The sequence below is a fragment of the Anolis sagrei genome, chromosome 6 (assembly GCF_037176765.1).
Source record: "Anolis sagrei isolate rAnoSag1 chromosome 6, rAnoSag1.mat, whole genome shotgun sequence".
NCBI lineage: Eukaryota > Metazoa > Chordata > Lepidosauria > Squamata > Dactyloidae > Anolis > Anolis sagrei.
In genome coordinates this window covers 62805154-63093511 of record NC_090026.1, presented here as the reverse complement: position 1 = coordinate 63093511, position 288358 = coordinate 62805154, and the positions used below count along the sequence as shown (strand labels likewise).

General features: G+C 41.4%; 1 protein-coding gene across 2 annotated transcripts; it reads left to right on the top strand.

The window, feature by feature from the left end:
* The first annotated feature begins 98176 nt into the window (after positions 1-98176).
* ADCY1 (adenylate cyclase 1) lies at positions 98177-246664 on the top strand. Of its 2 annotated transcripts, XM_060781540.2 has the most exons (21): positions 98177-99525; positions 164847-164996; positions 181645-181763; positions 188480-188591; positions 194753-194880; positions 196647-196721; positions 199188-199346; positions 200453-200594; positions 207060-207215; positions 207755-207949; positions 210377-210474; positions 215447-215531; positions 218911-219000; positions 222078-222334; positions 225302-225428; positions 228841-228957; positions 231653-231799; positions 232754-232852; positions 234194-234308; positions 238035-238159; positions 241341-246664. In XM_060781540.2, exons 1-21 carry the CDS (start codon positions 98794-98796, stop codon positions 241674-241676), a joined length of 3564 nt encoding a protein of 1187 aa, XP_060637523.2. In that variant the 5' UTR covers positions 98177-98793; the 3' UTR covers positions 241677-246664. The 2 variants fall into 2 exon arrangements, with proteins under 2 accessions (XP_060637523.2, XP_060637524.2); XM_060781541.2 differs by lacking the exon at positions 196647-196721.
* The last annotated feature ends 41694 nt before the right edge of the window (positions 246665-288358 follow it).

Below are 288358 nucleotides of genomic sequence, written 5' to 3'. Positions count from 1 at the left end.
ACACAATGCTGGTCATTGGAATTTGTTGAGATTAACTTCACAATTCAGCAGCAGATCAGTTGCACAACTTCAGCGCTTTCCAGTAGCTTCTTCCTGCACAGTATTTTCAGTCAACTGCTTCCACAGCCTGCAGTCACTCTGGAACCTTCTACAGACACTTGAGCACATGCCCGGCCATTGTCAGTTTTACCATTGTCTTTCCCCCAGTCTAGATGACATTACAAACTTACGATAGCATACAGTTATATCTTGTCTTAGCAGACAGGTTCTTTTAATTACATATAGCCTTCGATGAACAACATCACAGCACAAGGAGAGATATACACTGTACATGACTTCCTTATATACAATTCTATACAATTACACATAGCAATCTCTGATTGGTTCCCAACTCATTAATTTAAATCAGATCCAGAATTACATCATTCACAATCACCTGGACTAGGCCAGAACACATTCCCCAAACGATTCCCTATATACAGTTAATGCATGACTCAGCATTTCCAATAGAATCCCATTAGCAGTGCATGACTCAGCTATACATTACAATACATTGTAAAACCTGACAGAATTACTTGGTGAAATAAAGTCAGGATTTGCCTGTCGCGGGTCTGCTCTGATCCCATCAATGAAGGCCAGGAAGTTTCCCAATGCAAGTAAGCAGGTTTGTGAATGGGGGAGAGATTTTACAATGGACGGGAGTTGTGGTCTACACACACACAATGGAAATCCCTTCAATGAGGCTTGCACACCTTGTCCATCTTATTCTGTTTCCTGTCCTCAAGCATGTGATTGAGCAAGACGGAATTATAAATTTACAGTTCCTGTTGCAATTTAAGGGTTTGATTTCATTTGATTAAATTTCATATAGTTCATATAATTTAATAAAAGTGGATTTTATACACAGGAGATATGGCTGACTGGACCCTCCTGCAGTGGAAACGGAGTGGTACTTAGGAATAGCGAAATTGGAAAAAGGAAAAATAAAATAAATTCATATTAAATTCATCTTTGTCTGTTTGTGTTTGATCAGGAGGGGGTGTGTGTGTCAATTTTTCAATAACAATATCATGGGGAACCTTTTCAAAAACACTGACATCTGTATGTGTGGGTATGTGTTTATTTCTATATATACTTGTGTGTGTGTTTATATTTATATATAGTATATCCAGAACATTTTTCTGATCTAAAACTTGTAATTCTATCAGGTAAAAATGGCATGTTATAATACTCTGGACCTTCTCCTCAAGCTTCCCCACTAGACACAGATGCAATGAGAGGTCTTTTTCCTGTTAGCTAAACTCCTATTTTCCTGTCACTTGATGATTGCAAATCACTTCTTTTTCAAAGGTTAATTAAATGCAGACATAAATAATAGTGAACGGTACCTGGGAGGAACTTCATATTTAAAAGCACAATGAACTACATTTGAAACAGTATGGACAACACAGTGTTGACCTTTCTACATATAATTACTACATGCACGAGAGTTGAATGAAAAGTAATGCCTCCACCTTCGTTACTTGGGTTTGGATGGGAATATTTTTATAAAAAATGCAGAAATAATAATCTGTACAGTCACCATAAACAGCTTGCATTCTCTGATGAATCTTCTTTGGGGTGACACCTTCTGCCGTCAAGAATTCAATGACTGCACGTTGCTTAAGTCGCATTGACTGACCTGTGCAGGGTTCCATACTTCGCACTTTGACAACACAACAATTCAATGCTAAGGCTTCCCACCAAAATGGAACTGTAGAGGAGAGTCTACTGAACAAGTCAGTACCTGCATCTGTTGAGGAGTTACAAAGGTGGAGGCATTACTTTTCAAATGAGTAAACCTGGATTTCCAGGTTTACCCTGGGTTTTAAAAAATCTGAAAAGGTCTGGACATTTCTTTTTAAAAAAAATAATTTTTATTGAGGTTTTTTTTAGTAACAATACATCAATAGGGTGTTAATCATTGACATATTGATTATACCTTAAAAGAGCCGGGGGGGGGGGGGAGGGCTGTTGGACTGGTGAGGTCAGAGGGGGTGGGTGAGATTCCTAGCTAATGGGAAGGGGAGGGGAGGGTGATGGGGGAGCTGGGAGAGGGAGAGGCAAACTTTCTAATGGAAAGTAAGGGTAGGCAGGAGGGTGGGGGGTGTGTGTGCCAGTGATTTGGAAAGTGGGACATGGAGTGTGTTAGTATTGTTTGATCATGTTAGTTATTCATTGTTTCCCCCATGGTTAGTTGGTGATTATGTTATCCTTTGTGCTTGTCGTCTGCCTTCATCTTGTTGTTTCCCGTGCATCATTTCTGTTCTTAATTTCCTTCTAGAAATTTCTTGATTGGAGACCAATCTGTTTTGGTTCCTCCTGCTTTCTGTTTAGTTCTTATGTATTGCGTCAATGTGTCCATGTTCATTATATCCATCAATTTTAGTCTCCAGTCGTCTAAGTTCGGGGTTTCCTCATTTTTCCATTTGCTTGCTATTACTAATCTTGCTGCAGTGGCCATGTGGAAGAGGAGCTTGTCTTTATTCTTGTCTATCTCGAAGTCGAATATTCCTAGTAGATAGTACTCCGCTTTCTTTTCTATTTGCAATTCCAGTAATTTAGTTGTTATTCTATGTATCTCTGTCCAAATTTTTTTAACTTTTTTCACAAGTCCACCAAAGATGTAGAAAGGTGCCTTTTTTATCTTTGCACTTCCAGCATCCTTCCGATACATTTTTGTAATACTTAGCCAGTTTGCTTGGTGTTATGTACCATTGGAACATCATTTTGAACCAGTTTTCTTTTAACCTATAGGAGTTGGTCCATTTTAGTTTTTCCTTCCATATTTTTTCCCATTCCGATGTGTTGATAGTATGGCCTAAATTGCTAGTCCACCTTGTGCTATATATGATGGCACACCAGGAAGATCTAATGAGAAACCTAAATGTGTCTGGCTATTTTCCCAGTGACCATCGATATGCCCTAATTACTATAATTCCCCCAAAATAAATATAAACAAGATTAAGTTTAACAATTGTTTACTAAATAATTAAGGTGAATAACAACAATGAACAAAGGTGAGAATTGATTATGATGGTATAACTCTGAGGTAAAAAACTACTATAATTTCTATGAGGTATTCTATAAACTATGGCAAGTATATTCTGATCTATAATCTATAAAGCAAATATAACTATTCTTTATTACATGTATTATCTATGAAACATGGCAAATACAACTATTAACTATAGGGGAATGTATAACTATAAACTATCTATAAGGCAAATACAAACTATCTATCTATAAACTCTAAGGCAAATACAAACTATCTATGAACTCTCTATCTATAGGGCAAATATGTATTATAAACTTTAAGGCAAATACGTGATTAGGATGGCCTGTTCAAATTGCTAGGCCAGACCAGACACTATCTGGCAACTGTCAACAAGCTAAGACCAACAAAGAATGGGAAATGAAGTTCTATAACCAGCCCATTCTGGCTCTGAGTCAGAATGGGCTGCACCAACCGAACTCGGCCTCTAGGGGGAACCTAAGCTCTCCCCTAAACTTGGTAAAATGGAACAGTCCAACAGGCAACAAAGAAATAATACTAGGCCGAGACATCACACTATAGCTGTCCATGCTTTTGCTCTCTGTTTTCCAGTTTAATAAAATTTTGTATAGTTTTGTGATTCCTTTTTTCCCCGTTGCCATAATTCTTTCCCATTGTTTCTCTCTGTTTTCAAATCCTTCTCTTTTGTCTTTGTTATATGCCTCACATAGTTGTCTGTGTTGAAACCATGTGATTTCCCCGTATGTTGTTTTGATCTCATCTAGTGTTTTGAGCTTGAATCCTTCTCTGTCTTTCTTTAAAATATCCTTATATCTGGGCCAATTTTCCCACCCGAGTTCTCTTCTTTGGGTAGCCTCTAGCGGAGAGATCCATAGAGGTGTCTTTTGATGAAATTTATTTTTATATTTTTCCCATTTGGACATTTCAATAAGGTCTGGATATTTGCAGGTGTTGGGCCTGTGGGAATTGATTTTCAAAATCACTTTTCTTGATCCCGAGGGTCAATCCGCATTGCCATCCCAGTGCACATCCTGGGAACACATGTAGCCACCCCACACACCAAAAATTGTGGGATTTGGACCTGCTGTGTGTCCTAAATCCCAAAAGGAACCAGGATTTTAAATCCTGATTCTTCTCGGAATTTAGGCATGTCTTTATCAGCCCTCGGGTCCCTTTACACAGGTTCTAAAATCCAGTTTAAAACTGGCTCAAGGTCAGGGTATCCGCAATATGTTCACCCACTCTGCCTCGAGGTGAATTCCAACTCACATCCACTCAAAATCTGTGTGATGAAAAAACCTCACCGGAAATCGCAGTTACAGCTATAAAATTCACAGGATCTCTCCTGAGCACAGATCCCTCCAGGCACAGGAAAAAAAGATCTGAATGCTAAATATGAAGGTCAAATATAAACATGACTGAAGCTGGAGCAGTCGGCTTTGAAAAGCAGCTCCTCCCCCAATAAAAACATAGCTTTCTCGTGGAAATGCTAGCTGTTTTGAAAGCATGTTACAGCCTCTGAAACTGAAATGAGGAAGCTATTTGTCCCTGGCATTAGATAAGAGAAAAATCAGGGTTGAAATGTGGATTAGGAGATCTGGTAGTTCTGTGTGAATTCCACGGGCACTTGCAGCCAGTTCTCTGTAGACATTCCAGAGTGTGCTGGATCTCTTAAATCTACATTTTGCTCTGGATGAAATGGCTGCGTGGAAACAGCCTACAGCTTCTTCCACACAGTTCAAAGCAGAAAACCCCACATTTTCTGCTTTGAACTGGAATATATGGCAGTGTGGGTTGTGTTGCTTCACCTTATGTTTGTGACACTGATGAAGTGCTTCCTCATTCTTTGCATACTTCCTGGAGATTTTTATGGCCTCATAAATCAGATAACCCAGTTCAAAGCAGATATTGTGGGATTTTCTGTCTTGAAATTCTGGACTGTATGGCTGTGTGGAAGGGCCCTTAGTTAACTGTCACTATTGGTATTGGCAGATGTCAGAAAAGTATATTTATTTATTTACTAGCCGTCCTCTGCCACGCGTTGCTTTGGCCCACATGGGGGTTCTATGTGGGAGGTTTGGCCCAATTCTATCGTTGGTGGGGTTCAGAATGCTCTGTGATTGTAGGTGAACTATAAATCCCAGCAACTACAACTCCCAAATGTCAAGATTCTATTTTCCCCAAACTCCACCAGTGTTCTCATTTGTTCATATTGAGTATTCGTGTAGAGTTTGGTCCGGATCCATCATTGTTTGAGTCCACAGTGATCTCTGGATATAGGTGAACTACAACTCCAAAACCAAAGGACACTGCCCACCAAACCCTTCCAGTATTGTTTGTTGGTCATGGGAGAACCCCATCGTTAGTGGGGTTCAGAATGCTCTTTGATTGTAGGTGAACTATAAATCCCAGCAACTACAACTCCCAAATGACAAAATCATTTTTTGAGTGAAGGACATACATTGGGTTGTTAGGTGTCTTGTGTCCAAATTTGGTGTCTATTCGTCCAGTGGTTTTTGAGTTCTGTTAATCCCACAAACGAACTTTACATTTTTATTTATATAGACTCAATGTACATATACATGGCAAACATTCAATGCCATAGACACACAACATAGACAGACACTCAGAGGCTATTTAACATTCCAGCTTCTGGCCACCAGGGGAGCTGTCGCTTCACCTTCCATTTGTGACACTGATGAAGTACTTCCTCATTCTTTGCATACTTCCTGGAGATTTTTATGGCCTCGTAAATCAGATAACCCAGTTCAAAGCAGATATTGTGGGATTTTCTGCCTTGAAATTCTGGATTGTATGGCTATGTGGAAGGGCCCTTAGTTAACTGGCACCATTGGTATTGGCAGATGTCAGAAAAGTATATTTATTTATTTATTTATTTATTTACAGTATTTATATTCCATCCTTCTCACCTCGCAGGGGACTCAGAGCGGATTACAATGTACATATACATGGCAAACATTCAATGCCATAGACACACAACATATATAGACAGACACTCAGAGGCTATTTAACATTCCAGCTTCTGGCCACCAGGGGAGCTGTCGCTTCACCTTCCATTTGTGACACTGATGAAGTACTTCCTCATTCTTTGCATACTTCCTGGAGATTTTTATGGCCTCGTAAATCAGTTAAATTAGCCTCCCCACATAAGTGGTAACTAAATTTCCTACTCGACAGATGCAACTGTCTTTTGGCCTTCAAAGGTTGGCAACAAGCTACACAATTTTGGTCGGGAGCTCACTCCGACCCAGGCTGTCTTTGAACTCATGACCTTTCGGTCAGTAGTGATCTTAATGCATCTGGCTCCCAGCCAGTTGCACCACAGTCCCAGTGTATAATTTCTGGTTGCCTGAGAGTTACTATTAAAAACAGGCCCAACTAATGCTATATCTCATAATATACCATACCATGAACTCTGTATGGACTTGACATTAATATTGGAACACAGTAATTAAAAGTAAATTAAGACAAATAAAGAGAAACTTAATTTAATGTAACACTTCTACTGTTTAACTGTATTATAATTTTTAAAGTGTTATTTCCTTGATTTTGGCTGGTCGCTTGGGAATGCCAGTTGCTTGAGTTCCAGTTAACTGAGAGTCTGCCTTATTTAGCTTTACAGGGGGAATGATGGCACATGCCGTTAACAAAGCAAATGTAGACCTTTTGTAACTTTTCTGGGAGAAAGCTTTGTGCTACATGACAAAAGACCTATGCATCCACCTAGCATTTATTTCAAATTAGTGAATGAATGAGTGAAAGACTTTTTTTTTCAGACTTTGAGAAAATACTCCCCAATTATTTTCGGTGAGAACATTAGCCCATAATAGAACTAAATGCCCACGCTAGCTCTGACTAAAATGGAACACTTTGACACTTATATAAGGCCTGTGCCTAAATTTGTCCATATTTGAAGGAAGATCCATCTCATCTCAAAGACAGAAACTATGGAGCTTAGATCAATCAAATACTATGTTAGTGGGTTGAAATATCACTACCCAGAGTCTCTGCCTGTTTGTGAGTCCATCATTTATGGGGACACATAAGAGGTAGTCAACTTGCTCTTGCAGTGCTGGCTACTATAAAGAAATGATGACATTGTGAAGGTGGAGAGGTGGCTGCCAAGGTAGCGGAAATGATCAACATGTTCTAATTAGGCTTGTTTGATCGTGTTCGTTAGTTTCTAAAGTCGTTATTAATTCGTATTTAAATTAGCTTATGATCCAATATCGAGCCATGCAGGAATAGTGTGAAGAGTAATTAAGAATCGAAACAATTTTTCCAAATTTTCGTAATTATTTCGTAATTATTTTGTAATTATTAAGACGGGAAAGAAGGAGAGAAAAGGTGCCAGAGTTGCCTTTCCTCTCCATCCTCCTCCTCCTCCTCCTCCTCCTCCTCCTGGAGATATTTTATTATCTTATTTTATTATTTTATTATTTTATTATTTTATTATTTTTTATTATTTTATTATTTATTTTATTATTTTATTATTTTATTATTTTATTATTTTATTAATTTTAAGTGATTTTAATTTGTATTTTTACTAGCTTAATGTATTTTAATTTCATCCTGAATTTCAGAAGTTCCCCCTGTCCCGTTTGGAGGTGTTTTTAGTGCATTGCACAATCACGTCCGCCATTAATGAATCGATTCGTAATTAACGAAATTTCGTAAATTTTGAAATTTTGAAATCTTAAATTTCGGAAGTCCTCAGAAATTCGAAACGCTGGTGCTCCCTGGAAACGAAGCGAGTTTAGAACCAATTTTTTTCTTGATCAAACAAACCTAGTTCTAATGTTACACCATTAAGCTGCATTTCTGGCATTGGAGAGGGATTGGCCGGTGACTGCTGAAAGTCAACATTGACACTGAAATACAACATCGCCTGAGCTCTGCAAGTGCAGCTTTTTTCCAAATGAAGTGTTTGAGGACCAGGACATCTGTAAGGATACTAAGGTGCTTGACCAGCAGTGCTGTAGAATTTTTTAAATTTTTTATTAAAGAATTTTCTTGCAGTTGGATAGTTAAAAGTAAAAAGTCAGGTGGGGTTATGGGAATGAAGGTAGGATAGAATAAGGGGGAGTAAGGGAAAGGATAACAGGCATCGGATCTAGGGGCTGTGTTGAAAGTGAAGAGGGTTGGTTGGGTCATGGAAAGAACAAGGGAATCTGGGAAGGCGGGGAAGGGGGAGTGTTTAGGTTGTGAAAGGCAGGGCCGTAGCCAGAAAAAAATTTCGGGAGGGGTTGAAATTTTCGGGGGGGGTGTGTGTGAAAATTTCACGGGAGGGGGGTTGAAACCTGCCTCCTAGCTCACGCTGAAGCAAAGAGCAGAGCAGGGGGCAGAGCAGCCTTCAATAGCCTGCAGCTCCACCCTTGTCAACCACCTCCACCAAGTCTGGCCTCCTTAATGAGAGCATTCACCATCCCCTGCCCCCAACTTGGTTGCATCACTACTGTTCTGTTGTGCGCTGGGCCTGTAAATAATTGTCTTTAGAACAGGATGTGCAACCTTTGCCCAGCGGGAAGCCAGGGGGCCTAAAGAGAAGTTCTCAGAGGTTTCCACCACAAACAGTCTTTAGATGGCTTGAGAAGTACAACAAAGTCTTTTATTAATGAACAATCAAACAGAAACTTCTCTTGTCTTCAGTAAAGTTAAGCAAATGATCCCAAGCTTTTAGGCAACTGGGGAATTCCTAATCTTGCCCACAAAGGACAGGCAACTGCCTTCAATAACTTCTTCTTTAAAGGAAAATCCGCTTTTTAACTTCTCCCAGGCTGACTGTAATCTAACCCTTACTGATGTGGGCTCTGCTACCGGGTTGAACTGCGTCTCGAACATCGAGTGGACCTACCAGCAAGGAAGTAGATGTTCTCCAGCTGGAGTTCTTTGGTCTTTAGGGCTGTTTTCCTGGAAAGTCTTTGGAGACTCTTAAGACCTTTCTCTCCCGGAAGGTCTTAAGGTTTGAAGCTTTTGTACAGGGGAAGCTTGCACACATCCTATACATAAGCTTACCTTGCTGAGACTAACTAAAAATGGCTCCCTTCCCAATTGCCCTGAACAAGGGGCGGAACCAAAACTTAACAATAATGGACAGGTGACTTGCCCTATGGCTGCAACCAAAGAAGCCACCTATCTGCAGAATCCCTGAAACCTAGGACTGCAAGCAAACATTTAATACAAAGCAAATAAAGTTGGAGCTCCTGGTACAGCTGTACCAGAACAACTACATCGGCTATTGCTGCAAGTAATGACAGTGTGAATAAATTGCCAATATTTGCTTGCAGTTCTGGAGGGACTCTTAATTTTTTGCATCTCATAGACTTAGCATGGGGATTTGGTCAACCAGTTAAAATTCATGAGTAAAGCAGGTTTCTTTAAAAAAAATCTGAAACATTTGGGGGGGGGGTTTGAACCCCTAACCCCCCCCCCCCCCCCCCGCTACAGGCCTGATGAAAGGGTTTTCTGACTTTCTCAATCTTCTTCTCTCTGGTTCCAGATTTTACATCTTCTTGTTTTCTAAGATTGCTTCTTCCTCTTCTTCTATGTCTTGTCCTGTTTTTAATAATAGATAGTCCTCAAATAGCTTCCAGTCTGTTTTCTTCATTGGTCTTCCATATGAGTCTCTTAACGCGAAAGTCAACTTGTCCATATCTTTGATCTCAATAACTTTGTTTATCCATTCTTCCTTTGTTGCTACCTCTCTCTGTTTCAATTTCTTTGCAAAAACTATTCTTGCAGCCATAGTATAATAGTTAAACAAAATATCTTTATTCTGATCTAATTCTGTTATCCCCAATAAGAAATATTCTGGTTTTGGTTGTATTTTTATTTTTAACATCTTCTCACATTCTTGTTGTATCATCTTCCAAAATACTTTTACCACTGGGCATATCCACCACGAATGGTAGAAAGTTCCTATTTGTAATTCACATTTCCAACATTTATTACGGGCATTGCCATACATTATTCCTAATTTTTGTGGCGTCATGTACCACCTATAAAATATTTTAAATGAGTTCTCTTGTAAATCCGTTGAGTAAGTATATTTAATCTTTTTTGTCCAAATTTGTTCCCATTCTTTATATTGTATCGGTCTACCAATATTTTTTGCCCATTTAATCATACATTCTTTTATTACTTCTGTTTCTGTTGCCCAGTCTAGTAACTTATTGTAGATTCTTGTTATATTTTTCTTCTTTTTTCTCCAAATTTGGTCCCATATGTCTGCTTTGCCCATAAAGCCTAATTTTTTGTCTAAGTTGTAATATTCTTTCAATTGCAAGTATTGAAACCAAGATACGTTTGTAAATTGGTTATTAATCTCTTTCCTTGTTTTCAACAGTAATTCATTATCTCTCTTCAATAAGGACGATTCTGGGGAGCGGCGTGAGCTTCCGCTGTCAGCCCTAGCTTCTGCCAACCTAGCAGTTCGAAAACATGCAAATGTGAGTAGATCAATAGGTACCGCTCCGGCGGGAAGGTAACGGCGCTCCATGCAGTCATGCCGGCCACATGACCTTGGAGGTGTCTACGGACAACGCTGGCTCTTCGGCTTAGAAATGGAGATGAGCACCACACCCCAGAGTCAGACATGACTGGACTTAATGTCAGGGGACTACCTTTACCTTTACCTTTACCTTCAATAATACATCCTTATATGTCGGCCATTCAGTCCAGCCTAATAATCTTCTTTGTCTTGCTTCTAAAGGAGAAGCCCAAAGTGGTGTCTTTTGATATATTTTTGTTCTATATTTATTCCAATTTTTTTATTAATGCTGCCCTGATAAAGTGATTATTAAATTATTTTTCTTTTAAAGTTTGGTTGTACCAAAGGTACGAGTGCCAGCCAAGTCTCAGATCAAAACCTTCTAATGTAAGTATTCTTTCCTTCTTGAGTACAATCCATTCTTTGACCCAGGAGAGTCCGCTTGCCTCATAATAGAGTTTTAAGTCAGGGAGTCCTAATCCTCCTCTATTTCTTTGATCTATTACATTTGTATATTTATTTCTTGGTTTTTTCCCGTTCCAAATCAATTTTGAGATTTCTTTCTTCCAGATATTGAATAATTTATTATTTCTAATTATAGGAACATTTTGAAATAGGTATAACAATTTCGGTAAAACGTTCATTTTGATCGTGGCGATTCTTCCTAAGATTGACAGATTTAAGTGTTTCCAATTGTTTAGATCTTTTTTTATCTCTGCCCATTTGGCTTCGTAATTATTCTTTAGTAATTGGGCATTTTTTGCTATCAGCCACACTCCTAAGTATTTTATCTTTGTACAAGTTTGTATTCCGGTCTGCTCTTCCAAAATATTTTGGTTTTTATTTATTTATTTATTTATTTATTACTTTACTTGTATACCGCAGTTTCTCAGCCTGGCCGGCGACTCAACGCGGTTTACAGCAAGAATAAAATCAACAACAATATACAATTTAGGATCACAAAAGCATAATACACAATATTAGCACAACAATAGTTAACCCGATACAACTCATAACTAAAATCATGATCCAATTCATCGTCCGATTTTCCAATTCCTGTAATCATTCACATTGATTGCACTGTTCAACCGAATGACCGTTCGAACATCCAAGTTTTTAGTCTTCTTCGAAACACCATCAGCGAGGGGGCTGATCTTACTTCCATAGGAAGGGCGTTCCACAGCCGGGGGGCCACCACAGAAAAGGCCCTGTCTCTCGTCCCCGCCAGCCGCACCTGTGAAGCAGGCGGGATAGAGAGCAGGGCCTCCCCAGAAGATCTTAGGGTCCTGGCAGGCTGATAGGCAGAGATACGTTCGGATTTCTTTAACATATTCTTTGTTAAGATTTTCGTGCTGTAGAATTTGAAGAGGCATGAATGGAAGGCGAAAGAGAGAAACGTGTCAAGAGGAAGGCATGTCAAGCCAATCCCAACCAGAACCGCCTTCCACCTGGAAACCAATGCCCTCACTGTGGGAGAACATGCAGATCAAGAGTAGGGCTCCACAGTCACCTACATACCCACCACCACTACACCGAACTTGGAGGACAATCTTACTTGGAGAACAAGTGATCGCCTAAACCAGGGGTCCTCAAAGTTTTTAAACAGAGGGCCAAATTACAGTCCCTCAAACTGTTGGAAGGGCGGATTATAATGTGAAGAAAACATGAATGAATTCCTATGGACACTGCACATATCTTATTTGTAGTGCAAAAAAACCCACTTTAAAACAATACAATAATTAAAATGAATAACAATTTTAACAAATATAAACTTATTAGTATTTCAGTGGGAAGTGTGGGCCTGCTTTTTGGCTGATGAAATAGGGTTGTTTTTGTTGTTGTTTTGTGCTTTGGTGTCATCTGCAAACTTGATGATCCTTCCTTCTAGCCCTTCATCTAAGTCATTAATAAAGATGTTGAACAGGACCAGGCCCAGGATGGAACCCTGCGGCACTCCGCTCGTCATTTCTTTCCAGGATGAAGAGGAAGCATTGGTGAGCACCCTCTGGGTTCGTCCATTTAACCAATTACAGATCCACCTCACCGTAGTTTTGCCTAGCCCACATTGGACTAGTTTCCTTGCCAGAAGGTCATGGGGGATCTTGTCGAAGGCCTTACTGAAATCCAGGTACGCTACATCCACGGCATTCTCTGCATCTATCCAGCTTGTAACTCTATCGAAAAAAGAGATCAGACCTCACCTCTGAGGAAGCTTGCCATAGATGCAGGCGAAACATCAGGAGAAATGCCTCTAGAACATGGCCATATAGCCCGAAAAACCCCACAAGCACTGAGTGAAAGCCTTCGACGAGATCAGATTAGTCTGGCATTTTCTTCACAAATGCATTTCTTCATCTTTTTTGCCTCTCCACTGTCAATCAAAAAGAAAAAAAACTGGGAAAAAAATCAGAAAGAAAGGCAAGAATTAGGTCAGGGACAAGCTGATTTTGAAGAAAAAACAATTATTTCTTTATTAAGAAGGCAGACAATGGAAAAAAATCCAGCAGAACAGACTCAGTTCGGTATAAGCTGTTTCTCAAAGGAAAAAGTCTGATGCGAAAAACCGTATTCCTGATCAATATAAGTTGACTGCAGGCTAAGCTTAAGGGGCTGAAGATTAAGCCACATATAGATTTCCCCACCCTTTAATGCAAAGAAAAGTTCAGGTAAACTGGATGGCTGAAGATGCAGTACTGTCAGGCTTTCCTTGACAGTAAGCCTTGATGAAGGGGATCATGCGAAGATCCTCTGGAGAATCTCTCTCTCTTCTTTCCGGTTCTGTTGCTGTAGAATCTGTTTCTCTCTTGCTTTGTACCTTTGCCAATTCTGTCTTGCTTTGTCCCTTTGTCTTTATTTAACCTGTTCCTAACTTGGGGACTTTCACCTGGAGTGAAGAAGATACCTACAAAGCCCTGAACGGTTTGGGACCCGCCTACCTGCGTGACCGCATCTCTGTATACGAACCCACACAATCACTTCGATCATCCGGAGAGGCCCTGCTCTCGATCCCACCAGCATCGCAGGCGCGATTGGTGGGGACGAGAGAGAGGGCCTTTTTGGTGGTGGCCCCTTGACTCTGGAACTCACTCCCTAAAGACATCAGACAGGCTCCAACTCTGGCAGTCTTCAGGAGGAGCTTGAAGACGTGGCTGTTCCAGTGTGCCTTCCCGGAATAATGACCCCATAGCACTTTGTCCTCCAAAGCACTTTACATTTCTTTAGGTCTGCTCGTATGCCCTTCCACAAACACCAGTATCATCTTTCGTCCATGTCCCAGCATTATTTCCAATTTTAACTCTACATATGGCCTTCCCACTGTTTTTAATTGTGTGTTGTCTTATTGATAAAGTTATGTATTTTATTGTTTATGTTTTTTAATTGCTTGTATTGTTGTTATTATTGCTTGTTTTATTGTTGTGTTTGTTGTGTTATTATTGCTTGTTTTGTTGTTGTGTTTGGGCTTGGCCTCATGTAAGCCGCACCGAGTCCCTTGAGGAGATGGTAGCGGGGTACAAATAAAGTGTTATTATTATTTATTATTACCTCTGGGTGGGCTAAAACATGACCTTAGTGTGATTCTATTGAGGGCTTAAACTGGCACATGAGGCAAAAGCCTCACATACAAAAAGGGTCTTAGTGCAGAGGACCGATGTGACCATGACCTATGCCTGTCATCCTCTGGTAATGATTCTTAGTATTGGTAATGACTCTTAGGTGTCTAGGGAGCCCATAGAGGTGAACGCATTAGATTTTATTTATTTGCAGTATTTATATTCCACCCTTCTCACCCTGCAGGGGACTCAGGGCGGATTACAATGTACATATACATGGCAAATGTTCAATGCCATAGACACACAACTTATATAGACAAACACAGAGGCTATTTAACATTCCAGCTTTTTTCATGAGGGTATTCTGGCCACCAGGGGAGCTGTCGCGTCACTGTCCATTTGTGACACTGATGAAGTACTTCCTCATTCTTTGCATGCTTGCTAGAGATTTTTATGGTATCGTAAATTAGCCTCCCTGCATAAGCGGTACCCAAATTTCTATCTTTTGGGTTGCAAAGCTAAACAGCAAGTTATGCAAATTGGTCGGAAGCTCACTCCGATCTGGTCTGGCTTCGAACTCATGACCTTTTTTGGTCACTAGTGATCTTAATGCAGCTGACTATCAGTCAGCTGTACTACAGTCCCGGTATTTATTTATTTGTCATGTCAGGGCAACCAGTCAATTATATTACATTTCTAACAGAACAAAGCAAACAAACAGACAGAATACAAAATTTGTGAGTTTGGTAGTTGATTAAATGTCCTTTGGCCAGTAGCTGGCCACTTAGAGTGCTTCTGGTGTTGCTGCAAGAAGGTCCTCCATTGTGCATGTGGTGGGGCTCAGGTTGCATTGCAGCAGATGGTCAGTGGTTTGCTCTTCTCCACACTCGCATGTTTTGGATTCCACTTTGTAGCCCCATTTCCTAAAGTTGGCTCTGCATCTCGTGGTGCCAGAGCGCAGTCTGTTCAGTGCCTTCCAAGTCGCCCCAATTTTCTGTATGCCCAGGGGGGAGTCTTTCATTTGGTATCAGCCATTGATTGAGGTTCTAGGTTTGAGCCTGCCACTTTTGGACTCTCGCTTGCTGAGGTGCTCCAGCGAGTGTCTCTGTAGATCTTAGAAAACTATTTCTTGATTTAAGTCATTGACGTGCTGGTTGATACCCAAACAGGGGATGAGCTGGAGATGTCACTGCCTTGGTCCTTTCACTATTGGCTGCTACTTCCTGGCGGATGTCAGGTGGTGCAATACCGGCTAAACAGTGTAATTTCTCCAGTAGTGTAGGGCGCAGACACCCCGTGATAATGTGGCATGTCTCATTAAGAGCCACATCCACTGTTTTAGTGTTGTGAGATGTATTCCACACTGAGCATGGATACTCAGCAGCAGAGTAGCATAGCGCAAGGGCAGATGTCTTCACTGTGTGTGTGCAACAAGTATGATGAGGTCCTAGGACATGGACCAATGGGTCCAAATCAGGGCTCCTCAAACTACGGCCCTCCAAGGTCATTTACCTGGCCCTCGGTCAGGGTCAACCTAAGTCTGAAATGACTTGAAAGCACACAACAACAACAACAACAACAACAATCTTATCTCATCAGCCAAAAGCAGGCCCACACTTTCCATTGAAATCCTAATAAGTTTATATTTGTTAAAATTGTGCTTCATTTTAATTATTGTATTGTTTTAAAGCGTTTTTTGCACTACAAATAAGATATGTGCAGTGTTCATAGGAATTCGTTCATTTTTTTCAAATTATAAACTGGCCCTCCAACAGTTTGAAGGACTGTGACCTGGCCCTCTGTTTAAAAAGTTTGAGGACCCCTGGTCCAAATGATAGGAAAGGAGATTCCACCTGATCATGAGAAACAATTTTCTGATCATGAGAACTGTTTAGCAGTGGAACTCTCTGCCTTGGAATGCGGTGGAAGCTCTTTCTTTGGAGACTTTTAAACAGAGGCTGGATGGCCATCTGTCAAGGGTGATTTAATTGCTTTTCCTGCATGGCATGGGGTTGGACTTGATAGTCCGTGTGATCTCTTCCAACTATATGAATTCTGTAATTCTTATTCAACATTCAGTAAGTGTTTACAGTTTTTCTTGAAATGCTGCTTCTATCTGTTGTGATTTATCCAGAAGTCTGGATAAACCCGACTGATTTAAATGCCATAGTAAAATGACCTTTCTCCCCCGCCTCCTAATAAACCCTTCTTTCCTCCAGCCTCAAAGACTTTTCTGATGTTTCTCTTTCCCACCCATCTCTTCTCAATGAAATTGGGTTGTGTCAGTCAGGCTTATTTTTAGTGGTTAGAATTAAAGCAGCATAGCAGGTTAAAGAGCTTAAAAAGGGCTAAAAATAGAAAGGACTTTGGTGTTTCAAAAATGCTCCTCTCAATTTGCTGCTTAAACTAGAGAGGATTTTAGCATGGAGAAGTGATTGCAGTTTGCTTCTCCAGGTAGCTTCATAGTAGTTTTTTTTCCCCAGAGGAAAAAATGTTATATTGATAACCCTGGGTAATATGATTATCATAATTTTTAATTTCTATAAAATAAGATACAAGTGGAGAGAAATATAATCGATGCAGCCTGCTATCAAGATATTATTTTGCTAACAAGTAGTTTCTCACACTACCCATAATTCCTATTATTCCTATTATTACATATATGAGCATTAAAGAATGGTCAATCTATCTATATAAAAATGCTCTGTGCATAATGAGTACCTTAAAAACAAAAGAACCAATGAACGAAATCACACCAAATTTGGCAACAAAACATCTCACTACACAAGGAGTGACCATCACTCAAAAAATTATGATTTTGTCATTTGAGAGTTGTAGTTGCTGGGATTTATAGTTCACCTATAATCAAAGAGCATTCTGAACTCCACCAATGATGGAATTGAACCAAACGTGGCACACAGGACTCCCATGACCAACAGAAAACACTGGAAGGGTTTGGTGGGAATTGACCTTGAGTTTGGGAGTTGTAGTTCACCTACAGAGAGCACTGTGGAGTCAAACTATGATGGATCTGGACCAAACTTGGCACGAATACTCAATATGGCCAAATGTGAACACTAGTGGAGCTTGGGGAAAATAGACCCTGACATTTGGGAGTTGTAGCTGCTGGGATTTATACTTCACCAACAATGAAAGAGCCCCTTGAACCCCACCAATGATAGAATTGGGCCAATCTTCCCACACTGAACCCCTATGACCAACACAAAAGACTGGGGGGATTTGGGAGGAACTGACAGTGATTTAAGAGAGATATAGTTCTGGAGAGCACTGTGAACCCAAACGACTATGGATCTGGACCAAATTTGCCCCAAATACATAATACGCCCAAATTTACTGGGATTTACAGATCACCTACAATCAAAGAGCATTCTGAACCCCACCAACGACAGAATTGGGGCAAACTTCCCACACAGAACCTCGATGACCAACAGAAAATACTTAAGGCCATCCAGTCCACCAAATTTGGCAACAAAACATCTCACTACACAAGGAGTGACCATCACTCAAAAAATTATGATTTTGTCATTTGAGAGTTGTAGTTGCTGGGATTTATAGTTCACCTATAATCAAAGAGCATTCTGAACTCCACCAATGATGGAATTGAACCAAACTTGGCACACAGGCCTCCCATGACCAATAGAAAATACTGGAAGGGTTTGGTGGGCATTGATCTTGAGTTTAGGAGTTGTAGTTCGCCTACATCCAGAGAGCACTGTGGATTCAAATTTATTTATTTATTTATTTACTTTATTTATATACCGCTTTTCTCAGCCCTCAGGTGACTCAAAGCGGTGAACAACATTGATACAAAACATCATGAGAAAAGTATAGGACAATTAAAAACAATTGTAACATAACTCATTAAACATCAGTATAACAATAGGAGCCTCCGGTGGCGCTGTGGGTTAAACCCCTGTGCTGGCAGGACTGAAGACCGACAGGTTGCAGGTTCGAATCCAGGGAGAGGCAGATGAGCTCCCTCTATCAGCTCCAGCTCCTCATGCAGGGACATGGGAGAAGCCTCCCACAAGGATGATAAAATACATCAAATCATCCGGGCGTCCCCTGGGCAACATCCTTGCAGACGGCCAATTCTCTCACACCAGAAGCGACTTGCAGTTTCTCAAGTCGCTCCTGACACGACCAAAAAAAAAAAAAGTATAACAATCATTAGCGCCTCAACAGTAAAATCAGAATCCAGTCTCATCATCCATTGTTCCGTATTCCTATGTTCAATTACACTGTTTAATCAAATGCTTGTTCGAACAGCCAGGTCTTCACTTTCCTCCGAAACGCCAGCAGGGAGGGGGCCAATCTGATATCTGTAGGAAGGGCGTTCCACCGCCGAGGGGCCACCACTGAGAAGACCCTGACTCTCGTCCCCGCCAAGTGCGCCAGTGATGCAGGCGGGACAGAGAGCAGGGCCTCCCCAGATGATCTTAGTGTCCTAGTCGGTTCATAGGAGGAGATGCGTTCGGAGAGGGCCAGAACCGTTTAGGGCTTGATAGGGTAATGCCAGCACTTTGAATTGTGCCCGGTAGCAAATTGGCAGCCAGTGGAGCTGGCGCAACAGAGGAGTAGTATGCTCCCTGAGTGCCGCTCCTGTTAGCAACCTGGCTGCCGAACGCTGGACCATTTGAAGCTTCTGAGCAGTCTTCAAAGGCAACCCCACGTAGAGAGCGTTGCAGTATACGGGATGTAACCAGAGCGTGGACTACCGTGGCCAAGTCAGACTTCCCAAGGTACGGGCGCAGCTGGCACACAAGTTTTAACTGTGTGAATGCTCCCCTGGTCACCGCTGAAAACTGGGGTTCCAGGTTCAGCGACAAGTCCAAGATCACACCCAAGCTGCGAACCTGCGTCTTCAGGGGGAGTGCGACCCCATCCAGCACAGGCTGTAACTCTATGCCCTGTTCGGCCTTACGACTGACCAGGAGTACCTCTGTCTTGTCTGGATTCAGTTTCAATTTGTTCGCCCTCATCCAGACCGTTACAGCGGTCAGGCACCGGTTCAGGACCTCGACAGCCCCCTTAGTAGCAGGTGGAAAGGAGTGACAGAGTTGGATATCATCTGCGTACAGATGGCACCGTACCCCGAAACTCCGGATGATCTCTCCCAGCGGCTTCATGTAGATATTAAACAACATGGAAGACAATATTGAGCCCTGAGGCACCCCACAAGACAAAGGTTGTGGGGCTGAACAGGCGTCTCCCAATAACACCTTCTGGGATCGGCCCTCTAGGAATGACCGGAGCCACTGTAAAACAGTACCTCCAAGTCCCATCCCCGCGAGGCATTCCAGAAGGATACTGTGGTCGACGGTATCGAAGGCCGCTGAGAGGTCCAGCAGCACCAACAGGGACACACTCCCCCTGTCGAACTCCCGGCGCAGATCATTCACTAAGGCGACCAGGGCTGTCTCAGTTCCATGTCCCGGTCTGAAACCATGTATGTATTGATGATGTTACTTGGAAACCGCTCTGAGTCCCCTCAGAAAGATGGAGCAGTATATAAATAAAGTATTATTATTATTATTATTATTACTCCATGATTTGCTCCATGTACTGCAGAACAGATCTGTGATGGAAGTGTACATGATGGGAAGCAACTTCCTCCAGTGGAAAATGAGAAGGATTTCCAGTTCCCATCTTGTAATGGCCAATTGGAGTACTAACTCACCATATTCCTAGTGAAGGTGGCATTTTAAAAAATCCAGATTTTTTGGAGAAAAAGCTGCATTAAAGTCCAAAAGACGTGCTTTCACTATGAAATGTAATATATTCCAACAGCAACAGAATTGAGGTAAGAACAAACTATTTTGTAAGTATAGTAGGTATTCAGCTCAGAACAGAACAGGTGAATTGATAAGTGCTTTGGCTGTATTTTCTGGCATGGCAGGGGATGGGACTGGGTGCCCCCTTTCATCTCTTTTAGCTATATGATTCTTTGATTCTATGATTTGAGGTGTTTTTTTTCCTAATCTGTGAGGACTCATTGTTGCTGATGTCATCAAGAAACAAATATGTATATATGGTCTAAGTTTGAGTTCCATTTCCAACATAAAAGTAGTAAAAAGCCCCTAGCCAAGCAAGGGCATTAATATTGACAAACGGTTCAATCCATGTTCTTTTTGGGGGAAACAGCAGAAAAGAAAGTTAAAGATACACAAGAAAACAATTGCCTTCATTCAGTCTGAATTTAGTTCTGAAAACTGCTACTTTCCAAAGCGGAAGCCATTGGCATTTAAGGCAATTATCTCCTCGGCATTCAATGCTCCCTGATTGTGACAGCAACACAATGATGGCATTCCATTTAGGAGTCTGGTCTTGGGATGACAGATGGCATCTCCATTTCAGTCTATCATCCCAAAAGGGACTTTCAAACCAAATGAGTAGCTTTCAAAGGAGATAATAACGCCACAGAACAGAATGTGTTTTTTGATGTAATTTAGATGATGCAAAGTCACAATCAATAAGCGAGCCTATAGTTATTTATTCCCTTGCATGCAATCTTGTTGTGTAATTTTGGCTCCGCTAAAATCGCAGGTTCGGGGCATGGAGTGTCAAGCTTCCAGATGAGACAGAGTCGGGGTGAAGGAAAATTCAGAGTCTTCATTCTCAATGGTCAGAGGATGTCAGTGTAGAAAGCACTCCAAAGAACTGACATCCCCGCAACTGTGAATGCATGGGTTTATTTATAGTCATTGAACATCGAGAAAACCAAAGTGCTCTTCCAGCAGTCACCAGCCAATCCCTTTCCAATGCTAGAGATACAGCTTAATGGTGTAACATTAGAAAATGTTGACCATTTCCGCTACCTTGGCAGCCACCTCTCCACCAAAGTCAACATCGGCACCAAAATACAACACCAACTGAGCTCTGCGAGTGCAGCGTTTTTTCGAATGAAGCAGAGAGTGTTTGAGGATTGGGACATCCGTAGGGATACCAAGGTGCTTGTTTATAAAGCTATTGTCCTCCCAACCCTGCTATATGCCTGCAAGACGTGAACTGTCTACAGACGTCACATGCAACTCCTGGAACGATTCCAGCAGCGCTGCCTCCGGAAAATCCTGCAAATCTCTTGGGAAGACAGGCGGACAAATGTCAGTGTGCTGGAAGAAGCAAAGACCACCAGCATTGAAGCGATGGTCCTCCGCCATCAATTCCGCTGGACCGGCCACATTGTCTGGATGCCTGGCCACCGTCTCTCAAAGCAGTTGTTCTACTCCGAACTCAAGAGCGGAAAACAAAATGTTGGTGGGCAGGAAAAGAGATTTAAAGAGGGGCTCAAAGCCAACCTTAAAAACTCTGGCATAGACACTGAGAACTGGGAAGCCCTAGCCCTTGAGCGCTCCAGCTGGAGGTCAGCTGTGACCAGCAGTGCTGCAGAATTTGAAGAGGTACGAATGGAGGGCGAAAGAGAAAAATGTGCCAAGAGGAAGGCACATCAAGCCAACCCCGACTGGGACCGCCTTCCACCTGGAAACCAATGCCCTCACAGCAGGAGAACATGCAGATCAAAAATAGGGCTCCACAGTCACCTACAGACCCACCAGAAAACTGATCCTGGAAGACTATCCTACTCGTCCAACGAGGGATCGCCCAAGTAAGTAAGTAAGTAAGTAAGTAATTTATAGTACACTGGACAGAAAAGCAGAGCAGTACAGAACAACTGGAAATTGCCACACTGGTCCCTTTTTGATCCTACAGGTTGCTGGCTAGGATCATCAGTCCCAATGGAGGAGGTGTAGTCTGCCTCTGAGCCAATGAGAGGCAAGGCAAGAAATTTAATACATGGTCATTCGTGGATTTGAAGTCTTGTGTCTGTTTGTGAGTCCTTCTCAGAAACTGGGCACTTCTGGGTGGAATGCAGTTTGATGGGTGATTGATGGTCCAATGCCAGCTAAACAAAGGAGGTGCTGAGGGTTGAATGAAAAGTAATGCCTCCACCTTTGTCACTTAAGTTTGGATGGGAATATTTTAATAAATCAAACGCAGAAATAATCCTTAGAATGGGCTCTTTAACTATTCACTTTTCCACATAATCACCAGACAATTGGATACATTTCTGCCAATGATGAAAAGGTTTTCTGAAGCCGTCATGGAAGAAGTCGACACTCTGTTTCCGCAACCCATTGTGCACAGATCTTTTGATAGCCAAGCAAAGCAATAATGTGACTCACACTTTCTTGTGAAATGCCAATTATGCTTGAATTTGTCTCTGAGTGATACAACGATCGTCCTGAATCAATCTGTCAACCTTTTGCTTGTGAAACTCAGTGGTTGCTGTCACAGGACGTCTTTATTTGTCATGCAAGTCAGACGTTCCCACTTCAACATCTTTAAACTTTCTTGCCCAATAACACACAGTATTCATATCAACACAGTCACCATAAACAGCTTGAATTCTCTGATGAATCTCCTTTGGGGTGACACCTTCTGCAGTCAAGAATTCAGTTACTGCACATTGCTTAAGTCGCATTGACCGATCGTCTGTGCAGGGTTCCATACTTTGCACTTTAACAACACAACCGTTCAATGCTAAGGCTTCCCACCAAAATGGAACTGTAGAGGAGTGTCTACTAAACAAGCCAGTACCTGACGCATACCAATATTGCCATCTGTTAAGGAGTTACAAAGGATTTATTGATTTTGTCATTTGGGAGTTGTAGTTGCAGGGATTCATAGTTCACGTACAATCAAAGAGCATTCTGAACTCCACCAAGAATGGGATTGAACCAGGCTTGGCACACAAAACTCAGATTCATCAAGAAAAAATAAAGTCCTAGTCACACCGTTTACAGAAAACACACACAGAGATAGATATCTACATAAAAACTCCAACCATCACCCAAGTCAAAAAAGAAGCACCATTAAAGCCTTGGCAGACCGTGCAAAAAGGATCTGCGAACCCAACCTCTTCCAAGATGAACTGAACCACCTCAACTGGGCTCTACAGGCCAATGGATACTCCACCTCAGACATCAGAAGAGCTGCAAGACCGAGAACAAGCCACGAGAGTCAAGAAAAAGATCCACCCAGAGGAAAAGTGTTCTTGCCATACATCAAGGGAACCACTGACCGCATAGGGAAGCTGATGAGGAAACACAACATACAAACTATCTACAGACCCACCAAGAAAATCCAACAAATGCTTCATTCAGCAAAGGACAAGAGGGATCCTCTCACCTCTGCAGGAGTCTACTGTATACCATGCACCTGTGGACAAGTCTACATAGGGACCACCAAACGCAGTGCACAAACACAAATCAAGGAACATGGAAGGCACTGCAGACTACTTCAACCAGAGAAGTCAGCCATAGCAGAGCACCTGATGAACCAACCTGGACACAACACAGAAATGCTGGATCACTCCAACAACCACCATGTCAGACTACACAGAGAAGCCATTGAAATCCACAAGCATGTGGACAATTTCAACAGAAAGGAGGAAACCATGAAAATGAACAAAATCTGGCTACCAGTATTAAAAAACTCAAAAATTACAACAGCACAACAACAGAGAGGAAACAAACAAGGACATCTAATCACCTCTCAACAAAAGATTACTCCGGGCACTGCCAGGCAATCAAATGCTAATCAAGGTGGTCAGTTGAAGCATTCACACTTAGCTCCAGCAGACAAAAGTCCTTTGTCCCACCCTGGTCATTCCACAGATATATAAACCCCCTTTCCTACTTCCAACAGACCTCACTACCTCTGAGGATGCTTGCCATAGATGCAGGCAAAACGTCAGGAGAAATGCCTCTAGAACATGGCCATACAGCCCGAAAAAACCTACAACAACCCAAACTCATAAGAGTTTGAGTTATCGTGACTGCTTTTCAGCAGCAGCCTAACGGTGGACCTACTTTGTTGAGGGCAAAATCTGATGCTTTGCTTCTGTTTATATTTTCTCTAACATCTGTTTAGTCACTAGCTAAAATCTCAACACTATATTATCTCATTCAATAAAAATAGAGATCTTGATAAGACGTCACCTGGGTCTGACGAAAATCTTTAATTGCTTGACATTCTGATTCTCTTGGCCTGTACACCAAATTAGTGGTCAAATCTGTACACACATCTATGTTGATAGCAATTCAGGTTCTCTGCAGGCTGTTATTAGGCCAGTACTATTGTGCTCATTATAAACCACTCATGTACTTTTATTTTCTCTCAAGATTTTAAACTTCTCTATTTATAATATGTTTTTTTTACAGACCTGAAGCTAGCATTCATCTATTTTAATACTATACAATGATCTAATTACAAGCATTACATAAGTGGTACAGCATCGAGAACTTAAATTAGACAAACAGAACTCAGAAAAATTAGCTCAGACTGTCATAACAGCTAGGGAAGCAGAATCAGTAGCCATGAGGGAGGAGTTCCAGAGGGTTTAAAAGAGGCTATGGTTTCACCGCTGCTGAAGAAACCAGACTTAGATCGTTCGGTTCCTTCTAGCTACCGCCCAGTCTCAAACCTTCCGTTTCTGGGCAAGTTGGTTGAGAGGGCAGCAGAAGAACAGTTGCAGCAGTTCCTAAATGACAAGGCCGGACTTGATCCCTTCCAGTCCGGCTTCCGTAGGGGGCACGGGACGGAGACTGTGCTAGTTGCCATCACAGATCAGCTTCGCTGCCAAATGGATGAAGGCGGATCAGCGCTGTTTGTGTTATTGGACCTCACAGCAGCATTTGATACGGTCAATCACAATCTATTGACCCACTGCCTAGCCATGACTGGGGTTAGGGGATACCCCTTAAATGGGTGTCCTTCTTCCTCTAGAATTGGGGACAGCATGTGGTGAGGGGAGGGATGGTTTCCGAGCGATCTCCGTTAACTTGCGAGGTCCTGCAAGGAGCTATTCTCTCTCCTCTATTATTTAACATCTATATGTGACCGCTTGCCCAACTGGTGCGGAGCTTTGGGCTTGAGTACCACCAGTATGCGGATGACACTCACCTCATTCTGAGGATGGAGGGCCGGCCGGACTCTGTACCTGAAAATTTTCCATCAGTGCCTTCAGGCTGTTACTGGATGGTTGCATGCCAGCAGGTTGAGGGTGAACCCAGAGAAGACGGAGATCCTTTGGCTGGGTCGTCCGAGTGGGAGAGAAATCCAGCTCTCTACCCTGGATGGTGAGACACTACATCTGTCATCTTCTGTAAAAAGTCTTGGTGTCTTATTGGACCCTCTTCTCACAATGGAGGCCCAGGTCTCTGCTGTGAGCAGATCTGCGTTTTTCAATCTACGTCACACTGGCTCCCTACCTATCTAGGAACGACCTGGCCACGGTGATCCAGGCGACGGTCATCTTGAGGCTTGACTACTGTAACACCCTCTACATTGGCCTTCCTTTGTCAGTGATCCGGAAACTGAAGCTGGTGCAAAATGTGGCGGCTTGTCTTCTTGCCGGGGTGCCGGTGAGGTGTCGTATCACCCCAATTCTACAACAGCTGCACTGGCTACCGATTGAGTACCGGATTACTTTCAAGGTGCTGGTATTAACCTTTAAGGCCTTATATGGTCTGGGGTCGGCGTACCTGAGGGCCCACTTATCCCCCTACCAACCCCAGAGATTACTTCGGTCCGAAGACCAAAATTTGCTTGAAGTCCCCAACATCCGGACTTATCATCTGTCCTCGACTAGGCAGAGAGCCTTCTCGGTTGTAGCCCCTTATTTATGGAATGCCTTGCCAGTTGAAACTCAATCTATCCAAGACCTACTTGCTTTTCGGAAAGCCTGTAAAACCTTTCTCTTCCGACAAGCTTTTGATGGGTGAATAACTCGGGACTATGTCTGTTCTTGTTTTTATTGTATTTTAAAGTTAATTGTATTGTTTTAATCTACTGCTGTAAACCGCTCCGAGCCAAATTGGGAGTAACGGTATACAAGTCAAATAAATAAATACATTTCCACGTGCAGGTTCGATATATGTACCTGCAAAAATTCAATCACAGATACTTCTGAAAGTAATAAGAAGCAATAATAAGCTTTATTTATACCCCGCCCCCTCTCCCCGAAGGGACTCGGGGTGGCTAAGTACGAAGACTAAACCAAAGGTTTGCTTTTTTACTAATGCCTTCAGCATAGCAACCTGAAAAAAAAATGCACCGCTAACAAGCCATCTGTTGGCACTGCTATACAAGACTTGAATGTCTAAAAATGTATGATGAGAGGATGTGATGACAGTTCTGTATAAAATGTTAATCTAAAGGTATACCTGTCAATCATATATTTAATTTTGAACCCTGAAATTTTGTGTTTAACTCTTTCATGTTCAATCACGTTTATAGGCTGAAAACTCTATAAAACCTTGGCTAGGATAGTCTGCTGTTTAAAAACTGGATAAGAACAGTTTAGGTCAGAGTTTTCCAAATTGTGTGTCATGGCGCGTTAGTGTTTTGCCCGCAGTGTGTCACACAAAGATGCCGATTAATAACCCCTCCCAGGTCATAGCAATATCCATGCTGCATGGGAGTGCCAATTGAATCTCTTCATGAAGGCTATCCTTAAACATTTGAGGCCATTCATGTGTTCTTTCCCTTTCCCTTTCATTCTGTTCTTTTTGTGGATTCCTTTGCAGATCTGAGAGTTACTAGTTTAATATTAGCTTTTGCTACAAATGTTTGATTCATACAATCATAGAATCATAGAATCCTAGAGTTGGAAGAGACCTCATGGGCCATCCAGTCCAACCCCATGCCAAGAAGCAGGAATATTGCATTCAAAGCACCCCCGATAGATGGCCATCCAGCCTCTGGTTAAAAGCTTCCAAAGAAGGAACCTCCACCACACTCCGTGGCAGAGAGTTCCACTGCTGAACGGCTCTCACAGTCAGGAAGTTCTTCCTCATGTTCAGATGGAATCGCCTATCTTGTAGTTTGAAGCCATTGTTCCGTGTCCTAGTCTCCAGGGAAGCAGAAAACAAGCTTGCTCCCTCCTCCCTGGGGGGCCTGTAAAGAATTGCCTCTAAAATAAGACTTGCAATTTGAGCCCAGCGGGAAGCCAGGCCCCCCCGAAGAGAAGTTCTCAAGGATATTCCACCACAAATGGTCTTTAGATGGCTTGTGAAGTATAACAAAGTCCTTTATTAATGAACAATCAAACAGAAACTTCTCTTGTCTTCAATAAAGTTAAACAAATGCTCCCAGGCCTTTATGCAACTGGTGGCTTTCTAATCATGCCCACGAGGGACAGGCAATTGTCTGTAATCTAAGCCTTACTGATGTGGGCTCTGCTACCAGGTTGAACTGCGTCTCGAGCACCAAGTGGACCTACCTGTAAGACCAATAGATTCTCCAGCTGGAGTTCTTCGGCCTTCCAAACTGTTTACCCTCCGAAATTCCTCAAAGCTTTAGGGCTGTTTCCCTGGAAATCTTTGGAAATCTTTGGATCCTCTTAAGACTGTTCTCCCCCGGAAAGTCTTAAGGGTTGAAGCTTTTGTACAGGAGAAGCTTGTACATGTCCTCTAAATTAGCTTTCCTTGCTGAGACTAACTAAAAAAATTGCTCCCTTCCCTTCCCAATTGCCTTGAACAAGGGGCGGAACCAAAACTTAACGATGATGGACAGGTGACTTGCCCTACGACTGCAACCAAAGGAAGCCACCTTTCTGCAGAATCCCTGAAACCTTGGACTGCAATCAAACATTTAATACAAAGCAAATAAAGTTGGAGCTCCTGGTACAGCCGTACCAGCACACTATCTGTCTGAATTTGGAAGTGCCAGAGGAGTTCGACATGCAGAGGCGGCCCTAGGTAATTTTCAACGGTAAGCAAACAGTATTTTGGCGCCCCCCCCCCCCAACCAATCATTGATCTATATTTTCTGTTTGTCGTGGAAGTTCTGTGTGCCATATTTGGTTCAATTCCATCATTGGTGGAGTTCAGAATGCTCTCTGATTGTAGGTGAACTATACATCCCAGTAGGGGGGGGGGAGGGTTCCGGATGAAGGGGGTGCCATTCAAGTCGTGTGGGGGAGGAGAATAGCGGGTCACCGATATCCCAGGGAGAAGCGTAACAGAGTCCTTGCGACCCTGGAGAAGGTAGGTAGTGGTAGGCTCCTTGGCAGTCCCCCTGGTCTTAAGGTCCTGCTGATTAATGCCAGATCCGTTAATGGTAAGACTGCGGCCATCCAGGACTTGATCCTGGATGAGAGGGTGGATCTGGCATGCATCACCGAGACCTGGCTGGACGAGCTGGGGGGAGTAAATCTCTCTCAGCTGTGCCCACCAGGTTTCGGAGTGCATCAGCAGGCCAGACAAGGGGGGCGGGGAGGAGGGGTCGCAGTAGTCTTTCGGCAATCCATCGCCGTGATCAGATGCGCTGTTCCGCAGACTTCTGGGTTCGAGTGTGTCCACTTGAAAGTGGGGAGCCGTGACAGTGTGGGGTTCCTGCTGGTGTACCGCCCATCCCGCGACCCAGCAGCCTCCCTGTCTGAGCTAGCAGAGGTGGTCTCCAATTCGGCCTTGGTTTCCCAGCGCCTTGTGGTGTTGGGAGATTTTAACATCCACTCTGAGACCACCCTATCTGGCGCAGCTCAGGACTTTATGGCCACCATGACGGCCATAGGACTGTCACAAATAATATCCGGTCCCACTCATCAAGCTGGACATACTCTTGACCTTGTTTTCGTGGCGGACAAGGAAATGATTAGAGTGGAAGATCAAAACATCCTTCCGGTGTCATGGTCTGATCATTATCTGATCACTTTTAGACTTGCTGCGACTCTTAACCTCCGCAGGGGTGGAGGACAGATTAAAATGGTCCACCCCAGGAGACTGATGGATCCGGACGGATTCCTGAGGAATCTTGGGGTTCTTCCTGCCTTGGAGCCTGGCGATTCTATCGACGCCTTGGTAACTCTCTATAATGGGGAGATGTCCAGGGCGCTAGATATGATCGCACCCGAACGCCCCATCTCGTTGCGTCGTGACAGGCCATCTCCCTGGTTCACCGGGGAGCTGACTGTGATGAAGCATACGAGAAGGGGGCTAGAGCGCAAATGGAGGAAATCTCGGGACGTCTCTGATCGAGCACGGGCTAAAGTCTCTCTTAAGACATACTCCGTGGCTATACGGGCGGCCAGGAAATCATTCACGACCACCCGTATAGCGTCTGCAGCAAACAGATCATCGGAGCTGTTTCGGGTCGTGGGGGAACTCCTCCACCCACCTGTGGTGGAGGAGCTCACTGATGACCCAGCAGCTCGGTGTCGCGATTTCGCACACCATTTTGCAGATAAAGTCGCTCAGATACGTCTCGAGCTCGACTCCACTTCAATCGCAGTGCCAGAGGAGGTGACGGAGGCACCTGCTTGTCCATCTTTGTGGGATTCTTTTAGGCTTGTTCTTCCTGAAACTGTAGAGGAGGTTCTTGGGGCTGTGAGGGCGACCACCTCACCTCTAGACCCATGCCCATCTTGGCTCATTAAATCAGCCAGGGAGGGGTTGGTTGATTGGTTTGTGTTGATTATCAATGCTTCGTTGGAGCAAGGGATTTTTCCATCTAACCTGAAACAGGCTGTGGTTCGTCCACTTCTCAAAAAAGCTTCCCTTGACTCCACGGTGCTGAGTAATTACAGGCCAATCTCCAACCTTCCTTTTCTGGGTAAGGTGCTGGAGCGGGTGGTCGCCTCCCAGCTCCAGAGCTTTTTAGACAATACCAACTACCTAGATCAGTCACAGTCTGGTTTCAGGCCTGGTCATGGCACCGAGACAGCCTTGGTCGCCTTGGTGGATGACCTCCGCAGAGAGCTGGACAGGGGGAGTGTGACTCTGCTGGTTCTCTTGGACATCTCAGCGGCTTTCTGGGTCGTCTCTCTGGGATGGGCCTCGGGGGCACGGTTTTGTCGTGGCTCCGGTCCTTCCTGGAGGGACGCACCCAGATGGTGAAGCTGGGAGACGCCTGCTCAGACCCCTGGCCTTTGACCTGTGGGGTCCCGCAAGGCTCTATCTTGTCGCCCATGCTCTTCAACATCTACATGAAACCGCTGGGAGAGGTCATCCGGAGTTTTGGAGTTGGGTGCCATCTTTATGCGGACGACACACAACTCTACTACTCCTTTCCACCTAATTCCAAGGAGGCTTCTCGGGTGCTGGACGAGTGCCTGGCCGCTGTGTCGATCTGGATGAGGAAAAACAAGCTGAAGATCAATCCCGACAAGACAGAGGTCCTCCTGGTCGATCGTAAACCGGATCGGGGTATAGGGTGGCAACCTGTGTTGGACGGGGTTACACTCCCCCTGAAGCCACAGGTCCGCAGTTTGGGTGTCCTCTTGGATTCTTGGCTTACACTTGAGGCTCAGGTGTCGGCGGTATCCGGGAGGGCCTTTGCACAACTGAGACTTGTGCGCCAGCTGCGACCGTACCTCGTGAAGGCAGATCTGGCCGGGGTGGTCCACGCCTTGGTCACCTCTAGAATGGATTACTGCAATGCGCTCTACGTGGGGCTGCCCTTGAAGACGGCTCGGAAACTTCAATTGGTCCAGCGGGCAGCAGCCAGGATGTTAACTGGGGCCCATTACAGAGAGAGGTCAACCCTCCTGTTTAAGGAGCTCCACTGGCTGCCATCTATTTTCCGAGCCCAATTCAAGGTGCAGGTGCTCACCTACAAAGCCCTGAACGGTTTGGGACCACCCTACCTGCGTGACCGCATCTCCATCTACGAACCCACACGCTCACTCTGATCATCTGGGGAGGCCCTGCTCGTGATCCCACCCTCGTCGCAAGCGCGTTTGGTGGGGACACGGGACAGGGCCTTCTCTGTGGCGGCCCCCCGACTTTGGAATGCCCTTCCAAAAGATCTCCGACAGGCCCCTACTTTAGCAGTTTTCAGAAGGAACCTAAAAACCTGGCTGCTCCGATGTGCCTTCCCAGATTAGGAATTTACCCCTTCCCAAGTCCTAGAAGCACTTTAGCACAACCGATGTTACTGCACACCGCACCTTTTAATTCATGTTCCTCCAGCCATCTCAGCATTTTAACCCTGTACCCCATTGCGCCGGCCGAACCAGTTTTAATTGTGGCCTGAGGTAGTTATTGTTGTTATTTTGCTTGATTGTTTTGATTTGCTTTGTTTATTATTGTGTTATGTTCTATTGTATTGTGTTTTGAGGCTCTGGCCTGTGTAAGCCGCATCGAGTCCTGCGGGAGATGCTAGTGGGGTACAAATAAAGTTAATAATAATAATAAATAATAAATACACTTGCCACACTTGCTCCCTTGCCTGGCCCACTTTGGGTCCGGAGGCGTACCTGAAGACCCCGGTGTGTGCACCAAAAGTCACCTCTTCTCCTGACTTTCTCCTCAGCCATTGGGACCGAGAGAGAGAGAGAGAGAGAGAGAGAGAGCGACAGAGGTGGAAATGCCCACCTTTCCTGAAGGTAGGCAGAAAAACAAAGGAGGGAGCGGAGGTGGGAGATACCTCCAGCCAGAGGGGCTCTCTCTCTCTCTTGGTCCCAATGGCTGAAGAGAAAGTCAGGAGAAGAGGTGACTTTTGGTGTGCACGCTGGGGACTTCAGACATGGCTCCGGACCCGAAGTGGGCCAGGCGCGGCGGCTCCGCCCCTTGGCCCACCCGCGGATTGGGGAGAGGAGAGGAGGCTGGTGGAGTGCCTGGGGATCAGGAAAGGGAGCCGGTCATGGGGAAGGGATCGAACGCGGAGAACGATTTAGCGCCAGCTCTGCTCTCACACCCGGTGGCCGGGTGGAGCAGGAACGAGAGGGGCTAGGCAAGGCTTAAGGGCCCGGCCCCTTTGGGAAGAGGATCGCCCGGCAGCGAGGCAAGAAAGCCAAGGCTCTCCGCGGATTGCTAGGGCTGTTGTGAGCTGAGGGGGCGCTCCTCAAGTGGCGGTCAAGGGGCATTTACAGAGGCGCCTCTGCGCCCCTGGCAAAAAAAAAAGTGTTCTGCGACCGCTTACTTCACATAATGGACGAGCCACCCCTGTCGACGTGTTCATTCTCTGTAACTTTTTCCGGCTTGTGATCCCACCAGTTCTTTGTTGCAGGCAGATGGTATTTGTGGCACAGGTTCCAATGAATCATCTGAGTAACTGTGTTATGCCTCTGCTTGTAGTCTGTCTGCGTGATCTTCTTGCAGCAGCTGAGGATGTGGTCTATTGTTTCATTTTCTTCCTTGTAGAGTCTACATTTGGGATCTGTCACTGACTTTTCAATTCTAATGGCTTGTTATCAGGGGCGGCTCGTCCATTACGCGAAGTAAGCGGTCGCAGAACACTTTTTTTTGCCAGGGGCGCAGAGGCACCTCTGTAAATGCCCCTCAACCGCCACTTGAGGAGCACCCCCTCACAACAGCCCTAGCAGTCCGGGGGGGGGGGGAGCCTCGGCTTTCTTGCCTCGTTGTCGGGCGATCCTCTTCCCAAAGGGGCCGGGCCCTTGAGCCTCACCTAGCCCCTCTCGTTCCTGCTCCACCCGGCCACCGGGTGTGCAAGCAGAGCCGGCGCTCAATCGTTCTCCGCGTTCAATCCCTTCCCCATGACCGGCTCCTTTTCCTGATTCCCCGGTGCTCCACCTGCCTCCTCTCCTTTCCCCAATCTGCGGGTGGGCCAAGGGGCGGAGCCGCCGTGCCTGGCCCGCTTTGGGTCAGGAGGCGTGTCTGAAGACCCCAGCATGCGCACCAAAAGTCGCATCTTCTCCTGACTTTCTCTTCAGCTATTGGGACCAAGAGAGAGAGAGAGAGAGAGAGAGAGAGAGACCCTCCGGCTGGAGGTATCTCCCACCTCCGCTCCCTCCTTTGTTTTTGCACCTACCTTCAGGAAAGGTGGGCATCTCCACCTCTCTCTCTCTCTCTCTCGGTCCCAATGGCTGAGAAGAAAGTCAGGAGAAGAGGTGACTTTTGGTGCACACGCCGAGGTCTTCAGGCACGCCTCCGGACCCAAAGCGGGCCAGGCAAGGGAGCAAGTGCGGCAAGTGTAGTTACTGGGATGTATAGTTCACCTACAATCAAAGAGCATTCTGAACTCCACCAATGATGGAATTGAACCAAATATGGCACACAGAACTCCCACGACGAACAGAAATTATATATCAATGATTGGTTTTTGGGGGAGGGGGCACCAAAATACTGTTTGCTTACCGTTGAAAATTACCTAGGGCCGCCTCTGCTTGTTATATTATTATTATTATTATCATTATTTTTTTTGCCTCAATAACAGTTTCTCAGTAAGATGTTCCTATGGTAGAGGTACAAAGTTGTTGGCCTCATTCATCAGCACAATGTTTACTTCCAACCTCTCTGTGTAGCTATGCACGCATAGAGACTCTAACACTTCATGCTTGGATGCATTTCAAAATGTAAACAAAAAAGGTTAAAAATAAAATAAACATATGGTTCCTTGTTGGGAATGTGCATGTCTGTCTGCAGTGTATTGCATGCAACTCCTGCTGAATTGGGTTTGTTGTCTGTCAGTGCAGGGTGAAATTGAAATAATCTATTATATTTTGATGGGAGCTGGTTACAGAAACATAGGCTGCAGCTCTGATTTTAAAACACAGTTAATAGGGTTTGATAAACATGCAAAGGAATCTTTCAAATGTCTGTATATACATTATTTTGAAAATTACATTATGGCACAGTGTTTAAAGGAGGTAGACTACAAGTGACCAAGCATGGTGAATTGTGCATTCATGGTGAACAAACGTGCTAAATTATTTATAAGGTATATAAATAATTAGTAGGATTTGTGTGCATTAATGTCTCTTTTAATCTTCATTCTTCTGCCCATCATTCTGAACGCTTATTTGATTGTCTTTTCCGTCATATATTTTTAGTTATCTGAAATGCCCTTCATTTGTTGGGAGCTATGAAGGGCACTTCAGTTAACTAAAAACGGTATGAGAGAAAAGGCAACAAAATATGTTTATTCCTCTTTGTTCGTGCTTTCTGGTTTGCAAAGCCCCAGACTTTGCTCTGCTGGGGCTGCGATAAACTAAAGTAGTAAATATTTAGAAATATTTAAGTAGTCAGGTAAGAGAATTTATTTATGTATTTATTTATGTATTTATTTATGACACTTATATGCCGCCCTTCTCACCCCGAAGGGGACTCAGAGCAGCTTACAAGATATGTATACATACAATATATTGTATTATTAGCATAGTACAATATCAGTATTATATATTACTATATTGTACTATACCATTATATTGTAATATTATTAGTAATATTAATTAATTAATTAATGGTATTTCTATTCCGTCTCTTCTCTACCCCCCGAAGGGGGACTCAGGATGGCTTACATTTAGTAGTGGTACAATACTGCTACATAAGAATTGCAATAGTAAAATCACAGTTAAATACAAATAGCAAACATTAAAACAGTAAATACAGCATTAGTTAAAATCGTAAAAACAAAATCACAATATGTATTGTCAAAGGCTTTCATGGCCAGAACCACTGGGTTGTTGTAGGTTTTTTCGGGCTATATGGCCATGTTCTAGAGGCATTTTCTCCTGATGTTTCACCTGCATCTATCATCATCATCATCATAATTACTTATTAATTGCCCAACATCAAAGAATGCTCTAGGCGATATACATATACATTGTAAAAGATAAAATACAAACATACAGAAATTTAAAATGAAGTCACTACCTCTGAGGATGCTTGCCATAGATGCAGGCGAAACGTCAAGAGAGAATGCCTCTAGAACATGGCCATATAGCCCGAAAAAACCTACAACAACCCAATATCACAATATCATCAGCTGTAACGTTAATCTAGTCCATATCCAGCTAGAGTGCTCCTTATGTCTGTTGTCCCAAAACCACGATTTTAATTTCTTCCTGAAGGCTAGGAGAGATCAGGTCAACCGTATCTCATTACATTAATTTTATATTACATGTAATATAAAATATATAATTATAATTTTGTATTATTAGTAGTATTATATTGTATTACATTATAATATTATAAATATTATATGTATATACAATAAAAGGTAAAGGTTTTCCCCTGACATTGAGTCCAGTCGTGTCCGACTCTGGGGTGTGGTGCTCATCTCCATTTCCAAGCTGAAGAGCCGGCGTTGTCCATAGACACCTCCAAGGTCATGTGGCATGGACTGCATAATAGTAATAATAATAATAATAATAATAATAATAATAATAATAATTTATTTGTACCCCGCTATCATCTCCCCAAGGGATTCGGTGCGGCTTACATGAGGCCAAGCCCATAATACATCAAAAAACAAAGCAATAACAAAACAATCAAAGCAATACAATTAATATAAGTCACATAACAAAAAAAATAAACAATAAATCACAGTAACACCCAAGCATTTAAAACCAATGGCCGGGCCAAATGTAATAGATTAAAATTAAAAATAATGCTGGACATGAACAAGGTAGGATATAACTGGGATAGAATTTTCAAGGAGAGATGAAGGAACACAGTCAGTCCTAAATCAATGGTAAAGTGCATTTTGAGGACATATTGCTGAGAGTTTTCCTTATTCTGGGAAGGCACAAAGGAACAACCACATTTTCAGGCTCCTCCTAAAGACTGCCAGCGCTGGGGCATGTCTGATGTCCTTAGGGAGTGAATTCCAGAGTAGGGGGGCCACCACCGAGAAGGCCCTGATTTGTCTTTTCTCAATAATACAATCTAATTGTTCAAATGATGGCATTCGTCAAAGACTAGGAATGAAAACGATCAGCAAGAAAATGCAGGATTCAAGACTACAGTTGGCATGGCCATGTCATGAGAAGAGAACCAACATCAGTAGCATAAACAGCACTACATTTGGAGACTGGAGGACGATGACCACGTGGACAGACAAAGAAAAGATGGATGGACACCATCAATGGAGACTTGCATGCTGCCAATCCAAGAGCTGAGGATACCTAAAACGCCCTGTGAAAATGACAGTCACAATGCTACATCCCTCCCCCCCCCAAACATTGGGAAAATAGTCTAGAAAAAAGACAGTCCACCTGTCCTATCACTTTAAGAAAAAAACAAAAGTCTGATAAATATAGCTTCCCAATTCAATTTTAAAAAAAAATTAAATTGGTTGTCCAATAATATTTATCTAAAGTTGGGTTTAAGCCCAACTTTAAATATCTTTTGCTGTTCACCAACATTTTGCTTTCCATTCTCAATCTGAGAGTGAAGTAACTGCTTTGGGAGATAGGGATTAGGCATTGGACAACGTGGCCAATTCAGCAAAGTCGATGACGGAGAATCGTCGTTTTGATGCTAGTCATATTTGCTTCTTCTATAGCACTGGCATTTGTTCGCCTGCCTTCCCAAGAGATTTTCAAGATATTTTTTAAAGGCAATGCTGATTGAATCTTTCCAGAAGTCGAGTTTGTTGATGGTACATGTTTCACAGGTGTACAATAGACAATAGCCTTATAAGCAAGCATCCCTACAAATGTCCTGATCCTTGAACACTTTCTGCTTTATTAGAAATGCTGCACTTGCAGAGCTCAGACAGTGTTGTATTTTGGCACTGAAGTCAACTGTTGTAGAGAGGCTGCTGCCTAAGTAGCAGAAATGGTCAACATTTTTAAGCATTACACCATTGATTTTAATTAACCAGCTTAACCAATTGAATTCTGGGATCTGAAGTCCAAAACACCTGGAGGGCCACAGGTTGTGCACCACTGCTTTACAGTTTTAAAACTTGAATGGCTCAGTTCCTCCACCAGGTGTCTCCATCTGATTGATTTAGATCTGTCCTTACAGCTTCTGCTTTCATCTTATCCACTGTTTGTCCTTCAGTGGGCAAAGTAGTCAAAACTTTGTCCTTGGAGCACCAGGTGAACATGTTAATAATTAGATCTTCTCTCCCCACCCCCTGATTATTTAGGCTGGATCTACATTGCCATATAATCCAGATAATAATAATAATAATAATAATAATAATAACAACACTCAGTTCTTGTGGGTTTTTTTTTTCGGGCTATATGGCCATGTTCTAGAGGCATTTCTCCTGACGTTTCGCCTGCATCTATGGCAAGCATCCTCAGAGGTGAGGTCTGCTGGAGCTGGGGAAAAAGGGTTTATATATCTGTGGAATGACCAGGGTGAGACAAAGGACTTTTGTAAGTTGGGCTAGGTGTGAATCTTTCAACTGACCACCTTGATTAGCATACAATGGGCTGACTGTGCCTGGAGCAAACTCTTCTTGAAGGGTGATTAGATGTCCCTGCCTGTTTCTCTCTCTGCTGTTTTTGCTGTTGCAATTTTAGAATTTTTTAATACTGGTAGCCAGATTTTGTTCATTTTCATGGTTTCTTCCTTTCTGCTGAAATTGTCCACATGTTTATGGATTTCAATGGCTTCTCTGTGTAGCCTGACATGGTGGTTGTGAGAGTGGTCCAGCATTTTTGTGTTCTCAAATAAAATGCTGTGTCCAGGTTGGTTCATCAGGTGCTCTGCTCTGGCTGATTTCTCTGGTTGAGAGGTTCCTTGATGCGTGTCTGGGCGCTGCGTTTGGTGGTCCCTATGTAGACTTGTCCACAGCTGCAAGGAACATGAAAGGTCTTCCAACCTGCTCAGCAGAGGAGTGTGCATTCAGTGCCAGCAGAGGTGGCCCTAGGTAATTTTCAGCGGTAAGCAAACAGTATTTTGGCGCCCCTCCCCCCAACCAATCATTGATATATATTTTCTGTTCGTCGTGGGAGTTCTGTGTGCCATATTTGGTCCAATTCCATCATTGGTGGAGTTCAGAATGCTCTTTGATTGTAGGTGAACTATACATCCCAGTAACTACACTTGCTGCACTTGCCCCCTTGCCTGGCCCACTTTGGGTCCGGAGACGTGCCTGAAGACCCCGGCGTGTGCACCAAAAGTCACCTCTTCTCCTTTCTCCTCAGCCATTGGGACCAAGAGAGAGAGAGAGAGAGAGGTGGAGATGCCCACCTTTCTTGAAGGTAGGTGCAAAAACAAAGGAGGGAGCGGAGGTGGGTGATACCTCCAGCCGGAGGGGCTCTCTCTCTCTTTCTCTCTCTCTCTCTCTCTTTCTGTCTCTCTCTCTCTCTCAGTCCCAATGGTTGAAGAGAAAGTCAGGAGAAGAGGTGACTTTTGGTGCGCACGCTGGGGTCTTCAGACACGCCTCCGGACCCGAAGCGCACCAGGCGTGGCGGCTCCGCCCCTTGGCCCACCTGCAAATTGGAGAGAGGAGAGGAGGTGGGTGGACCGCTGGGGGATCGGGAAAGGGAGCCGGTCATGGGAAAGGGATCGAACGTGGAGAACGATTGACCGCCGGCTCTGCTCGTGCACCTGGTGGCCGGGTGGAGCAGGAACGAGAGGGGCTAGGCGAGGCTCAAGGGCCCGGCCCCTTTGGGAAGAGGATCGTCCGGCAGCGAGGCAAGAAAGCCGAGGCTCCCCCCGGACTGCTAGGGCTGTTGTGAGCTGAAGGGGCGCTCCTCAAGTGGCGGTTGAGGGGCATTTACAGAGGCGCCTCTGCGCCCCTGGCACAAAAAAAGTGTTCTGCGACCGCTTACTTCGCATAATGGATGAGCCGCCCCTGGGTGCGGCTTACATGAGGCCGAGCCCAAACACAACAATACAAGCAATAATAACAACAATACAAGCAATTAAAAACATAGACAATAAAATACACAGCATTATCTTTTTTAAATTTTATTGCTTTGCATACAGAAAACAAAACCGACACCAAAGAAAAACCGAAATAAGTAAAAAACAACAAAGAAAGAGAAGAAAACAGAAAAAAAAGGAAAAAAAAGATATACAAAAGAATATGCAAATTTGCAGAATGGTATACAGTTAGCGTTCATTAAACATATAAAAAATCAAATTTGACTGTACAGTTATAATACATGAACATTTAATGTCCCTCTAACCCCACACCCGTGAACCCAACCCCTGTGACCTCCGACACCACTCCGTATGGATCACATAACTAACCCACAACTACCCACGTGTCTTCTTTCACTGAATCCCCTTTATGGCAATCTTCAAATCTACTTTTGTCTTCTTTTCCAGATATCCAATTGCCAACCGCCATTTTTAAACAAATTCTTCATTATTTCCACCTCTGCTGCTATTTGTCATTTGGCCATTTGGATATAGTCTACTAATTTATCTCTCTAATCCTTAATAATTAACTCTTTTTCCCCCTTCCACGATTTAGCTATTATTAGTCTCGCAGCAACAAAACAATACTGACAAATTTCTTCATCTCCTGTGCTAATACGCCTCCTAAATATTCCTAATAAGCACATTTCTGGGTTTTTCTTGATTTTTTTTTTGCTAATCATTTTATTTGTTTCTTTCATCACGTTTTTCCAGAATTCTTTAACTATGTTACAGGTCCACCATACGTGGAAAAAAGATCCCTTCACCTTCTTGCATCTCCAGCAAGCCCCTTGTCCCGTTTTCTCTATTTTAGCTAGTACCTCTGGGGTTATATAGGTTCAGTAAAACATTTTAAACATATTTTCTCTAATTGAGCTAGCCACTGAGAATCTAGAGCCCTTATTCCAGAGACGTTCCCACTCTTCCAGATCTATACTTCTGCCAACATCTTGGGCCCACGTGATCATAACGGATTTTATTTGGTTGTCTACTAAATTATATTCTAAAATATATTTGTAAAGTCTGGATATTAGGCCTTTGTTGCCCTTCTCGAAAATACTTTCTAACTCCGATTTATTAGAGGCAATTCCTACTTTTGCATCCTTCCTAAATCTGTCGTGATAAAATACACAACATTATCAATAAGACAACACACAATTAAAAACAGCGGGAAGGCCAAATGTAGAGTTAAAATTGGAAATAATGCTGGGACATGGACGAAAGGTGATACCGATGTTTGTGGAAGGGCTTACTTGCAGACCTAAAGAAATGTAAAGTGCTTTGGAGGGCATAAGTGCTATGGGATCATTATTCCGGGAAGGCACACTGGAACAGCCACGTCTTCAAGCTCCTCCTGAAGACTGCCAGAGTTGGGGCCTGTCTGATGTCTTTAGGGAGTGAGTTCCAGAGTCGAGGGGCCACCACCGAAAAGGCCCTCTCTCTCGTCCCCACCAATCGCGCCTGCGATGCTGGTGGGATCGAGAGCAGGGTCTCTCCGGATGATCGAAGGGATCGTGTGGGTTCATATACAGAGATGCGGTCAGGCAGGTAGGCTGTTTTAACATCTTTACTTCACAGTCATCGTAAGGAGCTAAGGAAGAGCTGGTGGGCAGGAAGGAGGTTACCTCAGTGAAATCAACTTTAATATCCTAAAATAATTTAGGTGGTGGCAGCGAATCTACCGAAGTACACACGTTACTTCATATGTACACATAAACGCTCTGTGCCAAGAATCAGATTCCATTATATTGGTGTACATCTGTGGGATATATTCTGAGTTATAATACCCAATATTGCTTTATACTGAGAGAAGGAAGATAGATGCTTTTGAACTGTGGTGTTGGAGGAAAGTTCTGAGAGTGCCTTGGACCGCCAGAAGATCCAACCAGTCCATACTTCAGGAAATAAAGCCCGACTACTCAATGGAGGGACGGATAGTAGACAGGAAAGCTTAGAGAAGACAATGATGCTGGGGAAAATGGAAGGAAAAAGGAAGAGGGGCTGACCAAGGGCAAGATGGATGGATGGTATCCTTGAAGTGACTGGCTTGACCTTGAAGGAGCTGGGGGTGGTGACGGCCGACAGGGAGCTCTGGCGTGGGCTGGTCCATGAGGTCACGAAGAGTCGGAAGCGACTGAACGAGGGAACAACAACAGAAAGAGTTCTGGAAGTGGAACACACTGAATTCTTTTGGTTCAGTATCCATCACATTATCAAAACCTTGCAGATAGTAATCAGACATTGTCGAAGGCTTTCATGGCTGGAATCACTAGGTTCTTGTGGGTTTTTTCGGGCTATAGGGCCATGTTCTAGAGGCATTTCTCCTGACATTTCGCCAGCATCTATGGCAAGCATCCTCAGAGGTAGTGAGGTCTGTTGGAATTAGGACAATGGGTTTATATATCTGTGGAATGGCTGGGGTGAGGCAAAGAGCTCTTCTCTGCTGGAGCTAGGTGTGAATGTTTCAACTGACCACCTTCATTAGCATTTGAAGGCCTGGCTGAGCCTGGGAAAATCTTTTGTTGAGAGGTGTTAAGATGTGCCTGGTTGTTTCCTCTCTGCTGTTCTGCTGTTGTAATTTTAGAGTTTTTTAATACTGGTAGCTAGATTTTGTTCATTTTCATGGTCTCTTCCTTTCTGTTGAAATTGTCCACATGCTTGTGGATTTCAATGGCTTCTCTGTGTAGTCTGACATGGTGGTTGTTGGTGTGGTCCAGCATTTCTGTGTTCTCAAATAATATGCTGTGACCAGGCTGGTTCATCAGGTGCTCCGCTATGGCTGACTTCTCTGGTTGAAGTAGTCTGCAGTGCCTTTCATGTCCCTTGATTCGTGTTTGGGCAATGCTGTGTTTGGTGGTCCCTATGTAGACTTGTCCACAGCTGCATGGTATACGGTAGACTCCTGCAGAGGTGAGAGGATCCCTCTTGTCCTTTGCTGAACGTAGCATTTGTTGGATTTTCTTGGTGGGTTTGTAGATTGTTTGTATGTTGTGTTTCCTCATCAGCTTCCCTATGCGGTCAGCGCCCAAACACGAATCAAGGAACATGAAAGGCACTGCAGACTACTTCAACCAGAGAAGTCAGCCATAGCAGAGCACCTGATGAACCAGCCTGGACACAGCATATTATTTGAGAACACAGAAATGCTGGACCACACCAACAACCACCATGTCAGACTACACAGAGAAGCCATTGAAATCCACAAGCATGTGGACAATTTCAACAGAAAGGAAGAAACCATAAAAATGAACAAAATCTGGCTACCAGTATTAAAAAACTCTAAAATTACAACAGCAGAGAGGAAACAAGCAGGCACATCTTAACACCTCTCAACAAAAGATTTTCCCAGGCTCAGGCAGGCCTTCAAATGCTAATGAAGGTGGTCAGTTGAAACATTCACACCTAGCTCCAGCAGAGATGAGCTCTTTGCCCCACCCCAGCCATTCCACAGATATATAAACCCATTGTCCTATTTCCAACAGACCTCACTACCTCTGAGGATGCTTGCCATAGATGCAGCCGAAACGTCAGGAGAAATGCCTCTAGAACATGGCCCTATAGCCTGAAAAAACCCACAAGAACCTAGTAATCAGACACCTGACATTTTTATTATGCATGTATGTAGACATCCTGGTACCAATGGCCAAAGTAGTCTTCCTATCACAACATTGGGATTGTGTTCTATTAATTCTGCAAAGTAAAAGCCTTCTTTTAAACAACTTTTTTCTTTCCATTATATTAGCGTTAAGCTACATATGTGATATGATCACATTATTAAATAAGAAGCAATTACAGAATTTTCAAAGTGGTTAGTAAGATTTTGTTTAATTTCTGCCACTTACTTTCTCTATTTCTTCTCTTTGAAATCTCTTTTGGTCTTAACAAAATGCTGAAAAATAATGATTTCCTTAAATATTAATGTCAAGGGCTGCCTGGTATTCAGGAGTGACAGCACTAGCAATTTTTAGATCTCTGAATATTTATAACTTCATTACAGATTCATTGTTGCTGCTGTGTTATGTAACAGCAGAGACAATTCGAGATTCCTACAAAGTAGGAAATGACAGAAAAGATAGCAGCTGAAAAAAAAATGCATGCAGCAGTTATGCTCATTTTGGGGGATGCACAAGATGGAAAGCGATACTCAATGGAGGATTTGTATCATACATTTGGGATAGTTGGAGGAGGTCATTTACTTCAAATATCCAAAATGCATCCAGCTTTGAGCTGATCTACACATTATACAAAACTCAAATGGTAGAATGTGATTTCCCCCTACCTTAATATACCAGTGGGAAAGGGCGGTGATTGATGTGTTGCCCTCAGCTGGGGATTCATCCTGGCACTATGTGCCAGGTCAGTGGGGACAGGGGGCAGGTTTTGGATGGCCCATTTAAGGCAGCTTCAAACCCTTTCTCTCTCTCTATGGACTTCCTTGATGAACTAGGCTGCAGCATCAGCTATGATTTCTGGTGGCAGGGCAACTATAGCCGCTTGATGTTTCAGTAAACAAACCTTTTAAGAATTTCCCGAAAAAGGAACATGAATCCTGGCTGTCAACTGACAACCTTCTGCTGATACTCTGCAGAAAAATAAAAAGAGCACCAGCATCAAAATTGGCAGAACGGGTATCAACAGCCTGCAAGCTAATTTCAGAAAAGGGTAGTGCTGCCCTCCTTTTTTAAATGTTGCATCACAAATGCTGTTGATAGCTCAGACGACGATGTACTAGGGGATCATGAAGATAAAGGCAGCTCAGAAGCATCAGGATCTGATTTTTTTTCTTTCTTGTAGTTTTGGAGATAAAATACATTTGAGATATTGGGATATTATTTTTAAAATTTATTATTTATTTTATTTTATTTGGGGTTCTTTTTAGGGCTGGGCCGTTTCGTTTCGTTAATTCGTAATTTGTTAATAATTCGTTAATTTTGTTGATTACGAAGCAATAACGAACCATTCTGGAGCAATTTTTTAAAAAAACGAATTTTTAAACACGTTTTGTAAATGCTTCGTATTTCGTTATTGTATTCGTTTCGTTATTGTTCTGAGGTCGTTTCGTTATTATTTCCGCATGTCTGGGGCAAGTTTTTTGTTTAATTAGTGAAAAAAAATTATAATATCACACCAACAGTCAACAACAGAGGGAGAGGGAAGCTTCAGAAGTTTTTGGAGGTTTTTTAGCGTATTTCGCGGTCGCGTCCGCCATTAATGAATCGATTCGTTATTGTTTCGGAAATCGATTCGTTAATGTTTTGTCATTTTTTTCACATTTACGAAATTTCGTAAATATCGAACTTTTTAAAAGGAAAATTTTGTAATTATTTTAAATAACGAAACGCAAACCCCCCCCCAAAAACGAATCGATTTTAGAAACAAATTTTTCCGTTGTTACCCAGGCTTAGTTCTTTTACCCCGCCCTTCTCACCCCGAAGGGGACTCAGGGCGGCTTACAAAAGCAAGGCACAATTTGATGCCTGCATCATAAAGACAATCAAACACAGAATTACATCAATACACAGTTAACAACAAATATACATTATAACCATAAAATCAATAAAATCAATAAAACCAAATACAAACCCAATTTCTCCTCTTACATGGTCAGCGTTCGCTACTCATAGATCTAGTTTTACGTTCCACTTCATCAATCCTGCTGGTCTTACTCGCCTGGTTGTCTGATTTAGTTGCCGGAGTGCCTAAAGGCCTGGTCCCATAACCAAGTCTTCACCCTTCTCCTAAAGGCGAGGAGGGATGATGATGCCCTGATTTCCCCCGGGAGTGAGTGCCACAGATGAGGGGCCACCACTGAGAAAGCCCTGCTCCTCGTCCCCACCAGCCTCACTTGTGACAGTGGTGGGGTCGATAGCAGGGCCTCCCCAGATGATCTCAGACAAATTATATATGTTTATTTTAATACATACACAACATTTATAGTTCCCACCACCATGAGGATTGTTTTCTTTTACATATTAATCCTTTTTGAGATTAACCTTATAAATTAACATACTATATAACATTTGTATGCTATTTCTTTCTTTCTTCCTTTCTTTCTTTTTCTTAAATATTTTAAATATTTTTAAAATTAATTATTTGACATAATCTCATATATAATCAGAAAATATACATTCAGAAATACTGGAACATGTCTAGATCTGTATGTAGTAGGGCTGGGCGGTTTTGTTCGTTAATTTCGTAATTCGTTATTGATTCGTATTTAAATTAGCTTACGATCCGATATTGAGCCATGCAGGAGTAATTAAAAATCGAAACGAATTTTTTCAATTTATTTCGTAATTGTTTCGTAATTGTTTCGTAATTGTTTCGAAATCGTTTCGTAATTATTTCCGTATGTCTGGTGCAAGTTTTAGGGTTGTTGTTTGTTTTATCAGTGATAAAAAATAAATTATTACACCAACAGTCAACAACAGAGGAAGAGGGAAGCTTCAGAAGTTCCCCCTGTCCCATTTGGAGGGTTTTTTAGCATATCGCGCAATCGCGTCTGCCATTAACGAATCGATTCGTAATTGTTTCGAAATCGTTTCGTAATCGTTTCGTAATTTTACGAAATTTCGTATATTTTGAACTTTTTTAAAGGAAAATTTCGGAATTCTTTTAAAAAACGAAACGCAAAACCCCCCTAAAAATGAATCGGATTTAGAAACAAATTTTTCCGTGGTTACCCAGCCCTAGTATGTAGACAGCAACTTGTACAAAGTAAGTATAACATATTATACCATTCACTCGAGTTTAAGACACTTTCAAAGGAAAATCCATGCAAACTATTCCTAACTAGAACTGTGTCTATATAGCTAGCAGCAATAGTGTCATCAGCTACTCCCACCCCCATATCATATGCAAATAATAATAATAATAATAATAATTAAATGATCCCTTTAAACAAAGAGGCTTTCCTGTCCTTGTATTTTTTTGGGGGGGGGGGGAGATTCCTTGCAAGGTAAGAAATGTATCTTCATGATCAAGATGGTTTCAGAGTATGTCCAAATACATCTTGATATCACATCAATAAAAAAGAAAACAAGAATGGGAGAAGGCAACAAAGTGCTCTCTTATGACTAGCGCTTTCTGACTATTTTACATACACAGGCATGGACAACTGCAAAAACCCAATTTGTGTAAATTGAAGGATGTCCAAAACCATAATCAAATGTTTCATTAGCATTATGCCAATATATATAACTTTTCCAGGAATCTCTTTTTTCTATTGTATAGCATTCCAGCTTGTTCACATAGTATTACATATTTCTTTTTATTTATTTATTTTAATTCTTTCCCTTCTCTTTTCTTTTTCCCCCCTTTTCTCCCTTCCTTTTCTTTTCTTGAAGACAATACCTAAACATCCACATAATATTCACATCTCAGGAGTTCCACCATAACACATATACCATGGAAAAGAAAGTCACACCAAAAGAGCAACACTTAGAAACAAATGCAGTCATCGCTAATAGTCAACGTGGATTTATCAAAAACAAGTCATGCCAGACCAATCTGATCTCTTTTTTCAATAGAGTTACAAGCTGGGTAGATGTGAGGAATGCCGTGGATGTAGCGTACCTGGATTTCAGTAAGGCCTTCGACAAGGTCCCCCATGACCTTCTGGCAAACAAACTAGTCCAATGTGGGCTAGGCAAAACTACAGTGAGGTGGATCAATAATTGGTTAAATGGACGAACCCAGAGGGTGCTCACCAATGCTTCCTCTTCATCCTGGAAAGAAGTGACAAGTGGAGTGCTGCAGGGTTTCATCCTGGGCACGGTCCTGTTCAACATCTTTATTAATGACTTAGATGAAGGGCTAGAAGGCATGATCATCAAGTTTGCAGATGACACCAAATTGGGAAGGATAGCCAATACTCCAGAGGACAGGAGCAGAATTCAAAACGATCTTGACAGATTAGAGAGATGGGCCAAAACTAACAAAATGAAGTTCAACAGTGACAAATGCAAGATACTCCACTTTGGCAGGAAAAACGAAATGCAAAGATACAGAATGGGGGACAATGCCTGGCTCGAGAGCAGTACGTGTGAAAAAGATCTTGGAGTCCTTGTGGACAACAAGTTAAACATGAGCCAACAATGTGATGTGGCGGCAAAAAAAGCCAATGGGATTTTGGCCTGCATCAATAGGAGCATAGTGTCTAGATCTAGGGAAGTAATACTACCCCTTTATTCTGCTTTGGTTAGACCACACCTGGAATATTGTGTCCAATTCTGGGCACCACAAGAGAGATATTGACAAGCTGGAATGTGTCCAGAGGAGGGTGACTAAAACGATCAAGGGTCTGGAGAACAAGCCCTATGAGGAGCAGCTTAAGGAGCTGGGCATGTTTAGCCTGAAGAAGAGAAGGCTGAGAGGAGATATGATAGCCATATATAAATATGTGAGAGGAAGCCACAGGGAGGAGGGAGCAAGCTTGTTTTCTGCTTCCCTGGAGACTAGAACACGAAACAATGGCTTCAAACTACAAGAAAGGAATTTCCATCTGAACATGAGGAAGAACTTCCTGACTGTGAGAGCCATTCAGCAGTGGAACTCTCTGTCCCGGAGTGTGGTGGAGGCTCCTTCTTTGGAAGCATTTAAACAGAGGCTGGATGGCCATCTGTCAGGGGTGATTTGAATGCAATATTCCTGCTTCTTGGCAGGGGGTTGGACTGTGATATCGAGCTGCTTTTAGCAGGGTCTCCTTGAGAGAGAGAAACCCGAGGACCGCGCCTAAAGGGCTCTGGGTCCCTTGGTGAGGCCAGCGGGAGCCAATCCAAAGAGTAAAAATATTATAAATAATAATGCCTCATCCAAGTGGAAGAAGTTTCTTTTCAGCAACCGAGGTTTATTGTGATTCAGCTGAGATCAGATGCATTACAGGAATCATTCCACTGCAAGCATACAGATACAAAGATTTCAGGCATTTTTATACAGTACAGGACAAAAAGAAAGCAGTTTGAAACTCCTGCCGCCCCTTGCCAGCCGACTTGACGCTGATTGGTTGAGGCTGGAACAGCTGGGAGGAGGCTTGGCGGCCCGCCTCAGCTTTCAGCCAATCAGAACGCTCCTGCGCCTCGGGAGGGCCAATGGGCGCCCTCCGCTCGCTTCTGGGTTTAGAACAATCAGGAGTGAGGAGGCGGAACGGCCGCAGACAAAGGGGAAAGATGATGGGATTTGGATTTCCTGCCCGCTGGAATGTGGGCTTTGTTTTAGGCGGGAAAAGGGTGATCCCTTTAAACAAAGAGGCTTTCCTGTCCTTGATGGGTCTGGGAAGCAGTATGAAAGGCTGGTTCGGTATCGGACCACCCGGAGGGTCAACGATATCTTTTTGATTAAATCAATCTTTTCTTTTCCTAGTCTCTGCTGACCCCCTTCCCTTCGCTGGCCTTGCTCCGAGGGCTAGGGTTGGGGATCAGTAGCATTGTCCATGCTGGTGAATCAATCAAGGGTGATTAAGGGAGAGGCTTGAGCTCTTCCCTTTGGGCAGTTCCTGGGCACGCCGCTTTTGTGGGGCAGAGGTCAAGGGGGTGATGGCATAGGGGAATTCATAAGGGTTACATACATATCATAGTCATAAAACACAGGCACCACTAATACACAGGCATCTCATAATATCCCATCCCCATCCCCAGCGAAAGTTTATTACAATATTGGATCTTTATTATAACGCAAACTGGAGATCTCATAGTCCTTTGGCAAAGGTGCGTGGAAACTGAGGCTGCTTGCATTTCAAGGCAAGCACCAGAAGGAAGTTCCTAAGCCAGGGATGTGGCAAACAGTTCAGTTCATGAAGCAGAGAGTCAATAAGAAAAAGGCAGGAGCCCAGTGATGGGCGCTGGGTTGGGTAGTAGCAGAGTCCATAGTCCAGTGCATAAGTCAGAGAGTTCACAAAGAGGAGACAGGAACCCAGTTATGTGCGCTGGGTCAGGAAGCAGCAGAATCCATTGTCCGGCCCTTGGCGAACTACAAATACTTGGGAGGGGAGGGGAAAGATGCTCGACATCAACTGGATGGCCCATGAGGTCTCTTCCAACTCTTTGATTCTATGATTCTATTTGTAAAATATCAGAATAAAGTTTACTGAATTGAATGATGTATCTGTGGGCCCATCCAGACAGGGCACAAAACGCGTGCCCTTCCGGATATTAATGGGGGATGTCCAGACAATGCCCCACAAAAACATGTGTGCTTTTGGCACAAAGCAGGAAAACTCCGCTTTGTACTGAGGTAATTTGTTAGCGGGAAAGACACAGGTTTTCTTGAAAGACCAGCTGTGGGTGGAGTATGGACATTCCCCTCAAGTCGTGAGAGGGCTGCCTGCACAGCCCTCTCATGAGGCCGGAATATCTGAGATGGCTCTAACGCTCTCCGCAAACCCCTCAACAACCCTTTAAAAATAAAAGAACATTAGCGTGGAGCCTGAGCTCTTGTGGTGTGTAGGAATGATGTGCCAGGAGAAGGTGGAGGGAGGAGGAAAACCGCTCCTGCACCCCTTCTCCTGGCACATCATTCCTACATGCAAGGAGAGCTCCGGCACCATGCTAATGGTGCCCATGTAAGTTTTTTTTTATTTTAAAGTTTTTTGGGGGGGCATTTGGGGAGGCGTCTGATTTTTTTCTGTCCTCCTGGAAAGTTTTGGGAGGGCATCTAGACACCCAACCCCAAAAGTGCGCATTTTCCAGGCTGGTGTGCAGACTATAGTCCGCCCTCGCCCAGGTTTTAAAAACCCGGATTGGCGCAGACTTTACCACTGTCTGGAACCGCCCTGAATTAGCATAAATGATTCAGAATATATTTTGATGAAGGAAATCAATGAAACAGTCAGGATTCCATGGAAATGTCTTCCGAAGTGTTCAATGGTCAAAAAAGTTTGAGAACTACTGAATTACTAAATTTGGGAACCACTGTATCATGCCACAACTGGGGTGCAGACCCAATCTCAGATCACTAGGCCTGATTGTTTGTTTCTGAATGGCAGGGGGGTGAACTGGATGGCTCCTATGATCTCTTCCAGCTCTGTGATTCTAAGATGGGGATACATCAAATTGAAAATGTAATAATTTTGACTACTTATATGAAAAGTGAGGTGATTTAAAGATTTAAATTCTGAACTTATTATCTGCCAAAGAGAAACTAACCAAACTAATTATTGGATTCTATGATAACATTCCAGAAATCTTAAACAACAACAACAACAACAACAACAACAACAACAATTTTATTGATTAGCCAGTTGGCCTTATCAAAAACAGACAGTGCAAACACAACATGCAACATACATCTGGTCCTCTTAAAATAGAATACAAATATATGTATTTATCACAGAAATCTTAAACATTACTGGAGGGACCTGCTATATCGGCACTTCCTATGGCATTACCAGAGACACCCAGTTCTAAACTTGCATCTAAATCAGGCATCTCTAAACTCTAGCACTCCAGCTGTTTTGGTCTCCAACTCCCAGAAGCCCTAATCAGCTTCAATGGCCAGGAATTCTGGGAGGTAGAGGCCAAAACAGCTGGAGGGCCAATGTTTGGAGATGCCTGATCTAAATCTTCCAGGGTCAATTATGGAAACTTAGGTCCCTTCCACATAGCCATATATCTCAGAATATCAAGGCAGAAAATCCCACATTATCTGAGTGTGGACTCAGATAACCTAATTCAAAGCAAATACTGTGGGTTTTTCTGACTTGATATTCTGGGATATAGGGCTGTGTGGAAGGACCCCTAATCACCCACTAATGTGCATGTCAGTGCCAGGTTAGGTTCATCAACAAATTCATGTAGTAAACTGCATACTTCATTGCTTTCTTTACTAGCTGGGCAGGAATTGCCTTCTCCTCCTCCTTTAATCAAAATATTCCCTTTCACTCTTTTAACTAATCCAGCTCCCTGTCTTGGTGGACTGGATCCGGCATTATTGTACATAACGCTAGTGGATTGTAAAAGGCTGCCCAAGCATTTTCTAGCTAAAGAGCCCAGAGCTTATTCTAACTCTACTCATTTATGAAAGACTTTAGAATACCCTTCAGCTGTCCCAACTTGGCAGAGACCGTTCAAATTAGTCCAACTTTTTCAACCGTTTTTGAATTGTTCTACTTTTGCTCTAGCATTCCCTTTGTGTTTTTTTGCCTAAAGCTACACAGCCATGTAGGTCGGAACATGGATTAAAGAGATCTGGTTTGCTTTGTAGTGCTTACGCAGACACCCCATGAACCAGCAGATCAATCCGATCCACAGATTCCTCCCCCCGCCCCACCACCTCCTCCAGTGTGATGCACTGGTAAAAAACAGCTTTTTGGTACTTAATGGTAGCAGGCAAAGCAAGAGACAGTGCTGGTTTTCTATGTGGGGTTGCCTCTGAAGACTGCCCGGAAGCTACAACTAGTCCAATGTGCGGCAGCCAGATTACTAACAGGAGCGGGGTACAGGGAGCATACTACTCCTCTGTTGCGCCAGCTCCACTGGTTGCCAATCGGCTTCCGAGCACAATTCAAAGTGCTGGTGTTGACCTATAAAGCCCTAAACGACTCTGGCCCAGTTTACCTGTCCGAATGGATTCTCCCCTACAAACCATCAAGATTGTTGAGATCTTCTGGAGGGGCCCTGCTCTCTGTCCCACCACCTTTGCAATCGCAGCTGGTGGGGACAAGAGACAAGGCCTTCTCGGTGGTGGCCCCTCGGCTGTGGAACTTTCTCCGGATAGAGATCAGATCTGCCCCCTCCCTCCTGACTTTCAGAAAGATGGTAAAATCTTGGCTCTGGAACTTAGCATTCTCGGATTGATGATCGAATCAATAACTGTTGACCACAAGGCGGATGGTGATGAATGTGTGATTTACCTTGACGAATTGGCTTTATATAATTCTTGATCTGTATTTTAATGTGTTTTAATGTATTAATGTACTATGACGTTATTATGCTTTTGTTTATTTGTGGTGTGTGGTGTGTATCTGGGTTCTTTCTCCAACTTCTGTAGCATTAGCCCTGTCTACATAAGCACTCTGCATTTGGCATTTGACTTCCTGCCGTGCAATGTTTATACACAGATGAGCTTCAGTGGATTTTATGGCTTGGTCTGGAATTTCGGATGAGCATTTTTTTTAACTCACTGCTTCTGGCTGCTTTCATGTTGGAGCTTACATTTTGAGGACACCCTGACCTTGAGCTGGATTTTAATGACTCTGTAGAAAGACCCTTACTTAACCTGGTGTAAAGTGAATTCAAAGTGCAAAAGTAGATTGTATTTAAGTCAGTAGGGAGTGAGAACAAGGAGGATATGAGTTTTTTGTTGGCTTAGGCAAAAGCAAGTTGCTGCAGCTTCTCCTAACTTGTGTGTTTTTAATAACCTTTGCCCTTTTGATCATGCTCTGATGCTGCTTGGCCGCACATGTCCTACTTTTCATCTGCGAAATGTTAGAAGATATGCTCCAGCATGCCATTACATTTATTCTTCTAAATAGTAGAATAGTTCTAAGTCTCATCTCATGAAGAGAGCTGGGGAACTACGCATGAATGAACTATCTACTCAAACGTCTCCAGCTTATTTTTCTGATGGGCATGGCGTGCTTACAGTTAGCTATGCAGGTACACTAAATATATATCCTTCTTTACCACTACCTCTACACTAGAGAACTTTTGTGAATTCTGCTTCCTTTCTTGATGCCTTTACAATCTTTGAACACAGACCACATTTTGTATGATGGTGGAGTTATCAAAATGTCAAACTGAATTCATGCAAACAAAAGCACATTGATTAAGTTTTTGAATTATGTTTTTGTTTATCTCTCAAAGTTTGACCTTTTTTTCATGCAGTGTTTTCTTGGCAGCTATAAAGTGTTTGACTATTTTTGGTTGAAAAATACACATAAAATATACATTTTGGTTCCAGTGTTGTGATTTGTCTTATGACCTGATCTTATGACCTCAGCCAAGTTGCTAACGGGAGAGGCCCTCAGGGAGCATACAACTCCTCTGTTGCGCCAGCTCTACTGGCTGCCAGTTTGCTACCGGGCACAATTCAAAGTGCTGGCTTTAGCCTACAAAGCCCTAAACGGTTCTTGCCTAACTTACATGTCCAAATGCATCTCTCCTTATGAACCACCTAGGACCTTAAGATCGTCTGGGGAGGCCCTGCTCTCGTTACCCCCTTTGTCACAAGTATGTTTGGCAGAGACGAGAGACGGGGCCTTCTCAGTGGTGGCCCCTTGGCTATGGAATTATAGATATTACATTGGCCACCTCCCTTTTAACATTCCTGAAAAACGTCAAGATGTGGCTTTTTGAACGAGCATTTGCAAATGCAGAGTAACTGACACTGGAAAATGGAACAACTAGACAACGAGTCCAGACAATGTTTTTAACAAAGAGACACTATGAATTTATATTTTATTGATTTGTTTTGTTGTGGTACAGCTGTACCAGGAGCTCCAACTTTATTTGCTTTGTAGTAAATGTTTGGTCGCAGTCATGGGTTTCAGGGACTCTGCAGATAGGTGGCTTCCTTTAGTTGCAGTCATAGGGCAAGTCACCTGTCCATCATCGTTAAGTTTCGGTCCTGCCCCTTGCTCAGGGCAATTGGGAAGGGAAGGGAGCCACTTTTTAGTTAGTCTCAGCAAGGAAAACTAATATATAGGACGTGTGCAAGCTTCCCCTGTACAAAAGCTTCAACCCTCAAGATTTTCCGGGGGAGAACAGTCTTAAGAGCAAACCAGAGAACTCCAGGGAAGCCTCCCCAAAGCTTTGAGGACTTTCCGGGGGGAAAACAGTCTTAAGAGTCTCCAAAGATTCCCAGGGAAACAACCCTAAAGTCCAAAGAACTCCAGCTGGAGAGTCTACTGCCTTACTGGTAGGTCCACTTGGCATTCGAGACACAGTTAGACCCATTAGCGGAGCCCACATCAGTAAGGGTTAGATTACAGTCAGCCTGGGAAAAGTTAAAAAGCGGATTTTCCTTTAAAGAAGAAGTTATTGAAGACAGTTGCCTGTCCTTCGTGGGCAAGATTAGGAATTCACCAGTTGCCTAAAAGCTTGGAATCATTTGCTTAACTTTACTGAAGACAAGAGAAGTTTCTGTCTGATTGTTCATTAATAAAAGACTTTGTTGCACTTCACAAGCCATCTAAAGACTATTTGTGGTGATAAACCTCTGAGAACTTCTCTTTAGGCCCCCTGGCTTCCCGCTGGGCAAAGGTTGCACGTCCTGTTCTAAAGGAAATTCTTTACAGGCCCAGCGTGCGACAGAACAGTTTAGTTTTTATTATATGTTATGTTTTTAATTATATTTATGACATTGTAAACACTGAATTTTGCCCTGTTAATCTCCTTGAGTCGCCTACGGGCTGAGAAAGGCAGTATACAAATACAGTAAATAAACCGTTATGGCCCAGCTTACCAGTCCGAATGTATATCTCCTTATGAACCATCTAGGACTTAGAGATCTTCTGCGGAGGCCCTGCTCTCGGTCCTGCCTCTTTCACAGATGTGTTTGGTGGAAACGAGAGACAGGGCCTTCTCAGTGGTTTCCCCTTGGCTGTGGAACACCCTACCCACGGATATAAGATTGGTCTCCTCCCTCCTGACATTCCGTAAGAAGGTTAAATGTGGATCGTTGAGCAAGCTTTCGCTAATGCAACATAATTAGATAAAGATGAAATTCGGAACTATTTGACAATGCACTTGAATCATGATTTTAGTAAGGAGACGTTGAAGATTATGTTTTTATGGCTTTGTTTGGTTTTTATATTATATGTTAATGTTTTAATTGTGTTTATAATGTATTTTTAACTTGCATTTTATAGTTGTGGAGGCATCAAATTGTTGCTGATTGTGAACCGCCCTGAGTTGCCTTTGTTGTGACTTAGCTGGAACCACAGACACAGACTGATAGTGTTGTGATTCAGATGGGGTCTCAGAATGACTCTGATGAGGATGATGGGATTCAGGTTCACAACCAGGTTCAAAATGTTCCTTGTGTAGACAATGAGGAACAGAGTGTGCAAGTTCAGTTTCCCACAGCAGGGAATGATGTTTTTGATACTGAAACTAGTCAGGTACAAATTGACTCAGAAAAGGAGGACAGTTCTCAGTCTGATAGTAGGCAGGAAGGCAACCAGGCTGACAGTAATGAGCAACCTGACCTTGATGAAACGGGGATCTTAGATCGGGCTGACCGTTTGGAATTCAGAGTTTGAAGGAGTGTGAGAATAGCCAACAAGAAGGAGGTCAGAGGCCAAAGAAATGCTTTCATGTATTGCAAAGGGTATTAAGCAGTGTGTTTGAAAACAAACCTTTGTCAGAGCAACTTCTCGCTCAACCAAGCAGCCTGTGGTCATTTTTCCTGTGTCCATGGTCTTGGGATTTTGTCATGTTCTCATGGGACTTTGTTTCGTTGGTGCCATTTGGAATTCTGCTTTACAGTGCTATGTTTTATTGATCTTTGGAACACTATTTGCTTTTTAAACTTTTCATCCTTTACTTTTTAATAAACTACAAAGACTTCCGTCTGTGTGCAGTTCTGGTGACTTTAGCAAGGTGAATCTATGGGCAAAAAATATAGGAAGACAGATAAAAATCCAGGAATGGCAGCTTATATGGAGGAAAAAAAATTAAAATATACTTATTCGGCCACGCTTAAGGAGAGTTAGCTTAAAACTTTCCATAGATGGTACATGAAACTCCACAAGCTAAGCCTGATGTACAAAAACTATCAAAATACATGTTGGAAATGTAGAAAACAGGTAGGAATCTACTTTCACATGTGGTGGTCTTGCCCAGTATCAACTAAATATTGGAGGAATATTCAAGAAGAGACTCAAAAATTTTTGAAAAAAAAGATCCCCTGCAAGCCCGAATACTTCCTATTAGGCCTCATGGACGAAGAATTAAACTTAGAAAGTAATGAGGATATCATTTTTACCTATATAATAACGGTGGCACGAATAACCTTCGCGAAACATTGGAAGGAGGAATAAACGCCAACCATCGAGCAATGGCTCGACAAACTTTTAGATATTGGAGACATGGACAAATGAACATTTCTTTTGAGAATTAGTTCCGGAAAGTCAATGAAACAAATGGATTGGAAAGCAATGGAAGAATATGAGATAAATAGAGCTGAAGAAAGAACTGCTTAAAGTCTGAAACCAAGAGGATTAAAAAGTATGTCAGGATAGCGGGGTCAAAACGAAATTAGGATCCCCTCCTCGAATAAAGAGGAGATACTGGGAGACCAAAAACTGCAAATGGAAGTACTATTTGGACACAGAATGGAAGTCATATTTTAATTCTGTAAACTTTTTCATTTTCCACTCATTTTCCACTCTTTTCTTCCTTTTTTCCCCTTGTTTTTTTTTGTTGGTTTGTTTTTCTCTCTTTTTTTCTTTCCTATCTCTTTTTTCCTGTTATGTCTATGTATATCCTCTTCTTTTTTTTTTTTTTGGAAAACTTAATAAAGATTTTTTTTTTAAAAAAAAAAAGCAAGGTGAATCTATTCTGAGGTGCAACAGGTATATAAATGTGGCAAATAAATAAATAAATAAATAAATAAATAAATGGGGCTAAAATTGGCGGCATGTGCCAATCTAGCCTGCCTCCCATCAGATGACGTGGTGCCGGCTCTGTGGGTGAAGGAGGGTGGAATGGGAGGCTTCCTGTGTTGCCATTTACTTTAACGGGAGGAAGCCGCGTGCTCGACGCTCACACCATGGTTCCCCCAATGGGATCAACAACTGCAGGAGCCAGGCTATGTGGGGCAAGGGACAGCAGCTTCCCCATGCTCTGAGGTGAAGAGAAGCAAGGTGGGGCTTTTCCGGAGACCATGTGACAAGGCTGTATAGACATATTATAATTTGTGGCGCAGCTGGCTGAGTGTCAGCTGCATTAAGATCACTCTGACCAAAAGGTCATGAGTTCAAAGCCAGCCCGGGTTGGAGTGGGTTTCCAACCAATTGTGTGTAGCCTGTTGTCGACCTTTGCAACCCAAAAGACAGTTGCATCTGTCAAGTAGGAAAATTAGGTACCACCTTAAAGTGTGGGGAGGCTAAATTAACTGATTTATGAGGCCATAAAGAAGACTCCAGCAAAGCATTCCAGCGGGGAAGCATGCGGGGAATGCGGAAGTGCTTCATCAGTGTCACAGATGGAAGATGAAAGAGACAGCTGGTGGCAAGAAAAAGTTAAATAGCCTCTGTGTATGTCTATATATGTTTGTATGTCAAAAATTGGTATTGAATGTTTGCCATATATGTGTACACCGCAATCTGCCCTGAGTCCCCTGCGGGGTGAGATGGGCGGAATATAAAAGCTGTAAATAAATAAATAAATAAATTATGAGAAAGGGGAAAGATTAGTTGCTTGAGATATATGAAATGCAGGTTTAATTACCCCAGTGATCCTGTTTGTCCTTCTCCTTCTTATGTAACCAGCTGATTCTTAGTATCTTACCACATTCTGTTTGAGCTGAGCAAAGAAAGAGCGGCCTCATTGAACTTTTGCACACAGAATATATAAAATTGCAACTAAAATCCTCTCATTCTCTCTACTGAATGATTAATAATAATGTCTCATGTGGTCATTTGATTAATTTGGATGGTTGCTATGACATTGTTACTCTCCTGAACACTTCAGGCCCTTCATAATGACCCCATTCTGCTTTCACTTTAACCGCCATGACATCATCTTAAGGAATTTGGGAATTTGCAGGTTAGGGAGGGATATTTATAATTCTGAAGCAGAGAGTTCCTCTAATGACTCACCAAGTAACAAATCTCAGGATTTCATAGGATGCAGCCATGGAAATTAAAGTGGAATACAGAACTATAATTATATAGCATTAAAAGGTTAACATAAAGGTTCTCCGGAAAAGAGTATTTCATTTCAGTTTGTATTCTTCTGACTAGACCCACAGATACAAGCAGTTCTCCACTGGCTGCCATCTTCCCTCCCACCCAATTGTTCCTTCTGCCTAGTGAGTAATTTTTTGATGATAGCAACAACATGTCATTTTCATGGCAGATGGTGTGATAGGCTCTGCAACACAATTGATGTAAGCTTATTACATTTGAGCAGATGAATGCAATTGTTTCGATTAGAACCAAATGGACTAATTGTAGTCAATGCATGGCAGTTCGGCAGTCGTTGGGAGTATAACCCCCATCACCCTAAAGCCAGCATGAACATTTCTGTGTGGTATCAGATTGAGAAGATTGTATTACAGGAAAGTTCTGTGTTTGTGAAACACAGGCCAAAACTAACAAAATGAAGTTCAACAGTGACAAATGCAAGATACTCCACTTAGGCAGAAAAAATGAAATACAGAATGGAAATGCCTGGCTCGAGAGCAGTACATGTGAAAAAGATCTTGAGGTCCTTGTGGACAACAAGTTAAACATGAGCCAACAATGTGATGCGGCAGCAAAAAAAAAAGCCAATGGGCTTTTGGTCTGTGTAAAGAGAGCTTAGGGCATTTAACTCGAATTTGTTAAAGGCAGAATAAACTTCATGCCGCTGCCCCCAGTAAAAGTAATATGCTGAGGTGATTCTCTAACTTGTTTAGAAAATCTTCAATAAAACTGCTTAAAATCTTTCTACACAGAGACTCACTTGAGGCAGATGTTGTTAACAATAAAACAATGATGTTTATTGAAAGAACTTGAATAAATCAGGTACAAAGCTTAGCTGTTTCAAAGTATTGGCACTAAAAGCTTGTGGTTACGTTAAACAGTAGAATTCTTAAACACTTCTTGGTTACACAAGAAACACTTCACTCTTCCTCCACAAGAATCTAGCAGTCTTCACACTGACTAGATTTCTTTGACTACGAACAGTCCTCTCTTTCGGATCTGTTCCACTTCAGTATTCCAGCTATTCTTTCTCTAATAGCCTTCTGAATACTACACTAACCTACTGTGGTGAAGTGTGAGTTTTAATCTACAGTTATGTGTAATAATAGATAGGTGTTTAAAAGAGTAAGTATTTAAACTAGCATAGCTGGGGGGATAGTAGCCAGCGCAACTCACTTTGAGCTGGGTTGCCATGGGAAAAGGGGCGGAGCCAACTGCCACTTGGCAGGGCAGCCATTTTAAAACAGTTAGTCTGTAGTCAGCGAACTACAGGGAAGGCTGGTTCTGTTGTGTGTTGAGAACCAGAAAGGTAGTCTGTAGTCTAAGAACTAGAGGGAAAGGCTGATTCTACTGTGTTGAGAATCAGGAAGGTTTTGGCTTTTAGCATTTATAGTTTAGATAGGTCGGGTTGACTTATTTATATTTTTAGTCAGTGTATGAGTAAAAGGGGGAGAGAACCCTAATAAGAATCTTTACTGCAACAGAAATAACATAAGAAAAGAATAAGCTTGCACCTGAAGTAATCTGTCAAAGAAAGAAACACATCTTGAAGGAAAATAAGTTCAAAACCTGTTTAGTGAAAGGAATAGTCTTTATGTTGGTCAATTCACTTTTTTCAAAGCAGCCTTCCTGAAATTAGGAGAACATGTTCAGAAAACATATTATACAATCAGCGGGTGGTTGCAAATAATTAATTACTAGCCATTAATTCTAACCAACATCACAGTGACTTCCTGGTGTGGTAAACTAGAGCCCCTTTCGGTCTTGACCAGAATGGCCAATGTGTTAAATATATCTGCAAGATATTAGATGAAGAAAGGCTCAACTAGAGAAATGTTATGTGATTTGGTTAAAAGAAAAAGGGGGTGTATCCATGCAGCTCTATCCTTGCCAGGCCCGTAGCCAGGATTTCGTTTCGGGGGGGGGGGGGGGGCTGAATTTTTTTCAGGGGGGGTTTCGGGGGGGCTTGAGTTTCGGGGGGGGGGGGCTGAGTCTGAGTGAAAGAGGGTCTAGCCTAGCAAACCTTTTGTATCATTACCCCAATACCCCCATGCATATGGAATATATTGAGTATGGTGATCAGATCATGATATGAATAAACATAACAGTTTAAATAATGCACCAATAAGGCCTTTTCGCGAACCACCATGAAAATTTTCGGGGGGGGGGGGGGGGGGCTGAAGCCCCCCCGAGCCCCCCCCCCCTGGCTACCATGCCTGATCCTTGCTATAGTTCTTCTTCTTATTATTATTAATATTAACTTTATTTGTACCCCGCTAGCATCTCCTGAAGGACTCGATGCGGCTTACAAAGGCCAAGGCCTCAATACACAACATAACAATACAACACCTAAAGCAAATTAAAACAATTAAAGCAATATTAAACAACAAAACAACAAGCAATAAACAATACACCAAAACATAATAAAACTGGCCGGGCCAGAGTAAAGGGTTACAGAATTAAAAGTGCTGATGTAACAGGTGATATGTAAGGATATAGGGCAAGTGCAGTGTGCAGTGTGCGGCAATCTTAGTTCTAATAAAGTGCTTCTGGGACTTGGTATTGGAGATTTCCTATTCTGGGAAGGCACATCGGAACAGCCAGGTCTTCAAGTTTTTTCTGAAGACTGCCAATGAAGGGGCCCTGTCTAAGATCTTTGGGAGGGTGTTCCAGAGTTGGGGGGCCACCACAGAAAAGGCCCTCTTAACTTCTGTCTTCCAAGATGATCATAGTTTAATGAGGTATGGCTTTGCTCCTTTCGCATATAACTGTGAACTTAGTGATTATTATAGTTACATGGTTTCACGAAATAATTCAGGTGCTGAGGAAATCACTTCTGTTCAATTATGGATGCTGGAAGGGCAATGATGGCAGAAGGATGTGTTTTGTTTTATATGGACCAGCAACTTGAAACATTTAGATACTCCTGTTTAGTATTTTTAAGAAATATGATATTTATATAGCTATAATTACAAGTACTTTCTGGGGCCTTGAAACATTGGTATAACAAATTACTTTTTTGAAACTACAAGAGAGGAGATTCCATCTGAACATGAGGAAGAACTTCCTGACTGTGAGAGCCGTTCAGCAGTGGAACTCTCTGCCCTGGAGTGTGGTGGAGGCTCCTTCTTTTGGAAGCTTTTAAACAGAGGCTGGATGGCCATCTTTCAGGGATGATTTGAATGCAATTTTCCTGCTTCATGGCAGGGGTTGGACTGGATGGCCCATGAGGTCTCTTCCAACTCTTTGATTCTATGATTCTATGAAAGCAACGTTTCCCAATTCTAAGCATACAGGACTATGTAAGGATGTGTGGTATCCCTTTATAAGAAACATTAGTAATCTTTAAAAAAACATTTTAATGTTTGGTGATGCTTTCACAATTCACCAAATATTTTCCGAGAGGAGTCCTCATGTCATGCCATTTGATGACATTTGAGTAGCAAGTATGTACATCACATGCCACACAACACAGATAAAGCAGTCATTTGTTGGAATGGATGAGGTGTTAAGAACATTCATCCAACTTCTTACTTATAATTCACACTATTCTCACAATCTCTGGGCCGACTTCTTATTCTACAAAAATAATGTATTTACCACTCTCAGTGGCTCTAATACTTTGATAACATTAGAAGAAAGGAGATTTTGTGTTGTTGTTGTTTATTTGTTCAGTAGCTTCCGATTCTTCGTGACCTCATGGACCAGCCCACACCAGAGCTCCCTGTTGGCTGTCACCACCCCCAGTTTCTTCAGAGTCAAGCCAGTCAGTTCAAGGATTCCATCCATCCATCTTGCCCTTGGTCGGCCCCTCTTCCTTTTCCTTCCATTTTCCCCAGCATCATTGTCTTCTCCAAGCTTTCCTGTCTTCTCATTATGTGGCCAAAGTACTTAATCTTTGCCTCTACTATCCTTCCCTCTATTGAGTAGTCGGGCTTTATTTCCTGAAGTATGGACTGGTTGGATCTTCTGGCGATCCAAGGCACTCTCAGAACTTTCCTCCAGCACCACGGTTCAAAAGCATCTATCTTCCTTCGCTCAGCCTTCCCTATCATCCAAGTCTCACATCATAGGTTACTATGGGAATACCATTACTTTAACTATGTGGATCTTCGTTGCAGTGTCTCTACTCTTCACTATTTTATTGAGATTGGTTATTGTAAATGTCTTCTGATTTCCTGGCTGCAATCTGCATCTGCAGAAATCTTTGCACCTAGAAATACAAAGTCTGTCATGGCCTCCATGTTTTCTCCCCTCTATTTCCCAGTTATCAATCATTCTTGTTGCCTGAATCTTGGTTGTTTTTGATGTTTAACTGCAACCCAGCTTTTGCACTTTCTTCTTTCACCTTGATTAGAAGGCTCCTCAGTCCACCCCCGCTCCCCGTTTTCGGCCATCAAAGTGGTATCATTTGCATATCTAAGGTTGAGAATGTTTCTTCCAGCAATTTTCACCCCAGCCTTGCATTCATCAAGCCCCACACATCGCATGATGTGTTCTGCATACAAGTTGAATAGATTGGGTGAGAGTATACAACCCTGCCATACGCCTTTCCTAATCTTGAACCAGTCTGTTGTTCCATGGTCAGTTCTAACTATGAATAGGAGGAAGAAAGTTCGGCAGTGGAACTCTCTGTCCCAGAGTGTGGTGGAGACTCCTTCTTTGGAAGCTTTTAACAGAGGCTGGATGACCTCTGGGTGTGCTTTGAATTTGATTTTCCTGCTTCTTGGCAGGGGGTTGGACTGGATGGCCCATGAAGTCTCTTCCAACTCTATGAATCTATGATTCAGACACCCACACTAGTCCTGGCACTGAATGCACACTCCTCTGCTGAGCAGGTTGGAAGACCCTTGTTCCTCAGTTTTATGACTGCTTGCCTTAGCTGCTGGTTTACACCTGGCTCTGGGTGATAGATGTTAGCGTGCTCAACCAGTGCGTCGCGCCTGTGGGCTCAATAAAGGAGGGATGGACGTGGCATCTTTCCCCCAGGGGATTGCTTCTTGCCCTCCTATAGGAAACTGGAACTCCCAAAAATGCTGTAAATAGCTCAAAATAAGTTTTATTTATCACAAAGTCATTTCTTCAAAGCAATGAGCTGGAAAACTTTAGAGGGTGAAAGAAAACATACATTACAGTCTCAATTGGTCCTGGTCCAAGGGTTGAAGCTGAGAAGCCTCACCAAGTTTCCTCTTTCCTCAATGGCTGTGAATGCCGGAGCAAACCACAACCCCAGTTCAGATGGCCTGTTTGAAGAGTCAGGATCTTCCTTTGGTGCCAAAAGAACCGACTTGAAGGTGCCTGGGTCTCCTCAATAATTGTCCAGGACGATCCTGGACATAAAACATGAGTCCCAGGGGTAAAAAAACCTCAAAACTGGTGCTAAGAGGTAACTTAAATCAGGGTCCTTTAGAGTCCATCTGGTACGAACTCTGAAGGCAGAATGAAAGGAAAAAGGAAGTTCTCCCCTCTTGCAGGAAGAGGTGGAGCCAAACAGTACTGATTGACAGCTACAAGCAACCAATCCATACAATTATACATAAGCAGTGTAAAAAGGGGCAAGATTAAGCATGATACAACAGTTTAAGTCTAACAACTAACAGTTCTATGCATAGGTGGCGCCACTCGCGCCGTCACACAACCCCTTACTAGGTAGTTGAATGTGTACAATAATATTTTAGGCATATTAATGATCCATTCATTCTGTCAGTCAGGTGGGTGGATAAGAAAGACAAAAGAGAGAGCAAGCCCTTTTTCATATCTAAAGGTCCTTTCACCCATACCTTTTAAAGTGTTGATGGTATTCTTTATTCCATATCTATGCTTGAAAAAGGCAATGACTTTAGGTGTATCCAAAGGCCTTGACCAAGAGATGAAAAATATTCTTCTGTCAAAATAGAAGTCTTTTCAAATGTGCATGCTTCTAATTGAAGCCGTCTGCATTGGCTCAATTATACATCAAAAAAATAAGTCTTCAAAAGGAAGACTTGAGCATTGCTGTATTTGCTCTGGATCTAGATACGGCATATTCATCATTTAAAATGCTGCTACCTTAATATTTCCACAGTGCAGAAAAAGCTTATTTTTAAAAGCTTATTTTTCTTCTGAACTTTGGGAAGGTGTCTTTCTGTTCAGTTTAATTTCTTGGCAATAACGATCTATAGCAGCTCATTATAGATTGAAATATTTATTTATTTACTTGCTTACTAAATTTTTTTACCCCACCTTTATCACCCAAGGGGACTCAAGGTGGCTTACAGCTCTGGGAAGAATTCTGTGCCAGTAAAAACCCAACAATAAACAGTATAAAAAATAGGGTTGTTGTAGGTTTTTTCGGGCTATATGGCCATGTTCCAGAGGCATTCTCTCCTGATGTTTCACCTGCATCTATAGCAAGAAACCTCAGAGGTTGTGAGGTGTGACCTCACAACCTCTGAGGATGCTTTGCCATAGATGCAGGCGAAACGTCAGGAAAGAATGCCTCTAGAACATGGCCATATAGCCCGAAAAAACCTACAACAACCCAGTGATTCCAGCCATGAAAGCCTTCGACAATACATTGAACATCTCTACGGGGAGAAACTGTTCCAGACCTCACAACCTCTGAGGATGCTTGCCATAGATCAGTGGTTCTCAACCTTCCTAATGCCACGACCCCTTAATACAATTCCTCATGTGGTGACCCTCAACCATAATATTGTTTTAGTTGCTACTTGATATCTCATTTTACTACAGTTATAAATCGAAATGTAAATATCCGATATGCAGGATGTATTTTTCTTCACTTGACCAAATTGAGCACAAATACCCAATACACCCAAGTTTAATACTGGTGGGGTTGAGGGGGGATTGATTTTGTAATTTGGAAGTTGTAGTTGCTGAGATTTATAGTTCACCTATAATCAAAGAGCATTCTGAACTCCACCAGCGATGGAATTTGAAACAAACTTGGCACACAGAACTCCCATGACCAACAGAAAACACTGGAAGGGTTTGGTGAGCATTGACCTTGAGTTTGGGAATTGTAGTTCACCTGTATGCAGAGGAGTGCTGTGGATTCATGCAATGATGGATCTGGACCAAACTTGGCACAAATACTCAATATGCCCAAATGTGAACACTGGTGGAGTCTGGGGGAAATAGACCTTGACATTTGGAGTTGTAGTTGTTAGGATTTATAGTTCACCTTCAATCAAAGAGCATTCTGAACTTGACCAACAATAGAATTGGGTCAGACTTTCACATGGAATCCTCATGACCAACAGAAAATACTATGTTTTCTGTTGGTCTTTGGCGACCCCTTTGACACCCTCTCATAACTCCCTCAAGGGTCCCGACCCCCAGGTTGAGAAACACTGCCATAGAGGCAGGTGAAATGTCAGGAGATAATGCCCTCTAGACAGGCATGTAGCCGGGGGGGGGGGGGGGGGGCTCAGGGGGCTTCAGCCCCCCCCCCCCGAAATTTTCATGGTGGTTCGCGGAAAAGGCCTTACTGGTGCATTATTTAAACTGTTATGTTTATTCATATCATGATCTGATCACCATACTCAATATATCCCATATGCACGGGAGTATTGGGGTAATGATACAAAAGGTTTGCTAGGCTAGACCCTCTTTCACTCAGACTCAGCCCCCCCCCCCGAAACTCAGCCCCCCCCAAAAAACCCCTGAAAAAAAATTCAGCCCCCCCCCCCCAAACAAAATCCTGGCTACGGGCCTGCCTCTAGAACATGGCCATATAGCCCGAAAAAAACGTACACCAGGGCGGCTATCCATTATGCGAAGTAAGCGGTCACAGAACACTTTTTTTTGCCAGGGGGGCAGAGGCGCCTCTGTAAATGCCCCTCGACTGCCACTTGAGGAGCGCCCCCTCAGCTCACAACAGCCCTAGCAGTCCAGGGGAGCCTCGGCTTTCTTGCCTTGCTGCCGGGCGATCCTCTTCCAAAGGGCCGGGCCCTTGAGCTTTGCCTCACCCCTCTCGTTCCTGCTCCACCTGGCCACCGGGTGCGCGAGCAGGGCCGGCGCTCAATCGTTCTCCGCGTTCGATCCCTTCCCATGACCGGCTCCCTTTCCCAATCCCCCGGCGCTCCACCCGCCACTTCTCCTCTCCCCAATCCGTGGTGGGCCAAGGGGCGGAGCCGCCACGCCTGACCCACTTCGGGTCCGGAGACGTGTCTGAAGACCCCAGCATGCGAACCAAAAGTCGCCTCTTCTCCTGACTTTCTCTTCAGCCATTGGGACCGAGAGAGAGAGAGAGAGAGAGAAGAGAGAGAGCCTCACCAGCTGGAGTATCGCCCACCTCCACTCCCTCCTTTGTTTTTGCGCCTACCTTCAGGAAAGAGGGGCATCTCCATCTCTCTCTCTCTCTCTCTCTCTCGGTCCAATGGCTGAGGAGAAAGTCAGGAGAAGAGGTGACTTTTGGTGCACACGCCGGGGTCTTCAGGCACGCCTCCAGACCCAAAGCGGGCCAGGTAAGGGAGCAAGTGCGGGCAAGTGTAGTTACTGGGATGTATAGTTCACCTACAATCAAAGAGCATTCTGAACTCCACCAATGATGGAATTGAACCAAATATGGCACACCAGAACTCCCACGACAAACAGAAAATATTATATCAATGGTTGGTTGGGGGGGGGGGGGGGGGGGGGGCGCCAAAATACTGTTTGCTTACCATTGAAAATTACCTAGGGCCGCCTCTGCCTACAACAACCCAGTGATTCCGGCCATGAAAGCCTTCGACAATACAGTGAAAACATATCTCAGAGTTAAAACGATTAACAGTTAATCAATAAACAACATAAAGATATAAGGTGCATAATTCCATTCATCGATAACCTTGCTCAAATCCTTAAATAATATTAGATTACTATTCGTATTCTTCTGGAGGATTACAGATAACCATCTCTTGCACTCGCTCTCTCTCTCTCACCCACATTGACAAGCAGGTTAGGAAACATGCTAAGTTTGCAATAAAAACACTCCTTGAAATATTTTTAATTGAAAAAAAATATATTTTTGCTGCCCTTAGTCTTGGTCTTTTGTGAATAAAACAGAATTATTATTTCTTCTTTTACAAAGTCATTTGCCCTTTCTAGAAGATGTAAAATTAGTCATGAATCCTGCAATAGTGAAATAAATCTCATTTAGAACTTACTGAACTATATGTGTGGTGTATTTATTTCATTTCATTTCATATATCATACAAAGGAAATGGGATCTATTTCTTTTTTTCTTATACTGCCTCCCAAAACTTGTACTGTTTCCATTCTGTTTTGCTTTGCTGTATTCAGTCTCAAAATAAATCTCACCAGGACACATGACACATGAGCAGTTTCCCCGAAACAGTTTGTGTTAAAGTGATCTGAATCCAGCTGGTAGACTGCAGAAACAGATTGAAAGAGCTGGGTCATAGCCACCTTATTCAGTTCTTGAGTAGGATACAGATTGCCTGAATGCATTGACACAATGATAGTCATGCTTGTCTGCAGCAGGCAAGAGAAGAGGTGGATGAATGAAGTGCTGAAATAGCCGAGCAAATTATCATTTGATGACCTGAAATAGCGAGACCAGACACATGAGGGTGAATCATAGAGTTGTAAGACACCACAAGGGTCATCTGGTCCAACCCCCAGTCATGCAGAAACACACAATTAAATCACTCCTGGCAGATGGCCATCTGGCCTTGAGAAAGATACTCCACCACGCTCTACGGCAGCATATTCTGCTGGCAAACGAGTCTTATTGTCAGGAAGTTCTTCCTAATGTGTAGGTGGAATCTCTTTTCCTGCAATTTGAAATGCTTTCTCCATGTCCTAGTCTCCAGAGCAGCAGAAAATAAGCTAAATGTAACATCCTTTCAAAATTTAAAACGGCGATCATGTCACTTCTCAGCCTTTTGTCTCCAAGCTAAAACATGCCCAGGTTCCTGAGCTGTTCCTGGAAGGGCTTGGCTCATTGAGATTTGTGCGCCAACTGCGACCGTACCTCGTGAAGGCGGATCTGGCCAGGGTGGTCCATGCCTTAGTCCCGTGATGGTGAACCTATGACACGCGTGTCAGCATGGCTATTTTTGATGACACGCAGACACATGTAGCCACATACAGAGAAATACACCTTGTAAGAGCCAATCTAATTCCATCCTTAAATTTGTAAAAGGCTCTACAAATTTCACATCTGCACATTTGAACATTGTTCACTCCATAACTCAGCATGGATTATACATTTTTCTTACTTAAACTATAAATATTGCAAAATTATGTGTTTTTTCTCAAAGTGATACTCCGCCCAAGTTATGCTCAGGTTTTAGAAAATTTTGACACACCAAGCTCAAAAGGTTGCCCATCACTGCCTTAGTCACCTCCAGATTGGACTACTGTAATGCGCTCTACGTGGGGCTGCCCTGGAAAACGGCCCAGAAATTCCAACTGGTCCAACAGGCGGTGGCCAGGTTGTTAACTGGTGCTCCTTACAGGGAGAGGTCAACCCTCCTGTTTAATTATACATTATACATATATAAGGAGCTCCATTGGCTGCCGTTCATTTTCCGGTCCCAATTCAAGGTGCAGGTGCTTACCTACAAAGCCCTAAACGGTTTGGGACCCGCCTACCTGCGTGACCGCATCTCCGTATACGAACCCACACGATCTCTCCGATCATCTGGAGAGGCCCTGCTCACGATCCCACCTGCGTTGCAAGCGCGATTGGTGGGGACGAGGGACAGGGCCTTCTCCGTGGTGGCCCCCCGACTCTGGAACTCTCTCTCCAAGGACATCAGACAAGCCCCAACATTGGCAGAATTTAGGAAGAGCTTGAAGACGTGGTTGTTCCAGTGTGCCTTCCCAGAATAGGAAACTCCCAAGCATCATGTCCCAAATGCACTTTACTAGAGATTTAAGATTGTCTGCACATCGCACTTATCTCCAAAAACCTATCCATTTCACCTGTCATGTCCAACATTTTAAACAAATTTAATCATTACATTTAGCCCGGCCTTAGTTTTAAATGTGTCGTGGTGTTATTGTTTAATGTTTACTGCTAGTCTTTTAATGTTTAGTGTTTTGTTTTTATGAGTTTACGTATTGTTGTATTTGTTATGCTGTTGTTTTATTGATGTGTTGGGCCTCGGCCTCTTGTAAGCCGCACCGAGTCCTTCGGGAGATGTTAGCGGGGTATAAATAAAGGATTATTATTATTATTATTATTGAACATTTTGGTTGCCCTTCTCTGGACAAGTTTTAGCTTCATGGGCCTCTTAAATTGTCATGCCCAGAACAGGACACAGTATTCCAGGGGAGGTCTGACCAAAGCAGAATAGGATGGAACCATGGCTTCCCTTAATCTAGGCACTATATTCTTATTGGTGCAGTCTAGAATTGCACTGGCTTTTTAAGATGTCACATGGCACTGTTGACTCATGTTTAGATTGTGGTCTACTAAGGTTGTGACTACACTGCCTTATATCCTAGGATCTGATTCCAGATTATTTGCATTGAATTGAATTATATGAATCTACACAATTCAAAGTGCTGGCTTTAGCCTTTAAAACCCTAAACGGTTCTGGCCCGACCTATCTGTCCGAACGCATCGCCCCCTATGAACCAGTTAGGACATTAAGATCGTCCGGGGACGCTCTGCTCTCGATCCCACCAGCCTCACAAGCGCAGCTGGCGGGGAAGAGAGACAGGGCCTTCTCAGTGGTGGCCCCTCGGCTGTGGAACGCCCTTCCCGCAGACATTAGATCAGCTCCCTCTCTACTGGCATTCAGGAGAAGAGTGAAGTCCTGGCTCTTTGAACAGGCATTTAATTAAGCAGTGCAATTAATTGATTGATCATTGGAACATGGAATAATGGACAAGGAGATCGGGTTATGATTTTACTGATGAGACGTGATGGATTAGTTATATGGATGTATTGATGCTATATTGATGTATTGATGTTTTGTTATATTGATGTAGTTGCCATGGTTACTGTTTTAAATGCTAATGTTGTGCACTTTGTATACTGATTTGGTTGTAAACCGCTCTGAGTCGCCACGGGCTGAGAGAGAGCGGTATACAAATGAAGTAAATAAATAATAAATAAATACACTGCCAGATAATCTGGGATAAGTAGATAATCTGAGATCAGATCCTGGTATATAGGACAGTGTAAATCAGGGGTCCAAACTAAGGCCTGAGGGCCAGATATGGCCTCCAAGGTAATTTACCTGGCCCTCACTCAGGGTCAACCTAAGTCTAAAATGTCTTGAAAGCACACAACAACAACAACAACAACAACAACAATACTATCTCATCAGCCAAAAGCAGGCCCACTTCTGCACCAGGAGCACAGGTAGGGAATCACTGATTTAGAGCATTTATATGCCACTCTTCGGTCAAACAGCAGATCACAAATTGTTAATTTGAGTTTCTTGCCCTCGGGTTTACAATCTAATAGAACAGGACACACAAGGAAAAATGGATGGGAGTTAATTGAGCCCAGCAGATGCTATGACCAGACACATAATGGGGGTTGGAACCAGTGGTGGAAATTATGCTTCCAGACCAGCATTGTGGTCAAACAGGGGCATTCTGAGCAGCCTCATTTCCTGTTTACATTGGGCGGTCTTTATTTTTGTTTTCCTCCAGGAGTGGGGAAAAGCAAGCGGAGGAAATTCCTTCCTTCCCCAGTTTAAAACTGGCTTCTCTGGCTTGAGACAGAAGTGGGAAAATCAACGGGAGGAAATTCAGCCTTCCCTGGTTTAAAATTGGCTTCTCTGGCTTGAGGCAGAAGCGGGGAAAGCAACGGGAGGATATTCAGCCTTCCCCGGTTTAAAATTGGCTTCTCTGGCTTGAGGCAGAAGCGGGGAAAGCAACAGGAGGAAATTCAGCCTTCCCTGGTTTAAAATTGGCTTCTCTGGCTTGAGCTGAGGCCAGGGACCAGAATAATTTCTGACTCATTTCCTGAGTCGGAAGAAAAATGGCGAGACTAGCTTCAGAAGGGCAAAGGGACTTCCGGTTTCCTAAAAAGGTTCAAAAGCACTTCAAAAAGGTAATTTTTTGAATTTATTCCGAAATACGAAGATTCTGACTGGACCTAACCATGCCGAGTGTTGGGGTTCAGCCTCCGTGCGAACCAGAACCTGAACCTGATTCTTTAATTGTATTTCCTGATGCAACTGAACAGGACTCTGAACATGTATCTTTCCCTGATGGTGTTGATTATGAGGCCAGTGGCGGGGAAAGTGAAACTGAACTTCCTGATGAGAATGTTTTGGAATCAAGCAGTGATAGCTCTCCAGAGGGACTCACTCCTGGGTTTGCTAATGAGGACCGAAGAGAACAGATTTGGAAGAACAGGAGTGAATCGCAGTTTCTACGAAGGTCAAATAGATTACGGGAGAAGGAGGCTTCAAAGTCTGGAGGCGTTTCAAGAAATAGTTTCTTTAGTTTAAGGGGCCTCTCCCCGGCTGTCTAGCTAGATCAAGCATCGTTTTAGACTGAGGCAGTACATTGGCAGATTTCATGTGTTCCATGGCCTGCATTCCCAGAGGCTTCTAGTTTTCAAGTACGGTTAGTGATAAGCTAACAGGTTCCTGGTTTTTGTATGGTGGCTTTTTGGAATTTTGCTCAAGTTCAGAGATTTTCCTGAATGCTGTGTTTCTACTTTGCATTTACCTTTCTTTTGTAACCATTTTTCATCAATAAAGAGGATTGTTTTTTCCCACAGTCCAGTGTGGTGGATTTAATCTTATGGTCTCGTTTCCTGATCTGGGATGCAACACCTAGTGGTCAGTCTTTCTTCCTGGTTGTGTGCTAAGTGACCAAATCTCCCTTGCTCATCTCATGCCCCTTTGCTTGAGGCCCAGGGAGTACAGGATGGGTGTTGAGTGCAGAATCAGTGCAAAGGAATCAGTAGTGGGTGTTTGCACTGCCTGAACGCAGAAGAAAGCCCAATTCCTCATGCAGAATTCAGGCTTTCCAGTGTTTTTTTTAAGCATAGAGTGCAGCCACGTTAAATGGATTTCTCAGGTTAAATTGGATCTGCTTGCATGCATCTTGTAGGTCCCTGCAGGCTGCTCCACATTCACACTGACCTGGTCAGTGTAGATGAGCCCTATATTATTGGCAGGTGGAAAGGAGGAAGTGCCTTTCACTAGCTGCTTTGACCAAAGTATGATAGAACTGGATGCTATTCTTTCTCACAGAAGTCACTCGCATGATCTTGTGTTTCACTTTTCTGTAGAAAAAAAATCCTTTTAGAAAGAAATTATCCTTTAGTGTCACCCAATGCCTTTGAAATAAAGCTGACAGATGACCTTTTGTCTACCTACTTAGAATATTTAAAGTGCTATGGATCTACAGGTTGACTGGCTAATCAGGATTAGAATGGGAAAAAATAGAACTTAACCTTACAGTGTTGTGAAGCACATTTCTGTCTGAGGGATAAGACACAGCTTCTTTAGTCAATGGACATTCAGGGTAACCTTGAAAGCAAAGCTACAAATTGGGCATGGGCTTAAAATATCTGTGGCTTCATGACAGAGGAAGAGGGGAACATTAAGATTTAAGATGAAAGATTTAACATTTTTTTAATGCCTGGAAAGTTTTTGTCCTTTGACAGTATAAGCTCAGTGGCATGGGCTGATCTCATTGGATCAGGATTTATTTATTTATTTATTTATTTCCTGCATTTGTAACCTGCCCTTCTCACTCCCGAGGGGGGACTCAGGGCGGCCTCACAGCAAGCACCATCCAGTACTGTCACAGGACACTTCAAGGAGCCCACCAACTCTCAGAACCACTGCCCAATAGCCACTCTGTTGTATCATCTCTCCCCTTGTCCATGTCACCCTAACTTCCTTAGGCAGTCCGGCCTTTCATTCTGCAGCAAACCTGGCACTAGTGAAAAAAAGGAACTACTATCTGCTGGAGCCCCCGGTGGCGCAGTGGGTTAAAGCACTGAGCTGCTGAGCTTGTTGATCGAAAGGTCGCAGGTTCGATTCCGGGGAGCGGCGTGAGCTTCCACTGTCAGCCCTAGCTTCTGCCAACCTAGCAGTTCGAAAACATGCAAATGTGAGTAGATCTGGCGGGAAGGTAATGGCGCTCCATGCAGTCATGCCGGCCACATGAGCTTGGAGGTGTCTACGGACAACGCTGGCTCTTTGGCTTAGAAATGGAGATGAGCACCACACCCCAGAGTCAGACATGACTGGACTTAATGTCAGGGGACCACCTTTACCTTTACCTTATCTGCTGGCCATCTATACATAATAGCTAAGCCACTCACAAATTTGTGTCCAAGTGATAAAAACCAACACAGTTCTCTTTTCTAAATATAATGCCAATGTAGCCTTAACTGGGAGTTGGCTCACACTAAACTCTAGAACAGGGGCCCTCAAACTATGGCCCGTGGGTCGGCCCCGGCCCCCCAAGGACATGTATCCGGCCCATAGGGTGTGGAGAAGGGTGAGTCCCCCTTTGGGGCCACGTCGCCTGCTGCTTCCCTGGACCAGCCTGGCCTTCTCCAGCCTTCGGGATGGGTCTTTGCCTCATCCCGATGGCAGGAGAAATGGGGGAGGCAGCAGGCGAAGCAGCTTTGGGACCACATATTTTTGAAACAAGCTTGGCTACCCAGCATTGCCCGGGTTATTTGAAAAAGTCAAATTTTTAATTGTACAAAATGCATAAGGTTGTGGGTGAACTACAACTCCATAATGTCAAGTTAACCCTGAAAAACTCAAAATTTAAAATTTGTTATGTTGGGCAAGTTTGCTCAAGGTGCATCTTTGGTGGGATTCAGTCCAGCCCTCCAGTGGTCTGAGGGACAGTAAACTGCCCCCCGGTTTAAAAAGTTTGAGGACCCCTGCTCTAAAATGTATACACAGGGAGGTCCAGGAATTAACCTTCCTTGGGCTGTCCGGCACACTTTTGTCAATTACAAGAGCATGAGAATGAATTAGTGTCTATGGTAGGGGGCTGGACTAGATGGACCATGTGATCTCTTCCAACTCTATTATTCTATGATTCTGTGTGTATTCATGTGGCGTGGAAGGATACAACCCTGCCCTGCACCTTTTGGCATTTCTGGTATTATTCTGAAGGAGTTGCCCATTAACCGCTTGTGCTAATACTACTAAAAATTACATTGTTAATTATGACATTATTAAAATGGATGTAGTGCCATAAGCAAATAATATGAATCTGAGTCGAACTGCTAATGCAAACAAGAGAAACTATAGAGAATATACGGAAGAGGAAAGTAGCATTATATATCAAGGATGTTTAAACTTGTGAGGAGACTGATTATTTAAATCCCAGAAGCCAAGTTAAGAGTTTTTGGGGAAAATTAAGGGGAAAGAAACAAGAGGGATGTCATTGTGGGGTGGAGATGTGTGTGTGTGTCTACTACAGACCTTTAAGCCAGATTGAAAATTTGGATGATATCTATCTAGAACAGATGGCTATACCCTCAGAAATTATAGATGTAGTAGTAACAGGAGATTTTAGCTTTCCTAATGTTTGTTGGCAGATAAATTCTTCCAAGAATATTAAATCTAACCCAAATTCCTTACTTGCCCTGAAGGCAATTTCTTTGGACGCTCTTTGAGATCCCTTTCAAATATTTATTTGTGTGATTTGAGGAGAAAGATTAGGGGTGCTTCTACACTGTAGAATTAATGCAGTTTAACATTACTTTAGAAGAAGAAGAAGAACTTTATTTTTCCACCCTGAAGGGACTCGGGGCGGTTTACATGGGGCCAAGCCCAAGACTAAATCAAAATACTATTAAAAGCAAAGCAATAACAAATCAAAACAGCATAAAATAGCATAAAACAGCATAAAACAGTGTAACAATAATAGCAAACATCAAGAGTAACAGCAGACTGATTTTGGAGGAGGAGGACAAGGACCACTATGTGAGATGAATTAAAAGATAAGGTGGTTCAGTAAGGTGGATAGCAATGTATAATAGCATAGGAAATAGCATGGAAACTGAGCAATTTAACAAGATCGATTCAACTCAACTTAAGGATATCTAGTAATGTAATACAGAAATTCAGATTGAATGATAATTCAATCTGACTAATTTAACTGCCATGGTCCAACACTATCAAATTCTGGGACTTGTAGTTTGGTGAGGCACCAACACTCTTCTGAAGAAAGGGTTAAAAACTCTGTAAAACTATAGCTCTTATGATACTATAGCAGTGAACCATGGAAGTTAAAGTGGTATCAAACTGCATTGATTCTACAGTGTAGATGCATCCAAGGTGGCTGCCTAGTGGCAGTCACTTCATGAAACTGTCACAGTAGCAGTAACAGAAACTGTATTTAGAGACGGACCCACCATGGTTTTGGCTACCATCCAGTGTCTTTCCTCACAGCATTGGTTATGACATTTGTTCTGTCGCATGCTGGGCCTGTAAAGAATTTCCTTTAGAACAGGACGTGCAACCTTTGCCCAGCGGGAAGCCAGGGGGCCCAAGGAGAAGTTCTCAGAGGTTTTCCACCACAAATGATCTTTAGATGGCTTGTGAAGTATAACAAAGTCTTTTATTAATGAACAATCAAACAGAAACTTCTCTTGTCTTCAATAAAGATAAACAAATACTTCCAGGCTTTATGCAACTGGTGGCCCACGAAGGACAGGCAACTGTCTTCAATAACTTCTTCTTTACTTTAATTGAAAATCCCCTTTTTAACTTCATCCAGGCTGACTGTAATCTAACCCTTACTGATGAGGGCTCCGCTACCGGGCCGAACTGCGTCTTGAAGCACCGAGTGGACCTACCAGTAAAAGTTTAGATATTCTCCAGCTGGAATTCTTTGGTCTTTAGGGCTGTTTTCCTGGAAATCTTTGGAGACTCTTAAGACTGTTTCCCTCCGGAAAGTCTTAAGGGTTGAAGCTTTTGTACAGGGGAAGCTTGCACACGTCCTGTACATTAGCTTTCCTTGCTGAGACTGACTAAAAACTGGCTCCCTTCCCTTCCCAATTGCCTTGAGCAAGGGGCAGAACCAAAACTTAATGATGATGGACAGGTGACTTGCCCTACGGCTGCAATCAAAGGAAGCCACCTATCTGCAGAGTCCCTGAAACCTTGGACTGCAAGCAAACATTTAATACAAAGCAAATAAAGTTGGAGCTCCTGGTACAGCCGTACCAGCACAACATTCATGCAAACTACTCCAGTTCATTGTTCAAGGAAAAATGCCTCTAGAACATGGCCATATAGCCTGAAAAAACCCACAAGAACCTAGTGATTCCAGCCATGAAAGCCAGGAAAAATGCCTCTAGAACATGGCCATATAGCCCGAAAAAACCCACAAGAACCTAGTGATTCCAGCCATGAAAGCCTGCGACAATACATTACTCCAGTTCATTCTTTTTTATTATTATAGTTGTCACATCTCAGGTTTTGCTGTCACAGAAAGACAAGGGAAGAGCCAAAATGTCAAGGTGAGGGTCCAAAACAAAGACAATTTGGTCATTTTTAACTTGCCTTGAGAGGTTTTGTTATAGCCTCTGAACCCATAAGAAGCATGTGTTGACATTCTCAACCTAGGCTGGCCTACAGGACAACACCCCATAGCTATCAGGAGAAATAGTTCTGGCTATTTATACAAAAGATTCTGCTGTCTTCTTTGGAAAGAGGAAGGAGTCAATTATAATTCTCAATTATAATTAGAAAGGTGAAAGGAAACCAGAACACAAACTAATTCCAGCTGCCCAATAACATTATGTTTTATGTCAACACTAAACAATTTTCCTTTTTGAAAACGGAAATAAGTACACATATTACAGACATATTACACTGCAAGGACTTATCTAAAGAAAAGAAAGAAGCTAAAAAACAACACACAGGACTCTTCAATATAGACGCAGAATGCAGCTTGAAACCAGAAGCTTGGAACCAGGATTTTAAAAATGCCGGTTCTGAGCTGCATTGTGTCCAGATAAGGCTGCCTGAACCTGAGAAGCATGGGATCACTGTTTAAAGAACAGCTGTGGCTATCTGGATTGCAATAATTTCAGGGGAGAACCCAATCCCTGGTGTAGAATTCAGCTATATGAGAGTTGAATGAAAAGTAATGCCTCCATCTTCGTAACTCCTCAACAGATGGCAGTACCAGTATGCTGCAGGTACCGGCTTGTTCAGTAGACTCTCCTCTACAGTTCCATTTTGACGGGAAGCCTTAGCATTGAACAGTTGTGTTGTTAAAGTGCAAAGTATGGAACCCTGCGCAGTCGGTCAATGGGACTTAAGCAATGTGCAGTCATTGAATTCTTGACAGCAAAAGGAGTCACCCCAAAGGGGATTAATCAGAGAATGCAAGCTGTTTATGTTGATTGTGTTGATGTGAGTACTGTGCGTCGTTGGGCAAGTAAGTTTAAAGATGTTGAGGTGGGAACATCTGACTTGCATGACAAACAAAGAGTTGGATGTCCTGTGACAGCAACCACCGAGTTTCACAAGCAAAAGGTTGACAGATTGATTCAAGATTATCATTGTATCACTCAGATACATGACTTGCATGACAAACAAAGAGTTGGATGTCCTATGACAGTAACCACCGAGTTTCACAAGCAAAAGGTTGACAGATTGATTCAAGACGATCGTTGTATCACAGAGATATATGACTTCCATGACAAACAAAGAGTTGGATGTCCTGTGACAACAACCACCGAGTTTCACAAGCAAAAGGTTGACAGATTGATTCAAGACAATCGTTGTATCACTCAGATACATGACTTGCATGACAAACAAAGAGTTGGATGTCCTGTGACAGCAACCACCGAGTTTCACAAGCAAAAGGTTGACAGATTGATTCAAGACGATCGTTGTATCACTCAGAGAGAAATTTCAAGCATAATTAGCATTTCACAAGAATGTGTGGGTTACATTATTGCTTAGCATGGCTACCGGAAGATCTGTGCACAATAGATACCCAGGATGCTGATGCCTAAAATGAAAGCATACAGACTTCCTCAGTGATGGCTTCAGAAAACTTGTTCATCATTGGCAGAAATGTATCCAATTGTCTGGTGATTATGTGGAAAAGTGAATAGTGGTAGTTAAAGAGCACATCCTAAGGATTATTTCTGCATTTGACTTATTAAAATATTCTCATCCAAAGCCAGGTAATGAAAGGGGGGGCATTACTTTATTCAACCCTCATATGATCCTGGGGTACAGCCGCATTCCTGGGTCATGCAGCACCTGTGCATTTTGTGGCCTTCTTCTCATCTATCGTAAGTATAAAGACACATTGGTTTATTTTAATACTACTACACACCAACAGTCTAAGGCTTGAGGAAAGAAGATTTAGAGAAGATAAGAATTAAGTTTCTAAGTTGTATTGAAGTTCGTTTTTTCTTAATGAGAAGTAAAATAAAAGTAAAATAATATTATGTGGATTTGAGGAAATTTTGTTGGTGAATGGGAAAATTCTGAAAAGCAAACTAAAACATATATCAGATGAGATCCAGGAAAAGCTTCTTTAAATGTGTGGCATCCCGCCTCCCCACGAAGAAATACAGAGTTTACTGAAACAAAGCTGCACTGGAACCTTCAAAGGAAAGGGTTGTTCCAGTTTGAAGCTTAAGCTTAAAATAGAACAAGTAGAAGCATATGCGCAGCTAATTTGACCTAATTAGTTGTTACTATTTCTAGGAATTACGATAAAGAATCCCATTATGTGGGTCTAGGTATAGGAGTGATAGAGTTTCTGGCAAAGATCAAATATAGTGTTAGCAAAATATCTTGATATATTCTTTATCTGCAGGCCACAGCCTGTTAAGACTATCACAACCACAATTACAATTAAACAAAAACAGCAGAACTATGGAACTCTTTGATAATGAGGCTGAGAGCATTATATCAATTACTTATACTTAATGGTGACAAAATTAAAATGTAGCCTTTTAATTGGTGCTTATTTGCAATTGGCCTTTTCAAGATAATATTTTAGCCTAACGGCATTGTAATATTTTATGTACATTTCTTGATGCAGTGACTTTAAGACTGTTGGGACTCAACGAAGTTTTGAAGCTGAGACAAATATTCCTTAATCATCATATCAGGTCTTTGTAATGTTTTTCCAACCCAGTTTCTTTGAAAGCTTAAGGCATTAGCAACATGTAAAATCCAAGAGGCATGTAAAGCAGCAATTAAAAACTGAATTGTTTATGAAAAAACCATCATCATCATCATCATCATCATCATCATTTTTAGTTTAATCCAAGCTATTAAGAGTCAGCCTAAAGGCGAGAAGGACCTTACAATGTTTTTCACAGATTTGTGTTTATGATTTTGGCGAAACAAATGTCCTTGGATGCTCTGATGGATGATTTATAAGGTGTGTTCAAAAAGTATCCAACCATAAGTTTTTTGTGCATAAACAAGTGAAGCCAGGGAGGAATTGTTTGGCACATGTATGTAGCCAATCCCAATGCTCATGTTTGAATGTTTCCTGTCTGTAGAAGCTGAAAATCACCAGCAGACATCCAATGAGTGAGGAAGTATATTATTATTATTATTATTATTATTATTATTATTATTATTATATTTATTTGTACCCCGCTAACATCTCCCGAAGGACTCGGTGCGGCTTACAAAGGCCAAGGCCCTCAATAAAACAACAGCATAACAAATACAACAATAAAACTCATAAAGCAAACCAAAAAACATTAAAGCAATAACAGTAAAACATCAAAACAATACATCATGACACATTTAAAACTAGGGTATAAGTTAGTGCCGTCTTATTTTTGTTTTCGACAAAATGACCGAAAAACTTGAACAACACTATTGCATTAAATTTTGTGTAAAGCTTGGCGATTCCCAAGTGGAAACGAACTGCAAGTTTCAATAGGGCTTCAGATATGAAACAACAGGCACCACTCAGATAAAGGAATGGTACAGCCACTTCAAAGATGGCTGTACATCAGTGAAGAGTAAAGCAGTCTCAATATCCAGAAATGAGACTGTCATTGACCAAGTGAGGACCCCAGTGATGTAGAATCATCTAATCATGGTCAGATGAGGTAAGCATCAGCATTGGATCCTTTCATTCAATTTTGATTGAGGTCCCTTCTACACTGCCATATGTAATGAATCCCTTTACCTTAGTTGGCTGCCTGAAGCCTTGGGGAGTGGGCCTGGCGAAGCCACGGCATCCATTTTAGAAAAGGGAGACAGGGAGAAGCTTTTGCACAATTAAAACTTGTGTGCCAGCTACATCTGTACCTTGGGAAGTTGGATCTGGCCACAGTGGTCCACACTCTTGTTACACCCCGATTAGATTACTGCAATGCACTCTACGTGGGGGAGATTTATAGGTCAACACCTGCACTTTGAATTGTACTCGGAAGCTGATTGGCAGCGAGTGGAGCTGGCGCAACAGAGGAGTAGTATGCTCCCTGTACCCCGCTCCCATTAGTAATCTGGCTGCCGCCTGTTGTACTAGTTGTAGCTTCTGGGCAGTCTTCAGAGGCAACCCCACGTAGAGAGCATTACAGTAGTCTATACGGGATGTAACCAGAGCATGTACCACCATGGCCAAGTCAGCCTTCCCAAGGTACGGGCGCAGCTGGCACACAAGTTTTAATTGTGCAAAAGCTCCCCTGACCACCGCCAAGACCTGGGGTTCCAGGCTCAGCAATGAGTCCAGGATCACTCCCAAGCTGCGAACCTGCGCCTTCAGGGGGAGTGTAACCCCGTCGAGCACAGGCTGTAGCCCTGTTTGGCCTTTTGACTGACCAGGAGTACCTCTGTCTTGTCTGGATTTAGTTTCAATCTGTTAGCCCTCACCCAGTCCGTTACAGTGGTCAAGCACCGGTTCAGGACTTGAACAGCCTCTACTATATTCTCTATTGAGAATATAACTAGAATACTGTGTGGAGCAGTACCCCGTTAGTGGTCTGTTCAATTCCTAAGGAAGTCTAGTTCAGGCTTTTTTGGCTAGATTTCTAAGGGGCATTTTTGGGAGTTACTATCAGAGATTCATTTCCTGAAGTAATTTTCTGTGGTGGAACTTTGAACGCTTGTAACCCAGAAGCTTTTAAGATCTTTAATCTAACTCAACCACAAGCTTTTATGCCAATATTTTACTGAAACTATTAAGCATTTGTACCTGAATTATTCAAGCCTGTTCAATAAATGTTCTTGTTATTTTTATCAACTTGTCCATGTCCACTCAGTGCATCAGTTATTCAGTCGGAAGTCTTAGATCTTACCTTTACACCTAGTACATAAGAGGTCTTTAGTCTGTAAAGATCAGACTAATCTGATCTCTTTTTTCGATAGAGTTACAAGCTGGGTAGATGAGGGAAATGCCGTGGATGTAGCGTACCTGGATTTCAGTAAGGCCTTCGACAAGGTCCCCCATGACCTTCTGGCAAGGAAACTAGTCCAATGTGGGCTAGGCAAAACTACGGTGAGGTGCATCTGTAATTGGTTAAATGGATGAACCCAGAGGGTGCTCACCAATGCTTCCTCTTCATCCTGGAAAGAAGTGACGAGCAGAGTGCCTCAGGGTTCCGTCCTGGGCCTGGTCCTGTTCAACATCTTTATTAATGACTTAGATGAAGGATTAGAAGGCAGGATCATCAAGTTTGCAGACAACACCAAATTGGGAGGGATAGCCAATTGTCCAGAGGACAGGAGCAGGATTCAAAACGATCTTAACAGATTAGTGAGATGGGCCAAAACTAACAAAATGAAGTTCAACAGTGACAAATGCAAAATACTCCACTTTGGCAGGAAAAACGAAATGCAAAGATACAGAATGGGGGATGCCTGGCTCGAGAGCAGTACGTGTGAAAAAGATCTTGGAGTCCTCATGGACAACAAGTTAAACATGAGCCAACAATGTGATGTGGCGGCAAAAAAAGTCAATGGTATTTTTGCCTGCATCAATAGGAGCATAGTGTCTAGATCTAGGGAACTAATGCTACCCCTCTATTCTGTTTTGGTTAGACCACATCTGGAATATTGTGTCCAGTTCTGGGCACCACAATTCAAGAGAGATATTGACAATCTGGAATGTGTCCAGAGGAGAGCGACTAAAATGATAAAAGGTCTGGAGAACAAGCCCTATGAGGAGCGGCTAAAGGAGCTGGGCATGTTTAGCCTGAAGAAGAGAAGGCTGAGAGGGGATATGATAGCCATGTATAAATATGTGAGAGGAAGCCACAGGGAGGAGGGAGCAAGCTTGTTTTCTGCTTCCTTGGAGACTAGGACGCAGAACAATGGCTTCAAACTACAAGAGAGGAGATTCCATCTGAACATGAGGAAGAACTTCCTGACTGTGAGAGCCGTTCAGCAGTGGAACTCTCTGCCCCGAAGTGTGGTGGAGGCTCCTTCTTTGGAAGCTTTTAAACAGAGGCTGGATGGCCATCTGTCAGGGGTGATTTGAATGCAATATTCCTGCTTCTTGGCAGGGGGTTGGACTGGATGGCCCATGAGGTCTCTTCCAACTCTTTGATTCTTTGATTCTTTGATTCTATGATTCTAATGATCACTGTGCTTTTAGAAAACTTTCTACTATCTGTCATCAGATGCCATCCAATGTACAGACTCACAGGGTTATCTCCAGTCAAACTCTATTTCTTTGTTTACATTTCTGAATGGAACATCTGGCAGCATTCCCAGACTGAAATCTAAGCAAACATTTTCCTTTTGTTACAACGCAGAAACCAGGCAGACACTGTCACAGATATTATGCTTTATTCTATGGCATGTCCCATAGGCTACGAAAGTGCGAACTGAAATGCTTCTTGCCTTCAACAGTTTGACACCCCTCCCCCCAATATATGTGGAAATCATTTCCAACTTGTCTATAATATCTCATTGTGTCACTGTCACTAAATTGTTTAGCTTTTATAGAATCCATATGATAGTCATATTCTACCAGTCACGCTGTTTGTTGAACTATTTCATGACCTATTTCAACTTAGTGGTACTTCCTTCTGTGCAAACCTGCATAGATCTTAATGATAGCTATGTAAGTCTTGTTTGTCTGCATCTGATAAGAGCAATTAGGTTTTCAAGGTATGAGGGACATGAAATGCATCTACCCTGCAGAAATAATGCAATGTGACACTACTTTAACTGCCACAGATCAATGTATTTTATTTATAAACTAGCTGTACCCGCCACACATTGCTGTGGCCAACCTTCCCTCCCTCTTTCTCTCCTTCCTTCCTTCCCTGTTTTTCTTTTATTCTCTCCTTCCTTCCTTAGTTCCTTTCTTTCTCTTCCTCTTCCCTTCCTCCCCCCCTTTTCTTTCCCTTCCTCTTTCTCCCCTTCCTTCCCTACCTATTTTTGGACTTCAACTCCCAGCAGTCCTCCTGATCAATCTATCTATCTACCTATCTATCTCTATGTAATCTATCTATCTATCTGGAGGATTGCTGGGAGTTGCAGTCCAGGAATAGGAAATTGGAAATATGCAGGAATTGGAGTGCTCTCAAAAAAATCCAAGGAGAAGAAAGCTTGCAGTGCATTTAGAGCATCCTCCTCTCCTAATGCGTCATTAAGATGCTGTAGTGAAATTGCTACTCTATGTTAAAGTTTTGGTGTATAGCTCTATGTTTACGTATGGCAGATAGGGAAGAATAGGCACAGACAGGGTAGCAACAGCAGAGATAGGATTCATTTGCATATGTGAAGCCGATTGGTCATATGCAGATTAGTGTAGGCCCAGGATTTGAAAAGGCTGCTAGGCCAAAATGACAGTTGGGGAGAGCAGAGCTGAACATTCCAAAGGGGTGGAGCCAAGGTTCTGAAAGAGGCAGTTAGAGTGAGGGAGTTTAAAAAATGACAGTTAGGAATCTGTGTGTGAAGAGGAGAGTTGGTTTTTGAGTGCCTGATAGAAATAAGCAGTTATGAAGATGTGTTAAAGACTTCTGATACAGAGAAGCAGTTAGTTAAATAGAGCTTGAGTTTTAAGGAACATAAAGAAGGCTAGTGTTGCCTTAGTTCAGAATATAATTCAGCCAAGAGTGTATAAAGCAAGTAACATGTTTGTGAATGTGAAACATTGATAATTTATTCAGAAAGTTAACCGAGTAAATGATACTGACTGTAAACTTCAAGATTGCAACAAAACACAAATGTAACCACAAGCGTTGAAGCCAGAAGTTATAAATAAACTGTGTTACTTAGTTATACACAAGAGTGTTTCGTTGCCTGCGATATAAAGTACAAAGGTTTAACAGCACACAGAAAGTCCCAGCCAATATAAAAGAAGAAACTGAATCAGTATAAGGCAGCAAAAAGGATTTTAAAGAGGAAATAGTCTCTCTCCCTCGCCTCAGATGCATTAGGAGATGAGGGGGTGAGAAGGGCGAGGTATAAATATAGGAAATAATAATAATATAATAATAAAGGGCTTGGTCTAGGAGATGCTGGGAGCTGTAGTCTGGAAGAGAGTGTGGATATGCTATTGTGTGTTTTTTTGCCGGGGGAGTTGTTTTGCGCATGCGCTGTAGCGTCTTTTTGGTTTTTTTGCTTTTTAAAGACCCTTCTGCTGTGTTTTTCAGTGTTTTTGTGAGTGATGTTCACTTGTTGGCCTGATAGGTGTATTGTGTCCAAATTTGGTGTCAATTCGTCCAGTGGTTTTTGAGTTATGTTAATCCCACAAATGAACATAGCATTTTTATTTATATAAATTTGTCAAACAAAATGTATAAGCATACATTTTCCCTCTTTTTACAATATCTTCAACAAAAGAGTATGTCATATTATATACAATCTAACAGTAAGAGAAAAAAATCTTTAAGCATATTTCTTATCATTATTTTTAAATTTCCATGACAGCTTATACTACATATATGTAGTATAAACTGTCATGGAAATTTAAAAATAATGATAAGAAATATGCTTAAAGATCACACACCTTTTATCCACTTATACATGTTTTATTTCTTTATAATTATTATTATACCGTTTTTCCCGCTCTTCCCCTTCCCCTTCGTTTGTGCCCCCTTCACCAGGACCTCCCAACTCATGTTGTTTCACCATTCCAAAATATCATTGTTTCTCTTGCTGGAGTATACTCCCTTCCCCCATTAAAGGCATATTCAATAAAATTTCCCCATGTTTTCCAAAAATCTGTTTGTTTCCATATTCCCCTTTCAATTTTAATATTATAAGTTAGCTTAACATTAATAGCTATATTCCAAATTTCCCTATACCATTCTTCTAATTGAACTTCTTTTTTTCTTTCCAGTTTTTTGCTATTAGCAATTTAGCTGCTGTTATCAAATTAAAGACCAATTCTTTCTCCTCTTATAAGGGAATTATATTATAATGTATAAGTGCCCACGAAACTACAACCCCCATGCTTCCACAGTTAAAACAGTGTCAAACTGTGTAATACACCAAAGTCTGCTTAACAGACATGGGCGTTAAGGACTGAAAACTCAAACGCCTGCACAAACATCCAGGTCTTCACCTTTTTGCGGAATACCATTAGAGATGGTGCTAGTCTAATGTCCGTAGGAAGGGCGTTCCACAGCAGAGGAGCAACCACCGAAAAGGCCCTATCTCTCGTCCCCACCAGCTGAGCTTGAGAAGCAGGCGGGATCGAGAGCAGGGTCTCCCCGGAAGATCTCAAAGTCCTGGTGGGTTCATAGGCAGAGATGCGGTCAAATAGGTAGCTTGGGCTGGAACCGTTTAGGGCTTTAAAGGCCAACGCCAGCACTTTGAATTCAGCCCGGTAGCAGATCGGTAGCCAGTGGAGTTGGCGCAACAGGGGGGTTGTATGCTCCCTGCGCTCCGCTCCTGTTAAAATCATGGCTGCCGAGCGTTGGACTAGTTGGAGCTTCCGAGCTGTCTTCAAAGGCAACCCCACGTAGAGAGCGTTGCAGTAGTCTAAACGGGATGTAACCAGAGCGTGGACTACCGTGGCCAAGTCAGACTTCCCAAGGTACGGGCGCAGCTGGCGCACAAGCTTTAGCTGTGCAAATGCTCCCCTGGTCACTGCCGAAACCTGGGGTTCCAGGCTCAGCGATGAGTCCAGGGTCACACCCAAGCTGCGAACCTGCGTCTTCAGGGGGAGTGCGGCCCCATCCAACACAGGCTGTAACCCTATGCCCTGTTTGGCCTTGCGACTGACCAGGAGTACCTCTGTCTTGTCTGTCTTGTCTCTGTCTTATATAGACTAGCCTTCCCCTACCACGCGTTGCTGTGACCCACATGGGGGCTCTGTGTGGGAGGTTTGGCCCAATTCTATCGTTGGTGGGGTTCAGAATGCTCTGTGATTGTAGATGAACTATAAATCCCAGGAACTACAACTCCCAAATGTCAAGATTCTATTTTCCCCAAACTCCACCAGTGTTCACATTTGGGCATATTGAGTATTCGTGTAGTTTGGTCCAGATCCATCATTGTTTGAGTCCACAGTGATCTCTGGATGTAGGTGAACTACAACTCCAAAACCAAAGGACACTGCCTACCAAACCCTTCCAGTATTTTGTCTTGGTCATGGGAGAACTGTGTGCCAAGTTTGCTTGAATTCCATCATTGGTGGGGTTCAAAATGCTCTTTGATTGTAGGTGAACTATAAATTCCAGCAACTACAACTCCCAAATGACAAAATCAATTTTTTTTAGTGTAGGACATACATTAGGTTGTTAGGTGTCCTGTGTCCAAATTTGGTGTCAATTCGCCCAGTGGTTTTTGAGTTTTGTTAATCCCAGAAACAAACATTACATTTTTATTTATATAGATTGAATAGTTTTGAAACATCTTTAGCCTTCTCTGCCAAAGAGTGCTAATGACTCATCAAATTTCAAATCTCAGGTTTCAAAGCATTGAGGCATGGCAGTTAAAGTGGTGTGAAACTGCATTTTACAGTACAGATGCACCATAAAATACCATTATCAAAAGTATCAAAAGCTACTGGAATTTCCAAGAATACGAACAGTGTCAAACTGCATTCATTCTACAGTATAGACACACTCTAAGATCATGTATGTGCAATGCTTTGGATAGCATACTGTGTGTAGTATTATTAATACTGTGCTATAATCCCTTTGATTAATAAATGTTTTGATCTCTACTGCCTGTGGTCATCAGATCAGAGAAGAACGCTATACAACAGCTTCAACAGCTTAGTTGACAAGCTTTCTGCATTATTTATAGAATGTGTTCCTTCTCATACTAAATGTTTAATTAGTATTCTGTCCTGTGCATAATGGGCCACAAGGATGTCAGAAACAGTGCATTTTAGAAAATGAGCATAACTTTACTTCGGAATAATAATAATAAAAATAATAATAATAATAATAATAATAATCCTTTATTTTTACCCCGCTAACATCTCCCGAAGGACTCGGTGCGGCTTACAAGAGGTCGAGGCCCAATACAGCAATAAAACAACAGCATAACAAATACAACAATAAATAAACTCATAAAACAAAGCAATAAACATTAAAACAATAGCAATATACATTAGACAATAACACCACAACACATTTAAAACTAAGGCCGGGCCAAATGTAATGATTGCAAATTTTTAAAAATGCTGGGCATGACAGGTGAAATGGATAGGTTTTTGGAGATAGGTGCAGTGTGCAGACAATCTTAAATCTCTAGTAAAGTGCATTTGGGACATGATGCTTGGAGTTTCCTATTCTGGGAAGGCACACTGGAACAACCACGTCTTCAAGCTCTTCCTAAAGACTGCCAATGTTGGGGCTTGTCTGATGTCCTTGGGGAGAGAGTTCCAGAGTCGGGGGACCACCACGGAAAAGGCCCTGTCCCTCATCCCCACCAATCGCGCTTGCAACGCAGGTGGGATCGTGAGCAGGGCCTCTCCAGATGATCGAAGAAATCATGTGGGTTCGTATACGGAGATGCGGTCACGCAGGTAGGCGGGCCCCAAACCGTTGAGGGCTTTGTAGGTAAGCACCTGCACCTTGAATTGGGACCGGAAAATGAACGGCAGCCAATGGAGCTCCTTAAACAGGAGGGTTGACCTCTCCCTGTAAGGAGCCCCAGTTAACAACCTGGCCACCGCCCGTTGGACCAGTTGGAATTTCTGGGCCGTTTTCAAGAGCAGCCCCACGTAGAGCGCATTACAGTAGTCCAATCTGGAGGTGACCAAGGCATGGACCACCCTGGCCAGATCAGCCTTCACGAGGTATGGTCGCAGTTGGTGCACGAATCTCAATTGTGCAAAGGCCCTCCCGGCCACCGCCAATGCCTGAGCTTCAAGCGTAAGTGATGAGTCCAAGAGGACTCCCAAACTGCGGACCCGTGACTTCAGGGGGAGTGTAACCTCATCCAGCACAGGTTGCCACCCTATACCCCTATCCGGTTTACGATCGACCAGAAGGACCTCTGTCTTGTCGGGATTAATTTTCAGTTTGTTCATCCTCATCCAGACAGCCACAGCGGCCAAGCACTTGTCCAGCACCCGAGAGGCTTACTTGGAAGAGAATTAGTACATGTGGATGACCACTGTTTGAGTCAATATGATCAGTTAAATGCTTGGCTTATTTAATGCCCACAGAGTTCAAAACCTGAACCCAAATTCTTCATGGATTACGGTTTGGGTTATATGTTGCAAGCCTCAATGAAGCCGATGTCAGAAATGTTTATTTTGATTTTGTAGTTTTGAAAATTAAACTACATAATATCCTTTTTTTTAAAGGATATTAATATGAACTTAATACTGTGCTGATAACACAAGGCAATGGTACACAAAAACTAGTATCCCCATATCTTTTCCAGTTGTCTCACACAAGTTCTCACAAGGGTAATTAGAATCAGCTGAAAGTGTCAAAAGCCTGGTTCCCTGAGATAGCCATTCAGCAAACTTTGAAGTTATTTTGACATGAATGTCAAGTTCTCAGAAAATAATAAAAAGCAGAATATTTTTAACAAAACAGACAGAAAATAGATACTTTCAAAGTACATATTCAAGCATCCCTCCACCTTAAATAACAATGCTATTATTTCCTTTACTAGAGCCTCGTAAACCAGTTTTCCTACAACAGAGATCTTTTGGCTCAGTTTGATGAATATAATACAAGACAGCATCCATTCCTGGAGTGAAGCATATAGAGAAGAAACTAACAGGGGTGTTTGCATAGTGTGGTGGAGGAGACACAAAAATGAGATCCTGTCTCTTGGGGAAAACCTCTGTAGTCCTGGAGAGTTGTTTGGGAAAGTTCATTGGGAGAATTTGTTGAGCTAAGGAGAGGGATTGGCCAGCGATTGGCAGTCGCTGGCCAATCCCTCTCCAATGCCAGAAATACAGCTTAATGGTGTAACATTAGAAAATGTTGACCATTTCCGCTACCTTGGCAGCCACCTCTCCACAAAAGTCAACATTCACTCTGAAATTCAACATCGTCTGAGCTCTGCGAGTGCAGCATTTTTCTGAATGAAGCAGAAAGCGTTTGAGGACCGGGACATCTGTAAGGATACCAAGGTGCTTGTTTATAAAGCTATTTTCCTCCCAACCCTGCTGTATGCCTGCGAGACATGGACAGTCTACAGATATCACATGCAACTCCTGGAACGTTTCCATCAGTGCTGCCTCTGGAAAATCCTGCAAATCTCTTAGGAAGACAAGCGAACAAATGTCAGTGTGCTGGAAGAAGCAAAGACCACCAGCACTGAAGCGATGGTCCTCCGCCATCAACTTTGCTGGACTGGTCATGTTGTCCGTCTCGAAAGCAATTGCTCTATTCCGAACTCAAGAACAGAAAATGGAATGTTGGAGGACAGGAAAGGAGATTTAAAGATGGGCTCAAAGTCAACCTTAAAAACTCTGGCATAGACACTGAGAACTGGGAAGCCCTGGCCCTTGAGCGCTCCAGTTGGAGGTCAGCTGTGACCAGCAGTGCTGCAGAATTTGAAGAGGCATGAACAGAGGGTGAAAGAGAGAAACGTGCCAAGAGGAAGGTGTGTCAAGCCAACTCCGACAGGGACCGCCTTCCACCTGGAAACTGATGCCCTCACAGTGGGAGAAGATGCAGATTGAGAATAGGGCTCCGCAGTCACCAATGTACCCACCACCAGGATACTACACTTGGAGGACCATCATCCTCGGACTATGAGGGATCGCCTAAGTAAGTAAACTAGGAGTGTGGTGGAGTCTCCTTCCCTGGGGCACTTAAAGGAGAGGCTGGATGGCCACATGTCAGGAATGCTTTCACCAAATTTTTCTTCATGGCAGGAGCCTGGACTGGATGGCCATTATGGACTCTTCCAACTCAATGGTTCTGTATAATCTCTGCCCTAAATTCCTTCACTGCTCTGTGATATTTTTAAGAGTTTCTCACAGCAGGAATTGTCAAAATTACATTGCTTTGCTCAAGAACGCTATCTGTACAGAATTATATTACTAGTGGAAAGAGATAATCATTTGCTAGATTGAAGCTTCCTTTGATATTTAAGACAAATTGATTGTTTTTGTTATCACTACCAACTGCTGTCATCTAACTATATCATCAGATGAATCCACTGTAAGGATCCTCTGGTTAGCAGGCTAAAAGCAGAATGAAGTATGAAACACATTTACTTAAGGAAAAGTCCCACTGAACGCAGTGGTATTTAAATTTGAGTACATGCAAAATCTATTTTATGATTTTAAATTTATTTTCTGTTTTAAAACACTATAAAAATGTGATCTGGCTCAATGTAGGGATAGGCAACATTCTGCCAATTTTATTGAAACAAAAAGCCTAATTCAAAGTTTGATTTACGGTAATGATAAACTATATAAATAAAAATGTAATGTTAGTTCGCGCTACCATCAGAACTCAAAAACCACTGGGGGAATTGACACCAAATTTGGACACAAGACACCTAACAGTCCAATTTATGTCCTCAACTCCGGATGATCTCCCCAAGCAGCTTCATGAGCCCTATAGGCAAAAATGTCCTAGTACAGTGATGGGCAATCTTTTGAGCTTGGTGTGTCAAAATTTGCCAAAAACCTGAGCATAACTTGGGTAGAGTGTCACTTTGAGGGAAAAAAAACATAATTTTGCAATATTTATAGTTTAAATAAGAAAAATGTATAATCCATGCTGAGTTATGGAGTGAAAAATGCTCGAACGTGCAGATGTTAAATTTGTAGAGCCTTTTACAAATTTAAGGATGGAATTAGATTGGCTCTTATAAGGTGTATTTCTCTGTATGTGGCCGAATGTGTCTGTGTGTCATCAAAAATAGCCATGCGTGTCAGTGCTGACACGTGTGTCATAGGTTCACCATCATGGTCCTAGTAAATACTGTCTGTTTCCTTTCCATGCCAGTGCTTGAGCAATCTGATATACTCAAGGACTTACTAAAAGTTACACACTAAGATATGTGTTACAAAGTGAGAAGGAGGGCTGCGGTGAGGAGGTGATGGTTAATCCTTTGAATACCATCCACTTCTTCAAAGCACCCCTTCAGGTCTTTTGTGCCCCAGTATTCTCTCAAACATGTGTTTGAAAGAATAGGGCAGGCAAACGGGCAAGCAGAAGGGAATCTCTCTCTCTCTCTCTCTCTCTCTCTCTCTCTCTCACACACACACACACACACACACACACACATAGAGTTGTCACTTCCAAACTTCCCTCCCTAAAATTTCAGAAAACCAGCTTCTAAGAAAAATAGCCACCATGCCTTTGCTATTATATGTGCATGCATGTAATGGTGCAATTTCTCTTTCAGGATAAACCTCTACATTCTAATATACCTATTGTGACAAAATCGCATTTATTTCTAGCACATTTTACATCTTGGAATTATTTAAACATTGTTCTATTATTAACAAAGGGATCATGGGGAAGAGAGAGAGATAACTATATATGCAATCACATATAATCCCCAGCCTTTTGGCGATGCAAAAAGCAGCCAAAATCCTCACACTCATCAATTATTTATACGATATATTAAACAGTGATTTGGGTGCTGCTATGCCTGTCAGCAGAGCAGGGAATTAGGGCAACTCACAGGCTATGTACAGGCATTTCCATATGTGGGTGAAAAGGGAGAGACTCATAGTCTCTAGCCACACATTAAAAAGGAAAAAGGAAACAGAACAGCTCTGTGAAGAATTGAATATTGTGCTTGTCAGCTGAAGGAAAAAGGAGAGAAAGAAAATAGGTTATGGAAACTGACCTGATAGTTTATAGTGGCCTAGATGTCCAATTAGATCTGTACTCTATACATTAATCCAGGAAGCAATATTTTAGTCGAAAGAAATATAAATTAACAAAATTCAACAGAACGAAATAAAATGTACAGTGTCAGCATTCCTTCATAAACAAAACATGTAATGAATGCATATACATATATTTCTTTTTGTAGCCTTCAGTTATTCATTTGCTTTATTTTTATCTGCCTTTCTCCCCATAGGGGCTCAAGGCAGCTAACAATGACATGACACAATGACACACAATAGAATTTAAAAACAGACACATCCATGTACATATGAATTCACAAATTAAAAAAAACCCAAATATTTGTGTCATGGATACAGAAGTTAAAACACAAGAGAAATATAATTGAAATTACATTTAAAAGCTAAACATCCCTCCAAAATCTCACCCACAATATTCCCAGCAGCTTGCCCTCATCGTTCCTGTAAGCCGCCTTGAGTCCCCTTCGGGGTCGAGACGGGCAGGATATAAATATCTATATAAATAAAATACTCTCACACAACCTATTCAACTTGTATGCAGAACACATCATGCGATGTGTGGGGCTTGACAAATGCAAGGCTGGAGTGAAAATTGCTGGAAGAAACATTAACAACCTTAGATATGCAGATGATACCACATTGATGGCCGAAAGTGAGGAGGAGCTCAGGAGCCTTCTAATCAAGGTGAAAATGTAAGCTCACAGCAGCCGCTCCCATTAACGACACAGGACACCAATCTGTAATCAATCAGGAACTTTTACTGCTGGACATTCATACACAAAGGAAGCCAGGATTGACCGGCAGCCACAGTTCAATCCTTATATACCCTCCCTCACAACTGAATTCCCCTTTCCCGCCAACCAAGAGTCCCGCGCAATATTCCCCGCCAAATGTCAACTGCTTCCCCCCAATGCCACCAGCTGCACATTCTTATCAGCATCACATGTCAGGATCCTGGTTTTTTGCGCCAAGACCCAAGGCCTGGAAACCGGTTCCTGACATGAAAGAAGAAAGTGTAAAATCTGAGTTGCAGTTAAACATAAAAAAAACCCCAAGATTATGGCAACAAGAATGATTGACAAGTGGGAAATAGAGGGAGAAAACGTGGAGGCAGTGACAGACTTTGTATTTCTAGGTGCAAAGATTACTGCAGAAGCAGACTGCAGCCAGGAAATCAGGAGACGCAATGTTCAATCTCGATAAAATAGTGAGGAGTAGAAATATCACACTGGCAAGAAAGCAATGGTATTCCCCATAGTCACCTACAGATGTGAGAGCTGGACCATAGGGAAGGCTGAGTGAAGGAAGATCGATGCTTTTGAACTGTGGTGTTGGAGGAAAGTTCTGAGAGTGCCTTGAACAGCGAGAAGATCCAACCAGTCCATACTTCAGGAAATGAAGCCCGACTGCTCACTGGAGGGAAGAATAGTAGAGGCCAAGATGAATTGTTGTGGAAGGTCTTTGTGGAATTTTTATTGGCATCTTAAATGCTGCAATGCTACTGAACCAAAATAAACATCATTTCCCCCATTCTTTATTTTATACATAATAGATTTCATTAAAAGTTTATAATTAAGTGAAGTTGTCTTTGCTAAACAACTTGAAATTATGATGCCCATTTTTTTTATATTTGATGAAGTTGTCTTAATATTTCTTATTTTAGAAAAAAAAGCTCTCTTGAGTTAGAGTTCATATTCAAATACAGTATGAGATTTTAGATTTATTTTTATCTATTGCCAAGCCTGACATTGCTCCAAAAGACTGTAAAACTGATTACTATTTTTGGAAGCTCTTGAAGTTGGCTTACAAACCGTCACAGCTAGGTCATCTCAAAAACACTGAAAATGAACCTGGTGTTTTTACACACAGAGGCTGTACTGAATTGCAAGAGGCAGCCCAGAGGATCCCAAAATATTAGCTGAAATACGGGAGCTCCGGGGATATAAGGGAGAGTTGGTCATTCTAGAAAGGAACCTTGACAAATTCACTACATCACTGTAAGTTAACAGATGACTTGAAGGCACATTATTTTAACATTGCATTCTATTCTTAGAACAGTAGTACTCAACCTGTGGGTGCCCAGGTGTTTTGGCCCACAACTCCCAAAAATCCCAGCCAGTTTACCAACTGTTAGGGATTCTGGGAGTTGAAGGCCAAAACATCTGGAGACCCACAGTTGAGAATCACTGGATTAGATGTATGTGTGTCAGGAGCAACTTGAGAAACTGCAAGTTCGCTTCTGGTGTGAGAGAATTGGCTGTTTGCAAGAACGTTGACCAGGGGATGCCTGAATGTTTTGATGTATTACTATCTTGTCCCCACATGGGGAGACGGAGCTGACAGAGGGAGCTCAACCCACTCTCCCCGGATTTGAACCTCCGACCTGTGGGCACAAGACCGTGGACTACCATGACTTGGCCACGGTAATACATGCTCTGGTTACATCCCATACAGACTACTGCAATGTGCTCTACGTGGGGTTGCCTTTGAAGGCTGTTCAGAAGCTTCAAATGGTCCAGTGGATGGCAGCCAGGCTGCTAATTGGAGCAATGCTCAGGAAGCACACAACTCCTCTGTTGCGCCAGCTCCACTGGCTAACACTTTGCTTCCGGGCACAATTGAAAGTCCTGGCTTTAGCCTGTTCTGTCGTGCGCTGGGCTTGAAACGAATTGCCTTTAAAATAGGATGTGCAACTTTAGCCCAGTTGGAAGCCAGGGGGCCCGAAGAGAAATTCTTAAGGATTTTCACCATAAACAGTCTCTAGAGGGCTTGTAAAATATAACAAAGTCTTTTATTGGTGAACAATCGACAGAAACTTCTTTTGGTTAAACAAATGCTTCCAGGCTTTTGTGCAACCGGTGGCTTCTAACTGTTACTTTTACTCTAAAGGAAAATCCCTTTCCAAACTTCTCCCAGGCTAACTGTGATCCTAAACCTAACTGATGTGGATTCACTACCAGGCTGAACTGCGTCTCAAAACCGAGTGGACCTACCAGTAGGCCTGTAGTCACTTAGCTGGAGTTCTTGATGTTTAAAGCTGTTATTCCCTCCGAAATTCCTCAGGGCTGTAAGGCTGTTTCCCTGGGAACCTTTGGGAATCTTTAGATACTCTTAAGACTGTTCTCCCCCGGGAGGTCTTAAGGGTTGAAGCCTTTGTACAGGAGAAGTCTGTACACGTCCTGTACATTGACGTTCCTTGCTGAGACTGACTAAAAATGGCTCCCTTCCCTTCTCAATTGTCCTGAACAGGGGGCAGAACCAAACTTAACTATGATGGACAGGGGGCCTGCCCTATAACTGCAAACTTTAACAGGAAGCCACCCTTCTGCAGAATCCCAAGCCCTGGGCTGCAAGCAAACACTTAATACAAAGCAAATAAAGTGGGAGCTTCTGGTACAGCTATACCAACACAAGCCTATAAAGCCCTAAATGGTTCCGGCCCAGCCTACCTGTCCGAACATATCTCTCCCTATGAACCATCTAGGAATTTAAGATCTGGGGAGGCCCTGCTCTTGATCCTGCCTTTGTCGCAGAAGTGCCTGCCGGGAATGAGAGACAGGGCCTTCTCAGAGGTGGCTCCTCGGCTATGGAACTCCCTCCCTAGGCATATTAGATCGGCCCCCTTCCTACTGAAAAAAAATTAAAAACCTGGCTTTTTGAACAACTCTTTGAAAATGTGTAACTCTGAAGGAGCTGGGGGTGGTGATGGCCAACGGGGTGCTCTGGCGTGGGTTGGTCCATGAGGTCACGAAGAGTCAGAAGCGACTGAACGAATAAACATCAACCAATTGCTGCTATTTCAATGTCAGTTGGTAGAAAGGTAGGCAATGGCAGTGTGAATAATCCAAATTTGATTGAAATAATGTATTGTCGAAGGCTTTCATGGCTGGAATCACTAGGTTCTTGTAGGTTTTTTCGGGCTATAGGGCCATGTTCTAGAGGCATTTCTCCTGATGTTTCACCTGCATCTATGGCAAGCATCCTCAGAGGCAGTGAGGTCTGTTGGAAATAGGAAAATGGGCTTATATATCTGTGGAATGACTGGGGTGGGGCAAAGAGCTCTCTGCTGAAGCTAGGTGTGAATGTTTCAGCTGATCACCTTCATTAACATTTGAAGGCCTGACTGAGCCTGGGAAAATGTTCTGTTGAGAGGTGTTAAGATGTGCCTGGTTGTTTCCTCTCTGCTGTTTTGTTGTTGTGATTTTAGAGTTTTTTAATACTGGTAGCCAGATTTTGTTCATTTTCATGGTCCCCTCCTTTCTGTTTAAATTGTCCACATGCTTGCGGATTTCAGTGGCTTCTCTGTGTAGTCTGAAATGGTGGTTGTTGGAGTGGTCCAGCATTTCTGTGTTCTCAAATAATATGCGGTGGTTCATCAGGTGCTCTGCTATGGCTGACTTCTCTGGTTGAAGTAGTCTGCAGTGCCTTTCATGTTCCTTGATGCGTGTCTGGGCGCTGCGTTTGGTGGTCCCTATGTAGACTTGTCCACAGCTGCATGGTATACGGTAGACTCCTGCAGAGGTGAGAGGATCCCTCTTGTCCTTTGCTGAACGTAGCATTTGTTGGATCTTCTTGGTGGGTCTGTAGATTGTTTGTATGTTGTGTTTCCTCATCAGCTTCCCTATGTGGTCAGTGGTTCCCTTGATGTATGGCAGGAACACTTTTCCTCTGGGTGGATCTTCATCTTTACTCTCGTGGCTTGTTCTTGGTCTTGCAGCTCTTCTGATGTCTGAGTCTACCGTATACCATGCAGCTGCAGGAGTCTACCGTATACCATGCAGCTGTGGACAAGTTTACATAGGGACCACCAAACGCAGCATTGCCCAAACACGAATCAAGGAACATGAAAGGCACTGCAGACTACTTCAACCAGAGAAGTCAGCCATAGCAGAGCACCTGATGAACCAGCCTGGACACCGCATATTATTTGAGAACACAGAAATGCTGGACCACTCCAACAACCACCATGTCAGACTACACAGAGAAGCCATTGAAATCCACAAGCATGTGGACAATTTCAACAGAAAGGAGGAGACCATGAAAATGAACAAAATCTGGCTACCAGTATTAAAAAACTCTAAAATTACAACAGCAAAACAGCAGAGAGGAAACAACCAGGCACATCTTAACACCTCTCAACAGAACTTTTTCCCAGGCTCAGCCAGGCCTTCAAATGCTAATGAAGGTGGTCAGCTGAAACATTCACACCTAGCTTCAGCAGAGAGCTCTTTGCCCCACCCCCAGAGGCAGCCCTAGGTAATTTTCAATGGTAAGCAAACAGTATTTTGGCACCCCCCCCCCCAACCAATCATTGATATATATTTTCTGTTCGTCGTGGGAGTTCTGTGTGCCATATTTGGTTCAATTCCATCATTGGTGGAGTTCAGAATGCTCTTTGATTGTAGGTGAACTATACATCCCAGTAACTACACTTGCCTCATTTGCTCCCTTGCCTGGCCCGCTTTGGGTCCAGAGGTGTGCCTGAAGATCCCGGCGTGTGCACCAAAAGTCACCTCTTCTCCTGATTTTCTCCTCAGCCATTGGGACTGAGAGAGAGAAAGAGAGAGACAGAGACAGAGGTGGAGATGCCCACCTTTCCTGAAGGTAGGCGCAAAAACAAAGGAGGGAGCGGAGGTGGGAGATACCTCCAGCTAGAGGGGCTCTCTCTCTCTCTCTCGGTCCCAATGGCTGAAGAGAAAGTCAGGAGAAGAAGCGACTTTTGGTGTGCACGCTGGGGTCTTCAGACACGCCTATGGACCCGAAGCGGGCGAGGTGTGGCGGCTCCGCCCCTTGGCCCACCCGTGGATTGGGGAGAGGAGAGGAGGCAGGTGGAGCGCCGGGGGATCAGGAAAGGGAGCCAGTCATGGGGAAGGGATCGAACGTGGAGAACGATTGAGCACCGGCTCTGCTTGCGCACCCGGTGGCCAGGTGGAGCAGGAACGAGAGGGACTAGGCGAGGCTCAAAGGCCCGGCCCCTTTGGGAAGAGGATCGCCCGGCACTGAGGCTCCCCCCGGACTGCTAGGGCTGTTGTGAGCTGAGGGTGTGCTCCTCAAGTGGTAGTCGAGGGGCATTTATAGAGGCGCCTCTGCGCCCCTGGCAAAAAAAAGTGTTCTGCGACCACTTACTTCGTGTAATGGATGAGCCGCCCCTGCCCACCCCAGTCATTCCACAGATATATAAGCCCATTTTCCTATTTCCAACAGACCTCACTGTTTCTGAGGATGCTTGCCATAGATGCAGGTGAAACGTCAGGAGAAATGCCTCTAGAACATGGCCCTATAGCCCGAAAAAACCTACAAGAACCTTGATTGAGATAGTGTGTGAAGTTCTGGGGAGACTATAATTTCTGCTTCTCATATATTTGGCATGGGGCATGCAGTCCTATTATCAAACCCTGAGCCTCCCTCCCCGCTCCTTCCCCTCAGATTGGGGAGACGTGTCTGGCTTGGCAGGAGGACACACTGCGCAGGCGCAAGCGCGGGACATCGCCCCCCCTCCCCTCCTTTCCAGTGGAAAAGCTTTTGGACGCTGGCAGGGGATCACCTTCTCCTTTGCCTGCCTCTGCGTCTCCCCCTCCCCGGCTGTTCTGTAATCTCGGCGTCACCCCCGCTCCTCGCCCGCTTTGACTGTGTTGTCAACGGGTCGGGCTGATTATTATCATTCTTATTCGCCACGAAAACCTGCCTTTTGTCTCCCCGCCCGCGCTTTTTGGATGGAGGCACTGAGGGCTTAAGGGTCCCTCGAGCGCGTGCGTGGTGGTCTCGTGAGGCAAAGGAGGGCGGAGGATGGACGGCGCAGGGAGACCTCTGGAGCCCAGTCGGCGGGGCTGTCCTGCGCCCGCCTCTCTGGCCCTGGGCGCGAGGGAGACTCCTCTCTCCTGAGGGGAATCTCTCTCTCTATCCTTCTCTCCCTCTCTCTCTGCTGTGCGTGCGACGCCTTCGCTGTTGGGTTGCCTCAGTTGACTGCTGCTCTCTTTTTCTGCCCGGCTGTGACAGCGGGCAAAGCCGGCACTTTCCCGCCCTTCCTCACCTTGTTTCTCTCATGAGAGGAACAATAGCGGCAGCCGAGGCGGCAGCGGAGGGGCCTCTCTTCCCTGGGGTTTATGAATGGCCCTGACATGGAGGAAATACCGTTTCAGAAGATCAAGAAGAGCAAGAAGGCGAGGAAGAAGTGCTGCCGCTATTGCTGCTGCTCCTCCTCGTCGGCTGGGCCACCACAGCAGCAGCAGCAACCACAACCACAGCAGCCACCTCCAGCTCCTCCCGCCGCCGGGAGTGCTGCCCCTGCGCCTCCTCGCCGCCAGCTGCTGCTGGAAGGCCTGGCCTGCGAGGACCAGTTCGACTGCAAAGAGCTGGAGTCGCTCTTCCAGAACTACAACCTGAAGCTGGAGCAGACCTCGACGCTGAAGGCGCTGGCCGTGCTGATCGTGCTGACAGCCAGCCTGGCGCTGGTGGAGCTGCTCTCCGGGCCCAGCCTGACCATCTCCAAGGGCTCCCACCCGGTGCACTGCATCATCTTCCTCTCCCTCTTCATCGTCACCAACGTCAAGTACCTGCAGGTCACCCAGCTGCAGCAGATCGTCAAGCTCACCCTGCTCTTCAGCTTCACCTTCGCCTTCCTCTGCTGCCCCTTCTCCCTGGGTGCCTACGGCGCCGAGCCCCCCAGCGCCCCCGAGCAGGGCATGTGGCAGCTCATGCTGGTCACCTTCGTCTCCTACTCCCTCCTGCCCGTCCGCATCCTTCTGGCCGGCCTCTTCGGCCTGGTGGTGGCCCTCTGCCACCTCATCGTGGCCGCCGCCTCGGTCAGTGCCAAGAGGCAGCCCCTCTGGAGGACGGTGAGTGAGCCCTGCGCCCTGCCTTGCATCCTTAACGTTACTCTTTATCTATTTACTAGCAGTCCCTTGCCACGCGTTGCTGTGGCCCACATGGGGGTTCTGTGTGGGAGGTTTGGCCCAATTCTATCGTTGGTTAGATTCAGAATGCTCTGTGATTACAGTGTACACATATATGGCAAACATTCAATGCCGATTTTGACTTATACAGACATACACAGAGGCTATTTAACTTTTTCTGGCCGCCAGGGGAGCTGTCTCTTTCATTGTCCATCTGCGACACTGTTGAAGTACTTCCGCATTCCCCACATGCTTTTTTGCTGGAGTGCTATGCTGGAGTCTTTTTTATGGCCTCATAAATTAGTTATCTTAGCCTCCCCACACTTTAAGGTGGTACCTTATTTTCCTACTTGACAGATGCAACTGTCTTTTGGGTTGCAAAGGTCGACAACAGGCTACACAATTGGTTGGAAACACACTCCAACTCAGGCTGGCTTCGAACTCATGACCTTTTGGTCAGAGTGATCTTAATGCAGCTGACACTCAGCCAGCTGCGCCACAATCCCAGTGCCTTGCATCCTTATCGTTACTCTTTATTTATTTATTTGCGACACTTGTATACCGCCTTTCTCAGGCTATTGGCGACTCAAGGCGGTTTACAAGTCACTACACATAATAGCAAAATACAGATTAAGCATTAAAACAATATAAAGCAGCCCCTTTGGAGGACCGTGAGTGAGCCCTGCGCCCTGCCTTGCATCATTATCGTTACTATTAATGTATTTATTTATTTACTACTCTTGTATACCACCTTTATAAGCCTATCGGCAACATGTAATAAGTTAGGAAAAACCTAATTAAGAGCTGATTTAAAATCTCGGGTGAGATAAAGAAGGAGCAGATTATTTGCAGCCCCTCTGGAGGATGGTGAGTGAGCCCTGCGCCCTGCCTTGCATCCTTATCGTTACTCTTTCTTTCTTTCTTTCTTTCTTTGCTACACTTGTATACCGCCTTTCTCAGCCTATCGGTGACTCAAGACGATTTACAACAAGTTACTACACATAATAGCAAAATACAGATTAATCATTAAAACAATATAAAGCAGCCCCTCTGGAGGATGGTGAGTGAGCCCTGCGCCTTGCCTTGCATCCTTATCGTTACTATTTATGTATTTATTTATTTATTACGCTTGTATACCGCCTTTCTCAGCCTATCAGCGACGCAAGGTGGTTTACAAGTTGCTACACATAATAGTAAAATACAGATAAAGCATTAAAACAATATAAAACCACAATAAAAACAATAGAAACAATAAAACCAACATCAATTATCATCAGCGTCTCCTAGTTAAAGCGTTGTCCAAATTCCATTGTCAAGTGATTCAATTTACTATGTCAATTACTCTGCATTTGTAAACGCTTGCTCATATAACCATGTCTTAATTTGTCTCCGAAACGTTCGGAGCGAGGGAGCCGATCTAATCCCCTTAGGGAGGGTGTTCCATAGCTGAGGGGCCACTACAGAGAAGGCCCTGTCTCTCGTCCCCACCAAACGTATTTGTGATGAAGGTGGGATCGAGAACAGGGCCTCTCCTGACGATCTTAAAGTCCTAGATGGACTATAAAATCACAGAGTTGGGAGAGACTCCATGGGCCATCTGGTCCAACCCCCTGCCATGCAGGAAGGCACAGTCAAAGTATTCCATACAGATGGCCATCTAGCCTCTGTTTAAAATTTTCCAAGGAAGGAGCTTTTGCCATGCTTCGAGGCAGAGAATCCCACTGTTGAACAGGAACTTCTTCCTAATGTTCAGGTGGCATCTCCTTTTCTATAATTTGAACCCATTGTTTCTAATCCTACTTTCAATTGCAGCAGAAAACAAGCCTGCTCCCTCTTCCTTACGACACCCTTTCACATATTTATACATGGCTATCATGTCTCTTCTCAGCCTTCTCTTCTGCAGGCTAAGGTGTTTACAATCTAGTCAGGGGTATGCTGTGGTTTTTAACTTTGAATTTGTTTTAATGGTTCTTTAAGGCGCTCATAGGGTTTCATGGTCTCCAGACCTTTGATCCTTTTAGTTGCTCTGGATACCTTCCAGCTTGTCAATATCACTTTTGAACTGTGGTGCTCAGAATTGGACACAGTATTCCAAGTTAGGTCTAACCAAAGCAGAATACAAAGGCACCATGACTTCCCTTGATCTAGACCAGCTTTTCTTAACTTGAGGGTCGGGACCCCTGGGAGGTTGTGGGGGGGGGGGGGGGGGTGTCCAAAGGGTTACCAAAGTCTGTCAGAAAACACAGTATTTTCTGTTGGTCATAGGGGTTCTGTGTGGGAAGTTTGGCCCAATTCTGTTATTGATGGGGTTCAGAATGTTCTTTGATTGTAGGTGAACTATAAATCCCAGCAACTACAACAACTTCCAAATGTCAAATCTACTTTCCCCAAACTCCACCAGTGGTCATGTTTGGGCATATTGAGTATTTGTGCCAAGTTTGGTCCAGATCCAACATTGTTTTAGTCCACAGCGCTCTCTGGATGTAGGTGAACTACAACTCCAAAACTCAAGGTCAATGCTCAGCAACCCCTTCCAGTATTTTCTATTGGGCATGGGAGTTCTGTGTGCCAAGTTTGGTTCAATTCCATCATTGAACCAAACTTCAGAATGCTCTTTGATTGTAGGTGAACTATAAATCCCAGCAACTACAACTCCCAAATGACAAAATCCATCCCACCACCCCACCAACTCCACCAGTATTCAAATGTGGGTGTATCGGGTATTTGTGTCAAATTTGATCCAGTGAATGAAAATACATCCTGCATATGAGATAGTTACATTATAATTCCTAACAGTAGCATAATTACAGTTGTGAAGTAGTAACGGAAATTATTTTATGGTTGGGGGTCACCACAACATGAGGGACTGTATTAAAGGGTCGCAGCATATAGATCTAGACACTATACTCCTTTCGATGCAGCCCAAAATTCCATTGGCTTTTTTAGCTGCTGCATTACACTGTTGGCTCATGTTCAACTTGCTGTCCACGAAGACTCAAAGATCTTTCTCACATCGACTGTTGTCAAGCCAGACAACACTCATCTTATATCTTTGCATTTCATTGTTTCTGCCTCAGTGTTCAACAATTTCACTGTTGAACAGCTCCTATGTTCAGGAAGTTTTTCCTAACATTCAGGTGGAATCTCCTTTCCTGTAATTTGAACCCACTGCTATTATTATTATATTTATTTATACCCGGTTGTATTATTATTATTATTATTATTATTATTATTATTATTATTATTATTATTATATTTATATCTCGCTTTATCTCCCCCAAAGGTGACTCAGAGTGGCTATAAAAATATCAGCATAACTGATTAAAATATACAAAAGTATGAACATTAAAACAGAATTAAACATAAACAGTATCTAAGTTAAAAACCATTAAATCAATGTATTGATTCAACCCAGATGGGGGTGGGAGGGAGGTGGGAAGAGGGTGGGACGTGTGGGTGGGATGGGGGGTTTAGAGGGGTTAGCAATCAAGATATACGGTAAAGGGAAGCACAATTGGAACCTGTATTCTAGCCATAAAAATTGTAAACAGTTTTTATGTTATCTTTTAGATGGCTAAGGTTCGTATTGTATTGTTTTGTTATCTGTATGAAGAAATTAATTTTAAAAAATTTAAAAGGTAAAAACCATTAAAACAAATTCAAAGTTAAAAACCACCGCACCCACCTGACTATTTATTTATTTATTTATTTACAGTATTTGTATACCGCTTTTCTCACCCCGAGGGGGACTCAAAGCGGTTTACACATAAGTAATGGCAAAACTTCAATTCCAGTACAAACAATTACAATTATACACTACAGTTAGACATAAATTAAATTTAAAAATAAATCCATGAGCAATAAAACAATCATTAAAACAATAAAACAGTCTCGTCCGTCGAATCGCCGTTCCAGTCATTGTCTTTCCGAAATGCTGCATACATTTACTTCTACTGCCCGAAGGCCTAGTTCCGAAACCATGATTTTTTCCCCCTAAAAGTCAAGAGGGAGGGAGCGGATCTTACCTCATTTGGGAGTGTGTTCCGTAGGCGGGTGGCCACAGCCGAGAAGGCCCTGTCTCTTGTCCCCCACATCTGTGATGTTGACGAGAGCAAGAGCAGGGCCTCCCCGGATGATCTTAGATTATGAGGTAGGACGTAGGGGTAGATGCGTTCGGACAAGTAAGCTGGGCCAGAACCGTATAGAGCTTTATAGGTCAAAATCAGATTAGATTGTAAACACCTTTTTTTCTCTTTTTTATGTACTATAAAACTTTTATACTTTAGAGCTTTATAGGTCAAAATCAGATTAGATTGTAAACACCTTTTTTTCTCTTTTTTATGTACTATTAAACGTTTATACTACATTATTTTATTTTAACCCTGATGTATATATAATACAATGATAAATAAAATTGAAAAAAGGATTGTAAACACCTTCTTCTTTAAAATCCTGCCTGAATAAAAAGGTTTTAGCCTTCTGCCGAAAGGACAGCAGGGAGGGGACTGTTCTGGCTTCCCTGGGAAGAAGAGATTTCCAGTGTTGAGGGGCAGCCACTGAAAAGGCCTGCTTTTTCATTCTCACCAATTGAGCTTGAGATGGAGTTGGGACCAAGAGAACGGCCTCTCCTGCAGAATTCAGAGTCCGGGCAGGTTCGTACAAGGGGATGCAGTCAGCCAAATAACCTGGATCTGAACCGTCTAGGGCAGTGGTTCTTAACCTGGGATCCCCAGATGTTTTTGGCCTTCAACTCCCAGAAATCCTAACAGCTGGTAAACTGGCTGGGATTTCTGGGAGTTGTAGGCCAAAAACATCTGGGGACCCCAGGTTGAGAACCACTGGTCTAGGGCTTTAAAGGTCATAACCAGCATTTTGAATTGTGCCCGGTAACAGACTGGCTGCCAGTGGAGCTACTGCAACAAGGGGGTTGTCCGCTCCCTGCAGCCAGTTCCAGTGAGCACTCTGGTTGCAGTTGTTGCATTGCCCAGAAAGGGACTAGGAGAATGCCCTAGCAGGAGCTGCTTACCTTTGGGGCAAGAAAATGGTGCCATTAGCAGAGACAAATCAACAAAACGAACAGCTTGTTGATTCCTTGTGGTCAAAGAGCTTCCAGAGCCCTTGAAACAAATGACATCCTTTGTTCCTATGGCCCAGAAAGCTGTTAGACTACTTGGATGGATTTAGTCAGTGTTGCATATAGGGTGTTTTTTAAAATAAAGTATTATGGAAGCCTGTAGATAGTATTTAGGATTACATCACAGGGGTGACAATCTTATCCTTTAGATTGACACACCAATTGTGTGTTTTCTGCATTTTCCTTTTTAGGTTTTGAAGGGAAATTATGTAGGCTATAATAAGCAGGATATTCCATTAGAGCACAGGCTAATGGAGGATCAATTGTGTTGTATGTGAAACTGCTTAGTGTATGCTACGTGGGTATATATCAGGTATAGGCAAACTTCAGCCCTCCCAGTGTTTTGGACTTCAACTCCCACAATTCCTAACAGCCAGTAATAGTTTTCCCATGCCTGGTATATAGAGTTTCTAATACATATCCTGTAAAACGGATACACCGAATAATGTATCCATGTAGCGTGGGGTTTTGCATCACATGCTTACTCTGGCGAAAAACTATTTAAAAAAAATCTCAATCGATCAAGCACATCTGTTTAGTGGAAGAGCTGAAAATTGTCTATGACTCCGACAAAATGCTTTGTTCGTAGCGTGCAGAGAGGGATTAGTTACAGAGATCAACATGTTAACAGCATAGCCACATAGTTTAAATATGCATTAATCATTTAAATAAGTTAGGCCTGCAGTTTGGACATGGTTGAGAATGACAGACTGGGAAGAGGTGTTGACAGAGAAGGATCATTTCTTTCTCAGACATATACAAAGATTTGCTTAATCGTCACACTACAATAATGCAAAACTGTTGTATCCTAAGCTCAAGATCAGAGTATGTAGCTCCGTTTCATAACAAATACTGTAGACTATTCACATTTAAGGAAATCTGTATACTTCTGCTCTTCATAATTTCTTCCAGGTGTTCATTGCTTCCCTAGCCCACATTCTTAGTGGCAGCAGCTATTTCTTTCACCTCTCTCTTCATACACAGTATGTTCTGTAAGCTGTATTTTAGAGGAAGGAACTGACAAAATCACCTCTGAAAACCCTATGAAGGCACACACACCCCTGTGTCACTGAACTTTCTAACCCATCATTAATCTTGTAGAGACGCTTCTCTGCAGCATCTTTAGGAATTCCTCTCTTCTCATCACTTAGGAGTTGTTATTTATAGCCCTGTCCTGTAGGGCTTCCTCAGGTGTCCATAGGCTTACAATGTTGTACTGGAAGTAAAATTTATTATTTCGGTTGCTTCTAACCAAACTATGCTCTGTAAAAGTGGAGAGATGGGCTGCTTACGAACAAGACTATCCTTTAGATGCACTTCTGTTATGAATCTGAGCTAATTAGGAAAACATGCATATGTATGTGTATTGAGAGAGTATTGTTTTACAGCCCAGAAACCTCACAACACCCCATTATTTTACTGTTGTTTATTAGCAGAGCATAGTTCGGGTTTTTTTTTTAAAGTTGAAAGCATCTGGCTTTGGAAAAAAAAAACGATTTTGAATACAGAATAAATAGGAGAAATAAGGCAGTTCCTTTCCTCTATTTCTGCTTTCTGATGTTATTTTCTCTGGCTACATACTGGCTACTTTTGTGACACAGACATAATATAGCTTCTGCCACAGCCACAATTGATGAAATAGGCCTGAAATTATTTTATATGTTTAGATTCCTCTGAATTTTGAACAGTTAACTGTGAATACAATGGATATGTAGGAAAAAAATGTAAGGAAGCAAAGTGTGCGTTTATAGGGACATAGTAGATTACTCTTGGCTCACTGCTGTTGAGCTGGTGGACAAAATAAATTGTATGTTTTGAGGGGAGAGAGGGAGGGGGAAGAGGGAGGGAGGGAGAGATAAGCCAAGCTTTATGATTTACCCAGATAATCTGGTAGTCTATTTTAAGTGCACGGTTTAGAGATTCAGCAAGAAAGGGAGAATATGTGAGCAGTTGAAATTTAGAGAATAGTGAAAGCCCTTTTCAGTGAAAGCACCAACAGTTCTGCCAGACTTAACACTAAGGCACCAAATATTGTTGGTAATATTAGCATGTTCAAGAAATCACTAAATGTTTCATTTCCAAAGCAAATGAGAAAAATCTGCATTCTTGATCATTTTAACAATATCTATATATATTTTTTGTTTGATTCATAATGAAAAAAAATTCTCTACTCTTTATGCGTGATGGCAGGGGTGGGTACACAACATTATTTTGAAAAAAGGGATTTTCCTACATATTTGCCTTCATATTAGCTTCTTTTTCTTGTGTAAAGGGCAAATGGCAATGTCTTAAGGGAGATATACAATCAGGATCAGGAAGTAGTGAAGCAGCAGATCTAGAGATTCATGACAGAGTCCTCTTGGCAAAAAGTGTATGTGTGTGGGGTGTAACTATATTTAACTCCCACCTCCATTGCTGAACTTCCGTTTGCAGAGCAGTAGAATCCTGTTCCCTTTTCCATCCCCAAAGCATATTCTAGAGGGCCAAGAAACCTTCTGAAGCTATTATTTTGGCAATTCTGAGGTTTTTGAAGTGAGAGTGAGGAATTAGGGAGTTTTAGAGTTAGATCAGTGGTTCTCAACCTGTGGGTCCCCAGGTGTTTTGGCCTACAACTCCCAGGAATCCCAGCCAGTTTACCAGCTGTTAGGATTTCTGGGAGTTGAAGTCCAAAAACATCTGGGGAACCCAGGTTGAGAACCACTGAGTAAGATTATGCAGATTGCAGTTACTTTCTGTTGAGGGTTCCAACCCAAGCCATTCTTGGTGGAGGGTTTTTGATTCAGCATATTCGGAGCTGACTCTTATTTATTTATTTATTTCAAATATTTGTACCCCGCCCTTCTCTACCCCTGAAGGGGGGACTCAGGGTGGCATACAGCCAGCAGCAATTCAATGCCCTCATTATACAACAGATAAAATAACAGTTACATGATAAGTATACAATAAGTTAGATTAAAAACCATTTAAAATAGTACAACAATCAACAACTTAACCCAAAGCCAGTTCACAGTCTGTTTTCCGTTGCATTGTCATCATTTTAATGTCAACCTGCTATCCGAATGCTTATCCGAATGTCTGGTCCCATAGCCACGTCTTCAACTTTTTCCTAAAGGTGAGGAGGGAAGTAGTTGACTCTGGTCCTAGGGGATAGTTTTGGGGACCTTCACTTATTACTGTAAGCAGGACTACTCGCAGCAGTATCCCACAAAGTCTTAATAACTTTCTGTGGTAGAACTGAACTCCTTTCATTGCTGATTGAGCTTTTTTTTTTGCCCCATTATAATCTGACAGCCAACAGATATTCATTCTGAAATTCATTTTGTGAGTTCCAATTTTTAATGTCTTGGGGATTTGGATTTGAGGACAAGTTACTTGAAGAGAACTGTGTCATTAGGAAACACATGAGTGCCTTTCATCTTATAATGAGTAGAAATATCTTGTTTTTGATCTGAACTGGCAGTGTCTGACATTGAAGTGTCTTGGGATTGTGGTAGATGGCTCAATGAAAATGCCAACACAGCACATTACTGTGATGTTTAAAAAGGCACGTTCAATTCAATGTTTGAGAAATGAAGTGAAAATAAAATTATGAATATCATACTATTCTTATGCAAATATGTGGTGTTATCACAATTAGATACAGTTCTGGCTCTTGGTTATGAAAAATGATAATGTAGAGCTAGAAAATATGAAGAAAGAGGAAACCAAAATGTTAAATGATATGGTTGGTGTCAGTGACAATCCTGTTGAAGCCCTGGTCAGTAAGCAGAATCGAAATCTAACCAGGCTGTTGACCTGGTCATTACCAAATGTCCCCTCTGATCCATTAATAATCAGGCTCCTTGGTATATAGAGGACTTCAGGGGACTGAAAAGGAAAGGGCAATGATTAGGGTGTAGATGGCAGAAAACTCAACTTGGATGAGTCAAGCCATGCTATAGAAGGCATCTTTATTCTTATAAAGTGGCAATATATGCAGTCCAGAAAGCTTTCTTCTCTGCATGTATTTCACCTGCAAATTCACATTCACCTGAGCTATTCAGGGTGTTGAAAAGTCTAACTTAGGTGCCCCCCCACCCCACCCCCACCCTGCCCCCACCCTGGGCCTGCTGTTAGAACTTTCAGTAGTTCACAGTGATGTCTTTAATGAGCACTTCACAGATAAAATATTTGGCATAAGAGCTGATTTAGGTGTTATAATTGGAGCAGGAGTTAATAATGGGGGGCCCAATGACTCTGTGGGTGGGATTACACTGGATCGGCTTAAATTGGTGAGTACTGCTCATATGGACAGACTGCTGGGACAACTAAGGAGGACAACCTTTCTTGATCCCTGCCATCTCTTGGATGGTTGTCTAGGGAGGAAACACAATTCAGTTTCAAATACAATTATTAATCAATCTGTGAGGGAGGGAAACTTTCCATCCTGCTACCTCAGCTCCTCCTGACCAATCTGCCCCATACATTCTGGTCCTCTGGAGGACATTGACTATAACCAGCGAGGACTCAATTGGCAACTGTCACCCAGATAATCTTTCATCAGCTACCCCTATAATGTTGAATGATCTGCTGGAAGACATTTGACTGCTAAATGAGCTTTTAAAATTAAAGACCCATCTGTTCCTTCAGGTCTCCCCATTCAATTTGAACTATGAATTTTAAATTGTCATTTATTCATATGGATAATTTTAATGCATGTTAATTGTATATCTATATTTTAAATATATGTGTTTAATGATTTTATGTCTTTATCTGTGTTTTAACTGTTTATACCCTGCCTTAAACCTTGAGGAAAAGTGGATAAGAAATAAAAAGTATTATTATTAATGTACAAGAGCAATTCTGCAACAAGGACAGTTCTTTGGTGCTATTTAGTCTAGAAAAAAAATGAGCAAGAAAAGCATTAAAGAGGTATACAAAACGATGCTGGTAGAAAGTAGGAAGTGTACAGGCTGAAACCTGTTTCATCTTGTTTGTAAAACTAGATACCAGAGACATCCTCTAAAGCAGAATGGTGAGAGATTCATAACAGATTAAACACAGCACGTAACTAAACTTATTGCTAACTTGCCAACTTGAATTACTTTAAAGGGGAGTTAGATAAAATCATTGATGTATCATCATACTAAGAGGTATATTAATTGAGATGTATCCTAATCAATATAGCTACATCCTTTCTCCAATATAAGAAACAGACATCTGTGTAGATCAATTCAATGGACAATACAAGATGGAAAGTAGAGTTGAACTTAACCTTCTGGCAGACTTTCCATTGGTAAATGATTGACCATAATGGGAATGGAATGCTGAATTAGGTAGCCCTTTGGTAAGATTCAACAATATTCATTTCTGAAAAAAATACTATGTATCAATTTTTATTGTGAAGAGCACTAAACAAAAGTGGTAACTGTGGCAAAATCTAAATAAAAATCGGATTGTCTTATATTGCTATTTATTGCAATAAAATAACAATCTGTGATAAAATAAAGTCATTCATTCCTTTTTTCCATCTGAAGAGCCTTTAAAAAATTGAGTGGGTAAGGAGCTTGCAAAGGGCAAGGGAAAAACCTGGCTCGACTTAGCCACTAGTCAAAGTTAGTACTGTAACTTAACTCTTATAAAAAAAGGAACCATCCTCTTGTCCAAGTGGAGTGGGGAAAAAGAAGAATATAGTTCATCCCAGAAGAACCTAAAAGAACCATTTCCCTGCCATGGCACCACTTCTTGCTTGTTTGAATGCCTGGGTGGGGAAATGGTAGTGATGGACAGGAACAACTGTTCCCTTGGGATGGTACTGTTGCTTTCCCCCTCTCCACTGAAGGACCCTCTACTTATCCACAGGTCATATCAAAATCCACAATTTTGGGCCAACACTCCACATCCTCAATTTAAACCTGAGATCGATGTATACAGGCAGTCTCCGAGTTACAAACATCTGAGTTACAAATGGGAGTGAGACAACAGGAAGCAAGAGAAATCTACCCCTAGGAAGAGAAATTCACTCCTAAAAGAGTTATCAGGGGACAGAAAGTGAGTTGAAATCTTCTGAATAGGGACACAGACAACAAAACAAACACCACAGGGATGTTAACCCTTTCTTGTGCAATCCAAAGCTAAAAACTGAAAGGGGTTTTTTTTTTTGCTGGTGTTACACTTAAAAATGTACCTGTTCTGACTTACATACAAATTCAACTTAAGAACAAATCCATAGAAGATTTCTATTTCACCTGTCATGCCCAGCATTTTAATATTTTTAATCATTACATTGGCCCGGCCTTAGTTTTAAATGTGTCATGGTGTTACTGTCTAATGTTATTGGCTATTGTTTTAATGTTTATTGCTTGTTTTATGAGTTTTTTTTTGTTGTATTTGTGATGCTGTTGTTTTTGTTGTGTTGGGCCTCGGCCTCTTGTAAGCCGCACTGAGTCCTTCGGGAGATGTTAGTGGGGTACAAATAAAGGTTTAGTATTATTATTATTATTATTATTCATAATAGGATAACGGGGGTTGCTTATTTACTTATTTTGTTACTATATGCAGTCCCCTCGTCATAAACATCTGACTTACAAATGCTTCATAGTTAAGAACAAGGTTGAGACAACAGGAAGTGAGATGAAATCTTCTGAACGGGGCACTGACTGCAAACAAACACCACAGGGGTGTAAATATTTCTCTATGCTATCCAAAGCAGATAGATAGGTAGACAGACAGACAGACAGACAGACAGACAGATAGATAGATAGAAGCTGGAGTTACACTGTAAAAGTGTACCTGTTCTGACTTACCTACAAATTCAACTTAAGAACAAACCTTCAGAACTTATCTTGTTCATAACTTAGGGACTGCCTGTATTTGTAAAAAAATGCTTTTTTCCTCAAAAGGCAAAAGAGCATGTTTGACTAGATGCAATATTTGATATAATATTCGCTTGTCGTTTAAAAATAGATATGTGCTTTACTTCTGAACACATGATTCAGAATACTCACATGATTAATCATTAGATGTATTTATCAATAGCAGGCCAGTAACACTGTCCACAAACAAGCCTTTCACTCTGTTTCACAATTTAGACAGCATACATATGTAATCTAGAAACAAGGATGGTTCATCCCTAAATCTTGGCTTTGCAAAATGATTATCATGTGGTGTTCATCTTTCAACAATTCATTTTAGTGTGCCATGTCATACTGTATCTTAAGCATTTATCTTTTTCGTATTTTTAAAAAATGGCATAAAACCTCTGAGGACTGAGGCAAAAGTACCATGACAACCGATCTCTATTAAAGGTTGCAGATTTCTAGAACAGTTTGCAGTTGTTATTTTAAAAACAGCATGATTCGTGAAAGAAAGGGAAGCTCAGTAATAAGTATTTCAAAATAAGTCCAGGTGTTTGTATTAAAGTTCTTTTAATCTTCCCAGCAGACAAAATCAAATGTATCAGTGCAGAATTCCTCACATAATAAAAATAAGCATATTTTCCTTTTTTTAAAAAAAATGATAATAGATTTCCTTTATTACATGCTTTAAATTTCAAAACTTTAAGAACATAATACAATTGTTTTACTACATCTTCGTTTCCCAAACACATACACCCAGTCCTCTCATTACTCACATTATAAAACTATAACACCATCAATTCTATTACTTCTACATTCTTCTAATTTTATCCTTTACATATAATTATTATAATGTATTCATTGCTCAACCACAATCCTTCTTGGACTTTTGGCAGAATAAATAAGCCATTGCTTTTACACATGAAGCTAAGAAATGGTTTCCAAGTACTATCAAATAGATCTTCTTTCAATTCTCCTTTTGCTAATCTTAATTTATAACTTTTCCGATCGGTTGTGTAGTAGATATATCATGTAAAATTTATTTATTTATTTATTTGCTCTGTTTGCATTTGACTGACTTTGTGAGTCAGGTCCTATATTGCTTTCTTCTCTTTTCTCTCTCTCTCCATCCCATCCTTCCTTTTGTTGTGTCGATATTTTCTTAAGACATATGAGAAAATTAAAATGAAGGGATATTGGTTCGTGTTTTAGAAAGGCAATAGGTTCTTTATTGAGCTTTCTAGCACGGTCATTTGAAAATACAGTAGCACAACGTTCAAAGTGTAATGGTGTGCTGTCTAAAAGCAATTTAAGTCTTAATCGTTTTTAGAATCTGGTAATAGTTAAGTACCCCTGTATTAGCAGTTATATTGCAAAGTGACTTTGTTTATCAAGGGAACATCTACATTGACCATTTAGGTTGGTGTAGGGCTGGATCCGCCCTGTTGAGCCAAACACCTCTTGAAGTTGATCCAAGATAATGCAGAGCAAGTCTACCTTAACACAGCCCTGCCCCACGTTAACCAAAGTTAGCGAATATTTTGAATTCTGGCCCAGAATGTGAAGTCTGTCCTGTTCTTTGGGCTTGTAAGAACACTTGGGTTGCTTCCAAATGGCACTGGGTGCAACTCTTCTCACTGCCACCCCATGTTTCCCAGACCTGAACAACCTGGGGACACAGCATTGCAGTCATTGCCCTACCTCAGGCCCGTAGCCAGGATTTTGATTCGGGGGGAGCTGAGTTTGATTCGGGGGGGGGGGGGGGGAGCTGAGTCTGAGTGAAAGAGGGTCTACCCTAGCAAACTTTTTGTATCGTTACCACAATACCCTGCTACATATGGGATATATTGAGCATGGTGATCAGATCATGATATGAATAAACATAACAGTTTAAATAATGTACCAGTAAGACCTTCTCGCGGACCACCCTGATAATTTGGGGGGGGGGGGTTGAAGCCCCTCAAGCCCCCCTCCCCCGGCTACATGCCTGCCCTACCTGTAATACAATTGTCTGGTTGATACTGACACGATAAATAAAATAAATTGCCCTACCTGCCTTCCGTGTTGCAACAGTTTCTGACTTTAATAACCCTCAGTGACATTAGTATTATAAGTTCAAGATTGTGTAACCTTTAACTATATTCATTTCATAGCTCTCTTGTGTTTTTTATTTGCTTTCATTTTACCTCATTTTTTCCCTTCTAAACTACTCATTTGTATATTATTAGCTTGAATTTGTATGGCTTCTTTTTTGTTGGGAATGCTCTTTTCTTCGGTTCTTCTTCCTTTTGATCTTTCACAAGCATCAATGAAATGCATTTGTTTCAGCCTGTGTAAGCTTAGCGTTGTTATGTGAATTCGCCTCTTTCTCTTTCTCTCTCTCCCCCCCCCCCCCCACTTAATTTAGCTATGTGCTAGAATGTAAGTGTTTAGTTTCAGACCTTTTTTCCTCAAAAGTAACAAACAGAACTTGGTTATTATGAAAAATGTACAGTAAATACTCTTACATTTTATTGTAGTTTTTACTGTAAAGACTACACTACAGTTGAAAACATGCAAATGTAAGTAGATCAAGAAGTACTGCTCCAGTGGGAAGGTAATGGCGCTCCATGCAGTCATGCCGGCCACATGACCTTGGAGGTGTCTACGGACAATGCCAGTTCTTCAGCTTAGAAATGGAGATGAGCACCAACCCCCAGAGTTTGACATGACTGGACTTAATGTCAATGCAAAACCTTTACCTTTGCCTTTTTTTAATGTAAAGATCAATTTCTTGAAAGTTTTTTTTCCTACAAGTCAACAGCCAGTACTTGCACTTTCCTCAAATTTAGCCATTCACCATAAGTGAATGGAGCATGGAATAAATACTTCAAAGGTATTAGGTTCCATCTGATCTTGGAAGCTAAGGAAAGTTGACTGTAGTTAAGACTGCCAACAAATACAAGGTGTTTTAGGCTAGATTTCAGAGGAAGGAACCGGCAAAATTATCTGAGTAATCCTTGCCCTATGTAATGAATAGGGTCAACATAAGTGAACAGGTAACTTAAGGACATATATATATACACACAGTATTGCAGAAAAGTCTCCCACACTACAACATGAAATGGAAAAAAACGTCGTATGTTAGGGATATGATCTTAAAATTTATTTTATTTTAAATAAAACAAATCATTTTGATTTAGTAAGCTAGAATAGAATAGCTTTATTGTCATTGTACATTGTACAACAAAATTAGATGCTTTCCCCAGCAGACACCGCAAAACAACACACCCATTCCTTCACACTCCCACCACCACTGCACGGCCCCCAATGCCACATCAATGCAAAGTCATGGAGTTCCATATAGTTTCAGCTCTAGGATAAAAGCTGTCTGTTTGTCCTTTCCTTTTAAAACAACTGTTCACAAATTGATTTTTTTAAAGTGGCCTTTTTCAGATGTATGTTGCATTTGCAGTATTTCTTGCATCTGATAATATAAGACAGGTACATTTGAGAATCATTTTAAAATGTGCACTGTAATTTCAGATTTGTATAGTTTTTGTCCTATTGTAGTGTTGACTTTTTACACTGCAATCGGGGGAATGTAGTTAATTTCCTATTTTTTATTCTCTGATGGCAGAATTTGTCCCATTTGGTATTCAGGAAAAGGAGTTGTGGGACTTACTGAGTTGCTTAGAGAAGGAATGTAAGGTGGGGCAAGTGACAGGACAATTCTTGGAGTTCCGCACGAGCCATTTGGAGGCATCCCTTGTTATTAAAATTAGACCCCAGAATTGTGAATTATGAGACATGGCTCCATTGAGAAATAGCTAGTCCCATGGTTATTTCTGATTGTCCTACAGTAACTTTTCTAAGAAATTCCCTGGAATGGTGCCATTCCTCAATCTCACTCAGAGGAAATTATCATAATCCTCATACAATGAACTGGGAAGAATGGGAGGGGGCACACAATAATTTGCATCGGAGCCTTTAGGTCTCCTTTGTCTGTTTAACTGGGTTATGATCTGGATTTATGATCTGGATTAGCCTGGGAACGCTCCATATCCCAGGAATCTATATCGGACCCCTACGGAAAGACCTATTGACATGGCCAACACCTTGAACAACCTATTGTTTATCAAGCCTAATATCATTGTCCTCAACAGAGCTAAAGATATAGGGGCCCATCCCAGTCCATTATAACCAGACACACCACATTCCTTCTCAATTGTGCCCCCCTCCTGGGAAGATCAATAAATGGATTGATATTTCAAACACTCCAATGACAGTTTATCAAATTTCCCGCTGCTATGAAGGGCCAACAGGTGATGATGTTGGATGGAGTCCTCAGTCACTCAAGATGCAGATCCTAGCTGGATAGTTTCTAAACCAACCAGGAGATTGTGTGGGTTTCTTAAATAGCTGTCAGAATGAATAAAAATGCTCTGCAATTGCAATTGGGGTATGTCAGTTCTTTGGAACTGCGAACATCCTCTTTAGCCATTGAGAAAAAAGCTTCTGATTTTGCCTTCAGCTGGTCTGTGTCTTATCTGGTCATTTGGAAGCGTGGCACTCCAGGCCCTGAACTCACAGATTTATCTGAATCACATAACAGAGATAGCTCCTTTAAAAAGCCCTGTAGGAGTACAGGCCCATTCACCACTTATTGAACCCAAAAGGGGTGTCAGTCAGTTAAATCATTCTGCCTGAGTACTGTTGAGTTTACTAAGTTTCCTTCAACCAGGCAAATTCCCTGGTATGAGCATGCAGCTCAGAGGAATATCATGGCAAAATGTGAAAGCCAGTCAGCATTAGACTCCTATTAGTCCCTCCAGGTGACTTCTTTTTTTGTTAGGGTTTAAGTTTTAGGATATGTGGTATTGTGACACAGCTATGCCTATGGGGTGCTGTGTGGTATTCGAGACCTTACCTTGAGTGGGCAGTATAATTCAGGCCAAAATCCCCATTTTTAAGCAATTTTCTGGATAATTTCCTGAAGATAAGCAGGGCTGTGAGCAAGGACTGAAATAAGTTGCTACACATCTTGCAGGCATAGGCTGGGGAGCTGGGCAATGGGAATCTGAATCCTGTTCTCCAGGACAAAGCCTGATCAACAAATAGGTTGGTCAGTTCCTGGATCCAAACCCTGGCATGCAGGATCAATCCATATTCACTGCTGTAACCTTATATTGCATGTGAAATATTATTTCAGCATAGTTGTTCTTTCCCTTAATCATGCAAGCTTGCTAAATAGTAACAGAAAGAGCCATCTGCTCAACCCTTCATAGTCCCAAGTGAAGGCCATCTGAAGCCCACTACATTTTGAAAAGAAACGTGACAAAAACAAATGTACCCTTAATATAGAAGTTAGACCTTTGCTTTCAAGGGAAAGCACCACTGTAAAAGGCCTCCAGGAATGTAATTTTATTTGCTTTGAAGTAATTTTGTTTTGAGTCTTTGCCCACTGTATCATGGAGACATCTTGAGGTCTCTCTGAGGTTTGCACTGGTTCTTCTCACATTCTTCTTCTAGATTTGGGTTTGGCTGCTCCATGCATAGAGTGTACAGCATTCTCCCTAATGTATGCAGACTCAAGATTATTTTTTTAATGTAGTGATCAACATAACTCTCACAGTTCATAATTCTTGAAGTTTTGCTGACCATCTGCCCTTCAAACCTTCTCTTCTTCTCTCAGCCTGCCTGGAGCTGCTTGACATCCCTTGCTTATCCAACAGGTTAGGAAGTAAAGTGCTATAGCTTCCTCATTTTATCAATTTCTGGCATTAGTCAATACTATGATCCCTATCCTGTTGAATAAGCATGGGATGCCCGTATATTAAAAGAACCTGCTCCTCTCATTATTTCACTTGCTTTTTGACAATTAAATATACACTTGTTGTGCCCCAACAGTATACCCTGGAATGCTGCAGAATTACAGACACTAAGCTCAAGCATTTATATTCAAATCCACATTTCGTGTAAAACAATCCTGCTTGATGTTAATGATCTTACCTGGCTGATATCAGAAGCCCAAACACTATAATATTTCTTGTAAATAAAATATGTAAATCCTCTGATATTTATTCATCTTTTCTGTAACTTTTCTAGCTCTTCAATATCTTATTTGGGATAGAGTGAAAGAATGGGACACAAAATGAACTATATTGTAGCTATAGATTGCGGCACTGCCAGGGGGGTGAATTCGATGGCCCTTGGCTCTCTTCCAACTCTAGGATTTGATAGTGTTATCAGGTTCAAATCCCAGCTTTGCTATAACGTCCACATGGCCATCACAAGCCAACTGTCACCTCTCAGCTTAATTTGCTTCATTGTTGTAGTGTGCCTTCCAATCATTTCCAATTTATGGTGACCCTAAGATGTTCCTATCATGCAGATTTCTTGTTAAGATTTACTTTGAGGCTGAGAAAGTGTGACTAGCCAAAAATCATCCAATGGGTGTCCATGGTTGAGCAGGGATTTTAAATTTTCCAGAGTTGTAGTTCAATGCAGTATACCATGTTGCATCTCTTCATCTGCTTCCTAGGATTGTAAGAGTGGGAGTAGGAATAAATATTGCACAGCACAACTTGGAAGTTCAGAATGTCTCATTTTTCCACAGCCTCCATAGATTTCCAGGGAGGGAATCTGAGCAGGTGATTGGGATTGGAAAGTGTTTCCAGAGATAAGGCTTATTAGTATCTTGGGGAAACCTCCATGGCTCTTCTTAAGACCAATGTGAAACTTTGAGGTATTGCAAAGGGATTATGTTTTTTCCTGGACCAAATGATAGGAATAGTCCCTGGAGTGTGTGCGTGTGCTTGCACAACTTCGGCAAGTTCATGTAGAAGTCAACCGGGACTGGGAAAAAGATCATTTGCAACCTCTGTTTTTAGGCGCCCCTTGGGCCGTGGGTTTTGGAGTCTGTTTTGGAGTTCTGGTGTTTTGATTACAACATCGTTCTGTTTGTTAGACTAACCTGTGTGATTTGAGAAAACAGCAGAGAGGTGAGGAGGGGGGTGGGGAGGGAACTTTCTGGATTACAAATAAAATAGCTGGATTTGTAGAACAGAAGATCCATCTAAGTTTGGGAGAGAAGAAAGGAGAAGCGAAAGAAGTGAGTAGTGGAAGGAAATGGTGGTGGAAGGGGCTGATTTGTTTACTTTACAAGTGCCTTAAGGCCAGATCCAGACAGGCCTTTATCCCAGAAGCATCCACATTAAAATAACGTGAATGTTTTTGGGGGCCTTTCTGGGGTGGGCTGTTCAGACGTTCTCTCCGGACTAGCCCAAGAGAACATCCAGAGGCCCTGCCCCCGGAACCCTTAGAAAAATAAAAAAAAAAAACTTACCAGGCCTGCAGTATACCCTTGGAGCAGCTCTCCCGGTGCGTACAAATGATGCCCAAGGAGAACGGGGGGGGGGGGGGACACGACAATTTTTCTCCTCCCCCTGCTCTCCTGGCACATCATGGCCCGATAACCTGTGGGAATGGTGTCTGGATTGTAGTCCAGAAATAGTGGATTTATCCCACACCTTCCAAGAAAGTGCGGAATACATCCACATTCAAATTAATTCACTGCAAAACAGGGTTTTTCTGGTTTGTAGCGAATTAATTCAGGACTGTCCAGAACATTGTCTAGACAGCTCCTCTTTTATTGAAGGACTTCCGCAATAAATGTTCTGTCTGGACGGGCCCTAAGCCCCTAAAGCAGGAGGCCTCAAACTTTCTAAGCAGTGAGTAACTGATGTAAGGCTGGGGTAAAAATTGCTGGAAGAAACATTATCAACCTTAGATATGCAGATGATACCACTTTGATGGCCGAAAGTGAAGAGGAGCTGAGGTAATCAAGGTGAAAGAAGAAAGCGCAAAAGCTGGGTTGCAGCTAAACATAAAAACAACCAAGATTATGGCAACAGAATGATTGATAACATTTTTTTTGTCGTGTCAGGAGCAACTTGAGAAACTGCAAGTCGCTTCTGGTGTGAGAGAATTGGCTGTCTGCAAGGACATTGCCCAGGGGACGCCCAGATGATTTTGATGTTTTTATCATCCTTGTGGGAGCCTTCTCTCATGTCCCCGCATGAGGAGCTGGAGCTGATAAGGGGGACTCATCCACCTCTCCCAGGATTCGAACCTGTGACCTGTCGGTCTTCAGTCCTGCCGGCACAGGGGTTTAACCCACTGCGCCACCGGGGGCTCTGATTGATAACTAGGAAATAGAGGGAGAAAACATGGAGGCAGTGACAGACTTTGTTTTTCTAGGTGCAAATATTACTGCAGACGCAGACAGCAGCCAGGAAATCAGGAGACGCTTACTTCTTGGGAGGAGAGCAATGACCAATCTCGATAAAATAGTGAAGAGTAGAGACATCACACTGGCAACAAAGATCTGCATAGTTAAAGCAATGGTATTCCCCGTAGTCACCTATGTTTGCGAGAGCTGGACCATAGAGAAGGCTGAGCGAAGGATGCTTTCGAACTGTGGTGTTGGAGGAAAGTTCTGAGAGTGCCTTGGACCGCCAGAAGATCCAACCAGTCCATACTTCAGGAAATAAAGCCCGACTGCTTATTGGAGGGAAGGATATTAGAGGCAAAGGTAAAGTTCTTTGGCCACATCATGAGAAGAAAGGAAAGCTTAGAGAAGACAATGATGCTGGGGGAAATGGAAGGAAAAAGGAAGAGGGGCCGACCAAGGGCAAGATGGATGGATGGCATCCTTGAAGTGATTGGATTGACCTTGAAGGAGCTGAGGGTGGTGACGGCTGACAGGGAGCTCTGGCATGGGCTGGTCCATGAGGTCATAAAAGAATGGAAACAACTGAACGAATGAACAATAAAAAAATAATAACAGTAATCAATTACTGTTCCCAGGGAGTCAGTTAGCTCCTGCTAGTCAGTCATGTCCTTGGGACATTTTTCGGTAGCCCCCTTGTGCTGCATTCAGAATCTACAATACGATTAGCTGATTTTGCCCTGGCATCTAAGATATATCTGGATCTTCAGCACATTAAAGACTGAACTCAGACTTTCCTTTGACTTAAATATGTTGTGTATTTTTTAATATGCGTTGCTCATTGGCGGCATGCATTTTCAAGTCAGCTTGGAGCCTCATTAAAACTGTTAATGTCCAATGCTAAATATACAATTTCTCCAAAACAAGGCCTAAGTTTTCTATTTAATTGTTTGCATCTGGCTGTATAGTAAATGTCATAGTCTGTCTTAACTGAATTAATGCAGTCTGAATTCATTCACATCCTGTCATAGTAAAAAACTTCTGTCATTTTATTTTAAAAGCTTTCTAAAAAGGCTAAAGTAATTATCTACCCACACAAAATTATAAAATAAATGTAATATTAATAAACACATCAAAAGATATGCTTCAAATATATGTAAATTTAAAACATGTGACTACTCAGAGGGGAATATCAGGCTTGAAGAGCACTGCACATAGGCACACACTCCTTTTCAGTTTGGCAACGAAGGTTGGAAACTGTATCTTGTATTCATCATGTTTTGTGGTAACATTACCACTCTCAGATTATTTTGTGACTAGTAACATCATTTCATTGTAAAGGATAAAACTTGAAGGCTCAGAAAAAAATCTTATTGTATCATTATTATATACAGCTGATATTACATACAGTATGTACTAGGGTTTAGTTCCAAGACCTCCATGGATATCAAATTTTGTAGAACGGTGTTCCTTATGAAAAATGGCAAAATCTGTAGATATGGAGGACTAACTGTATTAATTTATTTTTCTTATATTTATTCAATGTAAACTGCCCTGGGACTACAAGCTAGCATTGGTACGAGGAAGTATATACCACTACTTAGAAATTATTAAAAGGAATAGTTTCCAAAAAATGAGGATAATTGATGCATATATCTACGGCTAAGCTACATAGGTTTCAAGTTGATAAATACCTGTACATTGATATTTTATTTTAAGAGGACTAGATGTATGTTGTATGTTGTGTTTGCACGGTCTGTTTTTGATAAGACCAACTGGCTAATCAATACAAATTGTTGGTTCCAAAATATCACTTGATGCTTTTCCTTGAATTCCAGGCGAAATCAGACCAGAGTAGGTAACAAAAAGCATCATGATTGCTTTAATCAATGTGAACAGTACCATATTTCACTGCATAATAATCAGCATTGCTTAATAATAATAATAATAATAATAATAATAATAATAATAATAATAATGGGAGCCCCCGGTGGCGCAGTGGGTTAAACCCCTGTGCTGGCAGGACTGAAGACCAACAGGTTGCAGGTATGAATCCGGGGAGAGGCAGATGAGCTCCCTCTATCAGCTCCAGCTCCTCATATGGGGACATGGGAGAAGCCTATCACAAGGATGACAAAAAACATCAAATCATCCAGGCATCCCCTGGGCAACGTCCTTGCAGACGGCCAATTCTCTCACACCAGAAGCGACTTGACACGACAATAATAATAATAATAATAATAATAAACCTTTATTTGTACCCCGCTACCATCTCCCAAAGGACTCGATGCAGCTTACAAGAGGCCGAGCCCAAATACAACAATAAAACAGCAGCAACAACAACAACAACACAATAACTCAAAAAACAAAAACTAACAATTAACAACACCCAATGACACAATTAATTAAAATGAATTAAAATTAATAGTTGCACCCCCATTTTTGGGTCCAGGTTTTGGTATTTTCAAATTCCCGCACACTGCATTTACTGGTAGGCAGTCTCCCCACTGTAAACACCCATCCACGTGTCCATCTGCCTGCCGAATGACTTGCCCACTCATCCATCCACCTCCCCCCCCCCCCCACTTGCCTAAACATGCGCACACTCATTCACTCGCTCCATTGGAGGGATGGGTGACTGAGTGAGTGAATGGGTGAGTGAGTGAAGCAAACAGGTGGGTGTTTGGGTGGATAGATGGTCGAGTGAGTGTGAGTGATGTGCCCTTACCAAAAGTGGCTGGCAAACAGTAAAGCTCTTAAGGTAGGTCGGAAAGATACAAGGAGGGAACACTGGGGAATGTTTACATCACTGAGGCTGCCTTCTTCCATAGAACTGCTGGCCATGAATAGGGGTAAAAATAGAAGTTATTCAAAAGGGTTCAAGCTGAGAGTTATTGCTTTTGCTGAGGAGCATGGAAACAGAGCTGCCAAAAGGCAGTTTTCTGTGAATGAGAAGTCTGTGCATGACTGGTGGAAAGTGAAAGACAAAGTACAAAAAAATCACCCTTACTAGGTGTGCATTTATAGGTCCCAAAACCGGCAAGCCTTCACAAATTAATGAGGAAGTTTTTTGCATATGTGATTTATTTATCATGCCAGGAGTGAACCAAGGGTACAATTGTGATGTATTTGAGAAAACACAAAGTTTAAAAAATTGGCATTCTGTTAAATATCCTTTTCCAGTAGCTAGCCACTTGGAGTTCCTCTGGTGTTGCTATAAGAAGGTCCTCCATTGTTCATGTAGCAGGGCTTAGGTTGCATTGCAGTAGGCGGTTTGCTCTTCCCCATACTCACATGTCGTGGACTCCACTTTGTAGCCCCATTTTATTAAGGTTGATTCTGCATCTTGTGGTGACAGAGCACAGTCTGTTCAGCACCTTCCAGGTTGCCCTGTCTTCTGTGTGCCTAGGAGGGAGTCTCTCATTTAGTATCAGCCATGGATTGAAGTGCTAGGTTTTAGTCTGCCACTTTTTGACTCTTTCTTGCTGAGGTGTTCCTGCGAGTATCTCTGTAGATCTTAGAAAACTGTTTTTTTATTTAAGGCATTGGCGTGTTGGCTGATATCCGAACAGGGGATGGGCTGGAGATGTCATGGACTTGGTCCATTGCATATGTTATGGAGATGTGTGAGAGTGGCTACAATGTATCCTATGAAATGTTGCAGGTGAAAGCACAGGAGGTAGCCCGCAAACACAACATTCCCCCAACTCAGTTTAAGGCACGTTGTGGTAGGGTTATAAGGTTTATGTGATGGCACAACCTGTCTGTGCAAAGGAGAACCACCTTATGCCAAAAGCTACCACCTGATTGCACCAAGAAAGTGGAAAGCTTTCATCAATTTGTCACGGTATGCAAAAGGAAACACCATACCCTCTTTCTCGGATTGGTATTACTGACCAAACTGTTGTGTTCTTTGATATGCCCTGTAACACCACTACTCCACTGAAAGGGTCATTCAGTGTCACCATGAGAACCAGTGGTCATGAGAAATTGTGGTGCACTACAATGCTTACTATTACAGTTGATGAAAAGAAGTTAATGTTTTATATCATTTTAAAGGAGCCCCCGGTGGCTCAATGGGTCAAATCTTTGTGAGGCAGGACTGAAGACCTGACAGATCGCAGGATCGAATCCGGGGAGTGCGCGGATGAGCTCCCTCTGTCAGCTCCAGCTCCCCATGTGGGGACATGAGAACAGCCTCCCACAAGAATGGTAAAAATGTCAAAATATCTGGGTGTCTCCTGGACAAGATCCTTGAAACAGCCAATTCTCTCACACCAGAAGCAACTTGAAGTTTCTTAAGTCACTCCTGACATGAAATAAAAATCATTTTAAAGAGGAAAGTGATTCCTACGGTAGTACAGTTTCTCAATAGTATTCATGTACGGGTGCAATCAAAGAGTTGAAGGAGTTAGAACTCATGGTGGATTGGGTTAAAACTTTTCATAGAAGACCAGGTCTTTTATGGAAACAGCCAGCTTTATTAGTTTGCCTGAAAGGGGCACAGTATGCTGCTTTTATGCCAGATGTTACCTATCCAATGTTTGAACATTGCATTTTCCCTGACTACATGTAATATCTTACATTTCCCCCAGTTGATATTCATTTGTTAATTTTTATAGTTTTGACCTAAGTCTCCAATCTGTCAAGCTCCCTTTGAATTCAGAACCTGTCCTTTGGAACATTAACCTATCCTCTCCTCCCTCAAAATTAATGTCATTGCACATTTTATAATCATATCTTCAATCCTATCATCTATAAAGATTTTAAACAACACAAGATACAAGAAACAACCTTGAGGTGCCCCAATAGTCATATATTAACATGATAAAGAACAAGCATTGGTAAACACTCTCTGGGTTCAATTGATTAAACAGTTACAAACCCACGTAACAGTAGTGCAGTCTAGCCTATAGTTCCCAGACTTGCCTGCAAGAATATCATTGGAGGCCTTGTCAAAAGCCTAATGATAGAGCCTACAGATAATAAGATATACTGCATTAACAGTATTCCCTTGATCTACCAAGTTGATAACTCTTCCAAAAACAGAAAAAAAAGTTTAGTTTCATATGATTTGTTTTTTAAGATATCTAAATAATCACATTTCTTTCTATCTACGTCATCACATGGGCCAATTTGCCTGTCGTACACTGCTTCCTCTCCACTTTCAGCATGGAGCCCTTCACACAATGCACAGGCACTTTCGGCTGGGCCATGTCTGAAAATGGAGAAGAGGTGGTGTACGCCGCTGTGGAGCCTTCCCAGCAATGGGAAGAAGCCATGAACTTGTTCTTCCTCATGTTGTGAATAATATGTTGACTGAAAGTTCCTGGATGTTTTGTTGACATCCAGGAGTGACTTCTGGCCAAGTTATGTATAAAATTTTTTGTTAAAAAGAGAGAGAGTGTGTATAATAAGAAAGCAGTAATATTACAAAGAAGCAAGATCTTATGATATATAATACTAAAACTTCACAGCTACATTCCAGCTACTACAATTAACTACAAAATTACATCAAAGTACAAACACTAAAATCAAACCCTCACCTACAAAAACATACACACCATCTAAGGTTGGCCCCCTTTCCCTCCTCTGATCCTCCTTCATGAGTCACAAACTATGGAAGGACAAAAACGCCCTGAGCATAAGGTAGACTGCCATGTTGCTGGTGTTGCCAGATGTGATATGGGGGAGGGTGGATGTAGATGACAACCATCCCATATCTCTAGGCAGTTTGAGCCAGGGGAGCACGGGATGACTGCCTGGACAATAGCAGCTGGTTCCAGATAGGAACCAGATGCAGGTGTCTGAATTGCCATAATCCGGAGAACTCAACTACTGATTCCAGTTTTGCCAGTTTCTTTGGAAATATAGGTCATCTTGGTAGTCTCCTATCCAAATACAAAACAGAGCAAATTCTGTGTGTCTGACTATATTTAGCTTCCTCTTTCCTCTATATTCCTCAAGCAGAAATTATCATTCCCAGTCAAAGATCTCACTCCATTGACCAGCTCATCTCCATTGATTAGGATTAAATCTGAGAAAGCAGATGAATATTTATTCCAGAGCTTTATTCCTTGTGTTCAATACTGGCCTTTCTTTTCACATATGATCAAAGGCATCTAACATGCTGCCTCACCCGCATATGCCAAAAGGACAAGAGAAATGGTTTAAGTGTTTTGATATTTTGACACGTGTATGCCATTTATGCTTTCTGTTTTAGTTACATGAGCACCATTGATGTGTAATTCCAGGCTTTTATCTACGTGTTCTGCTTCTGCCTGCCTCTCTGCTAGCCCACCATAAATATGCAGGGTTTTTTTTCTGCTGGTGTGACCTAGAAACAGAACATAGAATGAGGCTATGGAGATGAAGAGATTGCATATATTGCTAGTAGAAGACATGATTTGCAGTGTCTAGGATAATATCCTACCTGGGGGAGGATTCATATCATTTGTTTCCAGCCCAGATCAGCAGTTTCAGGATTTTTAAAATGTGTGCATGTGCTGGAACAGTCCACACTAGGTGTTTTTCTTTACTGCAGGGATATACAGTCATGAAAATATGCACATTTTCCAGCTGAAATTGTGTTTTGAACGCACCCTTTTAACATGTGTTTTTCAGTTCTTAATCTGAATCAGCACACATCTTTGTGAAATGTCATTTAGCCACCCGCCTTTTACTCCGTTTTTTCCCGCATTTTAGGGCATGTGATAGATAATAGATATAGATGTAGATATAGTTACCACAATTTTTGATCATTTTAAGACCCTTTATGGCCAAAATTTCATCATGCACCAGGGATTCTACAGATTTAATAAAGAAATTATTGAAAACTAGAATATATAGATCAGAAACAGTACAAATTGAACAATTTTAGTACTTGTTACATGTGATTTATGCTATTCAATGTATATGTAGAAATGTGTGTAGGACAAACCTCAAAACTTTTCAAACAAAGAATTGGATATCATTTTTGAAATGTGAAGAACATTTTTAAAAACTAACATTCTATATCAGATATGTATTTTGGTATGATGGAGATAGTCCAGAATCACAATGAAGATACTCTCAAGAAAAAAGAGATCAAATGAATTTTAAGATTAAACCTGGGGGTCGGGAGGGTGCTTCAGAGGGGTTGCTAAAGACTATCAGAAAACACATATTTCTGATGGTTCCCTTTGGCAGAGAAGTCTGAAGATCCCTTTCCCTGTCCTTTTTGGAAATTGATGACGAATCCTCCCACCAAAAGCCCTCCTGCTGTGACTGGCCATCTTCTTAGCCAAGGGGAAGGCTATTTCCGAGACTCCAAGCAGGGAGGGGAGAGCAGGCACGTTCTTGGCACATGGCAATGAGGTACATATTTGCGGGTGAGGGAGAGCATGTGAGGCTGGAGGGAGGCTTGTGCCAGTGAGTCCCTTCAAGGCAGGAGGGAAAGCGCCTGCGCAACATGGGACTGAAAGTGGCCCAGCAGCATCAGAAGGAGGAGGAGCAGCAGAAGCAGCTTAGGTAATTTGTAATGCTATTTATTAGGGGAAAAAAGTCAGTCTTTCTTTTTGTTTTTATTAGTGCTTCCATTAGAACACGCATAAGGATGTGGGTGAACTGCAACCCCCAAAATCGTGGGTCAATCCTCCCCAAATCCCACCAGTATTCACAGTTGGCCATGTTGGGTCTGTGTGCCAAGTTTGGTCCAGATCTATCATCAGCTGGGTTCAGTGCTCTTTGGATGTGGGTGAATTACAATTCCCATATGCCAAGGTCAATCACCCCCAAACCCTGCCTATATTCACAGTTGGCCACGTTGGGTCTGTGTGGCCAGTTTGGGTTGTATCAGTGGGGGGTCATGGGGTTCTCTGGATGCAGGAAGAACTACAATTACCATCATGTTGGGTCAATCAAGGGAATTCTGGCATGTTGGGTATGCGTGGCAAGTTTACGATTTGTATACTGCCCTGAGTCGCCTGAAGGCTGAGAAGGGTGGTATACAAATACAGTAAATAAATAAATACTAGTTCCATCACCAGTTTGATACAGAGTGCTCTCTGTGTGTTGGTGAACTACAACTCTCAGAATTCAAAAATAGCCACCTCCAACCCCACCAGTATTTAGTGTTGGCCATGTAGGTAGCGTGCCATGTCTGGTGCAGATCCATTGTGGGCTGGGTTCAGAATGCTCTTTGATTGTAGGTTAACTATAAATCTCAGCAAATACAACTCCCAAATGACAAAACCAATCCTCTCCCCCCCCCCCCCCCCGCCCCAGTATTGTAATTTGGGCATATTGGGTATTTGTACCAAATTTGGTCCAGTGAATGAAAATACATCCTGCATATCAGATATTTACATCATGATCCACAACAGTAGGAAAATTACAGTTATGAAGTAGCAATGAAAATAATTTTATGGTTGGGGATCACCACATGAGGAACTGTATTAAGGGGTTGTGACAGTAGGGAGGTCGAGAGCCACTGAATTAGGGCCTACAGGTCTAAATGAAGATTTGAGTTTATAATCTCTGATATAAAGATTAGTGTGAAAATATGACAGTTAACAGAGGCAACATTTATAATGTGAATAATTTCAAGGAAACTATTGGTTCTTTTTCTCTACAGGCTCCCTGAATCTGTACATAGATATCCTGGGATCATAGTCTCCAGTTCTCTTTGCTTATTGGTCCATTTGGAGGGTTGAGGGGTGCATTATACATATCCAGGTAGTTTTGTGTAAAGATATTCATATGCACTCTGTTATGTAGAATAATGTAATCTCTAGCTGGCCCTCGACTTTTGAGGGTTTCACTTTTGCAAATTTGCTTATTTGTGATTCTTTGGTGACATCCTACATAGGGTTCAAGTCCGGTGAAACTGGCTTTATGTCCTCACTATAACTGTAGGGTAGCAGTAGAGCTAGAATCCTCTCTTGCCTGCTTCCTCTCTTCCTAACCTGCTATCTAGGTTATGGAGGACATCACTCCTCAGCTACACTAATCTCTTAGCAGACAGGCGTCTGAGTCCACCAAGGTTGCTTCATCAGCCCTGCAGACCCTGGTCAGTAACATCTAAAAGGAAAAGCTGGACCCTTTTCTGCCGCCATTGCCGCTGCCAATCCTCAAGCTGCCTGGGAAAAACACAAAAATACAGAGCAAGAGAGCCAGCCAGCATTTGGTTCTGTGTTTTGCCCTGGTTATGCTGTTTTCTGGAGGAAACAAAATAACAAAGAGATGAGCTTGGCCAGTTTATTCCCTTTCGTTTTACTGGGATGAAACAGACAGGCCTACAAAACACAGCAATCCTCTCTAAGCCAAATCCTTTGTTTTCCTCTCCCACTTCCCTCCCTGGAAGTAGCAAGACCGAGACAGAAAAAGAAAGGGAGTGGTTTAACTCCTTCCTCCTCCTCTTGCCTACCTGCTCAATCAGGTGAAATGTTTTAAAGACTGCTTGGCTCCCATCTTTGTTCTTTGGAAACAGCATGACTAGGGCAAAACACATTATCAAATGCAGATGAGGGTGGCATTATTTAGTCCCTTTTGCTCTGTACTGCTATAAATCCCAGAAAGAACAATGATATTTGGGCCAAGGCATGCCTTGTGCAAGCACAGAAACACGCAACAGGAAGCTCTGGGCTCCTATAGCGAGCAAGCATGTTAAATAAGGGTCTCTGCGTACATTAAAATATTCTTGTTTTTTCTACTTTTGCAGCAATCTTTTACTCTTAACCCACGCAAAACTTGAGAGCAATCTATAAATGTGGAGTTTGTTTCTAAAAAGTACAAAATCCAAGGAAAATTGAAAAATGGGTTATAGGGGGCAGCACATTGTTGGCTAGCAATTTAGTCTTATATATAAAAGCTCAAAACTATCAAAATGTATCAAAGCATTTTGGTACGCAGCTTGGAAATTACATTTTATAGCAAAATAATGCATATCATGAACTCGTTTTTTTTAATGGCATTTGTTCCTACGGATTTGGGACCTTTTGGAATCAAGCTCCACATATGGTTTTAGAGAATTTATTTATTTATTTATTTGCATTATTTCTACCCCGCTCATATCAGCCCGGAGGCGACTCAGAACGGCGTACACAATCGGCACAATTCGATGCCATAAAAATACATACATTGATAGTGCAATTAGACATAAGACATAAGAATGTAACTAATCCTCTGTCTATATTATATATTTATTATTATTTATTTTTATTTAGCAGTTTTGTATACCGGTCTTCTCACCTCCGTTCAAGGGACTCAGGCCGGTTTCCAACATCAATATTACAGACAGTCATTAAAACATCATATTCTAAATCACACTAAAACATTTAAAATAGCAAAATACAATCATATGTGTGTGTGTGTGTGTGTGTGTGTGTGTGTAGTTATATACATATAAAATGTATGACTCTATTAATGGCCCAAACGTGTTTGGCCTTTTAAAAGAAATGAAAGAAGTGACCATCTATTAGCAAGTGGAACTTTGCCTCCTAAATTGCTTTGAGTTTTCATATGTGCTCATTAGTTCTCTCTTTGGATAGGAAATTCATCAGCATATATTATAATAAGAGGCTGTATTAACAGGCTTCAAAGCTTTATAGAAATTTGAGCTTGGTTATTGTCAGCATGTGAATGACATTGGCTCTTGTTTCTTTCATTTGGTTCTGAAGATGCAGTGGAAATTCCGAACCAGTGTTCACTGGGCAAATTTGAATTAGATCAAGATGAACAAATGGGGTTTAATGAAGCTAAGAGATAGAATTTGCTGGTTGAGGAATTGGTTTATTTGAGTAAATGTGAACTCTAAGATGAATTTAAGTACCTGAAAGGATGTCATAAGGAAGAGGGAGCAGGATTATTTTCTGTGGCCCTGAAGATTAGAACTCAGAGCAATTGGTTTGAATTATGAGAAAGGAGATTCCATTTGATCATTAGGAAGAACTTCACTGACATGAGAGTTGTTTAACAGTGGAACTCTCTGCCTCAGAGGGTGGTGGAAACTTCTTACTTGGAGGCTTTTAAACAGTTGCTGGATGGCCATCTGTTGGGGGTGCTTTGGTTGTGCTTTTCCTCATGGGAGGGGATTGGACTGGATGGCCCATGTGGTCTCTTCCAACTCTGTGATTCTGTGATTCTGTGAATTGCATTGACTCCTCTTTAACAGTATTTTAGCTTGGGAGTGTCCAAGGTCTAGGCAGGGATAGAGGTGGAGTGGGGATTGGTAAGATACTTTTTACTGACTTAAACATTAACAACAACTGTGTCTTGGGGAAGGGGGGCAGAGTTAGGGGTCTCTATCAATTATGCAGTAGTCATTATCATAATAATTACATGAAGACAATTCAGTAACTTCATATGATCCCAAATAGGGTTGCCAGATTGAAAACTGGATAGTGTTCCTATAACTTCTATCAATTATATAGGATCAGGATTTTCAGTAGGTGTTACTTATACAACTGGTTAAGCAAACCTTGTTGAAATTTCCCTGTTCTACAAAGATAAAGCAATTGTCTTCAGATTTCATTCTGGCAGCCCCAGATGTAGCTGTCTGTCAAGGTTTCATTTGGGAACAAGAGATCAGAGCATGTTATTTGCAAATGTAAGAACTTCACTAATGTACTTTTTGATCATTTCAAGCTGCTGCTGCTGAGTTTCAGAATGTTTTGGAGACTAAGTACTGTACTGTTGCTTATGTTTTTGGTTTTATTTTGCTGTAATATGTTGTCTGGGCTTGGCCTCATGTAAGCCGCCCTGAGTCCCCATTGGGGAGATGGTGGCGGGGTATAAATAAAGATTATTATTATTATTACTACTATTACTGCTACTACTCTACTACTCTGGGACCACTCCCTTCTGCACAAGTCTAGCTGGGAACTCCATTGAAGGCTTTGGGAATCCATACTTAGTGTTCCCTGAATAAATATGAGGACCTTTTATGTTTTGGCCTCTGGGTGGTAGAATGACTTTCTCAGTGAGATATGACCACCTTCATTACTATGTTAAAGATAATGTCATTGTTTAAGTACCTTGAATTTAACATTACTTTTCTTGGGTTGCTGTAGGTTTTTCGGGCTGTATGGCCATGTTCTAGAAGCATTCTCTCCTGACGTTTCACCTGCATCTATGGCAGGCATCCTCAGAGGCTGTGAGGTTTTTCTTTTCTTATAATGGGTTAGATTTACAAATTCGGGGAATACATTTTTGCTCACAGAACAACCATGTTCACAGACAATTTGAGCTGAGAGGATGACATTTCCTCCCACCCATCCCTGTCTACACTGGAGGTTAAGACACTGTGGTAGACCTTATGGAAGTCCATATTGGGAAAAGGGATATAATGATTTTAAGTCAAAGTTACATGTAGTAATAATTAATTATCATGATTTCTTTGTGTTACTGTATGTTGGCATTGAATTTTTGCCATTAATATGTTGTAAACAGCCTTGAGTCCCCCAGGGGATGAGAAAGTGGCCACATGCACCCTCCTAAACTTGCTGTAATGAGATGGTTGATAGGAGTATACACAGTCCAGCAAGGCATAGACTTTAGGAAACATGGGTTAGTATCAGGCATGTAGCCGGGGGGGGGGGGGGGGCTCGGGGGGCTTCAGCCCCCCCCCCCCCGAAATTCTCATGGTGGTTCGCGAAAAGGCCTTACTGGTGCATTATTTAAACTGTTATGTTTATTAATATCATGATTTGATCACCATTCTCAATATATCCCATATGTATGGGGGTATTGGGGTAATGATACAAAAGGTTTGCTAGGCTAGACCCTCTTTCACTCAGACTCAGCCCCCCCCCCCGAAACTCAGCCCCCCCCAAAACCCCCCCTGAAAATGTTTTAGCGCCCCCCCCCCCCCCCCGAAATGAAATCCTGGCTACGGGCCTGGTTAGTATACTCTATTTTTTTAAAGGGTAGTGATTTGTTTGTTTCTTTTTAGTTTCAAATAAGTCAAAGTGAACTTGCTTTATCATAAAGAAGCTGAAGACTTTTGCCATAAACCATTACCAGACTCTGAAAAAGAGCAACAGTATTTATGCAAATAAAGCATCCCTTGTGGTTCTTGGAAAGATGTGATATATCCTTGAAAACCTCCTGTCTTATAGGGCTTTGGTTATATATTTTGTCATCCTGATTCCATGAGCCTTTAAGAGAAAAGCCAGAAAGAACATTGCTCCACCTCAACTCTCACTTAGGTGACCTTGGAAAGAGAGGAGGAGGAGTATCTGTTGGACTTAATCTTGTTCCAAACTGCCACTTCCCTTTCATTCTGTAGCAGGTCTTAGTTAGATTGCAAGCCTCAGGACAGGGAACATTTTGTTGTTCTTTTACTTGTAAAGTGCCATGTTCAGGTTCATAAATTAGAATATGGTTCTTCAAATAATCTGAATTGGAGTTGGATAGGGCTTTACAGGTCAACGCTTTGAATTCTGCCCAGAAATGAACTGGCTGCTAGTGAAGCTATGGAAACAATGGACTTTTGTGCTCTATGTAGCCAATTTGGCTGCTGCTCTTTGGATGAAGTGAAGTTTCCAACACTCTTCAAAGGCAGTCCTCTGTGGAGCCAATTACAGCCATCCAGTCAGGACTAAGGGTTCTTCTCCACTAACCATATAATGCAATTTGAAGCCTACTTGATGATGCAGTGGCCACAAAACACATACTGTCAATACACATTGCAGCATGTATCTAAAGGTATTTTAAAAATCTGAAAGAAAAAAAAGTCTGAAGTTCAGCTGACTAGGAGCATCTCTGTCTTGTCCAGATTAATTGTGAAATGCTATTTTAAATTGTAAGTTCTTGGAGCACCTTGGTGGAGAAATAAAGTGAAGTGAAGTGAACATTAAGCCTCAATTTTGTTTGTCTTTATGACAGGCACAAGTTTAGGATTGAAAGCTTCTTTGGATTGTGGCAGAAAGGAATAATATAATTGGGCTGAAGTGGGAGTGAAAATATAAAATTTATTTATTTATTTATTTAGGGCTTTTATATCCCGTCCTTTCTCAACCTCCGCAGAGGGACTCAGGACGTCTAACATAGTGGCACCCCATGGCGCTCACATCAAAACATAAATATACAATTAACAGCAATGTAATAATAACAATATAAAACAGTATAAACAGTATAAAACCACATAAACAATATAAAAACAATATAAAAACAGACAACAAATAGTCAGTGGTCACTGATTTACATCATTATCCAAGGGCAGTCCAGTTCTAAATAAGTCAACATGTCAGTAGGTCAGCCTATTCTCCAAAGGCCTGATCCCATAGCCAGGATTTTAGTTGTTTCTGGAAGGTCAAGAGGGATGCAGCAGATCTAATTTCACTCAGGAGGGAGTTCCACAGCCAGGGGGCCACCACAGAAAAGGCCAGGGGGCCACCCTTGTCCCTGCCAGATGCGATTGTGACAATGGGGGGACAATGAGCAGGGTCTCCTCAGATGATCTTAGGGCCCTAGGTGGATCATAGCGGGAGATATGTTTGAACAAGTAAACTGGGCCAGTACTGTTAAGGGCTTTATAGGCCAGCTTGGAAGCTGATAGGCAGCCAGTGGAGCTGGCGTAACAAGGGCATTGTGCGCTACCTGTACCCAGCCCCAGTGAGCAGCCTGGCTGCCAAACGTTGGAATAGTTGAAGCTTCCGGACAGTCTTCAGAGGCAACACCACATAGAGTGCGTTGCAGTAGTCTATTCTGAATGTAACAAGAACGTGGACCACCGTGGCCAAGTTAGGCTTCCCAAGGTATGGGCGCAGCTGGCGCACAAGTTTTAACTGTGCAAAAGCTCTCCCAGCCACCACCAAGACCTGGGGTTCCACCACCAGGTCTCGGCGGTGTGTCTCACCAAAACATAACCACCACCAAGTATCTCTGAAAAGTTAAGAAATAGAATAAAACCCTTGTTCCTGTCAACTTCTGCACTTCGAATACGAGCATGTCAGCCTTTGAAAATGTGGTCTCACTCATCATCCAATGCAGTTGCTGTGCAATAAAAAAAAAAATCTGTCAACTTAATATTAAAAAGACACATTTTAATGAATGGCTTGCTGTAAAAAGCATTATTTATTATCTAGATCTGAAAAGACTATTTCAAGAATTCAACTAAAATGCATTGGGACATTGATTATAATATTTATGGATCAAATTATGATGAACATTTGTGAAGCTAATATTTTTAGAGTAATGATCTCCAAACAGACAATATTGTGAAGAGTCTTCTACAGCTGCAATGTAATTTTAGCCTAACACAATTTGTTATAGCTTGTTATAGAGCCTTTACATAATATGACAGGACACATTTGGCATTACATAGCACATAGTGACCTGTCTCACCAATTTCCTCTAAAATAGGAATTATTATTAGAAGCTTTTAACATTCCTAGTGATGCATTATGTATATAAAAAGAAAAGTCTATCATCTGATTGCCCATGCCTTCTGAATTATGAATGTATTTAGAAGTCATTGACCTGAACTGAAAAATGTTTATAGTACCAGAAAATCTGTTTAAAGTCACTGAGAATCTTCTTCTGTATAAATTAATTGAAGCACTTAAGTTCATTCATGAGCTAAAGCAGAATTTGTCCTTAGAAATACTAACTTACAGCTGTGTGTCGTTGTGGAGCTCTGTTGCACGGACTAAACTATCTCGCAGTAATAGCAATTGGGATACTTGACATTAATAAGGATCAGTTCTTGCGCTGGGTCTTGTATTACCCTGGTTTATCTTCTTTAAAAAAATATTTTTTATAAATATTTCATTGTGGGCAGTGTAGATAGTTACATCCATGAGTTATAATATCCTATATTATCCATGCCTAACATTTCTCCCTGTACTAAAAATAAAAGAAAGGGAACTTCTGGGGTAGCCCAGAAATCAGATGCGTTCCTTGGGAACTCCCACATAGTCCTGAGAAATGGCTGATTGCGTAGTTGCAGAAGCTCTAAAATCTTCTGCCAAAGTGTCACCCGGGAAAGTGACACCAGAAGGGGATATTCCATGAGCTGAAATGCAGTCAAGGAGCTGAAAATCTCTGAAGAGAAGTTTTTAAAGCTGCCATGACAACAAAGCTGAGGAAGAAGCCAGTCTCCCTACATGCAGTTGAATGCAACTCGGTAATAATCGGGCAAACAATTGAGCCAGGTTTCCCTTCTACCATCGCTGTGAAGATAAAAGGCAAGATTTACAAGTAAACAGTTTTGGAAATCTTCAAGTAATCTTCAAGCAATTAATTATTTATGATTTAAAGAGACCCCTATCTGAGAAGATTTGGTTTATTTGATCTATCAAGGCACAGGCTGCTTATTGAACTTTTTTTTTTTTACTATCTTATCTTTTAAGATTTATTCTCTGCTTCATTATGAAATTCACCCTTTTATGGCTGTTTGAGTAAAAGCAGAGTCTCAGAGAATGTGAGTAACTGAACTGCTAGCGAATGGAGTAGAACTGTTTGCGAAATAGAGGTTGGAAACACTGTATTGGCAGAAAGGTAAAACATAACTACAAGAAAAAGTGAGCGTGAAAAAGCCTTCTACAAAAGCAGGAAGGAGTTTCCTGCTTCTTGGCGGGGGGTTGGACTGGATGGCCCAAGAGGTCTCTTACAACTGGATGATTTCATGATTCTATGTTTCTAAAAGCCCAACATTTTGGCGGAGTGGGATTTTTGAATGCTTTTTTGGAACTTCTTTGTGTAGTTTCTTTCTTATCTTACCATTTATCAGAAAGAGCTGGGACATGGGACATTGAATACTGGGTTATATATCGGATTATGTGGTTTAAGAATAATATTATAGAACTTGAATCAATGAATTAAGAGACTACGGTTTAATAAAGAGTTGCGTGTGCAAGTGCGATACACCTCCCACAGCCAACCCAAGAAGTACGCTCACACATGATGTGGGGATGAACAATGGCCACAACTCATTTATTGATAACAGGAGCAAGTGTTGGCAGCCAAGCATGGGTCCTGGATCACGATCGGGCAGCCCAATACTGCCCGATCCTGCACACGCCAGGGTGCCGCCGGCACAATACCGGGCAAACACAACTCGCCACCCCTGGGACCACCGGGCATCCCCTCTTTCCTCTAGGGGGGATACCAAACCAGATCCAGGGCCCATGCCCCATGCCAACAGGGAGTTGTGACAAGAAGCATAAAACAAACAAGTAACTGTTAACAGGTAACCAGAACAAGGTAAACAACAATGAAAGTTGACCGCCAATGAAAACAAAACCACATGCAGGGTGGGTGGGATGGATCAGCTGTTGCAGGCCCAGTGCCTGCTGGGGAGCCTGGGGCAGCCTTATATAGGCTGCCCGCACCAGGGGGATGCCAGCTCCAGCCTTTCTGAAAGTGAGGCGTGGTCAGCTGGCCATTGGCTACCTGGCCGAGTGGCGGGAAACTTTCCCGCCACTCAAGGGGGGCTTCTGGGAGGAAGAAGCCCCCCTGAGGCAAGAATGGCGGTGGGGGATGCCCTGCACCACAACTTCTTTGGCCCAGTAAGTCGGGCCATGCCTTTTATTCTAGTGGATTAAAATTTGAGGACTTTGTATTTGTTTGGGAAACATTTGGTATAAGCAACTGAAATCCTTACAACTAAATGGCTGCAAAAGAAGAAACCTGGAGACTCGTAGTTGATAAAAATTGACAAAAATGATTTATATTGATGATGATTGAATTATTTTAATGAAACTATAAATACTAATACTATTTGTTAGTATTAGTTACGATTATTAGGTAGATAGGATAAATATCACTAATAGTTAGAATAATAGTAGAGTGGATTCCCCCCCCCTTCTCTTTGTGGGTGGATCTAGACAGCCCCTTTATTGCGGGAGTTACAGCAATAAAAAGGATGCTGTCCAGATGGCATCCTGGACAAACCTGCATTAACCTGCCCTGGAAAACCCTGGTTTGTGGTGAGTTAATTTGATAGTGGGTTAGAATCATGCAGTCCAGACAGTATTCCCACAGTTTTCCAGGCTAAGGCAGGCCGGGGGGGGGGGGGGGGGGGTTGCTCCTGGCTCTTCCCCTTTCTCCTGGCGTATCATTTGTATGTGTCAGGATAACTTTGGCAGCTCTCCCATGGAGGCCGGGTGAGTTCTTTTCTTTTTTCAACTCTGTTTAGGGGGCTTTTGGGGAGAAGGTTACGGTGTCCAAGTAGAACATCTGAACACCTATCCCAGAAAGTGCACACTTTCTGGGGTGTGTGTGGACAGGGCACAGGAACATTGGCAATAAAGCACTGTCTGGAAGGGACCCATCTTTCCTCTAAGAAAAAATAAAAAGGAATGTACAGACTCTGACCAATTTTGGGAAGGGTTTCGAAGAATTTCTCAAGCCAGGATCTGCTGAATATGTTAGTTTTTGCCCTTACCAAAATCAGAGCCATCAAGATTTAAAACCAATTGGTTTTGTTTTATGGAGAAGAAGAAAAAAAGAAATAGCAGAGACAACAATGAATACAAGCAAAGTCAAATGTAGGCTCCAAAAGAGGATCTATAGAACTACAAAGCAAGGCACCAGATGCTTTTCAAATTTTTGGAAGAAATACAAGAGATTAAAAGAGAATTGAAATCCGTTCAAGAAGTCATATTATTGTCTTTGAGTACTATGAAGAATGAATTGAAATCAGAATTAAGAGATGTAAAACGGTCACTGATTTAAGTGACAACAGAAGTGAAACCCACAGTGTAATGAGTCAATAAGTTGGAGAAGAGATCAGATATTCTTGATAATAAAATAAGGGCAGTAGATGATGGAAGGGTTTCTGATACGGAAAGATACTTGGATTTACTAGCCCTCCAAGATCTCAAAGAGAGAGAATATTGTCTGAGAATATGAGGTTTGCAGGAAGAAGCACAAGAAGACACAGGGAGAGTAACACTGGAAGCTTTATTTGATTATTTTGACATGAAGGAGATTGAATTGGTGAACAGGTGGATAGAGTTTTTAAAATCACTAATAGATGCGATGATCATAGAAAAGTGGCAAAATATGTGTAAGGGGATTTTTTTGTTATTGGGGAGGGGGTATACAAAAAAGGTGGAAAATTGAGCCTATGCACAGCCCTGCTAAACTGGCTCTGGCATGACTGGGATGTTGGGCTGGTGTTCCACCATAGAGGTGACACTCAGAATGGTCTTGTACAGCTTTAGTGGGGTTTGGAACTGGTATTTTTCATGCCAGTTCTGAGCTGCCTCATGTGCCTATGTGGGAGGTTCCCTTGTCAAGTTTCAAAGCTCAATTCCTCATTTCCTTTCTCCAACAACTCTGCTGTGGCATTTGTCTTTAGCAGTGAAAATTCATCAATGTAATACCTATTCAAATTCCTTTCCCTGGTTTTCTGTAACATATGAATCTGAGGAGCAGAAAACCTCATTATCCCCATACACTGAGACAATGGCATCTTCCCACTGCTCCCCTTTTCTTGCCCAAACCGAATCTGGTCAAGTGCTGTTTAGTTGTCCCCAGACCTTCAGTACAGTGTCCCAGCAGACAGTCTAAGAATGGGAGCACCAGCACTCAAATACTTTCCATTCTCACGTGCATTATCATTATTAGAAGAGGAGGACTCACCCGAGGAATATAACATGACTTCAGTCTGCCAGCAAGATATCCTTCTCTGCTTGTGATGCTTGCTACATCTCTTCCTTCTTTTTGGCTGGCCTCCCCCAGGTCTCTTCTCCCTGTTCCAGAGTTCCCCTGAAGAGGAGCTTATAAATGATTGGGCCGTGTGATTCCTTCTGGTTGCCATCATAGAAGTGAGCGGACATTTTCACCATACCTGCTGCATCTGTGCCATGTTGCTCTGCACCAAAAATTCTCCTCCCAATGAAAATTCAAATGTTTAATGCTCTTCACCAGTCTTAAAACTGTAACAGATTTTTCAGGAAATCAGCCTAGCTTATTAATCTGAACATAGCCTTATCAGCTTCCTCTTTTTTGATCTCTGCCCATAACTTTCTAGTCCAATTGATGATTGATCCTTTGTTGTCAGCTATTATCTTCCTTTTGGGGTGGCATATATATTGTGCTTCACAAACAAGAAGAATTAAAAATCTAGTGCCCTAAATGTAGCCAAATTCTGGAGATGTATAGTGTCAGGTTTACCCCTTCTTCATCTCTGAAGCTGTCATCAAACACCACAAGAGCAGTCTAGAGTCAGTCCAGAATCAAATCATCAATCACCAAAGTCAAGAGATAAGCAAGAGAGCCAGCCATGAGCTTGTTCCAAAGGTCCAAAGCCAATATATTTTAAACAAACACAGTCCAAGGTAGAATCCAAAATACAAAGCCAAAATCCTAGATAGTCTGTCACACAAGGTCCAAGGAATCGCACAAGGGTTTGAGGCCACAACAGATTGCTTCAAACCCCAACTGTTTATGCTGATTGTGCAGCTGTTTCCAATTGCTGGCCCACTTTTCTGCCAAACTGCTGGACCTGAGAACTTGTATTCCTTTTCTCTACAACTCCAACCAGGTTGGAAAGCTTAACTCCTTGTTTCCCTGCTCCTGATCTATAGTGGTGGGTTCTTTACTGTCTGGTTGAGAATGCTGTTGCTCTGTGTTTGATTCCAACTCAGATGCTGGAAGAGGCAGTTCCTCTTCTTCATCCTTGCTGTTAGATTTGGCCACGACATACAGAGTGTGTAGGAATATAGGGTACAAAGAAATGGTTTGGGTGGCATTTCTCCATTGGTCCCTTGAAGATCTGTAAGTGTACCAGCCCAGCCCATTACTCTGGAGATGGACTTGCCAGTAACAAGACAATCATCTTAGCTTTTTATGAATGGTGAACCAAGTAATAGGTTATTAAATACCTCTTGGAGAATAGTTTATACCTGATAGTTAATTAGTGATTTCAGCTTCCTGTGACTATTATACAATGTCATTCATGCAATCAGTTATGAATGTAAACCAATTATGTCAAGCCATGGTCATTTCCCACACCCCAGCTGTCTTCCCAGAACCTTGTGCTTCACAATGTTATTAGCTGGCTTGAATGAGCAATAATGCTTACTGTGGGAGGAAAGGAAGTGCAGACCTTTCTCAATTGTTTCTTAAGTCAAAAGACCCTGGAGCAGGAGTGTGGGACAGCAATGAGCAGGCTAGCCTGATGAGAAAAGGGGAGATGGACAGACTGCCTGGGAGGGAGGTGGGAAGTCATTGAGGGCAGTCTGTGTAGCATTCACAAGATCTATGGATTAGCTTGTACTGACAAGAACTGGTGAACATCTCAAGGTGCTTGATGTAGTAACCCTAGGAAGAGGTGTTTATTTGCTCAGTTGATCATCCTGGTACCAGCGGAAGAGGCAACTGCTGGCAGAACTGAACTCAGTACAGACATTGTGGTAGAAGGGTAAGTAGCTAGGAGCAAACATGGCAGCTGGAACTTTGTCATTACAAGCATTGGTGTTTTTGGTGATTCAGGTGAGTGTTGGACTCAGCAGTCAAACTAGATGCTGAGCCTTTGTTTCACCAGGGGCCTTTCCACACAGCCTATATCCCAGAATATCAAGGCAGAAAAACCCACATTTTCTGTTTTGAACTGGAATATATGGCAGCGTGGATTCAGATAACCCAGTTCAAAGCTGATATTGTGGGATTTTCTGCCTTGATATTCTGGGATATAAGGCTGTTTGGAAGGGCCCCAAGGTGCAGCAAAGATGGCTCGCTCTGTGGTAGTAGTGGAAATGGGATTTTCACAGTGTAGTTCCTGCCTCATTTGGCTCTTTTACCTTAGACCAAGGATTTGTGGACTTGCAGAGAGACTATTAATGTGAGGCAAGGCTTATAAATCTATATTAAAAATGGCCTAGGGCAACAGTGGAAGTGATCAAACTATTTCAAGGCACACGGCAATACTGCTTATTTGCAGGTTTTTCTTTTTTAAAAAAATCAAATGAAATATTACTTGGATAAATTAACATATACTGCAGTAATAAAATATGAATATAGTTGTGTGTCTCTCCCCAGGGCTTTTATTTAGGATAATAATTATTTTATTCTGCAGCTGTGTTGATCCAGTCTCCAGCTGAGACAGTGACCACAGCTGGAAAATTTCATGCAAAAATACAGAAAATTGGAAGATCTCAGGTCAAGTACTTGCCTCAGTTCCTGTTTCAGGACAACAGAATCCTGAGGAATAGACCCTGAATGATTTGGCTTTATCAGCTAAGCCCCAAGATGTATATACCACTGCCAGTGTAAACATATGTTACAATTGATTTCCTTTCTGCCTTCTATTTTGAGGGATGGGAGCATGATATTAATTGCAACAATGTGTTTATTTGAATGAAAATCGATGGTTTTGGTATGTGCCACTAGGATATCTTACATTCACCAGACCTTAAAAAGTGCTCTGTCACTAGTAGTTTTATTGCTAGATTTTATTTACTGTTACCTTTCATATTTGTGTTATATAGTTTTTATATTTTGCATTATTTGCCTTGATTCCACAAATAGAATGTTGATAGACATTCATGTAAAATTTGTCATTCAGTCACATCAATCTTTCATATCCAGTTTAGTCTGGAGATGTCAGTGTAAAAATTATCTTATTTCAAATGTTTCCTATAAATGAAAGCACACACAAGGATGCAGATACTGAATTCATTAGTTGCTAGACTAGCTTACATTTACACAAAGGTTACTCTATGCCCTCCATTAAGGATGAAACAATAAATGCTATACTGGAATCAAGAATGTACAATTCAGCCTATATTTAGTCCGTATCTGCTTTTGCACGTGTTCAGTCAGAAATTCATTCTTGACAGATCCTATGTACTCCTACAAGGTTGCAAACACAGACACTCAATCTTGCCATTCAATAGTCAGGAATTCTAATTGCCTTAGTTATGCAGGCATTTTTAACGGACTGTCAGCTTTCAAGGAAATGTATTCTTGGAAATGTAGTTAGCTTATATTGAAGGGTGTATGTGTCCCATATTCATATTCTCTATATTACTTATTCCATCTTTCAACCACAATCCCCCCCCCCACTTTTGTCTTTGTAATCATTATTTTAATATTCAACTTCAAAAAACCCACAAGTTATGTTAAATTATTTTGTGTGTGTTTTTAAATCACATGAAAAATGTATTTACTATTTAACACAACTTGCTGTTGCATAGACACATCTTTTCTTAAAATATATATTTGGTGTGTATTTTCCTAATATACATCTTTGAACAAAAATTTCCTTTGAACAAAAATTTCCAAAAATTTGCAGAAATTTTCCATCATTTTGGGAGGAATGGGGTGTTGGAGGGCAGGAAGGCATTGTCTGAGTTTGGGTAGCATGGAGTGCCTGTGGGGATGTGATCTTTGATCTCACATTGGATCTGAGATGGCAGTCCCCACTGTGCCAACACCAGGAAAGATCTGGATCTTTCTTTGTGATCTGACCCTTGTGTTATAACTGGGGATCAAGCTAGATTAAGTGGTTTATTTCAGGTTTGATTGCATTAGCCTATGTGCATTGTATGGATGCACTAAACTAATGTGAACTCCATACTGCATTATTTGGCAAAGTAGATGGGGTTTGTAACCCCTTCCCTTAGTGTATCTTGTATTTTAAGTAGGAAGCTAAATCCTAATGATCATGGTGCTCACAAAACTAAACCCCTTTATAATTCAAGAAATCTCCCCATGGACATTCTGACATTTGGATTAAATCACTATATAATACAAGTTTTCCACAAGCTCTCCTCCAATAAATCCTCCATCTCATCAGAACAGAGTTTGAAAATAGATTCTGAATTATTTTATTTTTCTCAGTGGAAGAAGCCAGAAACATCAGATAAAATTAGAATTAGACTTTTCTGTATCCTTTGTTTTTTTAAACTGCTACATAAAGTCATGAATAACAGATGAAGTCAGGAAAGTCCTCTAAGAAACTACCTTGTCCTGCTTCGTTTCACTGAATCTCATAGAGATAATTTACTAGGTCACCCTGCCTTAGCATTGTTATTGTTACTGAATATGAGCAATATGTTCTGAAAAATATCCTCAGATTTTCTAATAAAGGAATAAGTTGTTCTTTTGAGCAAGTGCTTAGTATAATACACATATCGAATTACATACTTAAATGCAGTCATAAATAAATGAACAAATAGATCTGAAAGGCCCCCAAAATAAAGCAGAAACCATGTTGTTATTTAATTCATGTAATTGATGTGAAATGGAAAACAAGAGTAACAGTTAACAAATCAAGCACGAAGTGTGCTAGAACAGGTTTTGTCATTATCCTTGGTTTTGCTTTTTTCACATCATTTTTTTCTAACCAAGTTCTGTAAAACATTCCAGGTTTGTACTGAGCTTTGCACATGTAATGCATGAACACACCAATTTATTTATTTACTGTATTTGTATACCGCCTTTCTCAGCCAATCTGCGACTCAAGGCGATTTCCAACAAATCAGTACACATAAAAACATAATATAGATTAAACATTAAACAGTATAAAACACAACAAGAACAATAAAAACATCATTAGTGTCTCCTTATTATCAAGCATTGTCCAGTTCCATTGTCAAGTCATTCGATTTCCTATATTAACTATTCTGCATTTGTAAACGCTTGCACGAACAGCCATGTTTTAACTAGCCTCCGAAATGTTAAGAGGGAGGGAGCAGATCTGATCTCCCTAGGAAGGGTGATCCATAGCCAAGGGGCCACCACTGAGAAAGCCCTGTCTCTCATTCCCGCAAAATGTACTTGTGACGAAGGCGGGACCGAGAGCAATAAAGAATGGTGCCTTAAACCAGGTCAGTTTACTTGTCCATTGTATCCAGCGTAGTCTCTACTGTTGATGATGGCTCTCAAATGTCTCAGCATAGATTGTTCCCAATTCTTCTTAAATGGAAAAGTAGTGATTTCAGACTTCCCATTCCCTCCCCTGATTAGCTGAAAAAGAGGCAGGCTAGGATCTGTGCCGGAATTGTCTGCAGGTTCCCTTGATGTTACAGCTTGCAGGAGGAGATTCCCATGGTGGGAAGAATGAGAGCTGGTGGTTGGTCAGTTCAAAGAACCAATCTGTTTCAGAGATCCCCCCCCCCCTCCAAGAGGGCACAGTCCATGAGGAAATAATGTTGTAGATATGTTGATGAGTTTCTGATTAACTCAAGAGGACTAGATGTATGTTGTGTCTGCACTTTCTGTTTTTGATAAGGCCAACTGGCTAATCAATAAGAATTGTTGTTGATTTACTCAAGTGTCCAGTTCTATGTGAGACAAAAGTGCAAGACCGAAAAGATTGCAGGCTTGGCTTGGCCATCAGCATAGAGAGTTAACGAATTTATATTTACTAAATTCACTCTTCCACATGAGCAGCAGACTCTCATCCTCAAGTTAACTGGACAAACATCCTGAGTGTATTTAATTGACAATGAGGATCATCTATCTATATACATATAAAAAAGACTCTGATACCTATCTGGCTTGGGAAATAGCTGGAGGGAACCTGGCCAACATTTATTTTCCCAAGGGATTATATAAATTAGGGGCATGGAGAGGTGGCTGTATTTGATACATGCATTTGATACAGTTTATATTTTTAGAGATTGACACAGTAATGATACAGAAATCATTAAATGGATACATTTTATTAAAGGGATAGGTATGACAGAGTTTGTAGGGCACAGCTGCTAATAGGTCCATTCTAGAACCTCTAGCACTTTGGCATTGTGCAACTCTGGGTCTGTGGAAAGTGTTTTAATTAAAAAAAACATATAATTTATTTGGTCTCTTGATGAACTATAAATCTTTGGGTTAGGGGACGAGAGTGTGCCATGGCTCAGCCACAGAAAGACAAAGATCTTTCTGTGTGATTGATGGATTGTGTGTATGGCAGGCATGTAGCTGTGGGGGGAGGCTTGGGGGGCTTCAGCCTTCCCCCCCCCCCCCCGCAATTCTGATGGTGGTCCGCAAGAAGGCCTTACTGGTACATTATTTAAACTGTTATGTTTATTCATATCATGATCTGATCACCATGCTCAATATATCCCATATGCCCCCCCCCCCTCCCCGGCTACATGCCTGCCAGAAGGGGTGTTCTTTGTAGGAAAAGTTATGAATACAATGAAAATTGTACTGGAAAAAAAAAGGGTAAATGAGAATCAGATAAAGTATTGTCGAAGGCTTTCATGGCTGGAATCACTGGGTTGTTATAGGTTTTTTCGGGCTATATGGCCATGTTCTAGAGGCATTCTCGCCTGGCGTTTCGCCTGCATCTATGGCAAGCCTCCTCAGAGGTAGTGAGGCCTGTTGGAACTAGAAAAATGGGTTTATATATCTGTGAAATGACCAGGGTGAGACAAGGAGCTCTTGTCTGTTGTAGCTAGGTGTGAATGTTTCAACTGACCACCTTGATTAGCATTTGATGGCCTGGCAGTGCCTGGGGCAATCTTTTGTTGAGAGGTGATTAGATCTAACAACCACCATGTCAGACTGCACAGAGAAACCATTGAAATCCACAAGCATGTGGGCAATTTCAACAGAAAGGAGGAAACCATGAAAATGAACAAAATCTGGCTACCAGTATTAAAAAACTCTAAAATTACAACAGCAAAGCAGCAGAGAGGAAACAATCAGGGACATCTAATCACCTCTCAACTAAAGATTGACCTCAATACCTCTGAGGATGCTTGCCATAGATGCAGGCGAAACGTCAGGAGAGAATGCCTCTAGAACATGGCCATATAGCTCGAAAAAACCTACAACAACCCAATCAGATAAAGCTTTGCAAGGCTGAGCATGTGAACTAATAACTTTGGGCCCTTCCAGACACTCCAAAAATGCGGGACCTGTCTCAGTTTTACCTGAGGCATCTAAATGATACCTCAAGTAAAACTGAATTAATCTAGAGAAAATTGGGATTTCCCAGATTGCTGTGGATTGATAAAACATCTGGAAAGATCCAGAATTCAAGCTGTAAGTTCTGGATCTTTTCAGGTGAGGGTTCTGTGGGGATTGACTCCCAGGGTCAATCCCCACAGCCATAAGGAGTGGGATGGCACCCACCCCCTCCCCTAGACCTAATTTTGCCTTCAAAAACTTAACCCGAGGGTCCTGCTGGCAGAACAAGCCCCTCTGGAGAGATCTTTTGACATGCAAAAAGGATGCATCAGGAGGTGGGGAGAGGGAGGAGAGATTTCATGTGGCATTGATTAATGATAAAACATGGTACTGAGAGCACCTAAGGTTCATGTTTTGTGATACATAGATTTTCACTCCAGAAACTAGACTGAGCTGTGAGAATGTGTTTTCTTGGACTATAATTCAAAATCCCCTGACCAGTATAGACTGTTGGATTCCTTTTAATGATTGCATCTGATTCTTTTTAATGATTTTATCTGATCCATTACTGTTGAATGTTTCTATAATACTTCCCGTGGGAAGCAACACAGCTCTGAAATATCTGTTTGTTATGGCATTTCGGCATTGCTTGTGTGCTATGTGGCAGTTCAGCTTCTTTGAAAAGGAAGAAAGCCATGGGCAATCTCAGGGCTGTTCTACACTGATAAATAATGCAGGATTGAAACAGCATCCAAAATGCCAGTTCCAGCCTGGCAAGGAAACCTTGAGCTGCCTCGGTGCCTAGAGGGCCAGTTTGGCGCCACTAGGCAAGGGTCAAACTGCCACTCCCTCTGCTTCCCTGTTGCTGTCAGCTACAGCAATTACAGGGTGGCCGATTTCATGCTCTGCAGTCATTCTTTCTTCTGTGCCATGTGACTGGCAAAGGAGCCTGGGCAGTGTGAGGGAGGAAAGCCCCCTTCTCCCTTCCCCCAGGCATAGAAGGAGGAAAAGGGACCGCTGACCATGAGATAGTTGCCTTGTTAGTGCTTTAGCTGACAGTGACAGGGAGAGAGGGAACAGCCCGGGCTGCGCAGAACAGCTTTTGAGACATCTGCAGCCAGTTCTGCATAAGAACTGCAATTACATGGAGAAAAGCCCGAATCCTGGCAAGGACACCCCAAGCTGCCTTGATCCCGGTTAGTACTTGGATAGGAGTTTTCTACGCAATTCCAGTTGCTATAGGCTAAACAGTTTGGGCATCTCTTATTCAGAATTCTGAAAGCCAAATTCTACAAAATCCGAAACTGTTCACATGGGTGGCTGAGATAATGACACCTTTGCTTTCTCATGCTTCAAGACATTATCACACAAGGCTCATAACATGAGCTGTAGACTTCCAACCAGAAATAGTATCACTTAGCATCACACAATGCTGTCCTATATTCATTCCAAACCAGTCTGGAACCCATTTGTAACCAGTGCAAACTGTGCAGAAAGTATTTCGAATCAGTATTCAAAATGTTTTCACTTCGTTAACTGTAACTTCTTCACTCCTTATGACCATAGTGCTAGTCATTTTACTTCTGACCATCAGGAGATGGAGAACTGTGACTTCAAAATCATAACTGCCCTTTTTAGCCCCATTTTTTCCCTTAAAAAAAAGTTCAATTCACAAAATTCCAGAGCTCCTCCCATGCACTTGTAGGTATTTCTCCTTTTGTAATGTTCACACGTTTCCTTTGTTCTTTGAAAAACATAAAATCAATTTGTAACTGGTTGCTACGAAATGCAGCCTGCTGGTTTTGCAATGAGGAAAAACCCTTGCAAAAGACTCCCCCCCCCCCCCCCGCTGCTATCAAACAAGAAGAAGGAGAAACTGAGTCCAAGTTGCTGTGTGAAGGCCACCTGTATGACTACAGGAAAGGGAAACCAGGAAGAGAAGGAGAAGGAAAATTCCACCAGCCCTTCCAGACATTTACTGCCTTTCCTTCTAACCAATCATCCCCTTGCTTGAAAGAAATCTGATTTCTGTCTGTTTTGTTATTACTATTTTAAGGATTGTACCTTAATCTTCTTGCAGTGTTTGGCTTGGAATAAGGTCAACCATCCACACATTGAATATATATATATATATATATATATATATATCTCCAAATATTGCAACTTTATATAAGGGACAACATTTTACTATACCTTTGTATATCATGAGACTTAAGCATCCACAAGTTTTGGTATCCAGAGAGGTTCCTGGAATCAAACACCAGCGGATACTGAGAGTCCACTGTATATCAATTAATCTTGCAATATGTAGGTTTTCAATACTTCTTACATAATTTTTAGGAGGCATTTTTGAAGGGGTAAGGGAAACAGTCACAAGTATTTTGACAACTTTGAGCTGGCCAAGGATGTGTGTCTTTGGGGCCCCTTCTACACTGCCATATTATCCAGTTCTGATCCCAGGTTATTTGCTTTGAGCTGGATTATAGTTTGGTTTGTTCATTGCTTAGACCAGGGGTCCTCAAACTAAGGCCCGGGGGCCGAATGTGGCCCTCCAAGGTCATTTACCCGGCCCTTGCTTAGGGTCAACCTAAGTCTGTAACGACTTGAAAGTACACAACAGCAACAACAGCAATCCTATCTCATCAGCCAAAAATAGGCCCACACTTCCCATTCAAATACCAATAAATTTATATTTGTTAAAATTGTTCTTCGTTTTAATTATTGTATTGTTTTTAAGTGGTTTTTGCACTACAAATAAGATAAGTGCAGTGTGCATAGGAATTCATTTTTTTTTTCAAATTATAATCCGGCCCTCCAACAGTTTGAGGGATTGTGACCTGGCCCTTTGTTTAAAAAGTTTGTGTACCCCTGGCTTAGACCATAGGTCTTTCACATATAGGAAAAACACACATAAAAACCAGGTTATTAAATACAGTACAAAATACACCATTAAAATATAGAGACCAGAACAAAGGAATGGTTGCAGAGAGTACTCATTGTAATTGCTTTCCAATTGTGGTTCTGTTTAGCCACCTTTGTGTCCATGGCTTCATTTGCTTACAGCCCTAATCAGCTGTTTCAGGATTTTAAAATGTAGACATGTGTTGGAGCAGTCTACACCAGCATATAGGAATGAAATCATGTGTTTTCTTTGAGTGGAGGGATATACAGTCATGCGAATATGCACATATTTGGGGCAAAATTGGGTTTTAAGTGCACCCTTTTAAACACATGTTTTTCAGCTGTTAATCCAAATCAGCGCACATTTTCCTTAAATGTAATTTAGACACTACCCCTTTTATCCCAGTTTCTTCTGCATTTTAGGGCCTGTGTAGATTTCTGGGCCCAGCTAGCACAGGGAGGTTATGCCAACATATGTGGACTTCAGTGGGCATATGGCCATTTCAGGCTGTAAAAGTACCTTTTACCTCATGCTATCCCACTTCAATTGGCCTAACTTTGAGTTAGGATTGCACTGCAAATCTGTCAAAGTGTGCATTTTAAAATTATTTTGATATGTGTGTTTTTAAAAGAAAAACCGACACACACACACATAGCCTTTGTGAAAATAAAATGGAATGAAATTATAGGTTAAAAGGTACAAAAGTGACATGGTCCAGAAATAGTTTCATCCATCACCACCTCTTTCTCTTCCATACTTGCATGTCACTGTGCAGAATACCATTCTGCAAGCAGCCCCAGGGAAATAATGACATTTCCAAAGTCCTTGGGAAACTTCATCTCCAAGGAGCTGCTTAAAATGCAGAGAGAAGGGGAAAAACTCTTCTCTTCTCTCTCTCCCCACTGTTGTCACAAGCAGTTTACCAAACAAGTAAACAAAGTTTGTATTAGAAAGACATTCAAGTGTGTGTGTGATGAGGAAGTGCCAAATGAGGCAAGAGGACTGGATGATATAGATTTAGAAGTCTGGGTGGGTAGATGAGGGTAAGAACAGAATTGTCTTCTGAACGATACTAAAATTTGGGAAGGCTTGAAATCTTCCCTTGTATCTGATGCAGCCACTACAAGCATATTCCGAGTGCTTTCTTTTTCGGTTTAGTAAAGCCTTGTTGTCAACCATAGTAGCCCACCAAAATGTTTTGGAGCAGCTCAAATGCCACTGACAATTCAATCTTCAATTTCCTGTCTGATTGTATCCACTTCAGAATTATAGCAGTTTGACACCTCATTAATTTGAGAGTGTTTTTTTTTTTACAATGTTATTGTAATAAAGAGCTTAAAATATTATCATGAATTTTCATAGGGCGCTTCCAGACTGAGCTAAAACCCACACAAAAATAAGTTAAAATAACCCACTTCCGCATGGATTCTAGTCCCCAACCTAAACTCGGACTTTCCCTGGGGTGTGTGGGAGGGGCTGCATGCCATCTCGAGTCAATTTGGGATGGCATGAAACCACCCTGAATCCCCAGATTTTGCCCCTAAAACTTACCCAAAAGAGGTTAGCAGCTACACAGACTGTCTGTAGCATCCTCCTGACCGGAGGAAATGGAGACCCAGGAGATGGGAGTAGGGGACTCCCCTCTCCCCAGCCTCCTGAGTCACCATTTCCTTCAGCCAGGAGAACACTACAGAAGGCTCTGTGACTGCCAGCCCTTTGGGGTATGTTTTAGAGGTAAAATTGGGGGCTGGGGAAGGGGTTGGGCACCCTCTCACACCTTTGAGCTTCAGAAGCCCAAAAGTGTGAGATGGCTGTGGAGATTGGCCCTCAGTATCATGGAATGACCTTTCATTAAGGTCCAGATTGGATGACATATTTATTTAATGCAAAGTAAACTGGGAAACCCTGGTTTGCTCCACATTAATTCGCTTTTACCAGAGGCGTCATTTTGATGCCTCCAGTAAAACCGAGCTAAGTCTTGGATTAAAGACCTGTCTGGAAGGGCCCTTCAAGTGTGGTTCCTGTTGTGAACCTTTTAGTCTCCTCACAACTCTGTACTGAGCTGCCTTGATAACAGTATAAAGAATGAGGCTGCTAAATGTAAGCCATTTTGAGTCCACCTTCGGGGGTTGAGAAGGAACGGGGTAGAAAAATAATAAAATAAATAAAACACAGTAGACACAGTTGGACATCACATCATAAGCCAGCAAGTTAAAACTTATGATTCTTCTTCCTACTTCATCATTAAGTGCAGTGTTTACCGATCTCTGCTCCTCCAGGTGTTTTTAACTTCAGCTTCCAGAAATCCCAGCCAGTTTACCAGCTGTTAGAAATTGTGGGAGCTGAAGTCCAAAACATCTGGAGGAGCGGAGTCTGAGAAACACTGATTTAGTGATTGAAAATACATTATGTTCAATTGCCTAATATTCCCATTCATCATTAAGTTTTGGACTACAGTGTTCCCTCACTTATCGCGGGTGTTATGTTCCAGGACCACCTGCGATAAGTGAAAATCACTGGAGTACACGCCTCCCAAAAGGGAAATTTGGTTCACAACCCTGTGTCTTTATGGGCTCCCTGCAAATTACTTGCTCCTATTTTTATCTCATTAGAGTTTTTAAACATTTTATCCTGTACATGTGGCCCACCCACTGTTACTGTGACTGTGTTTATTGTAATGTTATTTTGTTATTGTATTCATATGTTTTTAATATAATTTTTATGATATTGCTTGTTTATGTTTCTGGTTTTATTTTGATGTAAGATGTTGTCCAGGCTTGGCCCTATGTAAGCCGGTCCTCACAGGTAATGGGTGTACAGTACAGTGTCCTCTCACTACTTGTATATTTTAAATTCATTTAAAAAAAACCACAAAACTTCCACTGGAAGATGAAATTTGGAATATATTTTTTAAACAGTTTACTAGAAAAGAAATGAGGGAAATTAGAAACCCAATGCTGAGTAACATACTGAAAGTATGGAATAAATATAAAGGGAGGTTAATAAAGGAGGGATCAATTATAACCCCAATAGTGATGGAAAAGAAGTTCCCAATTTTTTTAAAAAAAAGTAATGGATAAAAAGGTAAGGGAAATAAATTTAGATAGGATAGGGGATTGGATGAAGGTGGAAATGAAGAGGGAATTGATGTTGGAAGAGTTTAAAGAAATAAAATTGTCATTGTTTCATTGTATACAATTAGAACAATGGTTAATAAACTGGAAAAAAAATAATAGAAATGGAAGTCAACTCAATCAATTCGAACAAATAATACAGAAGGGAAGGGCTGTAGAAGAACATGAAAACTTGAGAGGTATAATTAGCAAAATCTATAAGATACTAATTGAAATGAAGGATGAAAAAATAAAAAGTGTACCCTTAAGGAGATTTGGGAAGAGGATTTAGGGATAAAAATAAGTGAAATAGAGTGGCGACAACTATGGGGACCAAGACATTTAAAAAATTTATCGATACGAGTTAAAGAAAATTATTATAAGTTAATATGGAAGTGGTACTTAACACCGGTAAGAATAGCATATATGAACAAAAATAACTCAATAAATTGTTGGAGAGGGTGTCAAGAACCAGGAACATATATACACATGTGGTGGCAATGTAAATATGTAAATAATTTTTGGGAGAAAGTATTTAGAGAAATAGAAATTATAATGAATATGAAAATAGATAAAAGTCCTAGTATAGCCTTACTATCATTATATAACAATAAGCAATTGAAAAAGGAGGATAAAGAAGCGATAACAAACTTATTAACTATAGCAAGATTGGAAAAAAGATAACTATAGCAAGGAATTGGAAAAAAGAAATGAATATACAAATAGAGGAGTGGTATAAGGAAGCATGGAAAATAGCAATAAATGATAAACTGACATGTATATTAAAGGTTTAAAAAGGTACATGGAAACAAAGCGATTTTGATGCTGTATGGGGAAGATTTGTGGTAAATGGATTAAAAAATAAGGAAGGAAAATTACCGTCACAAGAAGAAATGAAATTTTGAACAAATGAAATGTAAGAATGGTGGCTTGAGACAGGTGGAGGGGAGCACTGTGGTGAAAAAAAGGAAAAAAGAGAAAAGGGGGGGGGGGAATGTCAAAGCAAAACAATAAAACAACATGTTAAAGAGGTTGATGTACATAATGCAATAGTATGTAATAAATGTGATAAATCAATAAAAAATTATTAATAGAAAAAAACCCACAAAACAGTGTGTCCATGAAAAGCGAACCACGAAGTAGTGAGGGAACACTGTACAACTAAAGTTTTTGCATGATTGTTAGTAAAAAATATCAATGAATTAGGAATAACAGGTTAAATCTGTCACATTATTTCTGGATTCTCCTTGACTCCAGGCTGTTTAAGGTTGTAAAGGTTAATGCCTGCACTTTAAATTAGATCTGGAAACATGTTGTCAGCCAGTGAAGATGACAGAGTGTCAACCAGCCCCCTGTAAACAGTCTCACTGTCCTTGAACTGAATTTTCAGAAAGGCTGCATAAGTACAATGCAATACACCAAATTAGAACTTAATTGTAACTGTCTAACTGGAGTTGCAGTTATCAAAATTAAACTAATAAAAGTGTTCTTAACCAGCAAGACCATTTGTTCTTCCAATTATATTGTTCAATTCAGAAGCAAACCCCTCCCACCAAATACAAGTTTAATTTTTGGAGAGGTCTAATCCTCTCTAAACTAGGTTGTATTTTACTTAACTGGCTACATGATTTATCCAATAGCAGCATACACATCTTAACTGAAAAGGGTTTAATTTCATCCAGTTCATTGTTATGCCTAGATACTAATTTAGGGTATGTATTACTTCACCTTTGCAAGTAAAAAGAAAAGATAATGCTCAGTGTTTTCTGTATATTGATTGTACTTTAGACCACAGCTCTAGATAATGTCTCCCAGTGATGTAACCTAATGTAGAACTCAATAAAGGCTGGTGGCTCAAAGATTAGTGGCAAGATATGTACTCTAGGTTATAGTCGGAATTTTAAAAGGCGCTAAAGCTCAGGAATGTAAACAATGTAGAAAGAAGATTGTATCATTAATATGCCAAGATGCTGTATAGAAAAAAAGTCAATGAGATTCTTCTTCGTGGTCTCTGTGAAAATCGCACTGATGGTACTTTTAGGTGTTTCAATTCTACACACCTATTAACATGTCTCTAAAATTTCTGGCTTTGGGTCTTGACCAGTTTTCACATCCCCTATTTTTAATATGAAATCCTGATATTTTGGATTTGAACCAACATGGCTCTCAGTTAGTATCTGAAAAGGCTTTTAGGCAATGAACGCCAGTAAAACAGCACTATATGGTGCAGCTCCTGATACACACACACACACATATGCACATGTGTGCATGCATGCACACACACACACAGGCTTTATTTGCATTCAACAACAAATCACAACACAAGCATATACAACAAGAGGAAGTCACAGATAAAAAGAAAACATATAGAAAAGTCACTAATTTCAAGGATAAAATTTGCAACAGTTTCACAAAAGAATGCATCAGAGTTGTTCAGAAGATAGGAAAGTTTATAACACCCTTGCCATTGAGAATACTCTGAAAAAATGAAATTCCTGTATTTCATCCATATATTATTATATTTGAGGCAAACAAATAAAGAATGCTGAAGCATTTCAACAGAAAACAAGTCATAAGAGCAGACCCTTTTGGAACATTCCAAAGGCACATACACACATAAGCTATATATTGGAAATAGTAATTATTAAATTGCAGGAGTAGCTATTTCTAGATGCTTCTACTTACTTACTTAGGCAATCCCTCGTTGTCCGAGTAGGATGGTCTTCCAGGGTCAGTGTGCAGTGTGTGGTGTGTCCGTAGGTGACTGTGGAGCTCTATTCTTGATCTGCATCTTCTAGGATGAAGGTAAATGTGAAGAGATTGAGTCATCTTTTTTCTATAGCTGGTTCCTTCTTGTTTATTCTGGAGTGAGAATTACAAAAGTAAAAAACAAACAAACATTGGTGCACTTGTAATGTTATGATGTCTGTATATGTATTTTATTTTGTATATTTTAACTCTGTTTGGGCTTAGACCCCATGTAAGCCGCCCCGAATCCCTTTGGGGAGATGGTGGTGGGATACAAAAATAAAGTTATTATATTATTATGAATTTCAAGTAGTTCATTTTGTGAAATTTGTTAAGAAAAATAATTTTGATGTTTGGGTACTGATGGAATAAAGGAATGTGCCAAAATCAGTATGACAAATACGTTTCTAGATAAAATATGGAAGTTATGAGAAAAAAATAGTGTTGATACATGTTCAGTTTGTGGTTTACAAAGATGCTGAAATCACTTTCACGTGTATTGTTTCCAAGCAGATGGTACTTATCCTACATCAGTACACTGAAATGTAGTGCTGTACATTTCTTCTTGTTGGAATTTGTTTTGTCAGTTTTGACCCAGCTCTAATCTGTTACGGTAATTTTGGGTTCTGATCATTTCCTCTCGGGTATTAACTGTCCCTCCCAATTTGGTATCATCTGCAAATTTCATAAGCATTCCCTCTATTCCATCGTACCAGTCACTGATAAAGATGTATAGCATTGGGCCCAAGGTAATACCCTGTGGCACTCCACTGGTCACTTCTCTTCAGGATGAAGAGGAGCCATCAGACTGGCAACAAAGATCCGCCTAGTCAAAGCCATGGTATTCCCTGTAGTAACCTACGGATGTGAGAGCTGGACCTTAGGGAAGGCTGAGTGAAGGAAGATCGATGCTTTTGAGCTGTGGTGTTGGAGGAAAGTGCTGAGAGTGCCTTGGAAAGATTTGAGAAAGATTTGAGAAGAGATGTAAAAGAAATGGATGAATTAATAACTTCACCCCCAAATAAGAATGGGTTTGGTGACTGCGAGAAGATCCAACCAGTCCATCCTCCAGGAAATAAAGCCCGGATGCTCACTGGAGGAAAGGATACTAGAGACAAAGTTGAAGTACTTTGGCCACATCATGAGGAGACAGCAAAGCCTAGAGAAGACAATTATGCTGGGGAAAGTGGAAGGCAAAAGGAAGAGGGGCCGACCAAGGGCAAGATGGATGGATGGCATCCTTGAAGTGACTGGACTGACCTTGAAGGAGCTGGGGGTGGTGACGGCCGACAGGGAGCTCTGGCGTGGGCTGGTCCATGAGGTCACGAAGAGTCAGAGACGACTGAACGAATGAACAACAACAACATCCCCCATTTTATTAGATTGTTTGTGAGAATATCATGTGGACCTTGTTAAATGCCTTACTGAAATCAAGATATGCTACAGCATTCCCTTCATCTATCAAGGTTGTCACTCTATAAAAAAGAGAAAGGTATGGTTTATGTGACTTCATGTGCTTTTGGGAAACCTGGCTTGACTTTTTTGTGAATATGGTATTCCTTTCTAAGTGCTTACAGACTGTCTGTTGATGATCTGCTCTAGAATCTTTCCTGGTATTGATGTGAGGCTGGTATTGATATAAAGGATCCTCTACATTTATTTTATTTTCTAGTTATGATGAGTAAAAACCCAAATAAAATTATTTAAATACATCACTTATTGCATTCGAGTTTTTATGAATTATCCTTTCTCCCTTAGCAAATTTCTTTTTAAGGGTGTTAGATAAAAGTTTTGTATTTTTATTACTATATTCATAATATTACCTTTTCAAATAAGCCAAAAGAAAACTATATTTCTGTTTCATAGAATAATTGAGTCATAGAGTTGGAAGAGACCACATGGGCCATCCAGTCCAACCTCTGCCATGTGAGAAACCATCAAAGTACCCCTTAGAGATGGCTATCCAGTCTCTTCTTAAAAGCCTCCAAAGAAGGAGCTTCCACCACATTCCGAGTTCCGCAGAGAGTTCCACTGTTGAACAGATCTTACAGTCAGAAAGTTTTTCCTAATGTTCAGGTGGAATCTCCTTTCCTGTAATTTGAACCCATTGCTCTGAGTCATAGTCTCCAGGGTTGCAGAAAACAAGCCCTTTCTTATGACATTCTTTCAGATATTTAAACATGGCAATCATGTCTCCTCTCAATCTTCTCTTCTGCAGACTTTCTAAGGGCTCCAGATCTTCTTTGGGAAAAGCCTGTCCAAATCCTCACATTTCCTGTCCTGTTGACATATTTTTCAGAAACCTTGGTTGACTTCTAGTGAGCATGGCATTCCTTTCTAAGTACTACAAATCATCAGTGATCTGCTCTAGAATCTTTCCTGGTATTGATTTCAGGCTGACTTGGTAGCAGTAAGGACCCTTTATTTCGGGTCAAAACAATGTGTGATGGGGTCCGTGACAGTCCCTGTTCTGTTTTGAAGATTGCCATGGTGAAAAGGGGCAGTGAGCTGTCCTCAGCAGTTAACTGTCATCCTTCTTCATATAGTGCATAATAACGCCTTCCCTTCACAATTTTCTTTAAAAAAATATTAATGGCAGATATAGCCTACTACAAGCATTGTAGAACAGAGAACAGGCAGTTTTCATTTGCTGGTTTGTTCTAATTATAATATTGTACTTAGAGAACTGTCATTGCTGTTTATAGAAATGCATGATTATTCCTTCCTATGGACAGAAGTGGTTTAAAACAGCATCCGTGTCTCAAGGGTCCAGTAGGTTTAGATGCAGAACAATTGGATCCCATTGAAAACAATGTTTTAAGCAGCATCCCTGTCTTAAGGGTTCAATGTGTTTAAATGCAGAACTATTGAATCCCATGGAAAGCAATTGTTTAAAACAGATTTGCATGAAGAAAAATACTGGGGGCAGAGACTTAATGCCTATGTGTAATGAGGAAGATAGAAGGCACCTACGCGGAAGCACTAAAAGTCTGATGAGAGAAGAACAAATGGAAATGAGCAAGGAGTACTGGGAGATAAGATCAGCTCCTGATTCCTCTCTTTACTTAACTTAATGATGCCTCTCAATGCTGCTGTCTTGTGCAGCCCTACCATTATATTGTTCTTCTTTTTGCTATGGACATAACCAAAAAAGCCCTTTTTATTGTTTTTTAAATCTTTCTAGCACATCTGAACTCATCGAGCACTTTGGCTTTTTAAACTTTCTCCCTACATATGCTAGTGGTTTCTCCTTTGTTCCATTTCTTGTACATGTTCTATTAAAATCTTCACTCAATTGAAAGTTTTTTGAACATTCTTTCCAGTTTCATTCAGCACCTCCTATTTTAACTCCTCATTGGAACTATTTGAAATTGTGCCAGATATTTTTAATGTATTTATTGCTTTTAAAATGTATTTTTATTGCTGTTGACTTGTTTACGTGAATTGTTGTGTTCTAACTGTTTCTTGTCGGTATCTAATGACTGCCAATTGTAAGCCATCCCGAGTCCCCCTTTGGGGATTGAGAAGGATGGGATACAACTGCTCTAAATAAAATATTTATTTATTTATTTACTTATGATATTTGTACACCGCCTTTCTTAGCCCGAAGGCGACTCAAGGCAGTTTATAGTCAGCAACAATTCGATGCCCCAACAGACATAAAATACAATTAAAAACATTTAGCATATAATATAAAAACCATACATACTAAACCATACATTTATCATATAATATAAAAACTACATCTTCTTAGAGGTTTGGCAGTGGCCATTCCATACGCTGAAACTCTTTGAGGTTCTCTAGTACTAGTAATGTGGGTCACCAATAATTTTGATGGCATTTCCCTTGAAAGCTCAGGTTCATAGTTTAAGTATACTACTAGGGCACATCCAGATAGCTCTTTAAAAGCATTTTGAAGTGGGGCGACCAGATGATATCCCAGAGAAAAGTGAGAGCATTCGGTACAAAGCAGGAAAACTCTACTTTGTGCCAAGATTTTTTGTTAATGGGAAAGAAGCGGGTCTTCTTGAAAGACCTGCAACTTTCCAGCTGTGGGGGCTATGTAGATGGAGCCAGGGATCATGCTGTGTGACTTCTGGTGCCCATCTACAGAATCTGGCTTGGGTTCCTTGGGCTCCTGGAGCCCAAGAAACTCAAGACAGGACACAACCCTTCCAAAAACCATACCAATTACGCACTTGGAGAAGGCAGTAGAGGAGGAAAATTGCTCCCCCCCCCCCCCATTCTCGAGGCCATCTTTGGTACAACCCAAAAGAGGTCCAGAGGAAATGGAGGCCGGGTGAGTTATTTTACTATTAAAAATATTTTTAAGGGGTTTTCTTTTGTGACCCGGTACTCTACTAGAAAGTACAGCAGGGCATCTGGACCCCCCCCCCCCCCCAGGAAAGCACATACAACACCAGCACATCAGCATGGATGTTGAACTCATTGGGTCAAAGCAATGCCAAAGCTTGTGGGGATCAAAAAGAAATGAGGGAACAAGAAAAAATTGCAGTTTATTCATAGACATGTCAGGAAAAACCATACCCAATACCACTGGTTGCAATTCTGTTACTATAGTTCCACTATTATACCTGCTTCTAAAGAATTATCACATGTTGTCTGGACAGTTCTCCTGGCAACTCAACCTACTTCATAAATAGCACCTGTAGACATCTTATTCCTTCATGCTGATAGTGTTCCATCCATTCTTTGTAGTTGCCGAAGCTGTAAGAAGTTCCTACATGGCAACGGGAGCTGACTCAGTCCCATAGCATGATATTCCATGAAACAGATTTCATGTCAATACATTGCAAAAGCATCTTCAGGTCTTTTCTAAACAGTTTCTAAACAGTCCATCTGTCTGGTATGCAGGATAGTATGTTATTCTGTGTTATTCTTCCCTCAAATCTATCACTCAACTAAATAATTTTTGTTAAGAATTTCTTTTATCATGCATTTGTTGTATGTGCCAGGATTCTAACTGTTTCAAAGAAAAATCTCACTGTCACGCATAGTACTTTATTTGTTAACAAACAGCAGAAACAACCTACACGTGGCATTTGTTGTCAGAACTGAACAATTACAACAGTATCAGTTTTCTGAAAGGTCCTGCGTTGGATGATGAAAGTCCATGGCAAGCTATTTTGTCAAGGTTTACAATGATGAAACAGGCAGAATCAAAAACTAAAACTGTTTGTGTCTTAACACACAAATTAAAATTCAAAGTGGATATTTTTTTAGAGACCAAAACCAATTATTTCTCATATTTGTATTCTGTCCTTCTCACCCCTGGAGGGGGACTCAGGGCGGTTTCACAACAGGGCATTCATTCAATGCCAACAACAGTAATAAATAATAATAACAATTAAAACAATTCATTAAGGCATTAAATTACTAAAACATTGTATTGTCAAAGACTTTCATGTACGGAATCACTGGGTTGTTGTAAGTTTTTCAGGCTATATGGCCATGTCCTAGAAGCATTCTCTCCTGACGTTTTGCCTGCATCTACGACAAGCATCCTCAGACGTTTGTTCAGAGCCATCGAGGTCTGTGTTATTCGAGGCTCAAGCATCTCATTGGATGCTTGATTCTAAACCTGTCTAACTCTCACCTGTATGGTGGTAGGCACTTGGGAGTTATTGTCGAAGGCTTTCATGGCTGGAATCACTAGGTTCTTGTGGGTTTTTTCGGGCTATAGGGCCATGTTCTAGAGGCATTTCTCCTGAAGTTTCGCCTGCATCTATGGCAAGCATCCTCAGAGGTAGTGAGGTCTGATGGAATAAGGACAATGGGTTTATATATCTGTGGAATGGCTGGGATGGGGCAAAGAGCTCTTCCCTGCTGGAGCTAGGTGTAAATGTTTCAACTGACCACCTTCATTAGCATTTGAAGGCCTGGCTGAGCCTGGGAAAATCTTTTGCTGAGAGGTGTTAAGATGTGCCTGGTTGTTTCCTCTCTGCTGTTTTGCTGTTGTAATTTTAGAGTTTTTTTAGATTTTTCTTCACACAAGTCACAGTGTTTATGGTGGAATGGGAGCCTACTTTCCTGTCTGAAGCTGGCAAAGTCAGATACATCACTACCCATCTCGAGGGAGAGGCATCAGAGTGACTGATGAATTTATGCGACCTAGCTACAAGCAATTTATACTTCTCAGATAACACATATAAAGGAATAGTATCATTGTGATAACTGGAAAAAAGTCAAGGAGAGGTAAAGTCACTGCAAAACATTTAAGGGCATAGAAAAAAAAATCCACACACACACACACACACACGAAGCAAAATCCCTTTCCAGCCTCCACAGAATAATCCACTTTGGATTTTAATAATACTAAAATATGAGATTCAATATGTTTTCTTTGTCACAACACTTCTACTTGGACTGGGAAAAATATTCCCTTTGATGTCAGCTTACATGTGATGCATCTTTTAAGAAAATATTTTCTGCCATGCAGACACACTCTTTCTCTCTAAAGCATTCCTCTGTTTAACCATCATGGGAACAGTAATATTTCAAAAGATATGAGTTTGATCTATGTTTTAATTTGAGGAAACATTCTGAGCATCACTATTAACATTAGCTGGTAAAGGAAATTGGGAATTACTTTTGACAAACTTACTTTCTCTTTAACTGTAGTTAGTTACTTATTGCAAGTAATATTTAGCTAAGAATGAAAAGGGCATTAGTTGAATACATTGTAACAAAATCAGAGTGACATCATTTTCTATGGTGCGTATGTCCTGTGTGCCCTGGGCTCAACATTGGGTTTGAGGTCGAATTGAGGGATGGATTACTGGAGGACAGGACATGTTGCTGGGAGATTCCCACTAGGCATCCTCAGGCAAGCGTGGTGCTACCATTTTTTGATGTGTAGTCACTTCACCCATCCTAGAAAGTGAGATGTCCCTGTGAACATTGAATAAACTACATAACAAAAGAAATGCAATGCTTGGAAGGATGTGTGCATAGGAGGTGCTTCTTTGTGGGTTTATGACCTGGTGGGCTCAAGGGCTGATGGTGGAAGTTGCCACAGCAAATCGGGTCATCCAATCAAAATACAAGTGAATGATTACAATGACGTGAGAACAAGATACTGTTGGTTGATAATAGATATTCAAGGGAAATTTTAAAAATAAACCTGCAGCTGGTGTGGCGGTGTGACCCAAAAATAATCTGATTCAGTGAACACTAGGACTGTGGCGCAGCTGGCTGAGAGTCAGCTGCATTAAGATCACTATTGACCAAAAGGTCATGAGTTCAAAGCCAGCCCAGGTCGGAGTGAGCTTCTGACCAATTTGTGTAGCTTGCTGTTGACCTTTGCAGCCCGAAAGACAATTGCATCTGTCAAGTAGGAAATTTAGGTACCGCTTATGTGGGGAGGCTAATTTACAACGCCATAAAAATCTCCAACAAGCATGGAAATAATGAGGAAGTACTTAATCAGTGTCACAAATGGACGGTGAAGCCACAGCTCCCCTGGTGGCCAGAATACACTCATGAAAAAAAGCTGGAATGTTAAATAGCCTCTGTGTGTCTGTCTATATATGTTGTGTGTCTATGGCATTGAATGTTTGCCATGTATATGTACATTGTAATCCACCCTGAGTCACCTGCAAGGTGAGAAGGGCAGAATATAAATACTGTAAATAATAATAATAATAATAATAATAATAATAATAATATGGTGTAATGGCCTTTTGTACTGATTTGAATACAAGTGGGGAAAATGTATGGTTACCAATGCAAGTTGAGCCCAGATTATTATGAGAAGTGGTCTAAACATGAAAGTAATTTATGTTTTATACACACTTTTTACACATAGCATGACGGTAATTTTATACAATATTTTAAATCATTTTGTGCGTGAAGCAAAATCTGTACTGAACCATCAGAAAGCTGAAGTTTTACTATTTCAGTTTGGGATTTTTTAGTACTTTGAATTTCAGAGTTCTAGATAAGAGATGCTCAGCCTGTGATGTTTCAGCAAAAGCTGCATCCATTGCACTTTCTCCCGTGTTTCTTTTAAAGTCCTATCATTTATCCTCCAGCATATTAACTAAGGACAATTAATTAAATTAACTTCCTAATAGCAGGCAAGAGAGATGTGTGGGCAACAGGATTAAGGATGGAACATGCCAGGCTGTGTAGTGTGGCAGACTTCTCTTGTCATAGATATAGCATTGCCTGAGTAACTTGATAAATTCAGTTGATTCAGTTATCCAATTAATAACTGACAATTTTTATCAAACTGCTTTAAGAGAGTGTGTTTTTGCATCAGTTACTCCATCAAATTAAATGTAAGCCCCAATGTAGTGAGCCCTTTGATATCCATTGATGTTTGATTTCAGGACCCCCCCCCCTCTTCTCAATATTTTTGGATTATTTGAAAAAATATTTTCAAATACTGAATCCATGGATACAAAATCTGTGGATATGGAGAAACAACTGTATTCTTCAGTACTGTGGTTCTAACAACAGAGTACACAATTCAATGGCAGAAGAAATGTTTTAGATACAAAAGATCTCCGTTTCAGTACCCATCCTCTCCAGTTAAAAGGAATTGGAGTAGCAGGAGAAAATACTCTTAATGTATTGTCGAAGGCTTTCATGGCTGGAATCACTGGGTTGTTGTAGGTTTTTCCGGGCTATATGGCTATGTTCTAGAGGCATTTTCTCCTGACGTTTCGCCTGCATCTATGGCAAGCATCCTCAGAGGTAGTGAGGTCTGTTGGAAGTAGGAAAATTGGTTTATATATCTGTGGAATGACCCGGGTGGGGCAAAGGACTCTTGTCTGCTGGAGCTAGGTGTGAATGTTTCAACTGATCACCTTAATTAGCATTTGATGGCTTGACAGTGCCAGAGTTTTTTAATATTGGCATTTAATTTTTAATATTTACCAATATTAAAAAAAACTCTAAAATTACAATAGCAAAACAACAGAGAGTAAACAATCAGGCACATCTAATCACCTCTCAACAAAAGATTCCCCCAGGCACTGCCAAGCCATGAAATGCTAATTAAGGTGGTCAGTTGAAACATTCACACCTAGCTCCAGCAGACAAGAGTCCTTTGCCCCACCTGGGTCATTCCACAGATATATAAATCCATTTTCTTACTTCCAACAGACCTCACTACCTCTGAGGATGCTTGCCATAGATGCAGGCGAAACATCAGGAGAAAATGCCTCTAGAACATGGCCATATAGCCCGGAAAAACCTACAACAACTCAAAATACTCTTACTCTGTAGGATGATTACCAATGGAGATAAAAAAAATAGTAGACTGGCTAGATCAAAAGTCTTACTCATTAGCAATAAGGTTTCATCCTATTCATGAAAGTTAAGTGGCAATCATACTACATAAAAACAATACAAACTCTGGAATGTTGTGTGGTTTCAACATGGCAATACAGCCTTCGACAATACACTTCATTTTAGACAGAATTATTGCTTCATGACAATGTTTGTAAATGCCTATGTTATAATATATCTCTTTTGTTCCCTTCTTCTTCTCTTACAGCTTGTGGCCAATGCTATCCTTTTTGTCAGTGTAAATTTGTATGGAGTCTTTGTGAGAATTTTGACAGAAAGGGCACAGAGGAAGGCTTTCCTTCAGGCCAGGAATTGCATAGAAGACAGGCTGAAACTGGAGGATGAAAATGAAAAACAGGTCAGTTGAAGCATGTTCCTGTTTTTGTAAATCACATATTTTTCTTTACCACCACTGTACCCATGCAACCTGCTGCACAAGAGGCCCATCTACAAGGAGAAGAATGTAATTGCAAAATATATTTTAATTTCTGGAGCCCACAGTTGCTTTGCTTTTTCTTGTTACCAGCAATGAAAAACACAGCAGGTGTGGCTATTTCAGTGCTGAATATCAGCTGCAGACAATCAAAACACACACAACGTATAATTGTAAGACATTCTGGTTGGCCAATTTGTTTATTTACTCTATTTTTATCGCATTTTTCTCCTGATATAGGGACTCAAGGCAGCTAACAGCAAAACATAACACAATGCAAATTAAGAAACAAAGCAAATGCATGCAAATATGAGTATACAAATTTAAAAACATAATTAAATCTTTGTGATGCATAAAAATTAAAATACTATAAAAATACTATAAAAATACAGTTAAATTTGCAATGACAAACTACATAGGCCCCTTACATAGCCCCACTTACACCATTCAAAGCAGTCTGACCATCGTCATTTCCTAAATGCTTGAAGGGAGAGGTACATTTTACCTGGTTGCAAAAGGCAAGCAGGGATGGGGCCATCCTGATCTCTCTAGGAAGGAAGTTCTAGAGTCTAAGAGCAGCCATTATGGTGGGACAGAGAGAAGGCCCTCTCCAGAAGCTTGTAGAGTTTTAGCAGGTTCATACAGAGAGAGACAGCCCATCAGATAACCTTGTCCCAAGCCATATAGGGCTTTATGGGTCAAAACTATGAATTTTGTGGAGCTGTTGCAACAGGGAAATTATATGCTCCCTGTACTTACTTTACTTAGGCCCAGAAATCCTAACAGCTGGTAAACTGGCTGGGATTTCGGGGAGTTGTAGGCCAAAAACATCTGGGGACCCCAGGTTGAGAACCACTGACTTAGGCGATCCCTCGTAGTCGAGGATGATGGTCCTCCAAGTGTAGTGTCCTGGTGATGGGTCCATAGGTGACTATGGAGCCCTATTCTTGATCTGCATCTTCTCCTACAGCGAGGGCATCTGTTTCCGGGTGGAAGGCAGTCCCAGTCGAGGTTAGCTTGACATGCCTTCCTCTTGGCACGTTTCTCTCTTTCGCCCTCCATTCGTGCCTCTTCAAATTCTACAGCACTGCTGGTCACAGCTTACCTCCAACTGGAGCGCTCAAGGGCCAGGGCTTCCCAGTTCTCAGTATCTATGCCAGAGTTTGTAAGGTTGGCTTTGAGCCTGTCTTTAAATCTCTTTTCCTGCCTACCAACATTCTGTTTTCCATTCTTGAGTTCAGAATAGAGCAACTGCTTTGGGAGATGGTGGTCGGACATCCGGACAACGTGGTCGGTCCAGTGGAATTGATGGCGGAGAACCATCGCTTCAGTGCTGGTGGCCTTTGCTTCTTCCAGCACGCTGACATTTGTCTGCTTGTCTTCCCAAGAGATTTGCAGGATTTTCCAGAGGCAGCGCTGATGGAATCGTTCTAGGAGTTGCATGTGACGTCTGTAGACTGTCCACGTCTCGCAGGCGTATAGCAGGGTTGGGAGGACAATAGCTCTATAAACAAGCATCTTGGTCTCCCTACGGATGTCCCAGTCCTCAAACACTCTCTACTTCATTCGGAAAAATGCTGCACTTGCAGAGCTCAGGCAGTGTTGAATTTCAGTATCAATGTTGACTTTTGTGGAGAGGTGGCTGCTAAGGTAGCGGAAATGGTCAAAATTTTCCAATGTTACGCCATTAAGTTGTATATCTAGCATTGGAGAGGGATTGGCTGGTGACTGCTGGAAGAGCACTTTGGTTTTCTCAATGTTTAATGACAGGCCAAGCTTCTTGTCTGCTTCTGCGAAGGTGTTTAGAGTGACTTGTAGGTCTTCTTCTGAATGCACACAGATGACGTTGTGATCAGCATACTGGAGTTCTATAACAGATGTTCTTGTAACCTTGGTTTTGGTTTTCAGTCTGCTGAGGTTAAATAGCTTGCCATCTGTCCGATAGATGATTTCCATTCCGGTGGGAAGCTTCCCATCAACAAGGTGCAGTATCATAGCGATGAAGATGGAGAATAAAGTTGGGGCAATAACACATCCCTGATTCCACCTTAAATGGGTCACACTTGCTGTCCAAGACTGTTGCCATCATGTCATCATGGAGGAGCCGCGGGATGTTCACAAATTTGTCAGGGCACCCAATTTTTTGGAGGGTGGTCCAGAGAGCGCTGCAATTCACTGTGTCGAATGCCTTTGCAAGGTCAATGAATGCCATGTACAGAGGTTGATTTTGTTCCTTGCATTTTTCTTGGAGCTGTTGTGCAGTCAAAAGCGTGTCCACTGTTCCTCTGGAGCAGGGGTCCTCAAACTTTTTAAACAGAGGGCCAGGTCACAGTCCCTCAAACTGTTGGAGGGCCGGAATATAATTTGAAAAAAACACGAATGAATTCCGGTGCACACTGCACATCTTATTTGTACTGCAAAAAACACATAAAACAATACAATAATTAAAATGAAGAACAATTTTAACAAATATAAAATTATTAGTATTTCAGTAGGAAGTGTGGGCCTACTTTTGGCTGAAGAGATAGGGTTGTTGTTGTGTGCTTTCAAGTCGTTTCAGACTTATGTTGACCCTGAGTGAGGGCCAGGTAAATGACCTTGGATGGCCGCATCCGGCCCCCGGGCCTTAGTTTGAGGACCCCTGCTCTGGAGGGATGGAAGCCGTTCTGGGATTCTGGGAGGGTGTCTTCTGAGAGGGGCAGAAGGCGGTTTGCAAAGATTCTTGCGAGGATTTTCCCAGCGGAGGATAGAAGGAAGATACCTCGATAGTTTCCGCAGTCTGTTCTTTCCCCTTTTTTGAAGAGGGTAATGATGGTGGCATCCTTGAAATCTGCTGGGATTTTCTCAGTCACCCACACTTTTTCTATGAGCTGGTGGAGATTCTCATTTCCCAACAGGTCCTCATTGTTGGATGCCTTGGCTGTTTGGGATGCCTGATGTGGTACTTTCTCTCAGTGAGACTTCACAGCTAGGGCTGGCACCTTGGTTTTCCTCTTTCTTGACTTGTCTGTTTTTAGTTTGTTCTCCACCTCTTTGCTGTTTGAGACTTTTCTTCTGCTCCCTGGGCTTCCAATGCCACTCTTTTTTCATTGGCATCCTTTTTCCAACACAGCCGCTGATTAGGACCTAAGTCCAAACAAGCACCAGAAGCGAGGAAGCTAGTCAATATCAACAGTCCAGTGTTAGTGACGCTGGGTAGAAGAGTCCAGCTGAATATCCAGAAGTCTGGTCAAAAGTCAGAAACACAACGTACAAAGAAAGAAAGACACAAATGCTAAGATTGAAAATTCCACAAGTTGAAGTCAGAAGTATTTTGGTATCAAGCCAGGAAGCAACAAAAGTCCTAAATCAAGAACCAAATGGGTGTTGAACTCAAGCCAGATAATGACATTGTCTGCAGTAAGAGAATCACAGCACTGAATGACATCAGCTGCTGCTTGATTAACTAGCATTTTCAGATAAACTACTAGACCTCTGGACCCCTGTCTTCTGTAAGTGATGCTCTGAAGACCAAGTTTAACCCTTTTGTAGCTTTCTCAGGCGTGCTTTTTTCAGCTTGTACAGACTGCTGTGGATTTTTGCTTTTGCTGGGGGCTCATCTTCAGCAGTGGCAACGAAAGGCATGACAGACTGCTGGGAGCTACAGACCTCCATCTCCTTTGCTAACTCTTCTAGCAACTATTGAAGCTGGCCATTACAATCAGGTTGATGTCAGTTCTTCTCTTGGGAGGTTTTCTGCCTTTCTTTTCTGTGGATTTGGCTGGCAAACCTTGCTTCTCGCAAACCTTGCTTCTCCTTCTTTCTTTCACAATTTCTCCCTGACTAGCGAGGGTTGCCCACCTCATCAGGATATCTGGGTTGTCCCAGGACAGCACTCATTCCAACAAATCTGTCTTCAACCAATTCCTAAAAAGCCTGAATTTTATAGGCCTCTTTCCAATCTGGGATTTTGTTGTTCATTCGTTCAGTCGATTCCGACTTCGTGACGCCATGGACCATCCCACGCTAGAGCTCCCTGTCGGCCGTCACCACCCCCAGCTCCTTCAGAGTCAAGCCAGTCACTTCAAGGATACCATCCATCTGTCTTGCCCTTGGTCGGCACCTCTTCCTCTTTCCTTCCATTTTCCCCAGCATCATTGTCTTCTCTAAGCTTTCTGACTTCTCATTATATGGCGGAAGTATTTCATCTTTGCCTCTAATATCCTTCCCTCCAATGAGCAGTCAGGCTTTATTTCCTGAAGTATTAACTGGTTGGATGTTCTCACAGTCCAAGGCACTCTCAGAATTTTCCTCCAACACCATAGTTCAAAAGCATCTCTCTTTCTTTGCTCAGCCTTCCTTGTGGTCCAGCTTTCACATCCATAGGTTACTACGCAGAATACCATTGCTTTAAGTATGCGGATCTTCATTGCCAGTGTGATGTCTCTACTCTTCACTATTTTATCTGGGATGTAGGTAGCTAATTTTCTGAACTCAAGGGAATATTCCAAAACTAATAAGGATTCCTCCTTTAGGTTCATCGGTTTAGCCCGAGCTTTATCCTGGCAGAAAGGATCTTAGAAGTGATCCCAAAGTATCCAAATTGTCCAGTTCTGGAGTCCCCATATCATTTAAGATAAGCACTCAGCTCAAAGCTGCTTGTTCCAGCTGTGTCAGCCACATATTGCACCTTATATAATCGTTCATCAAGGAAATCTGGTTCCCTCTTGACCATGAAAACTGCTAATCTTTTGAGGAAAAAAGGGAATTTGTCCAGGTCTCCATCAAAAAAGAGCTCTCAGTTTCATCTAACCTTGTTTCCTGGAGTTTCTGTCTCTTCTTCCTTCACTGGGAAGATAATAAAACTAAAGTTGAGGGCCCTGGGCTGAGTCCTTCTCTCCTATGGCTGGTGTCATCTCTTCCCAGCAACATGGGTAGCTCCTTCAGCTACTCAATTTCTATTCTTAACTCTTCCACCTCCTGACTCAGTAGAAAAGGGGGTTTGTTATTCCCATCCTATCTGGCACTTGGCTTTTTGGCACTCCTTAACTTCCATAAGGGGTTGTATCCCCTCTGGGCAGGTGTAAAGGTCCATCAACTCACTAGTGTCTTGGGACACAATAGCCTTCTGCGGTGTGGATGTCTCACTAGCCACTCCAACTTCAGCTTATATTCGACTGAAAGATCATGGCTTTTTTCTCCTCCTGTATGTTTGCCAAGTTAAAATAAATAAACATTAGTTCATTAGTCCTGCTATTACTTTGCATTGTTCCTGTTCTTTTTCCTGGGAAGTGCCCAATTTCCTAGCTCTTATCAGTTCAGTTGTAAACAGTCTTTTATTGCTTCATCACACTGACAAACCCACTCATTCACATGGACAGATGTCTGGACAAATGATCTGCCTCTAAAACTTGATATATCACTTTGTATCCCATAACACAACAGTTATATGCCCCACGTTGACATTTATGGTAGAACTTCTTTGATGGTGTAGTTGGATAGTTGCTGCGGTTTGAAATTGGCTTCAGATAGCATTATATAGTCAGCGTAGATGAACCCGTCATTATCATGTCACCTCTTAACCTTCTCTTCTTCATGCTAAATATATTCAACTCCCTAAACCACTCCTTATAGGACAGCTTCCAGACCTTTTACCATTTTGGTCACCCTCCTCTGGACACATTGCAGTTTGTCTATATCCTTATTGAACTGTTTCCACAATTGGCCACAGTATTCCAAATGACGTCTGACCAAAGCCAAAGAAAATGATACTATGAATTCCCTCCATCTAGACAGACACTATGTACCTATTGAGTATTGCCATTGGCTTTTTCCACTGCCACATCACGCTGTTGACCCATGTACTGCTTGTGATCTACTAAAACTCCTAGATCTCATTCATATGTTCTGTTGTCAAGCCAGGTATCACACATCCAATATTTCTTCATTTTACTTCTGCCTAAATATTGTAACATACATTTCTCCTTGCTAAAATTTATTTTATAAGTTTTGGCCCTGTATTCCAATTTATTGAGGCCATTTTGAATTCTGGACCTGTTCTCTGCTGTATTAGCGACATCTCCTGATTTGGTATCATCTGCAAATTTGACAAACATGCTCTCTATTCCATCATCAAAGTCGTTTATGCAAATGTTGAATAACACTGGGCTCAGGACAGAAACCCTATGGCACCCCATTAGTTGCTCCTTTCACGGATGAAGAGGAGCCATTAGTAAGTAATCTCTGAGATTGGTTGGTCAGATAGTTATGTACCCAACAATAGCACTGTCTTTTAAAAATATTGTTATTATTTAATCATATATTTTATTACATTTTTACAATACACAGGATACTTTATAACAATACCAGAATAAACCATAATTTTAATTCTTGCTTTTATCTTTTTTGCTCTCTCCCCTCCCTTTAATTATAAATGAGTATACTTCCCTGTCAATCTTCTTATCAAAATGTTTTACCCTACTTAATTGTCTATTTTATTGATAATAATCCTGTTGTCCCATAGTCATCATTTATCCCAAACCATACCTGATCTAATAATGGTTTAAATGTATTATTGTTGTAATCCATATGAATAGTTTTCATATAGTCTCAAACAAATTCTGTTTTACTCTTCATTTTCTAATCTTACTTTTATGCTAATTTTTTAGATAAAGGAATGAATTGTTCAACCAATTCTTTACTAATTGATTCTCTATTTTCTTTACTTTGACTATCTCCATCCTCAAAACTGACAATAGACTATTTGAGTAATATCCCCCCCTTTTTTTGATCATGGGGCCAACATTTGCCCTCCTCAGGTCTGCAGGGACATCTTCTTTTCTCCAGGAATTCTCAAAGATATTTGCAGATGGTTCTGAGATTACTTCTACCTGTTTTTTTATCTGGCCCTGGAGACTTGAATTCAATTAGAGTAACCAGGTATTCCCATACTACCTCTTCACCTATTCCATGCAACATTTCTTCTATTACAACATCTTTTCCTTTTCCCCAGGTTAAACACTATTTTCATTTGGGAGAAGGTTATGGCAAAGAAGGTGTTGAGCAGTTTTGAGTCGTCTTAAGGAGAGAAAAAGTGGGGTGTAATAATAATAATAATAATAATAATAATAATAATAGTTCTTTCTTTTCTGTGTTCCCTGTTAGCATTTAACCATCTTCTCCATGCAGTGGTTGTATCACTTCCTTTTTCTTCTTTTTGCTATAGACACACACACACACACACACAAATCTATCATTATTATTTTTAATCTTTCTAGCAAACCTGAGCTCATTCTTTACTGTAGCTTTTCTGACTTCCTCTATTTATCTGAATTCTTATTTGGTGAATTCCCCCCTTTTATATTTCCTCCACATATTCGTTTTTAATCTTTGTTCAGTTTGTAGACCTCTTGATCAGATTTATCATGCATTTGCCAGAGACTTTTTCCTGGTCTCCATAAAGTATAGCCCATCTTTAGCTTGTAGTCCTTCATTTAAAATGCAAAGATCATGGTCTCAGAAGCTCAAACTCTCCTGTTGACACCATTTGTGTAGCAAGTCATTTATCTTTCTATACAAGTCATTTATCTTTCTATCTTTCTATACTATGATAGAAATGTAAGCTTGGTAGATGGTTGGAAGAGCTATGGATGTAAGAATGCTCACAATATTCTTATAGAAAAGCTGGTGAGATGCAAGCTAGACAGTGTAATTGTCAGGTGAATATGTAACTGAATCCAGATAGTAACCACCAAAGGTTCTCCTTCTTCCTGGAAAGGGGTTCTGAGTGGGATGTCACAGAATTCTCTACTGCACACTGTTACTCAACATCTTTATAAATGTCTTGGATGTTGGAATAAATAGCATGCCTATCCAACTAGCAGATGACACCAGAGTAGATCTAGGACCTTGTCAGATGCAGTCTTCTCTGCATCTTCTCCTCATTTCTGTATACTTCCAAAATGGAGTCTCATGGAACCCATCACATGATGCAGGGCAACACTGTCAGGCTCCATTTTGGCAACGTCCAGAAATGCAGCCCAGAATGACTTTGGAGGAGTCAGATGTTACCCAACTCCTCGTTGAAGAAAATGAAGAAGTGAGAAAGGATGTGGAAAGGACAGGAAACCACATGGGATGGGAGGCCATCGCGGAAGATAGGGAAATACAGTAGGGAATGAAAGAGGACAGTTCCCTCCATTTCCTCCCTCTTTCCTCCTGCCCGTTTGATGAGGTCCCTAGTTATTTAGCCAGTATAAGAAATGTCCGATTTTGAGGAGAAGGTTGGCCATATTCTGAATTTGACAACATGCTTATTTCCAAGTCTAGGAAAGTGACACATGAGGCCAAGTAACATTAGAGTGCGCTCATGATAGAAAATATAGTGATGATGATGATGATTTATTTATTTATTTATTTATTTATTTCAAACATTTATACCCCATTCTTCTCTACCCTCGAGGGGTACCCAGGGATGATGATTATGATAAATAATAATAATAAAAACTTTATTTATATGACAATGATAATAATTATTTAAAGCTATTCAAACAGAAAACCATACAAGTTAGGAGAGGCTTCAGTAGGTTATTTTGTCCAGGTCTACAGGAAAGGACATGAGACGACCCTTCTGCAGAAGACTTTCTTTGGCCCAGAGATATGGGATAACTATTAATCCTTTGCTTTTTAGTAAAGTGCTTTAGTATCTTATGGATGAGCAACTTCAGATGTTCTTGGAGAAAACATTATTTATACCAATTTCAATTTGACTTCAGGGCAAGATTGCTACTGAAATGGCCTTAATGTCAGATACAGGCCCTCTCCTTTTCAGAAAATAAGCTCACTTTGAGGCAATAAAGCTTTATTTAAGAACAACAGGAACAAACTACTATAAGCACATCTACACTGACCACTTATGGCAGGTTAGTTTGAAAACAGTATTGAAGAATGTATTTTGTTGTTCAGATTGAATACATTGTAAACACTGGAACCTGTTTGAGGGCTTGATGGTGGTTACACACCTCAAACTGGTATCTCTAAAGAATGTCATTTTTCGTTCATCACCCCACTGTGAAATGTGCATGCGCACATCACTGGTTTGCTTGGGGTGTCTGCACAGTGATTCGCATTCTGTGCAGCTGATTTTGCAGGGTGGTGTGGTTTCTTCTACAGCATGCTGATGTGCTTTAAAGGTTTCATTTCAGAGATTCATCTGACTTTGCTTTTGCCAGATGACTGGCCTTAAAGCATGCTGCAGTACAGTTTCATGGCATGCATTGTTTAGCCACTGTGTTTTTGAGATAGCTTAAAGCTGCATTAAACTGTCAGTGTAGATGGGGCCCAGACTGCGGTTGTTGTCAGAAATGGCAGGCATTATATGTATCATATATTTATAGGTTATACAATTCAAATACTTCACATTACATTTCCATTTACCAAAACAGATTACAAGCAGTGCCCAAGTTACAAACAAGATAGGTTGTGTGGATTTGTGCTTAAGTTGAATTTGTATGTAAATTGGAACAGGTACATTTTTAAGTGTAACTTCAGAGATAGAGAGAGAGAGAGAGATAGGATATCATAGGGAAGGGTCAACACCCTTGTGGTGTTTCTTTCGCTCTCTGTGCCCTTGTTTAGATTTCTTACTTTATATCCCAGTGATAATTGGATTTTGAAAAAAATGATTTGTTGTAGAAATAAGGATTGGTGATAAAGCTTTAATTGGGACACCTTTTCTCAGTGATAACTCTTTCAGGAGTAAATTGCCCTTTTGAAGTGGTAGATTTCTCACACTTGCTGTTGTCTTACTCCATTGTTAACTAGGAGTGGTTTGTAAGTCAGATGTTTGTAACTCGGGGACTGCCAGAATACAACTTTTCATACTATTTTCCTTCATTAGCTTGGTAATCAAAACATTGTCTCAGTCCTAGTTTCTCCCCTTTTACATAAGAAAGACCTTGGTTATAATCTTCTTCTAAAAACAATACTATTAATCAACTCAAACAAGAAATGCCTGTGTTCCTATCAAGGTTTTTGCTGTGTCACTCACCACCAAGCAATTACATTTTCTAACAGTTTTCTCATATACTCCAATTCCCTTGGAGGAAAGTGACAACTCATAGAAGCAGAAAGCTCAGAAATCATTCTATGAGTGTAGACTACCAAATCAATTTGAATTGCTCTCCAGCATCAGTGATGGTGCACAACATCAGGAAGTGCAACAGTGCTTGTCCTTAGGGAATGTGCAGGTCCCCCTGGAAGCCCCTGCCAAACCTCCAAAGAATCAGACTGTGGTGTAGGGGACTCCATGCTGAGGGGACAGAAACAATAATTGACAGGCATAACAGAATGAGTTGGGAGATCTCTTGTCTCCCTGGAGTAAATCTGTGATGTAACTGAGAGACTGATAATGTTTGTCAAACCCACAGTCTGTTACCTCTTCTTTTGGTCCAAAGACACTGCAAAGCATAGTCTTCAGGAGATTATAAGGCTATGGGTATTAAACTGATGATCCTTGACAGGTCATCATTTAGTCTATCCTTCCATCATGGTCCATCATGGTCAGAAATACTGTAAGATAAAGGAGTTCATGATGGATGGGTTTTTGGTTTTTTTAAAGTGAGATATTGGACACAATTTCAAGCATTTCCCATGAGGAAGAAAAATGATAGAAAACATGCATTAACTATGCATATGGAGAAACCCATGCATGCACATAGGCCATGGTTCAACATACACAAAAGGATATGTAGCATCATCTAATTAGAAAATTGCCAACTTATATGGAATATTAAGATCATGTATAACAAAAGTATAATAAAATGTTCAGTGGAAATGTGCCTGCTTTGAAGCACCCATTTGTACAAACTTGAAATAAAGTTCTTGTTTGATCCTTATATAGTTTGTTAATTGGCTTTATTTATTTTATTTAGCTATTGTATGTATTTTATTCTGATGTAATTTTGTGTTGTCTGCATTTTGTATTTTATTTTGCTGTATTGTATCTTTGGGCTTGGTCTCATGTTAGCCGCCCCGAGTCCCCTTTGGGGAGATGGTAGTGGGGTATAAATAAAGTTTATTACTATTATTATTGGTGTTTGAGGCAGAGGTATTATTATTATTATTTATTCCTAATTTGTGTTTTCATTGGCTTGACAGACTGGTGCAGCTTTGAGGTACCAAGAACGCAGGTGACATGAGGGAAAACCTGAATCCTGGGTCAGGTTTTGGTCCCCCCCCCCCCCCCCAAATTTGATTAATTTGTGGCAGGGTTGAGTTAAGGTGACCTTAAGATTACCCAGATCAACCCAATGTGGCATGTATCTACCATAGGTCTGATCTACATCTACACCAACCAAAATGGTCATTGTACATGTTCCCTAACTAAACAGATCATCTTCAGATGCAGAATAATGCAATGTTCTTGTCACTGCAAGAATATACAACTGTTTTTATTTATTCATTTATGGAATTTCCTTCTCTAGAAGGTTGTAAACAGAGGGTATATGGCCATCTGTTGGGAGTGCTTTGTTGTGTGTTCCTGCATGGCAGGGGGTTGGACTGGATAGTCCTTGTGGTTTCTACTATAGGAAGAAAGAAATGTTTTCCCTCTCTGTCCTAGCCTAAGTCACAGCTTCTTAAACTGTGGACATTTAGAGTGTACTCTTCCAGAAAATGCTTCAGCTGTACTCCTGGGAAAGAACCTCACCAAACCTTTCAGGATCCCATAGGATTGAGGCATCGCAGTTAAAAGGGTGTCAAACTGCATCCATTTTGTAATGCAGACACATCATTGGATAGAGTGAGTAGGAAGCATTCACAGCTAGACTTGGCCAAGAAACCAAATACTATCTATTTTGGCATCTGTTTTGCAGCTTTATTGTGCTGATGGTCACAATGTAGATGAGGAGGTATCTGTGTTGGGTGAATATAGAGTATTTTCTTATGCCTTACAGTTAGCTACTGGATTGATCCCATTTGAAGTACTCTGATCTCTCTCTCTCTATATATATGTATTCTTTATTCAGAGAGAGTAGAATATTTAACTGGCATAGGAGAAATTCGAGCTCTCAGCAGTGAGAAATTCCTTTGTAAAAGAAAAATATATAGAAAATACGGTAAAATAAGCATTGCGTACCAATTTTGAAAACAGCAGAATTGATGACATAATATTTGTTACCTGGAGGTATTTCAGCATGGAAGATAAACTTCATTAATAAGCAGCTAAGTTAAGGTTGGGTAAAAAAAATCTAACTCATTTTAATAACTTACCTTGGTAGGTACAACAAAAGAGCACACCGATTAAGTTCCCAAGTTGCAAACACAAAAGAGAGCAATTGATCTTCTTTCACATATAAATGTTAGGAGTGCTACAATTAGGTATTATTAATAGCATTAGGATGGTAATGGTTTTAAAGGGCAATTATCTGCTCTTGCAGTTTTCTACACTGTGTCTTACTACAGAGTGCTTTTTATTATACAGAAGAATCCAAAGATTGAGACTATAACTTAGAAAGGCATTAAAAGCTGGGCCCTAGTGTTGCTTCTGGAAGGCAAAAAATCAGAAGTTGCAGCAGGAAAATACATCTGTGTATGCAGTACTTGTGGGTAGGTGTCTTTCAGCCCACATACTTGATAAATAGGATAATATCTTGGGGGGAGGGGTTAATGGCAAACTAAGCTGAAGCATATATTTTTAATTCACCTTTATTGAGTATTTGTGTTCCATTTCCACATTGTGATACCACGTTTCATATAATAGACAGTGATACTAAAAGATGTGCTTTAAAAAATTAAAATTTAGTTTTCTCCTTTCCCTTCAAAGGCTTGTAAAGTGGATCATTTTGTGTTGCCCCATTTATCACTGTATACATAAGATCACACCATCTATCTTCTTCAAACTCCACAAGTAACTTTACATTTTCTTTCTATTGAAAAAAAGTTATAAAATGTTCCCAGTCCTTTGAAAAAGTGTCAAATGATTCCTCTTTATCAGTAATCCCATAGTCAAGTATTCTAAAATAGAAAGGAGCTCATGATTGATAGGCATTTCTAAAAAGGGAGGCACATTTCAAGCAGTTTGGAGATACAATTTTAAGCATTTTCAGTGGGGAGGAAAATTGGGAGATGTCTTAACAAAACTAGAATGGATGTCTAGGGAACCGTCAACACAACTGAAATTTGCAAGGAAAGTATACAAGAAATGGAAAAAGGGAGAAATCACCAAGGAGGAATTCAAACAAATAGCAAGCATCTGTAGGGATAAAGCAAAAAAAGTTGTTGTTTTTTTTTGTTATGTCCACTGCATACAGGAGATGGCAAAATGCCAACAGCGGACAAAGAAGAGACAAAATTATTCAATACATGTTTAAAGGTAAAGGTTTCCCCTTGACATTTAAGTCTAGTCGAGTCCGACTCTGGGGGGTGCTTCTCATCTCCATTTTGAAGGCGAAGAGCCGGCATTGTCTTTAGATGCCTCCTAGGTCATGTGGCCGGCATGACTGCATGGAACGCTGTTACCTTCCTGCCGAAGCAGTACCTATTAATCTATTCACATTTACATTTCGAACTGCTGAATTGGCAGAAGCTGGGGCTAACAACAGGAGTTCACCCTGTCCCACGGATTTGAACCGCTGAACTTCCGGCCAGCAAATTCTGCAGCTTAGCGGTTTAACCTTCTGCACCACCCCAGCCCCTTCAATACATATACCTACTCTAAAAAGGTAAACAGTTCTGAAATTGGAAATAATGGAGCAGATGATGTAGTAGGGGAAATGTGGCACAGATTAGGAAAAGGCACAGTGCAGGAATATCCAAAGGTCTTAAAAAAGTTTCAGAAGTAATCTCAGAAACACTGATAACCATATTTGAAAATTCCTGGAGAACAGGAAAAGTTCCAGCAGATTGAAGGAAGGCAACTGCTGTCCCCATCTTCCAGTCAATCAATCAATTAATCAATCAATCAATCAGAAAGAAAGAGAGAGAGAGAGAGAGAGAGAGAGAGAGAGAGATGACCCAAACAATTACCTCCCATGGCTGACCTACATCTCTATTTTTTTTATTGAGTTGCAAGCTTGGTGGTTGAAGAGAATGCTGTGGATGTAGCATATCACAATTTGAGTAAGACCTTTAACAAGATCCCCCAAGATATTCTCATAAATAGGCAAGTAAAATGTGGTTTAGAAACAGTGCTACTCAATGGATTGGGAATTGGTTAGCAGAGTGAACCCAAGCATCTTCAACCCAGAAAGAAGTGACTTAATATGGCATTCTGAAGTAACCAGTGGGGTACCCCAGGATTATTTAGTATCCTTTTCAATGATTGGATGATAGAATAGAGGGCATTCTTATCACATTTGCAGATGACACCAAATGGATAAGGATAGCTAATATTTCAGAAGACAGGATCAGAATCCAAAATGACTTTAACAAATCAGAGAACTGGGCTAAGACTAACAAAATAAACTTCAATTGGGAAAAATGTATAGTATTAGGCAGAAAAGATGAAATGCATACATATAGAATGGATGACACTTGGCTTGAAAACAGTGCATGTGAAAGGGATCTAGCAATCTTAGTGGACAACAAGCTAAACATGAGTCAACAATGTGATGCTGCAGCTAAAAATACCAATGTGATTCTAGGCTGCATCAGTAGGAGTATAGTAATACTCCCACTCTATTTAGTATTGCCAGACCTCAGCTGAAATACTGTATCCATTTCTGTTCACTGCAATTCAATAAAGATATTGGCAAGCATGGGTGTGTCCAAAGAAGAGTAACCAAAATGGTTTGGAAATGAAAGCCCTATGAGAAGCGGCTTAGGGAACTGGGTATATTTAGCTGAAAGAAGAGAAGGTTAAGAGGGAGCATGATAGTCATGTTCAAATATTTGAAAATATGTCATATTGAGGAGGGGGCAAGATTGTTTCTATTATTCTAGAAACCAAGAAACAGAGCAATGGATTCAAGTTGGAGGAAAAGATTCCACTTGAACATCAGGACAAACTTCCTGCTGGTAAGAGCTGTTCAGCAGTGGACTATGCTGCCTCTGGACATGGTGGAGTCTCATTTTCCAGAGATTGTGAAGCAAAGGCCGGATGGCCATCTGTTGGTAGTGCATTGATTGTGTGCTCTTGCTTGGCAGGAAGTAGGACTGTGTTCTGTTGCATGCTAGGCCTGTAAAAATTGTCTTTTGAATAGGACGTGCACTTTGTGCCCAGCGGGAAGCCAGGGCGCCTCGAAAGAGAGGCCCTCAAGGATTTTCCTGTACAATAGTCTTAGAGGCTTGAAAGGTTTAACAAAGTCCTTTATTATTGAACAAATTAAACAAATATTTCCCAGATCTTCAATGAGTCAAACAAATGCTTCTTAACTTGTCTACAATGGACAGGCACCTTGCTTGGAGAACTATTTCTTCCTTTAACAAGGAAAACCTTTTTTAACCTCTCCCAGGCTGTCTACTATCTAAGCTTTGCTGATGTGGGTTCTACTACCGGATCCAAACTGCTTATTGGGCGCCGAGTAGACCTACCAGTCAAGGCTTGTAGATTCTCCAGCTGGAGCTCTTTGGGTCTGTAAAGCTGTTTTTCCCCGGATGCTGTAAGGCTGAGAGGCTGTAAGCTCCCAGCCAAAGCTTTGGGACTTTTCCCCTGGAAATTCTTAAGGAATGAAGCTTTTCTGCAGGTGAAGCTGGTCTACGTCCTATAGCTTAGTTTCCTTCTATAAGACTGAACTAAAATGGCTCCCTCTCCTCCCCAGATCCCTGGGGAAAGGGGCAGAACCAAACACAACAATGATAGTCAGGTGGCTAGCCCTATAACTGCAAACCAAGGGAAGTCATCTTTTTGCAAAACCCATGAAACCTTGGAATGCATGCAAACATTAAATAGAAAGAAAATGAAGTTGGAGCTCCTGGTACAGCCATACCAGCACAGACTGCATGGCCATTGTGGTCTCTTCCAACTCTATAATTCTATGATTCTATGAAAGGTGATAGTTTGTTCATTTCTGCTATTTCTAGCTTTTTATAATCCAGTTTTCTCTAAGGTAAGTTCACTCCCACTTTTGAGCATAGAGTGTTCTTGCTGCTAGAATTACATAGTGTAATATTTTATTATTCAACTTTTGTGTGTTCATTCAATAATCCCCATAAGAACATGGTTGGTTGAGCTGAAACATACCTTGACAAATTTCCACAGTTCCAGGTGGCACATATTAAGATCTGAATTGAAACCAGTAGTAAATATCTGAACAGTTAATATCAGCAGTATTCAGAATATCTACGCATGATAAAATTATATTACACATACTTCAGGCTTCCTTCAAAGCTCAAGGATTATGTATAAATGTCAGCGTGAAATGAACATTTAAAATTCCTAGGAGAAAGCTTCGGATTCCTAGCAAACAGCACCAGGAAGGCTCTGTGCTTGTCTGAGCTTTATTATTTAAAAAACATTTGGATTCTAGTATCCTTACCAATTCAAATCCCTTGCTAAATTAAATTGACACTACTGCAGATTGATAGCAGCAGAAAATAAGGCATTGCCATATATCTATCTCATGATTAACATTTGTGTATTTGTCTTGATTTTTAGGAGCGACTCTTGATGAGCCTTTTGCCCAGGAATGTTGCCATGGAAATGAAGGAAGATTTTCTGAAGCCACCAGAAAGGATTTTCCATAAGATTTACATTCAGAGGCATGACAATGTTAGGTAGGATTATTGAAAGGGCTGAATGTAAAGTAAAAAAAGGTCAAAGGATGACAGTTCTTTTGTTTTATTGGATGCAAATGGAGATGATATAAGAGTATTTTGAACAAGTAAATGCAGTGAATAAAACTTCTTCGAAAGATGCAAGTCCCAACAGCTTCTTGTCATATCTGAGATCTTAAGGCATGCATTATAGTGCCTTGCAGATTGATCCCCAAAGTGGATCCCAAGTATCACTTTGAACATAAGCCAGCATTAGGCCATTCAAAGGCAAAAGCACCAACTTTTCTGTAGTCACAAACTTTATCCTGATCTCAACAATATCACTTTTCCCTTCTTTGGCAAGTCCGGAAACAACACAACACCTAAGTCAGAATTGTATTAGAATATTATTATGAATCTTATTTCAAGGCATAAAAATGATTCCTACATATCCATAAGGCAATCAAATTGCCACTTCTTTTAACTTTTGTTAACAGTGATGTACACCACTTGAACATCAATGCACACTTCTGTTTTCTGTATTTACTATTGATCTTAACATAATAAATATTGTACTTCATTGCATAATAGTCACTATCAGATAATAGTCACACATTCCTTTTGGGGAAGGCAAAATTGGATTTTTGCTCTTCCCTGAATAAAAATCCTGTCTTTGGGTCACTCATTCTGGCCCGTCTGCCCTCTTTCTTCTTTTGCCTCTGATGTGTGGTCGGATGAAACTTCACCTGCTGGCATGACAGCTCTCTTGGCTCACCCCTTTGTAGCTTGGAGGAGAGAGGCTAGCAAGCAGGTGAAGTCACCCACCCAGCAGCTTCTCCCTTTCAAGTTACAGAGTAAAGATGCTCAAGAAGATATGATATTTTCATAGCATTTGCCCATCTCCAGTCTGCTAGGACTTCCAATGTTCTCCAGAAATTCTTAAAGCTCATTGCCAGTGTTTCTGGAATTACTTCTGCAATTTTTAATACCATGGATGTGGTTCCCCAGGCCCTGGAGATTTAGATTACCCAGATATTCCTACAACATATTTATTCTGTACTGCATTTTCCCTACTGTATCATCTCCTCCATATTCTCCAGGGTGAACACTGTTTTCCTTTTGGGAGAAGACTGAGGCAAATAAGATGTTGAGTAATTCTGCCTTTTCTCTGTTCCGTTACCATTTTACATCACCTGTATGCAGTTACCATTCCTTGTCCTTCCTTTTGCTATGGAAATAACAAAAAATCTTTTATTGTGTTTAATTTTCCTAGCAACCTTGAGTCCATTCTGTGCTTTGGTTTTTCTAACTTTCTTTATACATGTGTCAACTATTTGTCTGAAGTTTTCTTTAGTGATTTCTCCTCTTTTCCATATTTTTCTATATGTCCCTTTTAAATCTTAACTCAGTTGAAAGTTCCTTAGATATCAATTTCGGTTAATTTAAGCAACTACAATTTTTTCCTCTTCATTCGAACTGCTTGAAATTTTACCCTTAACATCTCACTTTTTCAGAAACTCCCAAGATGGTGTATTAATTTCACTGGTGAGACAGATCTCAATCCATAGGCAGGCATAAATGTAGAAAGGTGCTCCCTCAAGTGTCAAGGTCTCAAGCTGTTTATGGCTTTTAGTGTTACAGTCATCATGAATTCAGACCAGAAATGTATAACCAGTCAGTGCAGTTTTTAAAAATTCCCATTACATGCTGTCTCTATGATACTCCAGTCAGCAGTTGTGTCTACTTCAAATGCAGCTCCACATAGAGCATATCATAGTAGTACAACTAGGAGGTTACTTGTGAATAGACTACTGTGACTAAGTTATCTCTCTCAAGGAAAGGCCATAGCTAGTGCACCAGTTGCAGCTGTCATCAAGTACACCTACCAATGGAGCACATGGGCCTTCAATGACAGAGATGAATCTAGGAGCATTGTCATGCTAGGTACCTACTCCTTCAGGAGGAGTGCAACTCCATTTAGAAGAAGCTGTTTACTCAGTCCTGAACATGAGAATTGCCAATTAATGGAGACTCCATTTTATGGAAATTCAGCTTCAGTTTATTGGTAATAATAATAGTAATAATAATAATCATAATTTTATTTCTTACCCACCTCTCCTCATGGCTCAAGGTGGGTTACAACATAGTTAAAACACATAACAATCATAAACATTCTATGAAATACATATATTAAAACATATTTCTACAAATAATCCAGCCCTTTACATCCAGGCACCTGTACAATCCAATGACAAGAAGAAATGAGTTAAATGTCATCAATATGCTAATGGCACATCACTCCGAGCCCCCTTATGACTCCCCCCCGTCATGTCAAAAAGGTATTGAATAGCACTCGGGAGGATGAAACCAGATTGGAATATGTCTACATAATCTGTATTCTTCAATAAAGTCTGAAGCATGCACATGCGTGCATGCACGCACAATCACATACATACACACACACACACACAGAATAAGGAACAAACATCAGAAATATGCCAGAGTTCCATGTCAGAGCATTTTAGATCTAAATATTTGCCCATTTTCTTGTCTTCAAGACATGTTGTTTTCAAGAAAAAGGGTTGCAAAGCTGGGGTTTATTTCATTTTCACACAGGAAAAAATAAATTAAAATGTGTTCCTTTTACTGGGTAATTATGGGAAGTCAGGTGCTCCTTTTATATTTTATATTTTCAAGACTGAATAAAATGTGCATTTGTACAAAAAGAGTGTTACTTGCAGAAAAACAATGTATCAAATAGAAAATGTTTATTTTTCATGAAATAGATTTCTTGCAAAAAAAGTCTTTTGATTTTGTAATCCACTGCAAAAAAAAAAAAAAGAAGAAGAATTAACATTTTCAATCTTGCAGAAGGACAAAAATGATGTGGCCTTTGCTAGTTTTATTTCCTTTAAAGTTATCAAGATAACTCTTTCCTCTCAGGACCAATAAATATTGAATTCTTCACATCCTGATTGTCTTCATCCTTCAGGACACCTTGTTAAAAATCTGTCAACTCAGTCAAGTAGCCCTTGACTGAGGTGACATGGGAGTCTTTTCTAAAATCCTTTTCATTGTTGAGTGTGTGGAAGTTTTTCACAGAAAAGGCAGCATCCTCTTCAAATAATACATCCTATTCTGAAATGTAAAGAGAGTATCGGGTAGAACAGATGATCTGATGGCTCTCCAAACCCACTTGTTTCTTTAATATCCATGGTAACCTTCAACATTAAAATGACAGTGTTCGCCAGCTAGAACTTCAAAAGATACTACAACAGTGTAGAGATAATAAATTACATAGAACTGCATCTTGATAGAAGAGAAGAACACTAGAAAGATGTGATTATTTGCATAATGTGTGCATGGTGAAGTTTATTAATCTCTCCGCATGGCTTTCTTTTCTATGCTTATCAGATAATGGATTTATTGTGCATATTCAAAATGTGTTTATCTTAGATTTACTTTCACCAAATAACATTTCTTGAACAAACCAGAAGTACCATATATACTCATGCATAAATTGACCTCTTATATAAGTTGAGGGCAGATTGGGGGGGGGGGGGCAAAATTAAGGATTTTTGATACAACCTGTGGATAAGTTGAGGGCCATTCCACAAAGAGGGGAAGAACCAATGCCACCTCAGGGGTCTAGTTGCCCCTGGCCACCAAACATCATTTCCTTGCCCAAGCCTTCATAAAGGCCACAAGCACCACCACAGCAGAGAGGGTAGAGGTGGCTGGTGCTTCTTTTAAGTTCTCCAGGACATGTCTTGCCTTTCACTACCCAGACAAGGGGATGGCTCCTTTTTTGATGAGTTAAGGAACAATACACATTCACTGTGGATAAGTTGACCCAGGGTTTTGGGGTTGATTTTTTAATAAAAAATTCTAGACTTCTACATGGGCTAAAACTACATGTTACATGCCTCTTGCAATGTTTGTTCAGGATATCCTTGTGAAGGAAACATATGTAATAAAGAACAGGAGTGTGGGGGAAACGTCTAGCACTTCTGTTTTCTGCTACTTTCCTCCTGAAAACCCAACTCCTTGATACTTTTAACTCCAAGTGGTTTCAAAAATATGTCTATAAAATAAAGATGGGTTTAGAAACACAACTGGATAAAGGTTGAGGGACAGAGAATAAGAAAACAAGTACTATGCTAAGGAAAGGTTAAGCAACTCTCGCCACTATTGTTCCTTTTCTGCAAAACATGCCTTCCCTAAAGTGCTTTGAAATTGAATTTTATCCCTACCTGAGTTGCAAAGTTTTAGTTCTTACTCAGAAGTTGAGCCCAACTGTCCTTTATTGGTGTCCTTCAGCATAGAAAGCAAACTTGTCTCTGCTGTGAGAAGATATGTTAGTTCATTGAATAAAATTATATAGTTTTCCCTGACAAACTGAGAGAAGTACATGCTCAAGGAGACAACAGAGCTAGAGATTTGCTATTGTTTGGCATCAGAATTTGAAAGTGCAAATAGGAAGTGGATTAGATGTACCATTAGATTTAAAGGAGCCCCCGGTGGCGCAGTGGGTTAAAGCTCTGTGCCGGCAGGACTGAAGACCGACAGGTCACAGGTTCGAATCCGGGGAGAGGCGGATGAGCTCCCTCTATCAGCTCCAGCTCCTCATGCGGGGACATGAGAGAAGCCTCCCACAAGGATGATAAAAACATCAAATCATCCGGGCGTCCCCTGGGCACAGACGGCCAATTCTCTCACAACAGGAGCGACTTGCAGTTTCTCAGGTCGCTCCTGACACGACAAAAAAAATTAGATTTAAAAAAATTGAAGTTCTAAAGCAGGCCTACACAACTTGGCAGTAGTAAGGAGAATTTATTAGAATAGACTAAACTTCTGTGGGCTACTCCTCCTTCATCTCAGGGGAAGATTATTGACTGCAACTCACCGCCGGTTCTTCCCACCTCTCTTTCTTTTCCCCATCCCTTCACAGAATATCATAAGACTGGCTTATTGCATCTTTTTCTTTTATTTTTTAACTTAAAATCTCTCAACCTGTATTTTACCGTAATAACAGGGCTAAAGCTACTCTTTGGATTTATTTTATTTCTAGTCACTTTTTTATTTCACTATCCAGGAAAGGGAGTCTGATCACTTTTTTTTTTTAGCAAACAGCAGTATTCTAAAGGCAACAGATCTCATTTGATCATTTAATCTAATCAGCATGAATACCATATGCTGTAGGCTCTATTTCAGAGGCACAAACTGGCAAAACAGATACAGTTTGTGCAAAATTTTTACTGTTTGTACAACCAGCCGGAAGAGAGGGTACCAGCAGGTGTGTCCTAACACATTATTAAAACTATCTTAGATAGTTTCTTAGATAGCAAGAGAAAGAGAGATGGAAAGCAAGAGAGGGGTTGTGTTATGTTTGTGATTGGTTGGAATGGAAGCTAGACTGTCACAGCAAAACTTTCCATGTTCTGGCTTGCTACCCATTACAGATTAAAAACACGACACAGGCAATTTTCTGCACATAGCCACTATGTCCCCACTTTGGTCTCCAGAAAGAAGATTCTTCACATTTTTCTTCTGGAAGAAATTATGGGAGGAGGAGAAGACCGTGTAACTCCCTGGAAAGAGGACAGGACAGAGAGGAAGGCAGTTCTTGCCCCTCTCTTTTGGGGTGGGGCAGCAAAAAGATCCTGATAGACAAGTATTTGTCAACCTGTGGGTCCCCAGATGTTTTGGCCTTCAACCTCCAGAAATCCTAACAGCTGGTAAATTGTCTGGGATTTCTGGGACTTGTAGGCCAAAAACTCTCCTGGGGTCAAGGATGAGTTGTATGAAGTCCTAGGGCCACTTTCCTTCCCTTTTCTCACTTTAGGAGAGGCATCATGGAAGCAGTGGTAGCAGCAAAGATGGTGGGGAAGGACGTGGAGGTGCCATGCCCTGCCTTGAAAGTGGTGGCTGGGAAGCAGTGAGCTTCAGGAGGATGACGGGGGTGGCCTTGCTCCAGGCACAGAGGAATGCGGCAGACTCAGTACTTACACAAAGGAGGACTGGCCAAGAGGGCAGAAAAAAGTCCAAGGCAGCTTCCCTTAGGACCTGGTCACCAGGTTGACGTGGAACAAGGCTGGGAAGGCCTGTAACTAACTGTACAAAGGAACTGGACTAAGAACAGCAGCTGGATAAAATGACTTCTGTGGGACTACAATTCACAGAATCCCCCAGTCAGCCTCTTCGGGCCAGCCAAATTCCTTTCGGGGAGCTGCATGAGCCTGGGAGCTGTATATTCTGCAGGTCTATTCTAAAACTTAATTTTGGGTCTGTTCCTTTAGTGCAAACCCCCTACACTTTATATAATAGCACAAAAGTATCTCTGAAAAAATATCCAATTTTTTTTTTTCAATTGAGGGATGTGGTGGAGGTTTATCTGAGGAGAGCAATGGACTCTGCACATCTCTCCCTCTAGAATTTATGATGAGAGAAAAAGAGCACTCCCCATCCAGAATAATATCAGATCCATGGTGCCACAACATATGTCACAAATATGACACAAAATGATAGCCAGCATATCACTGTGGTATGCTATCATGAAAGTAAAATGTATATATTTTTTCTTTCATTATTCTGCTCCTATGTAAATGATGTGAACTGCAAGTTGGCCACATTTGTGGTCATTCTTAAATTTCACCAAGAATTCTCTACAAAAATACGGTGGGTTATGTAGACTTTTCAATCACAAAGTGTCTGTGTCTCCTTCCTTCTCTTTACAGCATATTGTTTGCAGATATTGTTGGGTTTACCAGCTTGGCATCTCAATGTACAGCTCAAGAATTAGTGAAGCTTCTGAATGAACTCTTTGGGAAGTTTGATGAATTAGCAACTGTAAGCATTTTCTGACTTTTAAATTTAATTCCATTTTATTTGTGATTTATAATCCTTTGTGGGTCTGCGGGAGGGATTATGTAAATCTGAGATGTGAAAAGGACTGTTTGCTAATCTTTTTGCTATTATAAGCTTTATATATAAGAATCATAGACTTGGAAGAAACCACAAGAGCCATCCAGTCCAACCCTCTGCCATGCAGGAACACCCAATCAAAGTACTCCTGATAGATGGCCATCCTGCCGTGGCTTAAAACCCCCAGATAAGAAGATTACGCTACACACATGTGCAGCATATTGCATTGTTCAACAACTCTTCCCATCAAGAGTTTTTTTCCCTAACATTTAGTTTAAATTCCTTGTTCTGTGTTTTAGTCTCAACAGAAAACAAAATTTCTCTATCTTCAATATGGCATCCTTTCAAATATTTAACCATTGCTATTATCTTAACTTTGTGTTCTCCAGGCTAAACGCTGCCAGGATTAAAATAAATAAATACACCCACATCTCCCAACATGAAGAACTATACATATTAGCATCTCAGTGTTTTTCCTCATGGATAGCTGCTTTTTCTGCAGCACAGTTCTGATAGGCCAGACTGGGCCATTAGATCATACCCCACCCGTGCTGATCAAACACTGCAGAAGCAAATCATGGAGACAAATCACAAATCTTATTCCTAGGCAAAGAGTAATAGATAAATTTAAAGCATCAGTGGTCACACAATACATTTAGTCTTTATGAGGGCTACAGTCCCATTTACTAGGGCTGGGCGGTTTCGTTTCGTTAATTTGTAATTCGTTAAAAATTCGTTATTTTTTTGTTAATGAAGCGATAACGAACCATTCTGGAGCAACTTAAAAACGAAACGAATTTTTCAATTCGTTTCGTAAATGCTTCGTATTTCGTCATGTATTCGTTTCGTTATTGGTTTGAGGTCATTTCGTTATTATTTCCGCATGTCTGGGGCAAGTTTTATAGTTGTTTTTTGTTTAATTAGTGAAAAAAAATTATAATATCACACCAACAGTCAACAACAGAGGGAGAGGGAAGCTTCAGAAGTTCCCCCTGTCCCATTTGGAGGTTTTTTAGCGTATTGCGCGGTCGCGTCCGCCATTAACGAATCGATTCGTTATTGTTTTGTTATTGTTTTGTAATTTTTTTACCATTTACGAAATTTCGTAAATATCGAACTTTTTTTTAAAAAAAATTCGGAATTCTTTTAAATATCGAAATGCAAAAAACCCCAAAAAACAAATCGATTTTAGAAACAAATTTTTCCATTGTTACCCAGGCCTACCATTTACCAATTCATCGCTTTGCCCAGGACAAATCCCTCTTCCCTTCATACCCTTTTTCTCATGAGAACAACCTTGACACCTTCTGGCTTTAGTTTTCACTTTCTCTACCATAAATCTAATAGCACATAATAAACAATTCCAAGCTGATGAAAAAATGTGGTATCCCTATCATCTCAGATATAAAAGCAAATACAAGTATGATTGAAAGCATGAAAAAACTCATTTTCCCGAATACACCTATACAAGGAAAGTATAAACACCTCAAAAATATAAAGCAAGGCAGGAACCATGATACTGGCATTCTAGGTCTAAAACACATCCTACCCCCCCCCCCTCCCCAAACATGTACACACAATGCAAAACCATCTCATATCTGCATCAGGGGAATTAAACTCAGAGCTGACTTTTCAGGATAGCATGCATGGAACTTTTTTACTAACATATTTCCACTTCCTGAAATATTGTCATTTGCCTTTGTACAGTCCAGAGTCTGATATCTGGGGGGGGGGGGGAGGGTCCTGATGGGAATAAAGATATAGTTTTTTGTTTAAAGATTCTGCAGTTACTTCATTCACAAATCTCCTAATAACAAATCTCTTTCCATATTTCAGAGCAAGTTTTATTAACTGTTGTTGACTTTTCAAAAACTTAATAGACACTGCTTCTCATCAGCATATTTTTATAAATGTCTTTGTCATAACTCAAACTAACTCAATAGAAGACCAGATAGCACTTACTTTGCATAACTCAAAGCTGACACAGTGTGAGGTTAGACATGCCAGTCCTGCCAAACAGCATGGGGGTCAGACTTGTTGACCCTGTACTGTTGGCAGTGGCTTGAGCTCTCTCATCCATATACAGTTTCAAATGCGGAAAAGTTTCTGGTGCACTGATTTATTGTATGCTGTTTCTGCAAATGAAACAAATTTTAACTAGACATCCTGTTGAGAGTTCACATAACAACATAGGCATAACTCCAATACCTGATTAACCTGATTAACCATTTCATTCTGTCCATTTGTCTGAGGGCGGTGGGTGGTACTCATTGTTTGTTTAGTCCTCCATAGACTCAAAAATGCTTTCCAAAGCTGTGGGTGAATTGAGTACCTCTATCTGCAATTATTTTGATAGGAACCATTGTATCCAAGATATGTGATGTATGAGCAATTTGCCAACTGTTGGTCTGTGAGTATCAAATTACTTGTTCTTGTTCAGAGAACAAACCAGTAATATCCAAATGATCATTTTCCCTTGATTTGTAAGTCCACTGTAAAATCCATGTTGATTTGTTGATATGTGCTTATGAGAAGGAGATGGTAGTCTGTTTTTAAGAAGCCTCGGCTCAGCCCATGTCCACATGCCCAATAGTATTTAGATATCTCACAGCTGTGGGCACTGATGGCATGTTCTGAATTAATTAAATACCTGGTAAGATCCAGACCTTAGTGTAAGATCTGGGTCTTACTAAGTGTGGACCCTGTGGGGATTGGACCTGGGGATCCCGTCTACACAACCATCTTGGTTTTTTTGGGCTCCTGAAGCCCGAAAGACAGAGAAGGCACCCATCCCTCCTCTCAAGTTCAGAATTTCCCCCTAAAAGTAAAGTAGAAAGTACCTGGCCGCAATTAAATTCCATCCTCGCATCCTCCTGGCACGAGGAAATGGCACGCTAGGAGACGGGGAGGCCAAGGAGGGATTTTTAAAACCTGCTTCGGTGTGGATTTTAGTAGTTTCTGGAAGGACCCTTAAATTGTCTTCTTTCAAAAGGACATGGATGCTTCTTCTTCCGCTTCCCTTTTTGCTGAATTGGAAGAGGACCAGCTGTTCATCAGGCTGAACTGGTGAAGAAGGAGTCAGGGCACTTCCAGATAGGAATAAAAACTGCACCAAAGCAGGTTTTAAAAAGCCACTTTGGCAGTTTTTAGTCTCCATGCCAGTTTGTTCTGAATTAAATTCAGTTTTACCAGAGGCATTATTTGGATGCGTCTGGTAAAACCAGGACAGGTCCCGGAATATCAGCCTGTCTCTTTTGTCTTGGGGGCATGGCAAGTCGCATCTTCAGTGGTATGTGCCAATCCATTCCCTTTTGATGAGCTCAAGGAAAATGAGACAGTGATGACAGACAACCCACATTCACAGAGGACTGATCTGTACTGGATCCGGCCTTGCTGTCCACAATGTTTTGGCATTTTGGCAAAACTCCAGGGTATTCCTAGACTTTCCTTGGCACAGCCATGAAGATTGGACATGGAGGTATCCAGGGGCGTCTTCAAAATTAGTGTGAGCTATTGAACCCATGTAACCAACCCCATAGTAACCTAAAATAAAACATACAAACCAACAACATACCAACATAAAGAGGAATCATGGCAACCCCAGATGACCATCATTAAAATTTCTGGTGATGCTAATAAAAGAGGGGAGATAATGTGATTTTATAGCTGTAAGTGGTATTGTTTATGTTTTAAATGCTTTTAACCTCATCTGTTTATTTAATCGTTGGATTGTTTAAGGCATTGAATTTTGACTCCACTGTAAGCCACCTTGAGTCCCCTTCGGAATCGAGAAAGGCAGGATATAAATATAGTAAACAAATAGTAAATAAAATCATGCATGAATTTCAAGATTCTACTCAATAAGTACTGTCAAACCTTACTTTCTATTCATTAATTGTTGACTGTGCTACTACTTATTTTTACTATTGCTGGTCTTCAAATCCAGTGATATCTACTTCTGCAACTACCAATATCTTCTGATTTATCATGTATTTCCTGTAAAATTAGCAAACATCATTATAAAATTCACACTTTTAAAAAAGTACTCATAGAGTTCTTTCCTTATAATCTCTATTGTAATTATTAATAATTCTAGTCTTCATTTTCTCTTGTTATAACACCATCAACTTATTATCAATTTTTGCTTTGTTAAGATATGTATAAGAGGAAAAATACTACTAATTATTAAAGTAATAACATCTTCTCATAATCATCCTAGTTACATTTCCTGATAGCCACAGGCTGTATACATTAGCTTAATGCCATAATCTATCCATCTATCTTTTATAAGATTTCCTTCCAAAATTTATTTTAACACCAGATGGATATCATAACTTTGAACCCTCCCAGATTGATAATCCAGTCAGGATAACATCTTCTTATCTTCTTCAATTTTCTTCATTCATCAACTTTTTGTAATCCTCACTACGTTTCTGATGCCCAGATGACAGCTCCTCCTCTCTAATAATAGCACCGTAGTACAGTATACTATGTTTTTCTTTGCAGAGTTGCTTGAAGAACCTTCCAATATTGTTATTTACTTTCTTTCTTATGATTAATAATATTTTCTTTGGCTCTTGTACAACTTCTCAATCTCCCCTCCTTTATTAACAACACCAGAAATTTTAATAATGGTAATCCGGGATTGTCATTTAATTGCTGTTATTGCTTCAGTTTTAACGTGGCTGTCAACTTTAAGACTTCTGTTAATATCAACTCTTATCTGGTTCAGTTCAGATCTAAACAAACTGAGTCTGAAAGAATCTCTTGCTTTCTGTCCATCTTCTTGACTGATTGATGCAGAAATGTACTTCCTTCTATATACATTTTGACAGCTGCCAAAATGCTGTCAAGAAGAAAATAGAGGGCCAACTTAAATGCAACTTTGCTTTTCTACCAGAGGATGTCACTGTCTCTTCTCAATGTCAACCTGGCTAGCAATAGAAAAGTATATGATTTTTCTCCATATACCCTTCTCTCATCAGTAGATAACACTTCCTTTCTCACATTTATATAGCTATTTTATTTAAGTCTTGGAAAGAATCTTTTTTAAGTAGTATGTTTCAGTTAAATTCTTATAATTTCCTTAGCTAATTCATGCAAATCTGTCAAATACAGATGTTGCTTGTCATGGAACCAGGTAATAAGGAACAACTGCTGAATACTCCTCTTCTACATAAGAGCCTTCTCCACTTTTTACTTGAAACAACCTGTTTGATTTAGTGGGCCATACACTCCTTTTATGATGTAGCTGAATGTTTGCTTTGTTCTCCTGTGACTTTGAAATTGAATTATGCCATACAACAGCAATATGCCAGGCCTTATGCAGGAAAGCGGATAGCTGGCCAAAACACCCGGGTCATGTTTCCAGGGAGTTTTTTGCTGTCATCACTTGTGTCTCTACTGGCAGTAAAAGTGTAGGATCTCAGACTGAGACATTAGTCCTGAAATAGCTTTGATATGATATATTTGTTTATGTCAGTTATTTGTATCTTGCCTTTCAGGATCAGGATACTAATTCTTCTCAAGTGATTGACAACAGATAAGATGATGAAACAATAATAGAATCAGAATGAATATGAAAATATAATAACATGAAGCTCTGAGCAAAAACAACTCCCCCGCCTCAAAAAAATAAACCCACACCAAAGCAGCAGGAAATTGAAAGAAATCTCTTGTCTCCAAAACTGGCAAGGACTAAAGTTATCACATACATGTGCCTTTTAAAAAATCACACTAAATTTCAGTAAAAGGGAAACAGAAGGAATGAGTGGAGAAATGTGAGGCAAGGGGAACTGGATGGCTGTGTACAAGGGCAGCTGACACTATAGTTTTGTCTCTTCCCACTTGTAAGTAAATATATATATATATATATATATATATATATATATATATATATATATGATCAAGCTCTAAATTTCAATAGGAATTGAACCTGAAAGTATTAAGCCAAAGGCTGCACAAAAGAGATTGCTTGTTATAACTAGGAAAATCTTCTCAGGTAATATGTTGCATTCAGAATTATACATATATTGGCACAGTAAAAATGTCTTCTTCCCCCCCCCCCCCTTTTTTTTTTCTTAAAGGAAAACCATTGCAGGAGGATTAAAATCCTAGGAGATTGTTACTATTGTGTGTCAGGACTAACCCAGCCCAAAACAGATCATGCTCACTGCTGTGTTGAAATGGGATTGGACATGATTGATACTATCACGTAAGTTCTTTATATGGTTGCATGCTTCATAGGAAACAGAATTACTTTTGTCACACAACAGCTGTGTAATCAAGTGTCTTCTAGCACGGTGACCCTTCAAGCATTTCTTTCTCACTTAGTTTATGTTTTAATAGAGCTTTTCCAATCCATTTACAATCACCTCTCTAAGATGACCTTGGAGATAAGGCCAAGGAAGAAAGTACTGAAGAAATTGAAGGATGTTTTCATTATCATAGTATTGCAAATTTTAAAATCTATTCAAAGTGAAATGCAGCTCAGTTGGAGTTTGATAAGTCTTATATGTTTGCTGTCTACCCAGCAAACAATGCTAGAACAGAGGGAAAAATACTCATTGATAAGTCTATAAATTTTAATTTTAATAAACCAACCAAAAAATCTGGGTCTTGTTCACAGACATTGTATTTTAACTTTTACTGAAAAAGGAGCAATCTCCTTATCTGAGTAGAGTGGCAAAAGGCAAGCTCTTGGTCCATCCCTGAAAAATCTCAATAAAGCACCGTTTTTGTCTACTGTATTGTTGCTCCCAGCAATATGTCCTTAAACGCATTTTAATAATGTTTTAAGATTGTCTGCACATTTCTTCCCTCTCCAAAACCTCTATCCCAATTACATGTCATCTGTTCACTCCCAGCATTATTTTTTAAATTTTTAATTATTACATTTGGCCCAGTCATAGGTTTTTAAATGTGTCGTGTTATTGTTAATTTTTTTGTTGCTTATTTTGCTTATGAGTTTATGTATTGTTTTTGTATTATTGCTGTTATTGTTTATTGTTGTATTGTGGGCTCGGCCTCATGTGAGCCGCACCGAGTCCCTTGGGAGATGGTAGCGGGGTACAAATAAAGTTTTATTATTATTATTGCTCCTCTGATGAGAAGTGTTGAACAGTTATTGTTACCACCCTTTCCCACCCAAACATTAAAAATGCAGTGAGAGTAATACTTCTTTTAGGTTCTCCTGGAATGAACTGTCGCCACTCTACTCAAAGAAGGGGACAGTTCCTTTTTATATAAGAGTTAATACTGTACCTTAACTTGTACTGTATTTTAAAAGAGACCATCTCCTTCTCTGAGTACCATGGCAAAAAGGACCTTTTTGAAAACCTGGACAGGAGATTAGTGGTGGCTGAGGCTGTGCTGGTGCTTTCCCCCCTCCAAAGAATAATCTCCAATTTATCTCATATCAAAATTCATAATTTTGGCCCAGAATCTGCTCTGGGTTTATACACGAGTAGATATGGTATCCAGACATCTGGAAGGTCACCACGCATGGCCCGTATCTTGCATTGTGAGTCAGAGGTTTCATGGACCTGCCCATATTTTAATTTCTCATATAAGTAGTCACTAAACAAATAATATGAAAAATGTATATTTTTCCAAGCCTCTCATTATTACTCATCAATATGGGCTGCAGCCTCCAAGACTGGAGGGAATTCTACAGCATTTCTCCATAATAACCCTTGATCTTTTGACTGTCCTCCCCCTCATATTTCTAGAACACAAGTCAAAGAACATGCTCCTTTTTCTTTTTACTCTACTCCCATAATGCCCACTGGATTTTCTATTATACATTCACAACAAAATATGTCACCTAAGATTGTTCTTTATCAATGGAGCATTAGTCTATTCAGAAAGCTGTACAGAGGGAAGGCAGAATGAGATGAACATGATTTTACACTAACAGAGAGAGGCTCCATTTAATAGTAAGAGGGATTTTTTTTGCCTTGAATCTGGGTACGCCTGTAGACAGCTCCACAGATGCACATCTTCTGCCGATGATACCTCACGAAACAAGACATGGAGACTAGGTGGATCAAACAGGTAATCCTCCTCTCATTGTTTTTTTCCCCTGATGGGGAGTTTTAAAGTAGAGAACTATTAAGGCTCTTGAAAGATAAATCCCAGTTAACCTCCTGAACCAGTGAGAATGAACTAGTAGGACTTTAGATGTTCTGGAATAACTACCACTTGGTTCTCTTGCACACAGTTCAGAATTGCTATACCCATCAGCTTCGGTTTGTGGCCATTGTGCTTGAAAGTTAAAAGTAGTGGGCAGGCATTGTAAGGAGCTATTGTGCTGTTGAATTTCAGCTGCAAATATTACAGTTATTGGTTCATTCTAGGATAAATGTGCAATATTTTCTTTATCTTCAACAACAGTGATTGTCTTGATACATGTAAACATTCCTTTTTTACAATAAACAATGTTATAATTTCATATTTCTATACCTTTTGTGAACATTTTGTTTGACTTCACACAAAGGCAAAAATGTCATATTTTTAGTTCAGAAGAACACTATACTATGTGGAAATATTTATTTATTTATTTATTTGCAGCATTTTTATCCCACTCTTTTCAGCCTGAAGGCAACTCAGGGTGGCATACAGATTGGCAACAATTAGATGCCATAAACATAGATACATATCAATTAAAAACATTCAATATCACATAATGAAAATCCATATAAAAACTAATTAAAACTATAATAATTGGTGTCTACCAATTTGGCTCCTTAACCATTTGTATCGTCTAAGCCATTCTGTGTTCATTATTTCATCATACTGTATTTATTTGGTAGCCGGGTTACCAAAAGCTTGCTCGAAGAGCCAGGTTTTTACTCTTTTCCAAAAGATCAGGAGGGAGGGGGCTGATCTAATATTCCTGGGAAGGGAGTTCCACAGCCAAGGGGCCACCACTGAGAAGGCCCTGTTTCTTGTCCCCACCAAGCATGCCTGCAAGGAAGGCAGGATCAAGAGCAGGGCCTCCCTAGACGATCTTAAATTCTTGGATGGTTTGTAAGAAGAGATACGTTCAGACTGGTAAGCTGGGCCGGAACCAAAAATCCCAAAATGTGCAATCATTGCAAACTATGGTATGTAGAAATTCTTAAGTTATGTGCAGTGGTGAGAAAGCTTTTGAAATTCTTCATTCTCTCATGCAAGAAGAAAATCAGCAATGGTTTACATACCTAATATGACACAGATGGACAGAGAAGATTGATATGAATCCGAGTACTTAGAAATTGATGTCTTCTCTTCCCAATTGGTGAATTTAAATAATGTCTTGAAAGCAATTCTGTCTCAAATTGTATTTAAAGGCATATTTTCTCATTTGCATGACAGATTAAAATAAAATTTACTAAAACACTTTCAACACCTATTTTTGATACCAATACTCAATTTGTTGTCACTGCTCTCAAAGCAAATATGCATTAGTAAATTGGTAGATTTAGGGTATAAAAATGTAAGTAAATAAATGTCAGTAGGAAGGTAAAAACACAAGTGATGTCATTTGACTGTATGTCAGTCAGTTGACTGAATGAACAGTGTCTTTGAAAAGAGTATACTTCAGCACAACATGAGCATTTTCCTAGGGAGAGAGAGGAGGAAAACAGAGTGCAAAGAAGATTGTCCTGAGCTCTAAATCACCTTTATAAGGGCTTTATCTTCCATCTTCCTAACTAGTTACCAGCAGCTCTTTTTAGTCCTCATAAGGGCTTTTCTGATACTCCCCTGACTGGTCCACTTGCTTGGGCCTTCTTCTTCACTGCTACCACTCCTCCAACCTATGCTGATGCTTGCCACTTCTCCCTGTCATATTTCTACCACCATTTCTGTCCTCTGCCTCTGTTCTCTTCTGTGTGTCCTACTGGGCTAGCATTTATAAGGAAGCTGCTGAGTGAATGCTACCACAGGAGCTTATATACCCCACACCAACCCGAGTGTTCTGTCGGATACTCAGGCCAGAGCCATCAGTCAAGGAGGTCACACCATTGACTTCATTCTCACATTCACCACAGCCAGATGTAGTGCACAGATCCTTGGATAGGAGACCACATGCCCTGTGTGACCACATGGTGGCATGCTGGCTCTGCTCTGCCTCAACTGCAGTAGGGTTGATTGATAAGTTGGGTGGTCTAATTTACAGGCAGAAAACAGCATTTTATGTGCAGGAAACAGCATTTTATGCATGCAAAACACTTCATGCAAAGTTGCTCTGACTAAGCCCTGAACTGTAACTAGTTTTTAAAAAGTACATCATAGTAATATTTAGAGAATATCTGAGTGAAATAAGCTTGATCATTTAAAATAAAAATATAAAATATTAACTGTAACACAGATTTTAATACTTCTAAATGGTCTGCATATTGAAGTTTTACTAGATACTGAGAAAAATATTTTCGCCCTTGTGCCTAGGGTAGAAATTTTAGTTTAGGAGAGCAAAGTAAAAGGATGATACATGCATTGTCCATTCTCACATAACTGCTCTAATTTTGTGTGTTGCAGATCTGTAGCTGAAGCCACTGAAGTGGATCTGAATATGAGAGTTGGCCTGCACACAGGAAGGGTGCTTTGTGGTGTCCTAGGTCTTCGCAAATGGCAGTACGATGTTTGGTCAAATGACGTGACTCTTGCTAATGTAATGGAAGCTGGAGGATTGCCTGGGTAAGTGTCATGCACAGGAAAAAAAAACTTCCGTTCAGAAAACAAAGTTCTCAAAGTGAAGAAACATTTTTTTAAATTACAGAGTTGGTAACCATAAAATGAAGCTATTTTACCAGTTACTACTCCCTAATACAGGTGCACAATCAATCTGCCAAGCATACAATTTTGGTGGAAGACTTAACCAGTCATCTTGTTGGGAATGTACATAGCACAGCAGGTACTGCTCCAACAGCTGGTTAACCCTTTCAGGCTGCCCGTCTCACAGTGGTTCTCAACCTGTGGGTCCCCAGGTGTTTCGGCCTACAACTCATAGAAATCCCAGCTAGTTTACCAAAACATCTGGGGATCCACAGGTTGAGAACCACCGCCAGATCTTGTAAGCTGTTAGAGGGTAATAGGCAGTACTCAAAGATTTTTCACCAATCCTTGTTTCTATAAGAAGCATTTTCTTTCAAAATTCACTTATCATGGGACAGAAAGTGAGGTGAAATCTTCTGAACAGGGACACAGATAGCAAAATAAACACCACAGGGATATTAACCCTTCCTTATGCTATCCAAGGCATCTATCTATCTATCTATCTATCTGGAATTACACTTTTAAAAGTCCCTGTTCCGACTTACATACAAATTCAACTTAAGAGCAAATTTACAGAACCATAGATGCAGGCAAAACATCAGGAGAGAATGCCTCTAGAACATGGCCATATAGCCCGAAAAACCTACAACAACCCAAAACCTATTTTATTCCTAACTTGGGGACTTTCTATATACAAAAGAAGCTAACACATCTGTGTTTTCCGGGCTGTATGATCCCTGTTCTAGCAGCATTTTCTCCTAACATTTTATCTGCTGGCATCAGGCCCATCTATATAGATGCAAGGATTTCGGCCAGATCTTGTAAGTGAATCTCCATTTCACAGCTAAAAGTTGTCACGGTTGTGGAAGGTTTGTATTGGCACTGGTCTCCAACTCTTTTTCATACCATTGGAATCTAATTGCTAACGACACTGTAAAGGGTGTGTTTGAGGGCTCCTTGTTTTGGCCTGTGATGTGTCATCAAATACCTCTTCTTCATTTTTCCTGCATCCACCACCCCTTCTCTAGGAAAGTGCATATAACAAAGACCACATTAGAGTGCCTAAATGGTGACTATGAAGTTGAGCCAGGATTTGGCCATGAAAGGAACAGTTTTCTGAAGAAGCATAATATTGAAACCTTTTTCATTGTGCCATCTCACCGAAAGAAGGTATGTCTTTATTTCTGGATGATGTCATTTAATAAGGCTTAGACTGTTGTAGTCAAATAAATAGTACTGTGGAATTATAAGCAGCTCACAAATATTTACATTTGATAGATGCTCCTCAATTAATGTGACCTGAATTGAATGGGAAATAGAAATGCTGCTGTTGAAATGCCATATTTAAAAAATAGTTGCTTTTCACTGTTGGAGAACTGGAATGTTTTTATTCTAAAAGTTCTTTACCAAAAATAAAACAATGCAAATATACCAGAAACTGTCAACAATTTATAAATATCTATTTTTCTTAGACACTTTAGGACACACCTTAATGTAGAACACAACATAAACAAGAAGGCAGAAAAAGCATTTATAATGTTCTGTTGCCCATAGCAATAGAGTGTGGTGGGATCATTAATGCTTGAACTACCATAATCTGAGAGGACTATCCATGTTAGCAGCAGAAAGCAGGCTTATTTATCTAGGTCAGGGTACTGGGCTAGAGGTGAAAGTCTGCCTTGTAATGAACAACACCCATGTTCTCTATTATGGGATGCCAACTAGCGGTGAACTCACTATTGATAAAGAAAAGATAATGCTCCCATCCTGCACACCTGAGATTAGGCTGATGATAATATTGGGATAGGGCTTCATAGATGGATTGCTAGAAATAGAAACTTAGTTCTCTTGCTCCATCACTCCAGAAAGAGATCCCAAAGGAAATACACCATTGGATCCCCATTTATGCTTCTGTAAGCAATGCAGAGTGATACAAGGAATTAATAGGGAGATAAGCAAATGGGAAGTGGACGCTTATTTCTTATTCTACCTCATACCTATGCTATTTTTTCTCACTTGCGCTATGATTTCAGAAATAATTGCAGATGGAAGGAAATGTCCTGGGATAGATACTTGCAAGGGAAACTCAGATATATGAGAAAGGGATGCAGCTCACCAGTTCCCTTCTGGAAACATCTTCTGAATATAGTTCAACCCAATTTCAGTCAAACACCTGCTATAATATTATAATACATCAAGGAGCTCAACAGCAGGCAGCATGAATTTTTCCTGTTGTTAGAGGGAAATTCGTTTTCATATATGAGATTCAATAGGCAATGCAGTCCTTTTACACATTGCAATGAAGAGAGACATTCTCAGGAACAGCGCCTTATTTTAATTTTTCTGCACAACTTTAAGGTGTTCTATTTGTTGTTCATATTACATTCGGAGTTGTACAGAGACATTCTTTAGATATTTTCAGGAAGTAGGAATTACTTGAGCAAGTTTGCAAATAACTTTTATAAAAGAGATTGTCTTTTAGAGCACAGATGGCTGACAAAGTTATGTGTTTTTGGATATACTAATAAACAATTTTGTGCACTGATAAGATATGTAGAAAATATATTTTCTCATCGTTATTGTGGTTATGAGGATAAATAGGAAATTATATATTTAAAAACCCAGGTGAAACAAAAATATATCCAAATCAAAGTGATATCTAGCTCTCTCCACAGCCCCTTTCTCTATATAAGGGCCAGCTGAAACAAAAAGAGAGTTTTGTTCATATCTGGAAAGAGAGAGCTGATAAAACAAAACAAACAACAAAACTTTATTTATATACGGCTCTATCTCCCCAAGGGGACTCAGAGCGGTTTCCAAGTAACATAATCAATACATACAAAGAAAAGCATAAACATAAAATTAACAAGACAATATAAGTATTAAAAACCACAATAGCACATATATTTAAAATACTCCTGTCTGTTCAAGACAGTTTCAAAGGCCGGGCCGAGCTAGTGCAATTTTAGAGGGCCCGGGAAATAGGTAGAGTCTATGGCTGTACATTTCCAGGACCTAATAGAAGAAAGTGACCTGGGTAATTGGTAGAAAAAGATATGGCCAATTTCAACAGTATCTGGGGCAGAACTAGAACTAGTCATTCTCAAAGGTTTGTTTAAACCACCAGGTCTTACGAAAGGAGGGGAGGGATGGGGCCTGTCTTATTTCTCCAGGAAGGGTGTTCCAGAGGCAGGGGGGCCACCACCGAGAAGGCCCTCTCTCTCATCCCCACTAACTGTGCTTGTGACGGTGGTGGGAGCAAAAGGAGGGCCTCCCCAGAAGATCTTAAAGTTCGCACCAGTTCATAGAGGGAGATGCGATTGCGGAGATAGGCGGGGCCCGAACCGTTTAGGGCTTTATAGGTCATAGCCTGCACCTTGAATTTGGCTCGGCAACTTATCGGCAGCCAGTGAAGCTGTTTTAAAAGGGGCGTTGTATGCTCCCTATAGTTTGCTCCAGTAAGGAGCTTGGCTGCTACCTGTTGTACCAGTTGGAGATTCCAGGCCATCTTCAAGGGCAGCCCCACATAGAGCACATTGCAATGGTCCAATCTGGATGTAACCAAGGCATGGACCATGCTGGCCAAGTCAGGCTTCACGAGGTATGGTCACAGCTGGCGCACGAGTTTAAGTTGTGCAAAGGACCTCCCAGCCACCGCCGACACCTGAGCATCAAGTGTCAGCGTTGAGTCCAGGAGGACCCCCAAGCTACGGACCTGCGCCCTCAGGGGGAGTGTAACCCCGTCACACACAAGTTGCCATTCAATACCCCAGTCGGCCCCACACCTGACCAGGAGAACCTCTGTCTTGTCTGGATTAAGCTTCAACCTGTTAGCCGTCATCCAGTCCATCACAGCAGTAAGACACTGGTTCAGGGTCTGGGAGGCTTCCTTGGAGTTTGGTGGAAATGAGTAGTAGAGTTGGACATCATCTGCATACAGATGGCACCCAACGCCAAAACTCCGGATGACCTCACCCAGTGGTTTCAAATAGATATTAAAAAGCATGGGGGATAGAATAGAACATTGCGGGACCCCACAGGTCAAAGGCCACGGGTCCGAGCAGGTATCTCCCAGCTTCACCAACTGGGAGCGACCCTCCAGGAAAGAGCGGAGCTACTGCAGAGCAATGCCCCTAAGACCCATTCCGGAGAGCCACCCCAGAAGGATACCATGGTTGGTATCCAGAAGAACCAACAAGGACGCACTCCCCCTTGTCAAGTTCTCTTCGGAGGTCATCCACCAAGGCGACCAAAGCCGTCTCAGTACCATGGCCAGGTCTAAAACCAGACTGCGATGGATCTAGATAATCAGAGTCATCCAAGAATCCCTGGAGTTGGGAGGCAGCCACTCGCTCTAGAACCTTGCCCAGGAAGGGGAGGTTAGAGATAGGCCGGTAGTTGTTCAGGACCGAGGAATCTAGGGATGCCTGATAATAACTGAAACCATTCTCCTTTGTATTTGGAAGGACTGCATGCTCCCTACAGAGGGGATCTGCTACTACAGCCTGTTATCACAGCATAAAAGTGAATAGCAACTTCTCCATTATCACGTCAAACACTGATTTATTGAAGTGACAGATGTTCATGTTCTACCTGCCTAAATGTATTAGAACTCAGCTATGCATCCATGGAATGTCTGCAAAACCGGTGGGGGGAAATGCTTCATGAATGTCACTTTTACATTAGCTGGTTCTTCCACTGGGCCGGCAGATCACTCATGAGGTCACTTGCTAGCACATGCCATGCAATGAAGCTTTTCATAGCTCTTGTGTACTTGCATACTGATTATTATTCCCCTGCAATTGTTTCATATAAAATACTTTTATCATGATCCCCCACTTCCACAGGGAATTGAATATAAGGAGAAAGAACCCTCTGAAATAAGAAAGAATAGAGGAAGCAAGACAACAAAAGAAGCCTAAACAATTTCTCATTTATCTTTAACAAGATGCAAGAACCGTGTTTTTTACATTTACGTTACTTGCTAGATTAATATTGCATCACTTCCCCCTAGAGTCGAAATGCTGGAATGTGGTCACATTTTTTATTCTCTGTTTCTCATTCTCTTTGACATTAATGTGATCTGGCTTTAGCAAGACACCAAGAAAAATAAAAAATCAATGTTAGCAGCAACAGATGGTTAGAAATACATTGCATTTCCCTGGTAAAATGCTTCCACTTTGAATTTAAAGAATGCACCTTACTTTCTCATAATTTGGCCTGACAGCATATGATATATGAAAGGTTTTTCGTGTACCATTTACACTTTCAAATGAGAACAGGTTCTAAAATATTCACAGCTTTTAAATATTTTATTTGATGTCTGTTACTATCCAAGCATCAGAGATGGAGCACTTCATTATTAATCTTCGTAGCTTTATCAGCACCTTTAAGAAGAGCTTGGATGAAGGAGGACTTTCTCCTCATCCTCACATTTTTTACAGTTACTTTAATTTGCTAAAATTAAGATGGAACCTAACCGGTATATCTATATGAATAAAAATGTAATGTTCGTTTGTGGGATTAACATAACTAAGAAAAACTAGACAAATTGACACCAAATTTGGACACAATACACCTATCAGGCCAACGAGTGACCATCACTCATAAAAACACTGAAAAACACAGCAGAAGAGACTACAAAAACCCAAAAAATACATTACAACACATGCGCAAAACCACATATATATGCAAACACACATATACACAAATACATACACACATATATACACATACAAAGCACATATACACAGACTGGGTCACAGCAATGCGTGGCAGGGACATTAGGTACCTCACATGTCAAGTCCCAACTACAGTGCCATTACAAAGCAGATTGAACTGGATTATATGGCTCTGTAGATGCGGCCTCCGATTACTATCAGACTATCGACAGTGAGAGTCATTAGATATTGTAAGACTAGAAATGCAGAAATATTTGTTTAAAAGATATATTTTTAAAAAAGGTTTCCTGATAATTGGGAGGCCCCATGGGAAAACTACGCAAAAGACCAGCATGAAATTTGTGTAATTTTCTCCTAGCATTCCAAAATCTGAAATAGTTATTGTGCAGGAAAAAATGTATTTATTTATTATTTTTTCTCCTGCTTTTCTCCCATGGGTTAGACTCAAAGCGGCAAACAATAATGATAAGAAATTACATGACACAAAAGCAAGATAAAACTGATAACAGATAACACAATTACAAACAGAGTTAATAAACAGAGTTAATAAATTCATCGTGTTCCACTAAAATTCCCTAAATATGTGGGGATTTGGTGATTCCTGTGCAGAAAACACCTTCCTTTGCAGATAACCTATTTTCAATGCGAAGTTCTTGGCAGTAGGCTGCAATCTCAAACTTATGTGTCTTTTGTCTAGTGAAAACTCTTATCTTTTTGAAAGAACTACTCATTTACAGCGCTCCATGCAGTCATGCCGGCCACATGACCTTGGAGGTGTCTACGGACAACACTGGTTCTTCGGCTTAGAAATGAAGATGAGCACCACACCCCAGAGTCAGACATGACTGGACTTAATGTCAGGGGACTACCTTTACCTTTTAGTCATTTACAGAGACATATATAAGTCTGAGAGTTTTTTTATTTGGGTATTTGTATTTCTCTTTTGTATGATAAAGTCAAACCCAAGGCAGCTAAACTTAACTTTTCCAATAACAATACAAATATAAATGATAACAAAATGAATTCAACGTAAAAACAGTTTGAAGGCATCACTATGAAATATAATATAAATGTTATTAACACCATAGCGTAGACTAAATTCATATCAAACACAAATCTAGTTTGTCATTTTCATTAAGAAATCAGTTTCTGCTGAAGTACCAACCATTTGAAACACTGCTTTTCCCTCTTTTGTATCTCATGCAATGATTTTTAAACTTGATCAAGGGGAAGCTCCCTGAGAGAGGTGTGAGGTTATGGTTCATATTCTCTGTACATTTGCAAGCAATAACTCAATTTTTGCTGTTTTCCGGGCATGGCTGTGAGTTGAAATAGAAAGTTAGTTGAGGCCATAAATATGGATGCCGCTTTCTTGTATACTGTATAGGGAAATATCCTGGATAATGGTGGATATTCTCAACTGTGCCCATGTTTCCTGTGCAATTGGCACAAGGACGAGGTTTTACTTACTAGATGGGTTGCTAGCACAAGGGCACAGGTATTTGTAAAAAGGAAACGTAGTAACCTTTCTTTCAGAACATAATCTCCCTTCGTTATTTTTCCTTGTTTCTTAATTCAATGAAAGCTTCCCTTTTGTGTCCAATTGACATAACAGGCATTCGGATCTGGACTGCAAATCTCTAATCCTGTTAAATAACACCATGTAGCATTTTTTTTTAAAAAAATCTGTTCCTAGTTTGAAAGTGTTATTTCCTATTTAATTGTGTGGTACTTACTTTGGAAGTAGTTGTTATACTCCAGAAACTTTTTTTGTGGCTGCCACAAAGTGTTAAAATTATGACAAGATGTTACAGAGTGTAATAAATATAGGTGGGACATACTGAGGGCATTTCCCACCTTTATTATTATTGTAATCTCTTTGATATAGCTGTTTGTGTATCTATTAGGTTTTTGTTTTTGTTTTTAAAAAGTGTTTGTATTAATATCCTTACAGATTTTTCCCGGACTTATCCTGTCAGATATAAAGCCTGCCAAAAGAATGAAATTCAAGACTGTCTGTTACCTACTGGTCCAACTCATGCATTGTCGCAAAATGTTCAAAGCTGAGATCCCTTTCTCCAATGTCATGACTTGTGAAGATGATGACAAGGTAACACATGCATTCTCGTTTAGTGATTTCTCCGTTTTTGTTATTTCTTGTAATAATAATAATAACAACAATCTTTATTTATACCCCGCCACCATCTCCCCAGAGGGGACTCGGGGGCGTACATGTCCCTTTTAAATCTTAGCTGAATTGAAGGTTCTTTAGATATCCACTCTGGTTTCTTCAGACACCTCCTATTTTAAGTTCTCACTGGAACTGTTTAAAATTATGCCTCCTTTATCTTTCTTTCAGAAACTCCTTTTAGTATTCCTGACCATGGGATTACACTTGATTTTCCCCTAAGGTTTCTGAAGGCCACTTTCCTAAAATCTGGAATGTGTCTCTGGTTGTGCTTGACTTCTCATTTCCATTGTATAACAAACTCTAGAAGAACGTTGTCAGTCCCACTTAAGGAACTTATAACCACCACCCCATTTGATTATGATTAGATCTAAAATATCTTGAATATCCTACATCTCAGTTACCATAATGATTGAAAAATTATGTAAGTGTATAAGTAAATGTTCCACATTTTTCCACAGAGAAGGGCATTAAGGACAGCCTCTGAAAAACTCAGGAATCGTTCTTCTTTTACTACAAATGTTGTGCATAATACTCCTGGAACCCGAGTGAACCGATACATTGGTCGTTTGATAGAGGCCCGACAAACTGAATCAGAAATGGCAGATCTACATTTCTTTACCCTGAAGTATAAACAAATTGAACGTGAGCAAAAAGTAAGTGATGATTTTAGTAACTTTATCAATCAAAGAAAAGAAGATATAAAGCTTTTTTTAAAAAAAACCCTTCTCTACACCCTAGAATAGGTGTCCTCAAACTAAGGCCCGGGGGCCGGATACGGCCCTCCAAGGTCATTTACCCAGCCCTCTCTCAGGGTCAACCTAAGTCTGAAATGACTTGAAAGCACACAACAACTACAACAATCCTATTTCATCAGCCAAAAGCAGGCCCACACTTCCCATTGAAATACTAATAAGCTTATATTTGTTAAAATTGTTCTTCATTTTAATTATTGTATTGTTTTATAGTGGGTTTTTTGCACTACAAATAAGATATGTACAGTGTGCATAGGATTCATACTTTTTTTTACAAATTATAATCCGGCCCTCCAACAATTTGAGGGACTGTGACCTGGCCCTTTGTTTAAAAAGTTCGAGGACCCCTGCCCTAGAATGTCTCAGCTTTAGTTTTCACAGAGCATTCTCCAACTCCAGCATGAGCAAAATTAGGAGCTTGTCCACACTGACCACTTAGGTGGTATGGGGCCAGATCGGCTCCAGTAGTAGCCAAACAGTACATGGAACTGATCCAAGGTAAAGTGGTACAAAGCTACTTTTATGGAGCCTTGCCCCACATTAACCAAAGTTAGAGGATAGTTTGGATTCTGACCCAGAATCTGCTAACTCTGGACCTGTCTGAACAGTTGGGCTGGTTCTGAAATAAAACTGGTCACAACTGTTCCCTCTACTATCCTTTGTTCCCAGGGCTCAGGCCGCCCAGAGATATGAGATAGCAGTCATTGCGACCTCCCACCCTCCATGCCACTGTAGCCTCTGGATGTGACAGGGGTTCTACCTGTTTGCTGTTGCCTGCAGTGATATTGGATGGGGCAATTGGATGCTCTAAGAAGGGAAGCGAGATTCCCTTTCTCCTCCTCCCTCCTGACCCTGTTGCCACAGCCAGCATCACTGTGGGTGACAGTCGACAGGTAGGACCCGTTTTACAACCAGAGAATATCATGACACCAGTGGTGGGGGAGGGGGAGGACATGATTAGGGTGGCTGTCAAGTAGTGCTTAACTGCATTTAACCCTTCTGAGCAATCAGGACTTCCTCCCCACTCTACAGTGCCTGGGGGAATTTATATGTGACCCACACCTGGACTGATTTATTTATTATTTATTTTGAACACTTTTACTCCACCCTTCTCAACCCCTGGGGGGACTCAGGGCAGCTTCCAATTGGCAACAATTCAATGCCGCATAATAAATACAAAACACCAATAATTATAATAGTTAAAAGCATAAAAAATTAAAACATTAAACATTAAAACAATATGAGCTATTACCAGTCTGGTAGCCATTTATCTAGCCGTATACTCAGTGTAGATCCACATTATGTCTGTCCTTCAAATTCTCTTACTTTCTTTTTACACATTAAAGATGAGGAAGTTTAAAGCACACACCTGTAGACTGAATAGAATTGTTTTCTGTTATTTCTAAATGTGGGAAATATTTTCCCCTTTAATGCCTATATATCTTCAGGAATTACTCTCATGTATTCATTCCTGTGCTCTGCAGTCAGCACAGGGCTGGTGGGTGGTGGCCATACCCACCCCATCCCCCTGCCCCAAGTGCCCATGCTGATTTTGCACGGGAGGGAATGTGGCCACCCCCTTTGGCAAAAAGGCAAAGTTTTGGCCCTCCATGTGGGCAGAAAATGTGCAGGGAACTGGAGGCTTAAACTCCTGTTCCCTGAACGTTTTCTGTAGTCTAGAATGGCCATAGAGGAAGTTATATTCTTTGGAAGTCTTTTGCCAGTGAAACCAATCTTACAATTTCTTTTTATTATTATTTAATTGACATATCGGTGTTTTTGAAGACTATTCCTTTTTAATTTCTTCTGCCACTCAATTGTCATGTATTTCTCTTATTTGGTTTGGTTTATTTTTATTTTATGCATTGTTGAATACTGCAAATTTTCAATTTCTTCCTCTTTTTCTTGTGTTGTTATATATATACGTAAAGAATTTGACATATTTATTTACAAGAAAAAATAAAATTGTATAGAAGCCATTTCATATGTGTTGTATAGTTCAGATTCTATAAGTAGAATGTATATAATTGTGTTGCTTCAGCTTGTTGGCATAGCTATCTATAGGCTGGTAGGAAAATATTCTAAAGCTGGGTAAACAGCTTATGATCCGCATAATGGATGCAGTTCTGTGAACATCCCCGCCTCCAGTTTGCCATTCTCCAACCTTACTCTGGTATCTGGAAGCACTTAGGAAAAGAAATAGATGCACACCAGTGGCAAATTTATGAGCAGAATTATATATTTGTGCTTGTACTCTAGTTTTTAAACCAGTAGTGTCTCACTTTAGTAACTATTGGAACACATGTTTTCTTTTCCTCTCATTCACAGTATCACCAACTTCAGGATGAATATTTCACCAGTGCTGTAGTCTTGTCACTGATTCTAGCTGCCTTATTTGGCCTTGTCTACCTTTTGATAATCCCACAGTAAGTGTTTGCTCAGAGTTCTAAATTAAATAAGACTGGGTTTTTAGTGGAATATTGTGTTAATTGTATTGATGGGTGTGGCCTCATGTAAGCCGCCCCGCCCCGAGTCCCCTTGGGGAGATGGAGGTGGGGTAGAAATAAAGTTTATTATTATTATTATTATTATTATTATTATTAATAATAATATGGATGTCTTTCTTGGGATTAATTAACAGATTTATATTTCATTATAGAAAAAATATGGATTTCTTCTGGTCGTTGAAACCTTCTAATCACTATGTTAGTGACTTTATTGGAAACACAGCTAAGGCAATGCATTAGATTGCTTTTGAGAATTTTTTTCTCTTTTGTGGAGAGAAAAAGCGGGGCAATAGTAGTAACAACAACAACAACAAACCAATAAACATGGAGATTCCATCTGAACATTAGGAAGAACTTCCTGACTGTGAGAGCCGTTCAGCAGTGGAACTCTCTGCCCCAGAGTGTGGTGGGGGTTCTTTCTTTGGAAGTTTTAAACAGAGGGTGGATGGCCATCTGTCGGGGGTGCTTTGAATTAAAATTTCCTGCTTCATGGCAGGGGATTGGACGGGATGGCCCATGAGGTCTCTTCCAACTCTATGATTCTATGATTTTATTGTCCCAGTGGTGATCAGCACATTGGGTGCAGTGCCTAAAAACCTTGGGCTGCACTTAAAAACAATTGGCACTGACAAAATTACCATCTGTCAGCTGCAAAAGGCCACTTTCCTTGGATCTGCACACATCATTTGCCGATACATCGCACAGTCCTAGACAATTGGGAAGTGTTCAGCATGTGATCAAATAAATACAAAAGCCAGCATAGTGATGTATCAAATAATAATAATAATAATTATTATTATTATTATTATTATTATTATTATTTGCCAGTGATGTTTGAAACTGAAGTTTCTCTGTTTACTTATTAAGCAAAACAAATCTTCTATTCATATTTTTTGATACAAGATAAAGTTCCAGGGGATGTGTTTACATATGTGAGAGGATCTTGTCCCTACTCTTTAGCAGGAGCAAAACCACGTGAAATCATATGTACTAGTTGCCACCACCAATTAATTTAAGTCCCTAAAACCTTCAAAAAGTGGAACTTTGCTGGCCCCCTGTCTTGGAAGAAGAGAACCCTATACCATGCCCACATGCATGCAACAATGAGGGAAAACGTGTGAAAGAATGTGGAAGTCAGGATAAATTCACAAAAGAAAGTTTTTATTCTAAGAATGACATCTAAATTGGCAAGGTTTCTTTCAGCATGAAGGGCGTCTCCCTTCAGAAAGTTCTTAGACATTACAATGGTACAATCAATCTAAGTCATATCCTGTCACGGTAACAAAGGAACTGTCATTTCACAAATGCATCTATGCTTAACATTCCCCTATTATATTTGTGTTACAAATGGATGATCCTGGGTCTCTAATGTTCAAAGGACTGGAATCTGTGATCCTCTGCCCAGATCTCTCTCGTGAACCTGTTACACCAATAAATGTATTTTAAATCTAACACTTCATTAACCCTTTACTAGCTGTGTTGGCCAGATAATGGGAAGAGCCCATTATGACAACATATTGTGATTTTAGAAAAAATAATCTGAGAAAATCACAGGATCAAATCAAATAAGATATTTTCTATGCTTATGTCAATGTTTTTGTTTAATATTTATTAAAACTGCTGACAGTCTTGCATAAAGAAACAGATAGTAATTCGAGCCAAATCATCACCAGTAAATATCTTAGTTTAAGAAATGTACTGTTTGAAGAAGCAGTTCCATTAGTCTGTACTGAATCTTCCCACTACTAGTTTCATTTGAAAACTCTAGATTCTCGTGTTATGAGACACAAGAAAATGATCCACTTCCTCCATTTTACACATCATTATTAAATCCCCTCTTGCCATAAATACTCCCTTTCTTCTGTTTTCCTTATAATTCTGCAAGAAGTTTTAGTTTTAATTAATTGTATGCAATTAGAAATATTGCTGTGTTTAGAATTGTAATGTAATTGAAAATATTCAACTACAGAGGGCGCTTTTACACTGACACTAAGAGCACTTCCCCACAGACATTATAATGCAGTTCCAAGCTGTCTTGAAGTCGCAATATCCACAAAATGTACACATCCAATTTACACTGCAGCCAGGAACAGTGTGCTAAAAAACTCCCCTGAAATTCCAAAGTAAGATTTTAAAATGTGCTCCAGCTGAGCATTGTATATCCCAAGTACCCTGAGAAATAAAAAACGTGACCATCAGAGCACTGGTCTGGATGGTGCATCATTAAGAAACACTAAAATGGCTGGCCAAAAGGCAAACACCCTTGGCCAAGGACATGCTGGTGGCAATTGCAATCAGTCCTTTGGGATAGAAAACCACAGGATTCTCATGGGAACTTTCGCTTTCCTCCTATTCCCATTTCTTGTGCCTTGGTGAGGGTCGGTGCTGGTCCCAAGTTCATCGCTGGTGGCAGCAGGTCGAAGGCAAGTGGCAGGACAGGCAAATAGGGGGCAAGAGGTCCCATCCTCAGCCACTATCCTCCACCGCGATGCACTCTAGCACCCATCCTTCCCCCCCAATAAACTTTAACACCTATCTTGCTCCCCACAATACATTCTAAACCTATCTTCCTACCCCAGTGCACTCCCCAGTTAACTGCCAGTTGCCAGACCACATCCCACAGTGCACTTTCCATTTCTTACCATTCATTTATCTAGGGAAAAAAGCACACCACACAGCTTGTAAAAATATAAAAATAAATGTATTGCAAAACAGAAAACTGAACTATTTACATATCTGTGGGAGGGATCTTGCGGAAACAAGCAATAGAGGATTCTCAGGGAAGGGGGCAAGTGAGCGATGAGGTCCTCTGAATACCATTTAAACCCTTCCTCCAGGTGGTCCAAATGGAGCTCCACAGCATCCACTGGAAAGCAAAGGGGAAACAGCAATGTTAATTCCAGCAAGCACTATGGAATGTTATGGCCACATGCCATTCACATTTGGTACCATCATGATAGGCCAGCATGCCCCCCTCCCTTACCCACACCAGGCACATGCACATACACCTGTCCCATGGTCCATCCCTTTGGATTTATGATGCATACTGTTCTGCCACTGCCGAACATCACCCCTAGCTCCTGGTGATGGTCCAACAGCAGGCCTGGCTACAGGACCATGGGTCTCTGCATGTGAGGAGGAAAGGGAGAGATATGGGAGGTCGCCATTCGCCAGACACCGAAATGGCAAGGAATGCTTTCCCAAGGGGGATCAAGGGGATAGAAAACTTACCAAAGTGTACCTATGGAGCAGGTAGTACTGGCACAATGATGACGGGTCGGGCAGCATGTCCCCCCCCCCCACCCCACCCAGACACCTTTCTCTAGCACTGGAGTCATAGATGGCAGCATGGCACATTGGCTATGGGGAATGACAAGACCCCTGGTAGTCACCTGCAGGGTGGTGGTCCCTTCAGCTGGGTACCCACCACATACTGAGGGTGCATACCCTTTGTCAAAGAAGCATGAGCTTCTCTTTTAGGATCTCCCCCTGGTGATACTCCAGGGCTTCAAAGAACCAGTCCTTTACCACCTTACATTTGGTGTGGCATTGGTGCCTAGTTCTTTGAAAACCCTGTTGCTGGAGGGCCTGGGCTGCAGAAGCTCAGAAGTGCCTTGAATGAAGACTGTTGCTGATCATAACTTTTTGGCACAGCTGATGTGTTTATTAAAGTACTCCTGGCTCTCATTGAGTGCACCCTGGTATGGCGTCATAAGCCAGTACTTAGTGGGGTAAGGGCTCTTTGTCAGCAGCAATACCCCAGTCCGCATGCTCCAGACAGCAATGCTGAGATTGCTAGGCATAAATATGCCATGATCTTGTAGATGGCAGAGTTCCTTAGGATTCCGGCTTTATGCATTCGATCACTCCATCACAGTTCCATATTAATGAAGTGTCCTTGGTGATGTAGTTTGCTGAAGCAAGATGGAATTGTCCCACCTGTTTTATGAGGGACACAGTCATACAGTGGCAATCCTCCACACTCCCTCCTGCCTGTGAGAAGCACATTTCCATGAAGCCCACCATAATCTGTAGCCATAGGGGAAGGGGAAAGTGACAAGAAATCAGCTTACACTCACCAGTTATGTGTATGATTACTTCAGTTTATGCTTTTAGGATCATTTCAAGTCACATACTCTCTGCCATATCTAGTTCGGTGTGCTGCAAAAACACCGCAACACACTTTCTGCCAGCAGGGTTATTTTATATGAGGTGTTAAAATTTCTGTTTGTTTGATTTATTTGAGTTTGTATTGTCCTAGGTTTGAATGGCATTGAATTGTTGCCGAGTGTTAGCAGCTCTTACTTCTCCAATGAAGGAGAGAGGCCATGATATAAAAACAAAGTAAATAAATTAAAATTTAGGTGGCGTCTTCTTCTTCCAGTGACACTGTGCCATGTCTAGATCAGTGCTGCTGCACAGAACTGTGACACATCCTCTTTTTCATGGGGATGGCCTTTCTCATGTGCTCTGACCACCTCTGGGAGGAGTGGCATCATGATCCTTTGGAAAATGAGTTGTGGCATTCAGAAGTGGTGGATCCACTCTTCGCCTGTAATATACTTGGAGCAGCTACAATTCATTATATGGCCTCCATTGGACTTTCTTGAGACTTCTTTTAATTCTCTGCTACGCATTTAATCTGTGCTGCAGCACACAGTGCTGGTGTGTTTTGTGGCTATTGCAACCTCAAGTCAGCTTCAGACTACATTATATGGTCAATGTAAGGACCCAGAGAAAGGACAAGCCATATTAGAGCATTGGGAAGTCTGCTATACATATTAGGCTATGAGAAGAAACCCTTGATATTTAATTCATGGCAGAGAGGTCTAGGAAGAACTCAATGCTTTTATGTATCCTTCATGACTCAGTTTCCATATGTTCCTTTTAGGAGTACTGTAGTCCTTGTCCTTTTGGTGTTCTGCATATGCTTCCTGGTAGCATGTATCATGTACTTACATGTCACTCGAGTACAAGTAAGTATTCAGAAATGCTGTGACTTCTTATGCTGGTAAGAGGTATATACGGGTAGTCCCCAAGTTAAGAACATCCAACTTACAAAGACTCCTAGTTAGAAATGTGAGGGGTGGCAGCGCTAGGTGAGCCCAGGAGCAGGCACACCAGCCGACAGCATGCACTGGGACTATTGCAGTATTTGAAAATGTTTAAGCATTTACATGCACAAGTAAAAATAAATAATATGTTAAGAATAAAACAAGTATTAGTCCAAGTTACATTTAAAGTAGAACTTCATGCAATGTTTTGTTTAGTTTTGTTTAGTATGTTGTAGGGTTAAAGCAACTGGGATTTTTATTGTTGTCTGTATCCTCAATAGAAAGATTTAATCATACTTCCTGTCTCTGAGTCAACGGGAAGTGAGAGGAAATCTACCCCTAGGCAGGGAAATCAACTCTTGTAAGAGCTATCATGGGAAAAAGTGTCTCCACTGAAGCTTTATCACCAAACCTTGTCTCCACGACAACCCAAACTTTTCAAAATCCAATTCTCACTGGGATAGAAATTGAGGTGAAATCTTCTGAACAGGCACACAGAGAGCAAAACAAATGCCACAGGGTAATGAAAACTTTAAAAAAATGGTTGGAGGTACACTTAGAAATGTACCTGTTCCGACATACAAATTCAGCATAAAAACAAAAATACCCAAGTATAGTGTTACAGAAATGTACCTGTTCCGACATACAAATTCAGCATAAAAACAAAAATACCCAAGTATAGTGTTCAAAACCCAAGTATAGTGTTACAGCAATATGGTTTTCATTTCTGCAACATTGTGTGCTTGAAGATAAAAACCGGTTTATTTTATTAACATACAACTCTTGGGATTGGCAGATTAGAAACAAGACAGGGCTTCTGAAACTTTGATCCTTAACAGATTTTGGAGCATGTAAAAGCCCATCGGATAGGATAAAGGACCCTATCCTTCCTAGATGTATCTTTTCTTCAATACAATAATATCTGTATCTGTTAAAATATCTTATACAGACATTTTTAGTTTATTGACTATGGATCATTTTAATCAGTGTTTCATGACACACTTATAACATTCTTTTACATTCTGTTTCACTCTTTGAGGGGGAGGCAACATAGCCATGCACAGTGGTGAAGTATAGGAACATTTCAGGAGTTCCTGAAATAGGAAGGAAACTGGAGTTTAAAAAGTGACATAATATGTCACAAAACCATATTGCAATAAAACTGTGCATGTATGCTTCACTCTGCCTCTTATGTTTTGTTCTCAGGTGACAGCATGGGATGGGGGAGCAATGCATTTCATTTCTTTAGATGTGGATGACTGTGTTCCCACTGAAACATTATTCTTCCTCTTTTCCTGAAAGGGAAAATGTTATGCCATTTTACAGAATTCATTAAAAAAACAGGAGTTCTTTGATAGTGTGTTCCTGCATGGCAGGGAATTCGACTGGATGGCCCATGCGATCTTTTCCAACTTTATGATTCTATTCTACCAGCCACTCGCAGCCCAGTGGAGCCCCCTTACCCAAAGTTGGACTGTTTCAAAAAGAAGAAGAACTAATTTTGTTCTTTGCAAATTTGACAGTTTCCATGGGAGGAAGTGAAATGTCCCCTACTGGCACTGCAGAATGAACCCCTACATTGCAGAATTGTTGGAAAACAACATAAATTTTGGACAGCTCACCATGACAGCTTTCTCCTTTACCTTGCACTGGAAGGGAATAGAACTGACCTTGACCATGAGGATACCAGTTGGGAGGGCTCCACCAGTAAGATGCCCAACTATTCACTTAATAGTCCATTTAATTCAGTCTCCCCTCACTGCCTGTCCTCTCAGCTCCTGTCATATAAAATCCAGATTATCTGCTTTGAACTAGATTATATAGCAATGTAGACTCATAGTTCAATTCAAAACAGATATTCTGGATTATATGGCAGTGTAGATCCAGCCTCAGACCCAATCTACACTGCCATGTAAAATCCAGATTATCTGCTTTGAAATGGATTATATGGCAGTGTAGACTCAGGTTGGATCTACTCTGCCCTATATCCCAGGATCTGATCCCAGATGTATCTGCTTTGAACTAGTTCATATTAATCCACACTGCCAGACAATCTGGGATAAGAAGCTAATTAGAATCGGATCGTGGGATGTAGGGCACTGTAGATTCAGACTCATAGTGTAGGGGCAATCCAGCCCTTCACTGAGTGCGAAAAATGTAGGGGCAATGGCTCATTGGCACTCCACCAGCTCACTGCACATTGCCAGGAATCCCCTGAGCTCAAGAGGGTGATGTAATGGAAGATGCACCACAAGTTGAATCCCAACTGCAGAAGCTGTTCATTGTGGGTCAAAGCAATAGGGACAACGCATGGAGCATAAAAAGGTCTGTCACAACCCCCAAATGGGTCTGAAAGGCTTTTATCACTTTGACAAAGAATTCAAGACACATTCAATGAAGGCCTCCCCTTCTTAAAATGAATTGACTGTGATCTACATGATCGGTTGTCTGTTGTGTGGTGTTTGGGAAGCGGGCTGCTTGCAGGTCAGTGGTGTCCTACTCTTGTAAGGTTAAGAGTGGACCTAGCCTGAGGGGCCAACCCTGTGTGCGGTTGGAAGACCCATGTGAACATACTCAACAGTTCTGTCCTTGCAGTCCTTCTGCCATGGAATTTACCAATTTGTGAAGTGTGTTCTTCTCCCATCCTGCTATAATGGAGTGTGGCATTAGGCTGAAGGCTGTGAGGGTTAACCATTTAAATGACGTCATACCGGCTTTCCCCAAAGAACACAATTCTAAATTCTTGACTAATCCAGTTCAAAGCAGGTGATCTGGATTATACAGCAGACGCAGTGTAGATCAAGCCTCAGGCTGGATCCACACTGCCCTATATCACAGGATCTGATTCCAGATTATCATTTTATCCCAGATTATCTGTCAGTGTAGACTCATCTAATCTAGTTCAAAGCAGATAATCTGGAATCAGATCCTGAGATATAGGGTAGTGTAGGGCAGTGTAGATCCAGCCTCACTCATTACTGACCACCTACAGCATGAGAAAGGACAATTTTGAAGTGTCCACATATGTGCGCACATGTTTGGGTGCACACACACTGCAGTTCTGTTGATATAATTTCCTTTTGGATGAGTAATATTGGACAAGTACGTTGTGGAACATCCTGATGCACAATGTTTAGTTTGAATTCCTAGAAGGATCTCATATATATACAACTATGACTTATATTAGATAACTAATAGAATTCATCTGTCAATTTCTCATTTTTATATATTTTATTACCTCTATTGTTTTACAAAGAGTTTAGGACCACTTAATTTATAGTGTATTGTTCTTTCCTTTCAGTGTTTTCCAGGGTGCCTGACAATACAGATTCGAACCATTTTGTGTATTTTTATTGTGATCTTAATTTACTCCGTGGCACAAGGTTGTGTGGTGAGTATGTGACAGTGAAGCAATTATTGTGTAATTTATTTAGCAAATCACAATTTTATTAATTTGCTTTAGGCCTACACTAACACAAATATAAATGTGTGAGAGTATTTTTATTAGCTTAAATAGACTATGCATCAGTCACCTTACTATAAAAGAGTTCTCTGTAATTGAATTTCTTATTAAAACTGAAAATAAATAAATTGTTCTACACTTCCCTCTTCTGGTATTGTCCAGTTCATAAATGCAGCACAAGCAAGTTTTAAAGGTGTGTCCGATATTGGACTTGGACTGTACCATTTCAAACAGCAGTGAGGCATTGCAAGCTTTTCATTACAACCAAGCATAGCCGGCGTGGGGGGGGGGGGGGTTCATATGGGTATGAAACGTGCATATCAGCAAAAGTTGTTCATTCTAACTTCCTCAATTTTTTTTCATGACATGCATTCAGTCATGCGGCCCTCCACCTTTGTCCTGAAACTGGTGTAGTCGACTGAAAAGCCTTTATGGTCCCATCTACACTAACCATTTAATACAGCTCAAAGTCAATTTATCTACAAAATGCATGCTACCAATGCCCACAGCAGTGTGAATTAAATGGTATACAGTACATTAAAGAAAGTTTTATGGAAGTCCGAGATAGGCCCTTTAATGTGTTGCAGCAGATCTCAATATATCCCAGATCCCAAGGAGAAATTGACTCCGCAGAATGCAAAGCGAATTGTAGAAACCTAGCCCTGCTGAAGTCCTTTGTAGAAGTCTGAACGAGGGGCTATCAAAATATGCCCCAATTACATGGCTGCCTAGCAGGGGGCTAATTGACCCCCTGGGGTGATTACTTTATTACCTCCATTTCTGTTATTTTACCTTTCTTTTCACCTAATTCTTTGTAATCCTGATCCTCATCTTACCTGGAAATGGGGGGCAGGATGCAGAGTGGTTTGAGGCTAGGTTCTATGGTTAATATAATCATCAACCTGGCCACAAATAGTTCCAGAACTGGGTTGTTGTAGGTTTTTCCGAGCTATATGGCCATGTTCTAGAGACATTTTCTCCTGACGTTTCACCTGCATCTATGGCAAGCATCCTCAAAGGTTGTGAGGTCTGTTGGAAACTAGGAAAATGGGGGGGGGGGGGTGTATCTCTGTGGAATGTCCAGGGTGGGAGAAAAAAATATATTCCACAGATATATAAACTCCATTTTCCTAGTTTCCAACAGACCTCTCAACCTCCGAGGACGCCCACCACAGACGCAGGCGAAATATCAAGAGAGAACTCCTCCAGAACATGGCCATATAGCCCAGAAAACCCACAACAACCCAGCCTCCATAGGTATTGCAGACTTCTAGAGGATAAGCCAAACAGCATTTCCACAGAGCATGTCCACAGAGACTCTGTGGACATTCCATAGAGATACACACACACACACACACACCATTTTCCTAGTTTCCAACAGACCTCACAACCTTTGAGGATGCCTGCCATAGATGCAGGTGAAACGCCAGGAAAAAAATGCCTCTAGAACATGGCCATATAGCCCGGAAAAACCTACAACAACCCAGTGATTCCGGCCATGAAAGCCTTCGACAATACATAGTTCCAGAATTGTCAATCTAATTACCCACACAGCAAAACTGGTTCCTCTTAAACTGATTTCGAGCTGCAGTATAGTGTCGGTGTGCCCCATGACTTGGTATAGTTAGCTGACATGAAATGTACCATATATTCTGGTGTATAAGACTACTTTTTAACACAAGAAAATCTTTTCAAAAGTCAGGGGTCGTCATACGCGGGTGTCTTCTTATACACGGGAGTCTTTATATACACAGGAGTCGTCTTATATGCTGGAGTAGCCTTATGCATGGGAGTCATCTTATAGAGCGGGTGCTGAAACTTCCAATCCAGATTGGAGAATCTGTGGTCGCTGCATATTGTGGGGGGAGCTCAAAAATGGCAGTGGCCATGTCCCTGCCATATGCAGGGACTGTATTAAAGCATTAAAGGCGACGCTGTACAAGTATGGTAGAAGAAAATCACTTCATCAGGATTTGTGGACTTAATGCAGTCACAATGGTGAGGTGAAGGGTCACCTCACCAGGAAAGTGTAAGTGTAGGGCGGAGCAAGCTGCAGGCATCTGGAAAAAAGAGATAGAGTGGCTCTGGGCCAAGAAAAACATAACTCTTTTATCTGTCTGGCCCGCCCTTGCATCCTCTTACCGTACCTCCTTCTCTGCCTCTCAGATCTCACTCCTGAAGACTGCAGTGAAGTGGTGCAGGTACACATGTGCGAGATCTGAGAGGCAGAGAAGGAGGTACAGTAATAGGAAAATTAACATATTGAAATCAAATCTTTTTAAAATGTTATTTGGTGTATGTTGGAAGAGGGGTAGTCTTATACGACGAGTATATCCCAAACTCTATATTTTAACTGGAAAAGTTGGGGGTCGTCTTATACGCCCAGTCATCTTATATGCCAGAATATACGGTACCCATAAATTCTGACAAGGATCTGAAGACATTTGATTTGTCGTAAGATACAAATCTTTGAGGTACAAGTAGCACTCTGCTTTACTGAAATGTGGAAAGGATTGTCATTTGACTGCTTCAGAAACAACAATTAACCCGTTTGTTACATGTCTTTTCTTTTGTATATTGTATACACATGCTCTGACTTTCACAAACACATATATAAAAAATGCAGTGGATTTATTCAACTGTCTGCAAATAGATATTTTATCGTATGTCTTCCCCTGATACGTTATTGCTGGAAGGAAAGTTCCATTGGCATCAGTGGAAGATCCCCCCTCAAGATTAATCCGAGCTGAGTAGGCATAAAGGGTTTTTTTTTTTTTACGAGGGTTTTCGTGACAGGTTAAATATTTCCTACCCCTTGCAATACTGATGACTAACACATCCATTATATATTAACATCAACAGAAATTTGTGCATTTGTATCATGTACCGTTTGACCCTAACTGCTACCGCTATCAAATGTCTTTTACATATGTGGATTCTCCTTATTTTACTAATAAGCATGATTTATTCTTCATAGTCATTTTTTACTCTCCATTTACCTCTAGGTTGGTTGTATGCCCTGGGTCTGGAATACTAATTCCAGCAGTTCCATAGTTATCATTTCTCCTAGTGGGACAAATAAGACAATGAATGAACTTCCATGTGACGCAGCCCATTATGCATTTCTCTCCTGCGTGGTGGGGACTCTGACCCTGGCAATATTTTTACGCATATCTTCCTTGCCAAAAATGATCCTCCTGCTTTTTGTTACAATTTTGTACATAGTCATTTTGGAACTCGGTGGATACAGAAAAGCAGTAGGGTAAGTGCACTGCGTAACTGAGAAGAGACTAACTGTTGTTTCCTTTTTTTAAATCCATAGACTTCGAATGCAACTTTTTTTGTAAAGGCCAAGTTAAAAAAATCTGTTTATGGGGTTTTGCCACATTAAACCAAAATGACATTATTTATTTATTTATTTGTGACATTTATATGCCGCCTTTCTCACCCCAAAGGGGACTCAGAGCGGCTTACAAGATAGATAGATAGATAGATGGATGGATGGATGGATGGATGGATGGATGGATGGATGGATAGATAGATAGAGATATATACACATGCAATGCATTATATTATTAGCATAGTACAACATCAGTACTATATATTACTATATTGTATTATATCATTATATCATTATATTGCAATATTACTAGTAATATTACATGTAATATAAAATATATAAATATCATATTATTAGTAGTAGTATATTGTATTACATTGTCGATATAAATAAAAATGTAATGTTAGTTTGTGGGTTTAACAGAACTCAAAAACCACTGCACGAATTGGCACATTTGGACACAAGACACCTAACAACCCAATGTATGTCCTTCACTCAAAAAAATTGATTTTGTCATTTGGGAGTTGTAGTTGCTGGGATTTAAAGTCCACCTATAATCAATGAGCATTCTGAACCCCACCAATGATGGAATTGAACAAAACTTGGCACACAGTTCTCCCATGACCAACAGAAAGTACTGGAAGGGTTTGATGGGCATTGACCTTGAGTTTGGGAGTTGTAGTTCACCTACATCCAGAGATCGCTGTGGACTCAAACAATGATGGATCTGGACCAAACTCTACACAAATACTCAATATGCCCAAATGTGAACACTGGTAGAGTTTGGAGAAAATAGAATCTTGACATTCGGGAGTTGTAGTTGCTGGGATTTATAGTTCACCTACAATCACAGAGCATTCTGAATCCCACCAACGACAGAATTGGGCCAAACCTCCCACACAGAACCCCCATGTGTGCCACAGCAACGTGTGGCAGAGGACGGCTAGTAATATTATAAATATTATATGTATATACAATACATTACATTACATGATTCTAACCATATACTAAACTATATACTAAGTAATAGTTTTGGAAAATAGCAGAGGCAAGGAGACTTGGTTGCCTAAATCTCCTTGGAATCCTAATATTATTTTCAAAGAGCGAATTTAGCCCAGAGACATTGCTTGGTTTCATCCATCACAAAAAGCCAGCACCTGCAGATATTACACCATTTGCTTATTTTCATCCCTTGTTTGCCTTGGCTTTCCCTTCTGCCCTAACTTGTCTTTAATCTTCTATCCATTACCTAATTTAGGCCCCCTATTCACTGACCAATGAATGTAGTTTGAAGCTGGCTTCAAACTGTCACAGCCAGACAACAAATCCCCCCAAAATCACGTGAAAGAAAGCTCTTAATGTACATCAATACCCTGAAATTTGTGTAACATCATCTGGCCTCAAACTGATTCCAGGATTCCTACACAATCATCTGCACAGCAAAACTATTTTATTCTATACCGGTTTGAAACTGCATTCAGTGGTCAATGTAGATGGGACCTACCATTATAAAACCCTTAGTTCAGAGATGTTAATCGCTTTCTTATATTAACTCATTTCTATGGACTGTGTGCTTGGTACCTGTCTATATCTCTGCTACAAACCGTGACTATTATTGATCATATGTAGGGGTAGAGGAGAAATTTGTCAGTTCGCATTTTAAAGCAAACCTAACCCAATGGTGGAAAATAATATTTAATTATTCTTCGAAACTCTCATTCTCAAAACTGCAAAATTGATGTTTTCAATAAAAAAGGTATAAAAATGCTATATTAAGGGAAAGTGCACAAAACTGAGTGGTGAAAGAAATATTTTAAATAATAATAAAATTTCTTGCAAAAATGTATAAGTTAGGAGAAACATGCAGAAACATGTACAGGGATTTTTCTTTTAAAAAATCCCCTAAGTATAGGATAAACTAAAAATGGAAAGAATTAAATACGCTACTCTGTCTTTTATAAAAGCAGAAGGCCTCACAATTGCTTTGGTATGTATTTGTACTTCACCTTTCTATTTTACATGGAACAAAGCATAGAAAATTATTTTTATAATTATGATTATAGTTCCAAGTCCTAATTTTGCACTCATTTTGTACTTCCTGACACTCAGAACACCATCAGATAGTCAAGAGCCTACTGTGAGGTTCTTTGCTGCATACCCAGAATTATTTATTTGTGCAGAAGTATTTGTGATTTTTCAACAGACTAATGTGTTTTTACACAGAAAGATTGTGTGCATTTCTGCACAGAAAAACATGTTTTCTGTTTTTAAAAAATACCTATATATTTGTGTACAAAAATACTGTATCTATGCACAGAAAATTGATTTCTGCACAGAAAACAAGTTTCCACTATGTAGAAATACATGTAGAAAAATTGCATGTAATTGCTACATAGTGGAATATCTCTGGAAGCAAGAACTGTGTTCTTTTCCAACAGTGGGAATAAAAGATTTAGACAAAGAAGATTAAAATGTATTCTGATGCCCTATTTAGTGTTGGGTTTGTACATGTTTAAAAGGACATCATTTCCAGGTTCCTTAAAAATATTTTTTAAACTTTCAAAACATACATTAAAAGAAATCAGAAATATTCCTTCTCCACCTCTTGGTGAGGCCATATAACTGGTGACGTTACCATTATGCTAAATTGAATGAGTTTTCTTTTATTAAATTACAATTGTAACATAATATTGTTGTACCTTCAATAATGAAGAAATTACGTCTTTAAAATTTCCTGTAATGTGTTACTCCCAATACTAATCAATGAAATTATATGTTCTGAATCCAAATTGTTTTCAAAGACTAGAATGATCAGATTTATTGTTTTCATATTTTTATACTGCCATTGAATAAAATACTTACATGCCTCATTTCTTTCTTTTTTTAAAGGGGTGGCTCGTTTTATATCCGTGGCTATGAACCCATATTAGCCATCTTATTATTTTCCTGCGCTTTGGCACTTCATTCCAGGCAGGTGGATTTGAAGTTACGTCTGGACTACCTCTGGGCTGTGCAGGCAAGGCATCCTTTTTTTCCCTTCCATAACAATAGTATGGTTTCCATTTTGTGTAGTTCCTTATTGTATGCAAGATTACGAAAACATTTTTATTAAGAAATATTTAACAAGTGGAGGGATGATATGTGTTCTTTTGCTTTACCTTTCTCCATATATTCCTGCTTTATCCCTTAAGATTCTCGCTTCTTATCAGATGCCTGAAATTTCATTCCTGCTTTCAGATGCTACACCCTTTTCTGGAGCCCTATTCAGTTTCATGCTAAGTAGCAATAATGTGTATGATGTTGGGGGGGGGGCATTGTATATCTGCCATCTTTGGTGATGTATTCCTACTCCTCCAACTCCATCATTTTCATGACATTGTTTTCAGAGAATAGGTGTACTGCATCTTGCTTTCCTCGGCTTACAAATCTATTCAATTTAATACCTTTTGCCCATTTTCAGAGGGATAATATTTGATGGTTCCTAGGGCACACCTTGGTCCATTCTTTAAAAGAATTCTGGTGAAAGCATGTCTTAAAAGGGGGGAGGTGCCTACTGCTGGAAAAGCAACAAGAAGGGGCCAATTTTGGCTCACCTAGAGTCCAGAAGCAACCACCATTAAGGTCTTCTTTCACATCCCCACCAAATGCTTGTAATGGAATGAGGGAAGGGCATGCACTGATGATCTCAGGGTCCTTCCAGACAAAGCCAAATTGCGAAAGGAACCAGGATTTAAAATCCCAGTTCCTTTCAAGATTTAGGCCACACAGAGGGCCCAAATCCCAGGTTTTCCTGAGGGACGTGGCTACATGCCCTCCCAGGTCAATCAGAGGTCAACCTTGGAGGGCATCTAGCCACCCCCCCCCCCCCACTGCATCATTAGGCCCCTCAGAGTAAGCTTCCGATGTCTCAAAATGAGGCTTCAGGAGCTTTTGAGAGGAGAAGAAAGATTTTGTAAAGGCAATTGTTAAGAAGCATGGCTTAGGTTTGATCAGATATCTGGCTCTAAAATGTTAAGTTTTAGAAAAGGAGAACCAAGGAGAGAATGTTAAATCTGTTGTTCCCTTATTGAATTGTCCAAAATATCTAGTCTCTTAACTGTCCCTTATTTATACCAAAGCCAGAATTCATTTTAGGCAAATGCCATATTTCATCAGTACTGAGATGCACTTTTTCCTAAACTCAAGATGCAAAAAAAAAGTCTTAGAATCAATAGTGGCTGAGATAGTGAGAGGGAAGCCAGCTGTCCTGGCCAGCCCCTGTAATTACTTGGGGGTACTGTTTATTTGTTGCTTCCTTTCAATAGATATGCCTTTAATTCTGTTGACAATTTAATGATATTACTCTTTATTCTGGTTGCCCACCCAAGCTTCTATAATATGAAGCCAACAGAGGCCTATATATAGAGTCATAGAGTTGGAAGAGACCTCATGGGCCATCCATTCTAACCCCCTGCCAAGAAGCAGGAATATTGCATTCAAAGGACCCCTGCAAACAATGCTTGTGTGTCTACAAGCATTGTTTGCATGATTTATTTGCATTTCACCCTGCCTCCCCAAGCGGACTCACATATCTGGATCTTTTTAGCCATGTACATCTTTTAGAGTGTTGGGGAAAACATATACATTGACTATAGAACTGTATTTGAAACACAGGAAATTATTCTGCCTTTGAATGCATTGTTTGTCGCCTTTATTTCAGCTGTTCTGGAATGAAGGATGTTAGAATCTTCTGGTGAGCTGGAGTGATGCTTGGATGAGGTTTCTGATCTGTTTCTCCTTAGAGGAGGAGCAGAAATTATGTCACCACCACCAACCCCGCACCAGATTTTATGGCAGGGAATTTTCACCATCTGTCCATTTGCTGACTTGGGATGCTGCGACTTGCAGCTCAACACCTAGGACTATGAAATGAGGCTGGCTAGCCACAATTAATCACATTAAAATCCCTCATGGAAATGCTTCCTTGGAGACTAGGACGCAGAACAATGGCTTCAAACTACAAGAAAGGAGATTCCATCTGAACATGAGGAAGAACTTCCTGACTGTGAGAGCCGTTCAGCAGTGGAACTCTCTGCCCCGGAGTGTGGTGGAGGCTCCTTCTTTGGAAGCTTTTAAACAGGGGCTGGATGGCCATCTGTCAGGGGTGATTTGAATGCAATATGCCTGCTTCTTGGCAGGGGATGGCCCATGAGGTCTCTTCCAACTCTTTGATTCTATGATTCTATGATTCAGTCCTCCCAGCAACTTAGCCCGGCCACTGGGAATTGGAAATAACAGTTGGGATTCCTGAGACTTAGCCAGACCTTGATTTTTTAGAAAAAAAATTAAAAATAAAGAAAACAAAAAGCACAGAATTGCTGACTATTGGACAGAATTACACAACGGCATAAAGTGGATAGAAGTCAAAAGGTTTAAAAAAATAATTGTTGGTGTGTGTGTGTGTGTGTATATATATACATATATACATACACATACATACACACACACACACACATATCTTTTCCTCCTCTTCTTTTCTTTCCTCATTTCTTTTTACTCTATAAAATTATTAATAGAAATATTTTTTTAAACAAGAACAGTTGTCTAGGGCTTCTGGGAGTTGGAGGCCCAAATAGCTGGAGGGCCACAATTTGAGGGTGCCTGCTCTACCTGTTTTGGACTTCAGATCCCTGAATCCACAGTAAACTTGGCCAACAATCAGGAATTCTGTGTGCTGAAATCCAAAACATTTGGAAGACCAAAGTTTGGAGGAAAGTGCCGTAAAGGAACCCCCATTCATCTAGTGTCTTCCAGACATTTTGGATTGCAATTCCCACCATACCCAGTGTTATGTGAAAATATGTTTTCCCCAGAAGCTTCTTCTATGGTGGCTAATGGCCAACCTATTTGCCCCATAATTTTTTTATGTGCTCCCAACCAAGAAAAAATGTCTCATTTGCACTTTTGCTGATTATAGAAAAAATACTTGATCATCACTTGTCAAGTTGTCACCAATTGAGAGCCAACAGAGCCCTTTCATTCTTTAGGGGGTCCTTCTGTGCTTGCAGACTACTCCTATCTTCCATAAGGTAAGCTTTTGGTCATCTTTTGGAAGATGGACAGTATAGTCAGCAGTGGGTAAAGACCCAGTTAAAGGAGAGTACACTTAGTGAGTTGCTCAACTAAACTCATTCCTTGGCATTTGAAGAGGGTGGTATACATATTAAATACTTATACTGTGAATTTTGTACCATCCTTAGTTATAGGTAAGTATGTGAACATATGTGTGTGTGTCCTGGTAGAAGATAGCACATACAAATTCAAGAAAAGTTTTTATGAACAATGCAAACATGTGCATGTTTACTCGTGGTTGCAAAATGAGATTCCTCCCTACAAAATGTAGTTAAGACTGTACCTTGCATTGTTAAAAAATATCACTTTTTACATAGGCAGAAGAAGAGAGAGATGATATGGAAAGAGTGAAATTGGATAACAAACGGATACTCTTTAACTTATTGCCAGCACATGTTGCTCAACATTTTCTCATGTCTAATCCAAGAAATATGGTAAGGAAAATGATCACTATCTGGATTTCTAGCTCATTCCCAGGCTATATAATGTACACTGTATTTCAAAACATAATAGCAGAGGACAGCAACAACTTCCTCAAAAACATAGGTAACTTCCTCCTTGTAATGTTAAGATATTAATAATAATGTAACACAACCTTTTTTCATGTTCAGGATAACAAACTGATCTTTGGAGCCTGTGCTAGGAGAAAGGCAATAAATAAATAGTGCTATAATTACCATGACTCCTAAAAGAAAATGCCAATCAACATGTTTGCTAAACTTTCAGGCTGTACATTGTTGGAGGAAAGGATGAAAGATCCAGCATTTTTTAGACTTCTGACTGGGAGATTTATTTATTTATTTGTCATGTCAGGGCAACCAGTCAATTATACAGTATTACATTTCTAACAGAACAAAGCAAACAAACAGACAAAATACAAAATTTGTGAGTTTGGTAGTTGATTAAATGTCCTTTGACCAGTATCTGGCCACTTGGAGTGCTTCTGGTGTTGCTGCAAGGAGGTCCTCCATTGTGCATGTGGCAGGGCTCAGGTTGCATTGCAGCAGATGGTCAGTGGTTTGCTCTTCTCCACACTCGCATGTCAAGGATTCCACTTTGTAGCCCCATTTCTGAAGGTTGGCTCTACATCTTGTGGTGCCAGAGTGCAGTCTGTTCAGCGCCTTCCAAGTTGCCCAGTTTTCTGTGTGCCCAGGGAGGAGTCTCTCATTTGGTATCAGCCATTGGTTGAGGTTCAGGGTTTGAGCCTGCCACTTTTGGACTCTCGCTTGCTGGGGTGTTCCGGCTAGTGTCTCTGTAGATCTTAGAAAACGATTTCTAGATTTAAGTCATTGACGTGCTGGCTGATACCCAAACAGGGGATGAACTGGGGATGTCTCTGCCTTGGTCCTTTCACTATTGGCTGCTACTTCCCGGCGGATGTCAGGTGGTTCAATACCGGCTAAGCAGTGTATTTTCTCCAGTGGTGTAGGGCGCAGACACCCCGTGATAATGTGGCATGTCTCATTAAGAGCCACATCCACTGTTTTACTGTGGTGAGATGTGTTCCACACTGGGCATGCACACTGGGAGATAGAATAACAAGTGTTAGAAGACAGCAGTTATGGACCAACTTAGTTGCAGCAGGCTGTACCCACCCAGATTCTGCTCACAAAAATTAAAAAAAAAGTGTTCCTTGTTCAACATCTTGTGTTTTTATATTTTGAATTGATGTCATGGACTAATGAGAGCAGAGACAAATAATGGGTTGAATAAGGACCGCTTTATTTAGTTTAGCCTAAATGACAGGAACACGGGGCAGACAACAACCTCTCAAGCAGCTTTAAAGAGAGAGAGAGGAGGAAGGAAGATTCCCCCCTCTTCCTAAGAAAGCCAGGTGAATTTTAAACTCTATACAATTCCAATCACCTATTACCCCAATATCTAATATGGGTCACATCTATTCCCCATGTCCCATTACAGATACAACAAAATGAGCAATAACAGGGCATACAACAGATATGCCCTGTTATTGTGCATTTTGTTGTATCTGTAACGATACAACATTCTTATCTGTAATGATACAACATTCTTATTGTTCATTTTGTTGTACCTGTAATGATACAACATTACGAAAAGAATGTAGTGAAATAAAAGGGGGAAGGGGAACCCAGGATTTCAAGGAAGTCACCAAAGAGGTATCCTCCCTGTAGTGCCAGTGCCATGCTGTCCAGATACATATTATTTTTATTTGTGTCAGAGCTGAAAATTACAACAAAGTTTTTGGACACTTGTTGCTTTTTCATAGCTTGTATGAAAGTGTTAAAAAGCGATGTGGTATCAGCAGCCCCATTAGGCATGTCTCCATTTCCATATGAAGTTTGTATGACCTTCTGACCTACATAATAATATGTGAATTAGATACAAAAGCATCCTTGAAACTTTGAAATGTTGCCTTTTGAATGCTGATTCTTGAATTGGGTTGGATCTTTATGTACATTAATTAAGGGCTCATCCACACGCCCCAAACATGGTACCTTTCCCAGGTTTACCTGAGGCATCCAAATGACATCTCAGATAAACCCGAATTAATCCAGAGTAAACTGGGATTTCCCCGTTGACTCCAGATTACTTATACACTTGGAAAGATCTGAACCTTAAGGTAAGGTCCAGATCTTTCCAGGTGTGGACCCTGTGGGGATTGACATCCAGGATTGCTTTCTCAATCTTGGGGATCCATCCCCACAGCAATCCCAGTTCTTTGAGCACCAACCCCTTCCCTTCCCAGCCCCCCCCCCCCCCCCCAAATTTACATGAGGCTTGGCTGCAGCCACACGATGCATCATTTTCATGGACCAGGAGCTCTCCTTGACAAGGTCTGCAGCTTCAACCATGCCCCCACATAAGTCTGGGGAGGGCTGGGGATGGGAGGATCAACCTCTGGTAGATCCAGGAGGGCATATAGTTACCCTCCCTGGGAAGTTTGAGTTGGGGGTGGGGACAAAATCCCAGTACTTCCTGGGATTTAGTGATGTCTCAAAGGGCCCTAAATTACCCAGTGATGGCCATACAAAATGTAGTCCCTTCTAAAATCCCATTCATTTCAATGAGATATAAGGATATTCACTTTGTCTGAATCCAACCCCAATGAGATTTTTTATCTTAACAGACAATTTAATTTAAACATTTCAGGATTTGTATTACCAGTCATATTCCCAAGTCGGAGTGCTGTTTGCTTCCATTCCCAATTTCAACGATTTTTACATAGAACTGGATGGCAATAACATGGGAGTGGAATGTTTACGTCTGTTAAATGAAATTATTGCAGATTTTGACGAGGTAAGACTTGAGTCTGCCATTTCAGCAATATATTTGTAATTTTTTCATAATCTTGATAATATAGCACATTACTTTCATAACATTTATTTATCACTATGTAATCCATTCTAAGATCTCAGCATCACTGAATTATTCAGGCAGCAAGTGAGATTTTCTTACGTCTGTGAAAATTTAAATTATTCACTATTCTGCAAAATTAAATTATTCACTATTCTGCAAAATTTGGCTATATAATCCCACATCCTGAGCGGAAGGACATAATCTTCAGTAATTAGCCGGATCTTCTCCAGATGGTTCAAGCCAAATCTATCAAGTAATTCATTAACTTGATACAAGAATATGGATCACACCATGTTCCAATCAACTATGTGATCCCATACCATTTGGATTCCAGAGTTATCTCCAAAGATTTCTTGATTCTGGGGGCATATTGACAGAACAGTTATCTCGATGTTGATCTGGAGTGGACTACTCTGGGTTAGTATTGGTGATAGCTACACTGCTAACCCCCACCCCAACCCCCACCCAAAAAGCTGGCTTGAGAGCTGCGTAAAAGCTACACAGTCAGTGCCTGAACCAGCCCGGCAGCTGCACGACAGTTGCACAGGTGAACAGCACCAAATCTGAGTCTACACTGCTCACTTGCCACCCTTTCCTTGCCCTTCTATCACCCCTTTCTCTTCCCCTTCATACCCAGTTATTTGTATCAAGAAGGTGAACAGAAACTATGTACAATCGCAAACTCTTACACTTGAAACTATTGTGTTGAGCCTGGCCTTTGCAAATCATATCAGAGAAGAAGGAAGGGGCCCAATTTTATAGACGTTAAAATATTTATTATATACTTGAGGCAGCAAAAATAGCTGAAAGCTGGGGTGGGGGGAGAGAAAAGTAATAAGCATACCTGTCTTTCTTGTTTAAAATACTATGCGATGTTTTATATTTCAAATAAAGCTTATGGACAAAGAATATTATAAAGACATTGAAAAAATCAAGACAATTGGCAGTACGTATATGGCAGCAGTAGGACTTGTACCAACTACAGGCACCAAGGTAAGATAGCTTTCATTTGGAACGTTTCCTTGAGCATTTTCACAAATGATCTTTAGAATGTTGTAGGAACCTCCTGTTTTAGTATGTTGAACTAGAGTGAACTACTCTGGGTTAGTATTGGTGGTAGCTACGCTGCTAACCCCCACCCCAATCCCCACCCAAAAAGCTGGCTTGAGAGCTGCATGAAAGCTACACAGTCCAATCAACTATGTGATCCCATACCATTTGGATTCCAGAGTTATCTCCAAAGATTTCTTAATTATGGGAGCATATTGACAGGACAGCTATCTTGATGTTGAATAAAGATACACATTAATTAGAACTAGAACTGGATGATAATATTTGCTCACCATTTTTCAGCTAGTTTTCCTTCAGGAAAGGAGATTCCACCTAAATATTAAGAAGAAAGTCCCCAACTGTCTTTAGAAGCCCATGCCTGTAACTATCTGCTTTCTTTGCAACCATCTGCAAAGGAAGGTGGATATATTACTTTCTTCTTTTGGGGATATAGTGTTAGTGTATAAACACTGTATATACTCGAGTATAACCCGACCAGAATATAAGTCAAGGCACCTAATTTGCCCCCCCCCCCCCCAAAAAAAAAAACCTGGGAAAACTTACTGACTCGAGTATAAGCTGAGGGTGGGAAATGCAGCAGCTACTGGTAAATTTCAAAATAAAAATAGATGCCAATAAAATTACATTAATTGGGGCATCAGTAGGTTAAAAGTTTTTGAATATTTACATAAATCTGTAATTTAAGATAAGACCGTCCAACTGCCCATAATTAAATCATTATTCTAACCTTCTTCATTGTAAATTTGCTTACATATCCTTCCAATAATCACCACAGTTTATTTTAGCTATACATTTTGGGGGAAATGTTGTCTGTATATGAATAGGGAAAAGTGGGAAAGACTGGTGCCAAGAAAAGAGGAGAGGAAGATGTCCGCTGCACCAAGAGAGGAGGGGAGGAAGGCGTGCACTGCGCAAGAAAGGAGGAGAGGAAGGAGAGCTTGGTTGCTGTGTGGAGAGATGAAGGTCCTGGCAGGAAGGCATGGGGCTGAAAGAAGTCCTCCTTTCAGCCCTACACCTTCCCACCAGGACCCTCACCTGAGTATAAGGCGAAGGGGGCTTTTTCAGCCTTAAAAAAGGGCTGAAAAATTAGGCTTATACTCAAGTATATACATATTTACTTTTTAAAATGTGTTTAAGGCTTATCTTTAGTTTTTCAATCATGCTTTTAACTCGTTATGTTAGTGCATTTGTAGACAATTTTACTCCTGTAGAGAAGATCAGTGAATGAATAATGATGAATAAACTTTCTTTTTTAAAATGTAGGCAAAGAAAACAATTTATTCCCATCTCAGTACACTGGCTGATTTTTCAATAGAAATGTTTGATGTTCTTGATGAAATCAACTACCAGTCTTACAATGATTTTGTTCTTCGGGTTGGTAAGTTATCTTTTCAATAGTCAGAACTTGGAACGTCAACTGACAAAAGTAATCTGATTGTATTACATCTTTGAAAGTGTTTCTTGTTCTTTATACGAATATTTATAAGTGTCAGAGTAAATATGTGAGATTGCCATTAATTTACTAATTACATAAAATCTTAGTTTTCAGAACAGGCCATGAATTTTTATTGAGAAGTAAATGAAATCTGTTACTGGTGATACCCCCTCTCCTCTATCTGCTGCTTTTGCTTCTTCTTTTTAACATTTTATTAAAAACAGAAAAGTTAAAAGTGACTAGCAATATTCTTTGCAGCAGTTCATCTATCACAATAAATTATCATCACCCTTCCCATAACATGTACTTATTAATATTCAAATCAAAGTTTACAGAGTCATATACGTATTTTCTGCAGAAAGTCAATACAAAATGTTTTTATTGATCAGCCAATTGGCCTTATCAAAATACAAAATATTAACACAATGTACAGTATACATCTCAGCCAAATATACATACATATACATATATATACAGAAAGAAAAAGTGAAGGTGTCCAGCTGGTAGGCAAATATACCTTAATCCTAAGTATGTACATCAGATGTCCTCGTCCCCCTTACACTGAATGCCAATCTGATCAGTATATACTCTAATCTCCTTTTATATGCTTTATAGAGATAAAAAGCAACTTTTGTTGTTAAGACGAGATTAGAACTACCTAGTAAAAATGTGGTTTTGGCTGATGAATCCATATTTTCTATAGAAAGTCAACAAAGAATCCATAATCTTTTTCAAATACTACTTCAATTAAATTTTACTAAACAAACTACCCTATCTTCCTAAGCTTTTCAGTTTACCATATTTGATTTAGTATAAAGAAGAATATTAAATATACTAAAGCCATCTTCCAAGCTCTTTTTCAGCTGTTCCTCCCTGCCCTCTAAGGACTTTAGCGCATGTGCCTCCTCAAACAAGTTCTTCCATGGTAAACCCATCCTGGTTGAATTGGCCTACCTAGCTCCTCTTCTTCCTGCACAAATCCTCTTTGCAAACACTTTGACTTTGTTGACTTATCATATTAGCATGTATGTGACTCCACCCCAACTGTGCTGTCCCCACCTTCATACATGCTTCCCCATGTATATGTGTGTATACACACACACTGTGTGATTTCAAGAGTTCATAGGTTCAAGATTAAACACACCCTGAACTCTCCTATTTTCATAGTTTCAAAACTCCATCTTAAAATATTCAAAAAAATCAACACTTCGCAATTTTAATACTTTTGGTATTGTATTTATTTGGCAACTAGAGATGTACTTAAAAGTATTTTTTTCTTTTTTTAATGAGGCAAAAGCATGCACAAGTGGAAAATTCTGCAAAATGAAATGTTCAATTAACAGGGGAAATTGTTGCAAGCAAGGGTAATTGCAATTCCTTTGTTTAAATTAAAAAGAAAAAGAAAGAAATGAAGTAATTGGGGTGATCAGGGGAAGAAAGTGTTGCATTTCTTTTGTAGCTGAAAAGGAATCAGATCGTCAGGAGGAGAAAAGATTAAGTTTTGCCTTTTTAGCTGAGAGGGACAGAGATTGGACAAGTGGAGGAAGAAAGAGTTCGTTTTCCTTCCAAGCGAAGGAGAGCAGTCAGACAGGTGGGGAGTGGGGGGAGAGAAAGGGTTATGTTTTTCCTTTGCAGCCTAGAAGGACAGTCCATAATGGAGGTCACACCACCCAAAACAGGCAGTCAAATTGGATTTCTCTCATCACACTGTAAAATGTGCTTTCTAAAAGCTGATAGTGAAGCCAAAAGATGGGGAAAGAGAGGGACATTGTTTTCATTAAATACTATAAATATAGTAAATAAATAAATAAGAATCTTTGACAAACTTGAAACGGGATTTGTGTCAAAATTAAAACAATGTCATTGTTTTTATTTGTATGTTAGAAACCTCCAACATGGCTTACTGACTAATATTTTGATGTTCTAACTATTTTCTAGTTGTGTCTCCCAACCACCCACATAAAGAAGTTTAAATTATGCTTTATCTTTAAGACAAATTTCAACCTCCTTAAAATACTTCCATAGTAATAACCATCCAACAAATATGCAAAACCTCTAATATGACTGCTGACTGGGATTGTTTACAGTTAGGTTGGGGAAGGCTATACAAAAGCATGGGATCTCATTTTAAAACCTATTCACTTAAGTTTTGTCACTGTTCTGCATCTTCTTATTTCAACTCACACTTGCCAACATGTGCTATTGACACACTCTTCAACATTTATTGGTTTGCCATAAGTGGGGTAGAACTTTTCCATATATTGTTCAATAATGAGTCAACATATGGGTTAATTCATTGACTGGATGGGAATGGGTCTGCTTGAGAGCGATGGGTGTACTCTACTTAGAAAGTTAGTAAGAAATATTGTTCTTGTTTCAGCTATACTACATGGATCCATTGCAAATGCAACAACAAATTGTTACAATTGGTCCTCCACGTCTGCTGGGATTAAGGGACTGAAACCCGATGAAAGTGGAAAAAACGCAAATACTGTACAGTGAGGGGGGGGGGGGCTGGTTTGCATGAAGAATGTGCACCTGGTTACTGGGAACCCTGGGAATTGACCTTCTCCCAAACCTTGGGTCCATGTAGATTCACACAGCAGCCCCATTCCCAGGATATTGGGGTAGGGTGGCAAGGGACTACTGTGAGAAGAAGGGGTTGCCCTGTGAGGCCTGTCCTCAGGAAGTGGGGAATGAGGAATCTCTTCTGCCACTGCACCCACCTCATACAGCAGCAACAGTGATGACTCACCTTTCACTCCCTTACTGAGGATGAGGCTGCTGCATGAATGTTCACAGGACAACTCCATCTACACAATGTGGGTGCAATAGTAACTGTGATAATGTGCCCCTCACCCCTCTCCAGAGGCTGGGGCCTTATGTGAATGTGGACACACACTTGGCATGAGTGGAGTTCTAGACAGAACAAGAGAGAGGGAGGGAGATGGATGTTAGTTAATTTAACAGTTTCTACTACTTAATTAGCAGTTAAGTAGCAGAAATAATCTAACCCTTGAATATAAAACCTATTAATGTGGAGGACCAATTGTATCTCTAGATTTCACTTAGTGAATCAAGGATAGAAAAGTCGTAATAATATATGTCTTTGCCTATCTCCCCACTCCAACTATTTTATGGAGAAAATTGATTGGATGATTAATTGATTGATTTCAAACTTGAAACTTATTTACATATTGATATGAATAGCCTATATGCCAATGGTTCTTAACCTGTGGATCCACAGATGTTTTGGCCTTCAACTCCCAGAAATCCTAACAGCTGGTAAACTGTCTGGGATTTCTGGGAGTTGGAGGCCAAAACATCTGGGGACTTACAGGTTGAGAACCACTGCTATATGCAAACTCTGGTTTCAGATGAGCAAGTTTAAGTGACTTTAGTGCATACTCTTTCAATCTTTCTCCCCTGCATACAAATATACACATATGAAGCACTAAATTGTGAAGATACCTTGTACTCAGCCCTTAGAATTAGTGGGATGAAGAAATCTAAATAAATCAATAAAAAATGAACACATTTTCATAAACCAGTTTAATGCATTTTATAAATCCAGTTAATTCATTTTATCACCTGTTATGCTCTTTATAAGGGTTGCTGTTCAAATGGAAGAAAAGTTAAATACATTTATGGTTTCTTTCACTGTTTCAGGAATTAACGTAGGACCTGTAGTTGCAGGCGTTATTGGTGCCAGAAGACCACAATATGATATTTGGGGTAACACTGTTAATGTTGCTAGTAGAATGGATAGTACGGGAGTGCAAGGTAAAATTCAGGTAAGTGCCTTTATAACTAAATCAGTCCTGATTAAATATACAAAAAGTGTCTTTACGAGCTACCCCGAAAGTTAAATCTACCCTACTCTTGTCCAGGGATGGGCAAAGTGTGGCCCACAGTCTGTGTGCATTTCCCCCCCAGCCCACATGATTTCTCACACTTGTCCTGTCCTTTTCCACACACCAGATGTTTTGCAGCTAAATGGCCCATTGTGCCTTCTATGGGGCACAGCTGGCTATTCTGCACTATTTTTTGCCTTCTAGACTTGTCATAGTCCAGAGTGTGTGTGTTTTTTTCAACATCACAAATTGACAGCATTTTTCTTTGGCACATGTGGCAGCCATTCACTTACCTCAACCATTTCTAAAAGCAATTATTTCACCAGTACAGATGTGTCATGAATGACTTTTCAATAACTTTGAAGCATAGGTTCTTTTTATTGCAATTTCCAGTGTGAGAGGGTAGATCAGATTACAGAAAACATTTAGACAAAGAATGACATTGGACATACAGACATACAGATTCTATGCAACTACATTGGATTTACAATTACATGGCTAACAAACAAACAAAGGGGAATTACATTTTCACTCAGCATTCACACACATGTACATGCATTCATCCACATGCATCCAAATATTACCATATCCTTTCTCCCTCCTTGGAGAAGCACCTGTAAGGCCAGACCCTTATTTCCTGCAGCCTGCCAACGCATAGTTCCATAACTTCCATAACGCCATAACTTCAAAACGCCGAAATGCCAACACTTCTTTCCCTAAGAACAGTGCCAAGGACCAGATCTCTGTTTTCCATACAGCAGAACCTGACTCCCTGCACAAAATCTAAGACTCCAAAAGCGCACTTCTTCCTCTTCCCTTGAGAAAGAAGCCCCAAAGTGTCCAGAATCATGCTTTCCCATAGCATATCTGACACTCTCCAAATACACCACCTCTCTCCTTCCCATGGAGCAGAGCATGGCGGGTGGATCAGACTCCTCGGTCTGCCACGATTGGAGCATTATTAGGCTGAGTCTTTTATAGGAAAATTCTGTTGATGTAGTCCCAAAGTTGTAAATTAATGATAGACGTCTTCCATCCTGGATCCATCCCAGTTTCCTGGCCAGATGTTGATCTTCTTGATTGGTGTTGATCTTCTGTTGACTTCCTTCTTAACATAAGGAATGTTGCAAACATTTCCTTTATCCCTGTCCCAGTTCTTATCAGGGTTTCTCATTAGCAAGTCCAGCAAGCAGGTAGTTAGTCATTGCAGGCCTTAATATTATACTGGTGATTCCAAAATTATTAGCTCCATCCATACATCCTTCCATTCTTCCATTCATTCCCACACATCATTTTAAATTCACATTTATCAAATTTGCACATTGAATTTCTTATTACAGATGGTCCTTCTGCACAGAGTATAGCTGTTTTATGCTAATCTTGTTTTGACAATTATTGTGACCAGTTCATCACCTACTAACCATCCCTCTGAGGATGAGCCTTTATATATGCAGACTGTCCCTCAAACAGCATTACGTGTGATCTGTCCCTAGGGTCATTCGTGACTGTATCTCTCTCCATGAACCAACCCGGGCCCTTCAATCCTCGGGGGAGGCCCTCCTTTCTTCCCTGCCAGTCTCACAAGCCCGTCTTGTGAGCACAAGGGAGAGAGCCTTCTCCTCTGTGGCTCCTTGACTCTGGAACTCATTACCTGGAGAGATCAGGAAAGCCCCTACACTAGAAACCTTTAAAAAGAACCTTAAAACCTGGCTCTTCTGCTGCACAGTAGGTGCACAACATGACACTACTGTTCCCCTCAACGCTTTTGTCACTGGAGTACATGCCCCCTTCCCCAATGGGAAGTTTAGTTTCACAACCCTGTACTTCTTTATGAGCTCCCTCCAAATAACTTGCTCCTATTCTTATCTCATTTGAGTTTTTAACATTGTATCCTGTACATGTTTCCCACCCATTGTCTCTGCAATTGTGTTTATTGTAATGTTATTTTGTTACTGTATTCATATGGGGTTTTTTTCTTATGTAATTTTGATGCTGTTGCTTGTTGCTTATGTTTTGGTTTTATTTTTGCTGTAATATGTTTTCCAGACTTGGCCCCATGTAAGTGGCTCCAAGTCCCCGTTGGGGAGATGGTGGTGGGGTAAAATAAATATATTATTATTATTATTATTATTATTATTATTATTATTATTATTATTATATGTGAAGACGTCTCTTGGTAGGATCTTCCAAACCTTGCGCTCCACTGGCATAACCAGCATAACCTCCATGCCACAATGAGCTGATAGAGTAGGAGTTTCTGCAATTGGTATTCACTTGTATCACATAAAATACAGGAATGGGCTTAGGAATACAACTGGTGTACAACATAAACAGGCTTTAATGTACATGGTAATCCAATCCTGCTCCTCTTTGCATAGCTTCTACTCTTCTCCATCAGCATAGCCTATTGTCGTGCTTATTTCTAATGCAATTGTTTTGCAAAGCATACAATTTTTCTCCTGTAAAAAAATCAACAGTTTTTAGTAATATGCTAGTAAGAACAGTAATAAAAATAAAATACTTACATAACTTGTACAACTAACAGGATCAGTGAAAGACCTCTCCATTAAGATGTTAAAAATGATATTAGAAGGAAAAAGAAATGAAGTAAGAACACTTTGCAAGTAATATTGTATTTATTTATTTATTTATTTACAGCTTTTATATTCCGCCCTTCTCACCCCGCAGGGGACTCAGGGCGGATTACAGTGTACACATATATGGCAAACATTCAATGCCAATTTTTGCAACTGTCTTTCGGGTTGCAAAGGTTGACAACAGGCTACACACAATTGGTTGGAAACCCACTCCAACCCGGGCTGGCTTCGAACTCATGACCTTTTGGTCAGAGTGATCTTAATGCAGCTAACACTCAGCCAGCTGCGCCACAATCCCGGTAATATATTACTAAGGGCTTGAAATAGATTTTGCCTTGTGTTTGAAGGGAGAAGGGACAAAACAGTTCCTAAGGAAATCTCATAGTTGGGGCCCAACCAAAAAAAACACATTTTTCTGTAGTACCTATCAATCTGAGGGAATGTTGGTAAAGGCTTCTAGGGTATAAGATAAATTTGTCATATGGTTTTACTTTAATACCTCACCAGTGATATTTTACCTACAGGTTACTGAAGAAGTCCAGCGGATATTGAAGTGCAGTTATGAGTTTGCATGTCGGGGTAAGGTCAGTGTCAAAGGCAAAGGTGAAATGCTGACCTATTTTCTTGAAGGAAAGGTCAATGGAACTAATTCACAATTACGATCTTTAAACTTAGAAAGGAAAATGTATCCTTATGGGAGATCGAACATTCACACCAAACTGGGCACAAGTTGTCCTTCTGTGTCCTCGTCTCCCAGCCTTCCAGCAAATGCTGGGGCTGGAATGCTTCAATTGCCTTCAGCCCACACGAATCAGACACTCCATTATCTTCCTTCTGTGCCAGCCATCAAGGAGGCCTGAGAGCAATGAAAAGATTGCTGATGCCATTTGCAGTGAACGTGGATAACAGAGGTCACCTGGCTTTTTTTTTACCAAGAAGCTTAAGGCTGCAGGTTTGGGGGTAAACCAAGATGTCTACAACCCAACCAAAGAGAATTTGGGAACTATTTACCTGAATTTCTAGAATGAATCAAATAAGGGCTAGCAATTCTATTAGGAAGAGTTTATTGCTGAAAATACGAATATTTTGTCAGCAACCTTAACAGTAAATTGGATAGCTGACATGATGCAAGTGAGACTGAATATTTGCATATATATTTGTGTATGTGTGCACACATGTGCATCTCAGCATGTGTGTGGCAGACATTGCCAATATTGATGATTGAATTTTGACAACCCTTGTATTAGCAACTGAAAAATATTGTATTTATTGAAAAATATTGGCAATTTTAATTTCTGACAAACAGTGGCATATTACATACAAATGACATACACATATGTAAACACATACTAAGAGAGACACACATAGATACAAAAATATGCATCCTGTAGTAGCAAAGAGAAGGTGGTTTTATTTCATATCCAGCAAAATTATATCAAACACTTTTTAAAGCTGCTATATGGTGACAGGTAAACAACACATATCTGAAGTTGTAGCAACTGCTGTGGAGTCATGTCAGTGTATGAAATAGCAAAGGCACAAGTAAACAGATGTAACTTTCAGAATGAATTTCCCATATCTTTGAGTGGTTTCCAACTATATAGTGATGGACCAGCTACCAGAGCTAGATTTACTAAAGATCCCACAACTGAATCAACTAATCAGAGTACTTAGTACAGTCCCATATCCTTTTAGCTGGGTAAGTTGCATCTCTGTCACACACAGAGAAGAGCTTTTAAACTGCCTAGACTGATACTTATAAACACATTACATATTCAAGATAAGTCTAAATTATCTTTGATAGTGTGCCACGCATGTGCATGCAAAGAAAATACATGTGTACCTCAATTGATGAAGTATACGTATTCCTGGACATTACTTCTTTAACATAAATAATGTGGGAAGAAGTAGTGGTGACAAAAAAGAAGAGCAAATCAACATATTTCAGCAAGCTTTTTATAAAAGCAATGTGTACATGTAAGTGAGACAACCTGATCTTGTACGCCTTGTATAAGCAAAACAAGCAAACAAAACCAAAACAAAACCACACGCCACATTTTGAACCTTCTGGAGACCACTTGAAGGCTGTTTCCAAAATGCATCCAGGGTTAGTTTCTTTCAGCAACTTCCACTTTTCTTATGATTTCCATTTTGGCTAAACTTACAGATCTGTATGTTATGCCTAAATGAAAACCTTTAAGCCAACCTCACCAGCTAGGGATAGGTAGTAGCTGGTGAGATACACTTATCTGATCTCCTCTTTCTTCTCTGTTTTGCACTTCATTTGTGCCCAATTAAGGGACTCTGGAAGCAACTGCTGTTTATCTTGCCTGCTGTGGTGGGCAGAATTAAATGACTTTAGTAGGATTGGCTAGAATAGACTCCTATTTTTCCCTAACCAAAACTTTATTTATCACAAATTTTACTGTAAACAAACTGCTGCAATTCGGCACTAAATGCCTATATTCTTTCATTTTCTTTCACCATCCTCCTAGTGCCAATCTTCCAAAAAAAAAAAAAAAACCTCTTCAAACTAGAAATATGAGGAGGAAGAAAATGGTGGCTAGGTGGGCATAAAAAGACTTTGTAAAAAAAAAGGAACTTCACTGTTAGAGGCTTTTTAAGCTGAGAACCCATCTACACTGCCAGAAAATGTAGTGTAGATGTCACATTAGCCTGGGGCATCCAAACAATGCATCCATGCTAATGTAAGCAACCTGGGGTAAACTTAAAAATGCTGCTTATATCCGGATTTTAAAAATTCTATAAAGATCTGAGTCTTCCATTCACAATCCCAAGTGATGCCCTTACAGATATCCAGCATCCCCCAAGCTCAGGCTGCCTGTGGAGGTGGGATGGCAGTGCCCCCTCCCCAAACAAAAAGGAAAGCCCTCCTTACTGTTCCTGGAGGTTGTCTAATTTCTTCTTTGCCCTCAGAGCTTTTTGTAGCCATACATGGGTGCAAAAACCTGCCTTTGAAGGTTGTACTTCAAGACTTCCTCTTCTCTCATCTCCTCACTTCTCTTTTCTCTTCTTCTCTCCAAAGGTGGGATTTTGCACCCACATGTGGCCACAAAATGTGGCACAATTGTATTTTTAATGCTGGTTCATTCCATATTTTGTCATATGTGGAAGTGCACCAAGGAATGTCTTGTATTTAGATATGGAGAAGCATGTGTTTTCAACAAATTAAATTCTTGGCCCATCCTACAGACCTTTATTGAAAGGTTTTGAATGTTTCACAACTATACAGACGTTGTTCTATGCCATGAATAGTTGTGCTCACAAGGGACACACAAAGTTCCTTGTCCTAGCAAATGGAAGGCAATATGCAAGTAAAATTAAGTGAAGCAGTGTAACAGGGTGATTAAAGCCTTCTCCAGAACATGCCAAAGGCTTTTTGTCCAAGCAAAAACCTGTTCTATTCAGGAAATGGAATATCTGGATCTAGCTGATAGATGTAAAGTTTGCTCTTACATTTGAAGATTCTTATTGGCAAAAATGTATTGACCCATATTTTTTAAGTTGAGAGTTATTACCTCACATTTTGCTAACACAGAACAATAAGATAGCAGTATTGCTATTTACACAATAGGACCTCCAGTATCGCTAATGGAAACAAACTTATTTATAAGAATGCAAATGACAGCTAGTCAAAATTGTTCTGAATGTGTTTATATATTTGTGTATGTATGAATGAGAGAGAAAGAGAGAGCATGTGCATGTGCATGTGCATGCTCTCTCATTGTGTGATTTGTCAATGTAGTTTAGCATCCTCACTGTATCACCCCTTAAATGTCTCCACTGCAAATCTTGTTGATGTGAGCAAAGGAGCAAAACATTTCTTACCTTGCAGCTCATATTGTTGCCAGCAGGTTTTGTGGGTTGCCCATCTTACTGCTTGTCTTTCATTGTTATGAACATCTTGGACTCCAGTTAACTTGATTGTTGACTGTGGGGTCATCCCAATACCCTTTTCTGCATAATCATAATCCAGCTTCTTTTCCTCCAATTAGAATCCCATGTTACATGTTCACCATGCCAGTTAGGGAAACTCTGTGAGCAAGACTACTATTATTTCTTCCTTGCAAATCTTTTGCACTTGTACATTTATAAGGAAGAGTTGCCAGGTCCAGTTCTCAGTTCACACTCTAAAAGAAAGACACAATTTGTGCTCGAAAACCCTCATAATGATGTGCATTTGTAAATGTGCCTATTTTGAGGGGAATTATAGTCATAGAAGTGAAAAAAAGCTTCTATTCATTGCTGTGGATTTTGTTTTATGTGCACAACCTTAGGCTCAAGTGTAGACAAGGCCACGTCTACGCTATCTGATAACGCACTGTAGCTGTTGCATTAGCCTGGAGCATCCAAACAATGCATCCAAGCTCATGCAGTAAACCTTTTGGTGCAACTTGCACCTTAGTTTAAAAAAACACCTGAAGAGATTGATCAGGTTATATGGTCCTGCAGAATACCTAGTTCTGTCCTACAAAGCACATATGTAAATCACATTATGATTAACCATGTGAGAATGATTTCGTATGGGATCACGTGTAAGCTTTCTGTCTTAAAATCATGACCTTAAAAGAATCCTGTCATTATCACAGGACTGTTAATAGCAAGCACAAATTTCATGTCAACTTTGCACAATATTTTCTTTATAAAGTATTAGTAATAATTAAAAGTTTCACTGACTAATGGAACAGAAAAGGTATCGCGTGTCTTTGGGGCAATTTATTCTAAATGTTCCTAAGGGCATTTCCACACTGACCAATAATGCGGACTGAACTGATGGGCAAAATGTCAGTACCAGCCCACATTATGGTTTGATAGGAGCACCCTGAGAAACCTCAGCAGCGAGATGCTGTGCCAAAGCTGGTTTAATGCTGCTGGGCAGGGGGTTCAAATGTACCCACCTCTCCATTCTTGCCCCCTTCTCTTAAGCTCCTTTGCCAGTCACATGGCATGGAAGGAGGAAGGAGGACTTCCCAGCAGCAGATAGCCCCCCCCCCCCCCCCCCCGCTGCCACTGTAGTCAGGGGCGGCTCAACCCATTATGCAAAGTAAGCATTTGCAGTATAGTTGAGTTTGCCCAGGGGCGCTCTTGAGGCACTCTTGGGGGAAAATAGACCTTGACATATGCGAGTTGTAGTTACTGGGATGTATAGTTCACCTACAATCAAAGAGCATTCTGAACTCCACCAATGATGGAATTGAACCAAATATGGCACACAGAACTCCCACAACAAACAGAAAATATATATCAGTGATTGGATGTTGGGGGGGGTGGGTGCCAAAATACTGTTTGCTTACCGTTGAAAATTACCTAGGGCCGCCTCTGACTGTAGTTGGCAAAAACAAGGACAGAGAGGGTGACTGTAGTTGGCAAAAACAAGGACATCCCTGGGCCACCTAATGCAGGAAGCATGGGGTGGCTGTCCGGCCACCCACCACTAGGTTCTATACAAGGACTGGCAATATCTATCTGCACTGCCATTAAGCAATTTTCACTTGGTTAATCCAGATCAGGCCACTTACATTTTGTAGCTGCCCACAGGCTGATCTGATCCCACATGGTCCAAAATGGGCAGGGTAGATGGACCCTAAGGTAAAGTTTTGTCTTTATTTTTCTCTTATTTTGTGAATAGATGTTAAGTTGATTTTTTAATGCATCCTTAAAATAATTTCAGTGCTGGTCTTGCAAAGGATTAAGATTTTTTAAATACTAATTTTATTGAAAGAAAGAAAAACTAAAATGAAAAAACAAATAATAAATCTCAGTTCTTGTGGGTTTTTTCGGGCTATATGGCCATGTTTTAGAGGCATTTCTCCTGACGTTTCGCCTGCATCTATGGCAAGCATCCTCAGAGATGAGGTCACTCTGAGGATGCTTGCCATAGATGCAGGCGAAACGTCAGGAGAAATGCCTGTAGAACATGGCCCTATAGCCCGAAAAAACCCACAAGAACTGAGTGATTCCAGCCATGAAAGCCTTCGACAATACATCAAATAATAATTTTTTACATTTTTTTTAAAAAACCTACTAATCTTGTTTCTCACTAATACTAATGCAGTAAAACAACAAAAATTGCTACAAATGACAACACAAAAAACATTAAACATAAAAAAGAGAAGATAAAGCAAACCAATACACAGAGCTACATAAAAAATATTTAAACAAAATGAAAACATAAAAACTAATCTATAGGCCTCTCTGTCTGATTTTTTTAGTTTAACTAGTCTGTCTCCTTTAAGAAATATTCTATAATCAACACTTCTACATTTAATAACATGCTACTAGCTCATAAGTCCCACAATTAATGAATCCTCCCAATATTGTTAGAACATATTAAGCAATAAAGCCCAAATCTCTCTTGAAGTTCAACAAACATGTCTCCTCTATTATCCTAATCCATTTGTCAATTTCAATTAGTTCACAAATCTTCATCATCCATTATCATAAACTTTCAATTTCAGCCTTCCATTCAGACCTCCATCCTGAAACAGCCTATACAGGAGATCCCCCTTTTCTTCACTTCCCTTTCATTGTCTTGTCACGACATCTCTCTCAACACAGCCCAGTTACAAATCTGCCATCTTACAGACTTTTTTGTATTTTCTATGCAGATTTTTGTTTGGCCCCAAACTAAACCCATTGATAGCTCTTGTCAGCCTCCTTGCTGAATCCTTATATAAAACTTTCAGAGGAATTTTCTCCAATCTTACTTCTGAATTCTTAAATCCGATTTTACCAAATTCTGATTTGCCTGAATTGTACCCGCCCCACCTCATTTGTCTTTGCCAAAGTATTTCTTTCATTTCCTCTGCCCTTTTCTCAGTTCATCCAAAATTTGGATTAGTCCAGATATTTATATTTATCATGTCAGGAGCAAACCAAACAGTTGTATTGCATTTTTAACAAACAAACAAAACACAAAGTTTGCAAGCTTGGTGGTTGATTAAATGTCCTTTGACCAGTAGCTGAACACTTGGAGTGCCTCTAGTGTTGCTGCAAGAAGGTCCTCCATTGTGCATGTGGCAGGGCTCAGGTTGCATTTCAGCAGGTGGTCAGTGGTTTGCTCCTCTCCACACTCGCATGTTGTGGATTCCACTTTGTAGCCCCATTTCTTGAGGTTGGCTCTGCATCTCGTGGTACCCGAGCGCAGTCTATTCAGCGCCTTCCAAGTCACCCAGTTTTCTTTGTGCCCAGGGGGAGTCTCTCATTTGGTATCAGCCATTGATTGAGGTTCTGGGTTTGAACCTGCCACTTTTGGACTCTCGCTTGCTGGGGTGTTCCAGCGAGGGTCTCTGTAGATCTTAGAAAACTATTTCTTGATTTAAGTCGTTGACGTGCTGGCTGATACCCAAACAAGGGATGAGCTGGAGATGTCACTGCCTTGATCCTTTTACTATTGGTTGCCACTTCCCAGCGGATGTCAGGTGGTACAATGTAATTTCTCCAGTGCTGTAGGGCGATAATGCGGCATGTTTCATTAAGAGCCACATCTACTGTTTTAGCATGGTGAGATGTGTTGCACACTGGCCATGCATACTCAGCAGCAGAGTAGCATAGCGCAAGGGCAGATGTCTTCACTGTGTCTGGTTGTGATCCCCAGGTTGTGCCAGTCAGCTTTCATATGATACTGTTTCTAGCGCCCACTTTTTGCTTGATATTCAGGCAGTGCTTTTGTAGGTCAGAGCACAGTCCAGAGTAACTCCCAGGTATTTGGGTGTGCTGCAGTGCTCCAGTGGGATTCCTTCCCAGGTGATCCTCAGAGCTCGGGATGTTTGTCTGTTCTTAAGGTGAAAAGCACATGTCTGTGTTTTACATGGATTAGGGATCAGCTGGTTTTCCCTGTAATAGGTAGTAAGAGCACCTAGAGCTTCGGAGAGCTTCTGTTCTACCATCCCAAAGCTCCCTGCTTTGATGATTCCAAATAATCTGCAAGTGATCTCATTTTAAATTTTTGGATTATTTTCCCTGAACACAGAGTGACAGTAGAGTATGCTTTCTTTCTTGAATTGCTTTTTAATTGCTTTTGCTAAGTTACTAGTTTTCCCCTAAAAGGGGAGACACTATACTCGAAAAAGTTCAAGTGTTCACTTCCTGTATCTTTGTCTCAAGAAATTTCCTTTGTTTTGGCTTCAAAAAAAAATCTTAATCCTTTGGTGTGTGTGTACTATTAGCTTTTACAATTGAAAGCATGTTAGCTCTGTGGAGATTGCAATGGCTGGTTCTACAAGTTGCATTCCATTTAACTCCAGGTAATGCATTTAGATTACTCATGTCTCTGATTGTAGAAGTTAAGCGCAGATGGGAGTTAATTTTCCAACAGCCAGAAGTGAATCTCACAAGGCAGGAATCTTCAAATTCTGCTTTTAAAATGAGAATTTCTTTTTGTTGTCGATGACACAGCTGCCATGCTGGAATTGATTTTTTCTCTCTGTTCCTATCTCCTCTGGCTGCTGAGGCAAAAACAAGTGCCTTGGCAAGACATCAGAGGCAGAAACTGGGTTTTCACCCAAAAAAAATCTACACTTTTTCCTTGCCTGGAAGAATCATGGTCCAAGATATCTCAGAACTGGTTATTATCCACAGATAGAGTCTTTCCCTCCCGAGAGCTTCTCTGAGAAGTCCACTGTTTGCCAGCCCTGTTCAGCATAAAGCAAAGAAAAAATCAGGAAGTAGTGTTAAGCAGATCAGTTAACTCTCTGTGCAATTTGAATAGTTTTGTGGGCCTGGTCACACACTCTGCTACTCAATAATCCTTTGCATGTAGTGGAATAGTAGGGAAACATCTCTCCCAAAATGTAGCTAAAGTAATGTAGGAGAAAGATGTGCCACATTTTGGCTCTCAACACAGAGAGCCAATAGGTGTGTTTCTTGTTTGTTCAGCTTTTATTGTAGAAGTTGTGCCTCCCTGCTGAACACTCACATCTTACTTCGTATCTATGAGATGGGAAGCTGTACACATTTATGCGGAGCAAAACACCCAATGAAAAATGTTGGGTTGTGTGCAGCCTTCATTATTCATTATTGTTTAGCCATAGGCTATTATAAGTTGTATAAAAAATAAGGGGCATATGTTGTGGAACATGTACTACATACATAAAAAGCCTAATATGGCCACATGACGGCCACCATAAAAGTTAACAAAAACATGAACAAATATACAGCCTTTCAAAACAATGATAAAGTATTAGTAAGTGAGACTTATTCAAAGGCCTACAGTTTAACTGTATAATGGCAAATAACTTAAATGAATGGGTTGTTGTAAGTTTTTCTGGGCTATATGGCCATGTTCTAGAAGCATTTTCTCCTGATGTTTCGCCTGCATCTATGGCAAGCATCCTCAGAGGTAGTGAGGTCTGTTGGAAGTAGGAAAATGGGTTTATATATCTGTGGAATGACCAGAGTGGGACAAAGGACTTTTGAGAGTAAACAATCAGGCACATCAAATCACTCTCAACAAAAGATTCCCCCCAGGCACTTCCAAGCCATTAAATGCTAATCAAGGTGGTCAGTTGAAACATTCACACCTAGCTGCAGCAGACAAAAGTCAGGAGAAAATGCCTCTAGAACATGGCCTTATATCCAGAAAAACCTGCAACAACCCAGTGATTCCGGCCATGAAAGCCTTCGACAATACAAATTAAATGAATATTAAGGACAAGGATTTAACCATATGCATTTTACAATCCCATAAATAGGATTCTTTTTTTGTGCATTGTCTCTAGGACACAATGTAAGAGTCCAATCTAAATATCTATCATACATTCAGATGCTAGATTCTATATAGTGTAAGGATCAATTCAGACAAGGCTGTAATTGCATGGAACACATATGCAGTGGAGTGAGATCAGCTACCTGTTCTGCCTCTATTGAGTGTGCCTACGCTGCCTTCAGATCTCATTTTTCATTGGATGTAATGTTCCCATCGAATAGTCAAAGGACCTGTTCACACAGGGCAAAATACCCCATTTTGCTGTTTTCATGTGCAGCTATGACAGGGTCTACCATGCACCATCACACAACGCATGGCAGGCCTTGCCCACTTTCCTCCCAAAGTGGAGGCAAAGGGCAGAACGGCACATCTCTCTACACTATGAAGAGAAAAGCATTGTCTAGGTAGACAGAGCTGCCCATACTTTTGGCCCCAAAAGCCCATGTGATGGCAGAAAGGGTGGCAGGTCAATGCGTTTTGTAGCATGTTGCCACCCTTTCTGCCATGTGATGGGAGTGGGAAAGGATGCTAACACGCCCTTTCCCGCCCTCCATGTGTGATGAGGTGAGGAGGGAGGACCCATGAGGCACCATGAGTCACCCCATGTGCCTTCCCTTTTGCCAGCAAAAGCTGGCGAGATGGAACGGCCCAGCTGGCCCATGTGATAAGGTGGAAAATGAACTTGAATCTGTACACCACCCCATAATAGTTTGTAGGGAAAAACTCTGTTTCGTTCAACCCATAACTATTAAAAATCATAGTTATTAATCATTAAAATCTTTTTAAAAATCCAACTAGTACAAAGCAAATGATTAAATAACAAAACACCAAAAGGTTCTTTGCACAGGAGGAGGACTTCCCATCCAGCCCTAGAATTGGCAGAAAAATTAAATCCCCTCGGAAACTATTAGAAATGAGACCAAGTAGCAGAAGAAAAAGTTGTAGGCTAAGCTGATTTTCAACAAAAATTATTCTTTCAGAGGAGTACAGAAGAAAAAGCTGGATATGAGCCCTTGAGTTGTGCAAGTGTTGAACTATGTGATCAGACTTTTAACCCCCAACATTTGATTTATTTAAGATTATTCTGAGTATGTTTTTTTTTGGAGAAAGAAGAGATATATGATCAAAAAGACCTACACATATATCTTTCCCTAACTGGATTCCTTCATATTTAGTAAAATACAAGCATACACCTATTACTGAAATTAAGCGCTCATTAATTTTGGGGAAATTAGAGTGAAGTGTGCAGTTAAATAATACTGATGAACCTGAACTGGACCAAATTTTCTAATGACTCAAATTCCCTTGATTTGCATTGACTTTAATCTCATAAGTCGGTTTCCAGGCTTTACATCTCCAGATGTTGGGCATGTAGGAATTGAACTTCATGCATGCATGTTCTATGCAAATGTTACATCTAATATACGTGGACATTCTGCAGGCAGGACAAGCACATTGTATAGGGTCGGGACAGAAGCAATTATACAGCACAACCTCTGTATCCAGAGAGGATACGTTCCTGAATTTATCATGGAAACAGGAAACTGGATACTCGTAATAGTAGACCTTTAAATGAATTATTTCCTCTGGAAATTATCATAGAGTTGATTTGAAGGGTCTAGAAAATTCCTAGAGAAGTATTCTTTCCCAGCATTTTCTAGGTCCTCCAATGCAATTCTATGGTAGCATCCAGTTGAGGCATATAATAAAAAATCCTATAGAGAACATATTTTTGGATGCAGGTAGGTGAAACCACAGGTACCCATCCCATGGGTATGGGGACCATACTGTATTTTCTTGCTGTAAGAGCATCATCTGAACCAGCCTTAAGATGTTAACCCAGCATTAGCAATCCAAATTCATTTACATTTCCACCACACTCCAGAGGACTATTTTAGCCATAATGTTCTTTCAAGTGAGGATTTTATATTGCAATGACAAGCATTTTTTTTAATTTAGGATGAAACTGTATTATAATGCCTTATTTATTTTTAATCTTGTACAGTATTAAGAAATTGGCCTTTTACTTATTATTATTATTATTATTTTCTCTGAAGGATGTATTGTATGACATTTTGTAAATACTTTTAACTATGACAGGTTTATTGCATGTACACTTGTATTTTTTAAAAAAACTGCAGAAAGGCACACTTTTAACAGATGTTAATGATTTTTTTTTTTTGTAAAGGAGGGTTTTACATGTGCATGAAGATTATAAACTTTCTGGGAATTTGTGTCTTTTTTGCTTTTCTGCTGCAATCTACTGCATGCCACTCATGCCTGACTTCAGTAAAAAGCAAAATAAAACTGAAAGAGTACGTTTCTTTCTATATGTTTTTGACATATGACTTTTGATGCTGACTTTTTAAGACACTATTAGTTGCATGTGTGTACTGCAAAAGCAAATCAAAATTACAAAGTGATGGCACAAGAAAACTTTAACTTGCCATGTTCTGCCAACCTCAGTGTTGCTAGGTCCACATTATATGGTATATGAAATGCGCTCTCAACAGCTCTGCTACCTTTATAACAGTACCTTTGGTCATTAGAAGCAATAAATTAAATTTCACATACTGTAATATATATAACTAAATATAAATGCGTGGAAAAAGTAGTGCTGTAAAATCAAGTCTACCAATTCATTACGTACTGTTTAATACCTTGTTTGACTTAACAGTATAAGTAAATGTTTCGATGGAAAAAGGATAACTATAAATTCCCAAATGCCAGAGCACACACAACCTATATGTTACTGCCTTAGACTGAACTGGTCCATCTAACCCAGTGGTTCTCAACCTGTGGGTCCCCAGATGTTTTGGCCTTCAACTTCCAGAAATTCTAACACCTGGTAAACTAGGTTGTTGTAGGTTTTTTGAGCTTGCCATAGATGCAGACGAAACGTCAGGAGAGAATGCCTCCAGAACATGGCCATATAGCCCGAAAAAACCTACAACGACCCAGTGATTCTGGCCATGAAAGCCTTCGACAATACCTGGTAAACTGCCTGGGATTTCTGGGAGTTGTAGACCGAAACACTTGGGGAGTCACAGGTTGAGAACCACTGATCTAACTCATGCGCTCTAACTGCTCTAAATCAGAGGCATTTCTCAGTTTTGCTATTTGAGTCTTTGAAGATACAAAAATATTAAAATATGAAGCTGCCTTATAGCAAGTCAGGCTAGTGGTTTATTTGGCTGAGCATTTTCTCATCTGCCTGGCAGCAGCCTCAGGTTGTCTTCCAGCCCTGTAGAATAAGACAAAGATATGCCATGGATTATACCTTGGAATTTACATATACGAGGGGTATATTTTAAGTAAGGTCCGTTGGAACATAAGTACACAACGAAAGTTTATTTCAAAAAAGTAAATTTATTTTCAGAAAGTACATACTTCACTCTATTTTTCGACATAGTTGCCAAGTTTGTTCAAACACTTATCATACCTCTGAACCAATTTTAAAATACCCTCTTCATAAAAACTTGCCGTCTGCTCCGATAACCAAGAGTTCACTGTAATCAAAGAAGGGCGACCGGAGCGATCGTCATCATGGATGTTGTCACGGCCATCTTTGAATTGTCGTACCCACTTACACACTTTGCTTTCACTTCTAACAGTATCACCGTACACTTCACAAATCTGTCGATGAATTTCTGCAGCAGGCAGGTTCTTGCTGACAAAAACTGTGTCACTGAGCGAACCTCACATGCGGAGGGTGAGTTGATAGTCTTAAACATTTTTAAAGCACAGAACAGAACCGTACAGGTTAGCTACAGAGCGGAAACTGAGCACAGTTGTTCCCAAGGCATGCCGGTATGCGATGCACGCGCTTGTTGCGGTATGCGCGCGAACTACTAGTGTCTACAACAAAACGGACCTTACTTAAAAAATACCACTCGTATAAAGCATATTCTCAGACTCTGAGCTGGGAGTTCCCTCCTCCCCCCCATGAAAAGATAAACTATTTCCCTTTGAAAGCATTTACATATACTGTAGGTGAGACCTCAAGGTTGGAAGACCAAGGTGCAAATTTCGTCAGACTGTAAGGAGGCAGATCTGTGTTGAAAGAAGGGGTAGGGGTGGGTGTTTGGTCCAATACAGTTACCCAGATTGTAGTTTTCTATGGTAATAACTTCAATGAGTTATCACATCAGAGATGAACAATATAAAAAGAAATGGTTTTTAGCATGTTGTATGTTGCTGGATACAATTTTCATTCAATGGCCTTATTGCTTTGATTTCTTTGATTAAAAAAATGAAGGTGTGGTACCAAAAAAACAAAAGAAACAAAACAAAAACCCACTGTGGGAATTTTGAAAGTTTAATACAATTTTTTGTTTTGCCTTTTATTTCCTTGGGGTTTTTTTGAAAAAGATTCTCCAAATAAACTTCAGTTGTGCAATACTAAATTATGCTTCCTAGGAAGTAAGTCCAGGTGATCTCAATAGGACTTAACTTCCAAATAAGCAGCTCCCAAATATATATTATTTTATACTAAATCAAGATTCACCTCAGACCACAAGGTCTTTTGTGAGTCACTGATTGGTTTCTAGATTTCCAAAAACTATAACTGAATTTCTTGTTAGAAGGACTGTGAACGTGCAGAAATATTATGTAAATGCACATAATGTTGTGATATCCACACATTCCTAGCTCTATTATGCAATATTGTTCCTGTTCATTTAATTAAAATGGAAGAAGAAAATGTGAAGTGCAACTAATTTATTAAAACTGTAACTTCATAACATGTTGATCATTTTATATTAGAAAAGGAATTATGTTCAGGTATCTGTAATATAATGTGACCAGAAGAAAATTTTGATTGAAATACTGTATAAGAAGAATGCAAAATTTGTACTGTATCTGCAAACTTTGTTGAGGTTCAACATGTAAATGGCATTTGTTGTTCATTCGTTCAGTCGTCTCCGACTCTTCGTGACCTCATGGACCAGCCCACGCCAAAGCTCCCTGTCGGCCGTCACCACCCCCAGCTCCTTCAAGGTCAGTCCAGTCACTTCAAGGATGCCATCTTGCCCTTGGTCGGCTCCTCTTCCTTTTGCCTTCCACTTTCCCCAGCATAATTGTCTTCTCTATGGCCTTACATGGTGAATATAGCCTGAAATTATGATTTTTAAGACATTAACTTGTTTATTTCATAAATGAGGACACACACAAGACAGAGGCCATCGGAATATCAAAATCGAATTCAGTCATTGCCTTGATGTCAAGTTCATATAACATATAATTATGTATATTGGTCTATTAGTCAAAAATCAACCCTTAACTCTTGTATAAAAAGGAACCATCCTTTTCTCTGAGTAAAGTGGTGAAACCCAGGAGAAGCTACAAGCAGCACCAACCCCTCTACTCTCCACCATGGTGCCACTTTTGGCATTTTTGAATAATGCTTTCCCACAGGTCCTTGGATTTTGATATGATCTTAGGCTTATCCATGGGTCATATCAAAATCCATAGTTTTGCTCCCAACATGTGCCCTTGACTTAAACATTGATATTTACAGTATTGGATATTGATATAATACAGAACTAAAATGGTAAAATGTAGAACTATAATAACTATATGGTAAAGTACAAGCTATGTAGTTTGTTTATTTATTTATCGTGTCAATGCAACCAGTCGATAATATTACATTTCTAACAGAACAAAGCAAAAAAAAAAAAAAAACAGACAGAATACGAAAATTGTGAGTTTGGTAGTTGATTAAATGTCCTTTGACCAGTATCTGGCCACTTGGAGTGCTTCTGGTGTTGCTGCAAGAGGGTCCTCCATGGTATATACTTGGTATATATATGGTATATACGTACAATAGAATGCCTGTTTAGATTGCCAGGCCAGGGAACCCAGACAATTTCTGGCCCTCTTCTCTAAAACTCTGACGCAGAAGAATAAAAACATTCTTCCTAAATGTTTTTTAATTTAAAAAAAATAGTGGAGCAGTAGGGGGAAAATATTTAAAATGGCAATTCATCCAGACTTATCTAGGGGTACACTCTATTGAACACAAGATAATTTACTTCTTAATAATCAGAGAGGAAGGCTGCAAATCCCCTGATTTCATCCCAAGTGGGCATGCAGGGCTAGAATATTCTTTTAAGATGTGTCTTACTGCTGAAATATTTTTTTCAGAGTCAAGTTCTTGGCTTGTACCAATTGTGGGACCGTAAATTTATTAAAGATATCATGTCAACTGATTCACATCATCAGATAAATAAGCACAATAGTCACGACCATTGCTGAATGCATTCTACTTAAATTTATTTATTTATTTTTATTTACTGTATTTATATTCCACCCTTCTCACCCCGAAGGGGACTCAGGGCGGATCACAATGTACATATACATGGCAAACTACACACGCACACACACATTTGATCTTTCTCTCCTCCCCTCTTTCCTTCCTTTCCTCTTTTTCTTTCCCTTTCTCTCTTCTATCTTCCGTCTCTACCTGTTTCTTTCCTCCCTTTCTTTGCTCTTTGGTTACATCCTTCCTTCCCTCTCTTTTTCCTTTCACTTTTTTATTTCCTTCTCTCCTTCCTTGCTTCTCTTTCTTTCTTTCTTTCTTTCTTTCTTTCCCTCCCTGCTTTTCTCCTTCCTTCCCTCTTTCCCTCCTTCTCTCGTTACTTCTTGACTGTCCCTTCCATTTAATATTGTATTTATATCTTACATCGAAAGAAGGAAAGGAAAAAGGAAGGAAGGAGGGACATGAAGGAAGGAAAAAGGAAGGAAAGAAGGGAGGGAAAGTAGGGAAGGAAGGAAAAGAAAGAAGGAGGGACAGGGAGGGAGGGAGGAGAAGGAAGGCAGGAGGAAGGAAGGAGGGAGGGAAAGAAAGAAGAGGTGAAGAAAGGAGGGAGGAAAGGAAATGAAGGGGAAGGAAATGAAGAAAGGTAAAGAAGAAGGAAAGGAAGGGAGGAAAAGAAAGAAAGGAAGAAGGAAGGAGGGACAGGAAGGAAGGGAAGGAGGGAAAGAAGGAAAGAAGAAAAGGAAAGGAAGGAAGGAAGGGAAGGGAGGAAAGAAGGGAAGGGAGGGAGAGAAGGAAGGTCCTTCATTCAAGCACCGTGGACCTTCCTCGCCGCCGCCTCCTCCTCCTCCCCCTCCCCTTCTTCCTTGCTCCATTGCTTTTGCTGGCACTCATCCGCCCTTTTCTCTTCCAACAGGGAAAGGAGGAGGAGACTGCCTCCACCTCCTCTACTCCACTCGCTTGTGTGTGTGTGGCCGTGCACGTGCGCCTGGCTTTAACGGCCGGCCGTTTCCCTGCGAGGAGGAGGGGGCGTGGCCATTGGTCTCTGTAGACATGCAGTTTCTCCTTTGTGGACATGCAGTTTAGAAGTCCTTTCTGCTTTTGGTTTTCGTTGTTTTTTGAGTGGAGAACATACATTGGGTTGTTAGGGACATAGTGTCCAAATTTGGTGTCAATTGCCCCAGTGGTTTCTGGGTTCTGTGAATAGCACAAATGAACATTACATTTTTATTTATATAGATTAATTTTGGTGCATGCAGGGATTTTTTTCTTCTGATAGTGAGGACTTCAAAGAAGCAGCTTCCATGCCACCTACAACCACAACTGGTGCAATCCACGAAAGCTTTGCTACTTCTCAGTTCTAAGCAGAAAAGTAGAAAGAACAGCTAAACATGAATGCGTATATTTGTCACCTAACAGTGCCCTATAGTTTGCCACACACTAAGAACTGGTTTGCTGGCTACACTTTATCTATCTATGTATCCCATTTATGTGCCATTTTTCCAAGGACCTCACTTCACAGTACGTGGTTGTCTCCTCTTTGCTCTTTACTCTGAGTCTTCCCAGTTTTCATCAAGCACTTAAATGGTAGCATGAGTCTACTTTCTGTTATTAATAAATATAGTTCGTATCCTAATTTCTAATATGCCCTGAAATCAAATGATTATAATGATAGATATTTTCAATATGCTATGGATCTGGTCCATTAAATTACAAATATCTGATCAATATAGAAACGTTTCAGTTTTCTTTGGAACTAAAACAGGATGAAACATGGTTGCCTCTATCTTTCCACCATTTTTTTATTTTTCCAAAAGCATCTTTTAGAAATTATAGAGAGATATACTGAAAAGAAGGAGCAAAAGAAGGGCTGTTAACTCTTTTGCTTAGGGTAGTTTTCCCATTTGAAATCACCTGCAAAACATCTTTTCTACCCGAGAAGGGAAAATGTCAAAGGAAAGATGCACGCAACTTCATGTCACATCCAATTTGGTTTTTTTGTGAAAGGGAAAAGTGTAATATATTATTGTCGCTATTACAATAACTCGACACACTGGGTAACTTGGAATGAGAAAATAATACGGGTCTATTTTTATGTACATAGAATATTGTAGAGTATCTTACAGTCTTTTTCAGGATTGTTGAATTGAGAAAGAGCAATTGAATCTTTGTCTTATTTTTATGTTGGGAAGTAAGTGAATAGACTGAAATGTTAACATTCAAAATTGTGAATGTAAATTTCTTACTGAAACTTTTATACTAAGTGTTTGCACTATTATCATTTCTGGAATCTAATTAATAAAGGAAAAATCTTGAGTAAATAAGATTGGATATTATTTCACTGACGTTTCTTATCAGTAAATGCTTTATTTTCATACCTATTTTATATACCTGGGATGATAAAAATATTTCTCCAATGAAGTATGGTTGTGAGAGAAAAATGTTTAAGAAGCTCTGCTTTAGGTAACCTGGAACTAAACCATATAGGGTTTTGAAAGTCATAACCAAATACTTTGGACTTTGCCTGGAAACTAGTTGCAACCAATGAGGTGATTTTAGTGTAGAGGTGATATGCTTACTCCTAGATCAGTGGTTCTCAACCTGGGGGTCGCGACCCCTCAGGGGGGTTGTTTGGCCATTTTCTGGGGGTCGCGAAGCTGCATTGGCTGGCCACGCCCCCTCCAAAATTGCGACCGACCCCCTGAGCCAGTGGCACTCCCGCGCGCAAAGCCATCCGCCTGTCCCTCATCTCCTTCTGATGGCAGAAGGAGCAGGCGAGGGGCGCCTGGCGCAAGGCCCGGCGGGAGAGCAGAGCAGGCGAGGGGTGCCCAAGGAACCACTCGCCCATCCCTCACCTCCTTCTGCCATCAGAAGGAGGCGAGGGACGGGCGAGTGACTCCGCGGGCGGCTTGGCCACGCGCAAAGCCATCCGCCCGTCCCTCGCTTCCTTCTGATGGCAGAAGGAGGTGAGGGATGGGCGAGTGGCTCCTTGGGTGCCCCTCGCCTGTTCTACTCTCCCGCCGGCAGGCAGGGATGCGGAGCAGGCGGGGGCATTTGAAGCAAGGCCTTGCGCCAGGCGCCCCTCGCCTGCTCTGCTTTCCCGCCGGCAGGAAGGGATGCGGAGCAGGCGGGGGCCTTTGAAGCAAGGCCTTGCACCAGGCGCCCCTCGCCTGCTCTGCTCTCCCACCGGCAGGCAGGGGTGCGGAGCAGGCGAGGGCTCTTCGTTGCAGGTGAACTATAAATCCCAGCAACTGCATCTCCCTAATGTCAAGGTCTATTTTCCCCAAACTCCACCAGTGTTCATATTGGGGCATATTGAGTATCTGTGCCAAGTGCGGTCCAGATCCATCATTGTTTGAGTCTGCAATGCTCTCTGGATGCAGATGAACTACAGCTCCCAAACTCAAGGTCAGTGCTCACCAGACCCTTCCAGTATTTTTCGTTGGTTGTGGGAGTTCTATGTGCCAAGTTTGGTCCAATTCCATCATTGGTGGGGTTCAAAATGCCCTTTAATTTTAGGTGAACTATAAATCCCAGCAACTACAACTCCCAAATGACATAATCCATTTTCCCTCCAACCCCACCAGTATTCAAATTTGGGCATATTGGGTAACGTAAGGTAAAAGTTTTCCCCTGACATTAAGTCCAGTCATGTCCAACTCTGGGAGTTGGTGCTCAATTTCTTTCTTTCTATTTATTATTTACTTCACTTCTCAGCCCTAGGTCGACTCAGTGCGGTTAACAACAAACAATACAATGTACACAATAGCAATCACTAGTCATTTAAAAGCAGTAACAGCAGTGCCTCCAAGGCCCATTCCTGCGAGGTGTCCCAGAAGGATACCGTGGTCGACGGTATCAAAGGCCGCTGAGAGGTCCAGCAGAACCAATAGGGACACACTCCCCCTGTCTAGCTCCCGGCATAGATCATCCACTAAGGCAACCAAGACTGTTTCGGTTCCATGTCCCGGCCTAAAGCCAGACTGCGCTGGATCCAGATAATTTACATTAATCCCTCCATATTGTCCAATAGGCCTGGGCGGTTTCGTTTCGTTAATTCGTAATTCGTTAATAATTCGTTATTTTTTTCAATTACAAAGCGATAACGAACCATTCTGGAGCAATTATTTAAAAAAACGAATTTTTAAACACGTTTTGTAAATGCTTCGCATTTCGTTATTGTGTTCATTTCGTTATTGTTTTGAGGTTGTTTCGTTATTATTTCCGCATGTCTGGGCCAGTTTTATGGTTTAATTAGTGAAAAAAAATTATAATATCACACCAACAGTCAACAACAGAGGGAGAGGGAAGCTTCAGAAGTTTTTGGAGGTTTTTTAGCGTATTTCGCGGTCGCGTCCGCCATTAACGAATCGATTCGTTATTGTTTCGGAAATCGATTCGTTAATTTTTTACCATTTACGAAATTTCGTAAATATCGAACTTTTTTAAGGGAAAATTTTGTAATTATTTTAAATATCAAAACAAAAAAAAACCCCAAATACAAATCGATTTTAGAAACAAATTTTTCCGTTGTTACCCAGGCCTATTGTCCAACGTTATCACGTATCCAATGTTCTGCCGACCTGTTTATGTTGGATAAGCAAGACTCTGCTGTATGTTATATTGTATCTCTTGAATTTTGAGGCTAAATTTAGTCTGTGTATGCTAGTGTTGCACATATATGTTGAAAGAATGTGTTTATGCCTCGCTACACCCATGAACCGGGCAAATGGCACAACATCCCCTGGAAGGGGTCTACTTTGCAGTAGGTTCATATCCCCAGGTGATCATTCAGAATGAAGTGGTTTTGTCAACTGGGAACAGAATAATGCTAAAGAAAGGCAATCTGTGGAACAGATTAGTCTAATTATGAAAATGTGTTAACTGATTAAATAATAGAGAACATTTTGTACACTAGGACATCTGTCTAGGAAAAATCTAACAAAAAGAAAATCCAGTTCCATCCAGCTAATGGCAGCCATTTCCTAAATCATTAGGTCAATGTACTTCTTTGCTGCCCTTGGTAGGAACACAATGTTCAGATTTATAAGGAAATAAGAATATTAACACATGTACTCTGTTCTGGTTTGTGGCTGCTATCGGCATTGCTGGTGGGGGGGGGGGGGGACCTCAGCTCGGTAACACTCAGTTCAAGTGCCATTATTAATTTGAAGTGATTATATCTGGCTCTTCTGTTGGCTGGACTCTCAAAGTTCATACCTTTAGGCTAAAAAAAGGAGATCTCAGAAAATTAGAAAACTTGGGTATCCGTTCTTAATATCATACAGCTGGCTATAATGCACACATAGCTGGACATTGTTGGCCATATTATCAATTGAAATGGAAATGATCCAAAGAAAGAAAGAGGGGAAAGTGATATCAAGCAATCAATCAATCAATCAACTTTATTTATACCCCACTACCATCTCCCCAAGGGACTCGATGTGGCTTACATGAGGCCGAGCCCATAATACAACAATACAAGAAATAACAACAACAATACAAGCAATTAAAATCAAACAAAAGCATTGACAGTAGGACAACACACTTTAAAATCTATGGGCAAGCCGAATGTAATTCAAAATTTAAAAAATAATGCTGGACATGGGTGAAAAAGTGATGGGCCGTTTCTGGAAACATACAAGCAGACCTAACACAATATAAAGTGCTTTGGAGGACAAAGTGCTATGGGATCATTATTCTGGGAAGGCACACTGGAGCAACCACGTCTTCAAGCTCCTCTTAAAGACTGTCAGAGTTGGGGCAAGCCTGATGTCCTTAGGAAGTGAGTTCCGGAGTCGAGGGGCCACCACTGAAAAGGCCCTCTCTCTCATCCCCACTAATCACGCTTACGATACAGGTGGGAGCACAAGCAGGGCCTCTCCAGATGATTGAAGAGATCGTGAGGGTTCGTATACAGAAATGCGGTCATGCAGGTAAGCGGGTCCCAAACTGTTCAGGGCTTTGTAGGTGAGAACCTGCACCTTGAATTTGGTCCGGAAAATGAATGGCAGCCAGTGGAGTTCCTGAAAAAGGAAGGTTGATCGCTCCCTGTAAGGAGCCCCGGTTAACAACCTGGCTGCCGCCCATTGGACCATCTGAAATTTCCGAGCCATTTTCAAGGGCAGCCCCACGTAGAGTGCATTACAGTAATCCAGTCTAGAGGTGACTAAGGCATGGACCACCCTGGCCAGATCCGCCTTTGTGACGTATGGTCGCAGTTGGCGCACGAGTCTTAATTGTGCAAGGCCTTCCCGGCCACCGCCGACGCCTGAGCCTCAAACGTAAGTGATTAATCCAGGAGGACACCCAAACTTCGGACCTGTGACTTCAGGGGGAGTGCAACCCCATCCCCGTTGATATGCTGTCGACTATGTATAAGGAATGGACCTGATTCTGGATGGTCTGTCTAATACAGTGTAATGGCTGCTGGAATGGAAGAAGTAGCAGAATTGAACCCAAATCAAGAATAGATGACCTGGAAACGTTCCCCAATCTGCCACTTGGAAATCCAAGAAAATAAAGCAGGGCCCTTCATCCTAGGTCCTACCTTACCCTTTTCACAAAGTATGCACAATCTCTCTTTTGTCACACTCCTCACAATAAACGGACCGGTTGCCAGCTGATTTTCCTGTGTCACAAAGAAAACTATGCTTCACAGCACTCCCAAACCCATCAAGCCACTTCAACACCCTTTTGTCTGCATCATCGGGACCCATCAGGAATCTTGACACCCATTGTCCCTAATACAACTGGAATAAACCCATCAAGCACCCATTGTCCCCATAACCCAACCTGCATTCCTCCCCAACCTTTCCTCCCACCAGGCATGTAGCCCGGGGGGGGGGGGGCTTAAGGGGCTTCAGCGCCCCCCCCCCCCCCGAAATTCTCAGGGTGGTCAGAGAGAAGGCCTTACTGGTATATGGCATGGTGGTGTCCTGGGCCCTAGGCGCACTCTCTTTCCTTTTCGGTGCCCTTGGTTTCAGCCTTCGGTGCCGGGAGAGGAAGGGGAGTGCGGTGACAGCCCAGGTGCCAAAGAGGATGTCACCGCACCACAGAACATTTGGAGGCCACAATAGATCCTTTGTGCCCGTGTACTCGGCAGGCTTTCGCACCTGCGCATTGAAGTCTCACCACACTCGTGGCTGGGAGTGGAGTGCGTCGAGCCCGTCGGCTACCTTCTGGGATTCTCTGGATCCTGGTAAACAACAATTCCCATTTGAAAAAGGTCAATCATTCCACAATAGAGGCTGCTCTATGCACAGTTGGGCACATTGGCTCTATGTGCCAAGTTTAGTCCAGATCCAGCATTGGTTTGGTTTAATGCCTTCTGGATAAGGGTTCACTGCAACTCCCAGATCCAAGGTCCATCACCCCAATCCCCGCCTGTCCTGGTTTGGTCCAGATATGATGTTAGCTGCCTTCGGTGCTTTCTGGATCCAGGTAAACAACAACTACCATTTGAAAAAGGTCAATCATTCCCCAATTCCTGCCTCTATGCACAGTTGGGCACATTGGCTCTGTGTGCCAAGTTTTGTCCAGATCCAGCATTGGCTTGGTTCAATGCCCTCTGTATAAGGGCGCACTGCAACTCCCAGATCCAAGGTCAATCACCCCCAATCCTCGCCTGTCCTGGATGCACAGTTGGCCATGTTTGGTCCAGATATGAAGTTGCCTGCCTTCAGTGCTTTCTGGATCCAGGTAAACAACAACTACCATTTGAAAAGGGCAATCATTCCCCAATCCCTGCCTGTATGCACTGTTGGGCACATTGGCTCTATGTGCCAAGTTTGGTCCAGATCCAGCATTGGCTTGGTTCAGTGCCCTGTTGTTGTTGTTGTTGTTGTTGTTGTTGTTGTTGTTAAACAGTTCTTCTATGTTAAAATGAAGTTTGTTATTAGGTTCTTGTGGGTTTTTTCGGGCTATAGAGCCATGTTCTAGAGGCATTTCTCCTGACGTTTCGCCTGCATCTATGGCAAGCATCCTCAGAGGTTGTGAGGTCTGTTGGAAGTAGGAAAATGGGTTTATATATCTGTGGAATGGCTGGGGTGGGGCAAGGAGCTCTTCCCTGCTGCAGTTAGGTGTGAATGTTTAGCTGATCACCTTCATTAGCATTTGAAGGCCTGCCTGAGCCTGGGAAAATCTGTTGCTGGGAGGTATTAATCTGTGCCTGGTTTTTTCCTCTCTGTTGTTTAGCTGTTATAATTTTAGAGTTTTTTAATACTGGTAGCCAGATTTTGTTCATTTTCATGGTCTCTTCCTTTCTGTTGAAATTGTCCACATGCTTGTGGATTTCAATGGCTTCTCTGTGTAGTCTGACATGGTGGTTGTTGAAATCCACAAGCATGTGGACAATTTCAACAGAAAGGAAGAGACCATGAAAATGAACAAAATCTGGCTACCAGTATTAAAAAACTCTAAAATTATAACAGCTAAACAACAGAGAGGAAAAAACCAGGCACAGATTAATACCTCCCAGCAACAGATTTTCCCAGGCTCAGGCAGGCCTTCAAATGCTAATGAAGGTGATCAGCTAAACATTCACACCTAACTGCAGCAGGGAAGAGCTCCTTGCCCCACCCCAGCCATTCCACAGATATATAAACCCATTTTTCCTACTTCCAACAGACCTCACAATCTCTGAGGATGCTTGCCATAGATGCAGGCGAAACGTCAGGAGAAATGCCTCTAGAACATGGCTCTATAGCCCGAAAAAACCCACAAGAACCTAGTGATTCCAGCCATGAAAGCCTTCGACAATACATTGAAGTTTGTTATGCTACTAATATGTTGCCTCCAAAGGCAGAATATGTAATTTAGAGCCTGTATCTCTAAGAGTAGGAGAGGGGTAAGGAGCCCTGGCTTTAGAACTCTGGGAATGACAATTAGAATGATATTTGGTTGGTGATTTCTGTGATTAAGTTTAAGATTAGGCTTGAAAGGAAGCAGCGGGTTGTTGGTAAAGCATAAAAATCCACATCAAGTCGGAATATTAGAAATATATAGAAGCACGTCACATTGGAGTCATAGACACCTGTGGGGGTAATGGGATGATGATACAAAAGGTTTGCTAGGGTAGATCCTCCCTCACTCAGACGCAGCCCCCCCCCCCCCAAAATATCAAAATCCTGGCTACGGGCCTGCCTCCCACAATGTGGGCAGACACACCAGACATCAAATTATCTCCAATTTAAACAATGACAGTTTATTAAAATTCCTTCCCGACCTCTCCACTAATCAGCAGCCAAGATGAACAGATCATTAGACCTTCAGCCCAGTGGCCAAAAACAGACCACCCTGTTAACCAATGATACAGGCCTGTAGCGAGGGGGGGGGGTTTAGGGGTTCAAACCCCCCTCGAAATGTTTCAGATTTTTTTAAAAAACTGGTTTACTCATGAATTTTAACTTGTTAACCAAATACCCATGCTAAGTCACTGTTTTATGTTTTTATGTTGAATGTTTTTATATTGTGTAAATGCTATTTTTTTTTTATTTAGAAGTTTTGTATACCGGTCTTCTCACCTCGAATGAGGGACTCGGGCCAGTTCACAATATGTGTTCAAATACAATAATATACAAAAACAACACAGTGCATCATCATTACAGATTAAAATACAATAAAAACATAATCATCACATTACCCAAGCCAAGTCGTCAATACAGTCACAGTCACAGTTCGTCATCCTCCTTCCATGTGGACGAAGGTTATAGACTCAGTCCTCAAATGCCACATTCCAAAGCCAGGTCTTTGTTAGTTTCCTGAAGGTCAGGTGGGAGGGAGCAGATCTGATCTCTAGTGGGAGGGAGTTCCAAAGCTGAGGAGCCACCACCGAGAAGGCCCTGTCCCTCGTCCCCACCAAACGCGATTGCGAAGGTGGTGGGACCGAGAGCAGGGCCCCTCCGGAAGATCTTAATAACCTTGATGGTTCATAGGGGGGAATCTGTTCGGACAGGTAAACTATTTTAAATTGTAAGTCGCTCGGAGCACCTTGGTGGAGAGCGAGTAATTAAAAAATAAAGTGAAGTAAAAAATAAAGTAAAAAATAAAGGCGCGGCTGGCGGGGACGAGAGACAGGGCCTTCTTGGTGGTGGCCCCTCGGCTATGGAATGCCCTACCCGTAGACATCAGGCAGGCCCCTTCGTTGCTGGAGTTCCGGAGGAGAGTCAAGACGTGGCTCTATGAACAGGCGTTCGGTCAACAAGACAACTGAACTCATGAAGACGGTATAAATGAACGAAGGAATGGTAGAAGGATTATGAGAACGGAATCTGATTTTACTGAGGCGTTGATGACCACGTTGCTTGTCTTGTATTGTCTGTCGTGTGTGTTGTGTTTTAATCTAACTGTCATTGTTATATAAATTGCATTGTAAACCGCATTGAGTCGCCGATTTAGGCTGAAAAATGCGGTATAAAAATAAAGCAAATAAATAAATAAATAAATAAATAAGTGAAGTGAAGATGCAAAAATTTAAGAGTCCCTCCAGAACTGCAATCACTATCTCAAGCAAATATTGACAATTTATTCACACTGTCATTACTTGCAGCAATAGCCAATGTAGTGAAACAACCAAGTTTGGGGGGGGGGGGAGTGTTGAATGCTCTCATTAAGGAGGCCAGACTTGGTGGAGGTGGTTGACAGGGGCGGAGCTGCAGGCTATTAAAGGCTGCTCTGCTCCCTGCTGTGCTCTTTGCTTCAGCGTGAGCTAGGAGGCAGGTTTCAACCCCCCCCCCCCCTGTGAAATTTTCAAACCCCCCCCCCCCCCAAAAAAATTTCAACCCCTCCCGAAATGTTTTTCTGGCTATGGCCCTGCAATGATACCTTGGATCCCGAAACAGCACCAGTCATCACAATTTCTCACTACTTTTAATGTTTGAAAAATTCCTATAAAATGACAATGCTTGTAACTGAAGCACATCACCTCTGGAATCATCTTGTCCTGACATCCGCCTTGACTGTTGGCAAATAAAGATCTCTGTTCCTGCCTTGTGTATCTTCATTGCATGCCGGGGTGAACCCCAAGATTTTGGACAACAAGGTTAGTTATTTCTTTATTTCTTATTTCTTTAAAATCATGACTTTCCATTACTGACAAAAATGTTTTGAAAAAACATGGTTTGAAGAATATTTGAAACATAAGATTATGTGATGCAAATTTTGGTTGTGTTGCTGCTCCAGAGAAAGAAGAAAGGCAAGGAAGAGAAGGATGACATAGATCCCCAGAAAATGAAATGCAACCTATAATAACACATTGCCTATTTCCACATTTTATTCATGGTCTAATACAACATGTCTATGCTGAAATTTATTTCTACAAAAATAATAGCCACTTATCTGGTGTTGAGCAGTTGTGTCTTCTAGGAATGCATTACAATGCCAAAACAATAAAAATAAAAAGCTCCAGAGGCAGCTAATATACATTAGGCTTGTGCCCGAATCAGTTTGACTGAAAGTGATTTGTAATATCTCTACATGGGGCTGCCCTTGAAGACGGCCTGGAAGCTTCAGCTAGTCCAGCGCGCGGCAGCCATGTTACTAACAGGAGCGGGACGCAGAGAGCATACAACGCCCTTGCTGTTCCAGCTCCACTGGCTGCCGATTTGCTACCGGGCCCAATTTAAGGTGCTGGTGTTATCCTACAAAGCCCTAAACGGTTCCGGCCCAAAATATCTTGCGGACCGCATCTCGGCCTATGAGCCCACGAGGGCCTTGAGATTGTCTGGGGAGGCCCTTCTCTCGATCCCACCTGCTTCACAGGCACGTCTGGCGGGGACGAGAGAGAGGGCCTTCTCGGTGGTGGCTCCCCGGCTGTGGAACACCCTCCCTGTTGACATCAGACAAGCGCCCTCCCTTATGTCTTTCCGTAAGAGCCTAAAGACCTGACTATTTGAGAAGGCATTTAACTGAGTGCTACATTAACTGGTAACGACAACTGGAACGGAATGTGGTTTACGAGATTGGTTATGATTCTACGATAAGACGGAGCGGATCATTTAGTGTAATTATATTATTGTGTATTAGTGATATTGCTTTATTGTAAATTGTTTTTACACACCGCCGTGAGTCGCCCTAGGGCTGAGAACGGCGGTCAACAAATGCAGCAAATAAATAAATAAATAAATAAATAAATAAATAAATAAATAATATTTGGTAATCAAGCAAAAAGTGGGTGCTAGAAACAATATCATACGAAAGCTGGCTGGCATAACCTGGGGATCACAACTAGATACAGTGAAGACATCTGCCCTTGCACTGTGCTACTCTGCTGCTGAGTATGCATGCCCAGTGTGGAACACATCTCACCACACTAAAACAGTGGATGTGGCTCTTAATGAGACATGCTGCATTATCACGGGGTGTCTGTGCCCTACACCACTGGAGAAATTACACTGCTTAGCCGGTATTGCACCACCTGACATCCGCTGGGAAGTAGCAGCCAATAGTAAAAGGACCAAGGCAGAGACATCTCCTGCTCATCCCCTGTTTGGGTATCAGCCAGCACGTCAACGACTTAAATCAAGAAATAGTTTTCTAAGATCTACAGAGACACTCGCTGGAACACCCCAGCAAGCGAGAGTCCAAAAGTGGCAGGCTCAAACCCAGAACCTCAACCAATGGCTGATACCAAATGAGAGACTCCCCCCTGGGAACACAGAGGACTGGGCGACTTGGAAGACGCTGAACAGACTGCGCTCTGGCACCACGAGATACAGAGCCAACCTTCAGAAATGGGGCCACAAAGTGGAATCCTCGACATGCGAGTGTGGAGAGGAGCAAACCACTGACCACCTGCTGCAATGCAACCTGAGCCCTGCCACATGCACAAGGGAGGACCTTCTTGCAGCAACACCAGAGGCACTCCAAGTGGCCAGATACTGGTCAAAGGACATTTAATCAACTACCAAACTCACACATTTTGTATTTTGTCTGTTTGTTTGCGTTGTTCTGTTAGAAATGTAATATAATTGACTGGTTGCCCTGACACGACAAATAAATAAAAAACCTTAAGGAATCTCAAAATTAGGGCATCATGGCACTTTTTCTATCCTCTTTCCTCTCTCATTTCATATTTAATAATGCCTGCCTTCCTGACTCCCTTTATTTTTCAGTTGACACTCATAGAATCCCAGAATCATAGAGTTGGAAGAGACCTCATGGGCCATCCAGTCCAACCCCCTGCCAAGAAGTAGGAAAATTGCATTCAAAGCACCCCCGATAGAAGGCCATCCAGTCTCTGTTTAAAAGCTTCCAAAGAAGGAGCCTCCACCACACTCTGGGGCAGAGAGTTCCACTGCTGAACAGCTCTCACAGTCAAGAAGTTCTTCCTAATGTTCAGATGGAATCTCCTTTGCGTGTGCAAGTGCGATACACCTCCCACCGCCAACCAAAGAAGTACACTCACACAAGATGTGGGATGAACAATGGCCACAACTCATTTATTGATAACAGGGACAAGGGTTAGCAGCCAAGCATGGGTCCTGGATCATGATCGAGCAGCCCAATACTGCCCGATCCCTCACACACCAGGGTGCCACCGGCACAATACCGGGCAAATGCAACTCGGCACCCCTGGGACCACCGGCCGTCCCCCCTAACCGCTAGGGGGATACCGAACCAGATCCAGGGCCCATGCCCCACGCCAACAAGGAGTTGTGACAAATCAGCTGTTGCAGGCCGAGTGCCTGCTGGGGAGCCTGGGGCAGCCTTATGAAGGCTGCCCACAAGGAGGGAGAGGCCAGCTCAGGCCTCACCTGTGGTGGGCGTGGTCAGTTGGCCATTGGCCCCTTGACCCACCGGCGGAAAACCTTCCCGCCATCAGAGGGGGCTTCTGGGAGAAAGAAGCCCCCCCCTCAGGCAAGAATGGCGGCGGGGGACGCCCTGCCCCGCAACTTCTTTGGCCCGGTAAGTCGGGCCATGCCTTTTCTTGTAGTTTGAAGCCATTGTTCCACGTCCTAGTCTCCAGGGCAGCAGAGAACAAGTTAGCTCCCTCCTCCCTGTGACTTCCTCTCATGTATTTATACATGGCTATCATGTCTCCTCTCAGCCTTCTCTTCTTCAGGCTACATATGCCCAGCTCTTGAAGCCGCTCCTCATAGGGCTTGTTCTCCTGACCCTTGATCATTTTAGTCACTTTCCTCTGGACACATTCCAGCCTGTCAATATCTCTCTTCAATTGTGGTGCCCAGAATTGGACAACATATTCCTGGTGTGGTCTAACCAAGGCAGAATAGGAGGTATCATGACTTCCCTGGATCTAGACACTATATTCCTATTGATGCAGACAGGAGCTCAGCATACAAACAAACAAGGCAAACAGGGTTGTGGAGAAAGAGACAGAACAAAGTGAGCTTGTGTCTCTTGGGGCAGTCTCAGAGAGTCATTTGGGTGAGTTTGTTGAGAGAACTTAGAGTTAAAGTTGGGTTGCAGTCTTTTTGAGGTGGGAAAGCTATTTGTTTGTGTGCATTAGATGGAAGATTCCTTCTATTGCTCTGCCTAAGCAACTGGTCTCAGGAGGGAGATGCATCTGCATAGAGGAAGTAGGTCAGAGGAAGTAGGTCAAAGGCTGGTTGGAGAAGGAGAAAAATATGCCGCTAGTGGGGATGGCCCATCTTTGCTGTCTCTCCACTAATGTACCTAAGAGAAGCCTGGGAAATTGAATTCTTAATACAACAAAGCAAATGTGATACAATTGCCATCATTGAAACCTGGTGCAATGAGTCTCATCATTGGAATGTTGAAATTGAGGTTCATAACTTATTTATTTAAAATAGACCAAATAGGATTGGCATTGTATATCAAATATGTTTACATCTGTACGAAGGTGTATGACATAAATATTGGAAGTCAAACTAAGAGTATCTGGGTTTGTTGAGTCTGAGGAGTTTGAGACAGCTACTCCCCAGGATGACATATATTAGATATGTGGGTCTTTTGTCATGTTGAGTAATTAGTCTGGTAGTTGTTACTTAGCCTGGCCGGTACTCTGGTAATTCACCATAAGCATCTGCCAGCTCACCTACAAAGGTTGAATGAAAAGTAATGCCTCCACATTTGTAACTCCTCAACAGATGGCAGTATTGGTATGCGGCAGGTACTGGCTTGTTCGGTAGACTCTCCTCTACAGTTCCATTTTGGTGGGAAGCCTTAGCATTGAATGGTTGTGTTGTTAAATTGTGAAATATGGAACCCTGCACAGACAGTCGGTCAATGCGACTTAAGCAACATGCAGTAATTGAATTCTTGACAGCAGAAGGTGTCACCCCAAAGGAGATTAATCAGAGAATGAAACCTGTTTATGGTGATTGTGTTGATGTGAGTACTGTGTGTAGTTGGGCGAGTAAGTGTAAAGATGTTGAGGTGGGAACATCTGACTTGCATGACAAGCAAAGAGTTGGACGTCCTGTGACAGCAACCACCGAGCTTCACGAGCAAAAGGTTGACAGATTGATTCAGGACGATCGTCGTATCACTCAGAGAGAAATTTCAAGCATAACTGGCATTTCACAAGAACGTGTGGGTCATATTATTGCTTTGCTTGGCTATCGGAACATCTGTGCACGATGGGTACCCAGGATGTTGACGCCTGAGATGAAAGCGCAGACTTGAAACTTCAGAGACTGGATGTCACCACCATACGACATCCTCCATACAGTCTGGATTTAGCACCATCTGACTTCTATCTGTTTCTGATAATGAAAGAAGATCTGCAGGAACGTCATTATGCTTCTGATGAAGATGTTGAGAGAACTGTGAGACGCTGACTTGCGTGACAGCAACCACTGAGTTTCACAAGCAAAAGGTTGGCAGATTGATTCAGGACAATTGTCGTATCACTCAGAGAGAAATTTCAAACATAATCAACATTTCACAAGAATGTGTGGGTCAGATTATTGCTTTGCTTGGCTATCGGAAGATATGTACACAAAGGGTACCCAGGATGAGAGAACTGTGAGATGGTGGTTGAAGAAACAGAGTGTTGACTTCTTTCATGATGGCTTCAGAAAACTTGTTCATCGTTGACAGAAATGTAGCCAATTGTCTGGTGATTATGTGGAAAAGTGAATAGTGGTACTTAAAGAGCACGTTCTAAGGATTATTTGATTTATTAAAATATTCCCATCCATATTCCCATCCAAACCCAAGTAACGAAGGTGGAGGCATTACTTTTCATTCAACCCTCATATATCTTCACAATATTGAAAGAAACAAAGCTGGTTGAATAAGAACTGTTACCAAAGTCTCTCTTGAGACAGATGAAGCATCAAGGCAGTAGTTATCCATTTGCAAGAGTTACTGGAGGAAATGTTAGCAAATAATACTATAGATATCATCCTAAACTTTGCTTAACAAGTTGAACAATCTAGGCAACTTTCTCTTCAAATCACATGACATTAGATATAGCCTCCCTGGGGTGAGAAGATTGGGCACTTATGGTATCTTAATATGGTGTCTATGAGGAAACTGCCCATGAAAGTTTTGAATTGGTTCACAGTTTGGATACCCAGTGGTTATTGGCTAAAGACACTATTCATGAGCATTGTAGCAAGCATAATTTTAAATCTGTGTCCTACAATGTATGTCCTTGATAATGAATGGGAGTTTGTTTGGTTCATCTCTACCTGAATAAGGCAGAGCCCTGGCATTGTGACACCGGGACATAAAACCATAAATGTTGTTGTTGTTCATTCGTTCAGTCGTCTCCGACTCTTCATGACCTCATGGACCAGCCCACGCCAGAGCTCCCTGTCGGCCGTCACTACCCCCAGCTCCTTCAAGGTCAGTCCAGTCACTTCAAGGATGCCATCCAGCATAATTGTCTTCTCTAGGCTTTGCTGTCTCCTCATGATGTGGCCAAAGTATTTCAACTTTGTCTCTAGTATCCTTCCTTCCAGTGAGCAGCCGGGCTTTATTTCCTGGAGGATGGACTGGTTGGATCTTCTCGCAGTCCAAGGCACTCTCAGAACTTTCCTCCAACACCACAGCTCAAAAGCATCGATCTTCCTTCGCTCAGCCTTCCCTAAGGTCCAGCTCTCACATCCGTAGGTTACTACAGGGAATACCATGGCTTTGACCAGGCGGATCTTTGTTGCCAGTCTGATGTCTCTACTCTTTACTATTTTATCGAGACTGGACATTGCTCTCCTCCCAAGAAGTAAGCGTCTCCTGATTTCCTGGCCACAGTCTGCATCTGCAGTAATCTTTGCACCTAGAAATACAAAGTCTGTCACGGCCTCCACATTTTCTCCCTCTATTTTCCAGTTGTCAATCATTCTTGTTGCCATAATCTTGGTTTTTTTGATGTTTAGCTGCAACCCGGCTTTTGCGCTTTCTTCTTTCACCTTGATTAGAAGGTTCCTCAGCTCCTCCTCGCTTTCGGCCATCAGAGTGGTGTCATCTGCATATCTGAGGTTGTTAATGTTTCTTCCAGCAATTTTCACCCCAGCTTTGCATTCATCCAGCCCCGCACATCCTCGCATGATGTGTTCTGCATACAAGTTAAAAAGGTTGGGTGAGAGTATGCAGCCTTGTCGTACCCTTTTCCCAATCTTGAACCAGTCTGTTGTTCCGTGGTCAGTTCTGACTGTTGCTACTTGGTCCTTGTACAGATTCCTCAGGAGAGCGACAAGGTGGCTTGGGATGCCCATCCCACCAAGAACTTGCCACAATTTATTATGATCCACACAGTCAAAGGCTTTAGAATAATCAATGAAGCAGAAATAGATGTTTTTCTGAAACTCCCTGCCTTTCTCCATTATCCAGCGGATATTGGCAATCTGGTCTCTCGTTCCTCTGCCTTTTCTAAACCCAGCTTGAACATCTGGCAACTCTCGCTCCATGTATTGCTGGAGTCTTCCTTGCAGGATCTTGAGCATTACCTTACTGGCATGAGAAATAAGGGCCACTGTACGGAAGTTTGAGCAGTCTTTCGCATTTTCCTTTTTTGGTATGGGGATATAAGTTGATTTTTTCCAGTCTGATGGCCATTCTTGTGTTTTCCATATTTGCTGGCAAATGGCATGCATCACCTTGACAGCATCATCTTTTAAGATTTTAAACAGTTCAGCTGGGATCCCGTCGTCTCCTGCTGCCTTGTTGTTAGCAATGCTTCTTAAGGCCCATTCAACCTCACTCCTCAGGATGTCTGGTTCTAATTCAAATTGTAGCAATGAACATTGTAGCAAGCATAATTTTAAATCTTTGTCCTACAATGTATGTCCCTGATAATGAATGGGAGTTTGTTTGGTTCATCTCTACCTGAATAAGGCAGAGCCCTGGCATTGTGACACCGGGACATAAAACCATAAATATATACAAACATTAACATATTTTTTTCACATTAAAAGTGGCTTAAAAACCATCTCAGGATGCCTTTGACAAAGCCTCCCCAAAAAACAACCAAAATGATCAAAGGTTTGGAAGCTGTTTAGCTTGAAGAAAAGAAGGCTGACAGAGAACATGACAGCATATTTAAATATTTGAAAGTGTCTACATCTGAGTGGCAGCTAACGTTGTTTCTCCAGATAATCAGCAATTAGAAACACATCTGGTCTTCCCCTTTTCCTCAGAGTTCAAGCAAAACAAGTTACTGCAGAGCAGAAGGAGCCCAAACTGTCATGGTAAAGGAGATAAATCAATGAGTCCAAAAAGATTAATGATACCTGAACCAAGGTCAAAATACACAGACACGGACAGGGCATTGCAGGTCAGGTCAATTGTCAGCAACAATGAGTCAGCTCTTCTTTCATTACTAAGCATTTGTTAAGAAGGCAGGACGATCTTCTGAGGGCCCTTCCACACAGCCATATAACCCAGAATGTCAAGACAGAAAATCCCACAATATCTGATTTGAACTGGATTATCTGAGTCCACACTGCCATGTATCTCAGTTTAAATGTGAGATTTTATTCAGCTGTGTGGAAGGGGCCTGAGTGTCCCCTGCCCTGACATTTCTCTATCAATCTCGGTATTTCTAAGCTTTTTTTCTGGCCAGGGTGGTCCACTCCTTAGTCACTTCCAGATTGGACTACTGTAATGCACTCTACGTGGGGCTGCCCTTGAAAACGGCCCAGAAATTTCAATTGGTCCAATGGGCGGCGGCCAGGTTGTTAACTGATGCTCCTTACAGGGAGAGGTCAACCCTCCTGTTTAAGGAGCTCCACTGGCTGCCGTTCATTTTCCGGTCCCAATTCAAGGTGCAGGTGCTTACCTACAAAGCCCTAAACAGTTTGGGACCCGCCTACCTGCGTGACTGCATCTCTGTGTACGAACCCACACGATCTCTTCATTCATCTGGAGAAGCCCTGCTCACGATCCCACCTGCATCGCAAGCGCGATTGGTGAGGACGAGGGATAGGGCTTTCTCGGTGGTGGCCCCTCGACTCTGGAACTCTCTCCCTAAGGACATCAGGCAGGCCCCGTCGCTAGCAATCTTTAGGAGGAGCTTGAAAACGTGGTTGTTCCAGTGTGCCTTTCCAGAATAAGGAAACTCCTTGCATTATGTCCCAACGCACTTTATCAGAGATCCAGGATATCTATATGCACATCCCCCTCCAAACACTCCACCTGGTCATGCCCTGCACTTTTAATTTTAATTATTACATTTGGCCCTGCCATTTATTTTAATTGTGTCATTGTGTGTTGTCATGTTATCGCTTTGTTTTTTGAGTTATTTTGCTGTTTGTTGTTATTGGTGTTTTTACTATTGTATTTGGGCTCGGCCTCTTGTAAGCCGCACCGAGTCCTTCGGGAGATGGTAGCAGGGTACAAATAAAGGTTTATTATTATTATTATTATTATTATTACTACTACTACTACTACTACTACTACTACTACGAGGGTTGAATGAAAAGTAATGCCTCCACCTTTGTAACTTCTCAACAGGTGGCAGTACTGGTATGTGGCAGGTACTGGCTTGTTCGGTAGACTCTCCTCTACAGTTCCATTTTGGTGGGAAGCCTTAGCATTGAACGGTTGTGTTGTTAAAGTGCAAAGTATGGAACACTGCACAGACAGTCAGTCAATGCGACTTAAGCAATGTGCAGCCATTGAATTCTTGACAGCAGAAGGTGTCACCCCAAAGGAGATTCATCAGATAATACAAGCTGTTTATGGTGATTGGCCCAGCATATCTGTCCGAATGTATCTCCTTCTATGTCCCACCTCGGAGTTTAAGATCGTCTGGGGAGGCCCTGCTCTCGGCCCTACCTTTATCACAAGTGAGACTGGTGGGGATGAGGGACAGGGCCTTCTCAGTGGTGGCCCCCCGCCTGTGGAATTCAGTCCCCGGGAAAATTAGGTCATCGATATCCCTCCTTTGCTTCAGAAGGAAGTTGAAAACATGGATATGGGATCAGGGTAATCTGGCAGACTGAGAAGGTAATGACGACCAGAGTTTGGAAAGGATTATGATAATGCTGAATGGACTTACGGATTTTCAGAACTCGGTGAATGTTAGCCACTAGATTGGCCTTTCTTTTAGTTGTTATTGTATTAATTGATTGTTTTTAACTATTTGTGATTACTGCTGCTATGTAATTTACTTGTTGAATTGTTGGCATCGAATTGTGCCGGTTGTAAGCCGCCCTGAGTCCCCCCAAGGGGGTTGAGAAGGGCGGGGTAGAAGTACTCGAAATAAATAAATAATAAATTGTGTTGATGTGAGTACTGTGCGTCGTTGGACTAGTATGTTTAAAGATGTTGAGGTGGGAACATCTGACTTGCCTGACAAACAAAAAGTTGAACGTCCTGTGACAGCAAACACTGAATTCCACAAGCAAAAAGTTGACAGAATGATTCAGGATGATTGTCGTATCACTCAAAGAGAAATTTCAAGCATAATCGGCATTTCACAAGAATGTGTAGGTCACATTATTGCTTTGCTTGGCTATCAGAAGATTGGTGCACGATGGGTTGCGGAAACAGAGTGCCGACTTCTTCTGTGACGGCTTCAGAAAACTTGTTCATCGTTGGCAGAAATATATCCAATTGTCTGGTGATTATGCCAAAAAATGAATAGAAGTAGTTAAAGAGCACATTCTAAGGATTATTTCTGCATTTGATTTATTAAAATATTCCCATCCAAATCTAAGTAATGAAGGTGGAGACATTACTTTTCATTCAACCTTCATATAACATTTCCTGCCACATCTCCCAAAGCAGTTGCTCTACTCCAATCTCAAGAATGGAAAATGGAATGTTGAGGGGCGGGAAAAGAGATTTAAAGATGGACTCAAAGCCAACCTTAAAAATTCTGGCATAGACACTGAGAACTGGGAAGCCCTGGCCCTTGAGCGCTCCAGTTGGAGGTCAGCTGTGACCAGCAGTGCTGTAGAATTTGAAGAGGCATGAATGGAGGGCGAAAGAGAGAAATGTGCCAAGAGTAGGGGGCGTCAAGCCAACCCCAACCGAGCCTGGAAACCAATGCCCTCACTGTGGGAGCACATGCAGATCAAGAATAGGGCTCCACAGTCACCTACGGACCCACCAGTACACTGATCTTGGAAAACTATCCTACTCGGACAACGAGGGATCGCCTAAGTTGTAAGTGTATATATATATATATATATATAGAGAGAGAGAGAGAGAGAGAGAGAGAGAGAGAGGTAAAGGTAAAGGTTTTCCCCTGGCATTAAGTCCAGCTGTGTCAAATTCTGGGGGTTGGTGCTCATCTCCATTTCTAAGCTGAAGAGCTGGTGTTGTCCTGAGACACCTCCAAAGTCATGTGGCCGGCATGACTGCATGGAGCGCCGTTACCTTCCCGCCGGAGCAGTACCTATTGATCTACTTACATTTGCATGTTTTCGAACTGCTAGGTTGGCAGAAGCAGGGGCTAACAGCGGTTCACGCCACTCTCCAGATTTGAGCCTGCGAACTTTCAGTTAGCAAGTTCAGCAGCTCAGCAGTTTAACCCACTGCACCACCGGAGGCTCCATATATATATATATATACACACTAGCCATCCCTGCCATGTGTTGCTGTGGCCCAGTCTGTGTATATATGTTTTGTGTGTGTATATGTGTATATATGTGTGTTTGCATATGGTTTTGTGCATGCGTTGTAATGTATTTTTTAGTTTTTGGCTTTTTAAAGTCTCTTCCACAGTGCTTTTCAGAGTTTTTATGAGTGACTAGCTGTGCCCTGCCACGCGTTGCTGTGGCCTATAGTAAAACTTATCAAAGTTGAGGTAGATATCTGGACTATTACGAAAGAGAGGTCCCTACCTATTCCTTCCCCCTTTTCCCCTTTCTCTACTTTCTTCCTTCTCTACCTGTTTCTTTCTTTCCTTCTTTCATTACTTGGTTTCATCCTTCTCTCTTTCCTTCATTCCCTCCCCCTTTCTTCCCTCCCTGTTTGCTTCCTACTTTCACTTTTTATTTCCTCTTATTTCACCACCATCATAACAATAACAATAATGCAATGCATTGCCTCCGGGACCTGACACCTCTCCCATTCCCCCTAAAAGGGTCTCATAGGAACAATAGCATAATAATAATAATAGAAATAACACCAGGTGTTGCTGTGGCCAATCTTCCCTCTTTCTCTCCTTCTTTCCCTCCCTCCCTCCTTCCTTCCTTCCTTCCTTCCTTCCTTCCTTCCTTCCTTCCCATCTTTCCTTCTCCTCTTCTTTCTCTATCTCTTTCCTTCCTTCCCCCTTTTTCTTTCTCTTCTGCTGTCTCTCTTTTCTTACCTTCCATCTTTCCTTTTCTTTCCTTTTCTTCTTCCTCTAACTTTCCTTCCTTCCCTCTTTTTCTTTACCTCCCTTTCTCTTTCTTCCTTCTTTCCTTCCTTCCTGTCTTTCCTAGATTTTGACAGGGCGGGAAGGGGCGGGGTGGGGTTTGGAGGTGGCCTGAAGTAAAAGGAGGTAAGATTGGGGCAGGGGAGTGATGGAGGCTGGGGTTGCGTGTGTGTGTGCGGCGGCGGGGGGAGTGGGGTTGCGTGTGTGTGCGGCGGCGGGGGGAGTGGGGTTGCGTATGTGTGCGGCGGTGGGGGGAGTGATGGAGCGTGGGGTTGCATGTGTGTGTGCGGCGGCGGGGGGAGTGATGGAGTGTGGGGTTGCGTGTGTGTGTGCGGCAGGGGGGGTGTGTGTGCGGGAAGCGGCGCGGCGGGGCTTGGAGTGGGCATGGTTTCTGCAGAGGGAACGTTGGCCAGAAGGCCATGTGCGCGCGCGATGGAACTTGCGGCTGGGTGCCAATGCGCATGCTCAGTTGTTTTGCCATTTTGTGAGTGTGTTGTGTTGTTTTTCATTTTGAGTAGATATGTTTGTACCTTGTGGGTTGTGTTATGGGTATGGGAATTTTGGTTAAGTTTCGTTGGGGTTTTTTTGAGTTTTGTTCTTTTGCCGTTTTGTGAGTGTGTTGTTGTGTTGTTTTTCATTTTGAGTAGATATGTTTGTACCTTGTGGGTTGTGTTATGGGCACAGGGATTTTAGTTAAGTTTCGTTGGGGGATTTTTGAGTTTTGTTGTTTTGCAGTTTTGTGAGTGTGTTGTTGTGTTGTTTTTCATTTTGAGTAGGTATGTTTGTACCTTGTGGGTTATGTTATGGGCACGGGGATTTTAGTTAAGTTTTGTTGGGGGATTTTTGAGTTTTGTTGTTTTGCCATTTTGTGAGTGTGTTGTTGTGTTGTTTTTCATTTTGAGTAGATATGTTTGTACCTTGTGGGTTGTGTTATGGGCACAGGGATTTTAGTTAAGTTTCGTTGGGGGATTTTTGAGTTTTGTTGTTTTGCCGTTTTGTGAGTGTGTTGTTGTGTTGTTTTTCATTTTGAGTAGATATGTTTATACCTTGTGGGTTGTGTTATGGGCATGGGAATTTTGGTTAAGTTTCGTTGGGGGGTTTTTGAGTTTTGTTTCCTCGTTGGATGCCCCTAACAAATTTATATATATAGATGGTCACTTGTCGGCCTGATAGGTGTATTTGTTCTGTTGCCGCTTGGCTTAAAACGAAGTGCTTTTAAAACAGGATGTGCAACTTGAACCCAACGGGAAGCCAGGGCCCCCGAAAAGAAGCTCTTAAAGAATTTTCCTCCATAAACAGTCTTTAGAGGGCTTGAGCTTAAATACAACAAAGTCTTTATTGATGAACAATCAAACAGGGACTTCTTTTGTCTTCAAAGGTTAAACAAATGCTTCCAGGCTTCAAACAACTGGTGGCTTCTAACTGTTTCTTTGCTTTACTTTAAAGGAAAATCCCTTTCTAGCTCCTCCCAGGCTAACTGTGAACCTAAACCTAACTGATATGGATCCACTACCAGGCTGAACTGCGTCTCAAAACCGAGTGGACCTACCAGTAAGCCTGTAGTCACTTAGCTGGAGCTCTTGATGTTTAAAGCTGTTATTCCCTCCGAAATTCCTCAGGGCTGTAATGCTGTTTCCCTGGAACCTTTGGGAATCTTTAGATGCTCTTAAGACTGTTCTCCCCCGGGAAGTCTTAAGGAGTGAAGCTTTTGCACAGGAGACCTGGACACATCCTGTACATTAGTTATTCTTGCAGAGACTAACTAAAAATGACTCCCTTCCCTTCTCTAAACCCAAAAGGGGGCGGGACTAGAGAACCTAATGATGATGAACAGGTGGCCTGCCCTATGACTGCAAACTTTAACAGGAAGCCACCCTGCTGCAGAATCCCAAGCCTAGGATTGCAAGCAAACATTTAATACAAAGCAAATAAAGTGGGAGCTTCTGGTACAGCTGTATACACGAGTATTGTGTCCAAATTTGGTGTCAATTCGTCCAGTGGTTTTTGGGTTACGTTAATTCCACAAACGAACATTACATTTTTTTTATTTATATAGATATCTAACTGCAAAAAAAAAAGACACAGAGTCACCCTGATTATTTTGTGCATAAAAAAATATGAATTCCTAGCAAGCTGCAATTGGAATTGGATGGGAGCTGGATTCTATTTTCCCCGGCTTTGGCATACTCGATAGCCTTGGTGATCTTTTCCAAGAAAAGGGGGTCCATGACTTCAATTGAAAGTGGAGTTATTGCACCCAGTGCTTCAGAAAGAGTCCAAGTGTTTCATCTTTCTCCTTCCTGGCATGAAGAAAGTGAAGAACAAAGCTGGTACTTTCAGCTCTCTGCTGAGCCATGACCTTGTTTCTTGTGCTTAGCATTTGTAAACCGAGTGCCCTGTCTCCCTCCCTCGCTCGCTCTCTCTTCCTCCTCCACCCTGTGGGGAAAAGAGGAGAAAAAACAAAGCATGGTGATTGCAAGCACCAGCTGAGAGTACATCTGGTACATCACTCTTCTTTACATGATGAAGGGGAAATTAGAAGGGTGCCTCCCTCCTGCCCGCTTTTCTAAGTACAGGAGAAAGGCCAGCAGGAGAGGCCAACAGGGTGGTGTCAGAAACATCTGAAAGTGAGCTTGAGTCTTCCATCCCAGATTAGGGCAAATCTCTCCAGTCCCAGAGAGTCATTTGAGAAAGTTATGAGTTAAGGTTACAGGGTCTTGGAGGGGGCGGGTGGAGAGAGAGTGGTTTGTTTGTGTGAATTGAGTAGAAGCTTGCTTGCTCATTAGGGTTGTATTGTTCTAATGTCATCTCTCTAAGCAAAAAGTGGGTGCTAGAAACTAGGGCTGGGCAACCACGGAAAATTTTGTTTCTAAACTCGATTCGTTTTTAGGGGGTTTTTGCGTTTCAATTTTTAAAAGAATTCCAAAATTTTCCTTCAAAAAAGTTTGAAATTTACGAAATTTCAGAAATTACGAAACAGTTACGAAACAATAACGAATCGATTCGTTAATGGCGGACGCGATCGCGCAATACGCTAAAAAAAAACCTCCAAATGGGACAGGGGGAACTTCTGAAGCTTCCCTCTCCCTCTGTTGTTGACTGTTGGTGCGATAATTATATATTTTTTTTCACTGAGAAAACAAACAGCAACCCTAAAACTTGCACCAGATATGCGGAAATAATAACGAAACGATTTCGAAACGATTTTGAAACAATTACAAAACAATTACGAAACGAATTGAAAAATTCGTTTCGTTTTTTAGTTGCTCCTGAATGGTTCAATATCGCTTCGTTATCAAAAAAAATAACGAATTAATAACAAATTACGAAATTAACGAACGAAACCGCCCAGCCCTACTAGAAACAATATCATACGAAAGCTGACTGGCACAACCTGGGGACCACAACCAGACACAGTGAAGACATCTGCCCTTGCGCTATGCTACTCTGCTACTCACTGTCAATTCCTCCCAAACCCCTCCTGTATTTTCTGTTGGTATTTCCAAGTTTGGTCCCAGTCTATAATTCGTGGGGGTCTCAGTGGTATGTGGAAGTCAGATCTGAATCAGTTGAAGGTATTGCAAATCCCATCATCTGTTGTCCATACTCCCCCAAGCATATTGTTTTTGTGATGAATCACTATGCTTTAAGTATGTTCAATTTGTAACAATAAAAATACATCCTGCATATCAGATATTTACATTACAATTCATAACAGTAGTAAAAGTAGCAACAAAAATAATTTTATGTTTGGGGGTCACCACAACATGAGGAACTGTATTTAGGGGTCACGGCATTAGAAAGGTTGAGAACCACTGCTCTACAGTATCAAATGTTCAACCAAGATTTAATTCTTCATCTATACAAATAAAAATGTAATGTTCGTTTGTGCTATTCATAGAACTCAGAAACCCCTGGGGCAATTGATACCAAATTTGGACACTATGTCCCTAACAACGCAGTGTATGTTCTCCACTCAAAAAAACCAATGAAAACAAAAAGCAGAAAGGACTTCTAAACTGCATGTCCACAAAAGGGAAACTGCATGTCTACAGAGACCCATGGCCACGCCCCCTCCTCCTCATGGGGAAACAGCTGGCCGTTAAAGCCAGGCACACGTGCACGCCCCCCCCCCACACACACACACACACACAAGCGAGTGTAGTGGAGATGGAGGCGCGCCGCATGCAGCCCCTTCTCTTTCCCTCCTATGTCAGGAGAGCAGTCTCCTCCTCCTCCTTTCCCTGTTGGGAAAGCAGCAGCAACAGCAGCAGCAACAGAGCATCCACGCAAGGAAGAAGGGGGGGAGGGGGAGGGGGAGGGGGAGGAGGCGAGGAAGGTCCCCGGTGCTTGAATGAAGGACCTTTCTTCTCTCCCTCCCTTTCCTTCTTTCTTCCCTTTCCTTCCTTCCTTTCTTTCCTTTTCTTCGTTCTCCTTCCTTTCCTTCTTTCCCTCCTTCCCTTCCTTCCTGTCCCTCCTTCCTTCTTCCTTTCCTTCTTATCCTCCCTCCCTCCCTCCCTTTCCTCCTTCTTTCCCTTTCATCATTTCCATCCCCTTCATTTCCTTTCCTCCCTCCTTTCTTCATCCCCCTCCTTTCTTTCCCTCATTCCTTCCTCCTTCCTTCTCCTTTCTCCCTCCCTTCCTGTCCCTCCTTCTTTTTTCCTACCTTCCCTTCTTTCCCTCCCTCTTTTCCTTTTTCCTTTCTTCCCGTCCCTACTTCCTTCTTCCTTTCCTTCTTTTCCTTCCTCCCTCCCTTTCCTCCTTTTCTCCCTTTCTTCATTTCCTCCCCCTTCATTTCCTTCCCTCTCTCCTTTCTTCATTCCCCTCCTTTCTTTCCCTCCTCCCTCCCTTTCTGTCCCTCCTACCTTCCTTCTTTCTTTCCTTCTTTCTAAGATATAAATACAATATTAAATAGAAGGGACAGTCAAGAAGTAACGAGAGAAGGAGGGAAAGAGGGAAGGAAGGAGAAAAGCAGGGAGGGAAAGAAGGAAGGAAAGAAAAAAAGATAGAGAAGCAATGAAGGAGAGAAGGAAATAAAAAAGTGAAAGGAAAAAGAGAGGGAAGGAAGGAGAGAACGAACAAAAGATAAGGAAGGAAGGAAGGAAGGAAGGAAGGAAGGAAGGAGGGAAGGAGGGAAGGAAGGATGTAACCAAAGAGCAAAGAGGAAGGAAACAGGTAGAGATGGAAGAAAGATGAGAGATAGGGAAAGAAAAAGAGGAAAGGAAGGAAAGAGGGAAAGAAGGAGAGAAAGAGGGAGGGAAGGATGGCCACAGCAACACGTGGCGGGTACAGCTAGTGTAAAAATAAACAAGTACACCCATCTCATTAGGATGAAAATAGGTTTTCACCTTTCATAAATGGTAACATTACATGAATATCAAAGAATCATTTTAAAATAAAATTCCATATGATTTATTAGCACTAAATGTTTGCTTTGTATACCTGTTGTATATATCTCTATGCCTGGAGTTGCATAAAAATGTATGAGGAGAAAGGGGGTTGTGAGTGGAAAAAGTTTAAGAAGCCCCATTCTAGACCTAACAGATGTCGTAACAGTCTACCTACCATGTACTTTTTATAATCTACATCTTTGGTAACAGATTAATGAATGTAAAATCAACCATGCAAAGACGAAATCTACTAGGATGATTGCAAAATAATCTTTGTTGGCAAAAAAAATATCTTTATCTATAGAGTAATTTCAAATGATGCAATGGGGAATGTTTTTCTCTGCTAGTATGAGGAAACAGCAAGAGGCACCCATATCGAAGATCTGCCTTTGGTGGATTACTTATTAATGACATCTGTTTGGCTTGTTTTAAGTGAATGTTGTTTCCCATTTGAACTTGTCCTGTTTCAATCCCCCCTTCCACCACACATTACTTTTCACATACATTTTCTGTGACCTTTAAGCATTATCTGTGTTTACTAACAAGACCAGTTTTAAGAATTTCCATGTCCAATGACCAATAAAAGCAGGTTGGATATAGTAATAGAAGATGAAGAGCTTGTCTACATGGGTCCAGAACCTCAGAGCTCAGACCTGAATGTACAAATGATTTCCAGGGACTTCTGGTCTATGCCATATTGAAACCATTTTAAAGTACCGTATATTCCGGCATATAAGACGACTGGGCGTATAAGACAACCCCCAACTTTTCCAGTTAAAATATAGAGTTTGGGATATACTCGCCGTATAAGACTACCCCTCTTCCAACACACACCAAATAAACATCAGAAAAAGCATCAGATTTTATTTTAATATGTTAATTTTCCTATTACTGTACCTCCTTCTCTGCCTCTCAGATCTCGCGCATGCGTACCTGCACCACTTCACTGTAGTCTTCAGGACTGGGATCTGAGAGGCAGAGGAGGAGGTACGGTAAGAGGATACAAGGGCGGGCCAGACAGGTAAAAGAGGTGTGCTTTTCTGAGCCCAGAGCCACTCTGTCTCTTTTTTCGATACCCCGGGTGCCCCAGATGCCTGCAGCTCGCTCCGCCCTTCACTTACAGTTTCCTGGTGATGCGCCCATTCACCGCACCATCGGGACCGCATTGTCCACAAATCCTGATGAATGGATTTTCTACCGTACTTGTAGAGCATCGCCCTTAATGCTTTCATACAGTCACTGCATATGGCAGGGACGCGGCCACTGCCATTTTTGAGCTCCTCCCACAATATGCAGCAACTACAGATTCTCCAGTCCGGATTGGAAGTTTCAGCACCCGCTCTATAAGACAACTCCCAGCGTATAAGACTACTCCCACATACAAGATGACTCCCATGCATAAGACTACGCCCGTGTATAAAACTACCCCCACATATAAGATTACTCCTGCGTATAAGACAACCCCTGACTTTTGAGAAGATTTTCTTGGGTTAAAAAGTAGTCTTATACACCAGAATATACGGTAATAGACATTTCACACGCTATTTATTTATTTATTTATTTCATGCATGTCATGCATTTCGAAGCGGGACTCAGGGCGGCCTCACACAAGCATCATATGATCCTATCAGCATATAAATAATCAAAAATTACATTTAAAAAATTAAAAATCAATAAAAACACATTCTACAATTCATTAAACAATAAGTTAAACATGCCAATTGAAACCAAATCCAAGTCAGGGTAAATCCAATGTCGCAGATATCCTAAGTTTCTTTCCAATTGCCGTTGTCCACTAATCGAACATCTGGTCCCAAAACGAAGTCTTCAATTGTTTTCCAAAGGACAGGAGGGAGGTGGCCAACTTGATGTCCTTAGGGAGAGAGTTCCACAGATGAGGGGCCACTGCCGAGAAGGCCCTGTCTCTCGTCCCCACCAACCACGTTTGTGAAAGTGGTGGGATCGAGAGCAAGGCCTCTCCTGACGATCTTAAGCTTTGTGATGCTTCATAATAGGAGATAGCTATATGCATGTGGCCCTAGAGCTAATGGGAACTAGAGTTAGATAATGACTGGCTGCAATTAACAGTTAGTCGGAATCGAGTGCAACTTATTGCAATAACAAGACAGCTGGAGGAGAAGGGAATTGAGCTTTAGCAAGGGAGATGGAACGTCCTAGAACCCAAGGCGATTCTCACGTGAACCAAGAACACAAGAGGGGTGATATAACTTCTTGTCTATGTTATACTGGAACACATACAAGAAGTATTTTGGTGGAGGTGATGGCCGCCACCAAAAACCATGGTGATTTTTTTTCTAGGAGTCAAATTCAACACAGATCAAGCAAGGGCAAGACAAATGTCAGAAATAAAAATATATTGTAGTGTAATACAGATAGTCCTCAAGTCACAAACACCCAATTTACATACAACTGAAATTTAAGAACAGGTTGGGGGGAGGGGAGAGAAATCTATTCCAAGAAAGTGAAATTCTCTCCTGAGAAAGTTTCCAGCAAGACCTCCTCAACTCTCAGCACCACCCCAGGTCGAGCTTCATCTTCGATCCCCAAAGAGGACCGAGCATGATGAACGGTACTGTCTCTAGGTCTCAACCTGTCGCCGAACCCGGATGTCTACGAGGTCGACCCACCTTCCCCAACACTGGGAACTCCCTTTCCAGTGACATCAGATCAGCCTCTTCCTGTTGTGTTGTTCATTCATTCAGTCGCTTCCGACTCTTCTTGACCTCATGGACCATCCCATGCCAGAGCGCCCTGTCAGTCGTCACCACCCCCAGCTCCTTCAGAGTCAAGCCCATCACTTCAAGGATACCATCCATCCATCTTGCCCGTTTTCCTTCCATTTTCCTCAGCATCATTGTCTTCTCTAAGCTTTCCTTTCATCTCATGATGTGGCCAAAGTATTTCATCTTTGCCTCTACTATCCTTTCCTCCAGTTGGGCTTTATTTCTTGAAGTATGGACTGGTTGGATCTTCTCGCTGTCCAAGGCACTCTCAGAACTTTCCTCCAACACCACAGTTCAAAAGCATCTATCTTCCTTTGCTCAGCCTTCCATATGGTCCAGCTCTCACATCCGTAGGTTACTACAGGGAATACCATGGCTTTGACCAGGCGGATCTTCATTGCCATTGTGATGTCTCTACTCTTCACTATTTTATCGAGATTGGACATTGCTCTCCTCCCAAGAAGTAAGCGTCTTCTGATTTCCTGGCTGCAGTCTGTGTCTGCAGTAATCTTTGCACCTATAAATACAAAGTCTGCCACTGCCTCCATGTTTTCTCCCTCTATTTGCCAGTTATCAATCAAACCAGTTGCCATAATCTTGGTTTTTTTGATGTTTAATTGCAACTCAACTTTTGCACTTTCCTTTCACCTTGATTAGAAGGCTTCTCAGCTCCTCCTCGCTTTCGGG

Bases quoted from the DNA above. Each gene is read 5' to 3' on its own strand.
- ADCY1 (XM_060781540.2), top strand. From the start codon at position 98,794: ATGAATGGCCCTGACATGGAGGAAATACCGTTTCAGAAGATCAAGAAG. The intron at 194,881-196,646 runs GTAAGTTCTTTA...GTACGCCTGTAG, and splicing joins GACATGATTGATACTATCAC to ACAGCTCCACAGATGCACAT. The intron at 210,475-215,446 runs GTAAGTGTTTGC...TGTTCCTTTTAG, and splicing joins TACCTTTTGATAATCCCACA to GAGTACTGTAGTCCTTGTCC.